Here is a 257,603-nt window from a genome sequence, read left to right on the forward strand (position 1 = left end):
AATGACTGGAACTGATCGGCTGTCGGACTCCCTCCATCTAATAGGCACTGTTCATGCATGTATGTTTACATCTTTGGGCGGGTTTAGTGACATCTCTGAACAGTCAAAGGGACTGTGTCTGTGATAAAATATCCACAGTCAACGTCTATCTTCAGGAGTTCTGGGAACTGGAGTGATGCTAAACCTTTTTTGATGTGTGTACCTCCCTACAATATCTTTGCTGCATGGAGACTGCACGAATAAGAGTCATTACAAATATTTATCTGTATGTTTACGTCATTTAAAGAACCTGCACAGTAGTCACCCCCTGGGAACCCTGGACTACTGAGCAAATCAATAGATTTCTCTGTGATGAAGTCACGTGATTCAGAGACTCAGAGGCAAGGTTCAATGCTCACTTAGAAAGCTCGTAAATGTAAATGAACGCTATTGCTGAAAGGAAGGTGTTGAATCCGACTACCCTGTTTAAACGAAGATGTAGTGAATTAAAAGCTGATTGCCAGTTATACTGGACGCCACAACACCCTGAATTTTAAATGTGGTGACAGCCTGAGTACTAGGGTAGGTTGGAAGATGATACTTTGATTGTGAGTTAAAAGTAACAACAAATTGACATGTGGCGTTATCTAATGTTTACTCATTTTAGTATATCTGACGAACCATTAGTCATAAATACTGAAATTGCAATGTAAATTCCGAGAACACATATTAGATAGTGGACATGTCTTAGACAAGTACTTTGATGCATATTATGTACATATATGTTACCTGAACTACGAAAAATGCAAAGGGGTGGTCTACACTGTAGAGTGTGATAGTGACCACCAACGACCCCCCTCCCCCCCACCCTCTCCAATCCTCCCTCCCTGGCCCAGCCAACCATTCAGGAACGTAATGTAGATAAAATATTCGTGTGTTTTGCACTTGGTAATACAAGAGTGTTTTGAGAACGTAGTTATTATCCGTTTCAAGATTGTGTATGCTGTTCTGCAACTCAGTTTGTGGCTGAAAGTAATTCAGATTAAATTCTGATACAAATGTTCCAGTAAGGGTTTTGTGTGCTCTCAAATATTTAAAAATCTTAGATAATTGTTGGCGGTATAATGCAGCGTTGAATATTCTTGCTCCTGGGAAATTTGCTTCCATTATGGGATTGTATTCTGTAGCGATGCCTTGCACATGCAGCTTGAATAGGTAGGTCCTTACATTGACACAGATTAAACGCTCTTCATTTCTTTAGACTAACTGAACCATTCGGAACGGCGGATATGAATGACTCATCAGATGCAATCCAGTAAGTACCATTGATGCAAAACAAATGTCAATTTGTTCCTTCTGTTCCTGAATGTACGTCATATGCCACAGTTTAATTACATCTGGGTTAAAGACTACGTCTATTATGGGTAGTTTCAGTTGCCCAGCCTCGCGTTCATTCTCAACACAAAATCTGTGTCATGAGACACAAACAACATGCTTCCCGGTCATGATACTGAAGTAGTCTTTCTCAATTGGATACTCAATAGAATTCCCTACTCACAGTGCTAATATCTGTAAGTTAAAACCCTGTGACATTCGGTCTCTCTGAAGCTCTCTATGTAAGTTCATGAAATGTATGACAGACGGGCATTTTCAATACGAGTCATTGACTTTGACCAGCGACATTGGGAACATGCGACAAATGCAGTAAACAATGTGTCGACTACATCATGATGTTATTGACATTTTTTTTTTCAAACTCTCTGAGCTACCCCAGATAGCACAGTAAGCCTGTTTCAAACTTGTTTCCAGATGTAAAGTTCAAGTATATAAGCTTGATCAAAGCTGGAATATTCAGGCCTGTTAGTTGGATTCAAGCTTGAAACAAACATCAAAGTTGGCAGAGTTCAAGCTATATTTCAAGCTTGACTTATCAAGTTTGGCTCCAGCTTTATCTACGCACGTGGAATACAGCCTGGTATTTACAGCTTGTTTTAAGCTAAAAAATTATTAATCTGAATTTATTGAACCTAATTAATTAAATAAATATCAGAATGGAAATGGTGTGAAAAAAATTATCAAGACATGTATGTTTAAAATTTTTTATTTTAAAAGTGTTTAAAATTGTTTTATTTTAAAATTTAATTATTCTGAAGCCCCTCTGGCCCCAGCACACAGACCAGAGCAGGATCAAATATCGCTGACTTCTGCTGGTATAATGATCCTGTAACAGGTAAAAGAAAATGTTAGCCATACCTAAAGATAAAAAATGTACAAAGTTGAAACCGATCAACCTAAACATAATTTATGCCCCAGATTAGCAAAATACCTTCAAACTCACTGATGTAGTAAAAATCATTAACTAATATAAACGTCACTGAGTAAGCAGCTGCTTCTGGTGACTTCATTCCAAAGAGTTTTTAAAGTAATTTGAAATAACTTTTTGTTTGCAATGTTTAAAGTAAAGACGACATTTGGGTAATTTTGCGATGACTTCATGAAGAAGCCACACATCACTATTTCTAACAGTTTCAGGGCCATTTAATCTGAATTATAAAGAAACAATTACTTGAAATCATATACACCTCATACTGTACGCTTATGAGGAAACTACTGTTTAGAAAAATGTAGACGTTTTATTCTATCCACAATTATATTTTGGTGAGTAAAACTGAATCAAAATGAAATAAAAGATGAAATCGAAATAAATTTAAGAAATTACCAGTTCAGTGGAACTGAAATGTAAAAGAAGAAAAAAATGTTCTCCTTGTCATATTTTAATATTGCCTTTTATTAGATTTCAGCCACATTACAAATAACAATAAAAGTAAGAAGTACCAGTAGGCCTTGCAGTATTATTTCATCTATGGAACAACAAAATTAAGAGCAATTGAAGACCAGTCAAAGCTATGTAAATAAAAAAAGACTGACACCTATGTAGTGACTGGTTCTTGGTGCACTTTTTCCCGTTCACCATGTCATTACTATTTGTATTCGCAAAGAAACTTTTCACACTTCAAGATTATTCATTCATGGTGTGACACACACGAGTATTTACAAGTAAACAAATGTAATAGGACAATATATATAAAAAGGTGAGATTTTAAAAAGGTAAAATAACATTAAGTTTTAATTTATTGGTCCCACGTACTAGAGAGCTAGTTTAAAATGACCTCTTTTTGCTGAACAACTTGTAATATGTTTTCTTAGCTGGTAATCCATTTCACTTTCATCCAGGTTCAATTTTTCTACGTAAAAGAATATGATATTTCTTTACGTTATGTAATAATATTTAACATTTGTAATATTAACGTACCACTAGAGAAAAATGCACCAGCGTGCCTGTAATACTGCTATACTGGATCTGAAGAAGATGTATAGTGTAAGGCAGGGGACGCCACACACTTTCCGAATTATTTTCCAGTATAAAACAAACTTCACAACAGTCAACAATCATTAACGCACGTCACAAAATTAAGATGGCCGTAAACCCAGCAGAGTCAGTGCAAGGCTTATAAACGCTTGTGGCGCTTCCCGTGGATGTCTATGGAAGCTATGCTGCGCGCGCATCTGCTGTACAGCCTTCCAGGGAAATTACAGTTTATTTCAAGCTTGGGAAAATTATTTTAATTCAAGCTAAATTTTTACAGCTTGATGTAAACTGTGTAACAGGTTGATTTTTCAATCTTGAATTTTCAATTGAACCTAAACTCAATATCCACCTTGAAATAAGCTGTGTAACAGGTTGAATTTTCAATCTTGAATTTTCAACTGAACCTAAACTCAATATCCACCTTGAAATAAGCTTGAGTGCTAGCTGGGACAGATCATTCTGTCAGCACAACCAGGTTTTGATAGCATCACATTCGTTGGCGTCACCACCGCACATAACTGTCACCTTCCAACCTAACCTAGACCTCGGGCAAATGAAATATTGCTTTTTGAATAATTAATAAAATATGACCCAATCTTTTAATTAAGGCTAAAATACATTACGAATAAATTTTCTCTGTGTAAATAAATATGTGAAGTAAGGAGAAAAGGTCACGATTTAATGTAAGGAATGTAATTTTTTGCTGTTTCGATAAAGAATGGTCCAGAGAAAGTTTATGTATCGGAACTGTAAAGCAAGTTGAAGGCAGTCGCCGTAATTTGTTTCTGGATTATATAAAAGCAGCAGCTCTGAGCTCTCGCTCTCTCTCATTTGTTTTAGATGGCTGTTTCACAAAATGTAAGTGTAGCTCCCGTATCTGTAACTTCTGGCTAAATAATTCCTCTAATTTAATTACAAAAGCCATGTTTGAATTAAGAACCTACTTTCCTATTCCATTAATACTAATCTCTATTATGTTACATTTTAGACCTTTTTCAGGCTGCAGCGAAGAAGAGTTGCTGACGAATTGTTTGGTGGCCACAGCCGAACGCTACTAGTGTTCAATCGATATTTACTATATCAAACTTTTATTTCAGCGTCCCCGAGATCTCTTTTACCGATCGTTTCTGTCAATATCCTGGCAAGGTAAATACTCAAACTGCGTAATTTTGAAATCGGTCACTGGCCTCTAATCAATGCCGTCGTTCAATGTTCTCGTCGGTGTGATGGGAATCTGACGCTGGTTGGCGGAATATAATTTCATTATCAACAAGTAAAAATTTTCTATGCACCATTCTATCATTTCAGAAGCTTTGCCGCCAGCAGAAGTGATAAACATAAAATTACATTATTTTTTTTTAAATACCAGCAATATTACACTGGGGCCCAACGTGTGGCACGAACAAAAAAAATTGTATGTTATTTGACGCTTGTTTGTTCTTTTTTTCATGACTCGACTGTATTTTTGGAGACAAGAACAAACTAATGACAACTACACGAAACATAAATGAAATTAACTGATGTAACGGGAATCAAAGCAAACCCCAAGTAGCAACACGGAAAATAAGGTAGGGTTTTCAACATGTTACCAGTTGCATCTACTTTCGTAATCTGCATCGAGTAGCTCATTTAATTCATGGTCAGTTGTGGATTTTCTGCATTTTGCGTAGTTTGCAATTCAGTAACTGCAGCGGGCATTGTTGCTAAGCGCTATACTAAGATTACTACTTTGGCTGTGCGCGCAAGCGAGATGAAAACTAGTGATAGTGGATTATTTTAGACTGAAGCATCCATGTTGTAATTTTAGTAATACAACACTCAATTTCTCGTTAATTTGCGCTAAATATTCAGTGTGTTGTCAAGAGACTTTATTTCGAAGTGTATTTCCAATTTGTGTTATGACAAAGATAGGTTAACCTGAAAACATGGATACAGCAAATGATAGTGTTTCTGAAAACAAGGTCGATGGCGGTAACAATAGTACCGATCCTACGGTGGCAGAATCCGATGCTCAAAATGTGGAGGCAGAAGTTAATACGCAGGCACAAGCAATTGGAAGTGCCGAGCAAATACCTCCTCCCAGTGTAGATCCCTTTCCCCTGTTATTTAATAAAATTGCTGAGATGATTAAACCACGCGATGAAGCGCTTGCTTCACGCATAAATACCACATTAAATGAACGTCATGAAGCGCTTGCTTCACATATAAATACTACGTTAAATGAACGTGATGAAGCGCTTGCTCCACGCATAAACAACATGTTTTCTAAAATCTCTAGACAGGTCAACACTACTCTTTCTGAGAGAGATGTAGCGCTGACATCTCAAATCACTCAGGTAAATGAGGAATTAGTAAAAAAATTAAACACTTGTTTAGGAATAATAGCTTCCAAAATTTCCAGCCTAAAGGAGGCATATAAGGATTTACCAGAAACCATTTACAAACTATCAAAAGATGTGGAAACAATACAATCAGTACAGAAGACGATGGAAGATACGATGCGCGAATTAACACAACCTGTCGACAGTATGTCGATAGAAACAAAAGAAGAAGTGATAAAAACCAGGCTAAAAGAGCAGAGCGAAAAACTAAATGCCGAATTCGCCAAGTGGACTGAGCAGAAAGACAAAATGTTCACCGATAAAATAAATTCAGACTGGAAAGGCGCAATAAAACGTGCTGGGAGCGAAGCGATGGCCGAACTCGGCGTGGCACAACAGACGCTCCACTTGCAAATAGACCACAGAAAGCACATGATACATCACGACCTTCCATAGGGGCGAGACGAAGTTTCGTCACAGGTGAAAGAAGTGCGTCGTGCAGTGGAAACAATACCACAGCCATCATGAGAACCACTGACTATCGATACGCAAATGCAAGACGCATACATTGCAGGTCCACAAAGCTCAGGGACATACTGTAGTGGATGATGCCATGAGGTGCCGTATTAAAACGCGGCGAGAACTTTCCAAATGATTTGTTCATTTCTACTACAGTGCTATGTTCACCTTGGTCCATGTCACAGGGCCCCGCAATGCTGAGGAAGCACCCCAGCAGCCCGTGCAATTCAATACTGTGTCGAGCCGACCTTGGCCAGCTGCAGAGTTCTGATTACATCAGGATGGCTGCACCAGCAGCCGACTCAGCGGCCACTATCCTCGACGTCCCCACGCTGCTCCGCCAGGAGCTGCCACATGGCCAGCTGACAACCACAAGATGACCACGCCACGCGTCCTCGCCAGAGTGGCCCGAGTCACGGCGCCAACAATCGCCCGCGATCTGCCATCCGAATCTGTGGCCGTCATCTTGGGATGTCTCAGGTCGGCATGTGTCAGGAGCCGAGACGACTGCCCGCAGTAGCAAGCCAAAGAGTGGCCCGCTGTTGGCTGGCTGTGGACCCCTCGTCAGGCTCAAAGGGTCGAACCAACATCCCGCCATGGACTAAGACGCTGGCGCCCCATCTGTTGCCGTGTGTAGCCGGTGGTGTGACACGCCCTGCCATCCAGGAGAGCTGCCACACTTGAATGAACCTCGTTAGAAAACAGCTCCTATTCATACTCGGCTGTGCGCCTCTATTTTGCCAAGTGCGCCGCTTTGCGTCACGTAGCCATAACGCACTAGGTTGGCCAGTGGCCCCCTTCTGCCTGTGACTTTCGCCATGAAAACTGCTGTGTGCCCTCTCTGGCAGTTCTACATCCCTGTGGCTTCTATTTGCCTTCGCAACTGCTGATATGCGTAACTCACTGTAATCAGGCCCACACCTGGCTGTAACTTGTCCTCAGAATATAGCACTAAACTAACTTTCCCTATCCTAAATGGTGGTGCTGCTACATTATTCCCCTCTTTGGAAAGACCTGGTCCCTGGGTCGACCCTTAACTAGCTGTTGACTTATTTGGGTCAGCACCTATGGCATATTTCCTTACTATTAGAAACCTTAAATGTGGTCTAGTGCCCCTTAAAGCCATGACATGAAACAAAACGTTAAAATTCCGTACTGTACATCCACTGCTCGATCAACCCCTTACCTCCTCGTCTAACGCCCTTGGTATCCAATCCACTGGGACTTGGACTACCCTTGGTTCCCTTTTGAATTAGCTCTCCGCCTGATCGGAAAGAAAACAACATATAACAAAATTAGGGCTGCGATGACACTTGGCACAGATGTGCTCAAAATGATCGTTACTTGCCGTTGCATTTCCCTGTACTGAGCGACATGTTGCACAAGGTGTTCTCCTGATATGCGTCCCTTTTGCTCTACAAAGAAATGGTTTACAGATCTCAACGGAAATGGATCCAGAGTTTGATTTAACAAGGCCAGATTCTGCCTTGGCAAAACTTCTGGCCAGTGCAGCTGGGGCTGCGTAACATTCAATTGTGTGACTCCTGAAATTGACGCTGGCAGGTGGAAGGTTCGTCCTATTATGTTACACTTAGTTCCATTCATTAAAATTCCGGTCCCCTCGAACTCTATGCATTTCGATTCTGCAAATACTCCCCGCTCAAAGCAACTTGCTACTACTACCAATTTCTCGTAGGTGGATAAGATCCAATGCATCCTGATCCGTTGCAAGCTCAAGTTTTGCTCCACGATGTCCCTTGGACAGTCTATTCCTTTCTCTCTGGCTAATAATAACTGCACCGTGCATTTGTCCCATATTTGTAGCTTCACAGATTTTCCTCCAACATTGATCCAAACTAAACACCGATTGTGTGACTACTTTCATCCTTAAATTTACATTATATGAACTGGTGCAATAAACAAAACTCTCCTGACCCAGCACTGTCGATAACTAAAAATTTAAACAGGAAATCATATGACTCTGGCAGCTTTCAACACATATTTACTACTGCTTTGCCCCAAATTTTACTCCACCGCATTTATTCCTTCAGAACTGCGTTTGATTTCTCCCCCACAACACTCCATATACGTGAGACGCTACACTTCCCTTTTCAGTAACCTGAGGACAGGGTTCACCATCACCCTTCCTCCCGCTTTAAAGGGACTGCTGCCCCAGCAGGCTCACCATACTCGAAAACATATATACAATGCCTAATTAATCTATGCAAACCCAACTATACATGACTCGAAAACAAAAAAAAACTACAAATACTCAACTACTTTTTAGATCCAAAGCATACGGTACTTAATGCTGTACTCTATCTCCCTGGTTTTCTCTGTCCTTAGCACCTCTCTTCACTCTCTCTTCTTCCTATTTCCTTCCTGTGACACGCCTGGAATCACATCCGGGCAACCCTTAAATGGCTGTAACCTCACAATGTGTACTATAGTCGTTCTAGTTGGCAGCTGAAGCTTAACATTAACGGGAGATGTGGTTTCAACAACTTGGTATGGCCCTTGATACCTCGTGAGGAACTTCTTTGTTTTCCCTTTTAGCATATAGGGGCTGGTCAGCATTACCCGTTGCCCCACTCTTTACTGCGGTATACTTCCTTTCCGCTTTACTACGTCTTCTAGCCGTTCCAAAGCCTTTGTATTCGCCTTTTGTACCCGTTTCCAAACATCCCAAATTGTTCTCGGGAATTGACGTACAGATTCACCGGTCCTTCCTTTCTGTAGCTTCACTAAATCAAAAGTTGACGGCATTTTTCGCCCGTACAGAACCTTATATGGAGAGAAACCGGTATTTGTATGGACTTTTGCATTGTATGCGCATACCATATGTCTCAAATACTCGTCCCACTGATGGTGATGAGAATCCACATAAAAACTCAGCATCTTCCCGAATGTTCTGTGTACCCGTTCTGTCCTTCCATTGGCCTGTGGATGCAACGCGCTCGTCCTCAACTTCTTTATGTTCAATAATTCACACAGCTCCTTCATTAAATCCGACATGAAGTTGGTCCCTTGGTCAGTAATTATTGTCTCTGGTACACCAAACTTCAAAATCCGGTTGTTTACTAACGCTTGCGCGACCTTTGCCACCTGTTGATTTGGCATAGCCACCATCTCCACATACTTCGAAAAATGGTCTATTATTGTGAGAACGAATCTGTTCCCCGATGGCGTTCGCCTAAAATGCCTTACGACATGAATCCCCAGCAAAGATAATGGACATGTTGCTTCCGGTAATCGTTGTAACTGTAACTGTTTCCGACTCAAATCTGCTCTCCACGCACATGGTATACAGTTCGTGACGTACTGATCCACATCTACTTTCCTACCTCTCCACCAATACCTCTCCGCCACTCTCCTAGTCGTCGCTCTACACCATCCATGACCAGATAACACGTGATCATGTGCTTTCTTTAAAACTTCGTACCTCAGCATCGTTGGCACTACTACCCTTGGCCCTAACTTCGTTTCCCTGCACAGAAGATCGTCGTACATATTAAACTGTGGCTGCGACCGATACGATTTATAATCGTTGTCCGCGTCCTGTAATTCTTGTCATACTGCTAGATCATAACCTATGACTTCTACGTTTGCCATCTTCCCACATAAATAAACATAACATAACATAACATAACATAACATAACATAACATAAAATAAACATGTAATACAACTACTGAAATACTTATTTACAATGAACACATTACTGCACTGAAATGATGCAGAAGTTAGATTATACTTACACACAACCACACACACACACACACACACACACACACACACACACACACACAGACACACAAATTTTCAGTGAACACATTACTGCACTGAAATTGTGCAGAAGTTATGTTGTACTCATATACAAATCAGTTGGTTTTACTAAGAAATTCATCAATGGAGTAGAAGGAGTTGGCCACCAATAAATCCTTTAGGCTTCTCTTAAACTGAATTTCATTGGTTGTTAAGCTTTTTATGGCTGCTGGCAAGTTATTGAAAATGTGTGTTCCTGAATAATGCACACCTTTTTGTACAAGACTAAGTGACTTTAAATCCTTGTGAAGATTATTCTTATTTCTAGTATTGATTCCATGAATTGAGCTGTTGGTTTGAAAAAGCGATATATTTTTAATGACAAATTTCGTTAAGGAATAAATGTATTGGGAAGCTGTAGTTAGTATCCCTAGTTCCCTAAACAGGCTTCTGCAGGATGTTCTTGAGTTCACACCACATATAATTCTTACTGCACGTTTTTGTGCCAAGAAAACTTTAGCTTGGCTTGATGAATTACCCCAAAAAATAATCCCATATGACATTATGGTATGAAAGTAAGCATAGTATGCCAGCTTTTTCATTTTTATATCCCCTATGTCTGACAAAATTCGCATTGCAAACAGAGATTTGTTAAGATGCTTCAGCAGTTCTGTGGTGTGCTCCTCCCAGTTGAATTTATTATCAAGCTGTAATCCCAAGAATTTAACACTGTCCACTTCTTCTATCTTCTTGTCATCGTATGTTAGACATATACTCTTGGGACACCCCTTACAAGTTCTGAACTGCATGTAGTGTGTTTTTTCAAAGTTTAGTGACAAAGAATTGGCTAGGAACCAGTGATTAATGTCCACAAATATTTTATTGGCTGATCTTTCTAAGACTACACTTGATTTGCTATTTATTGCAATGTTTGTATCATCGGCAAACAAAACAAACTTGGCATCTGGTAATGTTACTGATGAAAGGTCATTGATATACACAAGGAAAAGTAAGGGCCCCAAAATGGAACCTTGTGGGACCCCACATGTAATTAGTTCCCAGTTGGATGATGCCTGATAGCTTGATACATGTCTCTTTCCTAATAACACCCTTTGTTTCCTGCCAGAGATATAAGATTTGAACCATTTTGCAGCATTTCCTGTTACACTATAATATTCTAGTTTACTTGAAAGGATATTGTGATTTACACAGTCAAATGCCTTTGACAGATCACAAAATATACCAGTTGCCTGCAATTTTTTGTCTAATGAATTAAGCACATTTTCACTGTAAGTGAAGATAGCCTTCTCAATATCAGAACCTTTTAGAAATCCAAACTGTGACTTTGACAGTATGTTATTTGAGATAAGATGGTTATAAAGACGACTGTACATTACTTTTTCTAAAATTTTTGAGAATGCTGGCAACAGTGAAATTGGACGGAAAGTTGATGCTATTTCTTTATCTCCCTTCTTAAACAGTGGCTTAACTTCAGCATATTTCAGCCATCCAGGAAATATTCCACTGATAAACGACTGGTTACACAGATAGCTTAATATGTTACTTAGCTCAGAATCACATTCTTTAATTAACTTTGTTGATATTTCATCATACCCACTAGATGTTTTTGATTTTAAAGATTTTATGATGGACATTATTTCTGTTGGGGTAGTGAGGGTCAAATTCATATTATGGAAGTTACTTGAAATGTCTGGTCTAAGGTAATCCATAGCAGCATCTACCGAACCTGACAACCCCATCTTTTCAGTAACAGTTATAAAATGTTTGTTAAAAAGTTCTGCAACACTATACACATCTGTCACCAATGTATCATTTACTCTTAATGCTATTTGTTCCTCTTCATGTCTGGTTCTACCGGTCTCCTCCTTCACTATATCCCATATTGTCTTTATTTTGTTATCTGATATGACTATCTTTTCCTTGTAATATATTTGCTTTGACATCCGTATTACAGTCTTTAATATTTTGCAGTATTTCTTATAATGTGCTATAGCATCAACATTGGAAATGTTTCGGATTGACAGATACAGTTTTCTTTTTGTTTTACAAGATACCCCTATTCCTCGAGTAATCCATGGCTTCTTTGTAGACTTTGCTCTAACCTTGGTAAGTTTTGGGGGAAAGCAGTGTTCAAATAAGGTAAGCACTTTATTAGCAAAAATGTTATATTTTTCATTCATGCCATGAGCACTGTAAACATCAGTCCAGTGAATGTCTCTGAGGAGTGTCCTAAAATAATCAGTTTTTGGCTTACTGATTACCCCTCTTGAGCTCAGATTTAACAGATTTTATATCCTGTTCAGTATTAACATTTAACAGAAGGAACTGCATGTCATGGTCTGAGAGGCCATTGACTATTGGTTTTGTAATATAATTTTGTTCATTGGACTTTTCTATAAAGATATTATCAATGGCTGTTTGTGAGCAAGTGGCCATCCTAGTGGGGAACTTTACTGTGGGAATTAAGTTGAATGATAGTGTTACTAGCTCAAATAAGTTCTTATTGGGAGAGTCTTTAAGGAAATCTACATTGAAATCACCAGCAACCACTATTTCTTTGTTTTTGGTTGTTAAATGGGCCAGTGCAGCTTCAAGGTGGTTTACAAACAGATTAAAGTTACCTGCAGGTGCTTGATATACACTTAATATTATGAAAGATTTTTTGTGAAAATATAATTCTGTTGCACATGCTTCCATATGCTGTTCTAGGCAAAATTTATGAATGTCTATGTTCTTAAATTTATGACAGTTCCTGATGATTGTGGCAACTCCTCCTTTCTCCATTTCTGATCTACAAAAGTGAGATGCTAACCTAAACCCTGTAACACTTAAAAGTTCTATACCAGTGGTCACATGATGTTCCGAGAGGCAGATTATGTCAGCTGGGTTTGAAGACTCTAATTCATCTATGCAGATAGTTAATTCATTAATTTTATTTCTCAGTCCTCGAATATTTTGATGCAATAAAGATAGCTGACATTTCACATTGACTGAGTTAAAATTGGGTGGAGTTAAAATATCTGCTGCCAGTTGAAAATTCTTAACCAATGGCTGTTTATGTTGATGTAATAAGCTGGAATTATGTTTTTTGATTTCTTTCTCAAACTGAAGGTTTGTCTCAGTTCTAACCTCTCTTATAATTTGCTTTCTTTCTGTCCTCCCTACCCTAAAAAAGGGTCTTTTCTGAATCCTATAACCACTGGTATTTTACCACTCATGACAGTGCCTCCCCCCTTTAACTTTCCTGCTATTTCCCCAGCCAATTTACCCTTCCCCTTCCTGTTGAGGTGAAGGCCATGCCTAGTATAATCCCACCTACTGATAGAATCAACATGAACCACACCAATGTGTGACCCCGCACCCGACATGAGCAGCCGATCCAGCTCCAAATTAACTCTCTTGACAGAAGAGTTCAAATGAGGTCGGTCATGGCGCCCAAGAACAGATACAAACTCAACACTGGTATGCTTCGATGCTGATGCAATCTTCGCCAGGTCACACTCTATACTGTACCCAGGATCTCTGTCAATACTGTTACCTGCCCCACCCACTATAACCACGGTGTCTTCCTTAGTGAAATCTTTGCAAAGTGATCCTAAATCCTCTGTCACCTGCTCCAGGCCAACACTAGGTTTAAAAAAATTGGTGACCTGGTATTCTGATCCTAGTTCATCCTGCAAGAGTTGGCCAACACCTCTTCCATGGGAACTACCTAAAAACAACACTTTCTTTCTCTTTACTGATTTCCCTACACTCTTACTTTTCAATTTGCTGCTGAAAGTTTGTTGTGCCCTGTCTACACCTGTAACTGCTTGAGACTCACCAGCTTCTAACTGAAGCAACAGGTCAAATCTATTTTCCACATTCACCATAAAGCTATCAGACAAAGTTCTAGGCCTGTTCCTCCTGTTGCCTGTTGCCACTTCCCACCTCTCTTTACCCTTCTCCCTCCTTAACCTGTCAAGATCCCCCTGGCCTTGTCTAACTCAGCCTGAAGGGCAGCAATTTTCCCCTCCTGTTCCAGTATCTTCCTATCTCTACTACAAATCCTACAAAACCACTGATGAGTCTCATTTACTTCTCCTATTCCCACGCCACTACAGTCACCCACATGGAAAAAACTACAGCTCAACATCAAACGAGCTGCTCTTAGCCTCATAAAGACTTCCTTTAACCATACTACTTGAAACACTAGAATGTCATCCAAATAGACCAGACACTGCCGTGGTTTCAAACGCCTCAGGACACTGTCTAGCAATCTCTGAAACGTTGCCGGAGCGTTTTTCAAACCGAATGGCATTCTAGTGTACTAGTAATGGCCTCCCGGAGTAGAGAAAGCAGTTTTTGGACGATTCTCTGGAGCCACCTCTAACTGTTGTCAAATCCATCGTAGAAAAGTACTGGCACTGTCCTAAGCGATCCAAAGTCTCCAGTACGTTTGGAATGGGGTATGCGTCCGTTACTGCCTTATTATTTGGGTAGCGCTAGTCACAACAGAACCTGGATTTCTTAGTTCCATCCGAGGATTTTTTTGGCACAACGACAATGCCCGCTCCCCAGCAACTATTACTATGCTCTATAACATCGTCTGCAAGCTGCTGATCAATGAAATCCTCCACAATCGGATGCAAATACCTCGGTATTCTGTATGGTTTACGTTAAACAGGTGCTTCACTCCCTACTGGTATCCTATGTTGAACTAGTGGAGTTGCTGGTACAGGCCCTTGTGGAAAAAACAAATCCTTAAATTCCCACAACAATTCTTCCATATTCTCTCTTTCTCCTCCTTTCAAAAGCTTAATTTTGTCACGCAAGGCAGTTCTATCGTGAGTTAGTGATTGATCGCTTCGCCTGCCTCTCGAACACCAGTCTTCGTCATCTGGCACATCCAAATTTGCTACTAAAACTCATTTCCTCAGATTCGCGTCTACAGAGCTAAAATTACCCATGTTCACGGGAACTACTCGCCCGTCGTTCCCCTCCTGCACGCGTACAACACTATGTTTCACAAAACAACCCAGTGAACCCAAAACTTCACTATCCCCCAATGGTTCAATAACACATTACGTACCCGTAGGTAGATTCGACTCCACACTTACCCAAAGCGACTTTCCGGTGCCACTAGACACACACTTATGTGAATTAAGCCTTAATGCTAATATACGCGGTTCAGCTGGTTTGTTCATTACGTTGAACACCCCTCGGGACAGCTCTGCATTGACAACAGTTTCCCCTAGCTGAAATAACATTCCACCAAGTTCCACATTTCGTTGCCCAAGGTCAATTTTGGCATGATGTTGATGCAAGAAATCTACTCCTAGGATCATGTCATAGCCCTCGTTTACTCATGGTACTACCTCCATGCATGCATTAAATCGGACTTTCTCTACTCGAAAGTCAACTGTCACCGACCCCAAAGGCGTGACGTATCCTCCTCATCCCCCACTCCACGCAACCTGTAACTTTGTGGGTCTAAATTCCTCCGTCCCATTATATTCCTAGTAGCCACTGACACTTGCGCCCCTGTGTCCAACAAAATCTTAAACTTTTTAGTTCCTATGGATCCTACCACTGAACATTCCATCTCTACACACGTATTCGTAGTATTGAAATTAAACGGGAGCTCCCTTAAGTGGGTCTTGGGCCCCCTCTGCCGTTTAACGATTGTCCACATCTCCTATCTCCACTTTTCCATCCTCCACACTGCTGATTTCCACAACTTCCTTTATTCCTCGGTGACTGGGTACATTGCCTCTGCACATGTCCTGTACGACCACACTTCACACTTATAACGTTTTATACCCACTGTAAACACTGTTTGCCTCTCGCTTACCCCTGTTGCCACATCTATTTCCTCACACTGAATTGCCAGCTGAATGGCCGAATACAAATCTTTCGAAGTCCCTTCACGCACTTTCCATGGCATATGCACCGGTAACCCTCTCAAAAATACATCAAGTGCCCTTTGCTCGGCCTCCTGCAACAGAATACTGTTCGCTTCATCACTCTATCCCACCTCGTAGGTGTACTCGTTAGTTTCTCTTATTCTGTCCGCAAATTACTCTACCGTCTCCCCCTGTCTCTTTGTCATTGTACTTAACCTCTCTCTAAAGTACTGAGCGCTATTCTGTTTCTTGTACCTTTGTAAAAGCCCTTGCTTTAACTGCTTAAGCTGTCCTGCCTTCCTTAAGGCCTCAGAACACCTTACATATGTTTTCGCTTCACCCGTTAATCTAATCTTGGCTATATGTAACAACTGTTCATCACAGCTGAAATTTCCAAGTCCTCCGCAAACGAACGCACATCCCCAGATGTCTTGCCAGAAAACGGAATAATCAAACTCGCGGCAGCTGGATCAGTCCCCTGCTTCGGCATCCTAGGCAACAACGACTGATCTGATGCAGTTTCCCATTCACTTCTACATCTACATTTATACTCCGCAAGCCACCCAACGGTGTGTGGCGGAGGGCACTTTACGTGCCACTGTCATTACCTCCCTTTCCTGTTCCACTCGCGTATGGTTCGCGGGAAGATCGACTGCCGGAAAGCGTCCGTGCGCGCTCTAATCTCTCTAATTTTAGTTTCGTGGTCTCCTCGGGAGGTATAAGTAGGGGGAAGCAATATATTCGATATCTCATCCAGAAACGCACCCTCTCGAAACCTGGACAGCAAGCTACACCGCGATGCAGAGCGCCTCTCTTGCAGAGTCTGCCACTTGAGTTTGCTCAACATCTCCGTAACGCTATCACGCTTACCAAATAACACTGTGACGAGAGGCGCCGCTCTTCTTTGGATCTTCTCTATCTCCTCCGTCAACCCGATCTGGTACGGATCCCACACTGATGAGCAATACTCAAGTATAGGTCGAACGAGTGTTTTGTAAGCCACCTCCTTTGTTGATGGACTACATTTTCTAAGGACTCTCCCAATGAATCTCAACCTGGTACCCGCCTTACCAACAATTAATTTTATATGATCATTCCACTTCAAATCGTTCCGCACGCATACTCCCAGATATTTTACAGAAGTAACTGCTACCAGTGTTTGTTCCGCTATCATATAATCATACAATAAAGGATCCTTCTTTCTATGTATTCGCAATACATTACATTTGTCTATGTTAAGGGTCAGTTGACACTCCCTGCACCAAGTGCCTATCCGCTGCAGACCTTCCTTCATTTCGCTACAATTTTCTAATGCTGCAACTTCTCTGTATACTGCAGCATCATCCGCGAAAAGCCGCATGGAACTTCCGACACTATCTACTAGGTAATTTATATATATTGTGAAAAGCAATGGTTCCATAACACTCCCCTGTGGCACGCCAGTGGCTACTTTAACGTCTGTAGACGTCTCTCCATTGAGAACAACATGCTTTGTTCTGTTTGCTAAAAACTCTTCAATCCAGCCACACAGCTCATCTGATATTCCGTAGGCTCTTACTTTGTTTATCAGGCGACAGTGCGCAACTGTATCGAACGCCTTCCGGAAGTCAAGGAAAATAGCATCTACCTGTGAGCCCGTATCTAATATTTTCTGGGTCTCATGAACAAATAAAGCGAGTTGGGTCTCACACGATCGCTGTTTCCGGAATCCATGTTGAGTCCTACAGAGTACATTCTGGGTTTCCAGAAACGACATGATACGCAAGCAAAAAACATGTTCTAAAATTCTACAACAGATCGACGTCAGAGATATACATCTATAGTTTTGCGCATCTGCTCGATGACCCTTCCTGAAGACTGGGACTACCTGTGCTCTTTTCCAATCATTTGGAACCTTCCATTCCTCTAGAGACTTGCGGTACATGGCTGTTAGAAGGGGGGCAAGTTCTTTCGTCACGTGTTAATTCACTTCTCAACTGTGTATTGTCTGCTATCAATTGTGCTATCTTTTCCATCAAAATCCGCACCACTTCTGATTCCGATGCACCTTGTGTCATTGACTCTGCCATTGTGTTGCCTTTGTTCCCAGTTAGTCCTGAAACAAAACATTTAAGTACAAGAATAACCTGACTTCCTACACCTCAGTATCATCATAAGCGGTAACATCATACACAAACCAATACAAAAGTAATTAAATGCCACAACAAAAAATCTTACTGCCCCAAATACACTAACACTTACTCCAACAACAAAACATACTATGCCCACGCAAAACACCTAAAATGTGGCTTGCCAGGAGCCATACCTGAAAAACCAAAAAAAGGCAAGAAAACGTCCAATACTCAAAAGAAAACTGGTCAAAACTCACGATGTCTTGCGAATGTAATGCGGGCGGTGGGGTCAAATGTCATACTGTACAGACGACATCCGCTATTCTGACACCAAATGTAGTAGGGAGATGCCAAATGTAGTGGGTGTTTGCCGGGAGGAGCCATATTGAAACTCGGTGAGAACTTTCCAAATGATTTATTAATTTCCACTACAGTGCTCCGTTCACCTCGGTCTGCTTCACAGGGCCCCGCAATGCTGAGGAAGCACCCCAGCGGCCTGTGCAATGCAATACTGTGTTGAGCTGACCTTGGCCAGCTGCAGAGTTCTGACGCAGTGCCACCATCCTCGATGTCTTCGCGCTGCTCTGCCAGGAGCTGCCACATATCCGGCTGACAACCACAAGATGCCCGCATCACGCATCCTCGCCAGCGTGGCCCGAGTTGTGGCGCCAACAAGCGCCCGCGATACGGTGTCCGAATCTGTGGCCCTTGCCTCAGGATCTCTCCGGCATGTGTCAGGAGCCAAGACGACTGGCCACGGTAGCGAGCCGAAGAGTGGCCCACCGTTGACTGGCTGTGGACCCCGCGTCGGCCTCAGAGGGTCGAACCAGCGACCTGCTGTGGACTGGGACACTGGCACCCCATCTGTTGCTGTGTGTAACCGGTGGGTTGACACGCCTCGCCGTCCAGGAGAGCTGCCACACTTGAATGAATCTCGTTAGGAAATGGCACCTATTTATACTCGGCTGCATGCCTCTGTTTTGCCAAGTGTGCCACTTCATGTCAGGTACTCGTAACACGCTAGGTTGGCCAGTGGCCCCCTTCTGCCTGTGACTTGCGCCATGATAACTGCTGTGTGTGCCCTCTCTGGCTTTTCTATGCCCCTGTGGCCTCTATTTGCCTTCGCAACTGCTGGTATGCGTAACTCACTGCAATCCGGCCTGCACCTAGCTGTAACTTATGTTCAGAATATCACACAGAACTAACTTTCCCTATCCTAAACTGTGGTGCCGCTACAATACTTTGAACCGCAACAACCTGTAAACCCTGGTGTACAACAAACGCTTGATGAGACGGGAGAAGGTGCAGCCCTAACAGAGATCTTCCAGGAAGAAAGCCTGTTGAAACAGACAATTTCAGGTCTTTATCCCAGACAAAAGACAAATCCATGCCGTAGTTTTTATACGTTCATTCCACGACATATTGCCTAGGTCATGGAATTAGAGGCAGAAAATACAATTCGTTGCCTCACCTATACAAGGATACGGTGCTTTATGGGCTACTGAAGCCGCAGAGAACTGTATACACTATGAAAGACTTGGAAAGGCTTTCCTGGCTAAGTACTGGTCAGTGGGCATACAGCCCAAATCAGGGTGGACTTAGGAAGTATTTCGAAAAATACATTAATTTAACGAGATACTGGGACGAGCCAGTCACGCACAAAGATGTATTGCGCATCTTAAAGACAAAATTGCCTCTGCATATAAGGGAAAAAGTTAATAACAGTCCCTGATTTTGACCCAGAACACTTTTTGTCAGTGCTTGATACCATGGACCCAATACAAGAAGATGCGAAAAGCAGCACTGGCAACAATGGCTCGCAGTCCGTGAGTACGAACGTACATGGCCACAATAATAGCAGTAACGGCGGGTCGTGAAGTAAGGGCGGCACTTCGCAAACTGGATACGCGCATCAGAACGGCGACAATGGTGGTCCACAAAGTGGACAGGCATTCTTTCAATGGCAGCGACGAAATAGTAATCGGTACCATCCCAGTTATCAAAATAACCGAAACGGGAACGGACAAAACAACAACAGGAATCAAGAGCACAATAATCAGTGGTCGCAAAATAATCAAGAGCAACGTTCGCCTGTAAATCAAAATAGAAATAACTATAATCAAGACGTCCGGATAGTTGAGGTGGTTGAAGCGCCACTGACGACAAACATCGGGGTCGTCAAACTAAACGCGACTGTATCGAGCTCCCGGATGCCAGTCGCGGGATGGAAATTGGGCAATAGTATGAATGAACATATAAACATGCTCCGATATAGTGATGAGGCTGACATCCGTCAAGATTTATTTAATGAGGTAGACAATAATACTGAAGACCCCTCGGAGTACGTACAAGCCGCTGTTCAAGCATTTGTGGGGGGTATTCACACGACATTGATTTTAGATACCGGTGCAAGCGTAAATGTGATAAAAGATAATTTCTTTAAGAAAATAGCGCAGTCTGTAAAGATTTCGACTCAGCCAGCTCAAAACTGTGTGGTATCTGGTGCTATTGGTGCCAAAGGCCAGACTGCTACGTTGCAAGTACGGATAGGTTTAGAATTCGAGAACGGAGCGGATCAATGAACGTTTCTCTCCGTCAAAAATTTAACCGTAGGCATGGAATTCATGCGGAAACGGAACGCAAAGATCGACCTCCTGCAGGGGAAATGGAGGAGAGCAGTTTCTTTTCAATCTGATAAAGACAAAAGCGAAACACAGAAGACTGTGCTAAGAACAGAGTGCAGTGGTTGCAAGACCATTCTCAGTATAATGAGCTTGTGCCTGAACTAAAGAGCAGTGGGCAAAACGAAATAGATTTTGCACTCATACGATGCAAATCAGATAAAGCGAAAACCTTATCGGATGAACAGACAATGGCATTATGTATATTACTCGAGAAATAGGTCCAGGTATTTTCATTAAAGCCTGATGTGATTAAGCATTATGTTATTATGTTTACCGGATGGAAGTCCTACCGCATAAAACTTACTGCCAAGCAACTTACTCTGTCCCGTGGTCCAAAAGGGTGGCTGTCAAACAGGAGCTTCAGAAGATGATACAGTGGCGTGTTATAGAGCCTTCCCTTTCGCCATACAGCAGCCCGTTATTAGCTGTGGACAAGGCTGGTGGTGGGATGCGCCTTGTTCTTGATGCACGATCTATCAACAAAATAATTGTTCCACTAAGAAGCAGGCCGGAAGTTTTAGAGGAGCAGCTACAGAAATTCCATGGAGTTCGGTATCTGTCATCGATAGACTCCGCTGCCCGTTATGGCAAGTGGCGCTCTCAGAAGATTAGCGGAAATACACTACTTTTATATTCGCCGGAAGACTGTACCAATTTCGAGTGCTTCCCTTCGGTCTGAATGTCAGTACCAGAGTATTTATTTCAGCAATATATACAGTTTTAGGACCCTTACTGTTATACCAGTTCACACTATGCGGACGATTTGCTAATCGCAACAGCTACCGGGCAGGAACACCTGTCTTTGTTGCACAAGGTGCTCAATAAGTTTTCAGAGTACGGAGTTACTGGCAACTTGAACAAGTCTTAATCTGCAAGGAATCAGATCAGATCATTTCGCCATCAGGAATTTTGACTGACCACGAAAAGATTAAGGCCATAGAAAATTTTCCGCCTCCTTCAACTAAGAAGCGGTTAAAGGCGTTTTTCGCCCTCGCTTCTTTCTTCAGAAAGTTCTACATCTACATCTACATCCATACTCCGCAAGCCACCTGACGGTGTGTGCCCGATCAGTCTATGAACGATCCTGATTTGCTGAACTGATTAAGAAGAATGTCGTATGGCACTGGTCCAACAAATGTCAGGAGGCATTTAACAGAATTAAACAGGCACTGGTAAAGTCAAATATCTTGCACCACGCGAACATGCAGAAGAATTTCTGTATCGCGACTGACGCGTCATGTTCCGGTTTGGGGGCGAGTCTGTTTCAGGAAGACGACGTTGAGGGGAAAAGCGAAATTAAGGTGATCAACTTGTAAGTCACGAGCTCACGGAATGTGCAAGATCGTACTAAGCCACAGAATTAGAGGCATTAGCTGTGATTTGGTCCCTTAAAAAGTTCGACTACTATATTCATGGGAAACATATCAAAGTATATTGTGACCATAAAGCCTTGAGTTTTCTGCTGACGTGTAAGTTGTTACATCAGCGACTAGCCAGATGGACTCTCCTATTACAGGTGTATGATTATGAAGTAGGCCACATCAGTGGCAAGGGCAATGTGGTAGTGGATGTTCTATCCAGGCTTCCGCAAGGATTGCCAGAGTATTCGGATCTTATAGAACAAATGTCGCATTTCAAGGTACATTTAATGAAAGATAAACAGTATGATCTAGAAATGAGCAGAAATATAGAGACACTACAGGATGCTGATACAAAATGGGCGAAAGTAAAGTGCTTGGCTTTTTGTCACAGAACTACCAAGTGTGCGATAATGTATTGTTTCATAGACAAAGAAACCAACCCGATTCCTTGTGTGTTTGCATCCCAGACATATTTAAAGAACATGTTATACATATACATATAACATGGGGCACTTTGGTGTCGAGAAATGCAAACGAAAGATCGCACAGTACTGTCACATTCCAAATTTGCACTGGTGCGTGCATCGTTTGTTACGCACTTGTACATTGTGTCAGAGAAGTAAACCATCTAATCTTTCTAGCAAGGTAGCTCTGCATCCTATACTGATTCATAAACCTGGATAAATTATTTCGAACGACGTATCTGGTCTTTATCCACGAGGAAGAGGTGGAGTAAAATACTTGGTCGCCTTGTACGACTTATTTTCAAAATATGTGTGACTGTATACCACGAAGTCCACCACTGCAGCACCCATAATCAAACGGATTAAGGAACATTATATTCCGAGATTCGGAAAACCAGATGCCATATTATCTGATAATGCACCAAATTTCACTGGCACAAAATGGAAAAGTTTTTTGCTAGAAAATGGCATCAAGTAGATTTTAATAAGTAATTTTCATCCCGAATCAAATCCTACTAAACGGATTTTTCTAGAATTCAACCACTTCATTAGAATGTTTGTACCTCACAAGCAAAGCAAATGAGTTGAATTCGTTACGCCATTTGAGCAAGCGGTAAACAACCTGCCACACACTTGCACACAGCAAACGCCAGCCTCGCTCATGTTTGATAGCCTGAGAGAAATAAATGGGTGAATCGTCTTCCCCAGTTTACAGAGAGTAAATTGTCACATGAGGAAAGATTTAGGCAAGCTTTGGTTGCTCTTAGTTCAGCAGCTGCTTTGAGATAAACATCTTATGATAAGAAACTGGGAAAGATGCAAGAATTCAAAATTGGAGATAATATCTTGTTCACAACACACCCTAAATCTTCTCTTTTATGAAGAAAAAACAAGAAATAGCAATTAATGTATGGTCCATATAAGATTATCCGTATACCTCATGAAGAAAGTTCCCTATTGGCCTATCCTGAATTGCTGAAAGTTAAAGGACTTTATCACCAAAAGGACATGAAGAAATATGTTCAGTAAGGATATTTTCACAGATGCCAAAGTATATTGTCTTTTATATTTTATCTACCACTCTGTATGATGAATATATACACTCCTTGTAGTTTTATGCTGAGCCAGTGATACTATTAAAGTCTATTGCACAAGGAAGAATATGTACTAGTGTACCAAAGCTAATGAATATAAATATTACCAATGGTGTATGTATATACATATATACATATAGCATTAGAAGATGACAAACTGCTGATATTTGTTTGACATTAGAAGCAATAATGATGTTTTAGTTTTAAGTATTTGCAGAATATAAGTAGTAGTTAGGAGGTTTTTCTGTGTGTTTTTACAAAAGTATGTTTATGTTGTCTAAAGCGACTCTATGTAGTAAGAAAGCACAATTATGGTGCTAAAACTGTGAAATGTGAAAATGAGGACTGAGTATTTTGTATGTAAAAAAATTATTTTCAGCATTAGTTATATGAAGTCTAGAAGTCTGTCAAGTTTATTATGGAATATATTTCTGTGTAGATCATTTAAATTATAGGATAAGGGAAAGTGATGAAAAATAGGTCAAATGAGAACTAAAGTTATGTTTTCATAATTTGTTGCTTAGTACAAACATAAACAGATGAACTATTACCTGCAACTAAGTGTATATAGGACAAGAGACAGTAATATTCAGTGAACTAGTTATCTTGCAGTAAACATCTTTTTTTTCCAAATTTAATTTCTATGGAATAAATATGTGATGCACTTATACATAGGATACTACCAAGTAAACGACAATTAGTTAAACCTGATAGTGAACTGTATGTAAACAGTGCGTGTTCTCTGGTCACATTTGTGCTATTTATGGTACACTAAACTGAGCTGATCATTTATTGAAACAAAGATGTACAGGCCATATAATAACTATACTCAAACTGTAAATATTAGTATGTAAGCAGCATGAAAGATAGCATTTCTAGTATATAAGTCAAGCAGAAGCTAGTACATGGTGCTACTGGACTGATATTTTACTTTGTATGTGAATATTTAAGTGTATGCTAATCTCTTGCTTATCTATTTCATGTAAGTTGATGTGAATGCTATTTTGAATTAGAGGATTGCTGTGCAAAGGTGTACTGTCTCAATTTCATCAGCATGATCCATTATATGTTAAATGATGTGAGACCATGAATTATGTGAGTTTATGTGGAGCAGTAGTTTAGATTTTTGCCACATGTGATTTCAGAGACGTGTTAATTTCGTGATCGCGGTCTGTGTCGTTTGGATTTTGTTTGTGATTTGCTTGTTGCCAATCCGTATCTAGAATGGGATTATTTCATGGGTACATGGTAACATGACGGTAACCTAGGTAATGGTACTCAATCTATGAAATATAAAAAGAGGGAAGTAAAGGATTTTGTGAACATCAGACTGCAAGCAATACATTGTAACAAACACAGCAGTCCCCATAATTTGTTTTTTGATTATGTGAAAGCAGCAGCTGTGAGCTCTCTCTCTCTCATTTGTTTTCGATGGCTATTTCACAAAATGTGTCGTTCTCGTATCAGTAACTTCTGGCTAAATAAATACGCTAACTTGATTACAAAAGCTGTGTTTGAATTAAGAACCTACTTTCCTATTCCATTAATACTGAGGCGAATGCCCAGGTCAGTTACACCAAACAACACCTTATAATCAGGAGTTCATTCACCTCTTTACACAAGTAAGGCTTACAAAGAACTGCATGGCAGAACTGCACAAAGATAATGTTTAGCTTAGTTCAAAGACGATACTCATATCGATACTGGTGTCGATCTCATCGGCGCCACATAGTTTCCCTTCCCCCCGGTAAGGAGTACTCTTGAGAGGCCGAGGGGGGGGGGGCTGACTATGGCGTCGGCTGGGGTGGTCCATGGGAGCCAGACCACAGTCAGCTCGACAGTGTCGTTGGGGAGCTGTGTTGGTAGATGTCGTGAAGGAAGGTTCAGCCACCAAACCTGGAAGTCGTTGAAGCACGCCATGCGTCGTACTGGGCGTGCTGGTCGTGCAGCGACAGGGAGGCCGGTGGTTTGCGGGTGGGACGGAGTGACGACGACGATGTTTCCGGTAGGCATGGTGAACACACGAAGCATGTCCAGGTCAACGTCGGGCGAGAGGGTAACACGTTTCACCAGGTGGCAGTGAATGGCGGAGGTTGTGTCATGAGCACCGGATGAAGGAAAACACACGACGAACAGTGTGTCATCGCGTAGTATTAGAGAGATGTCATGGATTATGTCCAGGGGAACAGGCACAAACACCTCGATGGAGGGCACGTTCAAGATGTGGGGGAGTGAGAATACTCGACAGGGCGAGGCAGGCGAAGGGGGAGGGGTCGAAGGGACCGGCGAAGGGCCAGGCGGTGAGGGCGTGATCGTAGGTAAGGTCGACGTAGGGAGCACGGGGTCACTCGACAGAGTGCGTGAGACCGGAGTAGGGAATGGCTGATGGGCAGAGGGAAGAAAGGTAAGTCAGACTGAGGGAGAGAAGCGGAAGGGCACACAAGTTCGCCAGGGAGAACAATGTTCTGGCCATATACGAACTCGGCTATTATGCCTTTGAGGTCTTTCTTATAGATCGCACGAATGAAGGGCCTCCATCCAAAGAGAGTCGTGGCATCGAAGAGCCGCTTTGAAAGTGCGGTGCCAGCGCTCAACTAGCCCGTTACTTTGAGGGTGATATGTTGTGGTATGGATGCGCCGGGTGCCTCAAATGTTACAAATCTCGTTGAACAGGGCCGACTTGTCTGCCCTGGTCAGTCGTGATGATAGCTAGACATCCGAAACGCGATACCCATGACTCGACGAAAGCTTGAGCAACAGTTTTTGCCGTGATATTGGGCAGGGGGACAGCCTCGAAACAGCGAGTTGTTTGGTCGATAGACGAGAGAACATAACGAAAGCCGTTAGAGGGGGGGAGAGGGCCGACAATGTCAATATGAATATGCTGGAAACGCCCAGGAGGGATTGAAAAGGCGCCGAGGGTGGGTGAAGTGTGCTTCTGTACTTTGCAGCGTTGGCACATGACGCAGGAGCGTGCTCATTGCTGGCAGTCCTTGTTGACATTTCTCCACACAAAGTACTCCGCTATGAGGTGGGTGGACTCATGAACACTGGGGTGGGCTAAATTATGCAGTGCGTTGAAGACAGCTCGATGGAGCATGGTTGGGATGAGGGGGCGTAACGTGCCCGTACTTTCGTCGCACCAAATCTCACCAGAAATGCCAGGGAAGGTGGTGCTGACGAAGTGTAGTGAAGAAGTAGAGTCTGAAATCAGGTTTTGTGTGTCCTCGTCAGCGGGTTGGAGGTTAGGCAGTTCAGAGAGGTCTAACAGCGAATGAACGGCGTCGACTCGTGAAAGGAAATCAGCAACTATATTGTCAGCACCCTTTATGTGTCTGACATCAGTGGTGAACTGAGATATGAAGTCCGTGTATCTGAAGCAACGAGGAGGCGGGTCAGCTGGTAGGTTTGTAATGGCCGCAGCCAGGGGTTAGTGGTCTGTTAAAACATAGAAAGGGCGTACCTCAACATCAGTCTTAAAATGCTTGATCGCTTCGTAGACTGTGAGCAACTCCCTGTCAAATGCGGAATATTTCTGTTGTGCATTGGTGAGCTTGCGCGAGAAGAACTGCAGAGGCAAAGTTTGACCGTTGACTGTCTGGCTAAGGACAGAGCTGATGGCAGTATCGCTCATGTCTGTGCTGATGAAAAGCTGCGCATTGGGATGAGGATGCACGATGGTGCAGGCCTTTGCAAGAAGATTTTTGAGGGCAGTGAAAGAGGCAGTCATAGCAGGGGCCCATGGAACAGGCCCAGATCCAGAAGTCTTGGTGCCTGCCAAGTAGTCCGTCAGTGGAGCCTGAATCTCCGCAGCCCGAGGTAGATGTCGGCGATAATAATTAACCATCCCCAGAAAGCGCCAGAGCTCTTTGAATGACGAAGGTCTGGGTAGGTTTAGTATTGTATGTACTTTCTCAAGGGGCGGTGAAATGCCGTCGGCAGAGACCCAAAAATCAAGAAAAGTGACAGCGGATTGATGTAGCTGCAATTTGTCCTGGTTGGTCTCGATGCCTACTGCCAGGAGAGTGTTCATAACAGTTTGCACATGTCGAATGTTGTCCTCGACGGAGGAGCTGAACACAAGAATGTCATCAAGATATGCAAAGCAGAATTTTAGTTCAAATAGCACTTCGTTGATGAAGCGTTGCCAGGTCTGGGTTGCGTTTTCAGACCAAAGGATGAATCTAAACTGAAATAACCTGATTGGGGTGGTGATTGCTGTCTTCTCGATGTCTTCAGGTGCCATGGGGATCTGGTGGTAGGCCTGTTTGCAATCAATGACAGAGAACGTGGTCGCACCTGTGAGTGAACTGTTAAAGTCGGCAATGTTGGGTACGGGGTAGGTTTCCGTAATTGTTCATGCATTTAGTCGACGGTAATCTCCGCACATGCGCCATGACCCGTCTTTCTTGGGTGTCATGTGTATAGGTGTAGACCAGCTACTGACAGAGGTTTCAATGACGCCGGAGCTTAGTAGTTCAGAAATCAGTTTTTTAAGGTCAGAGAGGCGCTTGGGACAAAGTCGACGTGGTTTACTGGTGATCGAGGGGCCTGGCATGAGGTGAAGCTTGTGAACCGTGCTGTTAGTGAAACGGAAATGTTGCTGGCGACACAGGAGGCGGTTTGTTTACAATGTGTGGTGGGCGAGGCAGGCGAGGCGTAGTCTTGGTGGTCGGAGGCACTTGGCGGATCCGATGGGAGCTGAGGCGGCGAAGTGTCCCAGGAGTCAATGTGACAAGATGGCCGCCGACCCAAAGCAGTGGCACCGTGGTCGAGTGAGCTCAGTAGAGCTTTTGAAGCGTTAGTGAGTCCATTGTCCGAGGGCGTGGCCTGTGGCAGCAGGGTCGGGGGCGAAATGCTTGGCGCGAGTGCACTGTTTGTGTTGTCAGTGGCGGTCGTGCGGGGGCATGCAGGAGCCGAAGTAATATTGTTTGAGGTGCTGTCTGTGAGGGGCGGGGCAGGAGCTGTCAGTTCGGGATCATGTGACACTCGTCGTGCCTGCACACTTGTGTCTGGCCGAGTGTCAAATGCTGCCATGTTAGGAGGGTGTGGCCCTGCAGAACTGCCAGTACACGTTATGGCAGTCTTGATAGCACAGTTGCGAAGGGTAGCAGGAGGTAGACAAACGGAAGCTCGATTGCTGGTATTGCTAGCAGATTTGACACACTTACTGACCTTGCTTTGTCCTTGCTGTAGTGTCTGTAATTCCTTTGCTGCATTGGAGAGCTAGAGCTGTGTTTTGTGGAGCCGGAGGGAGAGCTCAAAGTTTTCCTTGCATAGGCATGCGACGTGTTCAAGCTCGACAAGGCACTTATGTACGGATGTGATGAGCCCGGACCGATGTGTCACGGGGTGGGTTGCTCGATGGAGCACAGGGGAAGTGAGTCTTGGATGGGTGGTGAAACACAGTGTTTCGCACTAGGTCCGGTGCAAGTTTGTGGTGTCACAAGAAGTCAATGCCTAGTATAGGTTCGTCAGTTGCCCACACTAAAAAAGTCCACTCGACTTTGCAGTTTGCGGAGAGTAAGATGATGTGCAAGGTTGTACTCGAACATTGTAGTTTAGTTGAATTCACGGTTTGCAGTGAAGTATGATGAGGGCGGATGTTCGACGACGCTAAGGACGTGGGCAGCAGTGAAACATCAGTGCCTGTGTCCACTAGGAAAAGGTATCCTGACGAAATTTCTTTAATGTAAAGTCGTCCACAATTATCTGGTCGTTCCCAGACAGTATGGAGCACTGCAGGGTGCCTGCCATGTTGTGCGCAGGAGGCGGCACCCAAACCTACCTGCGATTGGCGTTTGGGAAGTAGCAGGGTGGTCTGCAGTTCCGTGCCGCCTCACCAAACTGTGTGTGGAAGTAACAGTATGGGTAGTGCAGCTACATTTCCTGCGGAAAGTTCGTTGCCAGAGGTGGTGGTTGAGGTCCGGTGGCCGCAGCCAGTTAGGTTGCAGGAGGGGGCGTGACTGAGGGCGGAGCCGGTGACGTCCCAGCTGTTTGTTTACTGCGTCCCGGAGCGAGCGAAACAGTCGGTACAGTGCGGCCCCAGCCGCGTCCGGGTGCGGGACGAGGAGCCTGAACCTGAGACTTGCCAGGTAGGCAGTGGCTGGCGAAATAGAGCAGTGATCCATCGTGTAGTTTGTCAGCAATTGTCATTCGTTGCTCGACAGGTTCGGGAGCCCTCTGAGCCAGAGCAAAGCGGATGTGAGGGGGTAGTTTATCTGACGAGATGGCGAGGAGAGCTGTGTCAGAGAGTAAATCGTCGCTGACCAGGGCCCGTAGCCGTCTCCAGAGTTCTGAAGGTTTGTCGTTGCCTAGTTGCTCGATGTGGAGCACTTGCCGTATAGCTGTCTCAGTTGAGCGCATAAGCCGACGTAGAACTGTCTTTTTGGCTAGAGTGTACCAGGTAGCTGAGTCTGGGGCATCGACCAGGTCAGCAATCAAGTCCTCCTGGTCGTGCAGGTGGGTGACAAGGCACAGAAATCTGGTTGATTCGCCGAGTTTGAAATGGTCGAACACTTCATACGCAATTTTGAACCAGGTTGTTGCCCTGTCGGGATTGAACGGCTGCAGCGTCGGTAAGCGTTGTAGAACATTTGGAAGAACAGGTTGAGTTGAATTCGTCGGGGCACTGGCTGAAACGAGCTGCTGTTGCTGCAGTATTCTAGGAAAGTGTGTCTCCAGGGTATGTGGCTACGACAGCTCGTCAGGTTGCAGCGTGAAGGAGACGTGTTGTGGTTGAGCGCGATCTTTCGCGACGCGGAAGGCCGACGCGGGTGAGACACTGTAATGTGTCGATTGCGGTTGCGCAAGTTCGGCACGTTGCGGGTGTGTTCGGATTGACGTGTCGCGGTAGACCGACGCGGATGAGGCACCGAGATATGCCAAGAACGGTAGCGGAAGCTCCATTGGAGCCGGCGCAGGGGCGGCAGGTGAGAAAAAGTTCAAAGTTTGAAAACACATGCCAGTCCGCGACGACGATCAGAGTCGGAGCCACCTGTGTTGCTGGGAGGCTGCGGAGGTGCGGGCTGTCCAGAAGCACAGATGTCGAACATCGAGTGGAATGTGTGAATGTTCACTGTTCATAGTCACTCCACTCAAAACGGTGTGCAGATAAGGTGAATGTCGTGGCACAAAACACTGAGGCATAGCAGTAGGACGGAGATGGAGGTCAGACACAGATAACAAGCTATTGTTCCTGTTGCAGGCCGAGGTATTGAAGCAGGAAGGCATGTGCTGATGCTGAACCGAGGCAGGCGCAGGCATGGTCGGATGCTGAGAAGGCTGACCTGTGAATAAAGCAGTTCTGGCCACGTGGCAGGAATCCGTGTGGTACTGCACGGATTGCGGCGTGGCAAACCATTGTCCTGGCGGTGGTAGGTTATCCAACGAAGCATTTGCAGAAATCGACATTGATTCCGCACTGCACGGAGATCCGTAAGAGGTATCTGCACCGTCGTTGAGGGAGGGAACATGTGGTAGGAACAAAGACGTCTGATAGCTGGAGTCATGCATACTCCTAACCTCACTTATTGTTGCAGGCACGAAAACGTCCAGCGAAATGGGCGTAATCGTTGAGTGAGAGGCATCATGTTGCAGTCCTGGCGAGTGTACATCGCTCGCAACACAATGCATGTCGATCACAAAGGCCGAAGCCAATGTTTGAATGTTCTGTTGATGTAATACACGCGAAAATAACCGACGCGGAGGCCATGGACACAGTAAAACTGCGAAAACGGAAGACGTTACAACTCGGGGTCACCAGGAGGTGAATGCTCGGGTCAGTTACGCCAAACAACACCTTATAATCAGGAGTTCATTTATTCACCTCTTTACACAAGTATGGCTTACAAAGAACTGGATGGCGGAACTGCACAAAGATAATGTTTAGCTTAGTTCAAAGACGATACGCGGATCGATACTGGTGTCGATCTCATTGGCGCCACAATACCAATCTCAATTTATTATGTTACATTTTAGAAATTTTTCAGGCTGCAGCGAAGGAGAGTTGCCGACGAATTGTTTGGTGGCCACAGGCGAACGCTACTAGTGTTGAATCGATATTTAGTATATCAAACATTTAATCCAGCGTCCCTGAGATCTCTTTTACCGATCTTTTCTATGAATATCCGGGGAAGGTAATTACTCAATCTGCGTAATTTTGAGAGTAGTCACTGGATTCCAAACAATGTCGTCGATCAACGTTCTCGTCGGTCTGATGCAAATCTGATGCTGGTTGGCGAAATATAATTTCATTATCAACAAGTTAACATTTTCCAAGCACCATTCTATCATTTCAGAAGCTTTGCCACCAGCAAAAGTGATAAATATAAAATTACCTTTTATTAAATACCAGTAATATTAAACAAAGCCACAGATCAGTATTTCACTACAACCAGGGTTTTTTACTATTATATTCGTACAAAAATATGGGTATATGCATGAAAAGGTGACATGACATCAACCATTAACATTACGTCAGTGGCCAAAGCTGACAGTTCGTATCAAACATTTGTCTTGACCCTGCACATTAACATAGCAATTTATGAGAAACATAATGTTTTAAGTGAGAACATTTGACTTAGCATTTTATCCTTAGATACACTTCAATTCTCATCAAAAAAAGGCGTTGTGTTTCACTTCTGAGAAAGAGCATTGTGCATCCATGTTTGACAGAAAGTGAGTGTCTGTATGAATTTATTATGTTGTTCATATGCTACTAATAAGTGTGGCCACTTATGAAAGCATGCATAGTGAGAGAGTGTGAGAACACCATATTATTACTGATTTAAGTTGTTTCTCACATTTAACTGCAAACTCCATTTTCACACTACTAAAGATAAGAATGATCACCAAAGACTGAAAGAAAGTAAAGTTTGTGTTGCTAGTCTATTCGAACATGCTATATATTTGATTTTCTAGTAAGTAGCCAACGTGAAAAGTTCTGAAATAAGTGAATGGTTTATACGGTGTAGGCCCAGTTCTTTGTTTACTCTTTGTTTCGTCACATAAACAATACAGGTTAAATCGTTTTTGTTTCTCTGGAAGTTCTGAATGAGTATCCAAACTTTAGGACTAAAATTTCTAAGAAATTTAATATATGAATTGAGTAGTCTTGGAAGTTATTCCTGTTTTAATTTAGACTGAAGCTAAAACTTATTTGCCATGAGTGAGAAGTGTATGACTTGCTGTAGCGTTGTTAGTTCTGGTGTGTGGTGTGAGGGTTGTTGCAGTTTTTTTCTTGTGGTCTTGTGGGTGACTGTAGCAGTGTGAAGATTGGGGAAACAAACAAGGATCATTGTTTGTGTAGGATTTGCTGTATAGATAGGAAGATAGTGAAACAGGAGGAGAAGATTGCTGTCCTTCAAGTGCAACTAGGTAAAAATCAGCAAAGGATAAGGGGAGATAAGGGAAAAGAGAGGTGGGAAGTGACGACAGTTTATAGAAGAAATAGGAATAGGACTTTCTCAAACAGTGTTGTTGTGAATGTGGGAAACAGGTTTGCTTTGTTCTCACACTTGGGAACTGATGAGCCACAAGTAGATGTAGGAGTAGACAGGACACAGCAAACTTTCAAAAAGTGTTTGAAAAGTAAAAAGTCAGAAAAAGTTGTGAGGAAGAAGAGAGTTTTGTTGTTAGGTAGTTCACATGGTAGAGGTGTTGGTCAATTGTTGCAGAATGAACTATGGTGAGGTTACCGGGTCACAAGTTTTTTTAACTCTAGTGCAAGTCTGGGTCAGGTTCACTTTGGAAAGCCTTCACATAGCGAGACACTGTGGTAATAGTGGTGGGGTGGGCAACAGCATAGATAGGAACCCTTATTGTTTAATTGAGAGTGACCTGACAAAGAAAGCTTCAGCAACGAGACATACTGCTTTCGGGCTCGTGTCTGCTCTGAGCCGCCATGGGTGGCCCCATTTAAACTCTTCCATTAGGAGAGTTAATTTAGAGGTGGAATGGCTGCTTGGATCAGGTATGGTACTCATATCGGTGTGGTTCCTGTGGACTCTATCAGCAGGTGGGACTATACTAAACATGGCGTTCACCTCAACATGAAAGGAAAGGGAAAACTATCTGGGCTAACTACAAATAACTTAAGGGGGCACTGTCATAATTGGTAAAGTACCAGTGGTTACAACTGACACAACAGCAGTTTCTTTGGGGTAGGGGGCAGAAACAAAAGATATTTGGAGACAGACTGAAAATTACATTCACATTGATAAAACAGACAGCCAGAAAGCAAATTTTAATGTAAACAATCCATGCAGACAGCCTGTGATCGAAAATAGAGATACTCAAAAATGGACAGGTAAATTTGATTCATCCAGTTGTAGTTCAGCCAGTGCACAAAATCAGTTATCCTTATTGCAATAGAATAACCAAGGACTAAGGGATAAGCTTAATGAGTTCCTTATTTGTGTTACAGAATTAGAGTTGAGCAAACCAGTTGATTTACTCTGCCTGTCTGAACACCATGTGACCACTGGTATACAGGGTGTTACAAAAAGGTACGGCCAAACTTTCAGGAAACATTCCTCACACAAAAAGAAAGAAAATATGTTATGTGGAAATGTGTTCGGAAACGCTTACTTTCCATGTTAGAGCTCATTTTATTACTTCTCTTCAAATCACATTAATCATGGAATGGAAACACACAGCAACAGAAAGTACCAGCGCGACTTCAAACACTTTGTTACAGGAAATGTTCAAAATGGCCTCCGTTAGCGAGGATACATGCATCCACGCTCTGTCGCATGGAATCCCTGATGCGCTGATGCAGCCCTGGAGAATGGCTTATTGTATCACAGCCGTCCACAATACGAGCACGAAGAGTCTCTACATTTGGTACTGGTGTTGCATAGACAAGAGCATTCAAATGCTCCCATAAATGAAAGTCAAGAGGGTTGAGGTCAGGAGAGCGTGGAGGCCATGGAATTGGTCCACCTCTATCAATCCATCAGTCACCGAATCTGTTGTTGAGAAGCATACGAACACTTCGACTGAAATGTACAGGAGCTCCATCGTGAATGAACCACATGTTGTGTCGTACTTGTAAAGGCACATGTTCTAGCAGCCCAGGTAGAGTATCCCATATGAAATCATGATAACGTGCTCCATTGAGCGTAGGTGGAAGAACATGGGGCCCAATCAAGACATCACCAACAATGCCCGCCCAAATGTTCACAGAAAATCTGTGTTGATGACGTGATTGCACAATTGCGTGCGGATTCTCGTCAGCCCACACATGTTGATTGTGAAAATTTACAATTTGATCACGTTGGAATGAAACCTCATCCGTAAAGAGAACATTTGCACTGAAATGAGGATTGACACATTGTTGGGTGAATCATTCGCAGAAGTGTACCCGTGGAGGCCAATCAGCTGCTGATAGTGCCTGCACATGCTGTATATGGTACGGAAACAACTGGTTCTCCCGTATCACTCTCCATACAGTGACGTGGTCAACGTTACCTTGTACAGCGGCAACTTCTCTAACGTTGACATTAGGGTTATCGTCAACTGCACGAGGAATTGCCTCGTCCATTGCAGGTGTCCTCGTCGTTCTAGGTCTTCCCCAGTCGCGAGTCATTGGATGGAATGTTCCGTGCTCCCTAAGACGCCGATCAATTGCTTCGAACGTCTTCCTGTCGGGACACCTTCGTTCTAGAAATCTGTCTCGATACAAACGTACCGCGCCACGGCTATTGCCCCGTGCTAATCCATACATCAAATGGGCATCTGCCAACTTCGCATCTGTAAACATTGCACTGACTGCAAAACCACGTTCGTGATGAACGCTAACCTGTTGATGTTACGTACTGATGTGCTTAATGCTAGTACTGTAGAGCAAGGAGTCGCATGTCAACACAAGCACCGAAGTCAACATTACCTTCCTTCAATTGGGCCAACTGGCGGTGAATCGAGGAAGTACAGTACATACTGACGAAACTAAAATGAGCTCTAACATGGAAATTAAGCATTTCCGGACACATGTCCACATAACATCGTTTCTTTATTTGTGTTTGAGGAATGTTTCCTGAAACTTTGGCCATACCTTTTTGTAACACCCTGTATATGTGTTAAATGTTACAGGATTCAAGTTAGCTTCTTACTTCAGAAAAGAAAATATGGAGAAAGGAGGAGTTGCCACATTTGTTAGAAACTTTTGATTTCAATAATATTCATATTAATAGATTTTGCTCAGAGCGTCACTTAGAAGTTTGTGCAACAGAAGTAGTGGTTCATAATAAGTCCTCTATAGTAGTAGTTATATATAGATCACCTCCAGGAAATTTTAACCTCATCATAAAAATATGGAGGCTCTGTTGTCCTGCCTCACAGTACAAAACAAGGAAATAGTGGTTGCTGGTGATTTTAATGTGGGTTTATTGAAAAGCTCTGTCAGTGAACAATTACTGAAGTCAGTATCACTGTCATTCAATTTAGTTCCTACAGTGAACTTTGCAGCTAGGATATGTAAGTGATCTGAAACTGCTTTTGATAATACATTTATAGACAAGTCAAGGAAAAAAAGTCATGTTACAAAACCAATAGTAAATAGACTATCTGAACATGACATGTAGGATCTTGTGTTAAATGTTGTAACTTGTCAGGATAAAAAATCTGTTGAATCTGAGTACAGGAGGGTAATAAAAAAGCCAAAATTGAGAAATTCTGGAAACTGCTCAAATATATGAACTGGATGGATTTTTACAATACTTCTGACTCATATGGAAAATGAAGAGCGTTCATTAATAAAGTTACTTCCACTTTTCGAAATTGTTTTCCACTAAAGATAACTCAAATCACACAGAAGTCAAAAAATAAACCATGGATTACACAAGGAATAAAGATATCATGTGGGACAAAAGGAGACTGTATCTACTATCTAGGAACAGCTTTGATGTTAGCATTGTAATGCATTACAAAGAATACTGTAATATACTGAAGCAAGTAATCCGGAAAACAGAAGCAGCTTTATTATGAGAAAAAGATAATAATATCGAACAAAATGACAACTGTATGGGATATATTGAAGACAGAGACAGGTAGGGCCAATCAGGAAGTGGAACAGACAGCTCTAAAAATAAATGAGGTGGGCCAAAAAGGAAGTGGAACAGACAGCTCTAAAAATAAATGAGACTTTGGTAACAAGTGCATGTAGTGTTACAAACCTCTTAAACAAGTACTTCATTTCCATTACTGACAGTTTGGGGTTATTAGGTTTGGTGAACAGTGCAATGGAGTATCTGAGATCAGTCTTTAATAATAACTTCTGTAAGATGAAAAGACACTCACATCTAAAGAAGTAGCATCCATCATAAAATCTTTAAAATCTAAGTACTCTAGTGGATTTGATAACACATCAACCAAGTTAATCAAAGAGTGCTCATGCGAGTTGAGTTCTATCTTAAGTTATTTGTGTAATCAATCTCTTATTAGCGGAACATTTCCAGATTGTCTAAAATATGCTGAAGGTAAGCCTCTTTACAAGAAGAGGGATAAAGAGATACCATCAAACTATCGACCAGTTTCACTTTTGTCAGCTTTCTCAAAAATGTTTGAAAAGGATGTGTTCAAGCATCTCCTTAAGCATCTGACTGCAAATAATATATTGTCCAAGTCGCAGTTTGGATTTCTTGAGGTTTCTGATACAGAGAAAGCTATTTACACTTACAATGAGAATGTACTTAATTCATTAGATATTAAATTAGAGACTAGTGGCATTTTCTGTGGCCTGTCAAAAGCCTTTGTGTGAACCATAGCATTCTCTTAAGTGAATTAGAATATTATGGTGTCACCAGCAATGCTGAAAATTGGTTTGAGTCTTATCTCACTAACAGGAAACAAAGGATTTTGTTGCGAAATACCTGTGCAGTAAGCAGTCAGTCTTCATCTGATAGGGAATTAATTACATGTAGTGTTCCTCAAGATTCTATCTTGTGCCCATTGCTTTTTCTTATCTATATTAATGACCTTACATCTGTTATATTGCCACATACTAATTTTGTTTTGTTTGCAAATGATACAAACATTGCAATATGTAGCAAGTCAAGTACAGATTTAGAAATGGCTGCTAATCAAATTTTGACTGACATTAATAAATAGTTTAAAGCTAATTCACTGACATTAAACTTTGAAAAGACCCCCTATATGCAGTTCAGAACCTGTAGGAGATTTCCTTCCAGTGTGTGTGTAACATACGAAGACATGTGATTGAAAAGCTGCGAGTGTTAAATTTCGCCGGCCGCGGTGGTCTAGCGATTCTAGGCGCTCAGTCCGGAACCGCGCGACTGCTACGGTCGCAGGTTCGAATCCTGCCTCGGGCATGGATGTGTGTGTTGTCCTTAGGTTAGTTAGGTTTAAGTAGTTCTAAGTTCTAGGGGACTGATGACCACAGATGTTAAGTCCCATAGTGCTCAGAGCCATTTGAACCATTTTGTTAAATTTCTGGGATTACAAATCGATAATAAATTCAGTTGGAAAGGGAATACCAGAGAACTGCTCTAAGTACCTCAACAAGTCTGCATTTGCAGTGAGAATGTCAGTTGTAGGAGATATAAATATTAAAAAACTTGCATATTTTACTTACTTTCATTCTATTATGTGATACAGGATCATATTCTAGGGTAACTGATAAAACTGAACAAAAGTTTTTAACATGAAAAAGCGTGTAATAAGAATCATTTGTGGTGTAAATTCAAGAATATCATGTAGAAACATGTTCAAGAAACTTTGTATTCTAAAAACTGCTTCTCAGTAATTTATTCCTTAATGAAATTTGTTGCAAGTAATATATCCCTATTTCCCACCAATGGCTCAATATATATTATCAATGCTGCAAATAAGAACAGTCCACATAAAGACCTAAAATCACTTACCTTGGTCCAGAAAGGAGTATAATATTCAGGACAACACATTTTCAATAAATTTCCAGGAACCATTAAAAATTTGGTTTCGGCTAAAACATGGTTTAAACAGAGTTTGAAAGAGTTTTTGATAGGTAACTCCTTCTACTCTATAGATGAATATCTCAACAGAGACTGTTAGGCCAGCTTAAGTAACCATGTCTGTTAGATTTCAGTTTTAACAGCATTTGGTAACCTAATCTGGTATTTTGTGTATGATAAATTTTTTAACACTGCATAACAATGTTTCACTCTGACAGCGTATTAATTCTGTAAATATTAGCTGTTCCAGCTTACTGTTTGGTATTCACCTATTTTTACAATCTCCTGACAAATGATCGGGTAGTAACTATCACATTGAAATGTTTTATGTTTTTTATGTTACACCTTCTGACATGTTCCACACCCACGAGAATCATCTCATTTTTTGGGTCTATAGAACGAAAACTGAATCTAATCTGAAGCATGAGCAGGAGAAATAGGCGCTCTGGACTCACGAAAGATCACTGTAGCGAGACTGTTTGCTTCGTAATAGAGTGTCCCCATGTCTGCTAGCCCTAGATGTCTCTATAAGTCACACAGGGCATAAATCTGCTCTATGTGTCAACGGCATAGAGGTAATCTTCCACACATTCTAAATTCATGTCTGATATAATTCAGTTGATATTGAAAGCAGTTGTTCGATAGGTTTCCCTGGATAAATAGAAAGTTTTCTGTTGACTGTTTTCAGACCATCTCACAACCTTCAGCCTTACAAGACTTCCTGGTACTTGCATGAGGCCAATGAGAAAGACAAGCCGTGATGCGTATGTCACAGCATGTAAGAACTTTATTGGCTACCTTTTCAATTACATGCAGATTTCCCGCGGGCCCTACACAAAGCCAAGCATTCTCTAAATGTGGCAAAGAAGCCGACTACCGTGATGTCACAGGCTCGTTGCAGGGCCTATCCATCTCTTTGTGCCCGTTTCTGCAAACGAGACGCCATTTTGACGTCACCCACAGTTATCGAGGACTTCAGGAAGTGCTGCTATAGACTTTCGTCAGTGGTCAATGCGAGACGTCGTGTGGGGTTCAGTAGCGTCGTATTGTAACTTGCGAGTTTTCGAAAATATGGCATTTCAAAGCAATGGCACATTGAAGATTTATTAAAACACGTCGCTCTTACTACGATTTATCATAATTAAACGTGAAATAATGACATATCAGCAGTCAAAGTCTTCATGAGCTGTAAGTTTCAGTACAAATGATCTGATTTTGTCGGTTCATCGTGCTGTAGTTACAGGCTTAGAGTGCCAAAGTGTGTGATACTATGTCTCTGGTTTGCGTTCCGCCATCTCCGATTTTGTTCCCCATTCGCTTTCCAGAAGGTTCTCAATCTTCTTTATTAATTTGGTAGAGGTATGTTTTGTGATATTCGATGTTTATATGTGTATAATTGCTCTCTCTCTGTCTCTCATTTGTATATATATATATATATATATATATATATATATATATATATATATATATATATATATATATATACCGGACGTTACAAAAAGGTATGGCCAAACTTTCAGGAAATATTCCTCACACACAAATAAAGAAAAGATGTTATGTGGACATGTGTCCGGAAACGCTTAATTTCCATGTTAGAGCTCATTTTAGTTTCGTCAGAGTGCTACGGGAGGACCAGTTGTTTCCGTACCATGTACAGCGTGTGCAGGCACTGTCAGCAGCTGATTGGCCTCCACGGGTACACTTCTGCGAATGGTTCATTCAACAATGCGTCAATCCTCATATCAGTGCAAATGTCCTCTTTACGGATGAGGCTTCATTCCAACGTGATCAAATTGTAAATTTCCACAATCAACATGTGGGGGCTGACGAGAATCCGCACGCAATTGTGCAATCCGTCATCAGTACAGGTTTTCTGTGAACGTTTGGGCAGGCATTGTTGGTGATGTCTTGATTGGGCCCCATGTTCTTCCACCTACGCTCAATGGAGCACGTTATCATGATTTCATACGGGATACTCTACCTGTGCTGCTAGAACATGTGCCTTTACAAGTACGACACAACATGTGGTTCATACACAATGGAGCTCCTGTACATTTCAGTCGAAGTGTTCGTATGCTTCTCAACAACAGATTCAGTGACCGATGGATTGGTAGAGGCGGACCAATTCCATGGCCTCCACGCTCTCCTGACCTCAACCCTCTTGACTTTCATTTATGGGGGCATTTGAAAGTTCTTGTCTACGCAACCCTGGTATCAAATGTAGAGACTCCTTGTGCTTGTATTGTGGACGGCTGTGATACAATACTCCATTCTCCAGGGCTGCATCAGCACATCAGGGATTCCATGCGATGGAGGGTGGATGCATGTATCCTCGCTAACGGAGGACATTTTGAACATTTCCTGTAACAAAGTGTTTGAAGTCACGCTGGTACGTTCTGTTGCTGTGTGTTTCCATTCCATGATTAATGTGATTTGAAGAGAAGTAATAAAATGAGCTCTAACATGGAAAGTAAGCGTTTCTGGACACATGTCCACATAACGTATTTTCTTTCTTTGTGTGTGAGGAATGTTTCCTGAAAGTTTGGCTGTACCTTTTTGTAACACCCTGTATATATATATATATATATATATATATATATATATATATATATATATATATATATATATATATATATATATATATATATATATATGTATATATATATATATATACAAGATACTTGATCATCTAGAAAAACAAATAACACTCAGAATAAAAACCACAGAAAAGATTTTTTTTAATTTGTGTTATCACCACTTTTTCAAATATTTTTGAAAAAATCGGGAGAAAAGAGATTGGGCAGTAGTTTCCCATATCTTCTCTTGAGCCTTTCTTAAACAAAGGTTTTACCTCTGCATACTTTAAGACATCTGTAAAGTGGCTTTCTAGAAGTGATTTATTAATTATTGAGCAAAGAGGGTGAGCTGTTATCCTGGCAGCTGCTTTAACTACTTTGGTTGGTATGCCATCCTACCCAGCAGAATTTTTGTTTTTTAGCTGTAATTAGTTTTCTGTACATCTTTAACTGAAACTTTCTCAAGTTTGTTAATGTATTCTTCTGCCTTCTGTCTTAAATGTACTTTTTCTCCATAAGCATGTACATTTACATCTGATTTAGATACATGTATAAAAAAGTGTTGAATAACTCTGACATCTGAGTCAGGTTTGTTACAATTTTACTCCCCACCGTAATTTGGAAATATCTTTGCTGTCATTTCTAATCCCTATCTCTGATTTTACGATGGACCATACTGCCTTTGATTTGTTTCCATGAGCCAAGATGAATTTGTTATTAACCATTTCTTTTGTTGTTTTCACTATCCTTTTAAATATGCTTTTATACTGTTTAACATAGCTAATGGAAACAGAATGTTCACTGTATTTCAGTTCCTTGCGCAGTTGTCTTTTTTTCCACTCGTTTTTTTTATTCCAGCAGTGATCCAATTTAGCTTATTAGACATCTTTGTCTGGAAATATTTCATTATATATATGTAAAAAATTTTCAGAAAATATATTCAAACGTACAGAGATTGGAATCTCATCTTGGACTTGCCACTCCACCTCTTCTAATTTAGTGCAGAACAGTACAGTAAAATGTCTTTTTCCGTAAGTTTTTCTAGTACTTTGCTCATTTGTATTAGTCATTTCAATAAACAAAACAGAATGGTCTGAAAGTCCTAAATCTACACATAGCTTCCTTGCATCATATTACGAATTATCATATTGCAGAATGTTGTGAATTCCGTGAAGTTTGCGTTGAACCCAAATTTTTGGATTAGGCCCATAAACTGTATCGAGTCACTGCTCTCATTTGATAAATTTGTATTGAAATCAGCGGCTATTAAAAGCCTTGTCTTTATGTCATTATTGACTTTCTGTAAAAGACCCATTAACTTTGGTAAAAATACACTCCTGGAAATTGAAATAAGAACACCGTGAATTCATTGTCCCAGGAAGGGGAAACTTTATTGACACATTCCTGGGGTCAGATACATCACATGATCACACTGACAGAACCACAGGCACATAGACACAGGCAACAGAGCATGCACAATGTCGGCACTAGTACAGTGTATATCCACCTTTCGCAGCAATGCAGGCTGCTATTCTCCCATGGAGACGATCGTAGAGATGCTGGATGTAGTCCAGTGGAACGGCTTGCCATGCCATTTCCACCTGGCACCTCAGTTGGACCAGCGTTCGTGCTGGACGTGCAGACCGCGTGAGACGACGCTTCATCCAGTCCCAAACATGCTCAATGGGGGACAGATCCGGAGATCTTGCTGGCCAGGGTAGTTGACTTACACCTTCTAGAGCACGTTGGGTGACTCGGGATACATGCGGACGTGCATTGTCCTGTTGGAACAGCAAGTTCCCTTGCCGGTCTAGGAATGGTAGAACGATGGGTTCGATGACGGTTTGGATGTACCGTACACTATTCAGTGTCCCCTCGACGATCACCAGTGGTGTACGGCCAGTGTAGGAGATCGCTCCCCACACCATGATGCCGGGTGTTGGCCCTGTGTGCCTCGGTCGTATGCCGTCCTGATTGTGGCGCTCACCTGCACGGCACCAAACATGCATACGACCATCATTGGCACCAAGGCAGAAGCGACTCTCATCGCTGAAGACGACACGTCTCCATTCGTCCCTCCATTCACACCTGTCGCGACACCACTGGAGGCGGGCTGCACAATGTTGGGGCGTGAGTGGAAGACGGCCTAACGGTGTGTGGGACCGTAGCCCAGCTTCATGGAGACGGTTGCGAATGGTCCTCGCCGATACCCCAGGAGCAACAGTGTCCCTAATTTGCTGGGAAGTGGCGGTGCGGTCCCCTACGGCAGTGCGTAGGATCCTACGGTCTTGGCGTGCATCCGTGCATCACTGCGGTCCGGTCCCAGGTCGACGGGCACGTGCACCTTCCGCCGACCACTGGCGACAACATTGCCCCACGTGTTGAGCAATTCGGCGGTACGTCCACCCGGCCTCCTGCATGCCCACTATACGCCCTCGCTCAAAGTCCGTCAACTGCACATACGGTTCACATCCACGCTGTCGCGGCATGCTACCAGTGTTAAAGACTGCGATGGAGCTCCGTATGCCACGGCAAACTGGCTGACACTGACGGCGGTGGTGCACAAATGCTGCGCAGCTAGCGCCATTCGACGGCCAACACCGCGGTTCCTGGTGTGTCCGCTGTGCCGTGCGTGTGATCATTGCTTGTACAGCCCTCTCGCAGTGTCCGGAGCAAGTATGGTGGGTCTGACACACCGGTGTCAATGTGTTCTTTTTTCCATTTCCAGGAGTGTAATTTTGTTACTGCTACACCTGGAATTCTGTATATTGATATAATGACAATATTTTGTCTTTCTATTTCACCTGAGCAGCTTTGAACTACACCTTCTTCATTTAGAAAATTGAAATCATCTTTCACTTTGTATTCTAAAGAGTTATTTAGAAGTATGCATGAGCCTCCATGGGTATATTTGTTCTACAGAAACTTGAGGCTACACTGAAATTGTTTCACTTATTTAAAATTGTGACACAATTTTTTGTAAGCCAATGTTCATTTAGACAAGTAATTTTGATACTTTTGCATTCTGAGAGTAAAATCTGCAGGTCATCAGTGTTATTCACTCTATTGTTATGATAGGTTGTATCTAATCCATTTATGTTCAAGTGCATTCAATAAGTGCTGGTATTCCTGTCTAAAGTCGCAAAATTAGCATTCTTTGTAAGATATCTACTCTGTTTTCTGGTTTCTTATTTATACCAGAGTGTATATGTACAGTTAAATATTTGGTTCTACTTAACGTGTTGGTTTCCTCTTTCTCATGGCTGATTTTAAAAAAATCTTTCAAGTGGGATGGAGGCACTATTTTTCGCCTGCCTGGCTCACTACACATTTCACTTGCAGCTGTTTCCTCTTCTTCTATTGGTGTGGATATTTTATCTGCTGGTTCTGGTCCAGATGGCACTGTTGATACTGCTGTTGTTCCTGTGGTTTGGGACACTTCACTGCACTTTGTATGATTATGATTTGTGCTTTGTGAAACTATTTTGATTGGCATGGGTAAAGATATGGCCACTGAGCTAGATATGCCATGAGCATTCCTCAAGATTTCTACAATTTTTTTACCAATTAAACCTTTTCCCTTCCCATTAAGGTGCAAACCAAGTCTGGTATAAAATTCTTGGTCCATGTCCCCTGTGTAAGGAAAGAATGTGTTTTGGAAGGCTTGGCAGATTTTATAATACTGCCTGTTGGCTTTCTCAATCCCTTTGTTTACACAGGAGAAACTTGGGAGGTCGAATCTGTATGATATTCCCAAAACAACTGCTGTTAGTTTCTCCAGTAGCATAAGCGTTTTTATTGACGACTTTTTTCAGAGTCTGCCAGTTACATTCCTTCAGTATCTCTGTGACACTCTCTCACAGATCTAATAAATTTATGACCTTTCATGCTACCATTCACAATATATATTCATCATATGCGTGGAAGCAATCTCCTTTGTAGACTAATTGCACTTCCCCAGTATTCTACCAATAAACCAAAGTCTACCAGCTGCTTTAGCAACGACTGAGCCTATGTGATCATACCACTTCACATCCCTACAAAGTGCTACACCAAGGTATTTATATCAGTTGGCTGATTTCAACAGTGAATCATTGATATTATAGTCAGAGGATGCTATGCTTTTTGGTTTTGTGAAGTACACAATTTTACATTTTTGAACATTTAAAGAAAGTTGCCAATCTATGCACTACTTTTAAATCTTATCAAGATCTCACTGAATATTTATGCAGATTCTTTCAAACAGTACTTCATTGTAGACAACTGCATCATCTGCAAAAAGCCTGGCATTACTATTAATATTGTGTCCAAGATCATTAATATGCAGCGTGAACAGCAAGGGTGCCAACACGCTTCACTCAGACACATCAGAAGGTACTTCTTCATCTGACAATGACTCTCCACTCTAGATAACATGCTGCGTCCACCCTATCAAAAAGTCCTCACTCCTGTCACAAATTTCGCTTCATACCCCACATGATTGCACTTTTGATAATAAGCATAGGTGTGATAGAGAGTAAAATGCTTTTCAGAAGTCAAGGAACACTGAATCTACCTGCCTGTCTTGACCCAAGGCTTTCAGAATGACATTTGAGAAAAGTGCGAGTTGGGTTTCACAGGATCGATGTTTTCAGAATCCAGGGTGGTTGGTACTGAGGAGGCCGTTTTTTCGAAATACTTCATTATGTTTGAGTTCAGAATATGTTCTAAGATTCTACAACAAATCAATGTCAAAAATAATGGACGGTAGTTTTGTGGATCGCTTCTACTACCAGTTTTGTAGACAGGTGTGACTTGTGCTTTTTTCCAAGAACAGGATGTTCTAAGATTCTACAACAAATCAATGTCAAAAATAATGGACAGTAGTTTTGTGGATCGCTTCTACTACCAGTTTTGTAGACAGGTGTGATTTGTGCTTTTTTCCAAGAACAGGACACGGTTTTTTGTTAGAGGAATGTACAATAGCCTGTAGTTAGAAGAGAGGCTAATTCAGCCGCAAATTCAGTATAGAATCCAAAAGAGATTACATCGGACCCTGGAGCCTTGTTCAGATTTAACGTTTTCAGCTGTTTCTCAGTACCAGTGACATTAATACTTACTTCTCTCACCTTTTCAGTGGTACAAGGATTAAACAGGGACAGTTCTCCGATTTTTCCTTTGTAAAGGAATATTTGAAAATTGAGTTAAGTATTCCAACTTTTGCTTTGCTACCCTCAGTTTCAGTTCCTGACTCAATCACTAGGGACTATACACTGACTTTGGTGCCAGTAACAGCTCTTACATATGACCAGAATTTCTTTGGGTTTTGTGGGGAAGATCATTTGACAGTATCCTGCTATGATAATCACTAAGGGCTTCACACATTACTCTGTTGACAGCCCAGTTCCCTTCATTCAGTGTCTCTTTATCTATAGTCCCCTACTTTGTTTTACACGTATTACACAATAACCTCTGTTATTTAGAAGTTTCTTTACAGTGACTGTATATCATGGAGAGTTCTTCCCATTATGAACTGTTCTACTGGGTACGTATCTGTCCAGTGCGTAGTCAATTATTCTTTTAAACTTGTCCATAGATTCTGTACAAGCTCCTGCCTTTGCTGTAAGTTTCAAGTTCTTCGTTGAAATACGACACTACTGATTTTTTATCTAGTTTACTGAACATATATATCTTTCTGCTTGTTTTAGATGTCCTTTGTGATTTGCTAATCATTGTTGCCACAGCCGCGTCTTGGTCACTGATTCCAGTTTTGATGTGGACACCCTCAATAAGGTCAGGTCTGTCTCTTTCCATGAGATCTAAGACCTATATTTCCATTAAGAGTGGGATTACGGACTAAATGTCTACGTAGTCTTGTGAACTGAATGTACCCCACCTTGTCAGTGGCGTGTGAGCGGTCAATTTCCGTTACTTGTTCCCCCTGCTCATGAATATCCCTATCAACGTCTATTTTTCTAGTGTGCCTAAGTCTGTTACGTCACTGTTGTCTACTTATAGGATCTTCCTTGCCCGCTATAATTTCTACTCTACGTCCTGAATTTCTTCATCGCTTTGTTTTCTTATTGTTGTTTTCCGCTTTGCAGATTTTGGCCTGCAGCTTTCCCTTTCACTGAGATTTTTTTCTACCTGATCTTCGATGGGTTTATTTCCTTTGCCGGCGTGTCCAGTGATGGAAGGAGCTTCTATAACAGTATAGTAACAACAGAGCCATGATGGCACCGTATTCAATGTTTCACCTGATCGTACCCGGCTGCAAATACTTAATCCGCCAAGCTGCACCACCTGCGCCAGCGCCCCTATCATTTGAACGGCCGGGAGATGGCAGCACTTTTCTACCACAGATCTAGGGTTAATTTTTTATTTATTTTGTACATCTGATTCTGTATACAAGTAAGGAAAATACACTTCAAAGCCTCTGAGTACACAGCTGGCGGTGTTCCAGTTTGGCTCATGTATAGACCATTGTCTAGTTGCAGTTCTTGGAGACGGGTCCCATCAAAGCAACAACCAATCAGGGAACTCAAGCGCTCTGTCAAAATCCGCATGCCTGACGGACTGTCAGAGTGTCAGTCGATAGTCGAAGGTGTTTGCTGTTGGTAGGTGTGTAGTGATTCCGTGGTGTATTTATCAAACCTGTCAGGCTGTCAATCGAAGGTGTTTGTTGTTGGTAGGTGTGTAGTGATTCCGTGATGTATTTATCAAATGATCTGTTAACTTTGCGTATGATGTAGCTTCTTGTTCGAGTTTGCTTTCTTAACAAAGTAGTACATTTGAAGTACTGTGTTGATGTTTCGAGCAAATCACTACCAAATAATATTGTGCAGAACGTGTCAACTCAAGTGTTTCCAGTCTTCAAACGGGACTGTTGGATTCGTCAACGATGCGTTGGTAGGGCTAAGGGAAATACTGGTGAATACATTTGTTTACTACTGGTGCAGCGACAGAATTTTCACGTTTACCTCATGTGTGAGGAATGGCTACTGTGAAAAATTAATGTAATGCTGTTTTTGTAGTATGGAAGCTCAACACTTTATGCCATTGATTTAGCGGATATAATGTCATCTTATTATTATTTCGGTTAAGGTATTGGGTTTTTAACAACTGACCTCTTTGTTATAGGTTTGTTTTTTATTCTTTAACAAACTAATTTACAGTTTTGATGTAACGGTTGTTTGTACCTCCGTAAACAGGGTAAAGACTAGAGTTCTTGACACTTTCGCCATAAAATAAATATAATCGTTATATTAGTTGTCTGCGTGTTCCGTGGGTCGTAGCCTAATAGTCATCTGGCATTGATGTGGCATTGTGTTTTACAGTTTGCCTAGGCCTATACAACACTCTCACAGGAAATATGACAATGTGCTGACCTTTTACATGAAGTGTGTTTTTTTTTTTTGCGCCATACATGAAGTGTTTTCTACTTAACTGATTGTTCAGTCTTTCTCTTACACGCACACACACACGCGCGCACACACACACACACACACACACACACACACACACACAAATCACTTGTTGCAGTTAACACTTGTCAGAGGAAGAGGGAGTCAGTAATAATTTTTTAAAAAAATAGTCCCATGCTTAGGAGCAATGCACTGAAATCTTTCCTATGCATGCCTTAATATACACACTCAGCAGCACCATAAATAGAGATATTAACATTTTAAATAAATATTTTGTCATATTTTTTATGGTAATCTATCTGTTGTGAAATGTACTGTTAATTTGTTGCAGGACGTACCAGGGCCTAAATGATTTAAATTTCTCTGTCAGTGTACCACACCTCTGAATGATGACAGAGCAATCATTGGGTCCACATGAATTGATTAAGTGAGTATTAATAAAGTGTTTTTCCTTATTACAAGAAATTTGTGTGTTGGTTTCAAAATATGTAGCCAATTAGCCGTGATTTTTATTTAGTTTTTCTGATTATTTATTGTGTGAGAGAGAACTTAGGGCCTATATATAAATTATGTCTTCCTTTGAATGGTGAAATTTTGAAGCAAACTGTTAAAACATTCATTGTAATACACATTCATTCTAATGCCTCAGTTTGAGGTACTAGTTTGTTTCATCATCGCTTTAAGATATGCATTCTTCTTCTTCGTGGATGGGTTAGCTCATCCAAGAAGAAGAAGGAAAAATCATTTGCCAATTTCAATTCCTTGTTTGTTGTTCTTTCCTTTTTTTCCAGTACTCTTTCATCCATTCACTATGATCTTTCAGGTCAAGGGAAGTGTTCGATCCCAATGTGTGGCTGTGAATGTTGGTATTGGTATCGGGAGATGATTTTGAGCTATATAGGTCAAGGGAAGTGTTTGATCCTAATTTATGGGATCGGGAGCTGCTGTTGAGCTATGTAGGTCAAGGGAAGTGTTTGATCCCAATGTGTGGCTGTGATTGGAATACTTCCACATCCAATACTTTTCCTCAAACACATCTATGTCACTTGTTTCTTCAGCTATATATAGAGGGAAACATTCCATATGGGAAAGATACATCTAAAAACAAAGATTCTGTAACTTACCAAACGAAAGCATTGGTACATTGATAGAGACAATAACAAACACAAATACACACACAAATTTCAAGCTTTCGCAACCCACGGTTGCTTCATCAGGAAAGAGGGAAGGAGAGGGAAAGACGAATGGATGTGGGTTTTAAGGGAGAGGGTAAGGAATCATTCCAATCCCAGGAGCGGAAAGACTTACCTTAGGGGGGAAAGAGGGACAGCGCCCCCCCCCCCCCCCCCCACACACACACACCCATCCGCTTGTGTCTGTATTTGTGCGGATGGATGTGTGTGTGTGTGTTCGCTAGTGTATACCTGTCCCTTTTTCCCCCTAAGCTAAGTCTTTCCGCTCCTGGGATTGGAATGACTCCTTACCCTCTCCCTTAAAACCCACATCCTTTCGTCTTTCCCTCTCCTTCACTCTTTCCTGATGAAGCAACCGTGGGTGCGAAAGCTTGAAATTTGTGTGTGTGTTTGTTATTGTCTCTATCAACGTACCAATGCTTTTTGTTTTTATTACTTTGTGGTACCAACTTCTTGTTGATGTTGTATCCCACAAATAATGGAAGATCTTTTTGGTTACGGTAATCTGTTATTTTCTATTCGAAACAAAAGTCCAAAAATACCTATCTTTTTTAAATTATTACTTGTGATATGTTTCCTGTGTTTGAAGAAATCTGTTGCTTTCCTACCTTCCATAATTTTTTGTGATCCAAACATTTTCCTAATGTTTCAACTTTCCAGTTGTCTAAATTATGGTTTGATGCTAGGTATTCTGGCTTCAGTACTGTATTGTAATGTATTATTTTTGTATTTTTAGATGGCTGTTTTGTAAAAGTCTTTCTTTAGTTATAGCATATTATGCCCTTCGATTTTATGTATCCTTTCTTCTATTGTTGTTGTGGTCTTCAGTCCTGAGACTGGTTTGATGCAGCTCTCCATGCTACTCCACCCTGTGCAAGCTTCTTCATCTCCCAGTACCTACTGCAACCTACATCCTTCTGAATCTGCTTAGTGTATTCATCTCTTGGCCTCCCTCTACGATTTTTACCCTCCACACTGCCCTCCAATACTAAATTGGTGATCACTTGATGCCTCAGACCATGTCCTACCAACCGATCCCTTCTTCTAGTCAAGTTGTGCCACAAACTTCTCCCCAATCCTGTTCAATACCTCCTCATTAGTTATGTGATCTACCCATCTAATCTTCAGCATTCTTCTGTAGCACCATGTTTCAAAAGCTTCTATTCTCTTCTTGTCCAAACTATTTATCGTCCATGTTTCACTTCCATACATGGCTACACTCCATACAGTTACTTTCAGAAATGACTTCCTGGCACTTAAATCTATACTCGATGTTAACAAATTTCTCTTCTTCAGAAACGCTTTCCTTGCCATTGCCAGTCTACATTTTATATCCTCTCTACTTCGACCATCATCAGTTACTTTGCTCCCCAAATAGCAAAACTCCTTTACTACTTTAAGTGTCTTATTTCCTAATCTAATACTCTCAGCATCACCCGACTTAATTCGACTACATTCCATTATCCTCGTTTTGCTTTTGTTGATGTTCATCTTATATCCTCCTTTCAAGACACTATCCATTCCGTTCAACTGGTCTTCCAAGTCCTTTGCTGTCTCTGACAGAATTACAATGTCATCGGTGAACCTCAAAGTTTTTATTTCTTCTCCATGGATTTTAATACCTATTCCGAATTTTTCTTTTGTTTCCTTCTCTGCTTGCTCAATATACAGATTGAATAACATCGGAGAGAGACTACAACCCTGTCTCACTCCCTTCCCAACCACTGCTTCCCTTTCATGCCCCCTTGACTCTCACAACTGCCATCTGGTTTCTGTACAAATTGTAAATAGCCTTTTGCTCCCTGTATTTTACCCCTGCCACCTTCAGAATTTGAAATAGTATTCCAGTCAACATTATCAAAAGCTTTCTCTAAGTCTACAAATGCTAGAACTGTAGGTTTACCTTTCCTTAATCTATTTTCTAAGATAAGTCGTAGGGTCAGTATTGACTCATGTGTACCAATATTTGTACGAAATCCAAATTGCTCTTCCCTGAGGTCGGCTTCTACCAGTTCTTCCATTCGTCTGTAAAGAATTCGTGTTAGTATTTTGCAGCTGTGGCTTATTATACTGATAGTTCGGTAATTTTCACATCTGTCAACACCTGCTTTCTTTGGGATTGGAATTATTATATTCATCTTGAAGTCTGAGGGAATTTCACCTGTCTCATACATTTTGCTCACCAGATGGTAGAGTTTTGTCAGGACTGGCTCTCGTAAGGCTGTCAGTAGTTCTAATGGAATGTTGTCTACTCCCGGGGTCTTGATTCACCTTAGGTCTTTCAGTGCTCTATCAAACTCTTCATGCAGTGTAATATCGCCCATTTCATCTTCATCTACATCCTCTTCCATTTCCATAATATTGTCCTCAAGAACAACGCCCTTGTATAGACCCTCTATGTACTCCTTCCACCTTTCTGCTTTCCCTTCTTTGCTTAGAACTGGGTTTCCATCTGAGCTCTTGGCATTCATGCAAGTGGTTCTCTTTTCTCCAAGGGTCTCTTTAATCTTCCTGTAAGCAGTATCTATCTTACCCCTAGTGAGATAAGCCTCTACATCCTTAAATTTGTCCTCTAGCCATCCCTGCTTAGCCATTTTGCACTTCCTGTCGATCTCATTTTTGAGATGTTTGTATTCCTTTTTGCCTGCTTCATTTACTGCATTTTTATATTTTCTCCTTTCATCAATTAAATTCAATATATCTTCTGTTACCCAAGGATTTCTACTAGCCCTCGTCTTTTTACCTACTTGATCCTCTGCTGCCTTCACTACTTCATCCCGAAAATCCACCCATTCTTCTTCTACTATATTTCTTTTCTACTATATTTCTTTCCACCATTCCTGTCAATTGTTCCTTTATGCTCTCCCTGAAACTCTGTACAACCTCTGGTTCTTTCAGTTTATCCAGGTCCCATCTCCTTAAATTCCCACCTTTTTGCAGTTTGTTCAGTTGTAATCTACAGTTCATAACCAATAGATTGTGGTCAGAGTCCACATCTGCCCCTGGAAATGTTTTACAATTTAAAACCTGGCTCCTAAATCTCTGTCTTACCATTAGATAATCTATCTGAAACCTGTCAGTATCTCCAGGCTACTTCCATGTATACAGCCTTCTTTTATGATTCTTGAACCAAGTGTTAGCTATGATTAAGTTGTGCTCTGTGCAAAATTCTACCTGACAACTTCCTCTTTAATCTCTTAGCCCCAATCCATATTCACCTACTACGTTTCCTTCGCTCCCTTTTCCTACTACCGAATTCCAGTCACCCATGACTATTAAATTTTCATCACCCTTCACTATCTGAATAATTTCTTTTATTTCATCATTCATTTCTTCAATTTCTTCGTCATCTGCAGAGCTAGTTGGCATATAAACTTGTACTACTATAGTAGGCGTGGGCTTCGTATTATCTTGGCCACAATAATGCATTCACTATGCTGTTTGTAGTAGCTTACCCGCATTCCTATTTTCGTATTCATTATTAAACCTACTCCTCCATTACCCCTATTTGATTTTGTATTTATAACCCTGTAGTCACCTGACCAGAAGTCTTGTTCCTACTGCCACCGAACTTCACTAATTCCCACTATATCTAACTTCAACCTATCCATTTCCCTTTTTAAATTTTCTAACCTACCTACCCAATTAAGGGATCTGACATTCCACGCTGCGATCCATAGAACGCGTTTTCTTTCTCCTGATAACGACATCCTCTCGAGTAGTCCCCACCCAGAGTTCCGATTGGGGAACTATTTTACCTCCGGAATATTTTACCTAAGAGGACGCCATCATCATTTAACCATACAGTAAACCTGCATGCCATCGAGAAAAATTACGGCCGTAGTTTCCCCTTGCTTTCAGCCGTTCGCAGTACCAGCACAGCAACGCCGTTTTGGTTAGTGTTACAAGGCCAGATCAGTCAATCATCCAGACTGTTGCCCTTGCAACTACTGAAAAGGCTGCTGCCCCTCTTCAGGAACCACCTTTTTCCTATAGTAGCTTTTTCCAAATCAGTTTATGGGATTATGCCCTCAAAATATTTAAAATTTTTAACCTTCTCTATTTTGGCGAGTATCTGTTTTCAGACCTTTCAGTGCATTTTCAAATTTCCATTGCAGCAGATGTCGCATTTTCAAAAGGTGTAGCAAAATCATTTGCAAATTTGGGATAGTGCTTGCAAAAAAAAAGAAAAGAAGAAAAAAAAGGCACAGCACCATGGGGGCTAGTTTGGTGGTATGAAGAGTCCTACTGGAAGTGGTGTAGTGTAGTTAATAATCACCACAGTACTGCAGTGACTCTGGTCATCCAGCCTTACAATTTCTCTTATTTACCAAAATCGCATCCAGTGTATGAATGCTGGGATATTCCATTCAACAAAACAAATGTTTTGTCTCCCTTTTACCTTCAAACCAAATCATGTTCAGCTGATGTAATGACAAATTTATACCATGTAAATTACCTTAATTCCAATAAGGTATTGAACTAAAACCTTTTTACTGTCATCCTTCCTTCTGTACATCACAGATATCCTCTAATGTTCCAATAAGTTCAGTTACCCATTTTAAGTTTTATGTAAGTGCCAAACTGAATTGCTTATTGATATTTGCCATTTAGCCGTTGGCATGTTCAGACTGAAAGAGTCTTAAAAGAGCATTTACAATTATTTTGTGGTAACTAGGAGAATATTTAAGAAATAAAATAAACATTTCTTTATCACCTATCAGTAACTATGTTATGCGATTTTGAAGTCATGTGGCTTGCAGAGTTTTGTTGATAGATAGTGCCAGTCCTCTCCACCCTCTTCAGTATTTTTTATATTTGATGTGTGGTTTATGTATGTAATTTCCATCAATAGGCATGTCAGTGATTTCTCTGTAATGTTATACATTATTTCTTAATTTACATTGTGGTTTTAGTTATTCATAAAGAAATGTTCATTCAAAGTGGAGCAATTGTTGTCTGGTGGATTATGCCCAAAATTAGGAGTAACTGAAGGAATCACAAAGCAAGGTTTACATGTAGTGATAATGAGAACTATCAGACATAGAGCAATTATTGGCAACGACAGACCTAGAACCAGAGCAAACCTACAGATATGTCAGAAGCCAATAATCCGACAACAGACTTAGGCTATACGGAATGTAGCGAAATGAGACACAGGACAACGTATCATAATCGGATAACATCACAATTTAAGTAAATGAGAGGACTATAAACAATGAGTCACAGGTAGCAAATGTGTTTAATAACCATGCCTTAAATATGGAGGAAGGTGTAGGACAAATAGTTCAAGAGGAAAACAGCAGTGTGTTGAAAAAGAAACTTTCATAAAATTCGCCAACTTCTGCTTATGAAATCAAGAAAATTTAATATTCTCTCAAAAATAAAAGCTCATTGGGATTTGATAATGTTTCTGACAGATTACTAAGGATTTGTTGCCACATAACAAGCCCAATGTAATGAATCACTAACTCAAGGTATTTTTGCAGAGAGACTAAAATATGCCGTTGTTAAACTGCTCTATAATAAAGGTGACAGGAAAGATGTCAGTGACTACTGACCTGTTTCACACCTAACATAATTTTCCAAAATTTTTGAGAAGTCGATGTTTTCTACAATCCCACCTGAGCAACAATAATACCCTCAGTAGATCACACTTTGGATTCCAGAAGAGGTGCTCTGCTGCGAATGCTTTTTACACATTCGTTCGCCAAATTTTGCAAGCATTAAATAATAAAAAAGTGCTAGTTGATATTTTCTGCAACCTGTCTAAGACATTTGAATGCGTGGTTCATGATATTCTCCTAGAGATAAGCTGAGGTTTTGTGGGATTGATGGTATAGTCAACCAAAGGATAATGTCATATCTAGCCCAAAGAATGTACAAAGTTTTACTTAGTAACTCAACCAATATAATCAGGGAGATTCTTATGACTGGAGAGAAATCATATATGGAGTTCCCCAAGGCACAATCTTAGCTCTGCTTTTATTTATCATATGTGTAAACAATCTTCCGTATAATATACCACAAGCAGATTTAGTTCTTTTTACGCATGACGCAAGTATTGTAATCAGTCCAAGCATACATACAATAAATAGTAAACATTGTTCTTAAATGCATCATTGACTGGTTTTCTGTGAATGCTCTCTCACTCAATTTTAAAAAGACACCACATATTCAATTCTAGGTGCTACTCTGGTAAGTGTAACACGTAGTGGGGAAATAATAAATAGGGTGGAAACTTCAAAATTTTTAGGCATCCATATTGATTAGAATTTAAACTGGAAAAAGTAGTTGGCTGAGCCAATGGAGTTGAGAGGGAGTAGGGAAGGACACAGCGAGGAGCGAGGTGGAAGTGGGAAAGAAACAAATCTTTGGAGAAATAACTCTGCGGCCACACAACAGGAGAAAAATAGCAAAAAGAGATGCAGGAAGAGGGAGGGGAGGGGAGTGGTGAGGGGAGGAAAGAGAAAGGGGACAGTAGTGGATGGAGGGGAAGAGGGGGTGGAGAGAGAGAGAGAGAGAGAGAGAGAGAGAGAGAGAGAGAAGAGGGAGTGGTGGGAGAAGGCAATGTACGAGTAGTAGTGGGAGTGGTATGGAGAGAAGGGAAAAAGTACAGTGAGGCAATGGCAGCAGCTTAGGAGAGATGTAGGCTTTCAATACTAAATCTTGCTGTGGTCATAGGAGGGAACATCTGGGTTTTTGTGTGGTTGTGTATGTGAAAGTGTGTACTTCGGCTAGAAAAAGATCAATTGCTTGAAATCTGGTGTGATTGCTGTTTTCTGTTACATGTTTCTGTGTTCCATTCATTGATCCACTATAGGTGAGTGAATTCCTTTCCCTTATTTTACATGTCACTCTACACAGGAATTTACATGATTGTTGAACTAGAAACTCCTAAAACAACCTAGTTCAGCCACTTTTGCACTTAGAATCATTGCGAATCTGGGGGCGATAGACAAATCAGTAAGTTGACATAATTTAATTCAATAATGTCATGTGGAATATTGTTCTGGGGGGAATCTCATCTCTGAGAATGAAAGGCTTCAATGTTCATAAACATGATGTAAGAGGGACATGAGGTGCTTGCCTATTATTATCTTGTAGATATTAAGTGTTAGGAGTTGGGCATGGATGATTACTGCTTCACAGTACATTTATCCCCTGATCAAATTTGTTGTAAATAATACTCTACTATTCAAAAGGAACAATGATGTACATAATTACTGTTGTGACTCGCCGACCATTCAAAGCGCCGCCGCGCAATTACGCGCAGCGCTGTCTGCCAGCCATGCAGCAGCTGCGCCACCTAAGCGGCCAGCCGAGCAGCGGCCGCTAGACTGGGACTCAGTGCTCATTCGAACGCTAACGTGTACACATGTCTTGCTTGTCAACTTACTCTGTGACTTATATGTGTTGTGTCGTTCTGAAATATATGTGTTAAACTTGACGTTGCAACAATTACAATACCAGAAGGGAAGATACATTATTTACTCCACATTAAGGGGCTCCGGAAAGGTTCAAAATCATGAAATGTTCAATTTTTACTTTTTTGCATTTTAAAAATCTACAGACTTTCCCCTTTCAATTGATATATAATTTATTCTGTTCAGAAGACGACAACATATTTTTAAAATGTGTTCTGCGTGGACGTGATCCACTGTGGTGCTGTTAAATTGCTGTCAAATGTTGTACTCGTGAATCTACATGCTCATCATGTACATTTAGTGATGAGAGACAAAAAAGTGTTACAAAATAAGTGTTGTGGCTAACCCATGATAGTTTGATATATATATTGCTTGATCGATTGTCACATGTTGCATGTTTATTTACTCTTTTTAATCCTGAAAATATTCGCAATGCATTCTGTTCATTGAAGAGTGTGTTTTATCGAAAGATAATCATGGGTAAATGTAAAGTGATTAGAAATGCTCTGAAGATTTTTAAGAAAAGAAGAAATGTTGGAAAGCCAAAGATAGGTGTTATTACTGTAAACAATAAATACAATAACCTGGTCTGTGAACCTAACATTGCTGGTACACCTGCCCATTGCAGTAAAAATGAGAAAGAAAGTACTTCACAGAGGAAGCTTGGTTCAGTTAATGAAAAGTGAAAAGTGTGGGCGAATTGGAATTTTTTCAAACTGTGCAAGATGTATTCAGTGTAGTGAAGTAGGTCTGGAACACTCTATAAAAAATCACGTAGGACTTGCCAGTGAAATGGAACTACAGTATAGTAAGTGTTCATACATAACCATCTTTTGAAAAAGTGTTGCTGTAATTCCAAATGAAGAAAATGATAGCAAAGTCTATGAACACGTTAGATTTGTTTTTGCTACTTGCGTACAATTGGTAAGGGTGCTACTGCAGGTACAGTTTTCTGTGACATGGAGAATCTTCCAAATCCCTAATTATAATAGATTTATAGTGTCTGAAATATATAATCTATGAAGGAAGCTGTGGAAGGGACAGTTATAGAAAACAGTTGTAATAGAGACTTGATTGCAGCATTCGATGGTGCCTGGCATAAATGAGAACACAAATCTCTTCGTGGTGTAGTATCTGCCTCCAGTATGTATAAGTTTTAGATGTAGCAGTAATATCTAAATATTACAGTGTCCACAAAAAAATAAGGTATACATGAAAATAATTGTGCAGCTAATGAAGGTGACAATAGTGGTGCAATGGAAGTGTCGGGTGTTGTTAGTATATTTCAACGTTCTGTTGCATGTGATAAAGTGCGATATGTGAATTACCTTGGTGACAGTGATTCTAAATGTTTCAAACATATTGAAGAACTGGTGCCCTATGGTGATGATGTTGTAATGTGGAAATTTGAGTGTACTGGCCACATGCAGAAACGAATGGGACCAAGATTTCGGTGACTGAAAGCTTCGTACAAAAAGCAAAATTTCAGTGATGGTAAAGGTTGTATGGGAAGGGAAGGTTAATTGACAGTGTAAGTGACAAAATATAGACCTATTATGGAATGACTATTAGCCAAAACACACACAGCTTAGATGAAATGAAGTAGTCTGTTTGGGCTCTTTTTTTTTTCATACTTTTTCAAACAATGAAAGTCTCCATCATTACTTGTGTTCCAAAGGAGAAAGCAGTTGGTGTAAGTACAACAAGGGATTGCCAGCTGGTGAAGTGTACACTCATAAATATAGTCTGCCTGATGCGGTAATGGAAGTGATAAAACCTATTTTCTGAGACTTAGCAGCACCTGAACTGTTGAAAAAGTGTATTTATGGAAAAACTCAAAAACACCAATGAAGGTGTAAATAGTGTTATATGGTCAAGAATCCCCAAGACTGTGTTTGTTGGAATACAAACACTTAACTTTGGTGCGTATGATGCTGTTGTTGCTTTTTATGATGGCAACATTGCAAGGTGCAAAGTCTTTCAAAATATGGGAATGAAGATAGGCTTCCACATGGTATGAATGATGCTTGCTTTAGATGGGGAATGCCTTAGGGCTGCTGGCAGGGCTGTAAAAGCTTAGAAATACAAGCCAGAGTAAACAGGAGGAGAACAAAGAGAAAGCTGGAAGAGGAGCTTGCAGAAGATGAAGATAATCCATCCTATGGACCTGGAATGTATTAAAAACGTAAATCAAACTTTGTCGTTCAATTCCCAAAAGTTTTATTTTTTTGTACAAATTACATGTATTGTCAGGATCTACCAAACTAACTTGCTTCAAATTTTCAGGAAATGTTACAGTCCCTTCTGTGTAACTTAACACAGCCTTTCTCCAAAAACCTGAATATTGTTGAATTTGTAAACAAAAAAGGCACAAAAAGTAGTGGATTTTCATTACAACAAAAAAATTAATCTCTACCAACTAAATTCGTGTTTTTAAAAACTCCTTGTTAAGTTTTATCCAATACTCCAGTAAATAACCTGTAAAAATTTGGACTCCTAGCTCAAATAATTTCTAAGAAAACATGTAATTAATGAGTGCTATTTTAACATTGGAAAAATAGGGCTTTCCGGAACCCCTTAAGGTTTTCCTTCAGCTCAAAAATGCTGCAGCCAAAATTTTTGATCACTTACCCATTGATATAATATATCTGACAGACAGCAAAATGAAATTTGAAAACAAACTGAAAAAGTTTCTCTTTGATAACCCCTCCCATTTTGTAGAATAATTTCTATTATTTTAATGTGTAAAAGGTGGTGGGTAGGAATTTCTAACTCACATCTTTATGTTAAAAAGAAACTTGTAAGGATCAACAGATAGACATATTTATTAAGTAATTTGTGATGTGAATATAACGTGACCTGTTCCACGTTATTGCTGTTTATTGTGCAAATGATCCATGGAACATGAATCTAACTAACTGATTAATTTGCCTCCACAACAAAGATTGAAAATAGAGATGGGAGTACCATTAACACATCTGAGCTGCTTCACTCTCCCACACAGTGAGGCGTTACCTTGTCTGAAATGTATGTATGATTGAATTAAAAGTACCATCACCATTGGTTTTAAATAATGTACTGCTGCTCCTTGTTTGAAGGTGCAGCTAAACTGTGCCTCTTCTTCGTACGTGGACTCTCTCTCTCTTCCTCAACTTCTATGCTGGCAGCTATAAAGCTTTCTCAGATCCATTGTGCTACTAAATGACTGAAAGCATTGTTCCAGAAATACTCATGTATTGACCCTTAGTTTACAACCAGGAAACATTTCATAATGCTTCGAACTTACTCGTGCATTAGAGTATTACATATGTTTTGTCTGACGTGTCGATATACTCTTAATGATAATTGATAACTCTTCATCTCCCTTCTCATGGTGATTTCAGCGTTTTTATGAACTGTTCTCTTCCATGGCTTACCTTGCTTCTCTTAGCCAAATTTAGTGGTTCTAGGCAGCCTTTTATAGCTTGAATCTTTCCTGGGTCAAGTTGTATACCCTTAATCACACCATATGTCCTAGAGATTTCAGCTCATTCCTGCCAAAATGAGACTTTGCTAGTTTTGTTGTTCTTCCTTTCTTCCGTAATCATTTTTCAGTTCAGTTATATTAAACAATGCGCAGTGCCCTCCCTGGTCTTGGAAATTAGTAGCAGTTTGGCTACTTCTGTAATTGTTTCTTGTACTAGATCACCATTTAAGGAGTTGTCTGGAGCATGGCTAAAAACCACCACAAATATATTAAAGCCAAAAGATACTAGGGCTACATAAAATTGATTAGTTTTTTCTTCAAATTAAAAAGGCTGTGTATGCTCTATATTCTTTGTGGAAGTGTACCTGCCTGTAACCTGTGTTAAGTCCATAGAACTAAAACAGAAGAGGCTTCCTCAGGCTTGGACAACAATCCTTCTGTACTCACTCACACTTACCAATTGAACACCTCGTGCGTGTATTTCCACCACCAACAAAGGATTATCGTATACATTTAAGCTGCATTCAATAGTACTTTTGTCAGTAATACTTTGTATCTTCTTGAACTGCCACATTAAAGACTCATTGGTATAGGATATAGTTCGTAAAAGAAAAGCTTCTCATCCATTATCTTAAATATACACACATACTTGCTAATTATCCTTTGTTTATCTGAATATACTTTTTATATGTGGGTAGTATGTTTTGTAATTCCTGATACTTTGTGAATTGTACTGATCCTTCCATAACCATAATCTGATCTCTACTACTACTACTACTACTACTACCACTACTACAACATTAGCTTTAGCCACCAGATGAATATGTGCCATCCTTTGCTATTCCTATTTACAGGTGTCTGAATTATTCTCAAAAGTGTACTTTTCCACCATACTCTATTTGCATTGAAATCAAGAAATGCTTTATAGTCACATAGCAGTGCAGCCCTAAGAGTGCTTCTAACTTTAGATGTGGCACGATTACAGCTTTTGATGGACAGCATTTATTATTGTATGTAGTGTCATCTCTTCCTTTACAGGCTTTCCTTTACTTCTTGCTGTGCCTAAAACATGTAGGCTTTTCTTTACTTTCGGTTATGTCTATGATGTAAACTTCAGTTACTGGGAGTGTTGGGCACACATAGTTACTATGTATGGTTAACATTAGTTTCCCCTCTTGAGCCATGGACCTTGCCGTCAGTGGGGTGGCTTGTGTGCCTTAGTGATACCGATAGCCATACTGTAGGTGCAATGACAATGGAAGGGTATCTGTTGAGAGGCCAGACATATGTGTGGTTCCTGAAGAGGGGCAGCAGCCTTTTCAGTAGTTTCAGGTGCACCAGTCTGGATAGTTGACTGATCTGGTCTTGTAACATCAACCAAAACGACCTTGCAGTGCTTGTCCTGTGAATGGCTGAAAGCAAGGGAAACTACAGCTGTAATTCTTTGCAAGGGCATGTGTGTCTACTGTACGGTTAAATGATGATGGCTTCCTCTTCTGTAAAACAGCTCTGTTTCTGGACGGGGATTACCCAGGAGGTCCTCGTCATCAGGAGAAACAAAACTGGCATTCTACAGATCGAAGCATGGAATGTTAGATTCCTTAATTGGACAGGTAGGTTATAAAATTTAAAAAGGGAAATGGATAGGTTGAAGTTAGATGTAATGTGAATTAGTGAAGTTCGGTGGCAGGAGGAACAGGATTTCTTTTCAGGTGACTACAGGGCTATAAATACAAAATCAAGCACAGGTAATGTAGGAGTGGGTTTAATAAGGAATAAGAAAATAGGAAGCTGCTACAAACAGCATAGTGAATGCATTATCATAGCCAAGATAGATATGAAGCCATGCCTACTACAGTAATATAAGTTTATATGCCAACTAGCTCCAAAGATGATGAAGAGATTGAAGAAACGTATGAGGTGGTAAAAGAAGTTATTCAGATAGTTAAATGAGGTAAAATTTGATTGAGATAGGTCACTGGAATTTCATAGTTGGAAAAATTGTTGGTGAATACGGACTGGGAGAAAGGAATGGAAGAGGAAGCTGCTTGGTAGAATTTTGCACAGAGCATAATTTAATCATCACCAACACTTGGTTCAGCAATCATAAAAGAAGGTTGTATGCACGGAAGAGACCGGAGACACTGGAAGATTTCAGATTGATTATATAAAGGCAAGACAGAGATTTGGAACTAGATTTTCCATTGTAAGACTTTTCCAGGGGCATATGTGGACTCTGGCCACAATTTATTGGTTATGGACCATAGATTAAAGCTGAAGAAATTGGAAAAAGGTTGAAAATTAAGGAGATGGGCCCGGATAAGTTGAAAGAACCAGAGGTTGCTGAGAGTTTGAGAGGGAGTGTTAAACAACAGTTGACTGAAACAGAGGAAAGGAATACAGTAGAAATGGATAGCTTTGAGATGAAATAGTGAAGGCAGCAGAGGATCAAATGGTTAAAAAGACAAGGCAGAGTAGAAATCCTTGGATAATACAAGGGTTATTGAATTTAACTGATGAAAGGAGAAAATATAAAAATGCAGCAAATGAAATGGGCGAAAGCGAATACAAACATCTAAAAAATGAAAGTGACAGGAAGAGCAAAATGGCTAAGCAAGAATGGCTAGGGGACAACTGCAAGGATTTAGAAGCACATTTCAGTAGAGGAAAGATAGATACCGCTACATTAAAATTAAAGAGACATTTGGGGAAAAGAGGAGCAGCTGTATGAATATCAAGTGCTCAGATGGGAAACCAGTCCTAAGCAAAGAAGGGGAAGGTGAAAGGTGTAAGGAGTATATAGAGGATCTATACAAGGGAGATAAACTTGAAGGCAGCATGATAGAAAGTGAAGTGGACATAGTTGAAGATCAGATGGGAGAAGTGATACTGTGAGGAGAATGTGACAGAAATCTGAAAGATCTAAGTTGAAATAAGGTGTCAAGAGTAGATGACATTCCATCAGAACTGTTGATAGGCTTGGGAGGGCCAGCCATGAAAAAACTCTTCCATCTGGTGTGCAAGATGTATGAGACAGGCGAAACACACACTGACTTCATGAAGAATGTAATCATTTTAAAAAGGGGTTGGGGGCGCTTGCTGAAAGATGTGAAAATTACAGAACTATCAATTAAATCATGGTTGCAAAATACTAACACGAGTTAATTTTAGAAGAATGGAAAAACTGATAGAAGCCAACCTCGGGGAAGATCATTTTGGATTCCGGAGAAATGTAGGAACACGCAAGGCAATACTGACCCTATGACTTATCATGGAAGATAGGTTAAGGAAAGACAAACCTACATTTATAGCATTTGTAGGCTTAGAAAAAGCTTTTGACAGTGTTGACTGGAATACTCTCTTTGAAATTCTTTAGGTAGTGGGAGTAAAATACAGGGAGTGAAAAGCTATTTACAACTTTTACAGAAACCAGGCAGCAGCTACACGAATTGAGGGGCATGAAAGGAGAGCATTGGTTGAGAAGGAAGTGAGGCAGTGTTGTAGCCTAGACCCCCCAGTGCAGTACTTGGAAGGGCAGTTGAACGGAATGGACACTGTTTTGAAAGAACGATATAAGATGAATATAAGCCAAAGTAAAACAAGGATAATGGAATGTAGTCGAATTAAATCAGATGATGCTGATGGAATTAGATTAAGAAATGAGACAATTAAATTGGTAAATGAGTTTCGCTGTTTGGGCAGCAAAATAACTGTAGTAGTAGAGAGCATATAAAATGTAGACTGACAATGGCAAGAAAACAAGAAAAGCATTTCTGAAAAAGAGAAATTTGTTAACATTGAATATAGATTTAAGTCTTAAGAATTCTCTTCTGAAAGTATTTGCCTGGAGTGTAGCCATGTGTGGAAGTGAAACACAGATGATAAACAGCGTAGACAAAAAGAGAATTGAAGATTAGATGGGTAGGTCACATAACTAATGAGGAGGTACTGAATATAATTGGGGAGACAAGAAATTGGTGGCACACATTGACCAAAAGAAGGAATTGGTTGATAGGACAAATTGAGGCATCATGGAATCACCAATTTAGTATTGGAGGGAGGTGTTGGGGAAGGGGGAGGGAGTAAAAATAGTAGAGGGAGACCAAGAAATAAATACAGTATACAGATTCAGGAGGAAGTAGGCTGTAGTAGTTATTCGGAGATGAAGAGGTCTGCTGTTGACTGCCATAGTACTATAACTTCGTCAAACAAAACCAAAAAAACTCTGGTTGTCAAACCTACTCCCACAAAATACACCACCACCACCACAATAAATAAAAATCAGCTTGGATTAAATACAATTAACCAAACAATGCTTGCATAGATTGCCCTGTCATGATTCTGATGGGAAGGTGGATCGATGTTATGGTGAACATTGTTGTTGTAAGTGGGTCCACAGCTAAAGCTGCCATTGCTGTAGGTTGTGAGCTGCAGACATGATCATTGTCGGCTGCTGGGGCATTGTTGTGGATCTGATGTGCAGTTATAGTGTGGTGTCACCGCCAGACACCACACTTGCTAGGTGGTAGCTTTTAAATCGGCCGCGGTCCGCTAGTATACGACGGACCCGCGTGTCGCCACAGTCAGTGATGGCGGACCGAGCGCCGCCACACGGCAGGTCTAGAGACACTGACTAGCACTCGTCCCAGTTGTACAGCCGACGTTGCTAGCCGTGGTTCACTGAGAATTATGCTCTCATTTGCTGAGACGATAGTTAGCATAGCCTTCAGCTACATTTGCTACGACCTAGCAAGGTGCCGTATTCAATTGATATTGAGACTCTATTAATGTATCATCAAGAGCGATGTTCTACAAATGTGGATTAAAGTTAAGTATTCCAGAAGCTACGTACTTTTCTTTATAGCATTCATTACGTATCCTGTTTCAGACCTCATGCCAGCCTGCGTGAGTTTAAGCGCGTGCCTTTCGTCTTCCTCTCATTGTGTCTAGGCTGTCTTGTCTAGACACAACATATAGTCCTTAGAAACTGCAGTTGACAATCTTCTAGTTAGTGGACGTTCTGAATTCTTCGACATAATGGTTGTCGATGGATTTAATGACTGTTCATCACCATCTCATTTCTTTTTTAATGCTTTTATAAATGCAGTGCTGGTAATGGCTTTTGCACTGTCCTGTAGTCCCATTTTTCTGGAAATACTTATAGATTTGCCCTTCCTTTCAATCAGGAAACACTTCTTAATCCTTCAAATTTACACATGCATTTGAGCAGGCTTGGGCAGCCTTTGGTGACTTGGAGCACTGATTCTCACACTTAAGCTTGCGGGGCCATATCATGATGTCGTGCAACAGTAGCACCCCATGTATATCAAAACTGTAGCATCTGTGACATGGAGTAACACCACTTACCCAATGTGCCACACCATCAAATTGTGCCTCAAAACATGTGTTTTTGAGAGTAGTTTCAGTTTATGATCACCCAGAAAACAGTGAAATTGATACTGCTGAGAAGATGAAAAACTGTGAAATGTGGCAACATCACGTAAATGCAACATGGTGGATGGACGCTATGGACTTGGTGACTTTAAAACAAAAAATCCTCCCAACATGGTACCTGATTATCCGGGCTATACTACAGGTAAGGAGTGCAGCAGCCAATGTTGGTTGTCCAAATTGGAAATTAATATTTTAATTTTGTGTTTCCGCAATTGCTCTATAAGCTGTTTTGAGCAGTTTGTTTTGTAGAAAGGTACCTTTCCATATTATATTCCTTCACAACCGATAGTGATTCATTACATGACAAGCGAACTGGTTTATATTTGTACGTGGTGAAGAAATAATCCTTCATCCATTTCTCCTGGAATTGTTGACATTTAGCATATACTTTTCTCTTCTTAACCCCATACAGTTTGCGAATAAATTCAGTAAAGATACATGTGAACACTTGCACGAAATTAACAAACAACTAGTGCAGAACCTTACAGATGGACCAACAACAGATAACTACTAGGTTGGTGCATAAGTTGATAGCATTTTTGTTTTGCAAGTTGGTATTTCATTTGCTATGGATTTATCAGTTGTCATAATTTATTTGTAGTTCACTGTTGCTATTTGAGTGTACATATTGTCATTCCTTTGGAGGCTAAAAAATGGTGCACCAAGTTGAGAAATCGGAACATTTCTGACATATCATTCTGTTTGGGTTCAGTAGAGGGGTGACAGTAGTGGAGGCACCCAGAGACATTTGCTCTGTGTATGAGGATAATGCCATTGGACAGAGCATAACAAAAAAATGTTTTCTGGTGGATCATTTTGACATTAGTGACTCTTCTTCAGGAAGACTTTTGAGGTTTCATGAAGATTGTTTCAAAGCATTAATCCACAAGCTCCACATCAATGTATTTGCGATCTGGCAGATGTGATGAGCTTTGATCGTTCCACCATTTTGAGACATTTGCAAGTTATTGGGAAGCTTCCAAGATTGGGTGTATGGGTACCGCATGCTCTAAGCCAAAATCACAGAAATCAGTGGGTAGCCTAAATGCATCTTTGCTTGCTCGTCATCAGTTGGCTTGTGACCATTCCTGTCCTGTATTATTACTGAGAAGTGTTGTCTTTGTGCTACCATAAGGAAAAGAAAGAAATGCTTGAGCCCAAAAAAAGCACTTGCACGCATCTATAAAAGGTAATGTTATGCATCTGGTGGAACAGCGATGATGTAGTGTACTACGAATTGCTTCCCCTATGTGTAACCATCACTGCTGACATGTATTGTTAACAACTTAGACGTCTGCAACTTAGACACAATCCAAGAACAATGACCTGAAAGACTGTGTGAAGTGATGCTGCTCCGTGATAACACATGCCTGCATTATGTGAGAGTAACATGAAACACTATACAGGAGTTGGGTTGGGAAAAACTTCCACACCCAACTCATACACCTGATATTGTGCCATTCGATTTTCACCTTTACCACTCTCTATCGAACAAGGATATATCGAAAGGAGGATATAAGATGAACACCAACAAAAGCAAAACGAGGATAATGGAATGTAGTTGAATTAAGTCGGGTGATGCTGAGGGAATTAGATTAGGAAATGAGACACTTAAAGTAGTAAAGGAGTTTTGCTATTTAGGGAGTAAAATAACCGATGATGGTCGAAGTAGAGAGGATGTAAAATGTAGACTGTTAATGGGAAGGAAAGCGTTTCTCAAGAAGAGGAATTTGTTAACATCGAGTATAGATTTAAGTGTCAGGAAGTCGTTTCTGAAAGGATTCGTATGGAGTGTAGCCATGTATGGAAGTGAAACATGGACGATAACTAGTTTGGACAAGAAGAGAATAGAAGCTTTTGAAATGTGGTGCTACAGAAGAATGCTGAAGATAAGGTGGGTAGATCACGTAACTAATGAGGAGGTATTGAATAGGATTGGGGAGAAGAGAAGTTTGTGGCACAACTTGACTAGAAGAAGGGATCGGTTGGTAGGACACGGTTTGAGGCATCAAGGGATCACAAATTGAGCGTTGGAGGGCAGTGTGGAGGGTAAAAATCGTAGAGGGAGACCAAGAGATGAATACACTAAGCAGATTCAGAAGGATGTAGGTTGCAGTAGATACTGGGAGATGAAGAAGCTTGCACAGGATAGAGTAGCATGGAGAGCTGCATCAAACCAGTCTCAGGACTGAAGACCACAACAACAACAACATCGAACAACCTTCAAGGAGCTTCCTTTCTGGATGAAAATTCTCTCTGAACATGGCTTGATGAGTTCTTCATGTCAAAACCATGTGATTTCTACAGTTGCAAAATCAAAAAATTACCCCAGCATTGGTAGAATGTTGTAAACAGTGAAGGAGAATATATTATTGATAACTAAAGTCTCTGTGACGTGTTTCTGTTGTGTATATTAAACTTATGGGAAAACATTACGAACTTGTGCGGCAATCCAATAGATTGCTCATGAGATTATGGTCCCGACTTCCATTATTCAAATCGGCACATTTCACAAGTAGTTGGTAAATTTTGTGCCATTGTCACCAACTACCAATGTCTACGATCTGTGAGCATGTAGCACAGACACAGGCAGAAAGCAGTAAATAGTGTGTGTGTGTGTGTGTGTGTGTGTGTGTGTGTGTGTGTGTGTGTGTGTTGCCAACACCGATACAGAGGTGAAAATACTTCTCCCTGCACCTCTTTAATGTAGTAAACTGTTTCTCCCAATCTCCGCATCCATTTGAACGCATGGGCCATAACTTTGCTTTAAGACAGAGAAACTGTATCTCTTTGTTGAAATCCAGTGATGGCGAAATGGCATTGTGCAAGCACAGTATAAGAAAAATTTTCACTGGTGTGCATCATGAACCGCAAACCCGAGACAAACTGAGCATCGTTGAAAATATCTGAAAATGTGTCGAAGGCAAAGTACTATGCAAATTCCTCTCTCTCTCTCTCTCTCTCTCTCTCTCTCTCTGATGAATTTCTTTTATGCAATGGATCTGTGGGCCGCAAATTGCCCAGCCATAGGTTAGAGTATTATATTTGTTCTGTCTGACATAATTACAGTTTGATACAATTTTAATGACAGCTGATAATGTCTCGTCTCTCTTTCCACGGCAGCATCACCTGGTCAGGATGTCAAAGCATGGAGTAACCTGTTAATCAGCAGGTACCTCAAAGCTTAACAAAAATCTGTCCTTGTCACCCAGTCTTGAAGATGCGCAATGTCCATCCACATCAGATTACATGCAAAAATAGAATCAACAAATTTCCGAACAGTGTGCCCTTCTAAATTGCTTAACTAAAAGAAAAACTCTTCTGTGGGTCCCGATCATCATTTGTTGGCACTGTAAACATTTCGCTATACCTCGCTTTTCCAAAGTGATAAGTTACATCACAACATGATGAATAAAAGCAGCAGTTTATTTACCATAACTATAGTAATTAATAATTTGTAACCAGTTATCTAATGAGCATATAAAACTATAGTATCCCTGTGTCACCTTATATTTCTCTCTCTCTCTCTCTCTCTCTCTCTCTCTCTCTCTCTCTCTCTCTCTCTCTCTGTGTCTATCTATCTATCTATCTATCTATTTCTTTCTTCTGTTGATGGACATTGTCCTGTTCCACTAAAACTGCTGTGTTTTAATAAGGTGTACTCCAGTACCGTTGCATTCTGTAAGCTAAACATGCACTCTATATGATACTGGTAGTGAAACATCTCAAAGAACATTGCGAAGTTGTGGTCCTGTGATAAATTGTTCCATGCAGTGAGTTAAAGGGCAGTGCCATTTGTCAGAATTTTTATTTGCAGTGCAGTGCAACATTGTTGTGTTGCTCCGGTTGTGAAAAAGGTATGTAGCTCTCAACCCCTTGTGAGTTGCATATGGAGCAAATGAATATGATACACCTGCTGGTATGCAGCCTCTGGAGCATCTGCTTCAATTTATGTGTGTCTCTCTTTCAAATGTGCACGTTTTCATCTGCATCTAGTGTTTAGTCTGAAAACCACTGTGAAGTGCATGACAAAGCGTTCGACCCATGGTACCAGTTATTCGTGTAAGGAGCATGAGAAGAATGATTTAAAAGCCTCTGTACATGCTGTAATTAATCTAATCTTGTCCTCTTGATCCCTTTGTGAGTATTTCATATGGAGTTAAGCGTATTTGTAGAGTTCTCAGGTAAAGATGGTTCTCGAAACATTGTTAGTAGGCTTTCCCAAAGTTTGCTCATCTTACTCTTGGCAATCTCCACATATTAGAAACATGTAAGTTTGTAAAAAGTAATATTACTAAATTCAATAAAAATGTGAATGTTCATGATCATAGTACAAGACAAAAAATGAAACTCAGTGTTCTGTTTTCAAAAACTCACCACTTAACCAAGGCATCCAACTATAAAACTGTCTGCCACCAGAACTAAGGAACAGGAAGTCTCTGCCTTTGTGTAATATGACTATGAAAACCTTCCTGCTTGATCATTGCTTTTACACAGTATTTGAACTTTGGCCCATTTATGTGAAAATAAATATGAAACCAGTTGCAGGAATGAATTTATACAAGAAGTAAACATTAATATAAAATATATGCAAAAGTTTTTGTTTTTATACCATCTAAAAATATGCAGATTGCTTGGCGAGCCACCAAGGAAACAGTATTATTTAATCATATGAATATAATAGAGGGAAACATTCCACGTGGGGAAAAATATATCTAAAAACAAAGATGATGAGACTTACAAACAAAAGCGCTGGCAGGTCGATAGACACACAAACATACACACAAAATTCAAGCTTTCGCAACAAACGGTTGCTTCGTCAGGAAAGAGGGAAGGAGAGAGAAAGACGAAAGGATGTGGGTTTTAAGGGAGAGGGTAAGGAGTCATTCCAACCCCGGGAGCGGAAAGACTTACCTTAGGGGGAAAAAAGGACAGGTATACACTCACGCACGCGCGCGCGCGCGCACACACACACACACACACACACACACACACACACACACACACACACACATCCATCCGCACATACACAGACACAAGCAGACATTTGTAAAGGCAAAGAGTTTGGGCAGAGATGTCAGTCGAGGCAGAAGTACAGAGGCAAAGATGTTGTTGAAAGACAGGTGAGGTATGAGCAGCGGCAAATTAAAATTAGAAATTAGTGGAGATTGAGGCCTGGCGGATAGCGAGAAGAGAGGATATGCTGAAGGGCAAGTTCCCATCTCCGGAGTTCTGACAGGTTGATGTTAGTGGGAAGTATCCAGATAACCCGGACGGTGTAACACTGTGCAAGATGTGCTGGCCGTGCACCAAGGCATGAGATCCATCCTTCATGAAATCCTCCCCACTCCACCAAGAGTGTCTTTCCGCCGTCCACCTAACCTTTGTAACCTCTTAGTTCATTCCTATGAAATCCCCAAACCACCTTCCCTACCCTCTGGCTCCTACCCTTGTAACTGCCCCCAGTGTAAAACCTGTCCCATGCACCCTCCCACCACCACCTACTCCAGTCCTGTAACCCGGAAGGCGTACACGTTCAAAGGCAGAGCCACGTGTGAAAGCACCCACGTGATTTACCAACTGACCTGCCTACACTGTGAAGCCTTCTATGTGGGAATGACCAGCAACAAACTGTCCATTCGCATGAATGGACACAGGCAGACAGTGTTTGTTGGTAATGAGGATCACCCTGTGGCTAAACATGCCTTGGTGCACGGCCAGCACATCTTGGCACAGTGTTACACCGTCCGGGTTATCTGGCTACTTCCCACTAACACCAACCTGTCAGAACTCCGGAGATGGGAACTTGCCCTTCAGCATATCCTCTCTTCTCGCTATCCGCCAGGCCTCAATCTCCGCTAATTTCTAATTTCAATTTGCCGCTGCTCATACCTCACCTGTCTTTCAACAACTTCTTTGCCTCTGTACTTCCGCCTCGACTGACATCTCTGCCCAAACTCTTTGCCTTTACAAATGTCTGCTTGTGTCTGTGTATGTGCGGATGGATGTGTGTGTGTGTGTGTGTGTGTGTGTGTGTGTGTGTGTGTGTGTGTGTGTGTGTGTGTGCGCGCGCGTGTGCGAGTGTATACCTGTCCTTTTTTCCCCCTAAGGTAAGTCTTTCCGCTCCCGGGATTGGAATGACTCCTTACCCTCTCCCTTAAAACCCACATCCTTTCGTCTTTCCCTCTCCTTCCCTCTCTCCTGACGAAGCAACCGTTTGTTGCGAAAGCTTGAATTTTGTGTGTATGTTTGTGTTTGTTTGTGTGTATATCGACCTGCCAGCGCTTTTGTTTGGTAAGTCTCATCATCTTTGTTTTTAGATGTATTATTTAATCAGTCGCAAAAGAGTGCTCAGTCTATTCTATAACCTGTATTACCATTGTCCAGTCAATGTGTTCAGTGCTATGCACAACCTGCATTTCATTTTACCTTTATGTGTTGCTCTATAAAGTATTATGTTCCATAAATTTTTTTTATTCTTGCTATAGTACACACGCCTGGTTGCATAATTGAATAATCTACTTCAATTATGCACCAGGCATGTGTTCTACAGCAAGAATAAACACAGGTTATAGAATAGACTGAGCAATCTTTTGCGATTGATTAAATAATACTGTTTCCTTGGTGGCTCGCCAGAGAGCATAAGGTGCCGACCCAGGTGGCCTCTATAAGCAGGCTTGTGAACTGTATGGATGCGCAATCTCACAAAATGCACACATCATGAGTGAAGGTACTTCAGTCCACCCTTCTAGGGAGCTGCAAAACTACATACATACATACAAGCACCAGGCACAGAAAAATGCATGGTACCAAAAAAACCACTAGTACCAAATACCGAAAAATCATTGGTACCGTGGGGGGCGGGGGGAGAACACTGATCGCACAAGCCACTCTGAGATTACAAGTCACGGAAGACGTGAATGATAGTACTGACATCCAACATGCCGAACGACTGCTGCTGCTGCACCATGTGGTTGGCAGTCACCGGTGAGTAGGAATGGAAGTGATAAGGTGGCGGGTTGGTGTGCCATCCTCCCTATTGTGAGAGTCCAATAGGGCAGAACTAGGGAAGGCGTCTCAATAGGGATGTCCTCGTTGAGGTCAGCAGTCAGTGCTGGAGGCATCCATGGGGCTGCTGGAGACGACAGCTGCACAGTACTTGGCAATGGAGGCGGTGGCGGCTGCAGTTTCAGGTGCAAAGGTGGGGGAGGGTCTGTACCAGCAATGGCAGCTGAGCAATGGGGCGAGAGACAGGGACCCCAGACAGTGATCTGCCAGGCAGCAGTCCTGCTGTGGCACGAACTGGACCGTCTACGATACAGGAAGAGACATCGGCAGTGGTGGGCTCTCTGGAACAGACCCCATTGTGTGCAGCTGCAGCTGGTTGAAGTAACGGGACGTCTGCCTGTCACGAGTGCAGACGACTGACTAGTTTGTGTCACAAAATCCTATTTGCCTATATCATATGTCACTCTGATCTTGTTCTCTGTTATACCACATAGCTCTGAATTATTGCCAAAAACTTCTTTCCTGCTTTTTAGTAGGTGCATGATGCTCTACTTCGGTCTGTGTCGCTTGCTCTGTTCTACGATTCTTATTGCTCGCTTCTTGCCAGAAATTCCTCTCCTCCTCCTCCTCCTCCTCCTCCTCGATGGTGATTTATGTTTCTTAAAAAGACGGCACATGATGTGTCATTAGTCCTCATTGCTTCTGCCTACCCACAACCCGTTTTTAAAATCTGCCTTGTTAGGAGGGTTTGATATGTGTAACATTCATTTCTGTTCCATGTGCATTTTTTACCTCTATATTTATGTGGCACGCATACTGCCACTCGTTTGGTTTTATTACAGCTTTTTCATGATATGACTTTCTTCCCCACAATGTCCACAAATTACTGCTTGTATATTGCAATGTCTTGCCAAATGTTGGCATTGAACACACTGCCCCACTACTAGATAGTCTTTCACTGAAAGTGAACAAAACCCAAGATATACTTTTTGTCACTTCATGAGAGGGCGCACTTCAATAATCCACTTAGTCCTGTCCTGAATCATACTGTAAAGCCGGTTTCGAAGCTTTCCTTAGTTAGTTCATCTTCAGGGTTCTGCATGAATATTGCGTCTTTTAGTGCCTTTGCATCAGTGTCCTCTGGGAAGTCATATGGTATCATTAAAGGTATCTCTGCTTTCTAAATAGAAACAAAGAAACTCATCCTGATCGAATGCAGTGTCCTGCCTGATCAGAAGGCAATATAAGGCATAGTCACTGGCATGTTGCACCGTCAGCCGGTAATGGATCTGATAATGATAAACGAGAGAGGAAGAGAGCCGACCAGTTGCAAACGATGCACTGCCTTGTCCGACAAGGAAGCCGAAGGGTTAAAAAGAGCAACTAAAGGCTTATGATTCATGATTAAATGAAACTTAGAACTATACAAGGGGACATGAAATTTCTTGAGGGCAAACACAATCACTAAAGCCTCCTTTTCAATCTGAAAATATCCCTGCTTAGAGGGAAGTAGGGTCTTAGAAGTGTAAGCAATGGGTTGTTCAGACGTGTCAGGTGTTTGTATGCCAGCGCCGCACCAAGGCATCTGTAGCCATCCGAAATGCTGACCCGGCTGAAAAGTGTTCAGACATGGGGCAAATTGAAGCTTAGGTTTAAGCAAAGTGACTGCTTGGTCACAAGCTGGGGACCAGGAAAAAAAAACACACACATAAATGCACTTGCAGAAACTGAGCAACAGTGGATGCAATCAGATAAAAACTTACAGTAGTGTGCTACTTTATTGAGAAACACCTGCAGTTCCTTAATGTAGATCGGCCACGGCAAGGCAACAATTGTGTCAATGTGGTGATGCAACGGCGTGACCCCTGTACAGGTAACCTCAAAACTTAGGTACCCAATTGACCGCTGAAAAAATTGAGATTTGGTAAGATTGCACTTGAGACCCACAGACTGCAAAACAGAAAATGACGGTTGGAGATTTCGAGTGTGGTCTTCAGTGGAAGAACTCAAAACAGTGATATCGTCGAGGTAATTGATGCAGCTGGGCACAGAGGCTGTCAGCTGTTCTAAAAAACACTGAAAAATTGTGGGCATACTAGTGATACCAAAAGGCAAGTTTTGATATTATTATAGGCCGGAAGGTATATTGACAATGACAAGACGTCTAGTGGCCTCATCCAAGGGGAGCTGGAGGTACTCTTCTGGCAAATAAATCTTGGAATAGTTGTGGCTACCTGGTAATTTTGTGAGCAGCTTGTCATGGTGGTGTTAAGGATATGTGTCTATCATGGACTGTGCATTAATCATGAAACTCAGGTTGCCACAGAGGTGAAGCTTACTCTTTGGCTTCGTAACAGTGACCACTGGTGTAGCCCATTCACTGGAAGAAATAGGCCGAATTACATTGAGTGATGTCAAACGGTCTAATTTGGCCTTGACACAGTCGCACAAAGCAACAGGCACCTGCCATGCCCAAAATAATAAACGAGAGTGGGCAGGCTCTTTCATGATAATATGAGCCTGGAAACCAGTAGCATAACCAAGCCCAGGGGAAAACAGGGACAAAAACTCACAAAAGAGGGACTCGAGTTGCTGGTACAGAACTTGATCCTGACACTAAATTTATCTCTGCCCCTGCGGGTCCGGGGATTAGAATAGGCCCGAGGTATTCCTGCCTGTCGTAAGAGGCGACTAAAAGGAGTCCATCCCCCTCACGGGGGTAGTTAGCGCCTGCGTCCGGAGACGGACGGTTCCACGACCTATAATTGTGGTCTTTTTGGTTTTTCACTTCTCGTTTCCTCCTTCCTTTTGTTGGTTCCTTTCTTTGCTCTTCTCCACCTCACTGTCTTCCTTACTCTTTCCCTTGACTTCTCCTTGCCTTCTCATTGCCTTCTTCTCATTGCCTTCTTCTCCTTGCTTTCTCATTGCCTTCTTCTCCTTGCCTTCTCATTGCCTTCTTCTCCTTGCCTTCTCTGGTCTCCGCCTCGGCCTTTGAGACAGTCTGTCCTCTTTCTCCCTCTCTCTCTTCTTTTTCCTCTTCTTCCTTCCTCCCTGTGCGTGCCTGAAGGCCGACCCACGCGTTCGCACGCGTAGCCGGTGACGGGGTAACGCGTAATTTCCCGCCCTGGGTAGACATGTAAGGCACGCGCGTACCCCCGGTAAAGGCCAGGCCCGGGGAGGGGTGATTGCCTGAGCTGATACCTTCTGACCATGCCGATTGGTCCCTCCGTCTGTTTCTCGGGAGGTGTGACCTGAGGTGTAAACATTCACCTAAGGCGGGAGTGCCCTCTGAAAGGGTCCCCACAAGGAAGGAGCGCGCCATCGGAGACGCTGGCAATCATGGGGGATTCCTCCGCAATGGATTCTACTCCATCTCTCTCGACTTCTGCCCAAAAACGGAAACGTGACCAGCCACCAGTGACAAAAGTACTACCGCCTGCCCCACAGTTCCTCGTCGTTTCTCGATCTGAGGACGGAAAGGATTTTTCCTCTGTCAACCCTTTCGTTATCCAGAAGGGCGTAAATGCCATAGCTGGATGTGTCAAATCTTGTACCAGGTTGCGTAACGGTACCTTATTACTAGAAACTGAGAGTGCCTTTCAGGCACAAAAACTGCTTCGGGCCACACTCCTGTACACGTTCCCTGTCCAGGTGGAGGCCCACCAAACTTTGAATTCGTCTCGTGGTGTAGTCTATACTAGCTCCCTCGACGGATTGACTGATGAGGAGCTTCAATCTTTCCTCGCTGAGCAGGGCGTGACGGCTGTCCATAGGGTCAATAAAAAGGTCAACAATGACCTTGTACCGACCCGGACACTTTTCTTGACCTTCGATAGTGTTAAGCTGCCATCGCGCATCAAGGCGGGCTACGAGGTTATTTCTGTTCGCCCCTATGTCCAGACACCTACGCGCTGCTACCAGTGTCAGCGTTTCAATCACACTCGACAGTCTTGTTCCAATGTGGCTAAATGTGGCTAAATGTGTCACTTGTGGCAGGGATGCCCATGAGGGTGACTGTCCACCTCCGTCTCCTCGTTGTGTGAACTGTCAGGGTGACCATGCCGCATCCTCCTGCGACTGTCCTGTCTATAAGGAAGAACGCTGTATCCAAGAAATTCGGGTCAAAGAGAAAGTGTCCACCTCGGCTGCTCGCAAGCTATTGGCTAGTAGGAAGCCCGCGCTGCTCCCAGCGGGGAAATACAGTACTGTCCTCGCCTCTCCTCGGACTACCAGGGAGGTAGCAACCCAGACATGCGATCTGACCTTCAGCACCACGGTCGTCCGTTCGCCCAGTGCTAAGATCGCGCGGTCGACGTCTCCTCTTCCTCCCATCACCCCACAGACACCAGCCCCTTCATCAGCTTCTGCTACGACGAAGACCCCGAAGTCAGATGCACGGGCCTTCAAGAAGGAACCATCCCGTGCAGACTTCCTACGTACCTCGACCTCCCAGCCTTCGACCGGTACTTCCACCAAACGTCCTTCCAAAAAGGCTCATAGGAAGCACAGTTCTCCTTCTCCGCCACGGCGCATTTCTTCTCCTGCGCCACCCAGCGGTTGCCGCCCCAGGCCGTCATCTGTTTCGCCTGGCCGCACCGCTGGTAGCCGTACATCTGGCCATTCACCGGCGGAGGAAGCTCCCCCTCCCGGCCATCCTCCCGAGATGGCCGATGAACCTATAGACCCAATGGACGATGACTGTCCGCCTACTGATAGCGGCGGCAGTGCTCGCTCGAAGCCAGGCCCTCAGCGGCCTTCGAGGTGACTCTTTCTTTCATCTTCCTTTTCTTACGATGGCACTTATTCACTGGAATATTCGCAGCATTCGCTCCAACCGAGAGGACTTGAAGTTGCTGCTCCGCTTGCACCGTCCGCTCGTCGTAGCCCTCCAGGAAACGAAGCTACGCCCATGCGATCAAATTGCCTTGGCACACTACACCTCTGTGCGTTTTGACCTACCCCCTGTGGTAGGTATCCCAGCTCATGGAGGGGTTATGTTGCTGGTCAGGGATGATATTTACTACGATCCCATCACGTTGCACACTGGCCTGCAGGCAGTTGCCATCCGCATTACTCTCCCCACTTTTACGTTTTCCTTTTGTACCATTTACACTCCATCGTCATCTGCCGTTACCAGGGCAGACATGATGCAACTTATTGCTCAGCTACCTGCACCATTTTTGTTAACTGGAGACTTCAATGCCCACCATCCCCTTTGGGGCTCTCCAGCATCCTGCCCGAGGGGCTCCTTGTTAGCAGACCTTTTCAACCAGCTCAATCTTGTCTGCCTCAATACTGGCGCCCCTACTTTTCTTTCGGACACATCTCACACGTATTCCCATTTAGACCTCTCTATATGTACTCCCCCACTTGCACGCCGGTTTGAGTGGTATGCACTTTCTGATACATATTCGAGCGACCACTTCCCGTGTGTTATCCATCTCCTGCAGCATACCCCCTCTCCGTGCTCCTCTAGTTGGACCATCTCCAAGGCAGACTGGGGGCTCTTCTCTTCCAGGGCGACCTTTCAGGATCAAACCTTCACAAGCTGCGATCGTCAGGTCGCATACCTCACGGAAGTCATTCTCGCTGCTGCTGTGTATTCCATCCCTCACCCTACTTCTTCTCCACGTCGCATACCGGTCCCCTGGTGGACCGCAGCATGTAGAGACGCTTTATGTGCTCGTCGACGTGCTTTACGCACATTTAAACGCCACCCTACAGTGGCGAATTGTATCAATTAAAAACGATTACGTGCTCAGTGTCATCGTATTATCAAAGAAAGCAAGAAAGCCAGCTGGGCTGCTTTCACAAGCACCTTCAACAGTTTTACTTCTTCTTCTGTTGTCTGGGGTAGCCTGCGCCGGCTATCTGGCACTAAGGTCCACTCCCCAGTTTCTGGCTTGAAGGTCGCGAATGACGCCCTTGTGGCCCCTGAGGCTGTCTCCAATGCCTTCGGCCGCTTTTTCGCAGAGGTTTCGAGCTCCGCTCATTACCACCCTGCCTTCCTCCCCCGCAAACAGGCAGAGGAGGCTAGGCCACCTGACTTCCGCTCCTCGAATTGTGAAAGTTATAATGCCCCATTCACCATGCGGGAACTCGAAAACGCACTTGGCCTATCACGGTCCTCCGCTCCAGGGCCTGATTCTATTCATATTCAGATGCTGAAGAACCTTTCTCCTGCGGGTAAAGGTTTTCTTCTTCGTACATACAATCGCATCTGGATTGAGGGTCATGTTCCCGCATGCTGGCGCGAGTCTATTGTTGTCCCGATTCCTAAGGAAGGGGGAAGGACAAGCACTTGCCTTCCAGTTATCGACCCATCTCGCTTACCAGCTGTGTCTGTAAAGTGATGGAGCGAATGGTTAACTCTCGATTGGTTTGGCTGCTCGAGTCTCGACGCCTACTTACCAATGTACAATGTGGATTTCGTAGGCGCCGCTCTGCTGTTGACCATCTGGTTACCTTGTCGACCTTCATTACGAATAACTTCTTGCGGAAGCGCCCGACCGCGGCTGTGTTCTTTGATTTGGAGAAGGCTTACGACACCTGTTGGAGGGCGGGCATTCTCCGCACCATGCATACATGGGGCATTCGCGGTCGCCTCCCTCTTTTTATTTGTTCCTTTTTAATGGATCGACAGTTCAGGGTACATGTGGGTTCTGTCCTGTCCGACACCTTTCGCCAGGAGAATGGGGTGCCACAGGGCTCAGTTTTGAGCGTCGCTCTCTTCGCCATCGCGATCAATCCAATAATAGATTGCCTCCCAGTTGCTGTATCAGGCTCCCTTTTTGTGGACGATCTTACCATCTATTGCAGCGCGCAGTGTACACATGTCCTGGAGCGCTGTCTTCAGCGTTCTCTTGACCGTCTTTACTCCTGGAGTGTCGCCCAATGGCTTCCGTTTTTCTGCCGAGAAGACGGTCTGTATTAACTTCTGGCGCTACAAAGAGTTTCTCCCACCGTCCTTACGACTCGGTCCCGTTACTCTCCCAATCGTGGAGACAACCAAATTTTTAGGCCTTACATTTGACAGGAAACTTAGCTGGTCTCCACATGTGTTATATTTGGCCGCCCGTTGTACCCGTTCTTTAAATGTCCTCCGTGTTCTCCGTGGTAAGTCGTGGGGAGCGGATCGAACCGTCCTACTTCGTCTATATCGGTCGATCGTCCGCTCCAAGCTGGATTATGGGAGCTTCGTATACTCCTCTGCACGGCCATCCATCTTACGCCGCCTCAACTCCATACAACATCGGGGTTTACGACTTGCGATCGGAGCATTTTATACTAGTCCCGTAGAGAGTCTTCATGCTGACGCTGGCGAATTGCCACTCACCTACCGGCGCGATATACTGCTTTGTCGGTATGCCTGTCGGCTACTGTCAATGCCCGACCATCCGTCTTATCGTTCCTTTTTTGATGACTCTCTCGACCGTCAATACGGGTTGTATGTCTCTGCCCTGCTACCCCCTGGAGTTCGCTTTCGTCGCCTCCTTCAACACCTTAATTTTTCACTCCCTGCAACCTTTCGAGTGGGCGAGAGCCACACGCCACCTTGGCTCCAGGCTCAGGTCCGCGTTCACCTTGACCTCAGCTCGCTCCCAAAAGAGGTTACCCCCGGTTCGGTCTACCACTCCCGTTTTTTGGAACTTCGTTCGAAGTTCATCAACATGACTTTCATTTATACAGATGGCTCTAAGACCAATGACGGGGTCGGGTGTTCCTTTATTGTCGGGGCACAAAGTTTCAAATACCGGCTCCATGGCCATTGTTCGGTCTTCACAGCTGAGCTCTTTGCCCTCTACCAGGCTGTTCTTTACATCTGCCGCCACCGACATTCTGCTTATGTCATCTGCTCCGATTCCCTGAGCGCCATCCAGAGCCTCAGTGATCCATACCCGGTTCACCCTTTCGTACACCGGATCCAACGCTCTCTTCAGCAGCTGGTGGACGTCGGTTCTCCGGTTAGCTTTATGTGGGTTCCTGGCCATGTCGGTATCCCTGGGAACGAAGCTGCAGATGCCGCGGCCAAGGCTGCGGTCCTCCAGCCTCGGACAGCTTCTTGTTGTGTCCCTTCGTCAGATTTTAGCAGGGTCATTTGTCGGCGCATTGTGTCGCTGTGGCATGCCGATTGGGCTGCACTTACAGACAACAAGCTTCGGGCCTTAAAACCTCTTCCCGTGGCTTGGACGTCCTCCTCACGCCCTTCTCGGCGGGAGGAGGTAGTTTTGGCCCGGTTAAGAATTGGACACTGCCGGTTCAGCCATCACCATCTGCTGATGGCTGCGCCGGCGTCGTTCTGCCCATGTGGGCACTTGCTGACGGTTCAACACATTTTAATGTCCTGTCCAGATTTTAACACACTGCGCCTAGATCTTAACATGCCAAGTACTTTCGATGCCATTTTAGCGGATGACCCACGAGCAGCTGCTCGTGTTCTTCGTTTTATCAATTTGACAAACCTCTCTAAGGACATTTGATGATGCTGTTTTTTAATCCTATGCCTGTCAGTCTGTCTTTTATCGTGTTTTCCCTTTTAGTTGTTGTTGTCAACTTGTGCCTCGCGGTGCATTCTTAGAGTAGTCAGGGCGCTAATGACCATTGAAGTTGTGCGCCATAAAACCACAAAAAAAAAAAACAAAAAAAAAAGAAAAAAACTAAATTTATCTCACTGGCAGTGGAGAAACCGAAAGTGTGAAACACATCTAACCAAGACAGGTCTGTGGTATGGGAATGATCCACAACAAGGAAGGTGAGAGGGTAAACAACTGATTTTTAAGAGACAGGAACAGAGAACTGATCTAGGGTCAGTATCTACTGTTTATTGTAGCTAACCAATCCTGTAAATTTGTGTGAGGGGAGGGGAGCCCATGTCCACATACGTTTCTGTTTTTACTAAAGTCACTGCAGTTTCTGTGTCCACTTGCATTTTTAGCTGTGTATTAAACACACACAAGTCAATAAAAATTTGTGTAGGGAAACAGTCATCGTTGAGATGCTGTTTGCGTCCATTGGTACCACTGTGTCTGCCACGTTTGAAGAGGAGTTACACATCAGTGCAATGTGGACTTTCTTTTGACACTTATTGCAAACAGCCCAATGCTTACAGCACACAGCCCGCTTGTGTTGGACAAAGCACGACGGGCAAGGCGAAATGGGAGAGGGGGGGGGGGGGGGGGGGGGGCACGTGGCCGTTGTTGCGACGTGGCCTGTTGCTGCTGTGACCATAACCGACGCTGCCCTATGCAATGTTGAGTCAAAGGTTGTACTGTTGCAACGGCTTCCTTGTCATCCCGAACACTTGCAGCATGCTTAACGTGGATTGAGTGAGAAACTTCAGATACCTCTCCCCACACATCAGTCTGATTGCCTGCAGCCCCTGACACTTCAAAGGACTGTGCCATATTGAGTGCAGCTGTAAACATCAGATTCGCACAGTGACGTGCTTTTCAATGGACTTCCCTATTAGGGAATATATCACACAACATGTGATCTGAATAGGATTCGAGATGGTTACTAGTGACAAATTTACAATGATGGCTCGATCCTCGTAATTCTGATGCCCAAGTGTGTAAGATTGGTTTGTGCATTTCGGACAGTGGTAAAATACTATGCGTACTGCAGTGATATGCGTTCTGTCACAGTTATATGTTGAGAGAAGTTGCACATTTCATCAGATGATAAGCTGACCAGTTCCTGCAAATACACAAGTTGCCACAACAGCTGATAAATGCGTGGTGAAAGCCAGGAAAGAAAGGAAGCCTACAACGATTTGTATTGCCCACGTAAAAAAATTTGGAAATATTGGTGTAACCATTTTTAGTAGAGTTCCAATCTTCAGCTGATTCATCAAACACCGGGAAGGGCAACAGTTGCGCTGATGGGAGAGTAACCCACTGCGAACAGGCAGATGTCACTTGTTTTAGAGTGTTGGTGAGAGCCTGCTGTTGTTCAAAGAAACTTGCTGCTGGGCAATGATACATTGGAGTATTTCTTCCATCGGGATGTTTGCCTGGTGACTTAGCACTGACACTAACATGCGTAGAAAATGTAACCCTCACTTGTCACCAAGTTTGCCATAGCAAGAACAAAATTGATTTATTGAACATAGTATTTTATGAAGCAACATGTAAGGTACAGTGAAGTTATGTTTAGCTCTGAACACATTGACTGAACAACAGTAACACAGATTAGAGAGTAGGTCGAGCACTCGTTTGCGATCACATTTCTGTTTCGCTGACGGCTCACCAGAGCGCGCCACTGGGACTGACCCAGGTGGCCTTTATAAGGGAGCTTGTGGACGGTATGGACGCGTGATCTCTGAAATCACGTGCATCAAGAGTGTACATTAGTGTGTTTTGTATATATGTGAGAAAGAAATGGAACGAAAATACTTAATAACTACATAAACTCATGTTTGTATATTCCCATCACATCTCCTTATGTCATCAGACCATCACATCGTGCTATGAATTGTCCAATATCAGTTGTATGTTTGTGCACCACCATGTGCATGTCTTGTACAAAAATGATTCAAAGGACAAAATAAATGAACAAATAAACAAAAGAGTCTGCCAGCTCAGTTTCTTCAGCATCTCAGTGACACGGTCTACTGTTTGAACAAACCTGTGACCATCTGTGCTGCCCTTCTCTGTATACATGCGGTATCCCCTGTTCTTCCAATTTTGTTCAGGTCCTACGCACTTGAGAAGTATTCTAGAATGGATGATGTGAGTGATTTGTAAGCAATCTCCTTTTCAGACTGATTGCATTTCCAAGTAGTCCAGTGGGGTCATTTATAACTGAAGAACATGAAAAATGAATGGCTATGAATAGGTACAACCATTATTGAGAACACTGTGAAGGAATGTGACAGAAAAACTCAGCACTTTTTACCTTCCAACAATTGGCATCTCTAAGTTACGTTATTTGTAGAGCACTGTATCTGCTTGATGTACCCCTGTGAGCAGCATTTGATCCCCAGCAGTCACTTTGTATGTGGTGTGGAAGCATACGGCTATCATGTTTTGGACTCACCCTCATGTGAGCATGCACTTGCTGAGTGTGGTATGACAGGCAAGTGGCCCTGCCACATGGCTGAGGAAATGTGGACTCTGTACTGCTTCATCACAACATAATGGCCCAGCAAGTGGTGAGCCTAGACGTGTTGACTTTATTTACAAAAGTAACAATAGCAGATGTTTTGGAGCTGCTAGCTGGCTATTTTTCACCAGCCATTACCAAACTTCTTAAAATATGTCTTGAAAGCCTCTTGCTTTCTATATATTGCAAATTATTACATAATGACTGATACTACAGCTATGGCCACCATTATTGCCAGTTGTTGCAAATTTCTTCATTGAAGGTTTTGAAGATCAGGCTGTACATTCTGCTCCTCTCTGCCCAACTTGTTTTTATAGGTATGTGGACAAGCCTCATAGAATGGAGGCATTTCTTCAGTAATCACATGAAAGGCATACATCCAAACACCAAATTTTCAATGGAAGTGGAAACGGAAGGCAGATTGTCCATTTGGATATGTTGGTTGAATGTTAATTGGATGGATGCCTGGGTCATTGTATACTTAAGCTGTCTCACCCAGATCATTATTTAAATAAGCACAACTTCCCCCATACAGCTCAAAAGCATTCTGTCCTGAGCACTTTGTTATACAGTGCGCAGACAGTTTCAGACCATGATCGTCTGGGATCTGTATTGGGCCACCTAAAGAATGTGTTCAAAAGAAAAAGGTACAAACCACATCAAATTAGAGCTGCATTTGTTGGAAAATAAAGGGCAAACCTACCCGGCCAATGGAAGAAGACCAACCACAGCACTCATTCCATTGTGTTGAGTGATCTTGAGCACAATTGGATACATACTATGTAAATATGGTATTAGACCAGTTTTATAACGTCTGTGAGATCCAAAAGATTTGCTGAATCCAGTGAGAATGAGTCTGTATTTCATAATAGCTGGCATGTACTATGTGGATGTAGCAAAAATTACGTAGGGCAGACAATCCGTATTGTAGCCAAGTTCTGTGCTGAACATAAATGGCACATCAAGTACAGAAATCTTGAGAGAGTAGCGATACTGGAACATAGCCTTATGGAAGGGTTCGAGATCAACTGTAAGGAAATGAAGGCCCTCTCGTGTGCGGCAAGTTACTGGGATTCTATAATGAAATAGAAATTCACATGTGCAATAACAATTGGTGGAGCTTCAGCTGCCAGAGACTGTGATTGTGTGTGTGTGTGTGTGTGTGTGTGTGTGTGTGTGTGTGTGTGTGTGAGGGGGGAGGGTCTATTTTTGACAAAGGCCCTGTTGGCTGGAAGCTGATTTTGTAACAGTCTTTTCGTTGTGCCTATCTGCAACTCAATGTCTCCGCTATATGGTGATTAGTCACTATCCTGACCATAATAGTGTTACATTCCATCCTGAATTTTCCATTGTTTGATTTCAGTAACAATTTTTAGTAAAGATGGTGGTTATAATCTGAGTGGTGCCTGGGGACATGAACTTGAGCCATCAAAGAAATGCAGCCAAAAACCATGACTTTTAAGGGAGTACAATCACACTGGTGGGGGAGGGGACCAGCTATATTACTGATTTCCTGCTTTTGTGTGTGCAAATCCTGTCCTCTAGATGGCAATTCCAGCCACAAGCCAGAATGCCACTCTAGAAGGTACACACTTTCTTCTCAGCTGACTGTCATCTCCTTATGAAGAACATGGTGTTACTCTTTGAAGTCTTGAGTTTTAACTCTGATTTGATGTATCTGAACACTGAGAAAATTTTATACAAGGATGCCACCACGAAGAACTTAAATTTCAATTTAATGTATTTTGACAAAAGCATGCAAGCCATTTATGATGAATTGTATCAATTTGAAACCAATAATGGTACTTTTTCAATAAAGTGAACCAAAACGTGTGGCTTGTTGCTGTACACCATCAACAATTTATATCACATAACTGCTATGGTCTCCAGTCGTACCTTTATTTGACAAAATTGCATTATTCTGTTGTTGCTTTCATTGTCTAAAGAAATGAATTTATTTTGCAGATTTTTTTCTGATAATATGGATCCACTTGATGGCGACCCACTGTTGGTAAGTGTACATCATCCTCTATTTTCTGTTTCATCAATGTAACAAAATACTGATTTATATCCTCACAGATAAATCACATAGCATGCAGCAATGGTTGGAAGTCTCTCACTTTTAATTGTTTGCATTTGAAAAGCAGATTCATTATGTATGTTTAATTCATCCACATGTGGAAAATGTAACAAAAATAGATTGCTTTTATAAATAGCTGTATTGTAGACACACACACACACACACACACACACACACACACACACACACACACACACAAACAAAAGTAAAGCGTAATTATCATACCCTCACTTCCTACTGGGTGATATATGGTTCTATAGCTCATGTCATGAAGCATTTGCTCTGCCGAGTTTGAACCACAACTGATCTTTAAGAGCAGAGTTTGCCATTTTTACATTTAAACAATGTTAGTCTTCTGGGGGTTTCAGAAAGAGTCTGCTTTTCTATAAGGGGCGTTCAAAACGAAACGAGCTGGAGGCATAATTACAGAAACCAGTACCTGTATGTTATAAGTATTGACCCTGGGTGTTGAGGCATTTGTCCCACTGTGACCAGAGGCGCCGAATGGCTGTCTCTTAAAATTCCCGGGGCTACGATGTGAACCAGTTCCGCATGTACAGTTGGACGTTGTCGTCCACATGAGTGCAGGAAAGGTTATGCTGATATTCATCTTTGACCAAGATGGCACCCTTCTGATTTACTTCCAGCAGCATGGGACAACAGTGAATGCCTAGTGTTACTCGCAAACCTTGATCGCTGTTTGGCAAGTGATCAAATCAAAACCACCAAGCAATCTCACCTGTGGGGTTATTCTGCTCCACGATAATGCAAAGCCTCATACGGCCAACACAGTCGCGGAACTCCTGCAGAAATTCAAATGGGAGGTTCTCGGCCACCCTCCATACAGTCTGGACCTCTCTCCCTGTAATTACGACATTTTTGGTCCCCTTAATAAGGCTCTGAGGGACAGACGATTCACCTCGGATGACGATGTCCAGTTGTACGTGCGGAACATGTTCACATCGCAGCCCCGGGAATTTTATGAGACAGCCATTCGCTGCCTTGTGTCACTGTGGGACAAGTGTCTCAACAGCTAGGTTTAATACTTCTAAAATACAGGTACTGGTTTCTGTAATTATGCCTCTGGCACGTTTCTGTTTGAGCGCCCCTTATAGTACAGAGTTAGTCTCATTGGGAAGAAACAAGGTTGAAATCCTTGTCTCATAGTCTAGATTTAGCTTTCCTTTGGTTTCCATAAATCAGATATGATTTATTCTGAATACTTCCTTTATCATTTTCACATCAGTCACCCTCCCCCCCCCCCCCCCCCCCCCCCCCCCCTCCCCAATCTTGATCCGGCTCAGTTACAGCTCTCCCTGTAGTGTCCTTGCTGTTGACAAGTTGTTTCCTATAGAGTGGCACTGACTAAAAATATATTTGCAATAAATATGCTTAATTAGCAAATTCGTCAGTAATACTTGTGTACAGTCTACTGCCTACAATTATGTAAATTATGAACTGCACAAACAGAATAATAGAAACAAAGATCAGTTTCATCTCGTAAGTCATAGAACTGTAGTGTATCAAAGAAACCTACTGTATGTAGGACTGGTGCTTGCCAGTGCACTGTTGATTTCAGTCACGTTTCCCCATTGCAAAATTTAGAGCCAACCTAAAAAGAATATTGTTTGTAATTGGGACTAATATCTAGATAAACACCTCAGCTTTGCAGTGATAAAAAAATTATAGAAGCTTTATAAGTGTATATTAGTATTATTTAACATAATCACTCAATATTTAGTTTTTGTTTTCATTTGCTTATTAAATAAATAATTTAAAATATGTTTTGGCCGCTGAGTTTGAAAATACACTACTGGCCATTAAAATTGCTACACCGAGTAGAAATGCAGATGATAAACGGGTATTCATTGGACAAATATATTATACTAGAACTGACATGTGATTACTTTTTCATGCAATTTAGGTGCATAGGTCCTGAAAAATCAGTACCCAGAACAACCACCTCTGGCTGTAATAACGGCCTTGATACGCCTGGGCATTGAGTCAAACAGAGCTTGGATGGCGTATACAGGTACAGCTGCCCATGCGGCTTCAACATGACATCACGCCGGGTGATACGCTAGTATGGCGATGACGAATACACACTTCCAATGTGTGTTCAGCGTGATGTCGCCAAACACGGATCGACTATCATGATGCTATAAACAGAACCTGGATTCATCCGAAAAAATGACGTTTACCATTCGTGCACCCAGGTTTGTCGTTGAGGACACGATCACAGGTGCTCCTGTCTGTGATACAGTGTCAGGGGTAACCACAGCCATGGTCTCCGAGCTGATAGTCCTTACTGCTGCAAACATCATCTAACTGTTCGTGCAGATGGTTGTTGTCTTGCAAACGTCCCCATCTGTTGACTCAGGGATCGAGATGTGGCTGCACGATCCGTTACAGCCATGTGGATAAGATGCCTGTCATCTCGACTGCTAGCGACACGAGACCGTTGGGATCCAGCATGGCGTTCCATATTACCCTCCTGAGCCCACCGATTCCATATTCTGCTAACAGTCATTGGCTCTCGACCAACACGAGCAGCAATGTCGCGATACGATAATCTGCAATCGCGATAGGCTACAATCCAACCTTTATCAAAGTCGTAAACGTGATGGTACACATTTCTCCTCCTTACACGAGGCATCACAATAACGTTTCACCAGGCAACGCTGGTCAACTGCTGTTTGTGTATGAGAAATCGGTTGGAAACTTTCCTCATGTCGGCGTGGTGTAGGTGTCGCCACTGGCACCAACCATGTGTGAATGCTCTGAAAAGCTAATCATTTGCATATCACAGCATGTTCTTCCTGTCGGTTAAATTTCGCGTCTGTAGCATGTCATCTTCGTGGTGTAGCAATTTTAATGGCTATTAGTGTATTTTTGTTATGTGCATACCTTACTGTATCAAACTTCTCCATATGTCTATGTAGGCAGTGAATCTAAAATTCTCAATAGTGAAAAATGCATGCAAATATGAAACTGTTTGCTTGTTAAATAAAAAACTTTATTACAAGGTGGTGTTATGCATGAGCAATTTACTCCCACAACATTTATAACTTTATGGTGCCAAATTCTATTTTTTAACACAGTCTTGAAATATGTACACCATAATTGTTCACTGCTCATTTACACATAAGTGTGAAATTGAAGGTTCAGTTCTTAATTTTGCTCATCCGCCTTTGTCATTACATTAACATAGTTCTTGACAGTTCAGATAGTACACATGTGTGGTATACTTCACATAGGCTTTACCACTACTACCGACTTAGGCTATGCTATCCCGGGTTTATAGTCTCACCCTTTGGCAGCAATGCGTCACTTAGTGATTTTAGTGATTTGCTAGAGAATTGTGCAATAATTAGTGATACAAAAGAGAGAATGACAAAGGTAACTGACCTGGATGTCTAGGACTATTTACTTAATGTACCCAATGTTTGGTGTCCTTGTATTTCTGCAAAACACAAGGTGCTACTTTTTTATTTTGTAATGATACAATAATTTTATGTTCAGTAAAAAATTTCCTGAATAGAGTTTTGAAGTATTACAAGGTAGTAAAATGGGTGGTATCTTGAAATGGTGTGTTAATTAATTAAAATGTTTGAATTACAGAACTCTGAGATAATCATGAATAATTAGTTTACAAAGCTAAGTAAGTTGTTGGTTTTTAGTTTAGACACTTTTTTTTTTTTTTTTTTTTTTTTTTTTTTTTTTTTTTTTTTTGCAAAGTAGTGAAATTACCATATCTTCCAATCCTGATATCTCCCGAACTAATGGCCTTATGTGAAAATAATTACACCAAAATGTTCACGGTTGGAGGCACTACATCTGTAATAATGAGAATATGAAATCCTTTACCAAATGTAGAAGTTGATAAATTTGTGTACACTTTCAGTAAAATCATGATTCTATATTTATGATAACAGAATCACTGAAGATTAAAAACTGAATCCTAAAGATTATTTACTAACTACTCCTTTAACAAATTGTTTCTTCTCAAAATAAGTACATCCCCAGTAAAGGAAATCTCCATATGTACTGTAAAAGTATCTGTGTTTTTGTATGCAGTAATTATTAGTGATGACCTATACTTTAACATATTTGTAAAAATATCTCCTGTCAAGTTTTATGGAATTTCCAAATTTCAGTGACCATGAGTCTGTAGGTAGCAGTGCCAAATCCACAAAGTAATCACAGTACTTTCATTAATCTGTACTGACAGTGCAGTAAACTGAGAGGAAGGGATCATTGTGATCATCATTTCTTCTTCTTCTTCTTCTTCTTCTTCTTCTTCTTCATCACTATTCACCATTTGGTTTCTGCTGCTATATAAATGCTTTCTTCACTTTCCTCCATGCATTATTGTCTTAAGTTTTGCACATCCATGTCACTCCTGCATGTTTTCTAATTTCATCTACTCACCTATTGTTAGGTAATCTTCTCAGTCTATTCTTATTTCTTGGAATCGAGTGAAGAAAGTCTTTGGCTCATTGATCATGGCTCATGGCTCATGGCCCATTGATCATCCATCACCTGACTATCTAATCACCTCACCTCAATTTCATTTTCACTACAATCATAAAATCATCATTCACTACAGTTTGTTCTCTGATCCTTATACCTATTATTCCTTCTCTCCTAATAATTCTCAACATACAACTGGCCATGTTCACAGAGCAACCCTATAGTTTTTGAGTGAGTGGTTATAATCTAAAAAGTCCATGTCATCCAGGCTGTAACTTGAATCTGGTAATGCAAACCACATGCAGCCTCCCCCTATTTAGTATGACACAGTCCCTCATTGAGACAATTTGCTTTCTGTTTTTCTTGTTTGGCTCTGCCAGAACTCAGTTTTGTATGGTATTGCTTTGCCTGTGGAGAATCCCTCATGAAAAGTAAACTGAAAGGCAGTTGACAAGTTCTGTTTAGAAAATGAGCCAGTATTCTGTCATAACCCATCTTCTCAATAAAAGACTGGAATGAGTGAAATGAGTCGGTAATTACAGATGGTTTTCTTATCTCCAGTTTCATAAATTGGAGTTTCTAATACATATTTAAGTCTTTCAGGAAGTCTGCACATTGATCAACTGCAAACAGAGATTAGAGATAGCCTTAACAAGTCGCTATAAAATATTAAAACTACAATAGAAACACTATCATAGCCTACAGAATTACTATTTTTTAGTAATGTAATGAATTTTGTAAGCCCATTAGAGGTTGTATTTTTGAAACCGTAAGCACTGCATGTAGTGTTTGCTGGAGTAAATCTCTTGCATCTTTACTTGGTTGCCTATTGGTGTGTTGGTACCATAGTTATTTGCTGCGAACTCAATTACATTAACGTAGCTACTTCTGTTTGTTTCTTGTTTGATAATTTTTCAAATAGTTTTCGTCCAACCTCAATTATTTATGTCAAAAGACAGCCACCTCCTGGCACATTCCCTTTCTTCATACTCAAATGGCTTTACACACTTCATTGGCATTATTTCCAGAATGTTATTGTTTGCTTATTTAGTTGCGTTATCATTTATTTCTTGATCTGTGCAACTTTTAATGAAATCTTGTGTGTCTGTTGTTTGTCTCGTCTGCTGTCTTCGCTCATAAAATGTGACATTTTCTTTGTACTTTTACTATTTTTAATTGATCCCATGTAAAATTTTAATTGTATCTCTTCACATCCTCTCACAGATATGTTTCAGAATTATTTAGTTTATATTAAAATCACTCATTACCAACTGATAGTGGGATTTTCTTTTGTTTAGAAGTTTCTATAACAATGTCATTGGAATCTGAACATGTTGGTGCATATCTTTATTCCCCATTGGCATTAGAATTAGTGGGTCCCTTTCATTGTGGTGCGTTACTTTCCAAAACATATCCCCATTTCCCCCATGAAGGAGGAACAAACAATTCTGAAAGCTAAGAATAGTTTTTATCTGTTGTTACATTTATGTGTTTGTCTCAGTGATACTGGAATTTCACCTCCTGAAGTTAGGTAATGGTCAGCTCTTTCATCCCTTGTAATTTTACCATATACTACATGAGTTATTTATAATACTAGTGTAATTATATACATCATCTCGTGTATGTTTAATAGTTTCCCTCATGTTTTCACTTTAGGACTAGCTGATGAAGGCTGAGGTTTTTTTCTTGTTGTGGGATGACTTTAAGAGATTGATATATTGTGAGATGCCAAGTCTTTACTCATTCCCATGTAATGACAGGTACCTTCTTTTCCAAATATCCCGGTCACCATCTTGTTTTCTCTTGAAGTTGTCATCCTGCTCTTTAGTGCCATGTATTTAACTGCTGACTTCATTTCTGATTGTAGAAGGGCAAGGACTGTAAGAAAGCTACCTTAAAATAACTCACAAAAAAGCTGTTTCCATAATTCATCTATATTCAAATAATTTGTCACCTCATGCAAAAACTGATAATAAACAAAGCTTTTCAGACATCCATGTTCATACATGATGCTTCAGTGCTTCACCAAAACCATAAGTTTGTACTTAACTCTCGATTGCCTTGCATAGATTCTACATACCACATTCATTTTTCTTTAGTGCTTGACCATTGTCGAAAGGTCCCTTTCTTCTTTGGAGTCCACAGCACCCCAATGCACAACTGCAGAGTGCAAGAGGCTCTTCACTGGTTAGTCCAAATTACATGTCTGTCATCACTTGCTGTGCTGTGCTCACAGTTTTCTTTCTCATATCATAAATTCCAGCAGACCTGGGTACAGTAGATGCTCTTTACTATACTGCTAATGAGTCACGTTTTTCACACACCCATCTTTCATTGGTCCAGTAAAAGGAAAGTGAAATGCGTTGCCATGATTTATGGCAACATATATCATCACAAAGATCATGTCAGCATTAAGAGAGATGATTAATTTTCCTCCCAATTTAAGAGCCCATGTTTATATATTGGGCACATGCAGTTAAACCATTTTAAATGATAAAAAGTACATAATAATGGTGGTCATTGGTAGAATATGAGAAGTCTTGTATTCATGTTATTTTAATTAAAGAATGTTTTTTCTCATTTTAAGTATTTACCATGGTTTTATCCTTATATATGCTGACGAGTAGGAGAATGCTACTCTAGTGTTGTCCCTGATGGTTTCTTCAGATATTTTCCCTATGGCAGGTTACACTTTTCATGTGCCAGAAGTGTGTACAATCTTTGAAGCATGAAAGACTTGGGGGAATATTGATAAAAGTTTGTACGAGGGCTATCCACAAAGTACATTACGTTTTGGAATTAAAAATAAATAAAGTATTGGAAACTTTTTTTATTATATACAGATGAAAGCCACACTTAAATACTACTTTTCTACATAGTTGCCATTTAAATTAAGGCACTTATTGTAGCGATGGATGAGCTTGGAAATTCCTTCGTCATAAAATTCGGCCGCCTGCGCTTTCAGCCACGTGGTTACCTCTTCTTGAAGCTGTGCGTCGTCATCAAAACACTGCATAGCCAACCACTTCTTCATTGCTGGGAATAAGTGGAAGTCGCTCGTTGCCAGGTCGGGACTGTACGGCGGATGAGGAAACAACTCCTACTTAAAAGATTTGAGAACTTCACGAGTGGCATTTGCCGTGTGGGCCCAGGCGTTGTTGTGAATCACAAAGATCTTTGAGCCCAACTTTCCTCTGCGCTTGTTTTGTATTGCTCTTCTGAGGTTGTGCAGAGTTTGGCAATACCTTTGAGATTTTATTGTAGTGCCTCTTTCCAGGAAATCCACAAAAAATCACACCTTTTCTGTCCCAAAAGAGGTAACCACATGGCTGAAGGTGCAGGCGGCCGAATTTTACGACGAAGGAATTTCCAAGCTTGTCCATCGCTACGATAAGTGCCTTAATTTAAATGGCAACTATGTAGAAAAGTAGTTTTTAAGTGTGGCTTTCATCTGTATATAATAAAAAAAATTTCCAATACTTTATTTATTTTTAATTCCAAAACGTAATGTACTTTGTGGATTGCCCTCATATCTTCTGTGTGTCTGTGTACAATGCTGGTGTTGTGAAATAGTCTCCCCGCTCCAAATCTGTGACTCATAGTTAAAAACAATATATTTGTGAAGAACTGTAAAAAAGCATGATTCAAAAATTCTGAGGATTTTGATAAATGATATTTATTATTTAAAAATGAAATGATGAACATATAATAGAACTACTACAATACTTATTTACAGTGAACATGTTACTGCACTGATGCAGACGTTACCTTGTACTTTATACACACACACACACACACACACACACACACACACACACACACACACACACAAAATTAGTTGGTTCTACTGAAAAATTCATCAAAGGAGTTGGCCACCAATAAATCATTTAGGCTTTTCATAAACTGAATTTGGCAATTAGTTGCAGTAATTCCTGAAACCTGAATTTCATTGGTTGTTAAGCTTTTTATGGCTGCTGCAAGTTATTGAAGATGTATGTTCCTCAATAATGCAAACCTTTTTGTGCAAGAGTAAGTGACTTTAAATCCTTGTGAATCTTATTTCTAGTATTTATTCCATGAGCTGAGCTGTTGGTCTGAAAAAGTGATATATTTTTAATGACAAATTTCATTAAGAAATAAATATATTGGGAAGCAGTAATTAGTATCCTTAGTTCCCTAAACAGGCCTCTGGAGGATGTTCTTGAGTTTGCACCACATATAACTCCTGTTGCATGTTTTTGGGCACAGAAAACTTTAGCTTGGCTTGATGAATTACCCCAAAAAATAATACTATATGGCATTATGGAGTGAAAATAAGCTTTTTCATTTTTATATCCCCTATGCCTGACAGAATTTGCATTGCAAATAGAGATTTGCTTAGACACTTCAGCAGCTCGGTTGTGTGCTCCTCCCAGTTGAATTTATTATCAAGCTGTAATCCCAAGAATTTAACACTGTCCACTTCTTCTATCTTCTTGTCATTGTATGTTAGACATATACTCTTGGGACACCCCTTACAAGTTCTGAACTGCATGTAGTGTGTTTTTTCAAAGTTTAGTGACAAAGAATTACCTAGGAACCAGTGATTAATGTCCACAAATATTTTATTAGCCGATCTTTCTAAGACTACACTTGATTTGTGATTTATTGCAGTGTTTGTATCATCGGCAAACAAAACAAACTTGGCATCTGGTAATGTTACTGATGAAAGGTCATTGATATACACAAGAAAAAGTAAGGGTCCTAAGATGGAACCTTGTGGAACCCCCACGTGTAATTAGTTCCCAGTTGGATGATGCCTGATAGCTTAATACAGGTCTCTTTCCTAATAACACCCTTTGTTTCCTTCCAGAGATATAAGATTTGAACCATTTTGTACCATTTCCTGTCACACCATAATATTCTAATTTACTTAAAAGGATATTGTGATTTCCACAGTCAAGTGCCTTTGACAGATCACAAACTATACCAGTTGCCTGAAATTTTTTGTCTAATGAATTAAGTACATTTTCACTGGAAGTGAAGATAGCCTTCTCAATGTCAGAAAAGATAGCCTTCTCAATGTCAGAACACTTTAGAAATCCGAACTGCAACTTGGATATTATGTTATTTGTGATAAGATGGGTATAAAGCCGATTGTACATTACCTTTTCTAAAATTTTTGAGAATTCTGGCAAAAGTGGAATTGGACGGAAATTTGATGCTATTTCTGTATCTCCCTTCTTAAATTCAGCATATTTCAACCATTCAGGAAATATTCCACTGATAAACGACTGGTTACACAGATAGCTTAATATGTTACTTAACTCAGAATCACATTCTTTAATTAACTTTGTTGATATTTCATCATACCCACTAGATGTTTTTGATTTTAAAAATTTTATGATGGCCATTACTTCTGTTGGAGTAGTGAGGGTCAAATTCATATTATGGAAGTTACTTGAAATGTCTGGTCTGAGGTATCCCATGACAGCATCTACAGAACCTGACAACCCTATCTTTTCAGTGACAGTTCTGTAACACTATACACATCTGTCACCAATGTATCATTTACTGTTAATGCTATTTGCCCCTCTTCATGTCTGGTTCTACCAGTCTCCTCCTCCTTCACTATATACCATATTGTCTATATTTTGTTACCTGGTATGACTATCTTTTCTTTGTAATATATTTGCTTTGATGTCTATATTGCAATCTTTAATATTTTACAGTATTTCTTGTAATGTGCTATAAGCCTCAACATCAGAACTGTTTCGGAGTGACAATGTAGTATTCTTTTTGTTTTATAAGATACCTCTAATCCTTGAGTAATTGATGGCTTCTTTTTAGACTTTGCTCTAACCTTGGTTAGTTTTGGGGGAAAACAGTGTTCAAATAAGGTAAGCACTTTATTAGCAAAAGTGTTAAATTTTTCATCCATGCCATGAGCACTGTAAACATCACTCCAGTGATATTCTGAGGAGCATCCTAAAATAATCAATTTTTGGCTTATTGATTACTCTCTTGGGTTCAGATTTTATATCCTGTTCAGTTAACATTAAATGAGAGGAACTGCATGTCATGGGCTGAGATGCCATTAATTATTGGTTTTGTAATATAATTTTCTTCATTGGACTTGTTTATAAAGATATTATCAGTGGTTGTTTGTGAGCAATTGGCTACCCTAGTTGGGAATTTTACAGTGAGAATTAAGTTGAATGATAGTGTTACTAACTCAAATAAGTTCTTATTGGGAGAGTCTTCAAGGAAATCTACATTGAAGTCACCAGCAACCACTATTCTTTGTTTTTGGTTGTTAAATGGGCCATTACAGCTTCAAGGTGGTTTATGAATAGATTAAAGTTACCTGCAGGTGCTTGATATACACTTAATATTATGAAGGATTTTTTGTGAAATTCTGCTTCTGTTGCACATGCCATCATATGCTGTTCTAGGCAAAATTTATGACTGTCTGTGTTCTTAAATTTATGACAGTTACTGATGAATGTGGCAACTCCTCCTATCTCCATTTCTGCTGTACAAAAGTGAGATGCTAACCTAAATCCTGTAACACTTAAAAGTTCTATACCAGTGGTAACTTGATGTTCATATTTATAAGTGGGCTCATAATGCCAAATTCTTTGTAAATTTGACACAAGTGTGTAATCCTTAGAATACGGTCATATATTAAAATTTCATTTCATTTCCTTTCCCCCTTCTGGGTACTACATTTTGTTTGTGAGGCAGTGTAATTCAATTAGCTGCAGAAATATATAAATCGGATTATGATTGCTTTTGATAAAAAGAGTCAGTGTTGTTGGTTGATATTCGTTGCCACATATGAATCTTTGTAAAATATGAACTATCCAAATTGCATTTTTAAACATATTTTTTCCTTGCTTTCAATATGCATCATGATTTTTATCCTTCTGCATACTGATGATTTTTAAAAGAAAGGTAGTCTTGCTGCTTAACTGTTGCCCTTGATAGTGTCTTTTGGTTACACTTCTCTAAAAGATGAACAGTTTATTGTGCAGAAATATTTGTGTTCCTTAAACCATTGGAGTTTATCAGAGCCACAAAAAATTTCTGGGTCTTGATCAATAGTTACAGTCTCTGGCCAGAAAATTTGGTGAATAATGTCATACTCCTCACAGTCGTAAGTGTGCCACTGCCGAATCCCGTGCCAGGCAGGTCAAGACATGTATGAATAAGTTCGCGAGTAGCGGCACTATGAGTGCTTTGCTCATGTGTAAACAGCACATTGTAGAGTGAAGGTGTAGTGCACGTGGTTGAAATCCAAAATGGATTAGCAAATCTGTCAAACTTGGAAAATCTGTGAAAGAGACTCATGAAGTAGTGACAACAGTGTAAGACAAACATTGTCACCTTGAATTGTTTTTATGAATGGTTTAAACACTTCCAAGAGGACTCGGACACTTGAAGATCCTGCCCCCATCCTGACTTGACCAGCACGCAACCCAGCCAATGTACAGGAAATGAAGGAACTTTTGTTGTGTCTAGACAAGACAGTCTAGACACAAGGCGAGGAAACCGAAAGGGCACGCGTCAACTCATGCCGACTGGCGTGTAGTCTGGAACAGGATACTTAATGAATGCTATAAAGAAAAGTATGTAACTGCTGAAATACTTAACTTTACTCCATCATTTGTATACAGCATTCTTGATGATACAAGTGAGACTCTCTATAGAAATGGTTAACGGCGCCTTGCTAGGTCGTAGCCATGGACTTAGCTGAAGGCTATTCTAACTATCTCTCGGCAAATGAGAGAAAGGCTTCGTCAGTGTAGTCGCTAGCAAAGTCGTCGTACAACTGGGTCGAGTGCTAGTACGTCTCTCTAGACCTGCCGTGTGGTGGCGCTCGGTCTGCAATTACTGACAGTGGCGACACGCGGGTCCGACATGTATTAATGGACCGCGGCCGATTTAAAGCTACCACAACTTTTATCCCAGGATCATCATGTGACAGTGCAAATTTAGCAGAGGAATACTTGGAAATGCTAAATCTCTGTTTAAACATGCCAAGCAGGAATGCCCTTGGAATGCCAGGCAAGATGACTGGACCCTGCTCCATGATAATGACAGGCAAAACAGTCTTTCTGCTGCAGCCATTACGTCAACAGGGAAGTTGTCACTCAATTACCCACTTTACACTGCAGACATGTTTCCCGCAGACTTTTACTTTTTCCCCAAACCGAAATCAGCACTGAAGGGCCAGGGGTTTTTGGATATCCAACATAATGTTATGATCCAACTGAAAGCTATCCGTAAATATGACAATTCCAAGAGTTTCCAGAACTTGTATAGCTGTTCGCAGAAGGGCATTACCATTGACAGGGATTACTTCGAAGGACTCTAACTGCTGTTAGAGGTAAGCCAACAATCCATTCGCAATATAGAAACACTCACGGAACTTTCTGGATATCGATTTAAAAAATTTTTATTATATATTTATTTTTATTTATTTATTTTTTTAAATATCATCTGTCTTTTGAATGTGAGGTAGTGTTCAAGGCAATCATTATATTTAATTGATGTACAACACACATTGCTTCATTGTGTGTTAAATGAATATAACAACTGTTTTTGTGTGTCCTGCTCTCCTGAATGAGCTTTGATATCTGCCTTAGACTTCATTGGCTAAGAATAACAGTGTGAACAGTTGAAATGTGCGATTCATAATTTGTGCTGTAATGAAATACATAGTATTGAATTTTGATGATCTGTGAGCTGTTGTCACTGAAGACTTGTTTTGAGCCATGGTTCGAAAACGTCATCAAATGTGTACGGCTCTGACACCAGAAGGAAACCACTATTTTCACTTACGATGAACTGAAATTGAAGATCGACTACTCAGGATAGGCATTACTTAGGCTACACTAGTTTATCTTATTTTTTGTGTAGTTTGTATCCGAGGCATGTGGAAGTCAATGGAGCAACCACCCTTTCTGAGAGTATGGAATTCAGTAATTCACTCAATAGGTATGGATATCTTCCACTGAAAGGAAAAGGAAGTTAAAGTGTGGGTTGGAGTGTAACAGCCAAGTTCTGTAGCTGGGCTAAGCCAAAATGATCTGTCACTGATGCTATAAGTGATAACTTTTACTTTAATTATGTCTTTTTTTTTTAACAGTTGCCTTTCTCAAAGTTTCTTGATGTAATGGACCCACTATGCAGTGACACAAAAATCTTGTGGCTTCTTTATCTTCCGCAGGAGGTCGAGAGCTGTAAGAGAGCTTCAAGCTATGCAAGCTCAACTGTGTTTCATATCCAATGTATAAGAACATTTACAACTGTGGCAGGACAGATCACTTTTCCATTTTTGACTCGCATAAATTGTATCATTTCGGTACAAAGTCTCGGAACAGAAGGACATTTTTTGTTAAGCTTTCTTCAGTCGTTCCTGGTTGTTGCCATTATCGGCAGTGCGTCTTGCTCTGTGCCTTCCAAAACATCATGAAGCCATGATGCCAAAGTACAAGAGACCCTGCCCACTGCAGGTGGACACAATCGATCCCTGTGAAGCCTTGACGATGTTCTGTCCTTGTGCTTCTCTCACCACGTCTGCACATACATTAAACCACAGTGCAAACAGTGGAAAGTTCTCTACTTAAATGCTCCATAAACAGTGTTTCTACACTCGTATCTTTCTTTGGCTTGAGAGAAAGAAGTGTAATGTTGTTCTGAATAAACAATGTGTCACACCTCAGGTTCCAGCAGATAGAGGTGTAGTGGCAGAAGTAAGTACTCAGTATGATTTCAGATGTAATGTTTGTTGCCCAAGGGAGATAACTGCATAGATCAGTTGTTCTCCAGTTGTAGCCACTCTGACAGTATTTTGTGATTTGGAAGTGATAAATATAGATGCTCGTACAGACTCTTAAGTTGAAAACATTTCAGGAGATACAGTTTTCAGACATAATTCTGATGGAAGTCCTAAGCAAAAAAATAGTTATTGATTGGCGACTCCATGTTGTCTTGTGCACTACGACCAGGCAACAGGTATACTTGAAAAAAGAGACAGCATTGGTCGTATATTTTTCTATTGCAAAATCGATTTTCTGTCACTGAGTGACCATCTTCAGTGCTATATTGTATAACAAATTGGGATGCACTGTTGTTACTAAGCTTACGGCAATCACATCAACGAAAATAAAACTTAAATTGCAAAGGAAATGCACCTTATTCATCAATAAAACACAGTGCTCATACAAGCGTCTGCCAACAGCAAAATGTGTCAAAGGCTTTAGGGAGACTATGCAATGCTTCATAACAACAAATTGCCTCTGATGATCATGATGTCACAACTGTTTACATTCAGGGGCGGCTCTAGAAGTTGGTCGGGGGGGGGGGAGGGGGGGGGGATGGAATATCGCTTAACAAAAGAAGAGAAGAGTTGGGGACCTCCACCGACAAATCGGTAAAATTTGGTGTTGCTTAAAGTAGTTTGAGTTCAGAGTAAAAACGTGTCTACAGAATGTGTGCGCCCGGGAATATAATACGATTTGGCCCAGATGTCCAGCGATTTCTAAGTTTTTGTATCTTGTCAGCAATTTAAGTGTTTGTAGAGATACCTGGCATAGTTAGCTTTCTTGATTATTGTAAGTGGTACATGTACATTACTATATATTCAGTGAATATTAATAAATAATAAGACACCCATTTTAAATTAAAGGACACTTATTGGTTTAAATAGTAAGCAATTTGCTGCTCTTATTCTTTTGTTATAATGTGTTTGAAATACATTGCAACCTATATCGCTATATAATTATAGAAAATGATTGAATCTGTTGAAGTAATATATTCGCTGATTTCTGAAGTCATTTTATCCAGTGTAATATGGTACTCCATTGTGGGGGGGGGGGGGGGGGGGGCTATAATCCCACCCCCTCTTGCCGCCGCCCCTGTTTACATTTAGATTCGGTTGTTGGCTGTGTAAGCAGTTGCAGCAAGCAGCTAGATGCAACCGGAAAAAATTTTACTCCCGCCCCCAACCTGCCAGATTCACACGTGTGCATCAGGTCCGGATCTATGGGGTGGGGTGGGGCAATTCATATTCTTGAGGAAAAAATCTTGTTTCACAAAGCGCCCAGCATCCGGCGCACATTGGTCTATCGAGTACTCATATGATTTTGAAACACATCCATATTGGTTTTTGAACACATTCTAAGTTGATTTCTAAATGAATCATCCGTTGATTTTTGAATGCTTGCATAGTGTACATGATGTCTATGTGGGGGGAATCCTTGTCTTATCTAGAAATAAACTTTCCTGCAGGCAAAAGGGGATGGGGCTATAAGAGCTGAGCAGAGTAAAGCTGAACGAGTGAATGCCAATGGCTGTCTGATTATGTGGTTGATTGTGTCTGTGAATGACAAGTTTTGTTATAATTAAATGAATAACAGGAAGATTACATATTATCTCCTCGATGTGTCCAAGAAAATGAAATTTTGACAGAAAATTTTTGGTCATATCGCTGCACTAGTAAGGGCCAGTTGCACAGTCCCCGGTTAGCAGTCACTTAAGTTCCGTTCTGGAAATAGCACGAAATACGCGTTGTATGAACATGTAAAAATGCCTAACCGGAAAATAATCGCACAATAAACTAAACCGGTGAGTCTGTCAGGGTTAGTGAAGTTAACTGGCGAATAAGTTTTGACAGTGGCAGGAATAGTTCTGGAATTAGTGATGACAAGATTGTTTGTTAGAATGAGGAAGGAGAAGAAACAGGGACATCACACAAATTTCAGAAGAATACGATGACTCCAAATTTATATAAAAATTTCATACTACTACGTTTCAATCTCATGCTGGAGAAACTGGAGCGTATGGATGAAATGTGAAACTAACATAAAGCTTTTTGCTTGTAGTAGGTGTAATAGGCATTTGATATTGGTGCTTCGTGAATTATATTCTGTTGTGTTATAAAAATGACCATTTGTGTCAAAACAGCTGGGTTTATTTGACGTGTGTTAAAATTGCTCCAATATTAGAAAGATCTATTTTGTTTTATGTAGCAGTCAGTGACAAAACAGACATAATCAGATCGAGAAACCACATCAGTCTTGGGTACTATTTGTATTAACAGCTTTTGCAGTGTTAGACTACGACATTTTGATATTTCATGTAGCAAAACATTTGACGAACTTTGTTGAGGTAATAGATTCTTTCGCAGAAAGGGAAGCGTGTGTACTGTCTTGCTTGTCTCTAGTCTTTTACTGGTTTTATGTATCGTATATTTAGTTTTATGTCAAGCAAAAGAGAAAGTTATTGCCTAATAGTCAATAAAGAGTGCAATTTTTCTGAGCTCTTGTTCTCCTGATTACAAATAATCCCATCAAGTATTAATTGTGAGTTTATTTTAAGAGGTACAGAATGTCAAACAGGCCAACTGGGAGCAGGAGAGGCACCACAGGACATTTTAATTTCCACTGTCCTGAATATAGCTTGATGGCATCCATTAAAAAGTATATGCGTTTCAATTCCACAGAGCGAAATACAGTGACATGCGATAGAAGAATGCTGTGTGAAGAGGTGTGGCACTGCACTTTGGCACACTTAAGACCATATAACATGTCTTACATTTCCTTGAGCACATATGTTTTATGTATCAGACTCTTCAGAAAGATGTGCGCTACAAAATTAAAAATTTTTGAAAATTCAATTTTTTAGAATTTTTGACATCCTATCTCAAACGCTCGATGGAGGAGTGGGGAGGGGGCGGGGGGGGGGGGGGGGGGGGGCGCACTATCTAGTATTTTAGTGTTGTGGAAATATTTGTAGATCCAGAGCTGATGTGCAGAGCAGTCTGAATTATAGTTGGGAAGTGTGTAATCTCCATGTGACCCATGTTTACATTTAGTGATTTTGCTGTTTTCTCTTCGTTTACTGCTCTCTCATCAAACGAAAACAAAATGGATTTCTGTGGCCGGGAACTATCAAGTGAATTAAAATACATTCATATAATTACAGAAGGCTAAAACATGTTATTAGTTTCAGATTTTATTTCCACCTTATGACAGTCAAGCATTAATCATCACTTTGTAGAACAATGAAATTATTTTTGTCAGTTTGCTAAAGAACTTTGGTTTTTATTAATCTTTCCCACTGAGGCAGTCAATGTATTTGAAATGAAGAAGTGCTTAATTCCATACAATTGACTAGTTTCAACTGCTCTCTGCATTTCAAGTGAACGTTATCATCTACCACGTATGACATTATGCCATAATAAAGAACCAAACATGAGGCAATACAGTACTGGTACTCCAAGAAAATTTGCATCCCGAAAACCACACTGAAAAGTTTAATATCAGGTCAAGGCCTACTTCATTGGGAATCTGGACCTGTGTCATCGTAGATGTGCGAGCACGGTGGCGCCTGTTATCTGGCGCTCTCTGCCAACTACTGAAACGAACCTGTTTCTGACATGTCGCGGGAAAATATTGCAAAATGTGGTTTCAAAAGCGTTACTTTAAAAGTAAATTTCCTTTTACGCAAGTTGGACTATGTGTGAAAATGTACGATGAATTTCTTAACTCACAGAGCGTTTGACTCATTTTAAATCAACTCTTTGGTGACGAGCCATTTAGAGAAATTTTGAGCCCAGAGCAAATTGATGTAATACTACGGGAAGCCCTCTCTCATCCCTGGTAACTAATTTATCTGTGGAAAACTTTGAGGACAAGTCACTGGAATCAGCTAAAAATTTTGCTGGCACAATTGCGTGTTATATATTCTAAAGTATAACACGCGCAAAAAAGATCAACATTATATATGAAAGCTTAGCTTCTCTTGCAGTATATGAAAGCTTTGCTTTTCTAGTAGCAGCACTACATATATTAATTTAAAACATTAACTTTTCCAGCTTGTATATTCGCGCTACTTAAGTGACGTTGCTATTGTCTGAGTGCATCGTGTGCCCTATGGGCTGAATATCCAATGTCATCGGCTGGTGAGATCATGTGACATGAGCTATGACTGGCTTACAAAAGCGCATCACAATCTCGATTTCAATGGTGCGGAAAGTAACATGCGGTGTTTGGTGGAATTTGAATTTATACTTTCGTAATACGAAAATATGCAGAGTACATCATCAAAGATCTTTCCAAAACCTTTCTTTTCCCCTGAATTGCATTTTTCTAAAGTGCTGGGAAATTCTATGTCAGAGTATAAAAACATACCATTCAAGGGATTGATAAATTTTACAATTCCAACGGAAAATCTAATGTCATTTAACATGGAAACAGTGTGTTTTCACCCAGGAGAAACTGTGTTTTTAACCAGGAAATCTGGGAAAAATCTGGGAATTTTTTTTCCTTGTCCATTTATACACACTGTTTACGCGCCAGTTTTGCAAACTAAATGTTGCTGCATGATGATGAAGAGTTTGTGACTCATGTCATCTTTAGTGATGAACAGACATTTCACCTAAGTGAAAATGTAAATACAAATGGTGTGAGCATCTGGCAGTCAGCAGAACCCAAGGAGCTAGTACAGTAGCAACAAGACTCCACTAAATTGAATGGTTTTTGTGCCATATCCCAGCAGAAAGGTTATGGGCCTTTCTTTTTTCAATGAAGCAACTGTGAGTGGCATTTCTTATCTTGATACACGTCCCCACTGGCATAACTCAGTACATGACTGGTTAAACAAAATTGTACCCCACTGCTGGACTGACTGGAAGGGGCCGGATGACAGAACTTGTTTTTTTGCATATAATCTGATGCCACACGATTTTTTACCTTTGGTGGTTCATAAAGGATCATATGTATATGCCTATTCCACAGATTGTCTTGTCTTTAATCAAAAATCTACTCGACTTAGGAAAAGCATTGTTGTGACAGTTACTCCAAACACACTGATAGAGGTTTGGGAAGAACTTGCCTATCAACTCAATGTGTGATGAATGGTCCTCATCGTGAACACTTCTAAGAAAAACTGTTTTATTTACTCTTTCTTTTGATTTATTATTTGTAATTGTAAGTTGAATGAAACAAATGCTACAAACCCTTAAAACTCCATATATTCATTTTGAAACATCCTGCATGCTTGCTGAGTGAACATTCTTCAAACGAATGTGATGTCAATTTCAGGATCAACAAGAAAACTATTTTTGACTGTCAGGAGAAATTTATATCACAGGACACTGGCAAGAGGTAGTTCTTAAAGTGTCCTAAAGGTTTACTTTCATAAGAGTAGAGAAGGACAGAATTCAAAATAGTTGAACTCTTCAAACAGAACACAATGAAAAGCACGTGGGGGTGCATTGAATGCCTTTCAATAAGGGAAAACCAACAAAACTGTTTTAGAAGCATTCGGTGAAAAAGAACTGTATTTTGAAAACTTAGATCTGAGGCTGCAGTCATTGGAGAATGTTAGTAAATTGCGTTTCCAAAAGAACTCCATCAAAGTCATCTTGTACCAAAGATAAAACACAAGAAATACAACCACCTTATTGACTTATTGTGCTACATCCCATCAATCTACCATCAGTTTTACATCAATACACTTCATGAAAAGGAAAGCTGGTGGTGGTGGTGGTGGTGGTGGTGGTGGAGGAGGATCCAGATGTCATGGGTTGTGAAACAGCCATTAAAATCTTGCATGTTGTGCCACTGGGTGGTCCACCTTGTTTTTGGCAACAGTTTGGCAGTCGCCATTCGTTCAGGTTGACAGCTGGTTGGTTGTCATACCAGTGTAAAACGTTGTGCAGTGTATGCAGCAGAGATGGTGTATAACATGGCTGCTTTCACAGGTGGCCCAGCCTCTGATGAGGTAGGATAAGCATGTGATGGGACTGGAGTAGGAGGTGCTGGGTGCATGGATAGGGCAGGTCTTGCATCTGGCTCTTCCACAAGGATATGATCTCTGTGGCAGGAGATACAGGGTGGGAGTGGCCTAGGGATGAATTAGGATGTTGTGGAGGTTGGGTAGGCTGTGGAAACCACTTTCACATAGGATGGAAGTATCTTGGGTAGGATGTCTCTCATGTCAGGGCATGGTGATGGATAATCAGAGTCCTGACAAAGGACATGTTCAGTTATTCCAGTCCTGGGTGGTATTGAGTGACAAGGGGGATCACTTCTTTGTGGTTGGTTCTCAGGATGGATGCGAGGATCAGGTGTGTTTGGGGACGTGGCATGGCAGATGTGTTTGTGTATGAGCACTGGAGGGTATTGCCTGTTTGTGAAGGCCTTTGTGAGGCCTTCAGCATACTGGATGAGGGAGTTCTCATCACTGCAGATGTGTTTGCCACGGGTGGCCAGGCTGTATGGGAGGGATTTTTCAATGTGGAAGGGATGGCAGCTGTTACAGTGCAGATACTGTTGGTGATTGGTGGGTTTGATGTGGACTCTGGTGCGGATGGAACCATCTGAGAGGAGGAGATCTACACCAAGGAAGGTAGCACAATGGATGGAGGAGGACCAGATGAAGTGGATGGAAAAAAAAGGTGTTGAGATTGTGTAGGAATGAGGATAAGGTATCCTGGCCGTGGGTGCAGAATATAAATGTGTCATCGGGTTTGGGAAGCTAGGAAAAGTTTCTTTCAGATGGCCCATGAAGAGGTTGGCATAGGCAGGCTGCCACCCCTTCCACACAAAACATTGCTCCCATACAGCCGGGCCACTCGTGGCACACATCTGCAGTGATGAGAACTCTCTCACCCAGTATGCTGAAGGCCTCGTAAAGGCCTTGGCAGACAGGAAACACACCCCAGTCCTAGTCAAACAGATCTCATGCATGCCTCAACACACACCTGATCCTCACATCCTTTCCAAGAACCAACAACAAAGAACCCCCCCCCCCTCCCCCCCCCCCCCCCTGTGTCACCCAGTACCACCCAGGACTGCAATGACTGAAGACCGTGTCCTTTGTCAGGGCTCTGATTATCTATCATCATGCCCTGAAATGAGGGACATCCTACCCAAGATACATCCATCCTATGCAAAAGTGGTTTCCACTGCCCACCCAAACTACACAACATCCTAGTCCATCCCTATGCCATTCCCACCCTCTATATCCTGCCACAGGGATCGTACCCTTGTGAAAGAGCCAGGTGCAAGACCTGCCCTATCCATCCACCCAGCACCTCCTACTCCAGTCCTGTCACAGGCTTATCCTACCCTGTCAGAGGCCGGGCCACCTATGAAAACAGCCATGCTATATACCAGCTCTGCCGCAACTACTGCATGACGTTTTACATTGGTATGACAACCGACCGGCTGTCAACCAGAAGAAATGCCCACCGCCAAACTGTTGCCGAAACAAGGTAAACCACCTAGTGGCACAACATGCAGCAGAGCGTGACGTGAGATTTCAATGGCTGCTTCACAACCCTTACCATCTGGGTCCTCCCCACCACCATCAGCTTCTCTGAGCTGCACAGATGGGAGCTATCCTTACAGCACATTCTCTGTTCCCACAACCTCCTAGGTCTAAACTTACGGTAAGTCACTGTCCTCCCCATCCCCCACCCAATAGTGAGTGTTAGTGTCAGCACCATCCCCTGTCCCAGTACCTCACCCAATATATGTCAGACATCAGGCAGATCACGTGCCCAGCAGTCTGCCAGCTGCCTCCTCTACCTGCACCCCTAGCTATCCCACAGACATATTTCCACTTTCCCATGAGCCCCTAGACGCTTCCCCGCAACCCCCTCCCCACCTCCCGCTTCTCTCCATCCCTTGTTCAACCCCATCCTGCACCCCCACATCACCCCAGTACAATCATCGTGGCTCGGGAAAGAGCTGGCAGTTGACTGAACACAATGTAGAGAGATACGTGTGTGTGTGTGTGTGTGTGTGTCCTAAAACTTGAGAAAGGATTTTTATTCTGAAAGCTAGCAAAGCTCTGTACCTTTTGTTTGTGTACCTGTCGATGATGCAGTGCTTCTGCCTTTCGGTGAGTCATCACCCTTATTCTTAAATAATTCATTATTCTCAACCAGAACTTTCTGTACATTGAAATGTAAAGTTTTGTATTTTTTAACCAATTTTAGTGAAAGTGTGAAGAATCCTTACTTTGCATTCTTTCTATTGACTTACTATGATTCAGAATATGAAAGATAATATGGTACATATTCATTGTATTTCAGTATTAAGTGCAAATAATAATATTTAGGTAAGAAGAAATTGCATTACATATCTGTAAATGTACCAAATGAGAGTGCTACTCGCTCAACTTTGTGCTACAATCTTTCAATATGTGGTAGTATGTAGTTATCTCCTTTGTCTTCTAGGTGTCTTAATTTATTCAAATCGTATTTAAAAGGTGTGAAATTTTGTGGTAATATCACAGTATGAATCTCTAATGTTTGTACCCCATACACACGTATATAAATGAACAATGTTTTATGTTCACAAAGCATTTGATAATTTTTTCATGTTGTTGTTGGTGGTGGTGGTGGTGGTGGTGGTGGTGGTGGTCATCGTCGTCGCCATGGTTGTTGTATTTCCAAAGGATGGTTTGATGCAGATCTCAACACTAGCATATCCTGTGCAAACCTCAGCTCTGCATTACTCCTTCAACCTACAGTCATTCGGACTGGCTTACACCATTCAAGCCTTTGTATCCTCCCTCTACAATTTTTACTCCCCTCACTTCCTCCCATTACCAGAGTGACAATTCCTTGACGCCTCAGGATATGTTCTACCAACTAAACCGTGAACCCTTCTTATAGTCACGTTGTGCTGCAGAATTCTTTTCACCCCAATTCATTTCAGTACTTCCTCATTAGTTATCTGGTCTTCTTGTCTAATCTTCAGTATTTTTCTGTAGCTGCACTTTTTAGAAACTCCTCTTCTTGTCAGAACTGTTAATGTGTGACCATTTACCAGCCTATTCACTTGTCAACGTACTCCTATATCTGCAAAATAAATCAGTTTCAAGCAATGGAAAGTGCTGGATGGAATAACAACAATATTATAAGGATAAATTGCTACTGACCTCATAAACTAGGCATTGAATCACAGACTGGCACAGTGAAAAAGAATGCTAGAAACATGTGCCTTTAAGGCTTATTCCTCCATCAGAAATAGGAAAAAGGGCACAGTCCCCTCCCTGCCCCCCCCCCCCCCCCCCCCCCACACACACACACACACACAGTGAGAGAGAGAGAGAGAGAGAGAGAGAGAGAGAGAGAGAGAGAGAGAGAGAGAGAGGAGGAGGAGGATTAGAGAAGGGAAAAGGACTATGTAGGTGATATTTCTAGGAAAGGAGCTGTATGTAGCATTGGAATGGAAGCAGGGAATGAGATAAGTGGGTGGAGAACAGGGACTAGCAAAGGTTGAGATCAAGTGGCGGGGAGGGGGTTATGGGAATGAAGGATATGTTGCAGGGAGAGCTCCCATCTGTGGAGTTCAGAAAAGTTGGCATTGATTTGAAGAATCCAGATGGTATTAAAGTGAAGCACATCGTGTTGAATGGGACACTCAGTAACTGTGTGATACAGCTGTCTCTTGGCCACATCCCATAGCTGAAGACTACATTTGTAGCATTCTTTTTAAGTGTGCCTGTCTGTGACTCAGCACCAACTCCATGTGATAATTATATCAATTTGATATTTTTGAGACCAGCTCAACCTTACTTAAAAACACAGTTTTATTTCTGCATAAGGCATACTTAAGCTCCAAAAATTTGCGTATGAAAATGCAGGAAAATTGTGAATAGCCTATAGTTATGGTTATACTAGATCACAGCTGGTCCAACTTTATGTGCTTAGGCTCATTTAACTCTTGCCTAACGTCGTGTGTGCACCGCTGCCATCACAACCACAATAGTAGTAGAATTATTACAACTACTACAAACATGTAATGCAAAAGGATTATTTCAAAGAATTATAACTGAAATTGCTTTGATTTACAGCTTAAATAATTAATGTGAAATTTGGCAGTGCATGTTTGCTGTAAGTTCAGAAAAATGTGGTGTGTAGCTGTAACAAGCTACTCTTAGATGTGAATACAGGGTTATTACAAATGATTGAAGCGATTTCACAGCTCTACAATAACTTTATTATTTGAGATATTTTTACAATGCTTTGCACACACATACAACAACTCAAAAAGTTTTTTTAGGCATTCACAAATGTTCAATATGTGCCCCTTTAGTGATTCGGCAGACATCAAGCCGATAATCAAGTTCCTCCCACACTCGGCGCAGCATGTCCCCATCAATGAGTTCGAAAGCATCGTTGATGCGAGCTCGCAGTTCCGGCACATTTCTTGGTAGAGGAGGTTTAAACACTGAATCTTTCACATAACCCCATAGAAAGAAATCGCATGGGGTTAAGTCGTGAGAGCGTGGAGGCCATGACATGAATTGCTGATCATGATTTCCACCATGACCGATCCATCGGTTTTCCAATCTCCTGTTTAAGAAATGCCGAACATCATGATGAAAGTGCGGTGGAGCACCATCCTCTTGAAACATGAAGTCGGCGCTGTCGGTCTCCAGTTGTGGCATGAGCCAATTTTCCAGCATGTCCAGATACACGTGTCCTGTAACGTTTTTTTCGCAGAAGAAAAAGGGGCCGTAAACTTTAAACCGTGAGATTGCACAAAACACGTTAACTTTTGGTGAATAGCAGAATTTTCTGCACGAATGCGTGAGGATTCTCTACCACCCAGATTCGCACATTGTGTCTGTTCATTTCACCATTAAGAAAAAATGTTGCTTCATCACTGAAAACAAGTTTCGCACTGAACACATCCTCTTCCATGAGCTGTTGCAACTGCGCCGAAAATTCAAAGCATTTGACTTTGTCATCGGGTGTCAGGGCTTGTAGCAATTGTAAACGGTAAGGCTTCTGCTTTAGCCTTTTCTGTAAGATTTTCCAAACCGTCGGCTGTGGTACGTTTAGCTCCCTGCTTGCTTTATTCGTTGACTTCCCCGGGCTACGCCTGAAACTTGCCCGCACACGTTCAACCGTTTCTTCGCTCACTGCAGGCCGACCCGTTGATTTCCCCTTACAGAGGCATCCAGAAGCTTTAAACTGCGCATACCATTGCCGAATGGAGTTAGCAGTTGGTGGATCTTTGTTGAACTTCGTCCTGAAGTGTCGTTACACTGTTATGACTGACTGATGTGAGTGCATTTCAAGCACGACATACGCTTTCTCGGCTCCTGTCACCATTTTGTCTCACTGTGCTCTCGAGCGCTCTGGCGACATAAACCTGAAGAGCGGTTTCAGCCGAACAAAACTTTGAGGTTTTTTTACGTATCTGTAGTGTGTCGTGACCATATGTCAATGAATGGAGCTACAGTGAATTTATGAAATCGCTTCAATCAGTTGTAATAGCCCTGTACATCAGGCTGGGTCAGTACTTATTCTTGATGCTGCACATAGATGAAAATGTGACCTCACAAAGATATGTAGAGCCAAAGAAGAATAAGCTTGCAAACACACACTTGACCTCTTAGCCGCAAATAATCCTGATCTAATAGAGAGTGTCATGACGGATACAGGGATTAGTGAACACAAGGTCATTGTAGCGAGGCCCAATCCCGTATCAACCGAAACCACTAAATATAAACACAAAATATATCTATTTAAAACAGCAGATAAAAATTCGCTTGTTGCCTTCCTAAGAGAGAGTCTCCATTCCTCCCAAGCTAATTATGTAAGTGTAGACTAGATATGGCTCAAATTCAAATATACAGTATCAACTGCTATAGATTAATTCATACCACATAAGATAATAAGAGATGGGACTGATCCACCATGGTACACAGCACACATCAGAACACTGTTGCAAAAGCAATGGAAAAAAGCATGCCAAATTCAGAAGAACGCAAAATCCCCAAGACTGGCTAAGTTTTGCGGAAGCTCGAAATTTAGTGCGGACGTCAAAGTGAGATGCTTTTAATAGTTTCCACAATGAAACATTGTCTCAAAATATGGTAGAAAATCCAGAGAGATTCTGGTCATATGTAAAGTACACCAGTGGCAAAAAAACAGCCAATACCGTCACTGTGCGATAGCAATGGAAATGTTACCGATGATGGTGCCACTAAAGCGGAGTTACTACATACAGTTTTCCGTAATTCCTTCACAAAAGAAGACGAAGTAAATATTCCAGAATTTGAAACCAAACCACCCTGGGAGTCCGCTTCCGTCAACTGCTCCATTCTCTTTCCTTTCGCTTTCCTAAACCCTTCCTGACAACTTGGGGTACAGCACCGCCTTGGCTCCGTCCCCGGATCTGCCTGCTCCGTGACCTTTGTCAATTTCCCAAGGATGGTACCCCTACACTTGTTTATCGTCGGGCATTTGCTGCTCTATGTGCACAAATGACGGACGCCACATTTATTTACACCGACGGCTCGAAAACATCGTTAGGTGTAGGGAGTGCCTATATTGTTGGCGACACCCCAAATCGCTTTCGGCTTCCCGACCAGTGTTCGGTTTATACTGCGGAGCTTTACGCTGTTCTCCAGGCTGTCCACTACATCCGCCGCCATCAGCGGATACAGTACGTTATCTGCTCCGATTCTCTCAGCTCTCTCCTCAGTCTCCAAGCTCTTTACCCTGTGCACCCTCTGGTCCACCGGATTCAGGACTGTCTGCGCTTGCTTCACCTGAGGGGCGTCTCGGTGGCGTTCCTCTGGCTCCCGGGACACGCTGGTATCTGTGGGAATGAGGCGGCCGATATAGCGGCCAAGGCCGCAGTCTCTCTTCCTCGGCCAGCTATTCAGTCGCTTCCTTTCACCGATCTTCGGAACGATTTATGTCGCCATGTTGCTCAATTATGGCATGCCCATTGGTCGGCACTTCCCTGTAATAAATTGCGGGAAGTGAAAGCCCTTCCTTGCGCTTGGACCTCTTCCTCCCGAACGCGTCGTCGGGAGGAGGTAATTTTAGCTAGACTCCGGATAGGACATTGTCGTTTTAGCCATCGACATCTTTTAAGCGGCGATCCTCCCCCACTCTGTCCCCGCTGCTCTCAGCTGTGGACGGTAAGACACCTTTTAATTGAATGCCCCTATTTTAATCCGTTACGCTCCCGTCTACAGCTATCGCCTGATCTATCGTCGATTTTAGCAGATGACACGCGCTCCGCCGACCGCGTTCTACAGTTTATTAGTGACAGCGAAATGACGTCAGTCATTTGAAGCCTTTTTTGGGGACAATCACCCCCTTTCTGTAGTGGATTTTAAGCAGTCTTCTATTTTTAGTTTCTCCAATTTTCTGACTTTGTTCCCATTGCTGCTGGTTTTAAATTTCGGTTTTTTACTGTCTTAAGTCACGGGCTGGGCGCTAATGACCATAGAAGTTTTGCGCCCTAAAACCACAACAAAAAAAAAAAAAAAAAAAAAAGAAACCAAACCAAACCAGAACAGCTGTTAGCATGTGTGGCATAAAAGTAGATATCTTAGGTGTTGCGAAACAACTCAAATCACTTAAGAAAGTCTTCCGGTCCAGATGGTATACCAGTCAGGTTCCTTTCAGAGTCTGCAGACACAATAGTGCCTTTCTTAGCAATTGTATACAACCGTTCACTTGACGAAAGGTCTGTTCCTAAAGACTGGAAAGTAGCACAGGTCACACCAATATTCAAGAAAGGAAATAGGAGTAACCCATTGAATTACAGACCCATATCACTGACCTCAATTTGCAGTATGATTTTGGAGCATATATTGTACTCGAACATTATGAATCACCTTGAAGAAAATGACTTATTGATACATAACCAACAAGGATTCAGAAAATATTGTTATTTTGCAAACACAGCTAGCTCTTTATGCCCATGATGTAATGAGTGCTGTTGACAAGGGATCTCAGATTGATTCCATATTCCTAGATTTCTAGAAGGCTTTTGATACCATTCCTCACAAGCGACTATTAATCAAATTGCGTGCATATGGAGTATCATCTCAGTTGTGTGACTGGGTTCATGATTTCCTCTCAGAGGTCACAGTACGTAGTGATAGACAGTAAATCATAGAGTAGAACAGAAGTGATATCTGGCATTACGCAAAGTAGTGTCATAGACCCTCTGCTGTTCCTGATTTATATAAATGATCTAGGTGATAATCTGAGCAGCCCCCTTAGATTATTTGCAGATGATGCTGTTATTTACCGTCTAGTAAAATCATCAAACAATAAATTCCAATTACAAAATTATCTAGAGATATTTCTGTATGGGGCCAAAAGTGGCAATTAGCACTCAACAAAGAAAAGTGCGAGGTTATCTACACGGGTACTAAAAGAAATCCGATAAATTTAATGTATACGATAAATTGCACAAATCTAAGGGCTGCCAATTCGACTAAATACCTAGGAATTACAATTACAATCAACTTAAATTGGAAAGACCACATAGATAATATTGTAGGGAAGGTGAAACAAATACTGTGCTTTGTTGGCAGAACACTTAGAAGATGCGACAAACCACTAAAGAGACAGCCTACATTACTCTTGTCCGTCCTCTGCTGGAATATTGCTGCACGGTGTGGGATCCTTACCAGGTAGGATTGACGGAGGACATCGAAAAAGTGCAAAGAAGGGCAGCTCGTTTCGTGTTATCGCGCAATAGGGGTGAGTGTTTCACTGATATGATACGCGAGTTTGGGTGGCAGTCGCTGAAACAAAGGTGGTTTTCTTTGCGGCGAGATCTATTTACGAACTTTTAATCACCATCTTTCTCTTCCGAATGCAAAAATATTTTGTTGACACCCACCTCCGTAGGGAGAAATGATCATCAGAATAAAATAAGAGAAATCAGAGCTTGAACAGAAAGATTTAGGTGTTCCTTTTTCCACGCGCCATTCGAGAGTGGAATGGTAGAGAAGTAGTATGAAAATGATTCGGTGAACCCTCTGCCAGGCACTTAAGTGTGTATTGCAGAGTAACCGTGTAGATGTAGATGCTTTCAGAGAAACACTAACAAATATGAGATATTTATTCCTTAGCACCAAAGCCCAGAAATTGCTTGAAGTAGCAAAAGACGATTTCAAAGATATATCTCCTTGAAGATTTAAAATTTCTAGGTGTAATTCTTGAAGTTTACAATTTCTGAAGATCGCACATATGCTACTTCAAAATTCAGCAACGTCAAATGAAATGAATGGATTATTGATAAACGTGATCATTTGGTCTAGTGCTGAAAACTGGCTAAACCTTTTACTATATTCTGTGACTGGGATTGATCTGTGGTGTAAGACAGATAATCACATTCGCCACCATTTATGGTTTCCAGAATTGAATTCAAGCCTGGAAAGTATTATAGGAAATTTCCTTTAAATATTAAATACATAATTTTAGTTACCTCTGAAAAGCATTTATGCACTTATCATGGCTGAAATGTCGTGATTTATCCCTTGCAATTGGAGATTTAGCTCATTCAATTTTGAGGTGAAATCTGGTGAATCAAGATATCTCATTGAATTCTTGACAAAATTGTCCAGGAACTGATTTCACAAAATCTCTTTATCTTATCTAGAAGACTACAGAATTGTTCCAGAGTTTCTCCCCTTCAGTCTGCAAGAAGAATCATATGACCATGCTCATAATCTGATATATTCTGAAGATTTCTGAACAATCAGTGACATGTAGATGATGATCGGATGCAATTTACTATACGAGTTAAAATTTTCATGATTTGATCAGACTTCAAAACCTATGTGCACAAACCTTCATAGTGTATAATGCAGTGATAAAAAAGAAATTGTGGAAATGAATCATCATTAGCATAAGAGAACAAACTCGTTATTCTTTCCAGTCATTGAAGGCACCCTATCTGATGTTATAGCAACAAGTTTAAAAAGTGGAAAGTTGTTACCTTTCACAAATTTCATGAACGCGTTAAATATGCCTTCTCCCCTAGTACATTCAAGAAATGGCAGCAATTTTACAAATTGCTCCTTAACTGTAAAATCATGAAATACCATTCTAATAAATAACGACTCTCCGATGTCATAAATGTCAGTGCTTTCATCAAACTGAAGCAAAAAATATTCAAACAGTTGCAGGTTTTGATATAACTGAGATTCTGAATTTTTATAAATCTGTTCAACACATTAGCAGTAGTTTGATGAGACAGTTGAAGTCCTTGTATAGAAAACATAATTGCAGGTGTATCTTTGTGACCATCAAATAGAGATTCCATGGCACTGATCATTGCTTCCTTAATTACTTTCCTGTCACTGGAAGGTTTATCCTTTCTTGCTAAGATATAACAGATTTTGTAAGAGGCCAGTGTCACATTATTTTGCTGATTTGACTTTGTAAACATACATTTGCTGTAATGTTAATATAGATTTTAAGTTTCTGTCTTTGTTTTTGTAGTTCAGAATTCACAGGAAAATCACTCTAAAGTTTGCATGATTTGTTGAAAAGTGACATTCTCCATTACGTGGGAACACACACACTACTGTTATACAATACCCATACAGATTTTCTTTTGAATTCAACAAAAAACAAAAACAAAAAAACTGCTACTCCTGATCACTGTTAAAGCTGTAAGTTCGTTGTCTAACAATAGAAAGTCCTGGTTGGAATACCAACAATATTAGGAAAAGGATAAATTGATACTCACAATAATGATGACATGTAGAGTTGCAGACAAGTGCAATGAACAGGCTGTTACACATTGAGCTTTCAGCCAAAGCCTCATTTGTAGAGGTAATCTCACATACACATTAACACAAGCAAGCACACATCTTGCACATATGACCACTTGCTCTGGTCACTCTGGCCAGAAGGCAACTGTATCATGTTGAACGGAAGCAACAGTCCGGAGTGGGGTGGGGAAGGGGGAGGGATAGCAGGGTTCAGGTGGGGGAAACGCAGACATCGCTGCCTGGTGGAGTGTGCAGGAACTAGGTGGCAGTACAAGGCTGCCAGGCATAGTGTGGCTGTGGGTGAGGGAGGACAGGGAGGGGGAATGGGAAAGGAGAGAAGAAAAGGGGAATTGACTGATGGGTATGTTGCAGAGAGTAGAGCACAGTAAGGGTGAGGGAATGTGAATCGGGAAGAGGTGATAGGACAGAGGGGACAGAAACTGTTGGATGGAGAGTTTGGGGTAGTAGGTTATGATAGGTTGAGCCTGGGATGGTTTCAGGAGTGGAGGATCTGTTGTAAGTATAACTGCCAATTGCGCAATTCCAAGAAAGGGAGGATCCATATGGTCTGGGTTGTGAAGCAGCCATTGAAGTCAAGCACATTATGTTCAGCTGTTTGTTGTGCTCTAAGGTGATGCACTTTGTGCTCGACCAAGTTCAGCAGCAGCCATTTCTTCTGGGGGACAGCTGGTTGGTGGTCGTGACAATTTACAAAGCTGGTATATGACATGGCTGCTTTTATAGGTGGCCCAGTCACTGATGGGGCAGGATAAGCCTGTGACAGAACTGGAATAGAAAGTGCTGGGTAGGTGAATTGGGTGGCTCTTGCCCCAGGGACTTCCACAGGGATTGGGAGTGGCATAGTGATGGACTAGGATGTTGTGGAGGTTTTTGTTGGTGCTGGATTACCACTTTAGGAGCATGGGTAGGGTCTTGGTAAGATGTCCCTCACTTCAAGTCATGTTGATAGATAATCGAAACTGTGGTAAAGAATGTGGTTCAGATGTTCCAGTCTGGGGTGTTATTGGGTGACAATGGGGGCACACCTTTGTAGCTGGTACTTGGGGGTGTGTGGGCATATGATAAGGGAAATCTGTTTGCAAACTAGGTCCATGGGATAGTGCCTGTCTGTGAAAGTTTGTGAATGTCTCACAAATGTTGGAAGGGGGTTTTGGGGGATGTAGCAAGTTTAAAAGGTCAGCTAGGCAGGGTCTGGGTGATGTGGAGATTGATGAGGAGGAACGGTCTGGGTAGGATAGGGGTTGGATAGTGATGCCTCATGGAGACAGTAGGATGTCAGCAGGCTGGATAACTTATGGAGGTGATGTCTGAAATGCTCTTCCAGGTGCTGGAGTGCAAGGGATACAATTTCAGAGTGGCTGGAGGAAGCGGTTGTATGTGCATGATGTGCGCTTGTTTGTGAGTGTGTATGTGTTTTCCTTTCTGGAAAAGGCTTTGGCCAAAAGCTCAATGTGTAACAGTCTTTTCAATGTGCCTGTCTGCAACTCAATGTGTTGTGTTTACAGTCTATTCTTTTCATACTTCTGTTAAGTTCTTTGTCTTTCAGTGCTATTGTATTAAGAATAATCAATCGCACACAAGGCACGTAAACTGAACCTACACTCACAAGCTCTCAAGTTATGCTGGATAGTGACAATATCATTGCACAGAAAGAAGCTATCAGTACATGCAACAGTGTTTAAAAAGAGGGAACTTAACTGTTTGTAGCAGAGCTTTGTTGGGATTAAAGTGACTCTTCAGTTTCTGACAATTGAGGTTTAATATCTTTTCAGGGAAATAGAGTGTACAGCTTTGAGTGTGCAAAAAACAATTTTGTTGTGAAATTTTATTTAATATTAGAAATCTTTGGAATATAAATCTGCTTATGAAGTGTGCAGGGGAACATATTATAGGCACCACGGCACATGGGGCCACTGTGTTGCATGTGATGTTATCATGTTCCTTAGAGACATTTCTTTTTTCTGTACAGGTGCACAAAACGCATTTCTATCCCTTACAGTTGTGGGAATATTTAGGAAATATTATACTTGTAACCAATTTTGCAGTGTTACCTGGTCTGTGTAGATGCAGAAGGCCAGACATATATATTAGAGGGAAACATTCCACGTGGGAAAAATATATCTAAAAACAAAGATAATGTGACTTACCAAACAAAAGCGCTGGCAGGTTGATAGACACACAAACATACACACAAAATTCAACCTTTCGCAACCAACAGTTGCTTCATCATGAAACAGGGAAGGAGAGGGAAAGACGAAAGGATGTGGGTTTTAAGGGAGAGGGTAAGGAGTCATTCCAATCCCGGGACCGGAAAGACTTACCTTAGGGGGAAGAAAGGACAGCTATACACACACACACACACACACACACACACACACACACACACACACACAAGCAGACATTTGTAAAGGCAAAGAGTTTGGGCAGAGATGTCAGTCGAGGCAGAAGTACAGAGGCAAAGATGTTGTTGAAATACAGGTGAGGTATGAGCGGCGGCAACTTGAAATTAGCGGAGGTTGAGGCCTGGCGGATAACGAGAAGAGAAAATATACTGAAGGGCAAGTTCCCATCTCCGGAGTTCTGACAGGTTGGTGTTAGTGGGAAGTATCCAGATAACCCGGACGGTGTAACACTGTGCCAAGATGTGCTGGCCGTGCACCAAGGCATATTTAGCCACAGGGTGATCCTCATTACCAATAAACACTGTCTGCCTGTGTCCATTCATGTGAATGGACAGTTTGTTGCTGGTCATTCCCACATAGAAAGCTTCACAGTGTAGGCAGGTCAGTTGGTAAATCACGTAGGTGCTTTCACACGTGGCTCTGCCTTTGATCGTGTACACCTTCTGGGTTACAGGACTGGAGTAGGTGGTGGTTGGGGGGGGGGGGGGTGCATGGGACAGTTTTTACACTGGGGGCAGTTACAAGGGTAGGAGCCAGAGGGTAGGGAAGGTGGTTTGAGGATTTCATAGGGATGAACTAAGAGGTTACGAAGGTTAAGTGGATGGTGGAAAGACACTCTTGGTGGAGTGGGGAGGATTTCATGAAGGATGGATCTCATTTCAGGACAGGATTTGAGGAAGTCGTATCCCTGCTGGAGAGCCACATTGAGTCTGATCCAGTCCCGGAAAGTATCCTGTCACAAGTGGGGCACTTTTGGGATTCTTCTGTGGGAGGTTCTGGGTTTGAGGGGATGAGGAAGTGGCTCTGGTTATTTGCTTCTGTACCAGGTCGGGAGGGTAGTTGCGGGATGCGAAAGCTGTTTTCAGGTTGTTGGTGTAATGGTTCAGGGATTCCGGACTGGAGCAGATTCATTTGCCACGAAGACCTAGGCTGTAGGGAAGGGACCGTTTGATGTGGAATGGGTGGCAGCTGTCATAATGGAGGTACTGTTGCTTGTTGGTGGGTTTGATGTGGATGGACGTGTGAAGCTGGCCTTTGGACAGATGGAGGTCAACGTCAAGGAAAGTGGCAATTCTGGAGTTCTTCTTCACTGTGAGTCCAGATCATGAAGATGTCATCAATAAATCTGTACCAAACTTTGGGTTGGCAGGCCTGGGTAACCAAGAAGGCTTCCTCTAAGTGACCCATGAGTAGGTGGCGTACGAGGGGGACATCCTGGTTCCCGTGGCTGTTCCCTTTAATTGTTGGTATGTCTGGCCTTCGAAAGTGAAGGAGTTGTGGGTCAGGATGAAGCTGGCTTAGGTAATGAGGAAAGAGGTTTTTGGTAGGGTGGCAGGTGATCAGCATGAAAGGAAGTGCTCCATCATAGCGAGGCCCTGGACGTGCGGAATATTTGTGTATAAGGAAGTGGCATCGATGGTTACAAGGATGGTTTCCGGGGGTAACAGATTGGGTAAGGTTTCCAGGCGTTCAAGAAAGTGGTTGGTGTCTTTGATGATGGATGGGAGACTGCATGTTATGGGTTGAAGGTGTTGATCTACGTAGGCAGAGATACGTTCTGTGGGGGCTTGGTAACTAGCTACAATGGGGCGGCCGGGATGATTGGGTTTGTGAATTTTAGGAAGAAGGTAGAATGTAGGGATGTGGGGTGTCGGTGGGGTCAGGAGGTTGATGGAGTCAGGTGAAAGGTTTTGTAGGGGGCCTAAGGGTCTGAGGATTCCTTGAAGCTCCGCCTGGACATCAGGAATGGGATTACCTTGGCAAACTTTGTATGTAGTGTTGTCTGAAAACTGATGCAGACCCCCAGCCACATACTCACGACGATCAAGTACCACGGCCGTGGAACCCTTGTCCGCCGGAAGAATGACGATGGATCGGTCAGCCTTCAGATCACGGATAGCCTGGGCTTCAGCAGTGGTGATGTTGGGAATAGGATTAAGGTTTTTAAGAAGGATTGAGAGGCAAGGCTGGATGTCAGCAATTTCTGGAAGGTTTGGAGAGGGTTATTTTGAGGAAGAGGAGGTGGGTCCCACTGTGACGGAGGACGGAACTGTTCCAGGCAGGGTTGAATTTGGATAGTGTCTTGGGGAGTTGGATCATTCTTCTTCGTGGCAAAGTGATATTTCCAGTAGAGAATACGAGTGTAGGACAGTAAATCTTTGACGAGGGCTGTTTGGTTGAATCTGGGAGTGGGGCTGAAGGTTAGGCCTTTGGATAGGACAGAGGTTTCGTATTGGGAGAGAGGTTTGGAGGAAAGGTTAACCACTGAATTAGGGTGTTGTGGTTCCAGATTGTGTTGATTGGAATTTTGAGGTTTTGGGGGGAATGGAGCTGGAAGTGGGAGATTGAGTAGATGGGAGAGACTGGGTCTGTGTGCAATGAGAGGAGGTTGTGGTTTGCTGGAAAGATTGTGAAGCGTGAGTGAGTTGCCTTTCTGGAGGTGGGAAACCAGGAGATTGGATAGTTTTTTGAGGTGGAGGGTGGCATGCTGTTCTAATTTGCAGTTGGCCTGTAGAAGGATGCTCTGAACAGCTGGTGTGGATGTGGGAGAGGAAAGATTGAGGACTTTTATTTATTAATAAATTCAGTAGTTAACCTTTCCTGCAAACCTCTCTCCCAATCCGAAACCTCTGTCCTATCCAAAGGCCTAACCTTCAGCCCCACTTCCAGATTAAACCAAACATCCCTCATCAAAGATTTTCTGTCCTACACTCGTACTCTCTGCTGGAAATATCACTTTGCCATGAAGAAGAATGATCCTAATCCTACTCCTAATGATCCAACTCCCCCAGACACTATCCAAATTCAACCCTGCCTGGAACAGTTCCGTCCTCCGTCACTGCGGGACTCACCTCCTCTTCCTCAAAATCACCCTCTCCAAACCTTCCAGGAATTTCTGACTTCCAGCCTTGCCTCTCAATCCTTCTTAAAAAACCTTAATCCTACCCCCAACATCACCACTGCTGAAGCCCAGGCTATCTGTGATCTGAAGGCTGTCCGATCCATCGTCATTCTTCCGGCGGACAAGGATTCCACGACCGTGGTACTTGATCGTCGGGAGTATGTGGCTGGGGGACTGTGTCAGCTTTCAGACAACACTACATACAAAGTTTGCCAAGGTAATCCCATTCCTGATGTCCAGGCAGAGCTTCAAGGAATCCTCAGACCCTTAGGCCCCCTACAAAACCTTTCACCTGACTCCATCAACCTCCTGACCCCACCGACACCCCGCACCCCTACCTTCTACCTTCTTCCTAAAATTCACAAACCCATTCATCCCGGCCGCCCCATTGTAGCTGGTTACCAAGCCCCCACAGAATGTATCTCTGCCTACATAGATCAACACCTTCAACCCATTACATGCAGTCTCCCATCCTTCATCAAAGACACCAACCACTTTCTCGAACGCCTGGAATCCTTACCCAATCTGTTACTCCCGGAAACCATCCTTGTAACCATTGATGCCACTTCCTTATACACAAATATTCCGCACGTCCAGGGCCTCGCTGCGATGGAGCATTTCCTTTCACGCTGATCACCTGCCACCCTACCTAAAACCTCTTTCCTCATTACCTTAGCCAGCTTCATCCTGACCCACAACTTCTTCACTTTCGAAGGCCAGACATACCAACAATTAAAGGGAACAGCCATGGGTACCAGGATGGCCCCCTCGTACGCCAACCTATTCATGGGTCGCTTAGAGGAAGCCTTCTTGGTTACCCAGGCCTGCCAACCCAAAGTTTGGTACAGATTTATTGATGACATCTTCATAATCTGGACTCACAGTGAAGAACAACTCCAGAATTTCCTCTCCAACCTCAACTCCTTAGGTTCCATCAGATTCACCTGGTCCTACTCCAAATCCCATGCCACTTTCCTTGACATTGACCTCCATCTGTCCAAAGGCCAGCTTCACACGTCCATCCACATCAAACCCACCAACAAGCAACAGTACCTCCATTATGACAGCTGCCACCCATTCCACATCAAACGGTCCCTTCCCTACAGCCTAGGTCTTCGTGGCAAATGAATCTGCTCCAGTCCGGAATCCCTGAACCATTACACCAACAACCTGAAAACAGCTTTCGCATCCCGCAACTACCCTCCCGACCTGGTACAGAAGCAAATAACCAGAGCCACTTCCTCATCCCCTCAAACCCAGGACCTCCCACAGAAGAATCCCAAAAGTGCCCCACTTGTGACAGGATACTTTCCGGGACTGGATCAGACTCAATGTGGCTCTCCAGCAGGGATACGACTTCCTCAAATCCTGCCCTGAAATGAGATCCATCCTTCATGAAATCCTCCCCACTCCACCAAGAGTGTCTTTCCACCGTCCACCTAACCTTCGTAACCTCTTAGTTCATCCCTATGAAATCCTCAAACCACCTTCCCTACCCTCTGGCTCCTACCCTTGTAACTGCCCCCGGTGTAAAACCTGTCCCATGCCCCCTCCTACCACCACCTACTCCAGTCCTGTAACCCGGAAGGTGTACACGATCAAAGGCAGAGCCACACGTGAAAGCACCCACGTGATTTACCAACTGACGTGCCTACACTGTGAAGCTTTCTATGTGGGAATGACCAGCAACAAACTGTCCATTCGCATGAATGGACACAGGCAGACAGTGTTTATTGGTAATGAGGATTACCCTGTGGCTAAACATGCCTTGGTGCACGGCCAGCACATCTTGGCACAGTGTTACACCGTCCGGGCTATCTGGATACTTCCGACTAACACCAACCTGTCAGAACTCCGGAGATGGGAACCTGCCCTTCAGTATATTCTCTCTTCTCGTTATCCACCAGGCCTCAACCTCCGCTAATTTAAAGTTGCCGTGGCTCATACCTCACCTGTATTTCAACAACATCTTTGCCTCTGTACTTCTGCCTCGACTGACATCTCTGCCCAAACTCTTTGCCTTTACAAATGTCTGCTTGTGTGTGTGTGTGTGTGTGTGTGTGTGTGTGTGTGTGTGTGTGTGTGTGCGTGCGCGTGCGCGTGCGCGCGCGCGCGAGTGTATAGCTGTCCTTTCTTCCCCCTAAGGTAAGTCTTTCCGGTCCCGGGATTGGAATGACTCCTTACCCTCTCCCTTAAAACCCACATCCTTTCGTCTTTCCCTCTCCTTCCCTGTTTCCTGATGAAGCAACCGTTGCTTGCGAAAGCTTGAATGTTGTGTGTATGTATGTGTTGTGTTTGTTTGTGTGTCTATCAACCTGCCAGCGCTTTCGTTTGGTAAGTCACATCATCTTTGTTTTTATATATATATATATATATATATATATATATATATATATAATAGAGGGAAACATTCCACGTGGGAAAAATATATTGGTGTTGGTATATGGTATATGCTGATGGATATGTGTGTGTGTGCGAGTGTATACCTGTCCTTTTTTCCCCCTAAGGTAAGTCTTTCCGCTCCCGGGATTGGAATGACTCCTTACCCTCTCCCTTAAAACCCATATTCTTTTGTCTTTCCCTCTCCTTCCCTCTTTCCTGATGAGGCAACAGTTTGTTGCGAAAGCTTGAATTTTGTGTGTATGTTTGTGTTTGTTTGTGTGTCTATCGACCTGCCAGCGCTTTTGTTTGGTAAGTCTCTCATCTTTCTATATATATATATATATATATATATATATATATAATTTATTTTTTGTGTTATTTTGAAGGTACTTTAAAGTTATTGCTATTGAGTGAAGTCACGTTTTCATAGGTGTCAAAAAGAATTATGTGCATCATGCAAAGTAGGGACAATGATTATTCTTTTCTTGTAACTGACACAAATATTCTGTGTTATGAGCACTGTAAATTTTTATCAGTAAAATTAGAAAAGAATTTTTCTTCTCAAGGATGCAAAAAATTGTACAGAAAATATAATTTGTTTTCAGTCAGTTGTTTTTGGTGTGTACCTCTAAAAGTAACATAGCTTTTCGGCAGCTGAAATGAATCTGGAGAAAGTGCTATTAGTGGTAATGTGATGTATTTTAAGTGTGTATTAAGATTTTTACTCTACCACAAAATTTTTTGTTTACACAGGATCCAAGCATCTGGGAGAATTCAGATTTTGATGCATCAACATTACAAATGCAGGATACACAAAATAGTGGATTTGTAAACAACATTCAAACCGGTACTTTGCCAAGTGTGTCCAGACTTGTGGGTGATTATAATTTTGCAGCACTTATATCACCTGATACTGGACCAGACTGCCTGGTATGTGTGCTTTTAACATTACTGTTTTATTGTTAACAAAATGAATATATATTTCCCACTACTTTTTAAATTTTTATTTAACTTTCAACACTTTCACATAATCGCATAAAAAAAATGATTACAGACAAGTGATTGGTCAATAGGAAATGAAATGTTGATCATTAGAGCAATTTTATCAATTTACCTTGGGTGCAGTTTCTCCCTTGACTTCTGAGCAGAAAGAGGAGTGATCGCACTTTCTTAATTAATCTCTGATTAGTGCTATTTTCTCCAAATATTTCCTCTCTTTTGCTAGAAGAAGTGACGTCTGTTTCCAAAAGTTAGTATTTATGTAACTTTGCTTTTGTGCTGGTCTCTTCTGAAAGTTACTAAGATTTTTTTTTTGTTTCTATTTGCACAGTAATTATACCATTGTCCTTTTATGGTGTGTAAGGATGTATTAATGTGCTTGCACTTGTCCTTTCAACAGAAAAAAATTACACATGTCTCTAATGAATGAAACTTCTTGTATTCAATAGAACCAACCCATCAAGTTAGCAATATTGAGCTTCTGAGAGATATTTCAGAAGCAGCAGTGCAGTTAGTGCAGTTTATAATCAGTTTTTTACCTTGCCTTTTTTTTTGGGGGGGGGGGGGGGGAAGATGTGCATGTGGGTGGGTGGGTGGGTGGTAGAACTGACACACACTCACACACACACACACACACACACACACACACACAAACACACACTCCCAGATAGAATTAGTTTAAGTTTGGCCTAACCATAACATTCCCAACCATAGACTTTCAAAGTAAGTAACTTTTCTACATTAAGTTCTGTATGCTTGCTGAAAGAAAACAGTTGCAATTAAAACTTTAAAAATCAGGAAAACCACAGCATTCAAAGCACTGTGAATACTGTCTTTAAAAAATCAAATTTATGTGTTTACAAGGAGTATAGAGCACTTTTCCTGCTTAATAGAAAGAAAATAAAAGCCCACTGATGAGACTGAAACTTCAGTGAATGTGTCTAGGAAATAGAAGAAAGGATAAAACTGTGTTTTGCTCATGGCAGACTCCCCCCAAAAACGAATCTATTCAGTCAGATGTTGATAAGATTTCAAAGTGGTACAAAGTTCAACTTGCTTGTTAAGTGTTCAGGAATGTAGAATTGTGCACTTCACAAAAAAAGAAGAAATACTATTCTGTGACTATAGTGTCTATGAGTCACAGTTGAAATTGGGCAGCTCCTAAAAATTCCTGCTTGAAACACTTTGTAGGGAGGTGAAATGGAATGATCACATAGGCTCAGTTGTGAGGAAAGCAGGTGGTAGACTTCAGTTTATTGATAGAATAGTGGGAAAATGCAATCAGTATACAAAGGAGATTGCTTACAAATCACACATGTGAGCCATTCTGGAATATTGCTCTAATGTGTGGGACTTGTACCAAATAGGATTAACGTGGGATGGTGAATGTATACAGAGAAGGGCAGCATGAATAGTCACAGATAAAGACGTAAATTATCCTGAGAAAGCCTACTTACAAAGTTTCAAGAACCGGCTTTAAATGATGATTCTAGGAATGTACTAAAACACCCTACTTATTGCTCACATAAGGATTGTGAGTACAAGTTTAGAGTAAGTACAGTACACAGAGGAGCATTTAAGCAATCATTCTTCCCGCTCTGAATATGTCAGTGGAACATAAAGAAACTCTTAATCTGCCACGCACTTCACAGTGGTTTGCAGAATATACATTTAGATATACATGGGGAATCCAGCAGGCAGGAGGTATTGCTTTATGACATACACACATCAAAAAAAGTTTTGCATCACTTCGGTTCCAAGAGTTCCAGAGCCTGTACAGAAAATTGGAATAGAGATCAACATAAACATCATTTCCACCCTTTTTATTGCTCATTAAAACCACGCCATTGCCTGTTGTACCACCATACAGCAAGACCTTCAGAGGTGGTGGTCCAGATTGCTGTACACACTGGTACCTCTAATACCCAGTAGCACATCCTTATGCATTGGTGCATGCCTGTATTCATTGTGACGTACTATCCACAAGTTCATCAAGGCACTGTTGGTCCAGATTATCCCACTCTTCAACGGCGGTTTGGGTTAGGTCCCTCAGAGTGGTTGGTGGGTCATGTCGTCCATAAACAGCCCTTTTTAATCTATCCCAGGCATGTTTGATAGGGTTCATGTCTGGAGAATATGCTGGCCACTCTAGTCAAGCAATGTCGTTATCCTGAAGGAAGTCATTCACAAGATGTGCACGATGAGGGCTCCAATTGTTGTCCATGAAAACGAACGCCTCTCCAATATGCTGCCGATATGGTTCCTCTACTGGTCAGAGGATGGCATTCATGTATCGTAGAGCTGTTATGGCGCCTTCCTTAACCACCAGTGGCATACGGTGGGAACATCCACCTTGCTGCACACGCTGGACAGTGTGTCTAAGGCATTCTGCCTGGCCGAGTTGCCTAAAAACACATCTCTGACGATTGTCTGGTTGTGAAGGCATATGAGACACTCATAGGTGAAGAGAATGTGATGCCAATCCTGAACGGTCGATTCAGCATGTTGTTGGACCCATCCGTACTGCGCTGCACGGTGTTGTGGTTGCAAAGATTTACCTAGCCATGGACGTCAGGAGTGAAGTTGCACATCATGCAGCTTATTGCACACAGCTTGAGTCATAACATGACGTCCCGTGGCTGCATGAAAAGCATTATTCAACATGGTGGTGCTGCTGTCAGGGTTCCTCCGAGCCATAATCCGTACGCAGCGGTCATTCACTGCAGTAGTAGCCCTTGGGTGGCCTGAGTGAGGCATGCCATTAACAGTTCCTGTGTCTCTGTATCCCCTCCATGTCTGAACAACATTGCTTTGGTTCACTCAGAGACGCCTGGACACTTGCCTTGTTGAGACGGCTGGACACTTGCGTTGTTTAGAGCCCTTCCTGGCACAAAGTAACAGTGCAGATGCAATCGAACCATGGTATTGACCGTCTAGTCATGGTTGAACTACAGACAACATGAGCCATGTACCTCCTTCCTGGTGGAATGACTGGAATGGATCGGCTGTCAGACCCCCTCCATCTAATAGGCACTGCTCATGCATGATTGTTTAAATCTTTGGGCGGGTTTAGTGGCATTTCTGAACAGTCAAAGGGACTGTGTCTGTGATAAAATATCTAGAGTCAACATCTATCTTCAGGAGATCTGAGAACCGGGATGATGCAAAACTTTTTTTGATGTGTGTATTGTGGTACTCTTCCAGGATAATGACCTGTGACATTAAGCCTGTGCAGTGCAGTTGACACATTCTATTTTGTTTTCTGCATCCACAGGTAGAGATAATGCATTGACATGGAGTGGTGGGCTGCAAACAAAAAAGTGTCAAGGAGAAACTTTTTGACAAATAGCAACTCTGCTGCCTAGTGATTACTGTAGACAGTATAACTGTACATACTTCATATTTTCCAGTAAGATGGTATTTTATTTAGCAGATTATGGTATTGGTTTGAGTGTGAAAACTAATGGATGTTTGTTTTGGCAAATACATAAAAACAATTATCGCGGCATGGCCATAATGTGTGGTGCATAATGTCTGCTAGTGACAGCTTTCATGTAATAGATTAATGTATTAAGTGGACTGTATTGAATACACTCATCAGCAGTGGTACTTGAGCGACCTGAAAAACAGAATGGCTGTATTTGGTCAGCCTCCACTGCCAGTAATCTCAGTTAAACAGAAAACATTACCTGACCTAGGTCAGGAGCCAAAATGTCATCTTGATAAAGGAACATTGCATTTGATAAATTGCATGTTGGCTTCTGTTACGGGTTCTTCACCCAACATTTGTTTGATGATTTTTGTGACATTTTGCCAGTACAAATGGCTGGCATTGTCCAGAGCTTCATCCTCCATTGCTTGTGGTGTGCTGGTGTCGAGCTCGTGGCCACAGATTGTGTGTACCTGGTGTGCCAACTTCCAAGGCCTTTTCTGTGGTCATTACTGCTATAGTTCTCCCCTCATTACCTAGAATGGCCATTCTTTGCAGCAGGAGAATCCAGGATCTGTTCTCCTTGGGGCTTCCTTAAATCTTGTTCAAGCTATTGACATGTTTGTGTATTTCTATAGCTTCCCTAAACAAGCAGGTGTGATAGCTCTTCTGTGTTGGCAAATATTACTGTGTTGTCAATCTCACACAGTGCATGCTGTGCCACCGCCGATTTCTCCACCTCCCTCAACCTGCAATTCCACTTATGTTAGATGATTTGACAGTCTGTGCAGGTATCAGTCCATGTGTGTCGGTTTTCGATACACTCTGTGCCCCAAGTTTTCACCATCCCTTGTGACCAGCACATCTAGAAAGGGTAGTTGTTGGTCCTTTCCTACTTCCATGGCTAATTTTATGTTGGCATGGAAGCTGTTCAGGTGTCTTAAGAAGTCACTGAGCTGTTCCTCACTACAGCTCCACACAGTGAAGATATCATTGACTTATCTGTCTGTACCTTAGTTTTACAAGATGCCAAGTCCAGTGCCTGTGCTTTGAAATGTTCCACGGAGAAGTTGGCCACCACTGGACTAAGTAGATTACTCATGGCGATACCTTCCAGCTGTTTGTAGAAGTTCCCATTCCACATGGTATAGCTTGTGGTGAGACATACATGTAGGATTTTGGTGATGTCTAACAGGAAAATGGAACTGATATACCCCAGAGTTCATTGAGTGACACTTTGGTAAACAAAGAAACAACATCAGAGCTGGCCAGGATGTTGTTTGGTCCAAGTTTGTTTCTGCAGCTCTCTGTAAAATTCCTGACTCCTTTATGTGTATGTCAGACTTTCCCACATGTGGGGGGGAGCAGAGAGGCCAGATTTTTGCCATTTATGTGTCAGTGAGTCAGGGATGCTAACAATTAGTCTTAATGGAGCATTATTACTAATAAGTCTTTGGTAATCCATACAGCCAAGGTGGAAGGGCTTCTGTGTTGCACAGGTTCCTCTGTATGTACACTGAGAGAGATGACATCTTGATTAACAGATTCATATTCCGTATGATCTGCTCCATCAGACCCACACTTAGTTTTTGGTACGTGGAAAGATCTAGTAGGTCCTAGATCTTATGCTCATAATCTTCAGTCTTCATTACAACAGTCACATTTGCCTTACAACTGGCTGTACCAATACATCTTGTCAGCATTAAGACTCTTGATAGCTTGTAACTCTTCTTCCTTCAGGTTGCAAGCTGGTGATTTTCCTCAGTACAGTATCCTGGTAGTTTCACTTTTCTTTTCACTACACTTTTTTCTTCGCATTAACCCCTTTTACCTATTGTACCGAGATTCATTCCCCTCAATACTTCTGGTCAATGTACATAAGTATTCACAAATTTGTAAGTCACGGGACTTGGCATTAAATACAAAATACATCACATACAATGGTATAACATACAACACATACAATACATTGGTTACATTAATTACAGGAAAAAACTATCGACTAAAATTGAAAAAATTTTTGACCACTCATAGTGGGTTCTTCGTCTTAGATTTTACTGACACACACACACCTTTTCCATTAATCTGTTAGAAGGAACAAGTCCTTTGTTTTCCTTCTTGAACTCGAGTGTAAGTTAAGGTTTACCTTCGTTACGTATTCTTCATACGCAACGACATGCCTCAGCATGCAGAGAACACACCTGTAGCCGCTCCACTGCAGCTTGGGAAGGGAATTTTCTACCTTCTACTTAGGGTAATGGCAACGACTACGTGTATGCTACGGTTTTTACCTATAAAATCTGAAAATGCACGAAATAATCATTTATATGCAGCGTAACCCTAATATGTACAGTGTTTTGTGCTTAAGCACGTTCTGGTGTGCTTGTAAATCATTACCTCTAATAAAATTTCCTACATTAACATAGACATATAAACATAAAATCTTGAAGTTCAGGGTGTAGCTACTATTAATATGTACAGTGTTTCATAATAGCGGCACGCCCTTGTGTGCGTGTATCATCTTCAATTAAAGTGCGCTTATAAGTGTCTTGTGTTATCATGGGAGAAAAAATACAGACATTTTAATGCATCGGTTGTCATGAAAATCTATGTACACGAACAATCAGACTTTCATAGCTTCAGTGCAGCATGAAATTCTGTATGACTTTTTTTTTTTTCTTTCACAGTTTATTTTATAGAAGATTCCTTTGCTTACAGGTCGTCGATCACACTACTTATCTGTTTCTCGTACAGCGGCGATATCATTTTCATTCTTTGTGACCGTAAATCGTTATATGTATGAAAGATATAATTTTAACATGATTTATCCTTTCATGTTTCAAGTGGATAAAGTAATTCATGCCTTCCTTCTGCATACATGAGTGAAGCATCGCTAATGTTGCACTTTGTATCAGGTTTTTCGTATTTTCTCGTAAACTCGTAGAGTCTTACGGTTTTAATTAAGTTGTTTCTTGACGTTAGGTATACCTGTTTATACGAGGTTGTCTTAGAGTTTAATTTTCCTTATACACTTCTACGTTGTTTAAGTTCCGTACATGTACAGAGCTTCTTTTGCCTTTCACACATTCATACATACGTTTATACACACAAAAAATATCTACCACTTAATATACACATTGCTGGTGGAGCCCTTTTTCGGTACCCTGCACCATTCCCTCAATATTCCAAAATAATTCAGGGTGTGCTGAGCATCGTCCCTTATAATAATAATACTTACAACTAAATATTTCTTCTTACATACAAAACTGCCTTACGGTCCATTGATACGCAGTCAATCATTCCATGTTTTCCTCCTTTACACTTTAACTTTCGCTTTCGTACATGTACCCTCGTGTATAGCTTATATATTCTACAAAGTTGTTTGCTGAGTGCTTTAGGTGTTTCCTAACGTTAATGTGTGTCTCTCTCTCTCGATAGACCCTAGGTATTTGTTTTGAGGGCGATTCAGTTCGTTACTCATGTTGCATAGATCTGTTTATTATTTTCCTATTTTAAAACTTGTGTCTTTCTCTTCCTTAGTCACAAAGATTAACGCGTTTGCCTTGTTGTTCATTCTGAAAATCGCTCCCTACTGTGTAATGTAAATGTATGCGTTATCTCTTTTCTTTCCTCTTTGCTGCTTTTTCCATATATGTAATAGTGCGTTGTTCTCGTGTACATAGCCTTTCTTCCGGTTATCTATCTGCATTATTTATTTATTTTATTTTCTTTCTCCTTCCGTACAAGCTAAGATTTTTTACTCAGTATAATATAATATTACAATACCGACTTTGTATCCGAAGATTGCAGGTTCGAGTCCTGTCACGGTCGCCAGTGTGGCGAAATAAATAAAAAAAATTAATTAATTTTGAATTCTACGTCATTGTTGATTTAATCAGAGTTCTCACCTTAGACGTAGAATTAGTCCTTCTGCCACAATATTAATTCATTAGTCGCCATCGGTGTTCTTCTCTTTGTTGACCGTGTGTATCTTCCTGAGTCGGCATCGGTTCACTTCACGAAGATGGTGGAAATCAAGGAATACAATGCTACGTCGCTTTAAATAATTTTCGTAACACTTCGATACTTCTCACTATTTTTTATTCACAAGACAATAAGACTTGCTCTGCTCGTCGCACAAACCATAATTACTAACTACATGGCTGCCTTTCCGCACAGTCCAAAAATCACGTCCATCCTCCACGAGGCAGCAATCGAAAGTGTCCCTTAGCTCCTTCTTGGAGTATGAAACAAAAGAGAATCCAATGTGAACATTACAAAGATTATAATCTACACGCCTCTCATTTTAATCTTTGGCGCAGCTTTTAAGGTATTGTATGTCTCTGCGTCGGAATGTGTCATTACACTGTGCATGATGCTGTTAATTTTGTCCAGTTTTTGATGTATGGTGCTAGATAATTGATAGAAAATGTCCAAAAGTTCCTCATCTCTTCTTGCCAAGTATCTCTGTGTTGCGTGAATTTTCTCATGAAGAAAAGCTAGTTTCCATTTTCTCACTCATATGATGTGCTTGGGCAGTGGCAGTTAGGCACTTACATTTCAAGAATTTTGGGGTGGCCCTTTCATCCAGGCACCGTGTCAGAAAGGCGAGAGGGAACATCAATAGCACTTCCTTCTACCATCGTTGGTCAAGACATTGGTAAAATCTGCACATCTCCTTCCTATAGGGTCATAGTACAAAATTGTTAGGGCTTTCGTGGCCACTTCTTGACAAATTCGCTGTTGGCTTCTGGTTCGGGTTCAACGACCGATGTCTGTTCAATGATTTTTCTGACGCACTTTGTATACATACCTAAGATGATACCTTTGTTATGTGGAGCCATGGTGAGGAAGAGCTTGGTGACTTCCTAAGACACTCCATACAAATACTTTCAGAAATGACTTCCTAACACTTAAATCTATACTCGATGTTAACAGATTTCTCTCCTTCAGAAACGCTTTCCTTGCTATTGCCAGTCTACATTTTATATCCTCTCTACTTCGACCATCATCACTTATTTTGCTTCCCAAATAGCAAAACTCCTTTACTACTTTAAGTGTCTCATTTCCTAATCTAATTCACTCAGCATCACCCAACTTAATTCGACTACATTCCATTATCCTCGTTTTGCTTTTGTTGATGTTCATCTTATATCCTCCTTTCAAGACACTATCCATTCCGTTCAACTGGTCTTCCAAGTCCTTTGCTGTCTCTGACAGAATTACAATGTCATCGGTGAACCTCAAAGTTTTTATTTCTTCTCCATGGATTTTAATACCTACTCCAAATTTTTCTTTTGTTTCCTTCTCTGCTTGCTCAATATACAGATTGAATAACAAGGAGAGAGACTACAACCCTGTCTCACTCCCTTCCCAACCACTGCTTCCCTTTCATGCCCCCTTGACTCTCACAACTGCCATCTGGTTTCTGTACAAATTGTAAATAGCCTTTCGCTCCCTGTATTTTACCCCTGCCACCTTCAGAATTTGAAATAGTATTCCAGTCAACATTGTCAAAAGCTTTCTTTAAGTCTACAAATGCTAGAACTGTAGGTTTACCTTTCCTTAATCTGTTTTCTAAGATAAGTCGTAGGGTCAGTATTGACTCATGTGTACCAACATTTCTACGAAATCCAAATTACTCTTCCCTGAGGTCGGCTTCTACCAGTTCTTCCATTCGTCTGTAAAGAATTCGTGTTAGTATTTTGCAGCTGTGGCTTATTAAACTGATAGTTCGGTAATTTTCACATCTGTCAACACCTGCTTTCTTTGGGATTGGAATTATTATATTCTTCTTGAAGTCTGAGGGAATTTCACCTGTCTCATACATTTTGCTCACCAGATGGTAGAGTTTTGTCTGGACTGGCTCTCCCAAGGCTGTCAGTAGTTCTAATGGAATGTTGTTTACTCCCGGGGTCTTGTTTCAACTTAGGTCTTTCAGTGCTCTATCAAACTCTTCATGCAGTGTAATATCGCCCATTTCATCTTCATCTTCATCTACATCCTCTTCCATTTCCATAATATTGTCCTCAAGAACAACGCCCTTGTATAGACCCTCTATGTACTCCTTCCACCTTTCTGCTTTCCCTTCTTTGCTTAGAACTGTGTTTCCATCTGTGCTCGTGGTATTCATGCAAGTGGCTCTCTTTTCTCCAAGAGTCTCTTTAATTTTCCTGTAGGCAGTATCTATCTTACCCCTAGTGATATATGCCTCTAGATCCTTATATTTGTCCTCTAGCCATCCCTGCTTAGCCATTTTGCACTTCCTGTCGATCTCATTTTTGAGATGTTTGTATTTCATTTTGCCTACTTTGTTTACTGCATTTTTATATTTTCTCCTTTCATCAATTAAATTCAATAGCTCTTCTGTTACCCAAGGATTTCTATTGGCCCTCGTCTTTTTGCCTACTAGATCCTCTGCTGCCTTCACTACTTCATCTCTCAAAGCTACCCATTCTTCTTCTACAATATTTCTATCCCCCATTCCTGTCAATTGTTCCCCTATGCTCTCCCTAAAACTCTGTACAACCTCTGGTTCTTTCAGTTTATCCAGGTCCCATCTCCTTAAATTCCCACCTTTTTGCAGTTTCTTCAGTTTTAATCTACAGTTCATAACAAATAGACTATGGTCAGAGTCCACTACTGTCCCTGGAAATGTCTTACAATTTAAAACCTGGTTCCTAAATCTCTGTCTTACCATTATACAATCTATCGGAAACCTTCCTGTATCTCCAGGCTTCTTCCATGTATACAACCTTTATTCATGATTCTTGAACCAAGTGTTAACTATGAATATGTTATGCTCTGTGCAAAATTCTACCAGGCGGCTGGCATCCTCTTTCATTCCTTACCCCCATTCCATATTCACCTACTACATTTCCTTCTCTTCCTTTTCCTACTATCGAATTCCAGTTACCCATGACTATTAAATTTTCATCTCCCTTCACTATCTGAATAATTTCTGTTATCTCATCATACATTTCATCAATCTCTTCGTCATCTGCGGAGCTAGTTGGCATATAAACTTGTACTACTATGGTAGGTGTGGGCTTCATATCTCTCTTGGCCACAATAATGCGTTCATTATGCTGTATGTTGTAGCTTACCCGCATTCCTATTTTTTTATTAATTATTAAACCTACTCCTGCATTACCCCTATTTGATTTTGTATTTATAACCCTGTATTCACCTGATCAGAGGTCTTATTCTTCCTGCCACTGAACTTTGCTAATTCCCATTACATCTAACTTTAACCTATCCATTTCCCTTTTTAAATTTTCTAACCTATCTGCCCAATTAAGGAATCTGACATTCCACACTCCGACCTGTAGAACGCCAGTTTTCTTTCTCCTGATAACAATAATCCCCGCCTGGAGGTCCGAATGGTGAACTATTTCACCTCCGGGATATTTTACCCAAGAGGACGCCATCATCATTTAACCATACAGTAAAGCTGTATGCCCTCGGGAAAAATTACGGCCTAGTTTCCCCTTCCTTTCAGCCGTTCACAGTTCCAGCACAGCAAGGCCGTTTTGGTTAGTGTTACAAGGCCAGATCAGTCTATCACCCACACTGTTGCCCCTGCAACTACTGAAAAGGCTGCTGCCACTCTTTGGGAACCACACATTTGTCTGGCCTCTCAACAGATACCCCTCCATTGTGGTTGCACCTACGGTACAGCTATCTGTATCGCTGAGGCACGCAAGCCTCCCCACCAACGGCAAGGGCCATGGTTCATGGGGGGGGGGGGGGTGAAGTATTTATGGATTGGAAAATATGCAATTGAGTAAAGGGTTATCTGCAGCAATCAGAAAAGACATAGGTAGTCAGACAGGATATCCAACAACTATATACATACCACCCAAAAATGTGAATGACAGTGAAACCAAAGAATATTGATAAACTTATAAAATGTGTTAAAAGAGATGAGAATTTAATAATAATGGGGGCAAGAATGCAGTTGTACATGGTGCTAGGGAACAGAAAATAAAAAGTGTGTTTGGTCTTGGCAAGCAGAATAGGTTAGAGAAATATTAAAGGAATTCTGTATTGGACATGAGTTAATCATTGTGAATATGTTTTATGAGAACCCCTTGAGAAGGAAGTGTTTATGAAATATCTCGGGGTACCGAAGAACGTTTTGGTAAAATAAGGATTTAGGAATCAAGTCAAGGATATCAGGGGTTATCCGGTGTCAATATTGTTAGTGACCACAATCCACCAATAATGAAATGGTGGTTGAAATTCAAAAATTTGTAGAGGTAACAGCTCACATGGAATCTAGGCAAGTCATAGGAACTATAAATTCAGACTGCCTTGGAATAACATATGACAGAAGAACTAATGATGCTTTCCACTGGCCTGTGAAAAAACCAGTGGAATGACCTCGATGAGGTTGGGTAAATACAGCTTAGAAAGTACTAGGATTGAAAAAGACAGACAACAGGCAGCCATGGATAACAGATGTGATACTGGAATTAATAGAGACAAAACAGTGTAAAAATATTGAAAGTGTAGAACAATATAGGGCACCTACAATTGAAATTATCCTGAAATACAGAAAAGCTAAAGAAGAATAAATGGAAGAAAGATGTCACAATATGGATACAAAATTGAAACTGTATAATACAAGATACTTCACACAGACCAATAAACAATGAATTTTGGGAGTACCGAATAAGGAACAGACTAATTAGAGACAAAGGTATGGTAATTGGGTAATGGAAGCAAAAAACAAGGTAAGAAATCGGAACAGTTTTTGGAGAAACATTATAGTTTTCTTGGAAAAATTACGCCAATCAAAAGTCCTCACACTGTAATAATATGATAGGGAAGATGTGATGTCCTTTCTTCTGAATTGTAGAAAGCTTTGTTCAAACTATGAGAGAACAAATCCCAAGGTAGTAGTGGAATACCAGCAGATCTCTGCTGGGTGCAAAATATAGCAGTAAGAAAGTAAGCTGTTCGAAAGCTTTGAAATGGGGTGCTACAGAAGACTGTTTTAAATCAAATGGATTGGTCAGTAAAGAATGAAGATGTCCTGACAGTCAACAAGAAAAATTGTCTAGCAAAGAACATAATGAAAGATGATGAGACTTACCAAACAAAAGCGCTGGCAGGTCGATAGACACACAAACATACACACAAAATCTAGCTTTCGCAACCAACGGTTGCCTCGTCAGGAAAGAGGGAAGGAGAAGGAAAGACAAAAGGATATGGGTTTTAAGGGAGAGGGTAAGGAGTCATTCCAATCCCGGGAGCGGAAAGACTTACCTTAGGGGGTAAAAAGGACAGGTATACACTCGCACACACACACACATCCATCCATACATACAAGACACAAGCAGACATTTGTAAAGGCAAAGAGTTTGAGCAGAGATGTCAGTCGGGACGGAAGTATAGAGGCAAAGATGATGTTGAAAGACAGGTGAGGTATGAGCGGCGGCAGATTGAAATTAGGAATTAGCGGAGATTGAGGCCTGGCGGATAGCGAGAAGAGAGGATATGCTGAAGGGCAAGTTCCCATCTCCGGAGTTCTGACAGGTTGGTGTTAGTGGGAAGTATCCAGATAACCCGGACGGTGTAACACTGTGCCAAGATGTGCTGGCCGTGCACCAAGGCATGTTTAGCCACAGGGTGATCCTCATTACCAACAAACACTGTCTGCCTGTGTCCATTCATGCGAATGGACAGTTTGTTGCTGGTCATTCCCACATAGAACGCTTCACAGTGTAGGCAGGTCAGTTGGTAAATCACGTGGGTGCTTTCACACGTGGCTCTGCCTTTGATCGTGTACACCTTCCGGGTTACAGGACTGGAATAGGTGGTGGTGGGAGGGTGCATGGGACAGGTTTTACACCGGGGACGGTTACAGGGGTAGGAGCCAGAGGGTAGGGAAGGTGGTTTGGGGATTTCATAGGGATGAACTAAGAGGTTACGAAGGTTGGGTGGACGGCGGAAAGACACTCTTGGTGGAGTGGGGAGGATTTCATGAAGGATGGATCTCATTTCAGGGCAGGATTTGAGGAAGTCGTATCCCTGCTGGAGAGCCACATTCAGAATCTGATCCAGTCCCGGAAAGTATCCTGTCACAAGTGGGGCACTTTTGGGGTTCTTCTGTGGAGGGTTCCGGGTTTGAGGAGATGAGGAAGTGGCTCTGGTTATTTGCTTCTGTACAAGGTCGGGAGGGTAGTTACGGGATGCAAAAGCTGTTTTCAGGTTGTTGGTGTAATGGTTCAAGGATTCTGGACTGGAGCAGATTCGTTTGCCACGAAGACCTAGGCTGTAGGGAAGGGACCGTTTGATGTGGAATGGGTGGCAGCTGTCGTAATGGAGGTACTGTTGCTTGTTGGTGGGTTTGATGTGGACGGACGTGTGAAGCTGGCCATTGGACAGGTGGAGGTCAACGTCAAGGAAAGTGGCATGGGATTTAGAGTAGGACCAGGTGAATCCGATGGAACCAAAGGAGTTGAGGTTGGAGAGGAAATTCTGGAGTTCTTCTTCACTGTGAGACCAGATCATGAAAATGTCATCATGTTTTCCCACGTGGAATGTTTCCCTCTATTATATTCAAAGAACATAATGAGATAGTTAACTGGATAGTATGGGAAAGAATCCTAGGCAGCACTAAATATAAGTACAATAAGTGAGATGCAACAGTTACGTGGAACTGAAGCTGCATAAAACCAATCATTAGAATGATGACAGTACCAAAAATATAATTCCCTCTGTTCAGGCTGTAGTTGGGCATTGATTCTAAAGGCCTTGCATGGATGAATTACGAAGTGTTTGAGGAACCATGCACCATGCTGTAAGGTCTGAATATATCTGTCTTTACAGCCTTTTAATTGTGTATTCTCTATATGTGAAGTAAGTTAATGTAGTTTTACAAAAAGTTTGTGCAATGTGAGATTTAAACCTCTGGGATAGCTCATCCACATTTGCAGAGTATTTAAGTTGCTCATGAAACCATCCAGACACTGCACTAGTGACTTAAGCTTTTGATTATTTCTTGCATTTGTTCTTTACTTGACTTCAACTCTCCAAATGAAGCATCGTTTTTAAATTTATGGTCCTAGGTCTTAGATGACACAGTTTTTCTTGCATTTTCAGAGTGCAGGTTTTGCAGAAAGTAACAAGAATTTCTGCATCCTTCAATCGCACACACAATTACTTTATAAGCAATACACTTTGTGACATGTTTGTCTCAGGGGGACGGGGTGTCCTAGATTTCAGTGTAGTCCTATTGTTCTGTTTTCATGTGTACATGCTTGCTAAAGTAGATATTCTGTGTCTATCATAAGAAATTTTAATATGTCAAAGACAAATACAGCTGCTGACTACCCTTTTCATTCTAAGCTGTTTCCTCCTTGAGATGAGAGAAATGTTACTATTAGCCATTATTATCTTTTCTCTGTATTGGGTTATTAGGAAATTCATTTAATATATGTTGTTGTTGTTGTTGTTGTTGTTGTTGTTGTTGTGGTCTTCAGTCCTGAGACTGGTTTGATGCAGCTCTCCATGCTACTCTATCCTGTGCAAGCTTCTTCATCTCCCAGCACCTACTGCAACCTACATCCTTCTGAATCTGTTTAGTGTATTCATCTCATGGTCTCCTTCTACGATTTTTACCCTCCACGCTGCCCTCCAATAGTAAATTGGTGATCCCTTGATGCCTCAGAACATGTCCTACCAACCGATCCCTTCTTCTAGTCAAGTTGCACCATAAACTTCTCTTCTCCCCAATCCTATTCAGTACTTCCGCATTAGTTACGTGATCTACCCATCTAATCCTCAGCATTCTTCTGTAGCACCACATTTCGAAAGCTTCTATTCTCTTCTTGTCCAAACTATTTATTGTCCATGTTTCACTTCCATACATGGCTACACTCCATACAAATACTTTCAGAAATGACTTCCTAACACTTAAATCTATACCCGATGTTAACAAATTTCTCTTCTTCAGAAACGCTTTCCTTGCTATTGCCAGTCTACATTTTATATCCTCTCTATTTCGACCATCATCACTTATTTTGCTCCCCAAATAGCAAAACTCCTTTACTACTTTAAGTGTCTCATTTCCTAATCTAATTCCCTCAGCATCACCCGACTTAATTGGACTACATTCCATTATCCTTGTTTTGCCTTCGTTGATGTTCATCTTATATCCTCCTTTCAAGACACTATCCATTCCGTTCAACTGGTCTTCAGAGTCCTTTGCTGCCTCTGACAGAATTACAATGTCATCGGTGAACCTCAAAGTTTTTATTTCTTCTCCGTGGATTTTAATACCTACTCCGAATTTTTCTTTTGTTTCCTTCTCTGCTTGCTCAATATACAGATTTAATAACATTGGGGAGAGACTACAACCCTGTCTCACTCCCTTCCCAACCACTACTTTCCTTTGATGTCCCTTGACTCTTATAACTGCCATCTGGTTTCTGTACAAATTGTAAATAGCTTTTCGCACCCTGTATTTTACCACTGCCACTTTCAGAATTTGAAAGAGAGTATTCCAGTCAACATTGTCAAAAGCTTTCTCTAAGTCTACAAATGCTAGAAAATTGGGTTTACCTTTCATTAATCTTTCTTCTAAGAAAAGTCGTAGGTCAGTATTGCCTCACGTGTTCCAACATTTCTACGGAATCCAAACTGATCTTCCTCGAGGTCGGCTTCTACCAGTTTTTCCATTCGTCTGTAAAGATTTCGCGTTAGTATTTTGCAGCTGTGGCTTGTTAAACTGATAGTTCGGTAATTTTCACATCTGTCAACACCTGCTTTCTTTGGGATTGGAATTATTATATTCTTCTTGAAGTCTGAGAGATTTCGCCTGTCTCATACATTTTGCTCACCAAATGGTAGAGTTTTGTCTGGACTGGCTCTCCCAAGGCTGTCAGTAGTTCTAATAGAATGTTGTCTACTCCCGGGGCCTTGTTTCGACTTAGGTCTTTCAGTGCTCTGCCAACCTCTTCACACCGTGTCATATCTCTCATTTCATCATCATCTACCTTCTCTTCCATTTCCATAATATTGTCCTCAAGAACATTGCCCCTGTATAGACCCTCTATATACTCCTTCCACATTTCTGATTTCCCTTCTTTGCTTAGAACTGGGTTTCCATCTGAGCTCTTGATATTCATGCAAGTACTTCTCTTTTCTCCAAAGATCTCTTTAATTTTCCTGTGGGCAGTATCTATCTTACCCCTCATGAGATAAGCATCTACATCCTTACATTTGTCCTCTAGCCATCCCTGCTTAGCCATTTTGCATTTCCTGTCGATCTCATTTTTGAGACGTTTGTATTCCTTTTTGCCTACTTCACTTGCTGGATTTTTCTATTTTCTCCTTTCATCAATTAAATTCAATATCTCAAATTCAGTATATCTTCTGCTACCCAAGGATTTCTACTAGCCCTCGTCTTTTTACCTACTTGATCCTCTGCTGCCTTCACTACTTCATCCCTCAGAGCTACCCATTCTTCTTCTACAATATTTCTTTCTCCCATTCCTGTCAGTTGTTCCCTTATGCTCTCCCTGAAACTCTGTACAACCTCTGGTTTAGTCAGTTTATCCAGGTCCCATCTCCTTAAATTCCCACCTTTTTGCAGTTTCTTCAGTTTTAATCTACAGGTCATAACCAATAGATTGTGGTCAGAGTCCACATCTGCCCCTGGAAATGTCTTACAATTTAAAACCTGGTTCCTAAATCCCTGTCTTACCATTAGATAATCTATTTGAAACCTGTCAGTATCTCCAGTCTTCTTCCATGTATACAGCCTTCTTTTATGATTCTTGAACCAAGTGTTAGCTATGATTAAGTTGTGCTCTGTGCGAAATTCTACCAGGCAGCTTCCTCTTTCATTTCTTAGCCCCCATCCATATTCACCTACTACGTTTCCTTCTCTCCCTTTTCCTACTACCGAATTCCAGTCACCCATGACTATTAATTTTTCATCACCCTTCACTATCTGAATAATTTATTTTATTTCATCATACATTTCTTCAATTTCTTCGTCATATGCAGAGCTAGTTGGCATATAAACTTGTACTACTGTAGTAGGCGTGGGCTTTGTGTCTATGTTGGCCACAATAATGCATTCACTATGCTGTTTGTAGTAGCTTACCCGCATTCCTATTTTCCTATTCATTATTAAACCTACTCCTGCATTACCCCTATTTGATTTTGTATTTATAACCCTGTAGTCACGTGACCAAAAGTCTTGTTCCTCCTGCCACCGAACTTCGCTAATTCCCACTATATCTAACTTTAACCTATCCATTTCCCTTTTTAAATTTTCTAACCTACTTGCCCAATTAAGGGATCTGACATTCCACACTCCAATCCGTAAAACGCCAGTTTTCTTTCTCCTGATAACGACATCCTCTTGAGTAGTCCCCGCCCGGAGATCCGAATGGGGGACTATTTTACCTCCGGAATACCGTATTTACTCGAATCTAAGCCGCACTTTTTTTCCGGTTTTTGTGATCCAAAAAACCGCCTGCGGCTTAGAATCGAGTGCAAAGCAAACGGAAGTTCCGAAAAATGTTGGTAGGTGCCGCCACAACTAATTTCTGCCATCGAATATATGTAGCGCTACACAGGCATACTTTGAAAGCACAAAGATAAATACTGGCGCCAAAACCTCAGCGTCAGTTAATAAATTTTAACAAAAAAAAAAGGTGGAAGACGAGCTTTTTTTCTCCGCCCCGAGTTTCGACCACTGCATTTTCATACATTATCCAATGAAGTAAATACAAATTCCGTATTGTTCATCTTCGAATGTAGCAGAATTTCAATGTACTACGAAAATCCGACTGGCAAGACTGGGATGTTTGTCAATATGGCCAACTCTACGTTCTGAATTTTTTCCTACCTGTGAGAAGAGATGGTTGCTAATAGGAACCTGATGAAATGTGAATCACATGCAGTATTCTCTTCACCATAAGAATAATACGAATATAAACATTTTGCCATGTATTCTTTCGTGTTTGCTGCTATCTGATTTAAATCCTGTCTGCGTAATAAACTACGAAACTAGAGTGAGACAACAGCAAACGCGGAAGAATATACGTATCGTGTCATGCTTATATTCGTATTATTCTTATGCCTAATAGTGATACAGTCAGAAATGAAGCACGGCAACTGACTAGATTTTTAAATCTAAGATGACTAATTTCTGTGCAGAATTTGATGTACTAAAGAAGCGGCCACAAAGATTTTCAAACGCAGAAAAATTTTCGCCTAACTCTCGTTCAGAACATGTTCTAACTTATGCAGTCTACTATTTTTGGTTCTTGTTGATCATTATCAAAGAAAGCAGCACTGTAAGTAACAACAAATAGCAGTCTCTTGCCATTGTTTCGCTAATGAGACGATTCCTCACTTCTTCTTCTTCTTCTTCTTCTTCTTCTTCTTCTTCTTCTTCTTCTTAATTGTAAGCGCGGTAGCGCGCACAAAAGGAAGCCATGCCACGAGCGGCGACAGGCCGTAAACATGCACTATCAGAATGCGACAAACAATGCATGACACAGTACAGTAATGCATTTTCAGCTTAGAGTGACGTAAGCACCTACAACAAAGAAATCGACAATTATCAGATCAAAGCAATATAAGCAATCGATTCAAACCAGACGAAGCGCGTGAAAAAGGAAGGGTACCGGTATAAATACGGACGGAGCGCCTGACGCATAGCAATGGCAACCTGGTAAAGCTTAACTGCTAAGCTTACGACTCGAACCAAACTACTGTGGCTGTATCGTCATTCATTCGACCTAAATTGTGTCTCATATTACAATGGACCAACTTTGTTTCGATTTGGAGGTGCGGCCTAAAACTTTCCTCTCCCCTTGAATTTCGAGTCTCAAATTTCAGGTGCGGCTTAGATTCGGGAATTTTTTTTTTCCTTGATTTCGAGTCTCATTTTTCAGGTGCGGCTTAGATTCGAGTGCGGCTTAGATTCGAGTAAATACGGTATTTTACCCAAGAGGACGCCATCATCATTTAACCATACAGTAAAGCTGCATGCCCTCGGGAAAAATTACGGCCGTAGTTTCCCCTTGCTTTCAGCTGTTCGCAGTACCAGCACAGCAAGGCAGTTTTGGTTAGTGTTACAAGGCCAGATCAGTCAGTCATCCAGACTGTTGCCCTTGCAACTACTGAAAAGGCTGCTGCCCCTCTTCAGGAACCACACGTTTGTCTGGCCTCTCAGCAGATACCCCTTCATTGTGGTTGCACCTACAGTACAGCGGTCTGTATCGCTGAGGCACTCAAGCCTCCCCAAAACGGCAAGGTCCATGGTTCATAGCCAAATACAAACATCTCACAATTGCTTAGGACAAGCATATGTTCTGTGATCTTAGCATACAAACCAGAAAGATACAATAACAATGTATATGCACACAATACGCTTCAGCAATGCTTGGGGAACAGCTGTAGAAAATATACACATTCTGCAGGTCAGTAATTTACATTTAAAAATAATTGTTGAGCATTTCCATAAAAGATGGTCCACATGAAGAAATCCTCATAAGAGCAATAGAATCTGAGGCTAAGACAATAGTTTCAGCTGTACAAGGGTTAGAGGCAAATCCAGTTATGATGGCATCCCATACCAGTGTGCATTCTGAAGTAAGAGAAAGAGCTGTGTGGTTTTCATATACAGTCTTAGCATATACATAGTCTCAACAGCATACTAAGTGTGAGCACAACAGTGCTGTGAGATGGTGGCACCTGATGTACATTCTTAAGCTTTACCAGCAAATCAGCTGTTTGTGTTGCTCTCAAGTGTCCAGCTTAGTGCAGTCATCAACAAAATGCAATAGTTCGATGTGTACATTGCTGTCATTTTCAGCTGATGCCTGCAGAATGAGTACCTGTGCTACATCAGACCTCCTTTATACTCTTATTACCGTCCACCCCTTCACCGGCTATGTGGCTGCACGCAGTGTCGGATGTAGTATTAGAGGGGGGGTCGTGATTGCCACATACTGGGCACAATCTCAAATGTCTCATTGCATTTGTCACCCCAGTCAGGTGCGAGTCACTCTCGGCTGACATTGTGACTTCAGTTTGCCGAGAGCTGGGTCTCACATCTTATGTGAGTGAAACCACTGTCCCTAGTGATCTGCCCCTCATATGTTGACCGCCTCTTTCAAGATAAAATGCCAAAATGATGAGGTTTGTCTTAGCACTTGAGTTTGTTCATGTTTTATGGAGACCCAGTAGTTATGCAGTGTTCTCCTACAACAGAATTTTTGCGTTGGTCGAGTTCAGTGTGACTCCTACACTCCCGGGACCATTCTTTGACTGTTTGCAAAGTCTACTTGATGTACATCTTATTGCATTCATATGAAATGTGATAGACACTCGGTTTAAGCTACCTTCAGTCATTGTTCACCTTAGCTAATATTGCGTGTTTTTGGAGGTGGATATTGTTACTCAAATTGTTGTTTTGGAGGTGGATAGGAAACGCATTAAATGTTACCCCAAGCTAGGATTCTGCATTTTATTTGCAAAGGGGAAACAGTAAAGGTTTTAAAGCACTCATCACCTGAAGTATATCAGCAACCAGTTAACAACAGACACCTGGCAGTGTAGCTGACACATATGAGGACCAAATTGTGTGCAGTATTGTTTCGTCTTGATACAGAATCCTTGCTGACAAGCTTTTACTTAAAAGGCAAGCCATCCCTGTTGAGCAGTATTGGGAAACTAGGGAGAAACTGTGGAGGGCAATTCAGAATGAGAAGTGTGTGTGTGTGTGTGTGTGTGTGTGTGTGTGTGTGTGTGTGTGTGTGTGTGTGTGCAGCATTATTTCAAACTGGAGGTATTCATCTACTTCTGCTCAGCTGTATCTACTGCTATCTACTTCTGCTCAGCTGTATCTACTACTTAATACCTGGTGCTTTCAGTAGCTGCCTTGAGTTGCCCACACCTTGAGCAGAACAACCATTTTAACAGCTGTGATGCTGCATCAGCAGTGGTAAACATAGTTTTCTATGTTTGGTGGAGTGACAATAAAAGTACAGTTGTGACGGTAAAGAAAACAATGTAGTTCTCAGACAATTCCACTAATATTAATTACTAATGAATTTCTTTTAATGTACTCATAGATGAAATTGTTTCTGGGCATGACTTAGAATTCTTGTACCTGGTCTTGTTTTGTAGTCCGATTTCTCACAAGGCAGATAAAACCCTTCCTTGATTAGTCTGGTGTGCTGTAACAGTCACTGCATACTCCCTGTGAGCAATAGGTGTGTTTTATAGTAATGTAATACACAAACCATGTAGCTTTCATATTTGTGGTCCATTAAGGAGGTGAATGTGGTAGTCAGCCAACAGTGTACCGAGCCAGGTATGGAGAGCCATGTAGAAATTTGTGTGTTTGTCCAATATTGTTAGAGTATTATTGCAAATGATGGTAAATATATGTTCTCCCTTGTAAGACCAGCTCAGAAATGCTTATTCCCTTATGTTAGATGGCCATTTGCATCCTGCAATAACACGTTTAGTAACAAGCGGCTGTCTTCAAATGCAGCAGTATCGTATTTTACACTGTTAATGTGCTTGAGGAAAACTGTGCAGTTGAAGTTAAGTAAATGACAATGCAGCACTATATTAGCATTGTTTGAATATGTGTACATACATGTTGATAACTCTCTCTCTCTCTCTCTCTCTCTCTCTCTCTCTCTCTCTCTCTCTCTCTCTCTCTCCCTCCCTCCCTCCCTCCCCCCTCTCCCTCCCTCCCTCTCTGTGGTTTTGTGTGTGTGTGGGGAGGAGGGGGAGGGCCATACGCACATGATGTTAGTACTTTTACATTAGAGTCGCCATGTCTGTGCAGTATAGTATTATTCTCACTTGTTGTATTTGATTATTCTTTTAACTTTTTTACTTTTCATGTAATATAATTTTGTGATGTTACAGTTCTCCTTTGAAATGAACAGTAAATAAATAAATAATTTATATGACACACATACTTTCACTTGTTTCTAATATAGACTCTAATACTTTTTCACAGTTCTCAACAGACTTGAACAAGATTTTTGTTAATATCAACAAAAACATACCAGTGCAATTTCGACTGATTCCTTACAGTTCGGGCCTGTACATACGTGCTCTCGCAGTGTATGTAAGCTCCAGTGATCAGCAAGAGCCAGTGATAAGATGCATAACTCACGTAGCAGAAGATGAAAAGGATGGAAAAGGTAATAAATATTACAAGCAGCTTCTTAATACTAGTGTAACTAGTAAGCTATTTATAACCCTTTTTCACGAGTGAGGTTCGCGTTTTAGTGTTGATGATTTGTGCACAGTTTCACACAGTCCAGTAGGCTTTACTTCTGTACGGTATGGTTGAAATAATTTGTTAGTGGACATATCACATCTTGGAAATGCATCTCTGTAGTTGGAGCTTGCAGCACTATGTGCGAGCTGCCTGGCAGTATGCCAGTATGCCGTTTGGCACACTGAAAATGAACATTCTTTTACAGCAGAAATGCTGGGTGCTTATCCCGCAGGTAGCATACTCACAGTTTGACTGAGCCTTAATCGATGGGCAGCTGAATGCTGTTGTGCTAACATGGGAGCAGCATGTAATAGAAGACAGCATCCAAGTAATTTGAAAAACGGATTAACTGACCAGTTGCTCTGTCAGGCAACACTCGTTAGGGAACGGCCACCAGGCGGCGATAGCATCACACCCTCACCTGTACACCAATGACTAGATGGCACATTATTCGCTTAAATATGGGCAACCTTGGCAGAGTACAAGCAGTCCCCAGTCGCCTTCCATTGTCTGGTATCTGTGACAGCTGTTTCTGAGGTAGCGTCACTAGTGAATAGAGTCACCATGTCTGTGAGTACAGCATTTGTGGAATGTATTCGTTATGTGTAAGAACTAGTAATGAACCCTAAGCACTGGATCCTGTCTAAATTTTATCAGTCTTAGATGTTGATATAATGTGGCATCCACGCTTCTTGCACAGGAACGATATGTTCTCATTGTTAAATGAAATCATTGCTGACATTTGACTGTTAGTACATTTTGGCTTTAAAGCAATTTTAAAGTACAATAGAAAAACTGAAAACAATAAATTGTATGGAGTACAAAGAGAAATGTAAGGAACATTACTTTATTTCTATCAGTCCAATTGAAAATGGCTCTACATCTAAAACTGTGAAAGTGAAATAAAGAAATAACAAAAACTTATAGAGTGACTTGGCAGCAATGATATAATTTAAAAAGTACATTATGATTGAGGTCTCCAACCATGAAAAAATAATCGGATGATAGTAGTCTGGACAGAGCGGTCAGCAATAGCGGTCATGTGTGTGAGAGATGTGCCTTCTTGTGTGAATGAGTGTGTGTGTTTTCCTTTCTTTTCTGAAGAAGACTTTGGCCAAAAGCACAGTGTGTAAAGTCTTTCCTTTGTGCCTGTCTGCAACTCAATGTGTCATCTTTGCTGTGAGTAGCAGTCTGTCCTTTCCATAACATAAATATTTGCTAGTGAGATAGGATTATTTTGTGTACTATTTTTGACAAAGCAAGCAATAGGTAGTAGGTTGATGAGTAAGCAGTATTTCAGTTTGTACGTATGCATGAAATGCGTGGAGGTATTGCACTTAACACTGAATTGCAGCTCCAGCTTTCTTTAGCATTATTTCAAAACTTTGCACAAATGTCAGTTGATGGCTCCTTTTTGGTGGCTTCTTGAGAGGAAAAACAAAAGCAAAACATTAATTACCAGTGATCAGCATAAGTAGTTTGGATGGAAAATAGCAGATGAATACTCTGTGTTGAAGCAGAAAAGAAGTGAGCTTCCCTGGATGCTTTGCTATAAGTCCAACAAACAGCTGAACACCAGCAAATGCATACCGAAAATGACTGAATGTTGTTTGCTCGCTCTCACCCACTGTTTACACCAGAGACAATTCTCATTTCCTGGTGTTCACTCCAGTGTGAGCGATTCGTTAGTGCTCTCTGACATTCTTTTCTATTACTTGGTGCCTGTTCCACAAGCATCTACATGGCAGTGAATGGAAGAGAACATGCCAGAACGAGCATCGCATTCTGCAAACTTGCAAATATTGGTATTACGTGTTCACTATTAAAGTGTTTCGTGCTGTGAAATGGCTAAGCACTAAATGGAAAACATTATACACACTACCCAGCTACCATTTACACATGATGGTATGCAACTTGTGCTGATTTTTGTTTGCTCAGTGTTAATCTGGCTTAAAATATCCTTGCAGTAGAGGACACATTCTCAGGATTTAAAGACTGAAATGTAATGCAGAATGGTCTTTTGAATGTGATCAGGGAACTGCTGATCAAAGTGTCTCAAACATTTGCAGGTTACTCCTAAAAGATCTTATTTTGCTGTAAATGGTTGAAGAATGCATGCTGTTTATGATGCTCCATGTTTATTGAAAAGAAGTTGGAACAATCTATTTATGGCAACTCTGCTTTCAACAATGCTGTTGTTTCGCATGGAGATCTCAGAAAAACGTACAGCATTGATAAAAAGAACATAAAATGCAGAATGTTGTTAAAAATCACTGATAGTCACATGTAACCAGATTCATACCAGAAAATGAATGTGAAAATGGCATTTCAGTTCCTCAGCCACACTGTTGATCCAGCTGTCAGAACTTATATAGAAACTGAACAATTGCAGAGTTAGCCGGCCGTGGTGGTCGAGCTGTTATAGGCGCTTCAGTCTGGAACCGTGAGACTGCTACGGTCGCAGGTTCGAATCCTGCCTTGGGCATGGATTTGTGTGACATCCTTAGGTTAGTTAGGTTTAAGTAGTTCTAAGTCCTAGGGGACCTCAGATGTTAAGTCCCGTAGTGCTGAGAGCCATTTGAATTGCAGAGTTATACAGCAGAGAACATAGCTACTTTTATGAAGCTTAAGAACAATTTGTTGTATGTTTTGAATAGCAGTCTTTTCCTCCAATCCACATAGGCATGTGTTATCAGATCTCACAGCATGGGGGACAATGAGTGTGTAAACTTTGTGACTGCACAAATCCAACAGTTTATCAGAAAGGTGTTACTGCAATACAGTCTGCTTTCAAACAAATATTCACAAGAAACATTTATAAGTATTACTTTCCATCAATTTCATTTATTTATTCTGCATATAATTGTGAGAATTGTCCCTACAGTAGAAATAAACTTTGTAGAATTATGGGAGCTAATCAGAGTTCAGCAATTGAAAACTTGGGAAGAATTCCTCTTGAGAAACTAAGGCTGAGCTTCAGCTACAGCTAGCAATGGGACGAACACATTTGACACAGGGTGAACTTCTGTTAATAGACAACAAAGCTCACAACACTTCACTGAAGAAAACAACATTGTCACCAATTCTGTGGCACAGACAGGTCAACCAGCATTGAGAATTGCCTGCGATATCTGTTGTCCATCGGAAAAACTATTTGCATGGTAGCTTGTTCTTCCATAAGGATGGGCAATCAGTCACAACGTAAATACATGTGCCTGTCAGTTTCATAGTGGTCACATTTTCTACTTTCAGTAGTTGAAAATGTTATTTCCTCCCCTTTATGTAGAAATGTCTGTGTTTCAGAGACAGTGTTAATGTGTAAGTTTCTTATTCCTGATTATTTCTTCTTTACTAAATTGCATCAAAAACTAATATGCTTCTAATTTTGCGGTACACATTCCAAGAGAGCCGATTTTGCTTGAGCCCCTAATAGGCCAGGAATTTTTTAGTTTCATACCATCTTCAGTCACAATATTCTCTCTCTCTCTCTCTCTCTCTCTCTCTCTCTCTCTCTCTCTCTCTCTCTCTTCCAATGAGTTTAAAGCTAGATCTCCAGTCCACCATTTCCTCACCTCATACAACAGTTGCAGTCATTTCTACACAGTAGGCTATTTCATTTCATTCGTTTTGACAAACGAATATCAATCTTATAATATTGCTTCCTAAATTACTCCAATGTATAAATTGTATACTTATCAATAAAAGTAGAAAATTGTGATGAATAATGCTAATAAGCATGCCAAACCGTGCAGTATATGCAACAATGGAAAATTAATTTCTAAAAATTTTCAATTACGACTGCTTTGAATTATTCATCTGTTTATGTAAACAATAATGTAATCTCCTTTGCTGAATGGTGTGGCTGAATGTTGTGAAATGCACTCTTCAAAATAACAACTGTTTATTACGAGGACCGAACTTTTGAGAATAATGTCTACAGAACTTGAGAACAGCAATTTCGTGAGGACCAGGGAAGATTAATGATGACACAGGCCCACGAGGCTGGGAACTCATAGGCAGCAGTTGCTGTGACGACACTGTCCTACGAGGCTGGGACCAAGTAGACAGTCAACTGGTGAACAAGAAGATGCTGTACTGGCAGGGTCCCATGAGACTATGATCTTCTGGGCAGTCACAACAAATACTGTAAAGTAGTGTCCTCAGAGCAGCTGGTGGAAACACAGTGGTGGCCGTGGCTCATGGCGAGGGCGGCACCTTGGCAGGGGGCGGGAGTAGCAACAGTAGATGGGGTCCGTAGCGGAGACTTGAGGCAGCTGTTTGTTGATCGCTCAGAGCTCAGGATATAATTCATCCTCAAGGGGCAGAGTGCCGACCTAAGTACGTGCCTGTGGGAGGATAGATGTGCAGTATCACATGATCAGGTGAACGTAAATTACTGCCTGCGACTGCAGCATTGTGTGCTGTCACTTTCGTGCCACTTATTAGCGAGCTTGGTACTCCTGAATATTGTGGCAGCTGCTGCTGTCTTGACTGTACACAGTACCTTGCCTCTCCTGCTTACAAACAACCTCCTGGGTGAGGCAGGGGATGTACCTGGCCTGCCAAACATACACATAAATGTGGGGGGCAGCCCTGCATACACCACAAATTAATATGTTTTTTTGAATAATGGAGAACAGTCATAAACATGTTATATTGTGGGAATGAAAGTGCAAATGTGGAAGTTTCTTGCCAATGCAGAATATTAACATTTCGTGACCAAATGAAGGTAGCTATTAAAAATACTTTATTTTGTTATCTCGTCTAGGACATTTTTCGTAAAAAGCTAATAGCTATGTCATTCATTTATCGCTATATGATAAACAGAAACAGATATAGTGCCCCCCCCCCTCTACCCCACAGAAAAAATAACATCAGTATAATTCTTGAAAATGGAGTAGTAGTTCCAAAAACACATTAGACTAAAACACGAAAATAAAAAGAAGTAACTGAAGACTGCATATTGTTGACAAAAATCTGATAAAACGGTGCATCTTGTGTTGATTACTACTAAAAGTTAAAACTGAATACATGTACTTGTGAGATGTTCCTAATTAAACATCTACTTAATAATATGTAGCCTTCCCTTTTGTCCTGATAACGGTATTGATGTACTGTGGAATGGACCCTATGAGAAACCAAACATGTTGGAGAGTCATCTGATCTGCGACCATGTGACTACCACTGACACCTAGCAAAGGTCAGTTGGATTAGTGTCCAAGAAGTGATTGTCTTGCTCAGTGGTATCCCAAATGTGCTTGGTAGGACTGAGGTCAGATGACCTCAGATAATTCTCACAGAATTTGGAAGCAATGAAGTGGCACATTGTCTCGCCAAAAGGTGGAGTGCTGTTGGCGAATGAACAGATACGCAGGAAGTTCCCGTATAATTCACTATTTAGGGACGGTGTCAAACACATTAGGTGCCCCATGTCATCCCATGTAAATATCCCCTACATGAAAGTATGTCTTTACCCGCGTGTAGTTCAGTGTCTAACTAGTGTCACACAACAAAACTAGGTTCAGTTTTCAGTCACTCCAGTCTGTCACTTGTCAGTACTTTCACATCTGACAGTGATTTGACTTGTTAAAATGCCAAGTTGCACCATGGTTTGGAGCCCATGCTAAACTTTAGGTTTCCTTATATCAGTTGTTAACCAGTTCAAAGGCCGTGCATACCACCTCCATCAGAACCATGCCTAGTAGTACACAGTGGTGCTTAACCCAACCTTTGGATTGAAAACAGCTTTACTTTGCCTTCAATCTGAACAATGCAATGTTGGCATGCAAGATGCATTGCTTTACATTGTTTTTGACATACTTGTACCCTGTCCTTAGCCTTCACTAAAATTCATCACTCCTGGCAGCCTCTTCCTATAACTTGAGCAAGTTTTTTGGGGAAGTGGCATCTATACCTCACGGTTAGTAGGTTGTTCCAGACAAACGGATGCTCATTACTTTACAACTAGAGTTCAGAGAATCACAGGGACAGTATTAGATCTTCGTAGATTGTTCTCAGGTGAAAAGGCTCTTTCAGACCATGATGAACAGACAGTCAAGGTGTTGTAAACAAAAGATTTAGAGGCAAATCTCTTTGCAATGCAAATATGTCAATCTTGAAGCTCTAACTTGGCAAGATGTCTACATGTGGAAGACCTGAACAACAAATATAATACATTTCAAACCTTTATCACTTTCTTTAAAAGGTTCTTCCAATTAAAAATGCAGGCACATATGTACTACTAATGAGCAACTGATTTGGATAACTAAGAGCATTAGAATATTGGCAAGTCTTAAACACAGTCAAGTCCAAAAGCAGGGTCATCTATGAAATACAACACTCAGTTTATTACTGACACCTGTGTACAGACAGAACAGAACTGAACTCCTTTGCAGAACTGAACTCCTTGTGGGAAGTGCTTTTATTTATACAAATAGAGAATATTCCTGAATATACAAACATAAGAAATTTTGAGAACCTTCCAGAAGTGATAAATACTAAGTAACAAAAAAAAAAAATTGCTGGTGGTCAGGTTTGAATTGGTTGTCCCCAGGATGCCAGGCAGCAACACTGAGCATTATGGCACATTGCATGCACCACAGCTTGCAGCATTAGTCCTTCTCCTGGAGAAACAGCAACCTTCTGTTTCAAACATTCTCATTGGAGCTGGCTACTGCACTCCGGATCTAGATTGTGTCACTGCGTGGCAGCACAACAGATCCTTGCGTTCTGGTCATGTTGTCATATCTTCGGGCAGGTCTTAAATTTCTTTAAACCAGAAGTACCCATTGCTGATCTGCACCCCAGGACTATAGTAGTGCCAGCTTCTTACTAAAGCATTCAATTGTGGGTGGTAGATGGTGCCATCATGTGAATGATGAATGATATTAATCCTGACTGGAAAAAAATTCCACAATCAGAGATCATCACATGTGCTTCAAAATTATATCTTCTACAAGGAACTTTGAAATTTCCAGAGTTTTGGCAGTTGGCTCAGCTGAGGTGGCAGTGTAGTGGACGAGATAGTTACTGCACACTATTATCTGTTGATTTCTGTTTGTTGGTTTCTAGAACTTCCCCAGAGGTAGATTGCAGTTCGGTTCATCTCCAACTCTAATAATGTTGGGTATCAATGGAAAAAGTTCAAGAGCATTGTACACTAAGCTTTGGACAGGTAAATGCTGAGCAAAGTTGTCAGGTTTGAAAAAGACCCACCATCGTTCAACAGCCCTGTTAGAAAGCTGTTACAAAAGCAAACAGTGTCTCACTGTGAATTTAAACATAGTCAAAGCCTCACAGACAAACAAAAATCAAACAAAGCCAAAATTAGTGTAAGAAGAGCAATGCTTGAAGTGTTCAACGATTGTGAAAGTAAAATTCTGTCCACCATCTTGACAGACGTCTTTCACCTTATGTTAAATCAGTAAATGGATCAAAACCACCTGTCCAGACACTCCGTGAACATAATGGCATTGAAACAGAGGATAGTGGCATAGAAAAGGCAGAAATACTAAATATCCTTTTCCAAAACTGTTTTACAGAAGAAGACTGCATTGTAGTACCTCCTTTAAATTGCTGCACGAATTACAAAATGGCCAATAGAAAATGGCAGTGCGATAGAAAAGCAACTGAAATCACTCAACAAAGAGAAGGCCACTGGAGCTAATGGGATACCAATAACTATGTAGAGTATGTAAAAAAACTTGCCCCTTTTCTAGCAGCTGTGTACCATAGAACTCCGAAGGAGTGAAGTGTCTGGACATCTCTGGAGGAAAAAGAAGGTTCATCAAACATACGCACAAAATTATAGGCCTAAATCTCTGATTTGTCTGTTGTAGAATTTTGGAACATGTTTTAAGAAAACATAGTATGACATTTTTAAAGACTAAACATTTCCTCTGTAGGAATCAAAATGAGTTCCAGATGACGACTGTGTGAAACTCTGCTTGCTCTGTTCATACAGGAGACCCAGAAATTGGTAGATATCAGTGCCCAGGTAGATGCCGTGTTGCTTGACTTCCATAAGGCATTTGATGCAGTTCCACATTGCTGCCTCATGAGCAAAATATGAATGTACGAAATATCAGACCGACTAACTGATTGGATTGAAATTTTTTTAGCAAATAGAACAGTGGAGAGAAGTCTTCAGGCATAAAAGTAGTTTTGGCTGTACCCCAATGGAGTGTTATAGGTGCATTACTTTCCACAATATATGTAAATGACATAGTAGACAAATCAGAAGTTTCATAGGGCTTTTCGTAGATGATACTGTTTTATACAGAGAAGTCACAACACTAGAAAATGGTAGCGAAAAGCAGAAAGATCTGCAGAGGATGAACATGTGGTATAGGGAGAGGCGAGAGGCAATTGACCTTCAACGTAAATAAATGTAACAAATTGTGTACACATAGACAGAAATACCCCTTATTGTATGATTATATGTTTGCAGAACAATCACTGAAAGCAGTTACATAATAAAATATCAAGGAGTATGCATACAGAGTGATTTAAATGGAATGACCACATAAAACTAATTGCAGTAAAGACAGAAGCCACACTGAGATTCATTTGAAAAATCCTCAAGTAATGTAATCAGACAATGAGGGAGGCAGCTTAGAAAACCGTTGTTCGTCCAGTATTTGAATATTGCTCGTCAGTCTGAGATCTGTACTAGATAGGACTGATAAGAGGAAATAGAGTAGATCCAAATAGTGTGGCAGCTGCTGCAAGAGAGGTGTTCTGCATCACAGTGTGATTTACTCTTAAAGTTCTGAGAGATTATGTTCCTGGAATAGTCAGTAAATATGTGGCTTCCTCCTGTGTATATCTCACAAAGCGACCATGAAGGTAAAATTAGTGAGACTCGAGCCCACTTGGAGGCTTACCGGCAATCATTGTTCCTGTGACCCATTTTGCGACTGGACAGGAAAGGTGGGGAGTAACGGTGGTACACAAAGTACCCTCCACCACACACTGCAAGATGTTTTGTGAAATGTAGATGCAGGTGTAGGTGGACTGGCACTACTGCAGGCGGAATTGCTACCAGGAGCCCTGGATAATTGTGGCATTTGCTTCTGTGGGTGCCATTCCTTACAGTGCCTTGCATAGGATTGGTAGACCTCTCATTGATGCCTACATGTGATTCTGTCTTCAGTCTTCACGACTCCTAGATGATTAGACGTGTAAATACCATGAAAATACCTCAGGGCAGCTGGCTGTAGATGAACTGGAATGACGAACAACCATTTCTGGTCCAATAAATCACAGTTCGTCTTATAAAATGTTCTGTTTGTTTGCTGCAGTTCTCCTTTAGTGCAGCAATGACTGGGATTTCATACATGCCACTGTGTTTCACCAAGGAATTCCTTGAAAGACAGTTGGCATTTTCGTGTTTGCATCCACTATTATATAGCACCACAGTGTATTCCTGAAGCTTCAGGGCCCATTTCACCAGTAGACCTGACGCATCCTTAGGCTAGTCAGCCATCATAGAGAATGGTTGTCCATCACAGTAGTGAATGATTTGTCAAACCAATGTGGTCACAACCCTAGGAGGCCTACAGCTCTCTTGAGGATACATGTGTGGTGCACACTGGTCCCCAAGCTATTGCAGCCTTTTCTTCTTTTCCGGGCTGCTTCATCTTCCCCTTCCTTCTCCTTCCATGGCCTTATTCCTTTTCCTTTACCCCTTCCTTTCCCTCTCTTGGTGTTGTTCTTTATGTCGTACCAGCTATCCTCCTGCCTTTGCTTCGTCTTGTGGTTTTTGGTTGGTTTGCTTTTTCTCCTCCTTTTTGGCTTTTCTTTCCCTGGGCCCCCTCAGGGGTTTGACCTCCATCTCTAAATTTGAAATCTGTAGTGTGAGCCAGATTGGGAAGTGTCTTTGGCACTGGTTTCCCTCTGCCCCCAGCCCCATGGCCCTTTCATCTCCTTGCTAGGTCACCAGCTTGATAACCAGTCTGTGTGGTGGGGCTGTTATGAAACACTTGGCTGAGCCCCCTGACACCACAGGGATCACACAACTGGTACCTGAACTGTGAATGCCTTGTGCACGCCTAGGAATGGTCGCCCATATTTTCGAGAGCTCAGAACTCCTGGCAACAACAGTCCTTCCAAGCAGCTGTTTGTGTGGCTGGGTGGCACTCACAAGGTGAGCCCCTGTTCAGAGTGGGTGGTACCAAGGTGGACATTTGGCACACAAAACATGTTAAACTCTCTAGCCGCTGTCTGTAGCTGCGTCTCTTCATAGAAATAATTCTCAGTTCCTGTTTCTGCCTTGGCGGCCTCACCCTCTTTGGCCACCCCCTGGGAGGAGGGCCAGACCCTCCAGCTTGGGGCAAAACCCTTTCCACATGTCCTAGTCTGTACAAGGACTGATAAGGAGACTTTTGGTGCCACCAATCCCATTTTCTTTGTGAAACATATTGAGGACAAGTTCAGTGAAATTGAATTGTTAAGCGAGATGAGATCTGGCTCTCCATATAAAGACAACTTCTCCCAGTCATTTGGCCTCCCTCTGTGCCTGTGATTGTTAAGACACATCCCTGTGACTGTCGCTCCTGCAAGTCACCCAGTTTGATACAGGGTGTAATTTCCATGGGGACCTTCTCCTCCAGTCCATCCGGCATCTCCATAGAGGCTCTAAGGACCATCGTGTAAACACTGACATTTCCATGCTGGTATTTGAGGGAAATACTCTGCCTAAGAAAATCAAGGTAATAGTCTACAGATGCAACATGAAAGCAGACTTTCCCCCTCCCATGCATTGCTTCCATTGACTCGAGTTTGGCCACAGTCCTCGTGATGCAGTGCCACTCCCGTCTGTGGTGACTGTGGCTGCCCTCTTCACTTGGGAGCCCTTGCACCCAACAACTTAACCGTGTAAACCACTGTGGTCTCCATTCTCCCGGATTGTTGGGGTGTCCAGTGTATATGAAGAAAAAAAGAATTCAGAAAATAAAGATCCTCCACCATCTCAGCTACCTTGAGGCCCAGAAGAAATTTGACAGATTTCACCCTGTCGATCTCTCCTTTACCTTTGATGCCGTTACTACTTTCTTTCCTCCCCCTTTCTCCTTACTCTCAGCTTGCCCCCCTTCCCTTTCCCCACCCTCAGTGGCTCCCATCCCTTCCCCCCAAGTAACTGGTCCTCCTCGTCCTCCTCCTCCTCCTCCTCCTCCTCTTCCTCCGCCATGGAAGATCTCCTCTTCTCAGGCTCCTGCTAGGGATGGACTCCCTCTCGGAACACCCCTCCCCAGCTTTCTCAGGATAGGAAGTCTGCAACCTTGGGTCGATGAGGGACCACACTCCGAGGGCCCCAAAGCTTCTCGCTCTCTGACTGATGTCGACATCACTGCCACCTATTCCCTTGCTGACAACACCACCTCCCTTGTTCCGAGGGAGAAGAATAATAAGAAGAAGCAGCAGCATAAGTCAGAGGATGAGGCTACCCCGGCGACTTTTTGTGGGGCTTCGCCCCCTCCTCCTCATCCCGAACCAGACCCAGTTTTTATGGATGTCACCTCATCCTCTTCGGTGACAACCACTGACCTGGTGACATGACCTCCCATCAGCTTCTATATGTCTATCCTGGACTCTAGCCACATGATAATCCAGTGGAACTGCAACAGATATTACCATCACCTACCAGAAATTCAACAATTCGTTTCCTCTTATCCTGCATTCTGTCTTGCTCTTCAGGAAATGTACTTCCATCCACTCTCCATCTTTTTGTGGTTATCGAGCATTCTGTCAGAACTGTGCCAGCCCAGAGATAGCGTTGCTGGCCCTGGCCTGGATCCGTCCACTTTTAGCAGACCTTCTCTCTTCTGTGAGTAACTTTGGAATCGCAGGACCGATGACCTCGCTATTTGGTCTCATAACACCCTTCAGTTAATTAATCAATCAATCAATCAATGTGGCCAGAACTTTTTGATGGGCCAAACAGCTGCAAGGCACTCTTTCTCGGTTGTAGAGAAGTTCATCTCAGACTCGGATGGTATTCTGGAAGTGTGTGTTAACTATTCAGCATCTTCCTGAATTTACACTAAAACAGCATCGATACCACAACTGCCAGCCTCAGTGTGAACTTCTGTCTCTGCATTCTTGCCATATAGTCCTAGTCCTAGAACTGTAGAAAATCTTAGCATCTCCTTAAGGACAAGAAAAGATATTTCCTGCACCTTGTTCCAGGAAAATTTTATGTCTGCCTGCAGTAGGTCTTGCAAGTGATGTGGCAAGTATTCCTGGTAGTACAAGCATATTCCGGGGAAACTTAAATCACGAATGTGCCGAGAAATCAGAAAAATCTGTAACTTCTCTTATCTTCCCCGGACCGGTATGGACTCCATTAACAAGGTGCACCAAGATATTAATTTCTTGCATGACGAAGAGGCACTTTTTCAGATTTAGGCAAAGGCCTGCAGTCCAAACACACTTCAGCGTGTCTTCGGTTGAAACTTCCGGGCTGAGAGGCCGTCGTCGATGTATAAAATTTCCACCTAACGTATCGTCTCCATCAGCAGGAGACATCTTCTGAGGTCATCCGGTTGCTGTAGCTGGACGACCTCAGAAGATGTCTCCCGCAGATGGAGACAAAACGTTAGGTGGAAATTTTATACATCGACCACGGCCTCTCAGCCCGGAAGTTTCAACTGAAGACAACACTGGCTGTGAAAGCCTACATTGTATGAGTAAACTTCAGCATGGTTGTTAGTTTACACGTTCTTCAGGTGTGTCTGAAAAATCAGAGATGTTGCCAGATAGCAAAGACACATTGTCCATATAAGGTGCTGAAGTAGGTTGTCCATCCACAGTGTCGTTCAAGTGTTTTACCACTGACCATTTGGTGTGTCTTTTTTTTGCTCTGGATTTGAAAGCATCCAGAAATTGATACAGAATAGCCAACAATCAACGACATTGGTCCTTTGTCAGGCCAGATCCTAATCACAGTTTGAAAGTAGCTTCTTCCTCTGCATTGTCTGTAGTGATAGTGAAAAATGATTCTTCATGAATGACAGTAAACTGTGCTTCCTGGACTGGTTCTGCTACCTTTATTACATGTACCTCTAGGGATGAGTTGCAGCTGCCCATGACAGTTAGTGATGCAAAGTTCTCCTACACCATCTAAAATGCTTATGATTGTTGCTGCCATGTAGCTCCATTTTGAGAGTCTCAATAGCTTTTTGCAATCAACAAAACAAGCTTCACAGTTCAACTGAGCATCTCGATTGATGACTGGAACTCGTCTCATTGATCAAGACAAAAAAAAAAAACAGCATCTTCAGTGACAAACAACTGCCCAGAACAATCTTTTTTGTGTGTGCTTGTTGGAATAGCTTCACTAATCCGAAGCTCTGGTGTTCCACATCCTATGACTGCTTGTGAAGGCTGCAAGAAGTCCCATCTGAGACTAATGCTATGATTACATTCTGCTAAAACGACAGATTTGTTTATGTCATCAGTTGTTATTCTTACAATGGGTGTTCCTGTCAGGTGGGTAGATTTCCCATTTGCAGCTTTCACCACAATCGCTTTCATATAACAGAATGTAATCTTCATTAGCTGATGATGATAAGCATTTGACATTACAGAAAAGGAAGTCGCCTGAGTGCATCAGCACTTGGATAGGTTGGCACTTGATGATGGCTTCAGTGAGATTTCCTAACATTGTTGTGACTGTTGTCTACGGAGGATTTTCATTTGTGGTGGTCTCATCACCATAGATGGTTACCTTGCTTAGTTATCTTAAATTCAGTGGCTAGGCGAGTGACTGATACCTCTATACAGTGACAGGGAATGGCTATGGTGTGTTGGGGAGCAACCCCATCCAGGGTATGGCAATGAGCTTTGTCCAACAGGTGGACTACAGTCTTCTGCACTTGACTAGAATGAATAGAATTGTTGTGACCGTTGACATCTGATGGTGTAATAGTCGTCACAAGCTCTCCTTTTTCTGCAGTAACATATGTTTTCAGGGCGTCCAAAGTGGAAACACATCAACGTGTCCACTGTCCTCCAAATGTTTTTTCTTCTGTGGGGCACTTTACTTCAAGGAGGAGTTGATTGTTCTTGCACTGGCAAGTGCCGGGTTGTCATTTGATGCTGCAGAATAAGTCCGAGTGCTCGGAGTCCATTCTTTCTGATATGATGGTAGAGATTGGTGCTAAAGACTGACACAGCTTTTTTTAAACATTCTCTATTACCTTCGGAGGTGTGAGGTCATAGTTTGTGGCTGCTAATCTCTTGCTTACTTTATATGACATTTCTGGTTGCCACATAGTGTTGTATATGTCTTCTTTTGCAATGTAGTGTAAGAGAGAGATGAGGTCATGGTGGTCTTCCACAATGGCCATTGGGAGCACATTCAGCAGTCGGCCATGTCTCTTTTGTCTGACTCTTTTCTGTTGCGTTTCCTCGATGTGCTGGCACAATTTGATGAACTCCTATTTTGTTGTGGCATGGTTTACCAGAAGAGCTTGTACATGTCTTCTGTGATTCTTTTCATCAAGTGTGAGATTTTGTCAGATTCTGTTGTATTAAGATTCACATTGTGGTTGAGGGCCAAAACATTCTGTGTGTGAGACTGTGTCATTACCTGTAGACATTTGGTACTGTTCTTCAATCGTTCTTCCACTAAATGCACTTGCAGCTGATTATCACACAGATTTTTTCTGCTGTTCAGCCTGGAATTTATCCCAGCTATTGAGCTTCTCTTCATTGTTCTTGAATCACTGGTGGGTCGTGCCTTCCAAGTCAAAGTACACATTTGCTGAATACATTGTGTCATCCCATCTGTTGTATTTGTTGACTCGGTTGAATCCCTTCAGCTATGTTGTTGGGTATTGGTAAGTGTCTCCAGAAACCACTGATGGATGCCTGACACGTGACTGACTTACTGTTGCTCCGGATTCCAATGGTCTTGCAAATATACAGGCTGAAGGAACAATGCTTGTATTCTGGTTCCTGTCTGTGTAGATGATGGCTTGTACATTGCCTAATTGGACCCATGGTGAAGTACATGTTTTGAAGTACCTAGCATCTCCACCAAACAATGTCACATCATAACAACAGTAAAAGTCCAAATCCAAAAGCAGGTCTGTCAGTGAAGTAAATCACATGTCACTGAAATAATGTTTATTACTGACACTAATGTTCAGTCAGAACATAACTGAACTGGATGGAGAGTGCTGTTATTTATACAAACTTTGAATATTCTAGAATATACAAATGTAAGAAATTTTGAGAACAAATGAAAAAGATGATAAAAATACTAATGTTCAGAAAAATGGAGCATCTTTAACAACTAGAGATAGGACGCATTTGAACCATGCCAACCTGCGGGTTCAAGGTCAACATCAATATCGCGGGGCAACACCACCTACTGGTAAAATGTGCCTGTGGCTCTTGTTGTCGCTGTAAACTGAAAGTAAAAGATCAGTGTGACTTGAGCAGATGTGCAGAATGCCTCACAGACATTTGCACAAAACATACTGTCAAATCTGTGAGTGCGAAAGAGGGTGCATTTTTGGCATGTGAGAAAGTGGAGCATCCATCTGGGACAGTGCTGCTCATGTGGTCAAAGTGTTTTGGCAGTGCAACAGATATGTGCAGAATGGTTCATGGAAGGCTGTAGACATGGCGAGCTGGGTCAGGTTGCACCAATCAGACCAAGCCCCAAGAAGATGAACACCTCATCTGAATAATATTGTAGGACAGATCTGCATCCTCCTCAGTTCAGGCGCAACAGTAGAACAGTGTATCACATTATACACTATCAGGGGTGACAGTCTATTGCCATTTATTACAGCATGGGTTACATGCGCGTTGTCCACTTCTCCATGTACTTTGACAAATGTGCATAAACATGCTAGATGGCAGTGGTGTATGCAACGATGCCTCTGGGGACAGGAATGGCATCATATAGTGTTTTCGGATGAATCCAGCTTCTATTTGTTTGAAAATGATGGCCACTCTTTGGTTCACTGCAGACCAGGGGAACAGCATCACATTGACTGTATGCACACAAGACATACAGCACGGCTCACTGCCTTATGGTGTGGGGTTCTGTTAGGTACAACCATAAATCACAGGTGGTGCAAGTCCAAGGCTCTGTAACCATTGTGACCTATGTGAATGACATCCTGTGACCTGTAGCCACACCCTTTCTGCACAACACATCAGATGTCATTTTTCAGCAAGACAGTGCACAACCACATGTAGCTGCATAAAAGTTTGCCTTCTTGGTATCACAGGATATCACCCTTTTGTCCTGGCCCACCAGATCACCACACTTGTCGCCAATCAAAAATGTGGGATGTGATGGAACAACGGGTACAGCACTGTGACCCAATGCCGACCACCACAGATGAACTTTATAACCAGGTGAATGCAGCACGGCTGGCTATACCACAGGATGCCATTCATGCCTTGTGGATGCAATGCCATCATGCAAGGACAAGTTATCAGGGTCCATGGCAGACCCTGTGCCTACTAGGCAACAGGACACATGCTGAACTGAGGTGAATGAAATGCTAATCATTTCTGCAGAACATGCTAATGTTCATGTCCTGTGAATATGAACATCCTATCTCTAGTTGTACAAGGTGCTTTGTTTTTCCTGAACGTGAGTGTAATTGCAGTTGGTTGAGTTAGATCCTTTTGTGCCCAACAGGACTTAAAAGTCCCATCCACTTTCTAGAGCCCTAAAACAGAATAGAGTTCTATTAATGCACTTGTGCCCCTGTCATGGTGTTTGTGTATCTTCATTGTAGTGCAGGAAACACTTCGTCTGTGATAGTCTAATATCGCTGCCCACAGAGGACAGTAAACGACACACAGTTGTACTTTTGTGTTGTTCATTTCATCTTAAGAGTTTATGGGCCCTGAAAGGACTTCCTTAGTGTATTTTGATGTTTTTAATCTGGTTTTGTTTTGCTTTAGGTAACATAAACAGATTTACTATGTTATTTGATTTTAAGTATAGTAGTAAAATGGATATGAGATGAGATATCCTAGTCCCATTAGGCCACAAAGTTGCTTTTGTGCACATGCAATTTTCAATGTACATGGCTTTATTTATTTATTTATTTTTCTTTCCTTTTCTGCAGGTCGTGACATAAGACTTAAGACTGTTATGGTCTTGTTTGAGTTGCTTATTTATCAGTTATGTTAAATTAACATATTCATTTCTCATGACCATGTGGTTTCCCCCCCTCAGAATTATGAATACGAGTAGAAACGGAAGTTACAATGCTGACAAAACAGTTGAGGAACAAAAATTCAGTTGTATATTTTGAAAATTACTTTATATCCCTTCATTTGCTTAAGGCTCTGAAAACATACAACATACTTGCTTGTGAGACATTTAGGAGAAAAAGAGAGGGTATGCCTCAAATGACGGATGACACAATTAAAAAGAGAGGGCTTTGACCATAGGAGCTCCAATTTTGGTACATTTGTGTTCAAGTAGAAGGGCAGTAGAATTGTGACACTTGCCTCCAATTACCAGGAAAATGAAATAACCACTGTGAGTTGAAAGCAAAAGGGCAGTACAAGGGTAAATATTCCTTGTCCCACATTACAGATAACAACAAACAAATGCAAGGGATAGGTTAGGCATATCAACTCATGTCATTCTATAGTGTTGATCGTAAGTTACTAAAATGGTGGTGCAGAAGTTTTGGGCCATTATTGATATAGTATTTATCAATGTGTGCACATTAATAATAATAATAATAATAATAATAATAATAATAATAATAATAATAAACCCCGTGGAGGCCCGGGAAAAGAATAGGCCTCCGGTATGTTCTGCCAGTCGTAAAAGGCGACAAAAAGAACAAACCACTAATAGGGCTAACCCCCCTTTTAGTGTGATTACTTGGTTCAGGACAGAACTAAAGAAGCCTCGGACAAGCGCCGTCATGGTCGGGGACGACGCTTGAACCCTATGCCCGCCCACAATGGTAACGACACTGCTAGCCAACTGGAAAACGATTTAAATCCAAATAGAGGTGTTTTGCAGGATATGCTTCCTGCAACCACCCTAGAAGGAAAACAAAGACAGAGCATGAGATGGCCAGATGAAGTTAATAGACAGATCATGTTCTGTTTTTACCAAGCAACAAACCTAGGAACCAACACAACTGGATACAGATCACAAGTACACACAACATTTATTACCAGATACCCGGAATTAAAATTTTTAACAGAACGACGACTAGCTGATCAGATCCGTGTAATAATAAAAAATAACAGGATACCCCAGTCAGAATTAGAAAACATCAAACAACAAGTACAACAAATACTGGAACAAAATAATGTGCAATCAGAAGAAGAAGAAAATACAGTAATGGACTCAAACATCCCAGAGCAAACAAACAAAGACCAACACGCATCAATTAAACAATCAGAGGAAAACGAAATCTTAACGCAGCCACCAGAACAAGCACAAATAGAACACGAAGAGACACACGTGTTAGATATAGAAGAGAAATTTCAGCTGACATATATAGAATACAAAGACACAAATACAGACATTAGACCATTCTTGCATAGACCGCCAAATAACCCACAAGTCGAAACAACAATAAAAACTATCAACACAATCATACACAACAAAATAAATGAAAACACAACTATGGAAGAGTTACAACTACTGGTTTATATAGGAGCACTCACTACACTAAATATACACACTAGGCAGAGATCAGAACAAACCAACACACAGAAGAAACCCACAAAACCAGCATGGCAACACAGGCTACAGATCAGAATAGAAAAACTGAGAAAAGACATCGGACAGCTAACACAATTTATAAGAAATGAAATATCAGACAAAAACCGAAAAAGGTTAGGTAAAATCTCACAACAAGAAGCAATAGAGCAATTAGATGAAAAGAAGCAGAAATTACAAGCATTGGCCAAACGACTTAGAAGATACAAAAAAAGTGAAAATAGAAGGAAACAAAACCAAACATTCAGCACAAACCAAAAGAGATTTTACCAAACAATAGATAACACACACATTAAAATAGACAATCCACCAAATATAACAGACATGGAACACTTCTGGAGCAACATATGGTCAAACCCGGTACAACATAACAGGCATGCACAGTGGATACAAGCAGAAACAGACTCATACAAGATGATACCACAAATGCCTGAAGTGATAATTTTGCAACATGAAGTCACCCGAGCAATTAATTCTACACACAATTGGAAAGCCCCTGGAAATGATAAAATAGCAAATTACTGGCTAAAGAAGTTCACCTCAACACATTCACATCTCACTAAATTATTTAACAGTTACATTGCAGACCCACACACATTCCCTGATACACTTGCACATGGAATAACCTATCTGAAACCTAAAGATCAAGCAGACACAGCAAACCCAGCTAAATATCGCCCCATAACATGCCTACCAACAATATACAAAATATTAACGTCAGTCATCACACAGAAATTAATGACACATACAACACAGAACAAAATTATAAATGAAGAACAAAAAGGCTGCTGCAAAGGAGCACGAGGATGTAAAGAGCAACTGATAATAGATACAGAGGTGACATATCAAGCTAAAACTAAACAAAGGTCCCTACACTACGCATACATTGATTACCAAAAAGCCTTTGATAGTGTACCACACTCATGGTTACTACAGATATTGGAAATATACAAAGTAGATCCTAAATTGATACAGTTTCTAAACATAGTAATGAAAAACTGGAAAACCACTCTTAATATCCAAACAAATTCAGATAACATCACATCACAGCCAATACAGATTAAGTGTGGAATATACCAAGGAGACTCATTAAGTCCCTTCTGGTTCTGTCTTGCTCTGAACCCACAATCCAACATGCTAAATAATACAAATTATGGATACAATATTACTGGAACATACCCACACAAAATCACACATTTGCTATACATGGATGATCTAAAACTACTGGCAGCAACGAATCAACAACTCAACCAATTACTAAAGATAACAGAAGTATTCAGCAATGATATAAATATGGCTTTTGGAACAGACAAATGTAAGAAAAATAGCATAGTCAAGGGAAAACACACTAAACAAGAAGATTACATATTGGATAACCACAGCGACTGCATAGAAGCAATGGAAAAAACAGATGCCTATAAATATCTAGGATACAGACAAAAAATAGGAATAGATTATACAAATGTTAAAGAAGAACTAAAAGAAAAATATAGACAAAGACTAACAAAAATACTGAAAACAGAATTGACAGCAAGAAACAAGACAAAAGCTATAAATACTTATGCTATACCAGTATTGACCTACTCATTTGGAGTAGTGAAGTGGAGTGACACTGACCTAGAAGCACTCAATACACTTACACGATCACAATGCCACAAATATAGAATACATCACATACATTCAGCAACAGAAAGATTCACATTAAGCAGAAAGGAAGGTGGAAGGGGATTTATAGATATAAAAAAACCTACATTATGGACAGGTAGACAATTTAAGAAAATTCTTTCTAGAACGAGCAGAAACTAGCAAAATACACAAAGCAATCACTCATATAAATACATCAGCTACACCATTGCAATTTCATAACCACTTCTACAACCCTTTAGATAACATAACATCAACAGATACAAAGAAAGTAAATTGGAAAAAGAAAACACTACATGGCAAGCACCCGTATCATCTAACACAGCCACACATAGATCAAGAAGCATCCAACACATGGCTAAGAAAAGGCAATATATACAGTGAGACGGAAGGATTCATGATTGCAATACAGGATCAAACAATAAACACCAGATATTACAGCAAGCATATTATTAAAGATCCCAATACCACAACAGATAAATGCAGACTTTGCAAACAACAAATAGAAACAGTAGATCACATCACAAGTGGATGTACAATACTAGCAAATACAGAATACCCCAGAAGACATGACAATGTAGCAAAAATAATACATCAACAACTTGCCATAAAACATAAATTAATAAAACAACACGTTCCCACATACAAGTACACACCACAAAATGTACTGGAGAATGATGAATACAAATTATACTGGAACAGAACCATTATAACAGATAAAACAACACCACATAACAAACCTGACATCATACTCACCAATAAAAAGAAGAAATTAACACAACTAATTGAAATATCCATACCCAACACAACAAAAATATGCAGAAGAAAACAGGAGAAAAAATTGAAAAATACATCCAACTAGCTGAGGAAGTCAAGGACATGTGGCATCAGGATAAAGTTGACATTATACCAATTATACTATCAACTACAGGAGTCATACCTCACAATATCCACCAGTACATCAATGCAATACAGCTACATCCAAACATATATATACAACTACAAAAATCTGTAATTATTGATACATGTTCAATTACCCGAAAGTTCCTAAATGCCATATAACATATACCATACAGTTACAAGGAAGTCACGCTTGATCAAGGTCCGCGTCACGTTCCATTTTTAACCAGACTTAACAGTCTGAGAAAAAAATGTCAAATAATAATAATAATAATAATATATTGTAAGTAATAGGAAATATTAGAATATTGTTCTATGTCTTTTATGAGAGCCTGGAAACTATTTTTGTGGTCAGCCTTGTCCAGTCCACTGAAAGAAATGTTTCTATTCTCTATTTATCTAGCAGGCTCAGGAAATATGATTATAAATGAAGATTTTGAGTTCTAATTTATAGTAACTTTCACACACACAACGTAGTAATATTCCTGACGATAAGACTAATAATAAATCTCTCTATCCCAAACAGCACTAAGAGCAGTTCAGTGTTGACCTCTACAGTAAGTTCCCATTAAATGGTCTTTCGCCCTGACTTCTGATAATCAAAATAATTGCTCATCACAAAAGTAGAAAATAACTGTCACCATTTGCCATGTGGATTTGTTAATATTACAGGTGGCACACTAACAGTCACTTCCGCGAAATCTAAGCAATCCAGAATGGTGTACAGTACTTGCGATTTCACTTCCTATTTTCAAGAGTTTAATGCAGTCTGGCTGTGACGTTATCCGGGGCAACGCATAGTCCAGCATATGTCTGTTGCGGACCGTGTGGTAGCTGGGTGCGAAGTCAAGTAAAGTCAAGTCTTGCCTTTCAGGTCAAATTTATATAAGGGGATAAAGCAAACGGCCAAGGGAACATCTGCTGTTATCCGCTCTGTGCCCACGGTAGTAGCCTCTAAATGGCCACTTTCTCAGACTCTCAATATTTTATAACAATGTCATGAATCAAATTAGAATCTTCATAATTTTTGTATGAATGTAGTTAAGTTGGTTAAAATACCAGAAAAAGTTTTAGCTCACCTGCATTTAAACTTTGCCGTCCAGAATTTTTAGAACGGAACTGACAGTAGAACATGACCTCTGAACTACAACTTTAAGAGACCTTTTATTTGTTATTATTTACATCCAGGCCTTGAAACTTGTTATAGCTGTATTATTTAATAGATTTCATCTTGTGCTATAATCAGAACTTTCTAGCATTAATATAACAGATACTTAATCTACTACAAATAAGGACATTTTTGTTTCAAATTTAGTTTTCACTAAATTATTCAAAAACTATTAGAGGTAGGTCAGTGGGGTCACGTAGTTACTATTTTTATGTTAAACTGAATCTTCATACAAATTTTAATAATTCTATGTCTAATATTTAGCGCCTTTTTTTTCTTAAAAATGTGGATTCTGACCAAAATATTGCTTTAATCACGTTGAGACTGGTACCAACTAATTCTGACGTACATCTGCACATTATGACCAATTTTTGGCTTCCTAACATTATTTTTTTCTTAAAACCATGTATTCAGGGAAAGAGATTTGACAGTTTATACATTAATATACTAAAGCACATGCTGACAAAGTTTGGAAAAGTAAGTTTAACTTTTAATTTCATTATGGTGCAATACTTCTGTGCTACACACAGATGCATTGTGGTGACATGGCACTAGTAGCAGGGAACGGGGGTAAGTTCCAGCACACTCGCTCGCGTCTGTGTCTCTCAAATGATACAGCACTTGTTTTGCCACATCACCCCCTATTTATTTTTGTGAAAAAAAATATTTTTAAACAAAATTAAATATTAGAAACAAGGGATGTTGTTATAGCTGGCCTCTTCTAAATGATACTGATTTTTAGCAAAAATCCTTAGCACTGTACTTAAAAAATAACAGTACATATATACATAGAAAAAATGACATAATGGAATTTTACAAATAATGTACATAAATTACGTAGAAACATGAAATAAATTTTTCGATAATTACAAAATTGCTTTCTTACATAAATTTTTCAGTCTTTATCGGAAAGAGAGATGCACAAAATTTTTCACTTTTCAGTACTCACATATTTAATCACAATCGTAGGCACCAATGTGAGCATCCATACGATACTGTCACTAAATCATTAGAAGTAGGGGGTCAGAAGTCATTTCCCCATAATTTTTTATTACAAAAAGGAAAGCGGATGATTCACTGTAGATTGTGTCATCCTAGCTTGCTTCTACACTACGGCTTGTAGGCTGCCTTTCATGAAGCCTCCATGTCCCTGAGAAACAGATAAAATTGCCTAAGCTTCTGTTCTCAACTTACATCGAAGGGCAGATAAAACACATTTTATATTCTATTCTCCTTTAATAGTTACAACAATTTAGAAGTTACCAGAAAGAATTTCTTTTCTCTCCTTTTTTCTAATTTAGTCTCTAAAAGTTATTAACTTTTTTCAAAATGATAATTGTCAATACGTTACAATAGAAAAACATGATAATTTACTTCATTATTAAGCCAGACTCACAAACTTTGCAGTTCTCTTTTCTTTTGTACATAAACCATAGTTATTATGTACTGAAGGTCAATTCATATTCTTAAGTAGTGACATTTTGGGCTGGTTTGCAATTTTTTTTATTATTAAAGATATTGCTTTAATAGAAAATTGAGTAACCTTTGTAAGTTTTTCCTTTATTTGGCTCGTTATCGTATGGATCAGTATGTTAAAGAAATCATTTGTTTGACAGCAGTTACTTTGCTTTGTAACACACATTATTATAAAGCTGTTTTTGTTATAACATATCAATACTTTATTATCTGCATTTCTTAACCCATTTTCTTATATGTATTTTGTTGTCTGTATTTATCAGTTAATTGACCATGTGTCTTAAGCCAGATTATGCATTTCTCAAACCTTTTTATGAGATATGTGGGAATTGCACATCAACTTTTCATCTTTTCACCATATATGTCAGCTTACTGACTCCATTTCTCCTGCTTATCCCTGTTTTCATTTATGCATATTTTTCGACACTTCTTCCTCCATTTTCTCCTCGTCAGCCTGCTGACCTCATTATTTCATATATTTTCGTTGTGATCCTCACAACGCTTCCACACATCTCCTTTAATTAATGTTGAAATGCTTTGGTTTGCCTCTAAACACACCATTTTACTACTCTTTCTTAGCTTTTGATAACCTTACTCCCAACTGAAAATTATTAATTTATGCAGAGTTTATTGTTCCAGCTATTAGGAATTTCCAGCTTCAATAACTTCTCTTAATGCGAAGTGTTCAATTTTGTAGTTACTAACCCTTTTTGTGGATCTTATTTATTATTTATTTACTTTAGCCATCCTTTTTCTACCATTGGCGCTCAAAATTTACCCATTGTTATTTTAACCTTTAGAATTTACTCCTGCAAACTACCTGTCACATTCTTCTGTAAGTCATTTTCGGAATCATTCTTACTCACTTGGAATACATTACAAACAAATAGCCTATGTACAACATGAAGGCATATATTCCTTACTTACTATGATTGGACAAAAGAAGGGAATGAAACTTGAAAGGGAAATAAAGTTTCATCCAGCTGGGACCACACAGTACACCAATCTGTGTATCCACCAAAGAGTGGCAGACTCCCTACAGAAACAAGTGTAGATAGAAGAGAAGGAGAAAGTGAAGCTTGAGAGGGAAATAAAGTTTCATCTAGGTGGGACTGCACAGTACGCTAATCGGTATATCTGCCAAAGAATCACAGACGCCCTGCAGTAACTAGTTGCTGTCCTGTTTAAATTTCTTCAGATCTACAATATTTCATAGACCTAGTTCTTTCTCACTCTTTGGGTATTCCAAGCGGTATGCATTTGCATGAGTCTTACTGATTGCCCTGTATGGTCCTTCATAAAAATTCATAAACTTTTTGGTTTCCACTGAAATTTTCTTACGTTTAGACCAACACTAGTTCGCCAATGCTAAAACTAGTGGGGAAAGCTTTTGCGTTATGCCTTCTTTTTCTGTCCAAGGCTCTTTTATGTATGTTTGCCCTAGCTTGTGCCTTCTTCTCATCTAAAGAGCTCTGAGTTAGGACTGGAAAATCAACCATGCTTGAAATGATGTTATGGGGCTCCAGATTAAACATTAGTTAACAAGGAGCAAAGCCTGTGGCATCATGTTTAAGATTATTGATGATTTCTTCAAAATTTTTTATACGATCTGCTCAAGTAGAATGCCTCTTGCCACAGTAAGTTCTACACAGTCTGTTTAACTCACACATAAACTCTCTTGCTCATATTCCCCTGCGGAAAATATGCCGAGGTCCCTATATAGCGAATTCTGCCCTTTTCAAGAACTGCTTCAAATTTTTAGGAGATCCTTTGGCCTGCCAACCTTTACAAAATAGTCCTTTTCTAGCTTGTCTAAAAGTGTTTTGGCATGAGCTCTCTTCATCGTATATAGTTTGACATATTTGCTAAAACCCTCAGTCACCACAAAAACATGGGTACACCCTCCTTTAGATGTCAGGAGAGGGCCAAAAAGATCACCTGCACATAATTCCAGGCTTCATTTGGTTCTACATGGTGCATATCTCCCTGCACTCTACTATTTACCTTCTGACAAATAACACAGGATGCTAGTCTTCTTTCTACTCTATGATGCGTGTTACCAAAAATGACTTTCTCACTCAATTTAGCAATGTGTTTCTTGGCCTCATAATGGCCATATCGTAGATGAACGTAGTCTATCAGCAGATCCACATGTTGTGAAGGAAAACATATTTTCAGTTGTGCAGAATCTAACTTCCTTCTTCAGAATAAAATTCCTTTATGTACGCAATAATATTGTGCTACATTTGGATAATTAGGGACTCCTAAATGTCTTTTGACTAACCTCAACTGATCATAATCATTCTGCATCACAAATGCACATGCAATTTATTAAAATTTGTGGAAAACAGTGGCTTGTATTACAATTCAGAAAACAGCATGCTCAGGCACTGGTGACCAAAAAAGACTTTGGAAGTGTGAAAAGAAAAGAAAAGGAAAGAGAAGCTGAAGCACATTAGCAACAGACAGTCCTAAAATTGTGAGCCAAACAAAAAGGAGAAAAGGATAGTGTTCGTGTCTGCGTAAGGTGGTTAAACAACATGGAAGTGCACTGGCCAGTGTTTGTGAAAAATGGAGGATGTTCTGAAGTGCATGCAGTGTAATGTTGCTTATGTAGGCGAGTTATTCTGCCACCTAGAATTTTTAGGAGACGAATTTGCATGTCTGACGGAATACTAGCAGTTGGCCGAGGACACATTACATCTGGGACAGCCAAAGCAACTGTTGGTGGTGAGCACATGTACAAAGACAGACAATGCTTTGCCAATAATGGATAAACCCAGTTCATGGATTTTGGATGTTGTTGCTCGTGCGGTGTGTGGAGTAGATGCACTAGACATGGTGGAGTTTAAGCTTTCTGCAATATGGCTTCTTACCACTATTAGAAATTCAACAGTAAATCACAGTTAAAAGCATATCTGAATACATCTGTGATCCCAGAAAAAGGAGGTGCATCCAATGAAACGATAATATTTTCAATAACTTGAAACCTACAGAAGTTAATATTATACAGTGACTAAATATTGTCACAGTGAACTTTAGAATTAATAATGCTTAAATGCATGATGCGATTTCAATAAACAGTATCTCAGATGACAGCATTGTACTATAGCTACCATCCCTGAAAGCTCTATATATACTGTAACTATTTTATTTATTTATTTATTTGTTATGTTATGTATCTTTTTCATTGTGCAAATGTTTGTCAGAACATCGTATCCTCCACAATAACACAGCAACTGAGCATAAATGCCTGAAGTCTTGTCATACTTACGTAGTCATTTAAGGAACATGTTGCTATTTTTTCCAATAGTGTTGTTTAAATATGATTACAGTTGATATAGAAAAAGTGTAATTTAAAAGTGGTCGATCACATGTTTGACTGACACTGCTATTGAAAAGTGTGCCAAATATGCTTCTGTCAAGTAGAAATATATAATTGTTTAAACAATATTTAAAAACATTTTGTGGTCATTAAATATGAGCACCTTTGTGCAATAATGCTTGCTTATTTTTTATGAACGAACTTTCATTTATGTTTTTTTTTAATGATTTGAGTGTGACAGGATGTTTATAAAATTTCTTTTATTTAAATATTGTTATAATGTATTAGTTTAGTGCGGAAAGTGACCAAGTTGTGTCAAGGTCGTGTCTGTAGAATATAAGAATGATTTCTTTTTGGTGGGGATGGCGTTCAGCCAGTGGAAATTAGGCTGTGGCAGAACACCATTGGAGTCGAGTGTAGATAGACACTTTTTGAGTGGTGTGATCAGGTGAGTGAGTAAAGACAATTTTATGTTAGACCTGGAAGAATGCAGACCTGTCTTTGGTAATGTGTGTTATTCATTGGTGTTGGTGATTGATTCTGGGCGATAAACAGCTGCCAAAATACTTTAACTTATAAAGGGACATTTGCGAGGTCTGGATTTGCTCCAGTGCAGAGCTTTAATTTTTCTTCTTGCAATACGCAATACAGAATTGAGAAGAGAGGCTTGTTACTTCTCATGTATTAATGTGTAAATCACCAAGCTGAATTCTGAATTATTTTGAGCTGGTGAACATTTTGTGGGCTGTGATCATGAAATGAACTTAGTTTTTCGTACATCTTAGAGAACTGTTTAGCTTGGGGATTCTGCTGCCATTCTTTTAACACTCTCAATGCATCTTTAATGTATTTTATAGGATTATCTTTGTCTGTATTATAATTTGTTGTTGTAGGACCACATTTGAGGTTTACTTTCTTGAAAACACATTATTCAGCAGAAATCTCTTGTGTTGTCTACATAAATTTCATATTTTAGAATAGAACCCCTTTCATTAATTATTCATTTATATTTATTTAATATTTGTGATTAATTTTATTAATTCACAATTTTTGCCAATGCATAGACTATTTGACCGCAGGATCACAGCTACAAGTTGTTATTTGCAGTGAGTTAACTACTGGGCGTGAAAGCAGGTGTGTGACTAGCCCCTATGAAACTATCGAGCTATTCTTTTTTAAACAGAGCTATACATAGCCCAATTATCTAAGGTACAAGTCAGCAGAATATCCATTAGGTAAAGTTGCAGCAACGAACAATCTTGAACCGCAACCTCACATAAAATGTAAAATGTGTAAGGTCTCCCTGTGCTTGAATGAGAAAACAGCGTTTCTGTGTGTGCCATGATATTTCACAATAATAATCATGTGTCTATACGTCTTTCATACCTATTTCCATAAGAGCTACTAAATAATAACCCAGTCAGATACAATGATTTATGTCCTGATGGGACTCGGTCGTCTCACTTGTGTTGTATTACAATGCACTACTCTGTTTTTAGTTGAATTATAACTTCCCAAAATACCAATTCCTTTGTTACAGTTTTTCATAGTTTGGGCAGGGACAGGATGAAGTGGCAAACCACATCCTGGTGACCAAATTTCACTGCAGAAAATACTACAAAGTGCTGAGGAATCTCCTCAGAAAGGCTAAAACAATGCATTACTCCAAGAGAATAGAAAGCTTTCAGAACAAAATTAAAACTACGATCAGTTGTGAAAGAGCTATCAAGGTATATTGTACCTCTCTTATGTGAGAATGAAACTTCTCTCTTGTTCCTCTCTATGATTCGTTATGGTTAATTTAAGTCAGGTTTATTAATTAAACACCAAATCTATTTCATCGTGTGCTGATTTTCATTTACTTTTTACTCAACAATCAGTTCTGTGGACAGTCAGTTTGTTTTCAGTGGGGAGACCTTTATAACCAATTGTTGCCAGTCTGCTGGTGGAGGATTTCAAGTAGCATGCCTTGAAGTCAGCAACATTGAAAGCAGTGCACTTTTTTCAGATATGTACATAATACTTCGTTGTTTGGGCTCATGGAAGTGAGAATTGAAACAACTTTTTTGAACATGTTTCCTTCGCAGTGGAGGTGGAGAAGGATAGCTGCCTTTCCTTCGTTGTGTTGATCAGAAGGAAGGTTGATGGTACATTCAGACATGCTGTTTGTAGGAAGCCAATGCTCACTGATTTGTTTCTTAAGGCTGTGATAGTTTTCACCAGGCTTAGGGTTCATAGGGCCACGTCATCTCAAAGCCCGAGAGTTTCTCAGCTGAGTTAGCCCCCATCGAAGTCACCTTTCACCAGTGTAATTATAGTGAAAGACAGACCAGTTGTGCATTGTGCTATCAACCAACTGGGAATCAGGTGAGTGATGAAAATACAAGGTATTGCCTAAGTCAGTGGCCTTTTTCTCGTACACAGATAGCGTTTCCAGCAGGATCATTCGTATTCTATGGAAACATGGTGTGAAGTGTGTTCTTTGACCACCATCTTAAGATTATGAACCTTTTAGGTTGTGTAAAGGATGATCTCAGTTTGCTTGTATAAGGCAGATGGGAACCGTAGCTCTTATAGTTGTGACATGTGTTCCATAGGTCAGACCATCAGGACTATGGAGGACCAGTGTATTGAGTGTAAGCATCACATGCACTTACAACTACTGAGCAAATCTGCTACTGCAGAACATTGCCTGGGCACCTATCACCCTATGAAGCACACAGGTTCCGGCATACATTTTCAACTATTGCGATAGTGTTATTAACACTTTGGGTCCTGAGCCATTGCGCGCGGGTGTCTACCATAAAGACTGGCTGATTTTAACGTATTTTAAACTACTACAACTCATGAAAGGTTTCAGTTATAGCAATAAAATTACTCTTATTGAAAAACTTAGACTTTCTTGTTTAAAACGATATATAATACCTTTCTCTTGAATTAATACATACTTTTGACAAGCGTTATTATTATAACATTGTTTTTTAAAAAAGGAAAAATTGGTCAAAGGTATATTCCTGTATTTTCTAGAAGAATTTTTTTTTTTTTTATTTTACACAAAAATTGTAATTATGATGGATACAGTATGTCTTATCTACAGTGATCTCCTGTAATTATTTTAGGATGCAATTTTGCTCTTTGTGTGGTAAAATTTGAAGCGCAGCATTTTGCACAATGCTACTTTACATTCACTACACTGCTAGCTTGTGTCTTTTCGCCACACTTTGCCAGAAACTTCCTTATTTCCATAAGTGTAACTCCTTTCCACATTGATAATGAGCAGGTGGGTGAAAGGAAATTTGTGCTTCATAATTTCCTGATGCATTGTTGAGCATACAGGTTAGTTTGTTCCTTTATATGTTTCATCATACTGTCTGTCAGGAAATATGAAAAAAATTCTAGAGGTGCACTGCTCTGGTCTAAACTGACAACATTGCATATTCCAAATTGTCCTGAGAGTAGATCGATATCTGGTGCACGATCAGTAGTCGTCCAATCTTCCTCAGAATCGGTGCGGCGCGCACGTCTCGGCTTCCCCCTCGCCGTCAGTCTCACTCGTTCTTCAGGCACAATATCGACGGGATTACTTGCTGCTGAAGTGCTTGGACACCTGCTCTCCTCTTCTGAGTCTATCAGAAGAGTAGTATTTGCAAATAAAATCATAATTACATACTGAGAGTTTTTTCAGTGAAAATCTGAACAAAAATTATAGACGTTTTGTTGTCAGAATTCTTTACCTGAACTGCTAGAAACTTCTTCTTGAACATAGTCCACATCATCATCAGAGTCATCTGCAATATCTTCCTCTGACAAATCAACCTCAATTTCTTCTAAATCACGATATAACTCGCGAGCAATTTCTTCGTCCGTCAAGCCACGCTTCGCCATGTCGACACTACTGAGACCGCACGGGAAAAAATCACTGCTCATAAAACCCGACAAATAAAAAGGGAAGCACACCCTTCCACAGCATGCCCGCACTATCTAGTGACCAATACTCGAACTACAGTCCATGCAGCGCCTCCCAGACAAGCGGGAGCCGTAAGAACACACAAAGGAAAGAAGGGGAAGAACGAGAACACACACCCGTAAAATTACGGGCGCCGGACTTTCGGGCAGGTCGTCCACGCCCGTATTTTTACGGGCGTCAGCACCTAAGTGTTAAGGAAGCATTTGAAATTAAATTAGCAAGTGACCTTACAAATAGATAAAGAGGTTTCTGCTTAAATTTTGCTTAGAATCCTGCTCTTTTCTTGTTCAAACAACAAACAGACAAGAGTTAATACTACTTGCTCAACCGTTAGTAATTAATATTCACTGTGGATAACTCCTGATGTTGGCCATCTTTAGCTGTGTGGTAGTGCTAGATTTTATGGCATATGTGTAAATTATATAGATTTATGGCAATAATGAAAATTACTGGATGGGAAAATACATAAATAATGGGCATGGCAACCACTTACCTGTAGAGGATTGGTACATGGCACACAGAAACACTTAATGGAAAACAGTTAACACTAGATTTTGAGCTGTAACTCTTTATCTAGTAGAAACACACACACACACACACACACACACACACACACACACACACACACAGCAGCACAAGCAAGAAAGTGCGTGTGTGCCTGCGTGCGTGCATTCACATACCCATTCTCTCTAGGTAAGAGTTGCCTTTCCTTTATTTCAAAATTATGTAGTTGTTGTTCCCTTTGCAGATGATGCAAGTGGTGTTATGAAAGGTAGTCAGTAACATCAGCAAATGGCTTTCAGAGAATAGATCAACACTGAACTCCCACAAAATGCAATACATACAGTTCCTCACTTGGAACTCTTATAAAAGGAAAATTTCATTGTCGTGTGGTGGTCTGTCAGTGAAGTTGACCTGTATAAATTCTTAGAAATGAGAGTAGAGGGAGAGCTTATGTGGAAGTATAAAATTGAAGATTTTGTGCAGAAACTGAATGCTGATGTCTTCACTATAAGTCTCCAACGCTGAAACAGAAACACGAAGGCTTGCTTACTTTCACTCTGTATCTTGTATGGTCATATGTTCTGGAGAAACTCAATGCACTTGCCAAGAATATTCGTACCCTAGGAGGGGGGGGGGGGGGGGGGCAGGGGTGTTAAATCTTCATTTTTAAAACTATATGTAAACTGAATGGGATATACACAATGCAAAAGGTAAGTTAACAAGTTGATTTGTGGCAAGGATAATGTTCTGATGCATCTGCACAAAACAAAAGAAGAAATACACACTTCAATTTATTAATTCTTGTATCTTCACCTGTTTGTTTCTGCATGCAGATGTATGCATGGATCCGTTCTACCAGCATTGTTAAAAAAATGTACAATCGTACGTTAAAAGAGTTATAAAAAGTTATTACAAAGGTAAAATTAAATCGCTTGTGTGAGACTCGTATCCCTGCCTGTTCATCATTTCGCCCACGCCGAGATTGTGCATCAGGAGGTTCAGAGCTGACAAGAAGAATTTGCACGAGCAGCAGAGAAGTGATCCTGCTTAGGCATTGTACAATCAAGACTACACACCATGGAATTAAAGTGAAGCAGTACTTAAAGCAAATTATGAATATTCACCTTGAATGTATTGATATTGTAGGTCTGTTGATATTGGTATCAATTAAAGTCACCCAGGATTGTGTACAGATTCTTAAATTAACTTACAATTTCTTTCAACTATTCTTTCCAACCATTTTTTCCAATTACACAGGCCAACGAAAAATTTTTAAAAACCTTTTTTTACTTTGATAGCTGATCTTTATAGATTTTTATGAGCTGAGTCCAAATATAGCCTAGGTTTTTTTGTGTCACCCATTATTTTCAAACAATGCGCTTTTTATTATATAGAATAAAAATCCTATGCTATACGGTAAATGGGAAAATTAATGAAAAGCTTTGTTACAACATAAGCATAGTTTTTATTTACAGTAAGCTACTTAAAATAGTGATTTGTGTTAATAGAGGGTTTACTTGTTAGCTGGAATTTGTTTGTATTTTCTTTCTCCTCTTTCTTTGAAGCTTCTTGTGTCGCTTTCTCTATGATGAGTCGCTTGCTGAACTTCTTGGTGAAGTGACCAACAGTAGTCCCCCACCGTGTTGGTGTTCCAGCGACCTTGGTGAAAATGCTCTCCTTGCTCCTCACTAACATCTCCCATATGTCCGGGAAGTAATCAAGGTGACTGTTCAAAAAGTGAACTTTCAGGCTCATTAAACATTATAACTATAATAGAAACATATTCTGGGTCTTTTTCATGTCCTAAGAACTTTGTAACGACTTGCTTGAATGATACCCATGCTTCTTTCTCATTTAAGGTCATTGTGGATTCAATCATTGTGGATTCAAAGTTAACATCAAACATCAGTTTTCTAATGCCAGGTCCAACAAAAATGCTTCTTTTAGTTTAGCATCTGAAAGGTGTGGAAACTTTTGACAGAGATACTTAAAACATGGTCCATCTTTAGGCAAAGCCTTTACAAACTGTTTCATTAGGCCTAACTTTATATATAGAGGCAGTAGGAGTACATTTTTTGGATCTACAAGGTTCTTGTGTAGAATGTTGTTCTCACCAGGTTTTAAAGACACCCTCACAGGCCAGTTCTTTGTGCACCAGTGTTAATCCCTAGCCCCACTGTCCCATTCACACAAGAAACATAGAAATTTGGTAAAGCCATCTTGCTGACCAAGGATCATGCATGATACTTTTAGATCGCCACACTTCATCCAACCATGAGCAGAATAGCCTATTTTATTTAGCACTATTTCTAGGTTTTCATAGCTTTCTTTCATATGTACAGAATGTCCAAGATATAGATGCATATGTGTTACCATTGTGTAACAAAACAGCCTTTAAACTAGTTTTTTATGAATCAATAAACAGTCTCCAGTCTTCCTTTTTGTATTCAATGCCAAACTCATTCATCAGACCAGGAATGTCTGAGCAGTACACTAAATCACATTCTTGTTGAAAAAAACTTGGAAAATTGCTACTCTCTCTTTCTGTACATGTATATGCTAGTTCCAATTGCTTATAAATTCTTTTCTTTTAACCTAGAGCCAAGCAATTTGGTTTTTTCTTTCGTTGTACCCAGATCCCTAACCAAATCATTCAGCTCGGTCTGAATAAACAATTTGGGCTCTAGACTTTCTGTATTACAGTGGAATTCATCATCACCTGGTTCATCTAAATCAGATTGTACATCGGAAAATACTTCTGTTGAAATAGAGTTTAAATCATCTGGTGGTTCAAGAACTGGCAAATCTACACCATGCCCTACTGCTTGGATGGCAGACGGAAGGTTAGGGTAGCTTTATTACCTTATTGTTTTTCGAATTATGACCAGTAAGATCAACACTGCAAAAGTAGCAATCATCAGAATGATTTCTTGGCACCCTCCATATCATAGGAATAACAAATCCAAAGGCTTTTTTCTCCTCTTTGGACCATTTTCTCAGATCTTCAGCACACACATAACATACCTTATGTGGTGCCCAAGATTTATCTCGATCACCAAGTTTAAATCCAAAGTATGATAAATAAACCTTTTTCACAAAGTCTGTAATATTTCTTTGGTGTTTTTAATTTCAAATATAACAAAAACTGCCAGCGGAGTTTTTACGACGACGATTAGACAGTGTACTGAGCACATGTACAGGAAACGGTAAAGTGAGGTTAAGCTGACCGTAAAGAAAACACCATCTGTTAACACAAAAATAGAATCGACTTTTTTTGCCAGCAAATGTTTTTCAGCAGTGCTACCAACGTCATCTACATTCACTGCCCCTCATTTTTAAATTATTTTAACTATATAAAAGCTGTTAAATTCTTTAAAAAATTGCTTAATTTAATAAATTTAACTGTAAAATGTGAAGAAATGGTTGGTGATATTGTTGGCCTGCGATATTCAAGCAGTAGTTATTAGTCAGTTTCTATTATCTCCACACACACATGCCACTATTCAGAGGTCAGACCTATACGCATTGTCAGGTCACGAACTTCATGTAAACTGCTATTCAGCTACCTTGGAATTCTAACTGTGCTGCCCTTGTACATATATTTCGTCATGGGATTTGTTACTGATGGTGTTGTCTTGTTCAGAAGAACCTGCAATAGTGATTCAGTGAACATCCAACAGAAAAAAATGAAACACTTGGATAAAACTTGCTTAAATGTTGTAAAGAAAGTTATGCACTATTCAGCAGGTATAATTTTTTACACATTTCCAGCAGAACTGAAAAAAAATAAAATTAAGTAATAAACCCCAAATATTCAAATCCAAGTTGAAATGTTTCCTTGTAGAGCAATCTTTCTGTTCTCTACAGGAGTTCCTTGGAGTATTTGAGAAATTTTTCCCTGTAATGTGTTATTTATTAATACAATCCCTGTTTTTTAGTATTTTATTAATTCTTTGTCTCTTTGGTGTTTTTTAAATCAACATTCTATAAACAAAGAACTGACTTGTATGTCTACGAAGTTTTTCGTGATGGAGTCCTTGCGTAAACATTTGTTCAGTTCACTTGCCACGTCGAATTCAGATAAAATTCCAAGCTTTCCATGATATCCACCATCATCTTCATCAGCGACTAAAACTGACTGCCATGAACTAGTAAGGTTCCCTTTTTTACACCCATAGATGGCATCCGATTGGCTGGATTACATTATGATGCCACACAAATGTAGCACTCTCTACATCCACAGATTTTGCCTACGATCTCTATCTAGCATTGCTTGCAGTGCCATCCATTGCATCAGGCAGTGAAGTGTGAGAAGTATTCCTCTTTGTTTTTTCCTTGTCAAATGCAGGCTTCCATGCATTGCTAAGTGCACAACTGATGTCTCTATGGAAGTTGTTTCAAAAAGTCTAATTTCAACAGCTTCTCTGATCACAGAGTTCTGATAGTTCGAAGCGTGAGTAAGTATTCTCGTTTGTTCAAACAAAATCTTGTGCTTATTTAAGAGGCTGTGCTCTGCCACTGCAGATATATCCAAGGGGCTGTATTTCAGGTGATGTCGATGCTCGACACAGTATCTGAAGACAGTGTTTAGAAAGAACGGATATTCTGTCTGTGACATTATATTAATACATTTTATGTGTAAAAAATTGTTATTAAGAGGAGGAGGAAAACAGAATTAAAATTTAACTGATAAGGAGAATGGAAATCATAGAAATAAGAGGGGGAGGTGGGATGAATGGATACTGCAATAAAACTGCCCAAGACAAAAATTTAGAGATCATTATTGACCTTTGTTCTATTTACATTTTTTCCAGACTATTGTCCTACTCAAGTAAAACTCCGTTTATCTTTGCCCCTCCCCCCCTTCTTTTCCTTTCCTCTTGTATTTTTGTGGGTATGTGAATATATTTCATTCTATGGCTCTTTTTCCTTTTTCATGTTTTCTGGGCTTTTGCTTTGGTTCAAAGTTCTTACCTTTGACCAAACTGTTGACTGCCTGACCGATAGATGTAATTTTTTGTTCCATAGGTCCACAGTGAGGAGAATATAAAAATATGAAACATGCAAGATTATTTTTAAAAAATACATAATGTGTATTAACAAAGAAACTTACATGCTGGTGTCCTTCTGCAGACCCTACTTGTAATTGTTCTTCAAGGATGTGGAATAAGTCAGGAGTTTCAAATATATTTTGGCCCACAAACTAATACAAAACTTATCACAAAAATGGACCAATATGGACCATTGTTTACATAGTAACTTTCTGCTGTGTCAATGACAGTACAGGACTATTTAAGGCTCTGAATGTGTATTTTGTCATATAAAACAATTTAATTTCTCCCAACCACTTACTTGACACTTACAAAACCTTTTCATCTTTTACTCTACTACTTTTAATACCATTAGAGAACAAATTTAAAAAGGGCTGGGAAAAAAAAAATGCATCTAATTTTACTCTGAAGACTTTCATTTTAGTTAATCGGTTTTTGACAGTATTTTTATTTTTGTTCAATATTTACTGACAAAACAATTTTTGTTTTCCTTTTTAGATGTCAATCTAGCAGCACATGTACTACGCTGTGCTTCAGCAAACGGTGCTGATTACTTCAAAAATGCATCCAGTGGTCGTTTTAGTGTCCGTATTCCAGTTGAGGCCCCACAAAGTGGAATGGAGTCTTTCATTGTTTGCTATAAATTTACTTGTCTCAACAGCTGCCAGCAGCGCAATGGCAGGCGAGGAATGGGAATTATCTTTACTCTGGAAAATGATGTGTGAGTTACCGTCTATTACAAGAAGTTTTGTTGTTATGCATTCTAGTGTTACCTGTACCAGTTATTTTGCATTTGTTAGATTTCTGTCATTTTAATGTCTAAAACATTTCAGATTGATATTTACTCTCTTTAAAATTATTTCTTCTTTAATTTTTGAGAAAATAACTGTAAATAAAACTAATCATTTTAAAGATCAAATCACAAGTGATAGTTAGAAATTTGCAATAGATCTGAAGTTGCCATGAAATGTTGAGTGTGATGGTAGTGGAATGTGTCTTAATAGAGAAATTCACTAATGGATAGCTGGGAAAGAATGACTGGAAGTAAGTGAGAATAAGTTCTGATAGCAACCATCTGACTGTGGCCTATCTCTTACAAAATGAGTTAGCTCTAGCACACCTTTGTGTAAAGAACAGTCATTTAACCTGTAACTTTCCCCCATGTCGAGAAGAGCCTGCTTATAGTGCCACTGTAATGGCGTAATGCTGCACAGGGGGGATAAGTAATGTATCAGCATACTTGCTTTCTGTTTTGAGCAGGGTGCTGCCAGTTTGGAGTGTCTGTTGTGTTTTTGTGAGGGAACCAACCTTGTACCCAAACTCTTAGGAAGGTGTCCACAGTGCCATTCTGTATCCACTTAAATGAATAAAATATCAGTATTACAATATTTTACATAACTTTATCTATTTGATAATCTACTATATTTCTTATACTTTAAACTATCAGTTATATTACTTAATTTTGCTTTCAATATTTTAGTACCTGCAATTTCCTGACAGATGTTTCCGTTAAACTGTACTTCATTAGTAATTAAAAATAACAATTATTTCTGACAAGTACTGGAAATAGGTGTTCCTTGATAGTGGAAACAGTCTTGCAATCAAAGTAAATGCCTTTAAGACTTTGTACGGATTAGTTTTTCCCTGGTATTAATTTTGTAAAATATGATGTTGGTAGGAAAAAGTATATACCCCCTAAAACAAATTTCATTATGAATAGATTTAATATGACATTATGGAATAAAGAAATGAGAATGGTTTTTTTTAATTTCTAAGTCACGTGTGCCTGAAAATATTCTCTTTGCAAACAACTTGGACTATGAATGGCATGTTAGTGGTAGGTAAAAAGACATCATTCAGTGAGAACTTGGTTATTATACCTATCCCCCCCTAACCTACCAGTCAGAGGAGTTGTCTTACACAGAATCTGAAAGTAGGCAGTTGAAACACACTTCACACATTGGCAAGTCTGCTATGTGCTACCCTGTATGTCAAGGAGAAGCAAGTACATAAGGGTAGAGGTTTGTTAATCATTGTCTGTTCAAACATATGGCAAATGATGGTACCCCTTAGAGGAGTGGCAGAAAAGTATGGAAAGTTTCACCTTGTACACTCTGTGTGTATGCATGGAGACCTGATTCAACATGTTGAAAAGGTTATTCAAGCAGCCGTTGAGGAAAAAAGGTACGGGTCAGCAGGACACCACACGTCGGGGGCTGCTAACCGGGTGGTTGTGTATGGAGTGTGCACAAGGTTTTTTAAAACTTAGATGACCCCCGTCAGTTCTAGGTAATGATAACTGTAGGAAACACCAAAGTATTAGTGAAAGACCCAAAGAAATTGCCCTCACAAATGAAATGATTAAAATTCTAGTGATCAACTGCCAAAGCATTTACAACAAAGTCTTATAGTTTGAAGTGGTCTTAAAGAGCTGTGGAGCCCATATGTTAATACTCGGTACAGAGAGCTGACTAAAACCCAAAACTGACAACAGAGTGTTTTGGGTAAATCTAAGTGTATATTAAAAGGGTAGGCTAATGGGAAATGTTGATAGTGTATTTATTGCACCAGACAAGAAATCAAAATCTGCTGAGATAAAAGTTATAGTTGCATACCACTTTGTTTGGACAAAATTCAGTATCAAGGGTGGCATAAATTTGTCATTGGAGCCTTCTGTTGACCACCAAACTCACTCCCATATGTTACTAAGAACTTTGGAATTTGCTTATACAGATGTTTGCTGAGCATACATCCTTATGTGAGGAGACTTTAATCATCCAACAACTGATTGGGATAGTTACAGTTCTCTAAGTGGTGGTTGTGGCAACACATCTTGCAAAATAATACTGTTTTCTCTGAAAACTCATTAGATGAGGTGGTCAGGAAGGCCACTGATGATGGAAATGTATTAGATCTAATGACAACAAATAGATGTGACCTCTTTGAGGGTGTCTATATTGAAACTTGTATCAATGACCGTGAGACTACCAAAGTACAAAGGGCAGCTACAGCAAGTAGGAAGATCTTGCAAAGGTTCAGTTAATTTGTAAATTACCTCTTCACCTCTGAGAAGTCTCGGAACCCCAAATCGATAATTCTTCTTATTACTGCCGAAAAATTAAATTCCTACTAAAACTCAGACTTGTCAACGTCTATTTGTAGGAGGTCTTTTATTATGCCTTTAAATTACAAAATGTGGTATGAGATTAATCAGCTAAGCACTTCCTTTTTAACAAACCCCAGTCTTCAGAAGCAAAAACAAGAGTTTCAGTTTGTCAGTATTTACATTATTCTAATAGTATTCTGGTTGTTGGTATTCCTTAGCACCATGGTTTATGTAGAAGATTCTTTGCCAGATCGAATTACTTTGCACGTCATGATGCCAAGTAGGGCTCGAATGTTCTTGGGATGGCATGGAGATAAAGTGAAATACCACGGACAAAAATAATAAAAACGTACTAAACAAGACTTGCTCCTTGATAAACCCTTGTGCATAATAATTAAAGTTTTAAGTTCTGGCCTTTTTTACATATGAACATCTCTTCTACTAATAAAGCTTGTTCATGTATGCTCAAAATTGGTACGAGTTTTCACCCTCAATCCACGAAATGATTTATTCCCAAAAAGCTATGGCTGCAAATTATCTGGGAAATCTCGAATGCTTACACCTGTTGCCCCCTTGTAAATGAATACTAAACAGTTTCCATCTACAATAATCTGATGTGAAAATAACTTTGGTTAATTGGATTATACTTTATAAATTGCACTCCGACCAATCCCTCTTTCTTTTTCCTTTTTAGATTAATCAAAAGTCTGTACATAACATATGCAAAATCGTGTATAACCATAAGTAGTTTTATTAATGTCTAGCATTGCCAAATCAACCAGGAAAATCATAAGTGCAGCAGTTAGAAACATGTCTGTTTTGTCGAGTGTGCTGTATTTGTCCCATACTGTATCAGAAGACACGTTACCACACTTGGTCTTGAAAGTTTCACTAATAAGATTCCCGTATAAAGCATATTCTAATTAGCATTAATGTCCCATGGAATAGTTACAATTCCTTCCCCTGTGTTCAAGAAAGAGTGAAACAACAACCCCTATAAATTACAGAATTTTACAAACTTGAAAGTTACTCAAAGATTTATCTTTTCTGTTGACCCAGTAGAAGATCACACTTAATATTCTAGGTTATCTGGCCATTATCTGTTTGCTCTCCTACTATTTCCATTGGGGAAACCTCCTTAAGTGGCAATTCATTAAATACCTTTTCAAATTCTATCACCATGTCTGTCCATTTCGAATGCCTATCCATGCGACAAGTCTGACAGAGCATACCCATTTCACACGTGACCATTCTGCTAGGTTACTTTGAGGGTGAAATTTTGAAATTAATGTATGGTTCATGCCTTCTCTTACCAAAAATTTTGTAAAGTGTTTGCTCTTAACTGTGCTCCATTACCCAACAGCAAAGTTTTTGGTTTATCCACATATTTAAAATGACCTCTTAATTTCATTGTAACATTATGAAATGATGTGTGCCTTACAGAATATAATTTTACTAGTTTGGGCCAGCATTCCATTACCACAGATACATACATTGTTCCTCCCCAGCCCCTAGGCAGAGCATCTTTGAAGTCCATGGCCAATAAATCCCACAAATTAAATGGAATGATGGGGTACAATATAGTGCACAACCAATAGCATGTACCTTAACTTTCTGATACATTTCACAAGATCTCCAGATTTTTCTAACTAGACAATTCATACTCTTAATGTAGTAAAGTTTGTTCATGTGCATGATACACTTTTTTGGGCTACAATGGGCATATCATCTATGTACATACGAAGTTATTAAATTAGTGCTGTTTTGTGGGATGCATAGTAACCATCTAGCTGTCAGTTGTGTTTCCTGTGAATCAATATTCCAGTTGTCAGTAACATAGTATAACTTTTGTGCAAGACACCAATTTGTAAAAGTAAGTGACTGTCTTTGTTTTGTTTACTTTTTAAGTTTCTATAAAAAATCTTTGTCTTTCTCATATGTATTTACCTTCAGAAAATAAACAGTAAATTTGCCCCATTTCTTTATATTTTGCTTCAAATGAAGATCTACAGGTAGTCGAGACAATGAATTGTGTACTATACGGGTGTCCCCAAAAGAATGACCAGATTTTAAATAGAATTATTTATTAAGAAGAAGGGCTTAACACTAACAAATTGCATGCTAAATTACTCAGAAAAGACAGAAGTTTATAAAAATCCATCATAAATGATCAATATGTCCTCCATTGGCTGCACGGACAACATCTAGCCGATAGCAGAATTCATCCCAGTCTGAGCGTAAGGTGTCTTCTGTCACTGAAGCTACAGCAGCTGATATTCTGGTTTTTAGTTCATCAATGTCACAAGGTAACGGAGGAATGTTCAGCACAAAATCGAATATGAAACGCCCACTGAACAGCGATCACTGATTGAGTGCAACTAAATTCAATTACACAATATGCCTTCCGTTGTGTGGACGCCATATTGCACGAGACTGGCTGCATGCTCCAGGTCAGCACTCGTAGCGACAACTAGCAAATTTTTTCTGAAACTCTAAACCATGCCGATTACATCTAGCGCTGTTTCAGTTACCTAGTGACATTTGTCTCAATATTATTACAATTTAAAATCCGGTCATTCTCTTTGGGATACCCTGTATTATCTTCTCCCTACACAAATTTAATAATAAAGCGGAGTTCCTGTGAAAAGAGAACCCAGCATGTTTGCCTACTCTGTAGATGTTTGCTCTTTAATAGAAATGTCAATGTTCAGTGATCTGTATGTAGTACTGTCTCATGTCTTGCTTCTTGAATGCCTACACTACTGATAATGTTTCCTGTTCTGTAATGCTATAATTTCATTCATGTTGTGTGAGCATTCTGCTGGTGGAAGCTGTTGCTTCTCTCTAAAATGTAATCATTCACATACTCCTGGAATATGTGACAGCCCAACCCATAATCTAGTGCATCCACCTTGATATGAAAAGGAAGAGCGAAATTCAGGTGAACCAATGCTTGTTTTATTTTTGAAAATACTTCATAGCAGTTTATATACCAATACCCTACTGTATTTTGTTCTAATAATCTCATTAAATTTGCTGCATAATCCCTGAACTGACAAGGCATTTTCTGTAGAAGCCCACCATCCCAAAAAAGATTTGAGTTGTTTTTTATTAGTTGATTCTGGGCACAGTATGATCACATCCAATCTTTGTGGATCAAGCTTAATGCCCCGAGTATTTACAATATGTCCCAAGAACTCAACCTCATTTCTCCCAAATCACAATTTTGACAATTTAATGGTGATACCTTGGGAACCTAACCTCATAAAAAATTCATCCAGTGTTTTCAGGTGTTCTTCCCATGTTGTGGAAATAACCACTATATCATCGACATGTAGCAACACTTTACTTTGTAATTCATTGCCTCTTGCTTTACCCAGAGCTCTTGTGAAAATGGAGACTGATATATTTAGACTTAATGGTAGCACTTGGAGTTGATATGACTCTCCTTCAGACAGGAATACTTCCATGAATCTTTATGTAAGGCACTCCACCAGTAACCTGCCATCAGTCCCAGTAACCTGCCATCAGTCCATGATGCTGATATATTTTACTCCTTCACACTTCGCTAGCAGTTCCTGCCCTTTCTGGCTCTGTTATTCTCTTTACAATTTGTGCATCCAACATTGTACATTTTAACAACAAATAATGGATTATTGTAACAGCTATTAGACATTAATATAATGTTTGATTCTAACATTCTTTCAGTTTCTTTTTGTACTAATAACTTTATCGATATTAGAGTAGAGTAGGGTCTGATGTCAAATGGATTGTGTGGTTTAGTCTTCAACCTACAAACAAAATACACTCCTGGAAATGGAAAAAAGAACACATTGACACCGGTGTGTCAGACCCACCATACTTGCTCCGGACACTGCGAGAGGGCTGTACAAGCGATGATCACACGCACGGCACAGCGGACACACCAGGAACCGCGGTGTTGGCCGTCGAATGGCGCTAGCTGCGCAGCATTTGTGCACCGCCGCCGTCAGTGTCAGCCAGTTTGCCGTAGCATATGGAGCTCCATCGCAGTCTTTAACACTGGTAGCATGCCGCGACAGCGTGGACGTGAACCGTATGTGCAGTTGACGGACTTTGAGCGAGGGCGTATAGTGGGCATGCGGGAGGCCGGGTGGACATACCGCCGAATTGCTCAACACGTGGGGCGTGAGGTCTCCACAGTACATCGATGTTGTTGCCAGTAGTCGGCGGAAGGTGCACATGCCCGTCGACCTGGGACCGGACCGCAGTGACGCACGGATGCACACCAAAACCGTAGGATCCTACGCAGTGCCGTAGGGGCCCCCCAGGGGGTCCACAACTCTTTTGTGGATACGTGCGTAGCGAGCACGGGACCCCGAGCTAATGTGGCCTTCCTTCCTTTCCGGGCTGCATACCTTCCCATTCCGCATCCTTCCCCATCCCTATCTTCGCCCCTCCTCCCCTCACCTCTGGCTCTTTCCTTCTCTTTCTCCCCATCTGGGAGTATGGTTTGTGCCTACGTCCGGAGACGGACGCTCGTAAATGTACTGCATTTCTTGCCTTCCTTGCTTTTATGTCTTCTTCCTTCCTTTGTCCTTCTCTTTTCCTTACCTCTTCTCTATCTCTTTTCTCCGCTGCGGCGTTTGAGACTTCTCTTCCTTCCCTTCCCTTTCTTTTTCTTCCTCCCTGTGCGTGTCTGAAGGCCGACCCACGCCCTTCGTGCGTAGCCGGTGACGGGGTAACGCGTAATTCCCCGCCCCGGGTAGACAGGTAGGACACGTACGTACCCCCTGGTAACGGCCAGGCCCAGGGAGGGGTGATTACCCGAGCTGATACCTTCCGAAAATGCCGATTGGTCCCTCCGTCCGTTTGTCGGGAGGTGTGACCTGAGGTGTGAACAATCACCTAAGGCGGGAGTGCCCTCAGAGAGGGCCCCCACAAGGGAGGAGCGCGCCATCGGAGACGCCGGTAATCATGGGGGATTCTTCCGCAATGGTTTCCTCACCTTCCACTAAGTCTAGTCACAAACGTAAGCATACTGAGTCTCAGCCACAGACGATTCTTCCATCGTTGCCACAGTTCCTTGTTGTTTCTCGGTCTGATGAAGGTCACGACTTCTCCACGGTCAACCCTTTCATTATTCAGAAAGGAGTCGACGCAATAGCAGGTCCTGTAAAGTCTTGTTCCAGATTACGGAATGGCACCCTGTTGTTAGAAACACACAGTGCCCTCCAGTCACAAAAATTGCTGCGTACTTCTCTGCTCCACACCTTCCCTGTCCGGGTGGAACCGCACCGTACCTTGAATTCCTCGCGTGGAGTCGTTTATACACGCTCCCTCGATGGATTGTCTGACGAAGAAATTCAGCACTATCTGTCTGACCAGGGCGTAACGGCAGTTCATAGAGTAATGAAACGGGTTGACACGAACATCATTCCAACCCGTACTGTCTTCTTGACATTTGACACAGTTCAACTCCCATCGAAAATCAAAGCAGGCTATGAGATAATTTCCGTTCGCCCTTACGTCCCAAACCCTACGCGTTGCTATCGATGTCAGCGGTTCAATCACACCAGCCAGTCCTGTTCCAATCCAGCCAAATGTGTTACGTGTGGCACGGATGCCCATGAGGGTGCTTGTCCACCTCCATCCCCTCGCTGCATCAACTGTATGGGTGACCACGCTGCTTCCTCTCGAGATTGCCCCGTTTTTAAGGATGAGAAGCTCATCCAGGAAATAAGGGTGAAGGAAAAGGTGTCGACCTTTGCTGCTCGAAAATTATTCGCCAGTCGCAAGCCCACCGTGCCTCAGACAGGAAAATACAGCACTGTCCTTGCTTCTCCTCGGCCAACAAAGGAGGCGGCCACGCAGACTTGCGACCTCACCTTTAGTACCACGGTCGTCAGATCGGCCAGCGCAAAGATCGCTCGTTCAACCTCACCACTTTCGCCTGCCCACTCTATGGCTCACCCTTCGTCGGGTTCTGCTACATCTCGAGCCCAAAAGTCGGACGCCAAGTCTTCGAAAAAAGAGCATACTCGTGAAGAGTTTTTACGGACCGCAGCTTCACAACCATCGGTTCCTCCTTCCTCTAAACAACATTCTTCCAAGAAGGCTACAAAGAAACCCAGTTCCTCTCCTTCTCCGCCAAGGCGTGCCCCCTCTACAGCACCACCTGGCGGAAATCGCCCTCGGCCATCTTCTGTGTCGCCGAGGTGCACTGCTGGTGGCCGGTCAACCGGCCGATCGCTGGTGGCAGGGACTGCTCCTGACCAACTTATGGATCAGGATCTTCTGCCTTCGGCTGAATGCCATTCCATGCTGTCGGTTGCTAGCTCCGAGCAGTCTTTGAGTTGACAGCAACTTTGGTCACATTCCTCCATTCTCTTTTCACCCCATGTCCATTATCCACTGGAATATCCGCGGCATTCGAGCCAATCGGGATGAATTGTCGGTCCTCTTACGCTCCTACTCGCCGGTCATCTTCTGTCTTCAGGAAACAAAGCTGCGTCCCCATGACCGCTTTGTTCTCCCTCATTTTCAGTCTGTCCGATATGATCTCCCCTCTGTTGAAGGCTCTCCAGCCCATGGAGGACTCATGATTCTTCTCCGTGATACTCTCCATTATCACCCAATCCCCTTAAACACTTCCTTCCAAGCTGTCGCCGTCCGTCTTTCACTTTCCGGATACGCGTTCTCTCTTTGTACTGTATACATGCCATCGTCCACACCAATGGCACGAGCTGATCTCCTTCATCTTCTTGGTCAGCTTCCACCCCCCTATTTGCTGGTTGGGGACTTCAATGCCCACCACCCGCTTTGGGGATCTCCACACCCTTGTCCACGTGGCTCCGTATTGCTAGACGTCTTCCACCAAGCGGATCTAGTTTGCCTCAACACTGGGGTCCCCACATTTTTGTCTGCCTCCACGACAACCTTATCTCATTTGGACCTTGCGGTCGGTACTGTTCCGCTAGCTCGGCGCTTCGAATGGTTCGCCCTTGATGATACACACTCGAGTGACCACTTTCCATGTGTCCTCAGACTGCAGCCTCAACTGCCATATATGCGCCCGCGACGCTGGAAGTTTGCCCAAGCCGATTGGACACTTTTTCGTCTCTCGCGACATTCGATGACCGTCGCTTTCCCAGCGTCGACGATGAGGTCACACACATTACCGACGTTATCCTTACAGCTGCGGAACGTTCAATACCACGCACCTCCGAATTGCCCCGGCGCCCCCCAGTTCCGTGGTGGAACGAGGCATGCCGTGACGCAATACGTGAGCGGCGACGTGCTCTTCGCATTTTCCGTCACCATCCTACTTTGGCCAACTGTATCCGCTATAAGCAGCTCCGTGCGCGATGCCGTCGCGTCATCCGCGATAGCAAGAAGGCGAGCTGGAAATTCTTTATTAGCTCATTTAACACCTTCACTCCCTCCTCGGAAGTTTGGAGTCGGCTTCGACGGTTCTCAGGCGCGCCTAGTTTCTCCCCGGTTTCTGGGCTCACTGTCGCGCATGATACCTTAGTGGACCCCGTCGCAATTTCTAACTCGTTGGGTCAGCACTTTGCTGAGATTTCGAGCTCTTCAAATTACCCGCCAGCGTTTCTCCCGAAGAAACGTGCAGCGGAAGTGCGACCTCTTGCTTTCTCCTCCCAAAATCACGAAAGCTACAATACTGTTTTCTCCATGCGGGAACTCCAACATGCCCTCTCATCTTCTCGCTCCTCCGCCCCAGGACCGGATGGTATCCATGTCCAAATGTTGCTGCATTTATCCACCCATAGTCTGCGTTACCTCCTTCGCCTTTATAATCGAATTTGGACCGGCAGCACCTTTCCCAGACGGTGGCGGGAAGCTATTGTCGTTCCCGTTCCGAAACCTGGAAAGGACAAACATCTCCCCTCTAGCTATCGCCCCATTTCTCTCACGAGTAGTGTCTGTAAGGTTTTGGAGCGTATGGTGAATTACCGTTTAGCTTGGTGGCTGGAATCCCGCAGCCTTTTAACACCAGCCCAATGCAGATTTCGGAAGCATCGTTCTGCAGTTGACCATCTTGTCGCTCTCTCCACTTATATCATGAACAATTTTCTCCGGCAACGCCAAACGGTAGCAATATTTTTTGATCTGGAGAGAGCATACGATACCTGTTGGAGGACAGGCATCCTCCGCACACTGTTCTCTTGGGGCTTTCGAGGCCGGCTGCCCCTTTTTCTTCGCGAATTTATGGCAGAGCGCACTTTTCGGGTGCGGGTGAACACTACTCTCTCCCGTACTTTCTCCCAAGATAAACGGGGTACCCCAGGGCTCCGTGCTGAGTGTTGTACTGTTTGCCATCGCCATAAATCCAATTATGGATTGTCTCCCTCCTGATGTCTCGGGCTCCCTCTTTGTGGACGATTTTGCGATCTACTACAGCTCTCAACGGACCAGCCTTCTTGAACGACGTCTTCAAGGATGTCTCGATCGCCTCCACTCGTGGAGCATCGAAACTGGCTTCCGTTTTTCACCCAGTAAGACCGTTTGTGTCAATTTTTGGCGACGTAAAGAGTTTCTTCCGCCCTCCTTACATCTAGGTCCTGTCAACCTTCCGTTTTCAGACGTCGCTAAATTCTTGGGTTTTATGTTTGACAGAAAACTATGCTGGTCCTCCCACGTTTCCTATCTTTCGGCTCGCTGTCTGCGATCACTTAACACCCTCCGTGTCCTGAATGGTACCTCCTGGGGAGCGGACCGAGTGGTCCTTCTCCGCCTCTATCGCGCCTTAGTGCGCTCGAAATTGGATTATGGAAGCATAGTCTACTCCTCTGCTCGGCCGTCTATTCTTCGGCGTCTCGACTCTATCCACCACTGTGGATTACGTTTAGTGTCTGGAGCTTTCTACACTAGCCCTGTGGAAAGCCTTTATGCTGAGACTGCTGAACCTCCGCTGTCCAATCGGCGAGCAGTCCTCCTGAGTCGTTATGCTAGCCGTCTGTCTTCCATGCCTGCTAATCCAGCCCACGACCTTTTTTTCGACGCCTCCTTTGATGTGGGGTATGCAGGCCGCCCCTCCTCCCTACTACCCCCGGGAGTCCGCTTCCGTCAACTGCTCCATTCTCTTTCCTTCCGCTTTCCTAAAACCTTCTTGACAACTTGGGGTACAGCTCCGCCTTGGCTCCGTCCCCGGATCTGCCTGCTCCGTGACCTTTGTCAATTTCCCAAGGATGGTACCCCTACACTTGTTTATCGTCGGGCATTTGCTGCTCTATGTGCAGAAATGACGGACGCCACATTTATTTACACCGACGGCTCGAAAACATCGTTAGGTGTAGGGAGTGCCTATATTGTTGGCGACACCCCAAATCGCTTTCGCCTTCCCGACCAGTGTTCGGTTTATACTGCGGAGCTTTACGCTGTTCTCCAGGCTGTCCACTACATCCGCCGCCATCAGCGGATACAGTACGTTATCTGCTCAGATTCTCTCAGCTCTCTCCTCAGTCTCCAAGCTCTTTACCCTGTGCACCCTCTGGTCCACCGGATTCAGGACTGTCTGCGCTTGCTTCACCTGAGGGGCGTCTCGGTGGCGTTCCTCTGGCTCCCGGGACACGCTGGTATCTGTGGGAATGAGGCGGCCGATATAGCGGCCAAGGCCGCAGTCTCTCTTCCTCGGCCAGCTATTCAGTCGCTTCCCTTCACCGATCTTCGGAACGATTTATGTCGCCATGTTGCTCAATTATGGCATGCCCATTGGTCGGCACTTCCCTGTAATAAATTGCGGGAAGTGAAAGCCCTTCCTTGCGCTTGGACCTCTTCCTCCCGAACGCGTCGTCGGGAGGAGGTAATTTTAGCTAGACTCCGGATAGGGCATTGTCGTTTTAGCCATCGACATCTTTTAAGCGGCGATCCTCCCCCACTCTGTCCCCACTGCTCTCAGCTGTGGACGGTAAGACACCTTTTAATTGAATGCCCCTATTTTAATCCGTTACGCTCCCGTCTACAGCTATCGCCTGATCTATCGTCGATTTTAACAGATGACACGCGCTCCGCCGACCGCGTTCTACAGTTTATTAGTGACAGTGCAATGACGTCAGTCATTTGAAGCTTTTTTTTGGGACAATCACCCCCTTTCTGTAGTGGATTTTTAAGCAGTCTTCTATTTTTAGTTTCTCCAATTTTCTGACTTTGTTCCCATTGCTGCTGGTTTTAAATTTCGGTTTTTTACTGTCTTAAGTCACGGGCTGGGCGCTAATGACCGTAGAAGTTTTGCGCCCTAAAACCACAAAAAAACAAAAAAAAAAAAAAAAAAAAGTGCCGTAGGGGACCGCACCGCCACTTCCCAGCAAATTAGGGACACTGTTGCTCCTGGGGTATCGGCGAGGACCATTCACAACCGTCTCCATGAAGCTGGGCTACGGTCCCGCACACTGTTAGGCCGTCTTCCGCTCACGCCCCAACATCGTGCAGCCCGCCTCCAGTGGTGTCGCGACAGGCGTGAATGGAGGGACGAATGGAGACGTGTCGTCTTCAGCGATGAGAGTCGCTTCTGCCTTGGTGCCAATGATGGTCGTATGCGTGTTTGGCGCCGTGCAGGTGAGCGCCACAATCAGGACTGCATACGACCGAGGCACACAGGGCCAACACCCGGCATCATGGTGTGGGGAGCGATCTCCTACACTGGCCGTACACCACTGGTGATCGTTGAGGGGACACTGAACAGTGCACGGTACATCCAAACCGTCATCGAACCCATCATTCTACCATTCCTAGACCGGCAAGGGAACTTGCTGTTCCAACAGGACAATGCACGTCCGCATGTATCCCGTGCCACCCAACGTGCTCTAGAAGGTGTAAGTCAACTACCCTGGCCAGCAAGATCTCCGGATCTGTCCCCCATTGAGCATGTTTGGGACTGGATGAAGCGTCGTCTCACGCGGTCTGCACGTCCAGCACAAACGCTGGTCCAACTGAGGCGCCAGGTGGAAATGGCATGGCAAGCCGTTCCACAGGACTACATCCAGCATCTCTACGATCGTCTCCATGGGAGAATAGCAGCCTGCATTGCTGCGAAAGGTGGATATACACTGTACTAGTGCCGACATTGTGCATGCTCTGTTGCCTGTGTCTATGTGCCTGTGGTTCTGTCAGTGTGATCATGTGATGTATCTGACCCCAGGAATGTGTCAATAAAGTTTCCCCTTCCTGGGAAAATGAATTCACGGTGTTCTTATTTCAATTTCCAGGAGTGTAGTTAATAATGCCTGGATATGTTGAAAATACTTTTATTTGCCTATAAATTGAAGAAATCGTATTCTTCTGTCCATCAGTACTTAGATTCATTGATTTGTTAATGTTATCAAATATATGTTTCATTCACTTGTTCCATGTCTGCACAGTGCCCGTAATCCTGTTCTAGTGTAGCTTCTGTCATTAAAGTGGGTCCTAATCTGGCGGTAATGTTTCGCTCATAATGTATGACAGCTAAGTCCTCTTGTTGTCCATATGTGAATGTCACTGTCCCATTTTGCATGTTTAATGACACATTACTGTCTGAAAATCAATCTATGCTAAAATCATAGGTACATTTAAACCTTCCACTACAAAAATTGCTTACTGAAATGTGTGTGTGTGTGCTTAATGTGAATCTGCATGTACTGATTTGTCTGTCATGTTGGTTACCCCTGTTATGCCTGTTATCGTCATTCTTGTGACCGGTAACTGCAGGAAAGAATCCGACAAATTATTTCGCTGTAAGAAGTAACAATCTACTGCTCTGTCACTAACAGAACCCAAAATAACTCCCACAGTTACATTATTTACAATGTATGTCAGTTTTGGTTTCATATGTTCTTTTGTTTGTGTGTTACCTTCATGTAGTAAGACATCTAATTAAACTGGAAGAGATTTGTTGTGGCTCATTTTGTGTTGTATGAGGGAACCAAGCGTCTCCCCAGAAGCCTGTTCGTCTTCCCTCTCTGTGGCAGTATTACTGATAAATGTATTATTGTGATAATTTCTGTTATTGTTCCCATTTCTATACCGCTGTTAACATTACTGTGTTGGTTATTGTTATTGCTAGTGCTGCCTGTGTAACGTCTTTCAGCTTGCCTTTCCACCGTATCTACCTGTTCTAGATATTCCAGTAAGTTGTTCACTTTTCCCCAACCCCATAACAACAATTTGTTCCTTTCATGCCATGTTAATTGGCTAATGATAACCTCCAATAAATGTTCCTCTCTTATAGGATCGTCTAGATATTTTGTTTCATTTAGATGCCAATCCACAGAATCTCTGTATCCATTCCATGAAATGTTATTGTAAGGTTTTGGTCATAAAAGTTCTAATATAAGTTTCTTTTGTGGTCCCTCACTTCAGTACTTAGACTTAAATGCTGTTTCAAAACCAATGTAAGCTGTGAATTCTTCTAGCTGCAACATACCCCACTGTCCTGTGTCACCTGTCAAGTGGCTTATCACAAATTGTATCTTATTAGAAGGTGCCCAGGAAGTGGGTAACATGCCTTTAAATGACTTAAGAAATAAAACTGTGTGAATATCACGTGAAGGTGAAAACTTAGGGAATTTCTAATTTAATCCCATGCTTAGTGTTGTGGTAAAGTCATCACAATTATTGCGTACTGTCCTGTACTTGAATAGCAGGTCTTCTACTTCTTTTCTTAATTCTTTCTTTGTCTCCTCTAAGCTCAATGTTATTTGGTATCGTTGCATTTGTGTTTCCACTAAAGCTATTGTTACTGTAAACTGTTGGTGTTCATGACAGTGCACATGTAGTCATTGTAGATGCAGATTTGTTGTCTACTAATTTGGTAGTTTTAGTATGTACTGTTGTACAATGTACAGATTTTTGTCATCTCTGTTCCAACTCATTCATTATAACTCACAAAACATAAATACTTATGTTGTTATAAGTATATAACACTGTTTCAACATCTGTTAGTTCTTTTTCTAACATCTTAATTCTTTGCTCTAAATTGTCATTTTTTGTCTTGATAACATGTACATGCTGTAAGGAACTGCATTGTTTAGTTTCCACTATTCCGAAAATGATCAAAGCCCATGTTCAATCCTGTTTCCGGTGTATCTATTGTAGCACTGAGTTAGGTAGTGAATCCATTAAACTGTGTTTCTAAATTCATGAATCTGGAGTCAGTTTGCATCAGTTGCTTTCAACTTGGGTGACCTTTTCATCCATATGCATAATTTATGTTTAAGTGAGCCAGCTGTTGTAAAACTGACATCATTAACTCATCGATGATGATGATGATGATGTGGTCTATGTGGGCCATCATATTATTCCCAATTTAAAACAAATTTATAACCAAACGATTTAATAATGTAACTATAGTGAACCGTAACAAGTCTAAGTTGTAGTAATAGTGAAATGGGTATAAGTATATTTGCTGTAATCACATGGTTAACGTGTATTGTGTGTAACAGCACTCGTTGTAATAATAGAATGTATGAATGACGAAGAGGCCTGATCATAATCAAGTATATTCATGAAAGTCGTCATAATAAAATACTTCACTTTAAACTCTATATTCACATGGTCATACCACTGCACTTCAAAAAGAGCAAAAAGAATCGGAACCCACCAAGTTTTGTGTTTAGCGTCTTATCGTGGACAGCTGCTACACTGCTTGCTATTTGGCATCATCTGCTACTGTTGGTACTGTGTGCTGCCTGGTGACACTTGGTCAAACTGCAACACATCGTGGACAACTACTGACCTTCTGTGTTCTTAACAATACATAGGGCTGCTCGTTGTGGGTGCTTCAGTTGTTTGTATCCCGGTAGATGTAGCAAAAATTCTTTATTTCCACTGAATAATTCAGTTAACATTGTTACTATAACCACTCTAGATGTGGTTCAAATTCTGTCTTCACTTTTAGTAAATGAACCCTGATTGCATGATGTATATTCATAATTCTGTGGCTGTTTAATTGTTTAGCAGCTGAAGTGCAGTCATATTGCTAGAAGAGCCTTATTCATGAACAGAAATTCCAATGTGTGAAAAATCCTGCTTAAAATCATATATTATTCAAATTTCTTGTATTTCACTTTTTGTGCCTTTGACTATAATCCTTCTTGATGTTTCAGGATTGTACAGTAGTTTCTGTTGGACACTGCATAGTAATGTCAGTACTGGCAGATACTTCTTTAAAATCATCACTTCTGAAAGAAAAATGTATACCTGAACTATTTCAATCATGCCTGGTTAATAGGGGTCTGTTGTCGTAAGAGTACTGTTCCTTTCACGTCAAAAGCTTCCTCACTGACGTTGAATCTTTATATTCAGTTTAGAGTCTGATGTACCAGTATCGCCTAATTGTCTTCCAGTTCATCTCACACCAGGGCTGCTACATGCAAAGGTTCAGTTAATTTGTAAATTACCATGACACTCATTTTCAGCTCTGAGAAGTCAGGGAACCAATAACTCATTGATAATTTTCTTATGTCTGCAGAAGAATCCAACTTCTACTAAAACAAGGACTCATCAATTCTTGTTTATAGGAAGGCTTTTATTATGCTATTAATTATAAAACTTGATATGATGTTAGTCAACTAGGTACATTTCATTTATAGCATATCCCAAATTCTGAAACAAAAAGATGAGCATCAGTACATTAATATTTATGTTCTTATAATAATCTTCAGGTAGTTGATATTCCTTAGCCCCATGGTTCGAGCAGAAGATTCTTTGCTGCCTCCAATTACTTTAAATGTCATGATGCCAAGTACAGCTCTAATGTTCTTGGAACAGCATGGAGCTCATGTGGAATACCTCAGACAAAAATAATAAAAAACATAAGACTAGTTCCTTAATAAACCCCCTTACATAATAATTAAACTTCTAAGTTCTGGATGATATTTTTTTTTTTTTTTTTTTTTTTTTTTTTTTTTTTTTTTTTTTTTTTTTTTTCAGGTAGACATATGAGCTGATCTTCCGCTAATAAAACTTGTTCATTTATACTCAGATTGGTCCGAGATTTCACTCTCAATCCACAAAATGATTTATTGACAAAAAACTGTGGCTGAAAAACATCCGGGAAATGTCGTACCCTTATGGTTTACATGTTCAGTAAACTAGATAAAGAGGCAGTTGTATCATAACTGAAAGAGGGCCTCAAAACATCTACCAGTGGGAAGGAGCATGTAGAAAAATAGTGGCTCAAGTTTAAAAGTGTAGTTGGCTAAGCACTGGAAAGATGTGTACATAGTAAAACAGTTCACAATAGGAGGAATCCTCCACGATATACCATCACTGTGCAGAAACGTCTACAGAACACTGACTGCTGCAAAATAGGTGTCATCTGTAGCATAGGGCTATAGATAGAGAGATGCAGAATGAAATGTGCTTGACTGTCAAGAGTGCAGTGTGTAAACCCTTTAATGACTACCATATCAGATTATTGTTGAAAGATCTCTCAAAATTCAAGGAAACTCCAGTCATATGTAAAATATTTCAGTGGCATTAAAGATAGTTACCAGGCATTCATGAATGACTCAGAAACTGATACTGAGGTCAGGAAAACAGAGGCAGAAATGAAGCACTCAGTTTTCAAATGTTCCTTCACAAAGGAAGATACTGAAGTATCTCCCCAGTCTAATTCTTGCTTCACTGTAAAGGTGGGTGATGTACATATTAGTGTTGTTTGCATTGAGACACAATCACTAAAAATTAAACAAGGCTAAGAGGTATGCAATCCATGTCAGATTATATACCGAATTTTCCACCAACTTGCTCCCATTTAACCATATTATACTATTTGTTTCAAAGTGAGTATCAGGGTGTTAAAGCTTTGTAGCATTTATTATGTTCAACTTAAAATTACAAATAATATATCAAATTAAAGAGCAACTAAGAGGAATACATTCCACGTGGGAAAAATATATCTAAAAACAAAGATGATGTAACTTACCAAACGAAAGCGTTGGTATGTTGATAGAGACACAAACACACACACAAAATTCAAGCTTTCGCAACCCATGGTTGCTTCATCAGGAAAGAGGGAAGGAGAGGGAAAGACGAAAGGATGTGGGTTTTAAGGGAGAGGGTAAGGAGTCATTCCAATCCCGGGAGCGGAAAGACTTACCTAAGGGGGAAAAAAGGACCGGTATACACTCACATGTCTACTTGTGTCTGTATATGTGCGGATGGATATGTGTGTGCGTGCGTGCGAATGTATACCTGTCCTTTTTTCCCCCTAAGGTAAGTCTGTGGATGTTTGGGTCAACTGGAATGTTCAGTACCATCCATCAGCTTTGAGATATGATATGCTATGTGGTGTCTTTTGTTAATGAGTTGAAACATCTAGCATCCAGAGATTAAATATTATCTTTGGTTGTCCTAGTAATAAGAGAACTTTGACTTATATACAAACAAATTTTAGTTTCCAAAAGATAATTTTTGCCCAGTTTGCTAGTTTCTTTCAGTGTCTGAAACTCATTTTCTGTCTTACATAACATATTCCTCCTTTGTTGTATTTCTTTGCTTCTTTCCCTTGTTTCATTATTTTATGTCATTGGTGCATGATCTTGCAGTGTAATCTTCTCAAACTGGTTCGGAATTAATATTTAATAATTGTATGTCGTGGAGTCAAATGGAAACTGAGGAGTCAACAATAAAAATTTTAAATTAGTTAAGGTATCATCAGAGAGTATCGTAGATGTAATATATGTGGTAGTAATATGACAATAATGGATATTTCTGGGTGGAACATACATAAAACTGGGAAAGGCAACCACTTACCTATAGCAGACCGATGTGTAGAACCTAGAAACATGTAACAGGAATCACCATTCACACTAGCTTTCAAGCTCTTTCTCTTTCACAGTTAGACTGACTATTGATTGTCAATTATTGAAAGCAGTTGCATGGACTGAAGGAGGTGGGGAGGGGATACCGGGAAAGAGATTGAGACTCTGTCTCTGTGTTATAGTTATGTTGACGTACTACTTTTGTTAAGAGTCCTACACACTGGTGTAAGTGGGCAGTAATAGATTGGTTTTCATCCTGTAAAGAGGTACATTTAAATTCATAAACCATAGAGGAATATGGGGTGGTAGTGGAAGTTGATGCAGCTCATTTTGTTAAGTAGAAGAGTGAAAGGGTAATGATTTCGTTCTGTAGGTTTTTGGGGCTGTTATTTTGAACGGGGATTCTACTGATGATATATCTCAAGTAGTTGACAATCGCAGTAAATATGTTTTAACATCACTCATAGTGGAACATGTGCAGAAGGATCTACTGTTATGTCACATAGATTCACTTTATGTAGAGGATTGGACAATAAGGGCTACAATCTTCTTGTTGTGAACCTAACCTAGAATTTAAAGCCCCTGAGATTGGGGCCTGTATCAGTACTATTGGGGCCTTGATAGGTCTGTCAAATCCGATGTAGGGAGGGGTGAAAGGTGCTATTCTGTCTTGCAGGCTCATGTTGATGAGTACTGCTGGTGGTAATGTGTTGCTTATAGTTACTGTATTTTCCAAGAGTTAAGAGGGTAATATGGAAAATGTAGAGGCCCTGGGAAGTAAGTTTAACACGTTCGAGACGAGCGACGTAGCTCTTACGTCGGTCCGACAGTACCCCAAAAAGACGATCGACGTAGCTCCTACGTCGGCCAATTATCAGCGATGTTAACTACTCCCAGCGCATGACTTTCATATTCTGTAGTTTTAAAAGTACTCTCTGGTTATCCTAGTACCAAGAAAAAATTGTAGATGGCGGCATATGTCTCTGTTGGAGGTGGTACAGGAGTATATTTTGAGTCATTTGCTTTGCCGCGCTCACGCTCAACTTACAACAGGCGCGCGGCAGTTCGAAACTTTAGATTGTTGTCGGCTGATAGCTTTGTGCTTTATTTTCATCATGGCTGTGCGAGATGAAGAAATAGTTTTTATTGAACAATAGTGGTTCAGAATTAGATGAAGAAATTGCAGGTTTTGACATTAGTGATGGTAAGCTATTTTTTGTACGAATTTTCCATAATTCTGTGGTTTGATTCCTGGTCAGAAAAAAGATAATTTTTACGAATTTTCTTATAGATGAAAACGATCCCTCGGACTGTGAACCGTCAGGAAGACCTGAAGATGAGGCTGTTGACATCGTTGTCACAACAAACACAACTGGTCATTGCAATTTGCCATATTCTTCTGGCCAGTGGATAGATGACGATACAATCACTCCCCAGCTTCCTGTTTTTTCTGAATCCTGTGGAATTCAAGATGGGATTGACCAACATTCTTCAGTGTTTGATTGTTTCACGTACTTTTTCGATGAAGAACTGGTGAGACTGATCAAACGAGAGACAAACCGCTATGCTAGAATGACAATAGACACACTAAGTGCTACAGGAAAACTGAAGCCTCAGTCAGTGTAGCGTAAGTGGACAACAGTGAAACTCAGTAAACTATATAATTTTTTTGTATTATTTTGCATATGTGCCTAGTCAAGAAACCAAAACTGTCTGACTTCTGGTCAACAAATCCCGTGTTGTAGTCCTCATTTACGGCAAAGTGTCTGCCAAGAGATAGATTTTTGTCAATTCTACATCTCGTAGATAACGCAACATGTATTCCTAAAAACCAGGTAGGTCACGATCATATTCATAAGGTAAGACATATATTCGACAGATGTGTGACCCAAAGTGGAAAGGCTTAAAAGCCAGGCAAAAATATTACTATGGATGAAGGAATTTGCCCTTTTCGTGGTAGACTGAGTTTTAGAGTGTATATGCAAAATAAGCCTAATACATATGGCGTAAAATTTTTTATGCTATGTGGAAGTGAAAGTGGATATGTCTTGAACTGTGAAATTTATTCTGGGAAACAGTCTAATGCCGATAACAGCATTTTACACTTTGTAGACAGATTGTGTCATTCGTTTCATAGTAAAGGTCACACATTATACGTGGACCGATTTTACACCAGCCCTGATTTACTGGATTATTTGTGGGAGAAAAGAACTAAAGCAGTTGGTACTGTGCAGAAAAACAGAAAAGGACTACCAAGGGATCTTGTTGGCCAGAAATTGAAAAAAAAATGAATTTTCATTTCGCAGACGAGATCACTTACTGTTTGTAAAATGGAAGGACAACAGAGACATTTTTCTTTTGACAACAAAGCATAAAATGACGGCAACAAATGTCAGTGTAAAAACTAAATTTGGAATGGTAGAAAAAATGAAGCCAGACTGTGTTTTGGACTAAAGTAGTAAAAAAGCTGGTGTGGATCATAGTGACCAGCTAATGGCGTACTATCCTTTTGAACGAAAACAAATAAAGTGGTGGAAAAAGTTTTCTTTCACATTTTCATTCTCATGACTGTAAATTCATACTTTTGTACAAAACGTCACGAAATACAAGGAAACATCTGGTTGAATACATTACAGAGTTAGCAGAGAACTTGGTTCACAAAGGTGGCCTCTTAGACTCGTGCACTTCTCAGAATAGTTCACCCATCAACAGGCTAAGCGGAAGACATTTTCCCAAATTAAATCCACCCACAAAATTGTCTAATTGGCCTCAGAGAAGGTGCAAAGTATGCGCAGAAACAAGCAAGGCCAGAAATGGTAAAGTTTCAAGGAAAGACGCGCGATATTATTGTGAAACCTGTGACGTAGGGCTTTGTTTTCCAAAATGTTTCGAAATATTTCATACAAAAGCCAATGTAACTGTGTGATTATTAATAAAATAAAAGTTCATATTTCAACAGTTGTTAATTTAAAACTAACGACTTCAATCCTATGTCCCTTAGAGGTCCTAAAAACTAACAAAAATTTCTTTCACTGTGAAAACAGCATACGCTCAAATTAATAACAACCCTTGTCACTAACGTAAATGTTTATTTCTTTGCAGTACTCTTAAGGGAATGGACATAGTTTTTAAATGCAAAAGAGCAATCTATTCTCTGTGGTATAGAATCTGCTGTAGAAAATTCGGAAAAACTGTGAAATTGCTCAGTACCAGCCGGTTGAGCGTCCACACTCGCGCTCAGTCCTCAAAGTGTTAATGGGTTTTGGTGAAAGTGGATTTTGTGTGTGTGTGTGTGTGTGTGTGTGTGTGTGTGTGTGTGCGCATGCGTGTGTAGGGGGATATTGGGTTAGTTTCATGTATGGCATCATTTCTTTTCTTTTATGATTTTGTTTTTTAATAGCATATTAAATTCTGTTGTTGTATTATATTTGATCATTTTTTCTGTCTCCTTTGTTGTTATTTCTGTTCGATATCCATCTATCTTTCATGGAAAATCCATTCCATTTTTAATATTGTTAAAGTTGTTTTATTGTGTAAACTTTTGGCTTTCAGTATTGATTTCTTTTTACATTGAGATGTATACAGTAGGTCAACAAATTTATTATTATCATGAGTTAGCAGATGTTATTTTAGGTTTTAGTTTATGGACTGTCAAAAAATCCAATTTGCCGCAGTTGTCCATTAGTTTCACTATTTATTATTAAGAATTTATACAGTTCTATATTTGATGTTTATATTTTCACGTCATCTCACCAATATTGTTCTACCTATGAGTTTTTAAAATAAAAATTTTATTGTACAACAGTTGTAACTGATTTTGATGGTAACTGGACTTTTTAGAAGTACAAAAAATAAGAGGATAGCAGATGGAACACAGCATATTGAAAAGCTGACTGGCAAAGAAAATTGGGAAACCTGAAGAACTGTAATGAGAATTATTTTAGTGTGTGCCAAACTTTTTGATGTTATTTATAGTAAATTGATAAAACCAGATGAAGGGCTCAAAATCTCTGAATGAATCAAGACAAATGGAAAGGCAAGAAAACATCTAATTCTGTCACTTGACACGGAGCCTTTACTTCACATTGGGGAATGCAAGACTGCCAAAGTGACTTGGAGTCAGCTGCATAAGATTTATGACATTTGCTCAGCCAGAAAGATTGCTTCACATAGAAACAAGTTTCATATTATCATGTGGGAAGTGTCCAATGGTACGCAGGGCCATCTAGCCAAGAATTGTGGAATAAAAGTTCAACTTTCTTGGTGGTGACCTTCATGGGTGATTTTTGCAAAATTTGCCCAGTGAGTTTGATTATATTTACCTTACATGGAACAATTTATCTTCTGAGAGGAAACATGGGAAAGGTTACAGAATTGATTATTCAATTATGAGTTGAGAATAACAATCATGACGATGATAGAATTGCTACAGAAATGATAAAATGGAGATAGAAAATGATTTTCATATGTTGAAGTGTGTCACATATCAAAATAATGAAACATAAGTTTGGTTTGTTTTAGATTTAAGAAAAAGAGCAATCAATCAAATAAATGTCCTAGCATAGAGAAAAGAAAGAACTGTGCTATGTTATCAGCCTGTATAACACCAATGGGAAGTTCACGAAATTGTAGCTACACAGGTACTTCAAAAATTGAGAAGAAAGTTTTAATGGTGAGATGCAACAATTTTTCTGCAGTTGTAAACAAACAGGACTGTGTCAGATGTTACATGGACAATGGTGCGATGCATCATATAACAAATCAGCATGATTGGTACATTGTGTGTGAGCCATTTGAAACTCCGAGAAACATAATGCTAAAAATTGTGTATAAAATATTGAAGCATTTGGTGCAGATCGAATTGGTGTACAGATATTCAGTGGACAAAAATGGATGGCCCTATATGTTGAAATTTTATGTTTTGTTCAAGTGGATCTAATAACTTATTTTCACTTTCTGTTAAGAAAGCTGCTCAAAAAGTAATAGGCCACATAATTGAAAACTGTGGGAAGCCGTGGGTATTTTTCAAAAATGATATTGCCATAGCTGTTGCCGCATCCAGTGGTGAAAATGAACTTTTATCATTTGACTGTGAAGCTTGTCAACCCCCACCCCTACACTGCCCCCCCCTCCCCCACCCAAAAAAAATCAAAATAAACACTATAGGGACCAGTTTTTGAAGGATCATGATATGGAAGATCATTAATAGCAGCTTTTGTGAGGGGTGCGTGGATGGTAAACATCATCAGCTAGTGTTTAATGAAAGAGTGCAGAAACCCACTACAGCTGGAGAATTAGTTTATGCAGATGATTGTGGACCAATGGAAGAAAATGATTTGCAGGGTCATTGATAATTTGCTGTTTTTAAGGCTGATTTTTTTCCATATATTCTGTAACAGAAAGATGAAATTAAAAAAAAAAGTTATATTATTTGTTAAAATGATAAAAACTAAAGCTAAAATTACAGCGAAAAAACATAAAGCAAGTAGCAAAGAGTTCCATAATAAAGATGTACATAGATATTGGTTGGACTGAACATTCAATTATTGTGCCATAAACATTTCCAGAGAATGGAGCTGCTGAGGGGGAAAATAGAATCATACATGAGATGGCATGTTCTTGGTTCTGCCCTGCTCTGCTGGAAACTTACCAAAAGCATTGTGGAATGAGGAAATTCTGGCTGCATCATACACTCTGAATGGTATTGGTCCCATGAATATGAAAGGTAAAACTTGAATTGGGATATTTTTGAAAAAGGAAGTTTCTTTTGTTAAATGGGTGACATCTGGAACAGAACGCTGTGCATGGATACCCACATAAAGACAGAAGCAGTTTGTTCTAAATCTTCAAAAGGATATGTGGTTGGTTATAATAGTTGTGGGAATCATTTTTATTGTTCTGTAGAAGGCATGTCTGTGTATTCAGAGATGTACAATTGAACAAATACAGAAACTCAACCCTTTTAGTCCCTTAAGTGGGACTAAAAGGGTTGAGGATACATCAGATGTAGTCGAAAAGGAAGATATTGCAGAAACTGAATGTGAAAATGCTGATTTTGAAAAGGACGTTTAATGAGATTGAATGAACTAAGATATAGTGAAGAGTAACAGAAAGGTTAGCAATCATTTGTATGAATTTGAGGGCAAGTTGAGAGCAACTTGGAAGTAAGACATAAAGACAAAGAAAGCTATAATTTAAGTGAGAGGTGATATTTGAAGAAAGTGTCATGTTTCAGTGAAGATTCACCCCACTGACCAAGAACGATGATTTTTTTGTGAGATGCCAAGGAATTACAAAGAAGCAGTGCGGTCAGAAAAGTTTGAAGAATGGAAGAAAGTAATAGAAGAAGAAATTAATCCTGTGGTAAAAAAATAAAACATGGAAATTAGCTTACAAAACTAAAACAAATAAGATAATTAAAAATTGATGTGTTTTTGCTACAGTATTAAATGTAAATAATGAAAAGGTTTGATATATACCAAAAAATAAGATTACATTGACACATTTGGCCCTGCAGCAAGATCTGAGATAACAGGAGCCCTGTTGAGTGTGTGTTGCAATTCAACATGATTGGTGTGTAAGGCAGTTTGATTAAGGACTGCATTTCGAATGGTATTTTGAAGGAGTAAATTCAAGTGTATCAACCAGAATACTATGAAGGTGGTACGGGATGTGTATGTTGACTGCTGAAGAGTTTGTATGGTTTAAACCAAGGCTCACAATGCTGGGTGGATTGTCTTGGTAGGTTTTTAGAATATGTAATTCATGGGAGACAGTGAATTCATCTGGTCACGTATAACAAGTGTAGGTGAAAATAAGTTAATTGTTGGACGTTTTTACCTGCCATCCGATTCTGCTGTGGTATTTCAAAGAAAGTCTACAGTTAGTAATGTGTAAATATTCAGATCATGAAATACTAGTTTGAGGTGACTTTTAACTGCCGAGTATAGACTGGGATGTGTATGAATTCACTGCGGGGAATAACAGACAGACAGTCATGCAAAATACTTTGAACATTGTCTTGAGCAGCTAGCTTGGCAGCCCACACACAGTGGAAATATCTTAGACCTTGAAGCTACAAATAGGCTGGAACTTACTGACAGTGTCAGCATAGAAACAGGGATTAGCAATCATGAGGTCATTGTAGCAACTACAATTACAAAAGTTAGTAAATCATACAAGAAGGCTGTGAGAGTGTTTCTGCTAGATAGAGCAGATAAGCAGTTATTAACATCTTACTTAGACAGTCAACTGGCAACACTTAGTACCAGTAAGGTGGATGTAGGAGAATTATGGGCAAAGTTTAAGAATACTGTAAATGGTGGTCTGGAGAGCGACGTGCGTAGTAAAGTGGATAAAGGATGGAAAAGACCCACCTTGGTTTAATAATGAAATTTGTAAGATGCTTGGGAAGCAAAGGTTGTTGCGCTCTAGGTTCAAAAGGGGACTCACAAACGATGACAAACAAAGGTTAGTAGAGAGTCGAGCATCTGTGAAAAGATCTATGCACGAAGCATACAACTACTACCACCGTCCCACCGTAGCAAAAGATCTTGCAGAGAACCCAAGCAAATTCTGGTTGGATGTAAAATCACTAAGAGGGCCTAAGGCTTCCATTCAGTCCCTTGTTGACCAGTCTGGTGCGGCAGTTGAACATAGCAAAACAAAAGCTGAAGTTTTTAATTTCATGCTCAAGAAATCGTTCACACAGGAGAACCGTACAAACATACCATTATTTGATTACTGGACGGACTCCCTATGGACGATATAGAAATAAGCATACATGGCTTAGAGAAGTAACTTAAAGATTTGAAAACAAGTAAATCACCAGGTCCAGATGGAGTACCAGTTCAGTTTTACAAGAGTACTCTACGGCATTGGCCCCTTACCTAGCTTGCATTTATTGTGAATCTCTCGCCCAGCGCAAAGTCCCAAGTGGCTGGACAAAAGCATAGATGACTCCAGTGTATACGAAATGTAAAAAAATGGACATGAAAAATTACAGACCAATATCCCTAACTTCTGTTTGCTGCAAAATCCTTGAATACATTCTCAGTTCTAATGTAATAAATTTTCTTGAAGCTAAGCAGCTTATGTCCATAAATCAACATGCTCATGTGAAACTCAGCTTTTCATTTTCTCACATGATTATGGAACTATGGATGAAGGGCAACAGGCAGAGTCCGTATTTCTAGATTTCCGGAAAGCACTTGACTTGGTGCCTGAATGCAGGCTGTTAACGAAGGTACGAGCACATGGAACAAGATCACAGATATGTGAGTGGCTCAAAGACTTCCTAAATAATAGGACCCAGTATGTTGTCCTCAACAGCTAGTGTTCATCAGAGACAAGGGTATCATCATGAGTGCCCCAGGGAAGTGTGATAAGTTCGCTAATGTTCTCTTTTCTGCAGTCTGCGGTTGTTTGCTGATGATGCCGTGTTGTACAGCAACGTGTCAAAGTTGAATGGGTGTAGGAAGATACAAGAAAACTTAGACAAAATTCCCAGTTGGTGTGATGAATGGCAGCTAGCCCTAAATGTGGAAAAATGAAAGTTAATGCAAATGAATAGGAAGAACAAACCTGTAATTATCGGACACAACATTACTAGTGTCCAGCTTGACACAATCAAGTCATTTAAATATCTGGGCATAACACTGCAAAGAGATACAATTTGGAACAAGCATGTGAAAACTGCAGTAAGGAAGGCAAATGGTCAACTTCAGTTTATTGGGAGAATTTTAAGGAAGAGTGGTTCACCTGTAAAGGAGACCACATACAGGACGCTGGTGCAACCTTCAGTACTGCTTGAGTGTTTGGGGTCCGTACCAGGTCAGATTGAAGGAAGACATCCAAGCAATTCAGAGGAGGGCTGATAGATTTGTTATTGATACTTAATTGTTACGGAGGTGCTTCGTGAACTCAAATGGGAATCCCTGGAGGGAAGGCAGCATTTTGTTCGGGAACCACCATTGAGAAAATTTAGAGAACTGGCATTTGAAGCCGACTGCTGAACAGTTCTGCTCCTGCCAACATACTTAAGGACCATGAAGATAAGATACAATAAATTAGAGCTCATACGAAGGCGTACAGACAGTTGTTTCTCCCTCTCTATTTGCGAGCGGAACATGAGGAGAAATGACAAGTAGTCATTCAGGGTACCCTCTGTCACACACCTTATGGTGGCGTGTGGAGTATCTATGTACATGTAGATGTAGAGAAGCCTCAGCAGCTGTCTAGCACAATCCCATACAAAGAAAGAGAGTTTAATTAAATGATAGTTATGTTTGCAATTATAGGTTCTTACAAAATGTGTAATGACTAGGGAGTGGAAGAAATTGTTTTATTTTGTGGCCAGATTTGGTGCTTTCTTTCACCACATCTGATATTACTTTTCCCCAAAGTCTGTTTTATTTTTTGTCAGATTTGTTGCTGTTTTTAATGATATTTGTTGTTATGTTTGCAAATTAGTAAAAACTTTTGCCAAATTTCCTATTATTTATTTCCCAAATTACCTCGCCTTTTCATACTGCCAATAAAAAAATTCTATGACTACGTTCTAGTCAATTGGAAGGGGGACATAAGGATGTAATGCACCATAAATTTCACACATCAAAACTTAAAGTGAATGAAACTGTTTGCATTTTTGAGCTTTTGTTGTTTCTGGATATATTGCTACTAATGAAAATCGCACTGCAGGCAAATGAGGACAAGGCTCTTAAAAGCCACAGTCTTTGTACATTCCTCTTTTTTATGATAGAAGCACAATTGTCCAAGACCATTACTTTTCAGAAATATTAGAGGTGGTTCATTATGAGATAATTAGGCTTGCCAAGGGAGTCTGTGAGTCTTGTGTGTCTGCTCTGTGTTGTGACCGTGAGCTGCCTCTCAACTTCAAGTGACTACTGTTCATGATGCAACAAACAAATCAAATGTGTTCCAGTCCTTGTTTAGTTGCATATGGTACCTCACCAGTAGAGCAATATTTTAGTAATAGTTCATCGTTAATATGATTGTTAATCATTTACACCATTCAGAAGAGGTTGTGACAAGTACAGTAGTCATGTTCACACCTTGGGTGAAGGTGGTGTCATCTTAACAGTACCAGAATTATTTTAAATTGACAAAATATTTAAAAAGGAAGAATAACAGTAAATAACAATAATTTAGATTATATATAAATTTTATTAATTTTAATGGTATACGATAAGTATCATAATGCACCAAGACAGGTTTAAACAGATGGCTTTGTTAACTGCTGAGTTATCTCCTTGATTATGTCTTAAAGGTTTGTGTCACAGATGAATTTATTGAATAAATGTGTGCTGTATGTAATGTTAAAGGCTGTGAAGCAGATGAGGCACTGAGTTTAGCATTTTAAGTGCAGCTTTAACATTTTCTTGGCAGGCTTCAATTTCATAGTTTTGTTGACACTTTATAGCACAGGATACTTACGTTATTCATTTGTTAAATTATGTCAGTAGAGATTCAAGTTCACCGAGTAGTTTATGCTTTTCATCATACAAGTAATTGTTATGTAAGGAATGTTATAAAACACTGAGTAAGCATTTGCAAACTTTAGTAAGTCAGTTTGGCAAGTTAAGTATGGAAACATCATTTGCCATTATTTGAAGTTATCTGCTTGGTGTAGCTAGTTTGTTTTTTTTTTTTTTTTTTTTTCCCTCACCAACTCTGAAACACTTTCATTATTTAACTTTCTTCATATTCACAGAATAATGGTTGTACCGTGGGGACTGTTTTTTCACTGAGCATTTAAATTTGGTTGTGGCAGTTATCAGAAAATGAGAGCACTTCATTATGAATTATAAACTGATTATAAATTCAGGCACTATGTATCTTGACATAGTAAAACTCGTCCTCTCTCCCCTCTCCTATAACCATTACTTTAATGGGTACATTTTTGCTGGCATGCATAAGTTTTGAGAAAAATTTAATATTCTAATACTTGTTTAGTTCTTTACAAGTTTCTGTTGATGAAACACTGGAACAAAGTAGACTAATTGTTTTTTCTTATTCCTTGTCCCTTATTTCATTACTAAAATTTCAGTGATTAATGATTAAATACTGGCGTACTTGTTGTCAGAAAGCATGGAAAGAAAACCTACTTTGTGGAGATTACTCTAATAACTTGGAAATTCAATAATTTCCTTATATGATAATTTCCAGAAAGATTCCTATGGCCCGAATAAGACGTTCTTACAAACTTGTCAAAAAAAATTTTTTTTTACTTTTCCAGTTTGTGATGCAATGAACTAAAGAGAGAAAATGTATATATTGTATACTATGTAACCTTTAACTAAAGGGGCACATTGGGCAAGCTGATGTCTTCCAATTTCTGCCTTTCAAGGTGCAACCTAAAGAGAGATTTTGTACCCCATTCTGATTTGATTAGTGAACTCCAGTTAAACTCTAAAAACTGTTTTAATCATCCTCTCACTAATATTAAAATTCAAGAGAAGGCAGGTATTAGGGCATGCTGGAGGCAATCTGTTAAGCACTTGTAAAAATACACTATGTTGCTATATGGGAAATTCTGGCTTGTTTTCGTAACAAGGTAGATTAGAAGGTTGTGGACAAGTGCCTAAAAATGAAAGGCAATAATTTTTTGTTGAAAGAAATGATGACAGCCAAGTCAGGAAAATGTTGCACATCTTTGGATAGGATACCATTTTCTGATGCATAGTCTTTTTGTTCCAAAGGGTCATTTTAGTTTTTGATAAGAGCAACCAGATATTAAGTGTTGATCTGCCAATATATACAAAATCTTCTCTCTATAGGGGAGATGTTCTTGGGCGGCAGTTTATGAATGTGCGGGTTTGTAGCTGTCCAAAACGTGATAAGGAGAAAGAAGAGAAGAAAGTGAAGGAAGGGAAGAAAATAAAAGAAGAGAAAGTGCATGCAACAAAGAGGCCTTTTAAAACCACAGAATCAAATGAACCTCCCAAAAAAGTTGTGAAACCCGAGCCAGGAGAGGCTGCAATTGTTAAGGCAAGTACTTTAGTTGCTTTATTTTCTGATTAAAATAAGTGGCATGGAAAATATGTTCATTTATAAGGGATGAGGTGAAATAAAGAGCAACATTGGAAAGTGCAGAAAATACTGTGTGTCATTGGCAGGTAGGTGATACCATTCAGTCAACCATATTCCACAAACATTAGCATTTGGTAACAGTGGATCAGTGTTCCTCTCAGCATAGTGTGTACACTTTCAGTGTTGTATTTAAGTGGCAATTTTTAGAGCAGGCATGCCATGATTTCTGTAACTTTGTTAGCATTCAGTGCAAAGCATACACCTGAAAATATTGAGCATGTAAGAGTCACAGACATATTTAAAAGCTTTTTGTCCACAGTTTGTAGTAACTGAGTAGATTTTTTTCAACAGATGTAGGTAACCTCTCATACAGCTAGCATGAAATTTGTTCAGAGTTAAGTGATCTCTTGACTGCAGGTATTGCCTTCCCATCCATTCACCTATTCTCATAAAATGGGTCCTTCTCTTGTCGGATTATCTGTAGTGTGAAATGTTCAGGATAAGTTGCTAGGAGTAATTGGAGTGTAATAAAAAAGATCTGTCAGAATTTGCAGCAAGTTCCACTAGGAATGTTAAACTTTGGAGTCTGGTTACAATATTGTGTACACCCAGCTAGACTTCATTGTGCTGTATGCTGTAGTTATTTTTAAAAATTAGTTACTTCATATCATATTTCAAACTTACTTTTTTTAAGACTGTGAAGAAATATGTTGAAAAACCTTGCCATCTCGCATATCTTGTGCATTTTTTTAAGCTTTGTATCATTATTCCTCCTAGATCTGGCCTTGATCCTAATGGTTGGTTATCAGACTATAGGGTGAGAGATGTACCACAGCCATGATCACCCAGATAAATTAAACTATAGGCTAACTGTGCTTGATGTAAATGTAAGTATTTACAGCAAAATTAATCTTGAAAGATATTGAGGTTCCTCTGTAGTAAAAGATGACTTCCTTTAATTGGATTTATTCATCTTCAAACAATAGAAAACATGTCTCAACTATATCACACTCATTGCTTTGATAGTACTTACCAGTGTTAAATTCCATGCACTCCAAGAAAGCCATGGATAATTCAACATTCCTGTTCCAACAAAATAGTTCCCTTAATGTGCTATTTCACACTTTATAATTCAACCTCACATGTTTCTGACTCAGACCTTATTTATTACACATTTCATTTATTGGTCATGCACTACAAAATAAAGGATTTTTTGATGATGTCTGTTGTGATAAATTCAATTGGGTTGCAGTATCACTACACATATTCAGTGTTTCCACACCCACATTTAAACTCATTAATCCAAAAGCTAATGGGCTGCAGTGTTAGTCCAGAGCCCACGAGAACTGCATCCAACTCAGTTTTGATCTCTCCAGAGTGGTCTCCACCTTTAAATCTAAACGCTGGATGACAACACAAAACTCCCTTACAACCAAAATATACAGGGTGTTCATAAACAGTCTGAAGAGCTTGTAAGAGTGTTGCAGAGTAGGTTATGTTGAGAAAGAAATGTTAAGGAAAAAATTTGATACATTGCACCGTGTCTAAGTAAATTAGCATTGAAGTTAGCCTATCAGGTCATTGCATACACAAATTCCATCGACCCACCAGATAAAATAAGTGTCAGCTGTTATCATAGCGTAGAGGATAATGCATGAGACTGCTCAGCCCTTGGCTTGGATTCAATCCTTAGAACTGTCCCTTGCCCGATTTTTGTGTTTCTTTCTTTTTCGGTCTTAAGAAAGCAAACAAAGAATAGGTTTGGTGAAACCGTCTTTGGCAGGGCAATTGAATTTGCACGCACAGTGGCCCGATTGTTTAACTTCAATGGTCATTGACTCGGAAATTGCACAACATATTGAATTTTTTTCTTTATAGTTATTTTGCAGCACAACCTATCTTGCAGCATCCTTATAAGCTTTTCAGACCATCTTTGACCACTGCATATATCCAGTGCCCTTTCATCTTAGCAACTATATCATCGATGTTCACATCTTATTGAACTGTTTCTGCTTACTGTAAAACATGTAAAACCAGAATTTATGCAGGTTTTGTGGTAACTTTAGGTTTTGCTTTCAGTTTTCCTCTTGTAATCGATTGAGGGTCGAATCTCAAACTCTTTAATTTGATTTGTAGTCTGACACACCCAGTCAGCCATTGGTCTGCACACTACAGATAATTCAGTAATGTAATCAGAAACGACCATGTTTTATTTTCATTGATTTGTACCACTTACTTCCAGTTTGAGATATTTTAAGGAAATACATAAGGCTCTTTCTGATTGAAACTGTCTGTGACCAGTTTGAATCGTCACATTTACAATTTATTGCCAACCTTAATGATTTGGGCTAGCGGAATGATTGCTCAAATATCACTTTCCCTTTGCAGATGTGCACAACAATTGGAAACTGTTCCTTGAGCAGAGCTATAAAACTGTACAACAGCAACTTAAATATATTTGAGAGAAGTTTTGAACAATTTTCAACTTGGATTCCTCGATTATAATGTACTAACATTAGAAAAAATTGTGTTATTAACTAGTATGAGTGTTGTTATAATGTATGGCTCATAATAAAATATTATCATTTCCAGTTTACCATAAGTGCCCTGCTAAAGCATGGGTCAAAAGGTGACAAAATTTTTCAGAAGTATCGTAATAAACATTGACTGGGATATCAAAGGATACAGTCTTTAGAAGATCTGGTCATCGGATCTCAGTTGTAAGGGCAGCATAACACTATATGTTATACTTGTTAACTTAACCAAATACGGGAAAGTTACCATATACTAGAATGAAAGATCATCTACATCAGTCTCAAATGTGTTAGCTGTATTTATTAAAGATGTTGGAGACTGGTAAGAGGGGATGGAATATCTAACCGCTTCTCAAGCTAGGGTTTCTACCCATTTTCCATGCGCATTTAATGTACACACAAACATTTTGCGCATTGTTGCTAAAAGGCAGTACTATACGAGTTCATTGCCAACCCTTTAATTTTATTTTTCTGATTATGAAATTAAAAAATAAAGGTTACTTTGTAATCTTTCTGTAATGAATGATTGACAATGGCCTATTCGATTTTGGTTAAGGATGATAAAAATTTTCTGTAGGAGTGTTGCCTCTTGTGATGATGTATTATTTTAGTGAACTGAATGAGAGCCATATTGCATACTTTTTCCAGATTTAATTTTCACAGTTGCTTGTGATTTTCTCTTCAAAAATTGTGTATGTCCTGTCCATATCAGGTAATGGATGCTGCTGGGGACTGTGGAGGGACAACACTGATTCTGAGGAACAGATATCGAGGCATTTAAATGAAGAACTTATTTAGTTACAGTTTTGAACTGATTTCTTTTGAATACTTATTTTGCTTTTCTTCCTGTGTGAAATTTTATTGTTTGTTCTTAATATACAGGATGTTCAAAAAAAAGTGTCGAATACTTTGAGTGAAGAAAAATAAGTCCAGTTAACATGGGTCCAGAAATGCATACTTTCTGAGATAAACATGTGTCGACAGTTGGCAGCAGCAAAACACATGTCTCACTCTCTTATGTTGGGGGTACTTCACGAATGATTGCTGTGCTCATATCATTCACAGGACATTCAGGCCCTGAGTCCTCAGGATCATCATTGTAGATGGCAGTTCTGTAAGTGGCTGTTGTAGAAGTGTGCTGCAGATCCATTGTTCACATCCAAGATCTTATTTACTGATGAGGCAGAGTTCACAAGAGAAGATAGTGTGAATTTTCATAACCAGCATGTATGGACAGATGTAAATCCCCAAGCAATTCAGGAAAGGGTCATCGACACCGGTTCTCAAACAGCATGTGGGCAGGTGTACTTGGGGATAAATTAATAGGGTCGTACATGCTACCACAAAGGTTAACTGGGACGCATTATCTGAACTTTCTCATTAATGTATTGCCTACCTTGGTGGAGGCTGTGCCATTGCAACTACAAATGAAAATGTGGTTCATGTGTGATGGTGCACAAGCACACTTTCACCACAGTGTGCGCAAACATCGGACGCAGTCATTTCAGGACCACTTGATTGGTCGGGGGAGGGAGGGGGGCCACGCCTTGGCCTGCTTGTTCCCCAGACCTTAATCCCCAAGACTTTTGATTATGGGGACACTTGAAGGAATTGGTCTGAGCCATGCCAATCAACAGTGTGCAGACACTAACGGGGTGCATCTTCAATGTGGACAGCAGGTGCAACTAGAACCGGGTATACTTCAAAGGGTAAGTCATTCCTTATGCCAGAAGGCAGAGGGGTGCATTATCAATGAATTGGCGCCATGTTGAACACTTCCTGTAAACACGTGTTTATTGCATTCCTGTAAACACGTGTTTATTGCAGAAAGTATGCATTTCTGGACTCTTGTTTATTGGACTTCTGTCTCTCTCTCTCTCTCTCTCTCTCTCTCTCTCTCTCTCTCTCTCTCTCTCTCTCTCTCTCTCTAACAGCTTGTATTATCTTCTTACAGATACCTGTTAAAGTATGCCACATAAAAGAGTTGGCCAAGTTTGCTTCTGATTTAATATATAGAGATGTGGGCAAGCAGCAGAGGCAGCTAAGTGACCAAGACAAATCACTTCTTGCTATATACAACAGTATAATAGAGGTAGGCAGTATGTTGTATCTAGTTATACAAATGCTTGTGTAAGCCATGATTAGGAAAAGTGCCTTCAATTGAAACTTAACTTTTAAAATTAGTGGTAATGTTAATGGTTTAAACCATAAGTGCAAGGTCTTACACAGCCACATATTCTGAATGTTCACACCACAAGATATGTCCTTTCACTTGAATTTCATTATATATTTAGTTCATACCATTTTCCATTTAATTAGACTAATTTGATGATGTTCTTTCTGGTACAAATTTCTGAATATTTTTTATGGCGTGTACTATTAATTTTTGTTTTCAGTGGACTAATTACTTTTTATGTATGTGTGTGTTTACAGACCCCCGAAGAAGAATTATTGCGAAGATTTCATTAACTTGTGTTCTATTCGTGTTCAAAATATTGTGTATGTTCAGCACACTGTTGACATTTTAGTGTTTCTTGGTTGTATCCATGACAGATTTCTGGAATATTTTCATAATTTTGTAATAAAATAAATATTTTCATATTTTGATTATAAATAAAAGAACAGATGGCCTTCTTTCTTTTGAACTTCGTACTTCTCACGCTTCCTGTATTTTGTACTTGCAAGCTGTGCTGACAGATTTTAGAAAGAACAGGGATGATAACTGAAGTTTTGAGTAACATCAGAACTGATAGATGGCATATGAATGAAAGAACAGACACCACGTAGAATCTGCAGCTGTGAAACATTATATGTGAACTGAAGGGGATCATTGCCATCAACTGCAGCAGGACATTATGCAGAATCAGCAGCAACGAGTGAAAATGTGCACTGGACCTTGATTTGAACCCAGAATCTCCTGCTTACTAACCAGGTACATCAACCACTGCACCATCCAGGACCCAGTGTCATCGCAATTGCATGGACTATCTCAGCATGCCTCAAGGCCGATTCACACTCCCATCGAGTACCACCTGTCCGCAGTCCCTGTTCATTGACACCATGTTTGCTACTCTGAGGTTCCTACAGGAAATCAGACATATTTGGGCATCCACACTGCAGAAGGTGGATCCATTGCCCAGTTAGACATATCAATTATATGAGTGCATAGAGTCTTTTCTTTCGAACATGGAGTTACCATGTTGTTGTACATAGAGCAAAGTTCAGAATACGGTCTTAAAAGGTGTCACTGTAATGTGGATCCTTTCGTAAAATGACAGAACATGGCTACTTTTTACTTGTAATTGGGAGTGATTTGAAAATGGCTTGAAATACAGATGTTACAAATGTGCTTGACAATGACAGTCGAAGCTAGCTAATTGAGTGATTTAATAAACATCACATTGCAGTGTACTATAGACCATGTGTACATTTTTTATCCATTAGGAATCGCACAACCACTGAGACCAGGGATAGAAAAGAATTTTCTCGGGAAATGAAGGTGACAACATAAACCGGCATAATACAAGAAAGGTATCGCCTCTATTTGGAGAATATCAAACAGCAGAGCAACTCTTACAAGACTACCATGTCTCATGTTCCTCATTGGTGGCTCTGGATTTTGATGGAAATTAATTGAAGTTTCCCTCTTGTCTTGTTGTAGCCACCACTTTCCTCTTGGCAGAAAACATCTGGTGCTCTTTGCTGGTGCTAAAACTATAAGATCACAACATTTCATTTAGACCAAGATCAGCTGTATTTGTAATTAATAAATAATATACAATCATCCTTTTCATTTTAACAATGTTAAGTCCTTCTGCACAATAATAATAATAATATGTCTACAGCTAGAATATCTGTCTACAGCAACAACCAGAATGCCAGACAATGATATATTAATCTGTAAGAATCCTCATTTGGTTCCAAAAAAATGTTAAACAAGAAATTTTTTAACACCATTGAAAATTATTAACATCACAGATGAGGGCTGGTCGACTCATATCTTTGCTTAGAATCTGTGTAATTGAAAAGGTTCTCTGCCTTGGGGCATTACACTGGTTTTAGCTGAAGGGAGTGGTATGGTGGATGACTTGATTTCCAGCCCCAGAAATTGTTCCTCCTCAATTCTGCTGCGGCGAGCTGGAAAAGGATTGTATGGTAAATCCAACACCAGGAGGACATCAACCAGAAATTCACAAGCACATTATCATGCTATGGTGGTGGACTGGGCACAGCTTATGGCATTGGCAGTGATTGTGATGTTAGTTGGTGTGAATAGAAGACATGAAATCTTCTATCATGCAGTTGTTGTTAGCAACAAAGTCAATCAGATTGCAAAACGTAATCCACAAGTGTATGAATATTTTACCAATAAACTTACAGTACTTTCCTGTACCAAAAAGGGTTTGGTGATTCATGTGGTTATCAAATCTTGTATTTCTATGCTCTGTCCTACTGATATAGCTTACACCTACCTAGTAAGGGCATAAACACACAACTTTCTATTACATAACATATTTACAGTTCATTGTTTGTATAGACAAGTACATGTAAATTGACATTGCATATTTTATTCTGGATTTTTCTTTGGGAGGGGGGTAGTTTTAGGCACAGTCCTCCCTGCACTGGGTGCTTCAGTGTCATGTGCAAATAATAAATACTTGCTCACTGTCCATACTTCATTAAACCTCGTTTGTCACCTGCTGCACAAATTCTTAACTTATTTCCACATTGGTGAGTACTAAATAGCACTCTCTCTCTCTCTCTCTCTCTCTCTCTCTCTCACTCTCTCTCTCTCTCTCTCTCTCTCTCTCTCTCTTTTTCTTTCTTTCTCTTCACAACCCAGTGCCTGTTTACTGTATGTATGACCATTGTCTGCTCGACTTTAAGGTCGCCTTACACAGGCTGCCCGACTCACCATGCAAGTCAATCCTGTCCCACTCACCTGTATGTGGGCGATGGACTTGCTGTTGGGTCCATGTTTCAGGTGCATCAGTTCATCCATCGAGCCGCTACCTGCTTATTCTGACCACTACTTGCCAGGCCACACTCTGTCAGTACAGGCAGGTAGTGTCCGCCAATCAGTTGCCTGTGTTCACACACACAGAGTCGGATGGGTTGCAGCTATGGTTGATTATATAAAATAAAGAATGAGAAGAAGAGAAAAACAAATCATTTGAAAATTTTAAGTTTATATACACTCTTATGGTATTGCTTTAATAACTAGTCATTAAACATATCTGAACATTCTAATTTCTATGTGACAATTCTGCTGCTTTGTACAGTTTCCATGATAGTATGTTATGTATTTCTTAAAAATTGCAGAGCAGTTCCATTGGCATAAGATGTCTCGAAAACTTCTTAAGATTTGATAACAGTACAATCATTTCACTTTTCCTAAGTTCAGGATGTACAATAGGTACGCAACTGTGTTCAGACTTCTCCGCTTTTTTGTTCAGCACTGATAACTTGAGATGATTACATATCAGTACTTCGTCTCCTACTTTAAAAAAACGCCTCAATTGCGTGATGTACTTCTCAGAAAATTTCATCCATTAGTGAGCACAGAGGTTAGTTAATGCTTGTCTAATTTTGTCCTCATACAATACTTATAAAGTTGGCCCAGCAGTGGTGGGCCACTTTTGTGCAGGATCGGGCCGCAGCAGAGGATCATCGAGAGGATGCACACTGGTGGCAGTCACTTTATTACAACAACTCGTGACTTCACACTCGAGTGCTTTGGTATCGAAACTGTGCCCCCCACACAACGTAAAGAGGCTGGAGCGGTGTCAGCTGGCATCCAGCCAGCATATCCTGATGTATATGCACCAGAATACTGACAGTTGCAACCAGCGAGCAGCACATGACACAATTACGTGTGCCACACAGTGAGAGTGCCATCAGCAGCATAGGAAACCACTGTCCCAGCGACAACAGTTCCCTGTTCACTTTCCTAGAAAACATTTCCCCAAATCTATCTTCACACAATGCTCACATATCATACTAACAATCACAATATGTTGACTGGTAGTCCCACTTATCTCTCTGTAAAACTAAGATATAGGCCATGAAGGTCCAATGGTACCGGCCGGCCGCCACGTCATCCCCAGGCCGCAGGAATCACTGGATGCTGATATGGAGGGACGTGTCGTCAGCACACCATTCTCCCAGCTGTATGTCAGTTTACGAGACCTGAGCCACTACTTCTCAATTCAGTAGTTCCTCATTTTGCCTCACAAGGGCCGAGTGCACTCCACTTGCCGACAGCACTCGGCAGACCTCACGGTCGCCCATCTGAGTGTTAGCCCAGCTCGACAGTGCTTAACTTCGGTGATCTGACGGGAACCGGTGTTACCACTGTGGCAATGCCATTGGCACTTATCAGTCTCGCTGCAATATTAATCTCTGACTGTGTTCCTCTCACGATGTTAGGTATTTTGGTACTCCTATTCACCCAAAGCAGCTGTGTGGTGCCTTGTGGAACTATATCATACAAAGTAAACCATAGTACTTTTATTTGTTACTCAACTGGCTTGTCCCTTAAAGTATACGAACCTTGCAGCAACAATCCACTGACAACTGTTTTCCCCTTCCTGGAGTTTTGTTCTACATAAGTTCTCCATGTATCATCATATGTCAATTTCGGCAGAAAGCTTAAGCAGCAAATGTCAGCAGCTTGTTTTTTGAGGTTGTGCTTGTGTAGTACAGCTAATTCATATTCCGTGTGATATCAGAGCTGTTACTTTCCTGTTGCTCCTTTTGACATCCACAGAGTTAGTACTCAGTGTATTGCATAAAGTCTCAGGGATTTGCACAATGATAATAGCCTCCTGTTAAATGTCTTATTTCTCCCACTTAAAGATCATTCCACTATTTGTCAAGTTTCATCCTATTCTTCACATGAGTGACAGGCTTAACTAAATTAACATCAGCAAGACATACTGCATGAACATGTAAATTACACACAGGTGTGTTCCTCTCCCTTTCAATTTTCTCCTTCTCTCTTGCCTCTCAGCTTCCTCTCTGTCCCTTATTTCTGCTTCCTTTCTTTCCATCCTCTCCAAAGTCTTCATATTCCTTATATCCCAAGTCTTGCTTTTAATCCACCATCCACTGAGTCTTCTCCTCATCATTTCTGCAAACTCTGACATATTGTGAAAAGCTATTTCCATTTTCTTAGCACAAAGTGCTTCCAGTCTCTTATTCATCTTTGCATTATCAACTCGCATCTTATCTACTTTGGGTGCTACCATTTTCAACACCTCCTCCATGGTAGCCCCTTTTGGAACTGAATGCTCAATAACAGGGTGTATACGACCAGGGACAACCGGGAGATCTGGGAATAACCCGGGAATTTTTTCATCCGGGAGAGAACCAGGCTAAACCCGGGAATTTTTCATTGTTTTAGTTTTCAGTTACATTTTTGTGATTTTGACGGGAAAGGACCAATACTCTAACAAAGGATATTACTGTATCCTGTTTCTGCAGAATAATACTGCAGCAGCAAAACATGAACGAGAGAGAAAAAAAAACGAAAATAAAACTTAAGTAGCAAAGGAAATACGCCATATACAACAATAAAACACAGCGCTCATACAAGCGTTTGCCAACTGCAAAGTGTGTCAAAGGCTTTGGGAAGACTATGCAGTGCTTCCTAACAACAAATTGCCTCCAATGAGCATGACGTCACAACTGTTTACTTTAGATTCGTTTGAGCAGTTGCGGGCGGGCTCTTGTGCATGTGCAGTTGAGTCACATATGAGTAGTACCTTCTCCCACTTCTGGCTACAGATCTGTGGTAGTGCACCACTCTCTAATACGCCCCAGTTCGGAAATATCGGAGATCCGGGGCTGATCCACAGAGCAGTCCGAGTTGTTGTTGGGAGTCTCCACGTGACCCGTGTTTACGTTTAGTGATTTTGCTGTTTCCTCTTCATTTATTACTCTCACATTAAATGAAAACAAACCAGATATCTATGGCCGGGAGCTATCAAATGAATTAAAATACGTTCGCATAATTATGGAAGGCTAAAATATGTTATTAGTTTCAGGTTTTATCTCCACCTTTCTGACAGTCAAGCATTAATCACCTTGCAGAACAATGAAGTTATTTTTGTCAGTTTGCTAAAGAAATTTGGCTTTTATTAATCTTTTCCACTGGGGCAGTCAATTTATTTGAAACGAAGTGTTTAATTCCATACTATGGGCTAGTTTCAACTGTTCGCTGCGTTTCAAAAGTGCATGTTTTCATCTTCTAGCACGTATGGCATTATGCCATAATAAAGAACCAAAGATGAGACAATATAATATCGGTACTCAAGAAAATTTACATCCGAATCTGGACATACGAATGTGCACTTTAAGCCGAATTATGCATTTTAGTATGGTTCACGAAATCCCGATGTTCTTGGAGTATCCTTTGATGTCTTGTTTCTTTTATGGCATAGTGTAAGATCTTTTAATGTTTTACACCTACGAACATACGGGCTTCCTGCATCATCGTAGCTGCACAAACGTGGTGACGCCTGGTTTCTGCCGCTCTCTGGCAACTACTGAAACAAACTTATTTCTGACAGGTCACTGGGAAATATTGTGAATGGTTGTTTGAAAAGCGTTACTTTCAAAGTAAATTTCCTTTTGTGCAAGATGAATTATGTGTGAGAATGTACGATGAATTTCTTAAATCACAGAGCGTTTGACTCTCATTTAAAAATCAAGTCTTTGAGGACATACATTTAGAAAAATTTTGAGCTCAGAAGATCGGACATTTATGTCTTTATTAAAAATTTTACTGACACTTACCTTAAAGTGTAACACGCGCAAAAAAAAATATCAACATTATATGTGACAGCTTTGCTTTTCTTATAGTAACGCTGTGTATGATAATTTAAACCATTAACTTTTCCTATTTGTGTGTAAGCGCTACTTAACAGTGATACTGCTATCGGCTGACTACATCACGTATCCTACGTTAGAAGATCCGCTGTCACTGGCTGGCGAGATCACATGACGAGCTATGACTGGCTTTCAAAAGCGCATTGCAATCCTGGTTTCAATGCTTCGGAAAGTAACATGCGGCGTTTGGTGGAATTTAAATTTACACTTCCGTAATATGAAAATATGTAGCGTACATGTTGCTTCACATCAAAGATCTTTCCAATTTTTTTCTTTTTTAATATATGGTGACTTTGGTTTTCTAAAGGTCCAGGAAGTTCTACACTGGTGTATAAAACCATAACCATTCAAAGGATTGATAAGTTTTACAGTTCTGAGGAAAAGTATACTGTCACTTAACATGGAAAAAGTGTATTTTCACCCGGGAGAAAGTGTAATTTTAACCAGGAAATTCGGGAATTCTTTATTTTCTTGACCCCGTATACACCCTGAATAACAATGAATGTGGTAAACAACTCATTTCCTACCATTCTCATTCTCTGGCATTGTGAAAACTTTATTTAATAAATAAAATTTAATGAAAATTCCTGGGTAAATAAATAAACAAAATTTAATAAATAAACAAAATCAAGTTATGAAAAGAACAATAAATAGTTACATTGTCGTAATACTTTTTATTTTAACGCAACTACTCTTCTTGAGTGACTGCTCAAACCTATTACTTACACACTGAGAACAAAGAATACCGTTTGACAGCACTCACATTCCCCTCCTCAACTGCTAGACTTGGTTAAGGTCTTACATAACTCCCAAGACAATGAGCCATACCCTTGCTCATGATGACACATATTGCAAAATTAACAACAGTATTTACACCTCCACAGAATGCTGTCTGCAACTAACTGCCACATACTGAGCATACCAATGCAATTACACACTTGGCAAAAGACCCATTGGTCCTCCATGATACCTGCAATGAAGAAGAAGAAGAAGAAGAAGGAAAGGGGGGAGGGGAGGACCACTGTACTCACCCCACCGCATGTGGATTTAACTGCAACCCTGCAGTAATTGAGTTGTCTTCCTTCTCCTGACACCAACTGAAGCTGTTGACCAGGCAAGAAGGAACCCACTGCTCACACCAACTAAAGTCTGCCCGGGCTTGGCAGTCACCTTCTGTGTATGATCGGGCGGTAGCAGTAGGTCCCAGTGAGGATGTATGCCAGTGGCAGGTCATTAAAATAATACCAATGAGTCAGTCACTGTATTACTGATACTCATGAAGCTACACTCAGATGCCACAGTACAGTGCCTGCGCCTGTCACAGTACTCGGAGAGGTTGGCACGTACAGCTTGGTTTCATCTGGCATCCAGCTACCAGGTGCTGACATGCAGACTGGAATGCTGATTGATGTGGCCAGCTGACTGTGCGCACAACCCAGTTATGAATGCCACGTTGTGTGAGTGCAGTCAGTGACACAGGAATGACCAGAATACTTGCAGAAGGTGCCACATACCAGTGGGAAGTACTCCCTCTGTGCGTGGAAGAAGGAGATACCACAGTGCCCAGGCCAGCATAAAAGAGAGAGTAGCTGTAGTCTTGACCCTCTGCCCCCTGGGCAGGAGTCAAGTTACTGCTTGGTAAGGCTGAAGTGACCCACCAATGAAGCAGCAAATTCCAGAAGGCAGACTTGGCACAATAGATGGTGTCGCGGTGTTAGCTGACCAAGCTAATGGTTGCTGCTTGTTGTCTCACAGTGCCATAGTGTCCACCATAGCTCCTCGTAGTCGGGCTCCGAATGAGTGCTAAAAATACACAGATATTTTTACAAGTTAGTGACTCATTTAAGCCAAGCAACTGCTTCTAATCGCATTCCTCACAACATTTCTGCAGCCCACCAGTGGGAAAACCACTTGGCCTGTTCAGTAAGACCCCTGTGTTACTGCTGTGCTGGCAGTTTGAAGTATTGGGCATGGTTGTCTCACAATACAAAAGCAACTTTGCTGCTCTACTCAGCAGTCAACATCCTGGACACACCAGCTGCCTGTGCCTTCTGCAGTACTGCACTTCTGTGCTTCCACAGAATTGCCAAAAAAACAGAGGTGGCAATACATTTTTCTTTTGTTTCACTTTGGAATAGGTCCAAACCACTCGTTTTGCATGGTTAACTTGCAATGCCTAATCACTTGAAATTTTTTTTCCCCAATGGATTCACATCATCTTTGGTAATGTATCCATAGGCTCTGATGTTTTGAGCAGTGCATTTGCATAATCAGCTGTATTATGTTATATTTTTATTACGGCCAGATAATGAATTAGAGCTTTTGAATTGGAAATGTTTTATGGCTTTTAACAGTGAAATCATAAATGGAATTTATGGAATGCTTTTGTGGCCAGATGCCGAACACACACCATTAAACATATCTGAAAAGAGAGAGAGAGAGAGGGGGGGGGGGGGCTACACTCATGTTTAGCTGTTTCAATGTACTGATTATAAATGTACGTACTCGCGCTCCTTTCCATAAATTCTCACACAGTCACAATTATACATAACTTATAAACTAATATGAGGGGGGGGGGGCTCTTCTATTTGGTACCTCCCACCTCCAATTCAATCCTTCTGCCAAGCAGGGCATGCTATTTTGCATCATTCCCTACAAAATTCTTATTACTACATAACTTCTTAATTATGCATAACTGCCCATAGTTCAGTCAGCATGTTCATTCACACATATGCACACACAAAGTATAGCTCGGTACATTTAACTTTTTTGTTAATAATGTTTCGTCCTCATACCTCATCAGAGTACACTGATCAACTACAACATTATGACACTGACCTACTATCAATATAAACCCATCCAATTGATAGTAGTCTCACCTGATGAGGAATGACTGTTAGCCAGACGCATGCATGGTGCATGTAGCATCAGTGACCGTGCTGTCTGGGTGTAGAATAAGGAAGGTGAGCAATCTGAATTTTACCATGTGCAGATTGTGATGAGCATTTTGGAGACTGCATGACTTATCAACAGTTCGAGGAGTGCCATTGTGAGTGTCTTCAACACATGGCGAAATCAAGGTGAAGCCACGCCCAGACATCGTGGGGGTGGGCAGCCACCCGACGTTACAGATGTTGGATGTTTTAGGCTGGGCAGACTGGTAAAATAGAACAGTTGGCAAACTGTGGCCTAACTAACATCAGACATTAATGTCGTGCAGAGTACAAGTGTATGTGAGCACACTGTGCACCGAACGCTCGTAACGATGTGCCTCCACAGCCAAATGCATATGCATATGCCTGTGCCAATATTAGCATCACATCATCAGCAGCTATGACTGAACTGACCACATGACCATTGACACTGGATGTTGATGCAGTGGCAAAGCTTTGTGTGGTCTCATGAATCCTGATACCTTGTTCATTATGCTGATGGGAGGGCATGAATCCGTCATCTTCCAGGGGTACAGTTCCTTGACACCTGTACTGTGGGGCAGAGACAAGCTGGCAAGCAGCTCAATTATGATCTGGGAAACATTAATGTAGGCATCCATGGGTTCAGTAGAAAACATACACGGCACCATGACAGTCGAGGAGTAGCGTACACTGGTTGCAGAGCACATACACCCCTTCATGACCACATTTCCCGGTAACAGTGGCATTTTTCAACAAGATAACGCACCTTGTTACAAGCCAGGAGTGTGTTAGAGTGGTTCGAGGAACAAAGTGACAGGCCTAACAACTTTCCAGATCTGAGCCTGATCGAACACATCTGGGATGTGATTGAATGTGGCATCAGAACTCAACCCCCCCCCCCTTTTTCTTGAAATTTACAGGAATTAGATGACTTGTGTGTCCAGCAACCTACCAAGGCCTCATTAGTTCCATGGCATGATGCGCTGCCGCCGTTACCTGTGCCAAATGTGGATGTACCAGCTATTAGGCAGGTGGTCACAATGTTCTGGCTGATCAGTGTATATGTCTATTAATATTTCCTTATCTGCTCTTTGACAGTGCTTTCCCTGCTGCACTGTTTTTGGGTAAGTAATGCTTATTCGCTGCAATGAACCTTAACTTAGCTTGAGACTTGTAGTTGCTAGCTAGCAAAGTTTTTGCCTTGTTAATTGTGTGTTCGTAATTTGATGTAATTTCATCTTCTTCTTATTTTTCTTTCTTTTTCTTCCTATGGAGTACATTAGTTTTTAATATTCGATTTAACGTAGGAGTAATTTAAATAGTGTAGTTCTTTCTTATTGTAAGTAGCTCTAGATAGTTTAATATAAATCGAACTTAATTTTAGTGCTGTCACTGCATTCATTAGGGTAGTCCTCTTCTTACCTTAATCGTTAACATTTGTTTTATTTATTACTTTAGTATAATCATAATCTTTCTGTAAATAGTTCTTTGCTTGGTGTGACCGTAGCTCTTTCCGAGTAAATAATTTCTTTTATATATAGCTTCTTAATCTTATTATCTTTCTTCATGTACATAGTCCTACGTCTACATACAGTTGGATCCGTGATTTTGGTTTTGAAGTTTGTCACTTAATGTGGCAAAATGGACATGTCACTAGATAAAATATTTCATATTAGCAAAATCTGGGTGAAAAATACAATGTGTGCAGTAATGATACTCATTATATATGTTTATTCTTATGGTTACTAGATTGGCTAGCGATGGGGTTAGCAAGTGTACTCTTTGTTCCTACAAGCATGTGGGTTTTCTGTCATTGCCGACAAATTCCACAGATAGAAATAACCAACCTATTACACTCAAACACGCAGTGGTGGCTGCTGTGTAAGAGCACGTGAACACCCAATCTTTTGACACCTTGCAGATTTATGGTTAATTTTCTTTGAATACTGTTAAGCTTAACATAGATCCTGCAATCTGAAAGATATGGCACTTAAATCTGCCTTGCTACTGCTCCTCTGTACTCTGTGAAACTTGGCATAAGGGTCATGAACACACCATTAGTTGTGCACTTTATAAGGAGCTGTTGCACATGCACAACTCACGTGACGTTACTGCCTTATGGGCCAAATGCATATGGATTTGATTAACAATGTGCATGGTTTGCAATTTGCACAGCCAGCCCTAGCCCTTGCCACTCAACTAGAAGCTTACGTCAGTGCCACTTGGGGGCAACAGACTGCAGACCAATTTTACTCCTGATTGCTCGGCATAAATTCTGCTAGATGATAGACCACTGCTCAGATATACTAATTCACTTCCTATATACTGTAGTAAAATTAAATCAGATATCAGTATGTGATAAAATTGTACTGACAGTAAACCTATTTTTTGGGTTTCAGAATGAGTTATAGTATATTAAGCTATGAAGTTTATGATACAGTAATCAAACAATGAAAAATCCAGGATGGAATGTAACAATATTATGAAAAGGAAAGTAACAACTTTCCATTTCATAACATTGTTATCATATTTTATCATACAGTAATCCATTTAAGGTGCTGACAAGGGAAATTCCCCATAGTACCCCCCCCCCCCCCCCAGATGTAGTGATAAGATGGTCCAGTGTATAGGATAGCCCATCAAAAATTGACCACAGATCAGGCATGAAAACAGGAAGAAGGTATACTGAACTTGAGAAAAAAAGCAAAATAGAAACAGCAAATGGTCCAAGCTTAACAAGTGCAACATCGAGCATATTTGTGTAGCCAAAGTGACATCACTCAGTGATGATGGTGTTGGGCTGCAAAGCAGATGAGCAGTGTTCAAAATTACCTAGTGCCAATTTTGTATGGTGGTTTTTTTTTCCCCCACAAAATTGTCAACTGTCCATCTGGTCATTGAAATGTTTGTTCTCTTTCTATAGACTTGGCAACTGTCATACTATACATTGGTTATAGAATATGAGTCATGTGGTAAGAGTACATTACTTCACAAGTAAATGTGATGAATAGCGAAAGGAGGTGAGATACCACATAGATATCTCACAGAAATGAAAACAACCAGTAAATGGGTTACAATGTTACAACAAAGGAATTCAAGACTCAAAACTTCCAAAATAGAACTCAACTTCAAAAAAGTTAAAAACATATGCTTTGATAGATAACAGAGAAAACTGTGTGACTGTGAAACTTGCATCTATTTGTTGCAGCTTATGTGACAGACTATTATATTTTCATCATTTCATTTGGAATGATTACATCCACATTCGTAACACCTAATTTGGGGAAGGAAGCATATCTCTCACTCACTCATCAGGTGTACAAGTTATGTGCGTCAATAAGAGTGTCCTATCGTATGACACACATACTGTCATTAATGACGTGTACGACACACCAGACGTGTTTTCCAGTGGAGGATTTGTTTGACTTGTCGCCTTCTTATCAAACATTTGCGGTTCCCATTCCAAAGCCACTTCCTTTTGGCTGCTAGTAGAGTAGTTGTGCAGAATCAACTTTCGTTATATGTCTCTTCCAAGCACCAAACTGTTGCAAATGGATGTTACACTGTGACACAGATATAAATTTGAATGCAATGAACAGACACATCCGTGGCTGCACAGACAATTTGTAATTTTGTGAGGAGGAGTGGGAGTGGAGGGGGGAGGGGGGGGGGGAATGAGATTGGTATGATGGAGCTTTGAACACAGGCTCAGTTGTTTTGTAATCTAACTCCATCACCACTTAACCATGACACCATGGCTTTTCGTCTGCGTTCAGTGTTGTACTTCCCAAGTTTGGGCCATTCAGGGTCCCCCCCCCCCCCCCCCCTTGTGAGATTCATAAGGGCCTTCAGCAGATCACCTTTGATTGTGAAATTGTTGCATTTATTTATGCTTCTGAAATCTGATGATCTTGTGGTGAGTACGTTTATCTGTGCTGTAGGCCCACATTGTATGTATGAACATTCGCAAAAAGCTGTATCACTGGTTTCTCTGCTAATCACTTAAATGTGGGATCGACAGCGGTGTGCTTTAGGCCATCAGCTGCAACAAATAAGCGCAAATTTCACAGTCACATAGTTTTCTCTGTTAGCTGTCAAAGCATATGCAGTCGCACTATCCTATGTGCCCTCGGTGGCTCAGATGGATAGTGTGTCTGCCATGTAAGCAAGAGATCCCGGGTACGAGTCCCGGTCAGGGCACACTTTTTCACCTGTCCTCGTTGATATACATCAATGCCCGTCAGCAGCTGAAGGTATTAATATAATTCTAATTTCGTTCTAGATGGCTGCGGGCCATCAATGGTGTCTGTTCTTTAGGACATGTCTGAAAGAACAGTCACCAAATCCATGTAAGTATATAGTTCTGGCAATACTGGCCATGACCTCCTCCTTCTATGCAGATGCACACATATTTCCCGAACTCTTACGGGACTTGGTAAGAATGTCTTCCACGAGTAATGAGTGTGTTGGGGTGGGACACTATGAACGTAGTGTGTGGACATACAAGGTGAGAATGTAGGTCTCGCAGGAGACATGCTCAAGATAGTCCCTGCAGTTGCACTGTCCTCTGTGCCCTCGGTGGCTCAGATGGATAGAGCATCTGCCATGTAAGCAGGAGATCCTGGGTTCGGGTCCTGGTCGGGGCACACTTTTTCACCTGTCCCCGTTGATATATATCAACGCCCGTCAGCAACTGAAGGTATTAATAGAATTCTAATTTCATTTCAGCGCATCATTTGTATTCTAATCAAGTGAACATGCTGGTAGATATTACCACTTAAGTGTAATCATTTCTGAAAATTGCACTTTGTGTTTGGAGTTGTTTTTGTACTGTAAGAGAATCAGCTTTTGTGTGCAGTGTAAACAAGAACTATGTTCAATCTATTTTAAATGCTAACAGAAAAGTAGAGCTATGAGAATGGGTTGTGAGTTGTGCTTGGGTAGCTCAATTGGTAGACTTGACTGCGAAAGGCAAAGGTCCCGACTTCGAGCCTCGGTTCGGCACAATGGCTTTAATCTGTCAGGAAGTTTCATATCAGTGTACACTCCGCTGCAGAGTGAAAATCACATTCTTTGAACAGAAAAGTGAATTACCAGGTAAAGTTAGCTGCAAAGAAATACGGTCTCTGGCAACCAATCCTGTGATTGCGAGAGTGACAAAGTCAAATAAGTGTGACTACAAGTGAACATTTAATACTACTTGTCAGCACAAGTTGTTGTATGGGTGCAGTGTAAGAATATCTGATTTTCAGCCCAGAAATAAACTCGTGAGCTAATGCATCTGTTAGGGATCTTGTACATTTATCCGAAGAAAGGGAAAAGCACAAAAACTTTTATTATTACTGTTGTTATTACTATTATTGGCAGTGGCTGTAGTTGTATAAACTTGTTCATAAGCATAACTGTTATACAGTTGATGCTATTAATTTCACATACTCGAATTTTTCTGAATTTAAAAATTTGTGAACACTCAGAATGTATGCTTGTGAGACACCACTGCAAACGATGCACGATCTCATGAAACATCGTCAGTTCTAAAGCTCACTGACTGTGAAGATAGAGCAGCCCTCATTCCAGAGTCATTGGCAATCGATGACTGCCACAGAGGTGCCCCACCCCCTTTCCCCAGGAATACGGACCATGGGAGAGGGGGATTGGTTTTGTTGGGGAATTGGTTTTGTTGAATGCAGGGGTGTTGTAGGCCACTCGACAGATTTCTATTGATTGTGCAAAGTAGCATGACCACCCATGGTCCGAATGGAAGGCATGGATGGGGTGTTATTCGTGGGGTCAGGGAGGTCCACGCCGGGTGGTCTAGAAAAGGTATAATCCACCATCCAGTAAAGAGGATGGACTGGTCGACCTGCACATATGAACTGGACCGGCACGGGATGTGGCGGTGTTGGAGGAGTGGCGAAGAGGGGGACGTGTTTCTTGAGCATTCTGTTGGTGCCAAATGTAGCTGTTATTCCAACCACCTCCACTCTATCTGGGATGGGTTGTGTGTACAGAATGGTTACATATGAAGCATATGTGGCCTCGTGAAAAGTTTCCCTCACTCAGAAGATAAAGAGTGATCCATCTTGGAGATGCAAGGAAAGCTTGCCACGGCCACCCAAAAGTGCTGATAGGAAAACAAATCTCATCCATGGTAGTCATAGGGGGAACTGTAGGAAAAGTAGGGGAAAAATGTTGTAGCTCAGGAGAAACACTAGCACACACTGGCAGAACAGCGGATGACAACACTTGCGACAATGTAAATGTCGCACACGATATGTGGTTGAACCTGAGGCAACAGATCATCACACGTAGAGTCTGAGTGAGGCAAGGGAGGGGGATCTTCACGGGCAACTACTGAGCGACTGACGAGCATAGACTAAGTTCACACAAGATCTGAATGGTGCATAGGCAGAGGTGTGGTATGTGCAAGTTCTGGGACATCACACTACTGTGGTGAACTCAACTCAGAAGGTTGTGGGATGGATTACTCGATTGTCCAAGCTGATTTAACCTGCTGAAGTGAAATTGTCTGACACCGGCCATTAATGAGGATGTCCACGAAATTGGCCATGCATGCTATAGCTCTACTGGCTGCTGTTAAATTAGTAATATGCCAATAATGTTATTCCTGTGAAAGGATACTTCTTTGACTGTGGTCATACGTAATGGAAAGATATTGTACTAGTTTTGTTTCCCTACAGATTTCTATTCAAAGGAAGCAACCAGCCTAATTAGGCAAAATTGTACCCAGTACTTGTATGGTTCGCAAAGGAAGTTAACTCTTAGAGTTGACATCACTTGATACTGAACTTCTGTTTTGCAGATAACATAAAATACAGCAGCATAATTTAACAAGTAATGTACCAGTGACTTGACTTGAACTACACTGGAGGAGCACTAATGCATTTAGGCAACAACTGGCTCTCAGTAACACTTACTATCTGTACATTACAATAGAAAGATAATGATAATTATAGGTAAAATGCTTACTAATGGTGAAACACAACTGACTTCTGTTAGTTTAGTTATAGGACATTACAACTATTGAAATAGTTATGAAGAAATTGTATCTTTTATACTAATTATTATTTGCATTTTTAAGGAACATTAACTTCCTTATATTACTTAACTCAAGTGGACATGTGATACCTGTATCTACTATAGTTTGTAGTCAGTTGCTTATTCTTGATTGCTGTTATTGTAATATGACATGTAAATGTGGCTCAACTATTAGCATGGGGAGCCAGAAAGCAATTTATTGGTACATTCAGATCAGGGCTGAACAGTTTAATCACAACACAATATGGGAAACTCTGTTAACTACACTAAACACTATTATTTCAATAAGAAACGTCTTTGAACTGAATACTTTAACTGCCCATTTATGAAAACTACACGGAGTATTTGAAAACTTACATGCACTAAATAATTGTGTACTTTACAACTCCACAATATTTGTTAACTTTTGTTAAGAAAAATAATTACTTTTCAGTTCAGTAAAATAGGATACTCATATTCATCCTAGCACTTGGGATAGGAACCTGTAGGTAAACAGCTAAGGATAAAATATGATGGCTCAACACAAAATTTACAGAAGACAAAGTTATTATTGCAAACAAAACCACATAATTGGTGCATGCAATTATACAGTCCTCAACTGATAATTGAGATGAAGGTGGCAATGTCAGTCTCCTGTGCTATTAAAAAAAAAGGCAGCAAAAGTATCCATGGCTCCTCCTGTGTAGCAAGCTCTGAAAAGTCTCTTCTTAGCGTCTGATTTTCATAGTACAGAGCTAACCAAAGTATGTCATGAACGATAAGCCAAATTATTTCTGCATCTGAGGCTGTATTATATAATCTCGCAGTTCTTCTCACCTCAAATGTTCATATGTGTGTGAATTCGTAAGGGACCAAAGTGCTGAGGTCATCAGTCCCTAGATTTACTACACACTACTTAAACTAACTTAGGCTAAGAACCCCCCCCCCCCCCCCCCACACACACACACACACACACACACACACACACACACACACACACACACCTATGCCCGAGGGAGGACTCGAACCTCCGGCAGGAGGGGCCGTGTGATGCCTGACATGGTGCCTCTAAACGCGAGGCCACTTCGCGATTCTCACCTCTTTCGGTTCACAAGATGCGCACCCTTTGCCTGCTATCCACCAACTGACTCTTGCCACAAAGAAGCTTTGCAGTTCAACTGCCAAATCCATCTTTTCAATTCTTGCCTATCTAATTCCGTTGCAGAGGGACTTCCCTCCAATTTTCACATGATTACAAGCCTAATTTTCCTATGCATGAACCAGTATTACAACTAATGTTTTGATTGTTACATTCTTCTATAGCACATTACTTTTGAAATTACAGCCATATATTAATTACAATTACAAGAATTATCATAAATAATGAATACATTTAAATAAATATTACATCAAAGAGCTTGGTTATACAGAGGTCACATTAAGTAAAAAACAAACAAAGAAGTTAGATAATATCATTATAGGTAATTTCGATAATAGTGTTAAAGTGTCATTATCAAATGTAAGCCAGAGTAAGATGGCTGTAGTGCTGTTTCAACTGTGCTATCTTTTAACATAATAAACTCACAAGCCAGGGATGAATGCAAGAAAACCAGTGTACAGGGATGTGGTCACAGAGGAGGCATACAGACAGCAGCTGTGTGCAACCAGACATGCTCAACAAGAGTGGGAAGATCAGATAAGATGAAGCTGCAGCATCTTTAATGAGCTCAGCTGGGAGGTCTAATGTTTTGTCATACAGGACCTCGGTAAGTGGCGTTGGATGTCTGCCGTATAAGTCGCCCGATTCCTATCATAACCCAGGGACGGGCATCAAACCATTCACCACCATGGAACTTGAGGGCCGCTTACAGAGTCCTGTGCCAATGCTAGCCGATCCAGTGCTCTGAGGGTGGTACGCTGTAGTGCAAAATTTATCCACACCACAGAGCATGCAGAGTTTGTTAAACAACAATGATTTGAACTACCTACCATGATTGTTAGTGACGGATGTAGGGCACCCAACTCTAGCTATCCAGGAAGATACAAATGCTCTTGTTACAGAATATGCCTCCACCCAATGTGTAACACAATCAATGATCGACAAGATATATCTCAAACCATCAGACCCAGGTAATGGCCTGCTGATGTCTACATACACTTGTCAGAAACAGCCTCTTTGAATGTCATATTCGTCTAGAGGGGCTGCATATGTCTGCTGACTTTGCTGCACTGACACGGCACATGGACATGAGCCACCACACGGCAGCCGTTCTTCAACACCTGGCCACACAAAGTGTTCCACGACAAGACTTCTAGCAGCCTTAGCACCAGAGTGTGAAAGATTATGCAAACCAGCAAAAACTTGGCAATATAAAGCAGCCAGGACAATAAGCCGAGCAACACTCATGGTCAAACGGCATCATAAAGGTCTGACTGAAGAAGAAACTGCCTTTAGGGAAGTGGAAGAATCCTGACATAGGTTGTGAAGTTCAATGTCATTGTCCTGTAAGTGGACCAGTTCATCGAAATTAACTGGAGTCGAAATAGCATTGCCACATGACAGATAATGAGCCACCACATTTCTGAGCCATAGATATATCAGATGTCCGTCATGTACTGACAGATGAGATTCATCTGCTGAGACCTGCATGGAGGAGGGGCAATGGCAGGATTGTCCGTGAAAATTGTTATGTTCCTTCCTTTGATGTCTCCGTGGAAATATTTGACGACCTTGTATACCGCAAGGAGTTCCCTGTCAAAAGCCGATGCCTTATGTTGAGCCGTGGATAGCTTTTTGGAGTAAAAAAATGGAGTGGCCGAGTTGTGTCAGGAACGTGCTGTTGAGGAACTGCACCTACTGTGAAATCACTTGCGTCCACTGTAATAGAGGTGCAAGTGTCTGGCAAGGGATTGGCGAGAGTGACGGCATATTCTACAGATGTTTTGAGATCCTTAAAAGCTTTCATCATATCATCATACCATTGCATCCGGCAGCTACTGGAAGTTTGTCTGCCAGCTAATGCATTAGTAAGAGTGGCTTGAATAGTTGCCACCATCAGCAGATTGCATCTTTAAAAATAGCTTATCCCCAAAAACCAGCGCAATTTGCGAAGTAACCAGGAGTGGTAGCTTGTGAATGCGGTTGACCTAATTTCATGGAGGATGTATACCCTCACAGGAAGCAGTGTACCCAAGAAAGGTAAGAAAAGCATCAAAGTTGTGATTTATCATGATTAATATCGACTCCATTACATGCCAGAAATTCCTGTGCATTGGCCAGGTGTGGCTATTGTTCTTCATTAGAAGAGGAGAAAATGAGAATGTTGTCTAGGTATACATAGCAGCAAGAGCAGTTAAAGTGAAGTGAGACTATGAAATTTTTCCAAGTTTGAGCCACTTTTCTGAGGCCATATAAGACATATAACAAAATTCATAAATGCCAAAGGGAATGATCAAGGCTGTTTCTTGTCACTCTCTTCCATAGGTATTTGTGAATATGCCTTGTGGCAGTCCAAAACACTGAAAATGCATACCCCGCTAAGTACTTGCGCAAAGTCTTGAATATGCGGGACTGGATAATTTTCTGTTACAGTACGTGCATTGAGACGGACAATAGTCACCACAGAGGAGCACTGTGCTGTTCATCGTGGGCACTAAGTGGATAGGGGAAGACCAATTACCATCAGACAGACAAACAATACCTGCCTGCAGAAATTCATTGATTGTAGTCTTAGTAAGGCGTATTTTGTGTGGAGGGAGGCAGTGTGCTTTATGATGCCACGGAGACCATCTGTCGTGACAATTTTACATGTCGTTCCATTTGTAATAGTGTTCATTTGAATTGATGAACACCACAAGGTGATGCGTCAAGCAGAGGAGCTGTCAGTGCAAATAAAGGCAAGTGTGCTGGAGTCACAGGAGGTGCATCGTTAGTGTTAAGGTATGGCAGCATAGGCAGCCATCAAGATGGTGTGGTTCAATTGTGCGTTGCGAGTGCGAAGGTCGTCAACCTCAGAGGGCTTGGATTGGAGCTGAGTGACAGAATTAGTGAGGCAGTTTGCCAGGAGGAGCACTCGACAGCTGCATCAGTATCGTCAGGGGGCTGAGAGGGAGAAAGAGCTGAGGGAGTGACTGAGTATACAACGTATGTACCTGAAGCATGGTGAAATAAAGCAGATGGCAGGAGGTCAGGCAACAGACAAAAGTGAATCAGGAAATCAGAGCCAAGTACTGCGTCTCTGATATTGGCTGTGTGAAACGACCACATTAACGTTTAGCCAGGCTTGAGTTTTAATAGGTAAGATGACCACGCCATCAATGTGAAGTACCAGTTTACTAGCTGCTCGATTGGTATCACATCTGCTACCATGAATCAGAGTGGACGAACACTAATGTCAACTCCAGTATCGACAAGGAAATCAAGATGTGAGCATAAATCCAAGGTGTACAGATGGCCTCGTGGAGTAGAAGATCGAACTAAAATGCAATATTTGTTGGCGGCCTTGGTTACCCTTGTGAGCCATGGCACATGCTACAGCCCTTTTGAAGCATTTGAGAACGTGCAGGCTGATTGGCAGTTGCGGGCAGTATCCTCAAAGTTTTGTGGAACCAGCGTAGAGGGTACTGGGTGGGGTGGTGCACATGGGTCAGCTGGGACCACTACACCTTGTGCGGAAGCAGGAGAGGGGAATGGCACGAGGGTATGTGCTAGCTCGTTTGTAGTCAGGGATGTTAAGCAAGAAGTTGTTCCCATTTCTGGCTACAAAGTGACTGCGGTTCATTGCGTTGCCCAAGGTGAGCCCACGCTTGACATCTACCACCCAGCAGAAGAGATATTGGTGCTGGCATACCAACCTTAGTAGCAGACGTTGCGCTATGCAAGGGAAGTAGGTGGCAGTGAAATAATAATGGCGTATGCCAGATTGTTGTTGTTGTTGTTGTTGTTGTTGTTGTGGTCTTCAGTCGTGAGACTGGTTTGATGCAGCTCTCCATGCTACTCTATCCTGTGCAAGCTTCTTCATCTCCCAGTACCTACCACAACCTACATCCTTCTGAATCTGTTTAGTGTATTCATCTCTTGGTCTCCCTCTACGATTTTTACCCTCCACGCTGCCCTCCAATACTAAATTGGTGACCCCTTGATGCCTCAGAACATGTCCTACCAACTGATCCCTTCTTCTAGTCAAGTTGTGCCACAAACTTCTGTTCTCCCCAATCCTATTCAATACTTCCTCATTAGTTATATGATCTACCCATCTAATCATCAGCATTCTTCTGTTGCACCACGTTTCAAAAGCTTCTATTCTCTTCTTGTCCATGTTTCACTTCCATACATGGCTACAATCCATACAAATACTTTCAGAAACTACTTCCTGATTCAATACTTGATGATAACAAATTTCTCTTCTTCAGAAACGCTTTCCTTGCCATTGCCAGTCTACATTTTATATCCTCTCTACTTCGACCATCATCACTTATTTTGCTCCCCAAATAGCAAAACTCCTTTACTACTTTAAGTGTCTCATTTCCTAATCTAATTCCCTCAGCATCACCCGACTTAATTCGACTACATTCCATTATCCTTGTTTTGCTTTCGTTGATGTTCATCTTATATCCTCCTTTCAAGACACTATCCATTCCGTTCAACTGCTCTTCCAAGTCCATTGCTGTCTCTGACAGAATTACAATGTCATCGGCGAACCTCAAAGTTTTTATTTCTTCTCCATGGATTTTAATACCTACTCCGAATTTTTCTTTTGTTTCCTTCACTGCTTGCTCAATATACAGATTTAATAACATTGGGGAGAGACTACAACCCTGTCTCACTCCCTTCCCAACCACTGCTTCCCTTTCGTGTCCCTCGATTCTTATAACTGCCATCTGGTTTCTGTACAAATTTTAAATGGCCTTTCGCTCTCTGTATTTTACCCCTGCCGCCTTCAGAGTTTGAAGGAGAGTATTCCAGTCAACATTGTCAAAAGCTTTCACTATGTCTACAAATGCTAGAAACGTAGGTTTGCCCTTCCTTAACCTAGCTTCTAAGGTAAGTCGTAGGGTCAGTATTGCCTCATGTGTTCCAACGTTTCTATGGAATCCAAATTGATCTTCCCCGAGGTTGGCTTCTGCTGGTTTTTCCATTCGTCTGTAAAGAATTCACATTAGTATTTTGCAGCTGTCACTTGTTAAACTGATAGTTCGGTAATTTTCACATCTGTCAACACCTGCTTTCTTTGGGATTGGAATTATTATATTCTTCTTGAAGTCTGAGGGTATTTCGCCTGTTTCATACATCTTGCTCACCAGATGGTAGAGTTTTGTCAGGACTGGCTCTCCCAGGGCCGTCAGTAGTTCCAATGGAATGTTGTCTACTCCGGGGGCCTTGTTTCGACTCAGGTCTTTCAGTGCTCTGTCAAACTCTTCACGCAGTATCGTATCTCCCATTTCGTCTTCATCTACATCCTCTTCCATTTCCAGAATATTGTCCTCGAGTACATCGCCCTTGTATAGACCCTCTATATACTCCTTCCACCTTTCTGCTTTCCCTGCTTTGCTTAGAACTGGGTTTCCATCTGAGCTCTTGATGTTCATACAAGTGGTTCTCTTATCTCCAAAGATCTCTTTAATTTTCCTATAGGCAGTATCTATCTTACCCCTAGTGAGATAAGCCCCTACATCCTTATATTTGTCCTCTAGCCATCCCTGCTTAGCCATTTTGCACTTCCTGTTGATCTCATTTTTGAGACGTTTGTATTCCTTTTTGCCTGCTTCATTTACTGCATTTTTATATTTTCTCCTTTCATCAATTAAATTTAATATCTCTTCTGTTACTCAAGGATTTCTACTAGCCCTCATCTTTTTACCTACTTGATCCTCTGCTGACTTCACTACTTCATCCCTCAGAGCTACCCATTCTTCTTCTACTGTATTTCTTTCCCCCATTCCTGTCAATTTAAAACCTGGTTCCTGAATCTCTGTCTTATCATTATATAATCTATCTGAAACCTGTCAGTATCTCCAGTCTTCTTCCATGTATGCAGCCTTCTTTTATGATTCTTAAACTAAGTGTTAGCTATGATTAAGTTGTGCTCTGTGCAAAATTCTACCAGGCAGCTTCCTCTTTCATTTCTTAGCCCTATTCCATATTTACCTACTATATTTCCTTCTCTCCCTTTTCCTACTACCGAATTCCAGTCACCCATGACTATTAATTTTTCGTCACCCTTCACTATCTGAATAATTTCTTTTATTTCATCAAACATTTCTTCAATTTCTTCGTCATCTGCAGATCTAGTTGGCATATAAACTTGTACTACTGTAGTAGGCGTGGGCTTGGTGTCTATGTTGGCCACAATAATGCATTCACTATGCTGTTTGTAGTAGCTTACCCGCATTCCTATTTTCCTATTCATTATTAAACCTACTTCTGCATTACCCCTATTTGATTTTGTATTTATAACCCTGTAGTCACGTGACCAAAAGTCTTGTTCCTCCTGCCACCGAACTTCGCTAATTCCCACTATATCTAACTTTAACCTATCCATTTCCCTTTTTAAATTTTCTGACCTACTTGCCCAACTCCAATCCGTATAATGCCAGTTTTCTTTCTCCTGATAACGACATCCTCTTGAGTAGTCCCCGCCCGGAGATCCGAATGGGGGACTACTTTACCTCCGGAATATTTTACCCAAGAGGACGCCATCATCATTTAACCATACTGTAAAGCTGCATGCCCTCGGGAAAAATTACGGCCGTAGTTTCCCCTTGCTTTCAGCCGTTCGCAGTACCAGCACAGTTAGGCCATTTTGGTTAGTGTTACAACGCCATATCAGTCAATCATCCAGACTGTTGCCCTTGTAACTACTGAAAAGGCTGCTGCCCCTCTTCAGGAACCACACATTTGTCTGGCCTCTCAACAGATAGCCCTCCATTGTGGTTGCACCTACGGTACGGCTATCTGTATCGCTGAGGCACGCAAGCCTCCCCACCAACGGCAAGATCCGTGGTTCATGGGGGGGGAGGGTTACCAGATTAGCCAACCATAATTTATCCTTGTGTGATGGTGAGGTGTGTTCCTGCAACACTTTAACTGACCATAATGCCTAGAGCACCAAGTCCAGCTCAACTTCTGTCCTAACCTGAGCATGTGCGCATCACCGTACCTGGGAAGGTGTTGTCACCTGAACTCATGACATAAGTGATACTGTGGATTGCCTCTGCTGATATAAATGAAAGATGCTCGATGAGGATGTGCGAGCAGAAGCAAATTTGTTAAGCTGCGGTGGATTTAGTAACAAGTCATTAATAGGATCGGGGTGGTCATGCAGATGGTTCACGAAACAGACAAAACGATTACCATCATCTAAGATACCGTATATGTCCATTTGTATTATCAGCAGTTTCACAAAACGACCTGGAGGCTAATCTTGTGGCAGAGTCAGTAGGATGCGGACCTGTGCGAGGGTGCAGACGAGTAGCATCCACTGGCGTCGACTGTGCAGTGGTGACAGGTACGATGCTCCGTAGAAAGTCTGGCGCTTCTATTGGAGTGATATGATGCCCAGCACTCACATTTCGTGTGGAGAAGGGCCCTGTATGGCCACACAATGAACACAGTGTAGCTGACACAGAAGAACGGTGAAACAAGATGGATGAAACGAAAGCAGCAGTGCCAAGATGAGCTGTGATAGATCCGTCTTCTGTGGTCTTTGTAGGAGGGAGCAGCACATGACCTGATGTGGTAGCTGTGGAAGTGTCAACGATCAATACAGATGGATTCCCAAAGGTAAGTACCAAATTGTGATTGCACACCAAGTGGCAGGACAGGACCATGGCCCAAATGTCTCTGTGGTGTGCAGTGAGTAGTAAGTTGGGTAGATGCTGGGGTATCCCAGTGCAGTTGACACCAGTGCCCCATTGACCGATGCAGAAGTGGGCACAGTAAATGGCCGAGTGCGATCAGCAGGAAAGTCAGCACCAAAGATGTGCAACACGGGACCGCACTGGGGAGAGAGGAACCATTTATGTGGACCCAGAAACTGTACAGTCAAGTGGTCTGTAGTGGAGTGATGGGAGAGGAAAAACCAGAAGCTGTGCTGAAGAAACTTCTTCGTGAACACAGAATCCAGCAGCAGGTGTTAATGTAGGTTTGTGCTGCACCCAGTGTGGCATAACAAAGGAGCTTAGTGATGTCTGTCCCTACCAAGTAAATACTGGAGAACTGAACATTTTCTTTGTATTGGTAGCACCTGTGGAAAAAACATTGCACACATTGCGCTTCCCAATCAAAAGTCAATTCCACAGTAGTGACATCCTGCACTTTCAGGAAGGTTGGGAGTTGAGTCATTGTTTGAGTTGATGCGAAACCAGTGACAAGTAATAGGCTATACAAATTGAAGGGTATGCACGCGCCTCAGGGTCACCAACGTAGGTTTTCTATCAATGTTGATGAATGCCATGGACAGAAATAATCACTCTTTTATGGCAAACACACTTTATTAACACGTGATCACACTAAACATCGCAGAGTATTAGAAAGAACAACAAGAGTAAAACCAGTTTCAAAATTCACTGACCCTGACGATAGAGCACTTCTCATTTCAGAGTCATTGGTAATCGATGATTGCCACATCTAGCTGTGTATGTAACATGGAAAAATTGCTACGCCACTTGTTCAAATTTCCTTAGGTACGTATCATTGTTTACTTAATGTGGTTTATTTGTACTATTTCCTTTGCACAATTAAGTCTTATTTTGTCATTTTCACTAGTTAATGTTTGTACAACATGCTGTGACTGTTACGTTCAATCACTGTTTGTTTAGTGGCACACAAGCACATTGGATATAGCGCACGTTCACTATTTTGGCTGCTGCAGGCTAATTGAGAAGAGGAGAGGGGGGAAATGTTTACCACCCACAGCTCAGCTAATTCTTTCCCTCGCTTTGTGTCAAGCACAGGCTGCCAGACTCTACTGTTTTTGTCCACAATCACTGTTTCCAAAAATGTATTTGATGTTCAGATTGCTTATTGTCATTTTGCTCTGAATAGAGTAACAAAGTTTTCATAATAGAGTTCAAAGAACATACGTATTTATCTTGGAGTATGCCTAGTGTAACAGTCATTATGAGATTCTCCAATTTGTTCCAAAAGTAATATGGATATTTTTTGTGTAGTTAAGCAAAAAATGTATATTGTCATATCCTAGAAGTGTTTTCATTTTTTACTATCAGATACTCTCAAAATTTCTATAAAGATTATAGACTGTTGTATTTTCCGCAAGAATTGTAGGCACTAAAGTGGTTGAGGTGCATTGACCTCTTTTGTTTTGGTTTACATATATCAGTGTGTTGTATTTTCCATTGGGTTGTAGGTGTAGTCACAAAAACTGACAATGGCTGGGAGAGCAGTGTGCTAACCTCACACCCCTCCATATCCACAGCCCGTGATGCCTATGAGCTGAGGTTGACATGGTAGTCAGTCATACATTGGGTCTTCTGAGGCCTGTTTGGAAGGAATTTAGTTTTTAGAGTTTTAGTAGGTGCAGTAGTGATTCACACACATTTCTGTCTTTCATTTAGCATATAAATTCTTTGATACCTTTATGTGAATACAATCCACATATTTTCCCTGTTTTTGGGTTGCTCAGCAAATAGCATCTCGGGTGTGGTATTCTGTGTATAATGTACAGTTCTATGTGCAACAGTTGCCGTTTTTTGTTAAGTTTTTTGTGTTTGGTAGATTGAAGATGTCTGCACAACAGCATCTTCTGTCCAATGTGAAAGGTAGTTATGTGACGTATTCTTTTGCCACACTGTTTTTTCCCAGCTACTGCCTTTGCTTCTATGGTTATTAATACATGTCTAATCTTTTCTTCTAACAGAATCTCCTTCTCTGAAAACTTAGGTAAGGGCTTCACTTAGTCCTATTTTATACTTCTCATACATTAATTCGATCGGTGTAAAACCTGTTAATAACTGTGGCAAATTATTTACTATCTGTTGAAAGGTCCTCACGTATTCGATCCACTTGGTGTATCTCTGTGGTTTATACATTTTGACAAACCTGTTAAAGTAATGAAATGCCCACTCTATTGGGCTGGCCTCAGGACGAAATTTGGATACATAAACATGTTTTATGTTATGTGACTTGACAAATTCCCACCACTTCACACTTGTGAAGTTAGATGCATTATCAGCCAGAATAGTTTTTGGTTTATCCACTCACAAAATATTCTCTCATGATTCGTTTGATTATAAGCCCTGCTGTTATAGTATTAGTAGCATACATCTACAGATACTTAGAAAACACGTCGTATAATGCTGCTACATATTTCACTCCTCCTCCTCCTCCTCCTCCTCCTCTTGTTGTTGGAAAAGGTCCTGCAGCATCGACTGATATGAAGTCAAGTGATTTTACTGGTATAACAGGATGTAATTCATTGAATCATGATCTGTTTAAGTGTTTGACCTTTTGACAGATTACACATTTATTTAATGACCTGTTGTACTCTACACTTAATGTTAGGGAAATAGCAGCATGACATTATTTTCTGAACACCTTGGCTACACCATAGTGACCCCAGGAGTTATGTGTATAGCTGTTAAAACTGACCACATATGTTTTGGGTAAGCAAATACACCAGTTACATATTGAGGCATCCGATGGTAAAACAAAATTCCGTTATTATGTAACATATAACATTTTCTCAAGTCAAGTTTTCACGTAATAGGGCCTATATGTACCATCGCACATGAGTAGAACATAGTTAGAAGTTTGTTCTGTCAATTCTGTATATCCATTTAGTCCTTCTGGAAGTCTAGACGGGCCATCTGCCAAAATATTCTGTTCATCTTTGATATAAATTACCTGAAAATTGAGCTCTTGAAGAAAAACACCATCTGGTTAATATTTTGTGCAATAGTTTAAATTTCACGAAGAACGAAAAGTGCTTGGTGGTCACACTATACTTTTATGTGATTTCCCCTACGAAGTACTGGAATTTGTGGAACGCTCATACTACTTCAAGATCAGTTATGGAATGAGCTCTTTCACATTCCGTCAGTGTGTGACTAGCAAAACTAATTATGTTTACATTTTGATTTTCATTCTCATGGGTAATCTGAAACAATAAAATTCCCAGATGCTGGAAGGATGCACCAATATTGAGTCAAAATCTTGTGTCCTATCAGGATGTACTAATATGTCAGAGTTATCAAAGCTTGTTTTATGTTTTCAAAGTCCTTCTGACTGTTTTCTGTCCACAGCCATGTGCGGTTTCTCCTCAAAAGATTGAGAAGTGCATCACTTATTAGTGGCTGGTGAGGCACATACTTATAGAAGAATGAGGCTAAGCCCATAAATGCTTTTAACTTTTTTTAGTTTATGGGATAGGAAAGTGTCTGATGGCGTCTACTTTGTGTGGATCAAGCTGAATGACTCTAGGTGAAATAATGTGACCTAAGAAATTAATATCTTTTCTGGAAAATTCTAATTTTTGTAAGGTAACTGTGACTTCATAAGTGGAAAATTGGCCTAACGCAATTCTTAATATGGTTAAATGCTCATCCCATTCAGCTGTAACTACAAGCATGTCATCCACAAAGACTCCAACTAGACTCACCTTATCCAAAATTGCATTAAACACTCCTGCACTAACAGAAAGTCTGAATGGTAAAATGTGAAATGATAACTTCTACAATTACAGACTAATACTGTATACTGTCAGCTATGTGGATGCAACAAGATTTTCCAGTATGATACCTATAGATCTATTGTTGAAATGAATTTTACTCCATGGAATCTTAATAAGTGCTCCTCTAGGTTTTCTGATTTGGTTCTTACAGGTGCTATGATTCTGTTAGTTTTCCTTTCATCAAAAACAAGTCATACGCTTCCATCAGGTTGGCTACTGCTAGGATGAGGCTGCAATATGGTGAATGAGATGCTTCAATAACATTCCTGTTAATCATATGTTCAGTCTCTTTTCTCACTGCTGCTGCCTTTGTGCAAGGAATTGCATACGATGTATGACAAAAATTTGCCGTAGTATACTTCCGTTGACAGACATATCCTTTAATTACCCTTGTTTCTTTTCAGAAACATGGAAATATTGTGACAACAGTGTACCTAGTTCTTGTTTCTGTATGGCTGATAAACTACCCGATTCTTCTACCTTACTCTGAACAGTGTGTAAAACTATCGTTTTCTCTGTGATCAGTTCATTACGTTGCTCATCTGATGTATACTCACTTTAACTGTCTAATTGATTATTCACACAAGAGTTTGTTTTCATTAAATAGACTGAAATTACGTTATCATCTGAGTAAAGATAACATCTGCTGTTGCCTAAATCAATTTTCTCTTGATATTGCCTGAAAAATCCATTCCTAAAACACAGTTAGCTGTTAGGTTCTCTACCACTAGGAATATAAAAGTAATTGTGCCTCCAGCGAAAGCTAATAGAATATAGGTTTGAAACTGGACACCTTTTGATTTATTTCCTATAGTTGTTGAAATATGGCAATTCTCCACAGGTAAAGTAGGTGGTTTTAGTTTCCCTTTTATTTTGATTGAAGAAGCTGTACAAAACAAGATTCATAGCTGCTCCTGTGTCTAGTATCACATGTACATTGTTTGTTCCTACTAGGAATTACAATTACGAACAATTTAAATTAGAAGGAAACACATAGAAAAGTTATGGAGAAGGCAACCCAAAGACTGCATTTTTTTGACTGGACACTTAAAAAATGTAACAGATCTACTAAGGAGACTGCCTACACTACACTTGTCCGTCCTCTTTTAAAATACTGCTGTGCATTGCGGGGTCCTTTCCGGATAGGATTGATGGAGTACATCAAAAAAGTTCAAAGAAGGGCAGCACGATTTGTATTATCGCGAAATAGGGGAGAGAGTGTCACTGAAATAATACAGGATTTGGGGTGGACATAATTAAAACAAAGGCGTTTTTCGTTGTGACGGAATCTTCCCATGAAATTCCAATCATCAGCTTTCTTCTTCAAATGCGAAAATATTTTGTTGACACTGACTTACATAAGGAGAAACTATCACCATGATGAAATAAGGGAAATCAGAGCTCATACGGAAAGATATAGGCGTTTATTCTTCCCACACACTATACGAGATTGGCATAATAGATAATTGTGAATATATATGTAATCATCTCCCACATCATTCTTTATCATACCGCACTTTAAGAAATAATTGTCTTATTAGCATCATGGCCCCCAGTTCAGTTTTTCGTTGGCCATTTACCATCTGGGGAAGTGGGGAGCTGCCACTCCCGTCAGTCATTTATACAATGTTTACAACATGATAAGTATTTTGCTATTTTCTATTCAATGCATTATTGGGGGGGGGGGGGGGTGGCGTTCTGCTGATTTTTGTTTATGCTGCTCCCCTAGCTATTGCTTTCATAATTAATATTTGTGTGTGGGTGTTCATGCCCATATTGTCTATTATCATCAGGATTACTTCTCGATGGTGAGCCATTGTACACTGCATTGTAATTTCTATTATTTTTGTCTTGGAATCCATTACTTCGTTGATTTCTGAATCCTCCATTACTATTATATTCCTATGGCGGCTGCTGTACTGATTCCTGCTATAATTGCCATTGTTGTTTTTATTACCATTACCAAGATTATTACATTCCCATGTTTCATATAAAATCAGGAATTGTCGTTTTAAAGCAGAAAAATTGAATAAAAGAATAATATGAGCCAATGGAATAGAGTATTATATGCAAAGTAGCAAGGGGCTTTATTCAAAGAGTTTCCTACTATTATATAAACCCAACACATGTGTTGTAAATATTTGTAGTGTCTGTGAGTCTTTAGTGTCTTTGTGTTAAAGATTTTAGTGTTGTAGCTCTGAATATTCACGACTCTTTCACATTCATGCGCCACTGCGTGAAGTAGTTAACCTCATTGGAAGCCAGGCTAATAAAAGTAAATTTCTTTGACTTTCGATTATAGACCCTGTTTGACTACCCATCATATTAAATAAACTGTGTTACAAGAAGTCAGTGACTTTTGAAGGAATTGCGAGTAATTCAGTGTGCATGTGTTACAGAAAATCAAAGATATCAATTCATTTTGAAACAAATCGGCTGCCTAGCATGGAGGTAAGAATTCTTACCTCCATGCTGCCTAGTAACTGTTAATGATCATCTTTGACAGCAACCGCTAAAACTAGACACTAGCGACAGCGAAACACGGGAAGTGGCATAGTTCACAGACTTTACCACACCCAGTTGTAAGCGTTGCGATTGTTATCTTTGAAGACGCAATTTTTGGCGGGCAGAAAAATCTGTGTTTGTTATTATTTCGATGAGGTGGTACATGCTGCATTGAACTGTTGTAGTAACTCAGCAATAGGGTTTGTGCTATTGTGATTTCTAAGAGACGAATGGTGGAACGCAAGATTGTTGAAAAGAAAACAGGAAAAGTGATATACCTTCGCATTCTGGGAGGCAAATAAGCTGATCGTTTAAAATGATTGTGGTTAGAATATCGTATTTTCCCACAGAATATAAATGTATAGGATTCATTTAATACTGTGACGTATGTACTGAAGTATATAGCGATAAAACTCGCTAAAGACAGGAACAGAAATGCAGCAAAACTGGAGATACTGTGGGAAATTTCTATTTGCAAAACAAGATGCTGAAATAGCAGATGAGGATTCATATGAATGTCTCGCCTGAGTCAGAAAATTCGTAAATCAAATCAGTGCCTAGTAGATGAACTGTTTATTATTAATCATAAGTTCCATTAGGGAGTAAATGTGGTAGGATGTAATTATTATTATTCCAATGTTAGAATGGACAATTTTTAGATCTTAGTTGCGCTGCTTACAAAATGATGTAGGAAACACTGAATAAAAGCACGCTGTCAGTCCTGTTTGTGGGCCAGTACAGTGAGAAAGATCTCCTTAGTGCAAAGCAGGCAGTACTGGCCTTTTTGGGTTGTACCAAAAAGATTGAAACTCTGAATAAATGTTCCAACAGTAATTAAATTTCATTGTGACAATTTAGTCCCGTTTTCTTGCCAACTGGCAGTCATTGCTTCATCACTATTTCCTAGCTGAGACTAACGTGAGGTTATTCACACAAGGTCAGGTGCTGATGCTACACCCATCTGCATTGACCCGTGATGTCATTGTGAGCCTTGATGTTTTTGAGTCTTTGTGTTTGTAGATTGTGTGTTGTAGTATTTGGTGGCACTCTCTTGTGCTGGATGTTTGTTATTGAGTTGTTTGACATGAATTGAATGTTTCGGGTTGCTATTGAAAGAATTTGTGCTGCCCCCCCCCCCCCCCCCCCCATGAACCATGGACCTTGCCGTTTGTGGGGAGGCTTGCGTGCCTCAGCGTTACAGATAGCCGTACCGTAGGTGCAACCACAATGGAGGGGTATCTGTTGAGAGGCCAGACAAACGTGTGGTTCCTGAAGAGGGGCAGCAGCCTTTTCAGTAGTTGCAAGGGCAACAGTCTGGATGTTTGACTGATCTGGCCTTGTAACAATAACCAAAACAGCCTTGCTGTGCTGGTACTGCAAACGGCTGAAAGCAAGGGGAAACTACGGCAGTAATTTTTCCCGAGGGCATGCAGCTTTACTGTATGGTTAAATGATGATGGCATCCTCTTGGGTAAAATATTCCGGAGGTAAAATAGTCCCCCATTCGGATCTCCGGGCGGGGACTACTCAAGAGGATGTTGTTATCAGGAGAAAGAAAACTGGCATTATACGGATTGGAGTGTGGAATGTCATATCCCTTAATTGGGCAAGTAGGTCAGAAAATTTAAAAAGGGAAATGGATAGGTTAAAGTTAGATACAGTGGGAATTAGCGAAGTTCGGTGGCAGGGGGAACAAGACTTTTGGTCACATGACTACAGGGTTATAAATACAAAATCAAATAGGGGTAATGCAGGAGTAGGTTTAATAATGAATAGGAAAATAGGAACGCGGGTAAGCTACTACAAACAGCATAGTGAATGCATTATTGTGGCCAACATAGACACCAAGCCCACGCCTACTACAGTAGTACAAGTTTATATGCCAACTAGCACTGCAGATGACGAAGAAATTGAAGAAATGTATGATGAAATAAAAGAAAGTATTCAGATAGTGAAGGGAGACAAAAATTTAATAGTCATGGGTGACTGGAATTCGAGTGTAGGAAAGGGAGAGAAGGAAACTTAGTAGGTGAATATGGATTGGGGCTAAGAAATGAAAGAGGAAGCCGCCTGGTAGAATTTTGCACAGAGCACAACTTAATCATAGCTAACACCTGGTTCAAGAATCATGAAGAAGGTTGTATACATGGAAGAACCCTGGAGATACTAAAAGGTATCAGATAGATTATATAATGGTAAGACAGAGATTTAGGAACCAGGTTTTAAATTGTAAGACATTTCCAGGGGCAGATGTGGACTCTGACCACAATCTATTGGTTATGACCTGTAGATTAAAACTGAAGAAACTGCAAAAAGGTGGGAATTTAAGGAGATGGGACCTGGATAAACTGAAAGAACCAGAGGTTGTACAGAGTTTCAGGGAGAGCATAAGGGAACAACTGACAGGACTGGGGGAAAGAAATACAATAGAAGAAGAATGGGTAGCTCTGAGGGATGAAGTAGTGAAGGCAGCAGAGGATCAAGTAGGTAAAAAGACTAGGGCTAGTAGAAATCCTTGGGTAACAGAAGAGATATTGAATTTAATTGATGAAAGGAGAAAATATAAAAATGCAGTAAATGAAGCAGGCAAAAAGGAATACAAACGTCTCAAAAATGAGATCAACAGGAAGTGCAAAATGGCTAAGTAGGGATGGCTAGAGGACAAATATAAGGATGTAGGGGCTTATCTCACTAGGGGTAAGATAGATACTGCCTATAGGAAAATTAAAGAGATCTTTGGAGATAAGAGAACCACTTGTATGAACATCAAGAGCTCAGATGGAAACCCAGTTCTAAGCAAAGAAGGGAAAGCAGAAAGGTGGAAGGAGTATATAGAGGGTCTATACAAGGGCGATGTACTCGAGGACAATATTCTGGAAATGGAAGAGGATGTAGGTGAAGACGAAATGGGAGATACGATACTGCGTGAAGAGTTTGACAGAGCACTGAAAGACCTGAGTCGAAACAAGGCCCCCGGAGTAGACAACATTCCATTGGAACTACTGACAGCCCTGGGAGAGCCAGTCCTGACAAAACTCTACCATCTGGTGAGCAAGATGTATGAAACAGGCGAAATACCCTCAGACTTCAAGAAGAATATAATAATTCCAATCCCAAAGAAAGCAGGTGTTGACAGATGTGAAAATTACCGGACAATCAGTTTAATAAGCTACAGCTGCAAAATACTAACATGAATTCTTTACAGACAAATGGAAAAACTGGTAGAAGCCGACCTCGGGGAAGATCAGTTTGGATTCCGTAGAAATACTGGAACACGTGAAGCAATACTGACCATACGACTTATCTTAGAAGAAAGATTAAGGAAAGGCAAACCTACGTTCCTAGCATTTGTAGACTTAGAGAAAGCTTTTGACAATGTTGACTGGAATACTCTCTTTCAAATTCTAAAGGTGGCAGGGGTAAAATACAGGGAGCGAAAGGCTATTTACAATTTGTACAGAAACCAGATGGCAGTTATAACAGTTGAGGGACATGAAAGGGTAGCAGTGGTTGGGAAGGGAGTGAGACAGGGTTGTAGCCTCTCCCCGATGTTATTCAATCTGTATATTGAGCAAGCAGTAAAGGAAACAAAAGAAAAATATGGAGTAGGTGTTAAAATCCATGGAGAAGAAATAAAAACTTTGAAGTTCGCCGATGACATTGTAATTCTGTCAGA

The 257,603-nt window shown here is 40.8% G+C and overlaps 1 protein-coding gene across 6 annotated transcripts; it reads left to right on the forward strand.

The window, feature by feature from the left end:
- The first annotated feature begins 47,636 nt into the window (after positions 1–47,636).
- On the forward strand, positions 47,637–222,533 carry LOC126189004 (cellular tumor antigen p53-like). Of its 6 annotated transcripts, none has more exons than XM_049930810.1 (9): positions 47,637–47,767; positions 48,835–48,930; positions 86,120–86,165; positions 125,727–125,903; positions 148,418–148,604; positions 185,951–186,173; positions 217,102–217,312; positions 221,843–221,980; positions 222,322–222,533. In XM_049930810.1, the coding sequence occupies exons 2-9, from the start codon at positions 48,890–48,892 to the stop codon at positions 222,355–222,357; spliced, it is 1,059 nt and encodes a 352-aa protein (XP_049786767.1). In that variant the 5' UTR covers positions 47,637–47,767; positions 48,835–48,889; the 3' UTR covers positions 222,358–222,533. The 6 variants fall into 6 exon arrangements, with proteins under 6 accessions (XP_049786767.1, XP_049786769.1, XP_049786770.1 ...); XM_049930812.1 differs by having other exon boundaries at positions 47,647–47,771; XM_049930813.1 differs by having other exon boundaries at positions 47,676–47,696.
- The last annotated feature ends 35,070 nt before the right edge of the window (positions 222,534–257,603 follow it).

This window comes from Schistocerca cancellata, chromosome 5 (genome assembly GCF_023864275.1).
Source record: "Schistocerca cancellata isolate TAMUIC-IGC-003103 chromosome 5, iqSchCanc2.1, whole genome shotgun sequence".
NCBI classification, from domain to species: domain Eukaryota; kingdom Metazoa; phylum Arthropoda; class Insecta; order Orthoptera; family Acrididae; genus Schistocerca; species Schistocerca cancellata.

Coding starts and splice junctions, on each gene's coding strand:
- LOC126189004 (XM_049930810.1), top strand. CDS start 48,890: ATGATGACAGAGCAATCATTGGGTCCACATGAATTGATTAA. Junction 48,931..86,119: donor GGTCCACATGAATTGATTAA/GTGAGTATTAAT, acceptor TTTATTTTGCAG/ATTTTTTTCTGATAATATGG. Junction 86,166..125,726: donor TTGATGGCGACCCACTGTTG/GTAAGTGTACAT, acceptor TTGTTTACACAG/GATCCAAGCATCTGGGAGAA.